The following is a 288358-nucleotide window of genomic DNA, read 5'->3' on the forward strand; positions in this document are numbered from 1 at the left end:
CAACCAAAACAAGCAAATAATAAAAATTTTGGAATTTAAAAACTATATACTTGCTAGGATGCAATGCAAAGGGCAAGGTTATATGATGCTAAAAGATACCACATGTAAACATCTTTGGAAACTTATCTTGCCCTTACAAATGTCCCCATGTGGCATTATGGATTTAAGCCTCCCCTAACTCCATAATCCACTATCCTCCCTTTCTCGGACCATTACCACTTGTGAATTATTATGACTGGGCTTGCTTTTGGTCCTACAAATTCCCCCTCTTTGGAATCAAACACCGAAAAGGAAGACATAAGTAGCACAAGGGAGGGTCAAACTTTGTGATCCTTTGTATGTGGAGTGGAATAGGTCACAAAATTTGACTCTCACATTACATAGACTAAGCTCCCCCTAAATATATACATACATATGATGAAGAATGTAGTTTATGCATAATTGGCAAATTAGTGCTCAAGGGAGTTTAATCTATATACTGCATGGAGAAAGCATCTAAATACCAAAGTGAAATCAACATGATGATATCGGTTTAAAAATACCACATGTGGAAACCAATTTGATTTATACCACTTGCAATATGTGATGGATATTTGAAGTATGATGCTTAACTCTAGGGATTCCATTTTCCTTGCAATGAGACTACTACACACATGATAAGCTTGAAAAGGTGTTAGTCTCAAAGCATCCAACTTGTAGAGTAACCTCCCCCTAAATTTGTGCACACAAGTATGGAATACTTGTAGGAGATATGCACATTGATTTTAGAATAAAAAATACAACTTGAAAGATGACATCACAGGAATGTGAGAATCATTTTTGAAGGTGATATTCGGGAGAAATTATCTACAATTTGGACTTTGGCACATATTAGATGAACAATTATAAAACAAGCTATGTGTCATGCTTCTAAACAATTTAAACCATGTAGGTTTGGTCCAAGGGTTAGGAGTGAAACTGAGCAAGCCTACCATATGATATATCTAGTGTATGCATGTCAAAAGATATAAGCATGCATATGCAAACCTAGGCATGAAAAGGAACTAGATGCTAATTAAAATTGCAAGAAATTAAATCTAGTTACCTAACATGAGAAGGGGAATTTGGGTCCATAGTATTCACTAACCCACTTGGCAATTACCTTGTTCATAATGATGCACCCCATGAAATGCACCCATACTTTGCCAAGTCTCTAAATTCTCTGAAGTCCATTGGACTTCTCACTTCCCTTTTGGGATCCAAACCTTCTTGGTGCTCTTCATGTTGGAAATGATCTCCTTTGGCACCCAAATGTGTTTAGCCCCATTGTTGGCTTGCTTGTTCACCTTGATGGCCACCACCTTGTCATTTTTCTTCTTCTTCAAGAGATAAGGTGTGGAGGCCTTTTTGTCCACCTTGTTGGTGTAGGTGTTGGAGAGCTTGCTTGTTTGCCTTTTGTTTTTCTCTTCTTTTCTCCTCCCCCATTCTTCACCTTGCACTCATAGGACTTGTGGCCTTCCTTGTAGCATACGTAGCAAACCATGGTTTGTCCTTCATCAAGCTTCTTCACTCCCATGATGGTGTTATCTTGATGAAGTTGGGCTTGCTCCATCTTGCCTTTCACATGAGTCAAGTCCTTGGTGAGGCGAGCCACTTCTTGCTTGAGTTGCTCATTCTCCATTGCGACCTCTTGTGTGCATGTTTCTACAACAACTTTCTCAACACAAACTTGGTTGCATAAGGGTGAGTCTAAACATAAATCTTTACAAGAAGTAGAGGCATCCTTTTTAGGCATGTCAAAAATTGAACTTTTATTTTTAGGTGCCTCGGTGGGGGCTGTACCGATAGCTTCAAGATTAGTAACTTTATTAGTTAGCTCATCACAATGTTTGCACATGGTTTCCAATTTAGCAACCAAACTTTTATAAGCACCTTGTGAGCTAGCTAACTTTTCTTTTAATTTTTCATTTTTCTTTACAAGTTGCCCATCATTGATTGTGCATGCATTTGTTGTTGCACTAGCCTCAAGTTGCTCAATTTTAGTAGATAGTTCAATATTGAGATTAGCAAATGTCTCATATTGTTCAAGCAAGGTTTTATATGCTTCTTGTGAACTATCTAGCTTTTCTTGCAACATTTTTAGCTTCTTTTATTGGCTAGTGCAAGCCTTAGCATATTTAAGATTTTCTTGCACAAGTTCATTAAGAGAAGGCATTTCATCATCACTATTACTCTCACTAGAGGATGAGCTTTCATTACCTCATGCCATAAGGCACACACGAGAGGAGCTTGATGATGAGTGCTTGTGGCCTCGCCTCTTGTGATGGTCTTCTTCTTCACTTGAAGAATCATCCCATGACCTTATTGATGTGAGGGCTTTGTCCTTGCACGCCTTCTTCTTTGTCCTGGATGTGGGCTTGTTTGGACAAACTTTCACAAAGTGCCCTAACTCACCACATCCATAGCATCCTTTCTTCCTTTGCTCATTTCTTTGATTGGTGAAAATGAAATCTTGAATTTGGATGGGCACACCCTTGACATTGAGCCTTTGGATCATCCTCTCCACCTTGTTGATAAGTTTGATTGATTCTTCATCAAGGTTGGAGGTGGAGGAGGAAGATTGATCATCATCACTTGATTCTTCATCATCATCATCCTCGTCTTCTTCTTCTTCACTTGAGGAGCTTGAGCTTGAGCTTGTCTCAACTTGCTTGCACCTCATCTTCTTTTTCTCACTACATGTGAGAGCTTTGCTTTTGCTTGATGATGATGCTTCTTCTTGACCCATCTTCCATGACATTTTAAATGCCACTATCTTGCCAATGACTATGTCTAGGGTCATGGTGCTTAAGTCCTTCATGTTGTGAAGGATGGTGATGATGCTTGCATATTTCTTTTGTGGTGGCACAGAGATGATCTTCCTCATGATGTCCACATCATCTGGCTTCTTTAATCCTATTGAATGGAGCTCATTGATAATTAGATTCAAACGAGAATACATATCATGAACAAGCTCATCATCATTCATTTTAAAGGAATCATAATTTTGTTTAGCTAGACAATGTTTTTGCTCATGGACATTAGTTGTGCCGTCATGGAGCTCTTGGAGTTTTAACCAAATTTCATGTGCCATATTTAAAGTAAACACTTGGTTAAACACATCCATGCTAAAGATTCAAACAAACAATTTTTAGCTCTAGCATTGAAATGAATTTCTTTTTCTTCACTCTTTCTGGGTTTATTAGGATTCTTAATGGATTTCATCCCGTCATGAGTGACTCTCCAAACACCTAAATCTACCGCCTCAAGGTGACAACCCATTCTAGCTTTATAGTAGGAGAAGTTAGTGCCGTCAAAGTGTGGAGGCCTAGAGATATCCATCCCAACCACTCTAAATAGCGTCGGCTCAACGGCGGTGAAGCCAAAGGTTCAACTTGAGCCAACCGGCTCTGATACCAATTGAAAGGGACCATGACGCCTAAGAGGGGGGGGGGTGAATTAGGTAACTTAAAACTCTAACTCTAAACTATGGCCTCTTTTTCTATTCTTAGCAAAACCTATGCAAAAGATAAACTATCTAAATGTGCAACTATGGTTTTGCTAGTGTGTTGCTATCTCTACCACAAAAAGAGTTATGCAAACAATGTAAATCTAGAAGCTAAAGAGTAAGGTAGAGATACACAAACTCCTGTTGATGACTCTGATATTTTTACCGAGGTATCGAGAAGGCCGCAAGCTTCCCCGTAGTCCTCGTTGGAGCCCCTCGCAAGGAATCCTTCGCAAGAGCCAATCGCCCGGTCGAGTAACTCCATGGATAGCCCCAGGCCTTCCCCATGTGTAAGTGGGTCTCCAATGTGCCTTCCAGCAAGCCTCTCCTGGACTGCTCCTCACCGTCTTCACTATCAAGCTTTTGGCCAAACCGCCGCGGGCCTTGTTCCCTTCGGTACACGGTGGTGGCCACACCATAAATGCAGTTGGTGTGATCTCACAAGACTACAAGCCCCTTTGATGTACAACAATGGTGTACGCAAGCACCGAGTGGTAAGAGGTATGCAAACCTCACTAAACACTAGGCCTAAACCTAGAGCAAGTGCATAAGTGGTGGTCTAATCAACATAAGCACTTCGCAAAGCACCTATGCTAATCACCTAATGAATCACTAAGCACTATGCAAATGGAGATCACTAAAGTGGTGTATCAACACCCTTGGTATGTTTCCTCAGCTCCACTTTTTTTAAATGGCCGGTTGGGGGCCTATTTATAAGCCCTACTGAGAAAGTAGTCGTTGGGGATGAAACCCAGCTTTCTGCTACTGACCGGATGCTGCTGTCATCCTAACCAGACGTGTCCAGTCATCCCGACCGTTGAAGCTAGCACGTTGATCGGACTCGGCGTTAAGTCCGGTCACTATCGATCGGACGTGTCTAGTTATGCTGGCGCTGCTCTAGAACCTCTCTGGACTCAATCGAATGTTGCAGTTCCTATGTCCGATTGATCTTCCTCTAGCGTCCGGTCAATGCTGAGCTATTGTCGTGATAGTGAACAGTGTCATCATCACGTTTGGTCACTTGAATCCTCAACGTCCGGTCACTACTGCTGACACTGCCATTGCCAAGCATCTTGATCAGACGCATCCAGTCCCTATAAGGGCCGCGTCCAGTCACCTCTGCCGAGCTCGTTTCTTCACGATCTTGCGTCTGGCTTTGTTCCCATCTTCATGCTTGGACTATGCTTGATATCTTGGGCCTTCTCTTGTGCTTCTAGCGTCTTGCTTATGGTGTTGATCATGGGATCATCATGTCGCCTTTGTCCAAGTCACATCTTGCACCCTATTGAACTACAAAACAATTACTTGCAAATTCAGTAGTCCAATTTGGTTGTGTTGGTCATCAAACAACAAAATCCAAAGTAAATGGGCTAGGGTCCATTTTCCTTACAACACCCATACCAAGATTACTAGCCACCATCATAGACGAGCATTTCATCATTGAGAAGTTCTTGTTGTTCCTCATATGTGATCCAAGCCAATGCATCAACTCCTCATCCCACACAACATTCACAGGAGGCTGCTCGTCACAAACTTGGTTGGTGTCAACCACGCAGTGCTCTAGGCTCATTAACAAGCCACCTGCAAGTGTGAGCACATTATTGGTGATCTAAGCCACAAATAGCTTTCTCATGTCACAATCAAAGTCCTCGCTACCCCCTGTTGATGGCTACAATTAGTTGTTATGGGTCTCAAGTGCAGATGTCAAGTCCTCATGTACATTAATACTAGCTACATCTCTTCCCAAACCACATCCAAATGTGTTGTTTCATCAAACATACTAAGGGAATCACTATTAGATAGAGAAAGCTTGCACTTGGTCCCTTCAATCATTTCTTCCATGCTAAGATTGGAACGTTTACTCACACCTGTAGTTTTAGCCCTCACATGTGCCAATGACAAGTCAAATGGTGGGATTAGCCTTCCATCTAACACCTAGTTGGTATTGGATAGGTGTGGCCCAACATGGATGGTAGATCAAGCAAATACACCTCTGCCTGTTGTATGTCAAGAGCACAAACCTTAGAAGTTGGACCGAGATGCGCAACCATGCTATGATATTTGGTGTTGATTGACCCCAAACAGATGTACTATACCGATCCAAGCCATCAAGCAACTTCAATCATCATGCCTCTTGCTTTGCACTTGTTGTCGTCAATGCTGCCCCACCAAGAAACACCACCAGGAACAAAGAGAGCCCAACCAAGATCTACCACCACCACACGCCAACAAACTATCGTCGCCAATCATCGCTGAAATCCTATAGAGAGATCACAAATCAGGCACCACAAAAACTAACACGCCGTCGTGCTTGGTGAAGAAGATCCACACACCCATGCCAAAAAAGATGAGCTCTGATACCAACTAACACCACCCATTGTCCACGGTGAGATCAAACTAATAAGGGTTTGAGCTAATTACAGAGGACATCAGAGAAGGTGTCTCTATAACACAAGGAGGAAGAAGCCTTCTGTTGCCCTCTATTCTATTTCTTCTATTTATATTCGATGATGCCCTCTTGTCATGTTCTCAGCACCTCTTGTAGATAAGTGAACCCAACCTAGACTATGGGCTTTGGCGTGCTACAAATAGCCCATATGCTAAGTGTGACAATGGTTGGAGTCTTGTCCCCCTAATCTTTGTGACAAACTTCATGATTCAACCTAAGCATATCATGCTATCCCTATATGTCATACCATCCAAAAAATAGTTACTTCAATGCCATCAATTTTGATGCCACCTTTCAGTTTTTATGGCCAAACTACCGCTATGTTCTTCCATATCTATTTGCAATTTGCATATACTATGTAGAATCAAAAGTTGAGTGGACTTCTGTAGTCAATAGTTTAAGTGGCGTAGCTTGTGAAAAATAATGTGTGGCATGCTGGATGGTTCAATAAAATAGTGAACCAATTCATCTCCACTTGGCATGATCGGCTACTTGGAGCCACTGCTCCTGCTTCCACAGGTCACTGAGCTTGCATACGAGATGTCACCCTTGTCCTCTGCATGCTAGCAGTGAGCCGTGAACCCATGATGCACTTAGTCCGCGGCTAGGGAATGCTCTAGTCTCATCTTGTCATCCGTCATGCCCTGCGCCAAAGCACTAGGTGCAACAATACCTCATCGTGTAGCACTAATGCCTAAAAAGTTTAGGATTTGATATATTTACCAGAATGGTACTTCCTCTATTATTCCAAATTGCAAGATATTTTGGCTTTTCTAGATACATTGCTTTTACTCTGTATCTATACATAGTATATATATCTAAATGCATAGCAATAGCTATGTATTTAGAAAAGCCAAAATGTCTTATAATTTGAAATGGAGAGAGTACAAATGATAATCTCAAATTCGTTATTTTCAATATGACAATTTTCACTGTTTAACATGTCACTAAAAATACAATTGCCTAGTCAAGCATAGGCTCACTTAGGCATTGGGTAGAGCCTTACCGCCTACCAAGCCTTGCCTTTTGAAATAGTACGCTCAAGCATTTCACCTATGCGAGATTCACCACCACCCTTCTTCTTCCTTGTCTTCGTCAACTCTATGCTATTCCTAAGTTCTCGCACCTACTATCAATTTGTGACACTCTTATACTCTGACTGATCTCTAAAAACAATGATCCTATATCGTCTTGCCTATAGCTAGTTACATCACGGCTACCAATGTGCTTGTATGTAAGGATTGAATAGCCTCAAGAAAGGGGTTTAAAAATTAAAGCAATAACTTTAGTCTATTAAAACTATTCCTCCCTTAAGTAAGAAATAGCCCTAGAGATTCTATAAAAGCACACTAAAATGTCTTTAGGTCCATTAGCCCATTATGCTAGACATGTGAGAAAACTACTAACTAGAGATATACTAAGCAAGTCTACCTTAAGCTTCACACAATTATTAATGCACACAACAAGATAGGTAATACTAGTAAAGCTCATCACTCAATATACAATTTCCCATTATTATATTTCCCTCATCAATCATGGATTGCTACGAGAGGTGTCATATATATAGCTACATAAGAATGGCTTGTCCTCTTTTTCCATTCTCTTTCTACGCATAATATATTTCCTTATTCTCATTTCTTTGCCCAATTTTAGAATGGCTTGTCCTCTGTTTATTTGCATAGTACAAGCTATAGAATAACATGACAATTATTTTGTGTAAAAAAGATATAGATGTGGATGACTTGGGTTATCATGTTTGCATAAAGTTACTGTGGCATTCATGATGATAAGTTATGGAGTACCAATAGATTTTATGGATCAATATATTCATATCGGTGAAAGTACTGTCATAGAGAGTTTTAAAAGGTTTGTTACACCTATTTTCCGATGTTTGAGTACGCGCAGGCTCCCTGGAGGTTGCTCCCCTACGCAGATGAGGGATCTTGTGCGAGACCCTAAATGTGATGAGAAGGTGGGAGGCGATGCATGAGGGTCTCTCATCTGGTGGGAGTTGATGAGGGATCGATTGGAGAGTTGTTGTATAGTTTGGACCCTCAAAAGTTGGATAGGGGGCTAGATGAGGCTTGGTTGGTGATGCTCTAATAAGGACCTAAGGCCAAGTACTCAAGTTTCATGTTTAACTACGTGTATCAATATGATCTCGATGCGGAAGCTACAAATTAATAGTAAAGCTAAAACTAAGGGTAAAAAATGGTGACCACGCGCGAGTCAATACACCTTGAATTTAATAAGAAGACTAGCTATAAAAAGAATTGAAGTGGACGGTGAAGCGTGGTCATGTTGTTTCATGACGCTCAATAATTTTCGTTTTGTTGCGTGTTTCAGTGGTAATTAAGCTTCCTCGTCAGCAGCAAGCAAGCAACATATGCAGCTTACGTGTGCACGTCCCATCAAAGTCTAGTCACCACTCACCAGTAGGTGCCCATGCATCTCTCACCGTGAGGACCCTGATCAAGAGATGACTAACTCGGCATCGGAGCACTTGTAGGCTGTCCAGCCACAGCCAGTCGTGTCTTTCAAAAACCCTTCTCCTCCAATCTCCCTCCCGCGTCACTCAATGCAACTTTCTCCATACTCCACCCCTCCACCTACTCCCATTAAACAAACATGAAGCCACGCAAGCAAAGGCAGCACCGTGGCTGCTACAAGACGAGCAGGACGATGCTCGCCAGTCGCCGCCACGCTTACGCAAACCACCGCTGCTGCGCTAGCCGCCTCCGCTTCCCCTTCTGCTACCACCAAGCGGATAGCCGCCACACTCGGGAGAGGCCGGATGGCAGCGGCGGTGGGTGATATGGTGTGGGTGCGCATGTTGGAGGAAGGGGTGTTCCGATTCGATGCATTGGAGGCAGCACGTGCCGCGGCGGGGCCCAGCCTCTTGTTCACCGATTCGCGGCGGCGGGAGGTGTCGTGGGAGGGAAGCGACGAGCCGGCGGTTCATCCCGACGTGCGAGGTCATCGGGGCTGTCCAGTAGGTCATCCTCAAGGTACGGTACATATGTGATGTAGGGATGATCATCCTACTAGCTAATGGTTGATGTGAAAAATTAATGTTTTCTGGCCGCAATCGTCGAAAACTTAGAAATCACAAAAAAAAGAAAAAGATGAAACTTGATGAAATGAAATGTGAATAAGATGAAATTTTGCACACACCTTGCCCAAATGATGTGAAGGTTTTCACAAAAATTCACCTTTAAAAGATCAAAGCTGGGTTTTAACAATTTTTAAGAGAGGTTGATTTGAGAGTCCTCATGGGAAATTGATTGAAAGCAAAGCTTACTCATGCATCCCATGTGTCATAGCACTCAAGTGACCAAGATCAACTTCAAAAGCTTTGATCAAAGGTTTCTCAAGAATTCACAAAAAGGATAAGAAAGATCGAGGAAGCTTTGGGGCGTGGAACCAAGATAATAGAAGCTGAGCTTCAAGATATGATTTAGATACATTCCGAGCGTCCCAAAAATTCACAAAAACATACCAAATAATCAGCCAAATCAGTAGCACAAAAACATCCCAAAATGACTAGAAATCACTGAAAAAGAGGCCTCATAATCTAAGAGGTGGTTACTTCTCTCTAGCCTAATCTCTCTAAAACATGGAGTTCTTGGCTAATCCTAAGGAAAATAGCAATGGGCGAAAGGATGGCTAATGGGGATGGGGATCCTGATCTTCCATCAGGTAGAGGTAACTATCGTTATGGCGGAGAATGACACACTGATCTGGCTTCAGATCGAAAGATCAAACCCTGTAATCTTAGCACCACAACTCCTCTGGTTATAAACCAAGACTCGGTTCTGATTGACCTTGCCAAGAAGGCTAACCCCTGCCTATGCAACAAAGAACACAAGCAAGAGCAAGAAAGAAAACAACCAAATTGCAGATAAATGATTAATCTCATAATGTTGGGGGTCTCACAAACTGATGAACGGCGAAACTATTCTTGACAGATTAATCTAAGCAAAACTCAAAACCTAATGGAGGGGTGGTGGCTATTTATGAAGACTCTAGGGTCATGCAAAGACCCCTGGATGCACCCCCTAATGGGCCCAAACACGATACATGGTCCAACGGACCAAAAGACGGTGTTGCAGCACCCTGGCAGATTCTAGATGCTGACTTGTTTCGATGATTCCTATTGATTCCAAAGGGCTTTTGATGTGAGACCACTTGCATTGGCTTCCTTATCTAATTAGCTTTCCATCCATAAGTGGATCATTGAAAACAGAGCCCGGACACGCCCATGTGACCAGTTTTATGACAGACTAGTCCTGGAACCCCACATGGGCTCCAACTTCAGTTGGACTGGGCCTCCAGCTTGTGTTGGTCATCCTTGCTGGTTTTCTCCACCTCTATACCTTTCTCCAAGTTCCTCATGACCCTCTCCTATGTTCCTAAGCAAGATAACATCATTAGGTAGTAGTCTATTCTCAAAAGTATGAAAAGGATAGCTTAAGAACGAGCTCACCTCTAAATTGAGTTGACGCATTCGAGCTCGGGTCATTGGACGTTGCATAACAGTTGAAGGATCAGTGGGTACATCCAAAGGAGTGATGTCCTCATCATCCTCCCCCTCTTGAAACTAAGTTGTCCTCGACTCAAGCTCATCTTCTTCTCCCAAATAAGGTTTCAAATCTGCAATGTTAAAGGTGGAACTAACCCCAAACTCGGGTGGCAACTCAAGTTTGTAGGCATTATCATTTATTTTCTCAATTATCTTATAAGGACCAGCTGATCTTGGCATTAATTTAGACTTATGCAGCTCAGGAAATCTATCTTTTCTCAAATGTAACCAAACCAAATCACCTGGTTCAAGTTTAATTTCTTTTCTACCTTTATTACCAGCAATTCTATACTTTTCATTCATTCTTTCAATATTTGCTTTAGTTGTTTCGTGCAACTTACGAATGAAATCAACACACTCTCTAGCATCACTATGTGTTCTCTCAGTGGTAGGTAAAGGCAAAACATCAATAGGAGCACGAGGGTTAAAACCATACACTACCTGAAAGGGACTTACCTTGGTGGTGGAATGTTCTGCCCTGTTACATGCAAACTCCACATGCGGCAAACACTCTTCCCACATCTTTAAATTGCGCTTCAAAATTGCTCTCAACATGGTGGACAATGTTCAATTCACTACCTTAGTTTGCCCATTAGTTTGGGGATGACAGGTTGTAGAAAACAACAGCTTGGTCCCCAATTTATTCCATAAAGTGCGCCAAAAATGACTCAAGAATTTTGCATCGCGATCTGAAACAATAGTAGAAGGCATACCATGCAAGCGAATGATTTCTTGAAAGAAAAGGTCAGCAATATGAATAGCATCATCGCTCTTATGATAAGGAATAAAATGTGCCATCTTAAAAAAACAATCAACCACCACAAAAATACTATCCCTCCCCCTCTTAGTCCTTGGCAAACCCAACACAAAATCCATAGATATATCAGCCCAAGGAGTAGAAGAAACAGGAAGAGGCATATACAAACCATGTGGGTTCAATAGTGACTTAGCTTTTTGACATGTGGCGCACCAAGCCATGTACCGTTCTACATCTCGCCTCATCCTTGGCCAAAAGAAATGTGTGGATAGCACCTCCTCTATCTTCTTGGCACCAAAATGTCCTATCAATCCACTTCCATGTGCCTCCTGCAACATCAAAAGATGAACGGAGCCAACTGGAATACATAGGCGGTTAGCTCTAAACAAAAACCCATCATTGATCATAAACTTATTCCATGTGCATATTGTTCTTTTATTGATTCAAGCGCATATTGTTCTTTTATTGATTCAAGCCAAAAAATCCGACAATCAAGTTGGGACAGCAAGGTATATCATCTAGACAAAGCATCAGCAATCACATTATCCTTCCCTTTCTTGTGTTTGATAATATAAGGAAAAGATTCAATAAATTCAACCCATTTAGCATGCCTATGATTCAGATTATGTTGAGAGCGAAGATACTTAAGCGATTCATGATCAGAATGAATAACAAATTCTTTAGGCCACAAATAATGATACCGCATCTCTAAAGAACGGACACATGCATACAATTCCTTATCATATGTGGAATAATTCAGAACAGGGCCATGCATTTTTTCACTAAAGTAAGCAATGGGTTTACCATCTTGCATCAAAACACCCCCAATGCCAACTCCACTAGCCTCACATTCTAGCTCAAAAGTCTTACCAAAGTTTGGAAGTTGTAGCAATGGTGCATGTGTGAGCTTGTCCTTCAAAGTGTCAAAGGACTCCTCATGTGCCTTTCCCTAATGAAACACCACCCCTTTCTTCATCAACTCATGCAATGGGGCAACAATGGTGTTGAAATCTTTGACGAACCGGTGGTAGAATCCTGCAAGACCAAGAAAACTCCTCACCTGTGTGACGGTTTGGGGAACCGGCCAGCTCTTTATGGCTTCAATTTTGATCTCATCCACCTCAATTCCCTATGGAGTTACAACATAGCCAAGAAAAAAAACTCAATCCGTGCAAAAGATGCACTTCTCAAGGTTACCAAATAAACGTGCATCACGTAAAGCATTAAAAACAACATGTAAGTGATCCATATGTTCAACAAAAGACTTGTTGTAAATCAATATATCATCAAAGTAAACTACCACAAAACAACCAATAAAAGCTCTTAAAACCTCATTCATTAAGCGCATGAAAGTGCTAGGTGCATTTGTTAAACCAAAAGGCATTACTAACCACTCATACAACCCGAATTTAGTTTTAAACGTTGTTTTCCATTCATCTCCAAGTTTCATTCTAATTTGGTGGTAGCCACTTTGCAAGTCAATCTTGGTGAAAATTATAGAGCCACACAACTCATCAAGCATGTCATCTAGCCTAGGAATAGGATGATGATACCAAATAGTAATATTATTGATGGCTCTACAATCAACACACATACGCCAAGTTCCATCTTTCTTAGGAACCAAAAGTATAGGAACGACACAAGGACTAAGGCTTTCACGTACATACCCACGGTCCAAAAGGTCTTGGACTTGCTGCTGAATTTCCTTAGTCTCCTTAGGATTGGATCGATAGGCAGCACGGTTGGGCAAGGTTGCTCCCAGAATCAAATCAATTTGATGCTCTATCCCTCTCATAGGTGGCAGCCCTGGGGGTATCTTAGCTAGAAAAATTTTCTCATACTCTTGCAAAAGGTTAGTGATAGCAGGAGGCACCGAACTAACAATATCATCAAGCGAAAACATAGCTTGTTTGCATACCAAAGCATAGCAAATATCATCATCAGAAATTTCAGCAAAGTCACATTTTGTTGCAAGCATAACACCACCCTTCAATTTAATCCCCTCGGCCTTAGAAATAGATATCGACTTATCCTTTTTAGGTGGGAGAATAGAATTAGTAACTTGCTGATTTTTAGATTGAACATCATTCAAACTAGCAGCGTGTTCTCTATCAGCTTGTATAATTTGAGCAGGGGTCAAAGGTACCAAAGTAATTTTCTTTCCTCTATGCACAAAAGTGTATTTATTACTTCTACCATGGTGTGTAGCATCATTGTCATATTCCCAAGGACGACCCAATAAGAGTGAATAGGCTTGCATAGGTACCACATCACAATCAACAGAATCAACATAAGAACCAATGGAAAATAAAACTCTGCAAGTTTGTGTTACCTTTCCTTTTCCAGAATCATTTAGCCACTGAATATGGTATGGACGTGGGTGCGGGCGTGTGGTCAAGCCAAGATTCTTGACCAAATCAGAACTCACCAAATTATTACAGCTACCTCCATCAATAATGACACGTGCTCGACAGTTGCTGATGACGAAGAAAATCTAGAACAAGTTATGGCGTTGTAGCTTCTTAGGTTGCTGTACTTTTGAGCTGAGCACCCGCTATACAATGATGCTCCTATAGGCCGCTGTGGCCTCGTCACCAAGGACTTCGCCGCCCTCCTCATCTGTATCTTTGTCTTCTTCATCTTCAATGTCAGAGGTACTAATGTAACCATCTTTTGTAGCAATGTATGCCCACTGACTTGGGTAGTCCTTCTACACATGGCCAATTCCATGGCAGCGATGGCACTGAATGCCTGAAGTGCGTCCCATCAATGCAATGAAGGAGGAACTCCTGGTAGGCACCTACAAAGAATTTTTACCTGAATCCGAAGGTCGTGCAGGAGGTGCCTTAGGTGTAGTGATAACTCCAGAGGCAACTGGTCGCTTGCTCGCTGGTGGAGGTGCCTGAAAAGTGGTTGGCTTGGTTAGCCCTGAAGATAGTGCCGAGCGTGGTGTGTATGTGGTGCTGACCTTGCTCTTGCTTTGTTGTTCATGCCCCTGCAATTCCTTTTCTACAAGCATAGCGAACTGAAACAATTGGTTGATAGTGTGAAATTCTTTATAATCAACAATGTCCTGAATCTCACGCCTCAAACCTGAATAAAAATGACAAATGGAATCTTTGTTCCCCTCCACAACACTACAACACATCAATCCTTTTTGGAGCTCACCATAGTAATCATGTACATATTTCTCTCCTTGTTCTAAACGCATCAATTTCTTACGCAAGTCTCTATGATAAGGAGGAACAAAATGATCACGCATAGCCATCTTAAGTTCTTCCCACGTACCAGGTAAAGCATTCTGTGCAGCTAGCCCATTCCACCAAATAATGGAAAAGTCCTTAAACTCACTAGTAGCTTGTCGAACTCTATGTTGCTCAGGCACAATGTGGGCACTAAACTTTTGTTCTACCGTCATCTCCCAATCAAGATATCCCTCAGCATCATAATGACCCAAAAAGATGGTATTGTGAACTTAATCTTAGCATAAGGATCATCGGTCACACGATGATTATTACCTTGATGGTGGTGGACACCACCCATACCTATCGTGTTACAGTGAATACATCGTCGTAATCTTGCTTGTTGGAAGGCTGCTTGATCTATGTTCCCATTGGCATCATACACCGTGTCTTCTGGCAAGAGACCATCGGTGTTGCTGCCAGAGATGTCATTGTTGACCGCCACAAAGGTTTCCAACTCAGTAACCTTGTCGGTTAGCGTGAAAATTCATTTATCTAATCTCTCCATGTTGTTGCCAATGTTGAGTTCAATGAGTGCATCAGTGATGGACTTCCTGATGGCCTCATTCATTCTTTTTTGGGCATTCTCTATAGTAGCTTATAGTTGCTCTTGGCTGACACACTCATTGAAATCCTTGGGATTATTATCTCCAGTCTGATCATCTCCTGCCATTATAAACACAAAAATAGGAACAAACGGTGTCACTTTTCATAGCAAGTGGAAGCGTCTTACCAAGCTCTTATAAAGTTCTTACCAACACAAGCAGTGGGCGGTACAACCGGTGGCTGGTTCATGATACCTGTGAGGCAGTGGCACTGAGATTGCAAGGGCCTTTTTCTATACTAATCTAAAGAGTTTGTGAAGCTTCGAAGGCACACAAAGAATAATATGTATATTTGGCACACAAGTCAGTAACAGAAAGTAATGCTAAATTATAGTCCAAAGTACTTGTTCTCGTTGCTGGTCTAAAATGTTCCAAGTGCCAGGTGTGTGTCAAACAAGTATGGTGGATAGCAAGAGCAACACGAACAAGGCACCAGACAGCACACGCTAACACAGCTCACTTTGGCCTTCTCTATGTGCTCCTTTAGATATTGTTCCTCTTTTGCCCCTCTCTCTTTTCTATTTTTTTGGATTGTCATTATTTTTTTGGGAAACTTCGACATTTTCTTTTAATTTTTTTGATATTTTTTCACTTAGGAGCACAAAACAAGTAACCACAGAAAAATATGAGTTTAAACAAGTGAAAGGCACAGCCTGTGGAAAATTCAAAAGACATGCTCAAAATTGACAAAAAGCTTGTGACCACGAAAAGAGGATTTTGTGACTAGTTTTTGGCCAAAATAAAATTTTCTGACCCCAAAAAAGCAGGGGATGAACGGATCTAAATTTTTTTCTGATCGATTTTGATATATGGAACGTCAAAATCCGAGTTCGTATGCGAAAGCTAGACCAGTTTTGAGACCTGACTCCGAATTAGAGGACAAAACGAGAACAATACACACAAAATTGGTCATGGCAGCAAGAATTTGATGGAAACGATGGGAAAACACATGAACTGGATTCTAACATGACCTAACCACCAACAAGACCTCGACCAGGATACAAACTCAACACGACGGACTCTAAAACTAAAATGTGCAAATGCAATGGCGTGGAAGGTTCTAGGACAGGAAAAAATAAGTATGGCACTGGACTATGGGACGAATGTGAAATACTCAAAACTAGGGGATAAATGTGAACCTTATGGTATACCTTAGCTCTGAATACCACTTAATGGGGACAGGGATCCCGATCTTCCGTTAGGTAGAGGTAACTATCGTTGTGGCGGAGAATGACACATCGATCCAGCTTTAGATCAAAAGATCGAGCCCTGCAATCTTAGCACCACAACTCCTCTGGTTATCAACCGAGACTTAGTTCCAGTTGACCTTGCCAAGAAGGCTAACCCCTGCCTACGCAATGAAGAACACAAGCAAGAGCAAGAAAGAAAACAACCAAATTGCAGATGAATGATTAATCTCACAATGTTGGAGTTTCACAAACCGATGAACGGTGAAACTATTCTTGACAGATTAATCTAAGCAAAATTTAAACCCTAATGGAGGGGTGGAGGCTATTTATGAAGACTCTAGGGTCATGCAAAGACCCCTGGATGCGGCCCCTAATGGGCCCAAACACGATACACGGTCCAATGGACCAAAAGATGGTGTCGCAGCACCCTGGTAGATTCTGGATGCTGACTTGTTTTGATGATTCCCATTGATTACGAAGGACTTTTGACATGAGACCACTTGCATTGGATTCCTTATCTAATTAGCTTTCCATCCATATGTGGATCGTCAAAAACGGAGCCCGGACGCGTCTGTGTGACCAGTTTTATGTCAAACTAGTCCTGGAACCTGAGATGGGCTCCAACTTCAGTTGGATTAGGCCTCCAGCTTGTGTTGGTCGTCCTTGCTGGTCTTCTCCACCTCTATACCTTTCTCCAAGTTCCTCATGACCCTCTCCTATGTTCCTAAGCAAGATAACATCATTAGGTAGTAGTCTATTCTCAAAAGTATGAAAAGGATAGCTTAAGAACGAGCTCACCTCTAAATTGAGTTGACACATTCGAGCTCGGGTCATTAGACCTTGCATAACGGTTGAAGGATCAGCGGGTACATCCGAAGGAATGATGTCCTCATCAATGGCAGTCTTGGGCAACCACTTTTCTTAATTATAGGGTTATTATATATGTCAATAATGCCCCTAGGTTTAGACTTTAACCACTTAGCCACCAGGGTTGAAACGGTCCAACTTGATTTTCATGAATTGGATGGCCATGAGCCCTTCATGAAGTCGCTTTGTCTGGACACAAGCTCTCCAATGATGCCATGTGCGATCCTAAGATTCTTCCCCTAGTTTCCAAACTCGGAAACCACTCCATCTATTGTTCTGAGGTTGAAACTACCAAAACCCTCCAGGCTACGTAGCCGCTATGCAAAGCCTCTGATGTCAACGCGTGTCCTCCATGTCCTCAGCCCGGTGGTCCACCAAGTGCTAGCAATGCCTTGTCACCTTGACTTGGTCCAAACTCAGCTTAGACACCGATCACAATGTCTTCATCACCATCTTACATGTACTCTTGCTTGATGACATGTCCAAGTGATAGATGTACACAGTCCATTTTCTGGCCATTAGTCCTTTGGTCCAAGCCTCCATGTCAACCCTTCACTCCTCATGATCCATCGTGCATAGACTCCTACTTCACCTTCTCTATTGTCATCAACCGCCTCACTCTCAACACCTATACATCCACAAGACAAGAGACATGTTGCACATACAACTCATACCTTGGTTAGTCACACACACATTTAACCGAAGCTCTGATCACCTCCTAGACAACCACTCATCACTCACACATGGTCATATCTCAACCATGTGTTTGCATAGCGAGGTAGAGCCAGGCGAGCGGTGGCCATAGCCCACCAGGCCATGGCTATGGCCAACCAATGATAGCTGGGGCAGCCAGAGGCCTCCAGGCTTGGCTAGGGTATGCAAGAAGAGATTAGGGAAAAGAAATATTGGGAGAAGTTGCCCCCCAATGTGGATTGGAAGTAACCCTCCACACGTATTTTTTCACACATCAATCGGTTTTTAAGTGCTAAAACATTGGTAGGAGTTAAGATAAGTAGTTGTTGGAGAGAACTTTTTTTCAATTCCGCAAAAACCAAGATTGGAAGTAGGCTTTGAGAAGCATTGCCACACCTAGTTTTAAGGACAAAACTAGATACACACCATATGTGTGCCCAGGAATTCAAATCACACATATAGTTACAAATGAAGGGGTAATATCAAAGATAATGCCTTTATTACATAGTGCATAAATGTTTGTTACAAAAGACATAGTCTTACTTTATAGTGTATACTATAACTCTATTCTTCTGGTGAAGCCTCCAACACCACAGGAATAACCAACTGGTTGATCACAAGCCTAACACCTCTTGGAAAACTCCACTGAAAACCTCCATCTGGTACCCAACCAGGATTTTGCCAAAGTATTGAAATAAAACAAGCGTAAGCTACTACCGCTTAGCAAGTATAACATGAGGGGATGTAGGCTCAAAAGGCTTGACATGGCTGAACTCCGATAAGCACTTTTAGTTGGTCATCTTTTATTATTGATCATAAGTTGCTAAGTTATGCTTAGGCTCCCAAATATGAATAGTTAGAGATATCGTCAATTTTATTCATAACCCAAACCATCCTAGTAACCAACTATTCAGTAAGGGTCCAGGCCGGTTGTATCCATGAGAACGATGGATATACCAATTTTACACTCTGCAGAGGTTGTACACTTTCACCATGAGTCGTGTTGCCCATATGCCCAGATTAATTACTCCCAAAACACTTCCATCTAATTGACACTGCACACCTCTCTTGTTGTTGTAATTGCCTTGCATACAACTTCTTTTCTTGACTTGGATGTCAAGTGTACTGTACCATTCTCACATTGAATAATAGTTGTTCATGGATTTAGCCAATCCATTCCAAGAATTACATCTATGCTTGAAGAATTCAGCACAATCAGATTTGTCAAAAACTCTACCCACTTATTTCAACTCTTACACTAGGACACATTAGAGTAGCTTGCATATCCCCACAAGGTGAGTCAACTAACATTTGTTTCTTCATAGGACACTTTGGTATATTGTGCTCCTTATCAAAATGATGTGCAATGAAGGAATGTGAAGCTCCAGAATCAAACAAAACTGATGCAGGGCTAGAGTTGACTAGACACATGCCAAACACAATATCTAGGGCTTCTTGTGTAGATTCTATCGTCACATAATTGACTCTGCCTTGCACATGAGTCTATTGTTTATGGTTTCCATTGTGGGATTGTTGCTTGTTTGACTTCTTTGGACACTGACTCGCATAATGACCGGGCTCACCATAGCGGTAGCACTTCTTGCCTGAAGAGGGGGTGTTGGGCACACTATCCTTCATTGGAGAGATGATGAGGGGTTCTTGGGGTGGACTCTGGTTCACATACTACTGCTCTTGCTGGTATTGAGGAAGTTGTTGAGGAGGATCAAAATCCCACTGACTAGTTGGTTCCTGGTACCTCTGTTGAAATTCTTACTAGGGAGTGTAGTGGGGGCGTGTGTTGCTACCTATAGATTGGCTTTTAATTCTTCTTTTCTTCTCTTCCATTTCCTGACGCTTGTTCTCAATCAAAATGGCCCTATTCACCAAAGTTTGGAAGTCAGGATACACAACAGTCATCAACTACAGTTGAAGTTCATCATTCAATTCTTTCAAGAAGCATTTTTTATTCTTGGCATAATTAACCACCTCTCCTGGAGCATAATGTGACAGCTGAGTGAATTTGTTATGATACTCACACACTGTCATGGAGCCTTGTTTCAAGTTGAGGAACTCCTCCTCCTTGATCTCCACCAAAGCTTCTAGAACATGATAAGATCTAAAGGCAGTCTTGAAATCTTCCCAACAAATCTAATTTACATCTTTCTCAATCTGAAATAGTCCCCACCAGTCTGAAGCTACTCCTTGAAGTTGACTAGAGGCATAAAGCACTTTCTGATGGTCATTACACTAAGCTATGTTAAGTTGTCGCTCCACAGCTCTAAGCCAGTCATTAGCTTCTAGTGGGTCACTTGCATGAGAGAATGTCAGCAGATGTTCCTTCATAAATTCACCATGCTTGTCCCTTGGTGGTGCTTGATGTGATTTGGTGCATACATTCTGAACATAGGTCTGTAACAATTGAGTCTGTGTCATCATAGATTGCTCTATAGTTAGAGGATTTGGTGGCGGTGGATTAGCATTGGGGGGCATTCCTTCTGGCATCACGTGAAGCAGTTCTCCTAGTAGAAACCATCTATTTGAAACATTTAGCACAATTATTGGTTGTAATCCATGATCCAAAAGTAGTTCACATGACAAAACAATCAATCTAAAATTTTCTGGACGAGAACTATTAGTAATAGTTTAGAAAGACAGCCATATCTCAAGTTCCAGAAATCATATGAAGGCATTCCTTATTAGGCTAGAAAGCTTATGAAATTCTCTACAATTTTTGTATAGACAACCTTGCAAGATTTTGTGGTTAATTTAGTCAGAAATAGAACACACCCGGAATTGTTTAGACTCCTAGATAGTGCAGAAACTTCAACTTGTAGAGGTCATAACTCCCAGACCATAATAGATATGAAGATGATTCTAGTGGCATATGAAAGATACAGAAGTCTTCTTTCATCCACAAAACTTTCATGACTTTTGGGCATCTACCTTTGGAGATATAACCCAATGAACACTGACTACTCAGAAAACAGCACGCCCAAAGACGAGAAAAACCAACCCAACTATCTAATCATTGGTCCTTATGCCTTATCATGTAAACTAAATGAAATTATGAGCATAACCAATAAAATCATTGCAATCATTACAAAGATCCAAATCAAGCATGACCATCAAGACAACCATTCAAACATTAAATGTTCACATTTCAAGCATAAGGGCTCAAAATTCTGCTGCTTCACCTTCATGTTGCGCAAGAATGTGGTAAGTGATACCTCTAAAAGCAACTCAAAGCAAGGATGGAGGTAGGGACAAAATTTATAGCAACTAGGAGGAGATGAACAGCAAAGACAAGTATATAGTATAGGAGAAAATAGCAAGGTTTATAGATCAAGGATTTCATAGCAAATTTTGAACCTTAAAACAACCATTTTCTAACTTGGCTTGTGTCCTACAGTCGACATAGCTCTGATACCACTTTGTCGCACCTGGTTTTAAGGAAAAAATCAGATACACACCATATGTGTGCCTAGGAATTCGAATCACACATATAGTGACAAATGAAGGGGTAATATCAAAGACAATGCCTTTATTACATAGCACATAAATGTTTGTTACAAAAGACATAGTCTTACTTTACAGTGTATACTATAACTCTATTCTTCTGGCGAAGCCTCCAACACCACAGGAATAGTCAACTGGTTGATCAAAAGCCTAACACCTCTTGGAAAACTCCACTGAAGAACCTCCATCTGGTACCCAATCGGGATTTTGCCAAAGTATTGAAATAAAACAAGCGTAAGCTACTACCGCTTAGCAAGTATAACATGAGGGGATGCAGGCACAAAAGGCTTGACACGGCTAAACTGCGGGAAGCACTTTTAGTTGGTCATATTTTATTATTGATCATAAGTTGCTAAGTTATGCTTAGGCTCCCAAATATGAATAGGTAGAGATATAGTCAATTTTATCATAACCCAAACCATCCTAGTAACCAACGATTCAGTAAGGAACCAAGACGCTTGTATCCATGAGAACGACTGATATACTAGTTTTACACTCTACAGAGGTTGTACACTTTCACCATAAGTCATGTTGCCCATATGCCTAGGTAAATTACTCCCAAAACACTTCCAAGGTGAGCAGGCAGGGTACACTACAAAGCTTTTCCCCAGTTGTTCTAATAAGGAGCAGACGCTAAGGATTCCATCTCCCAAGTGTTAAGGAGTCATCTCCAAAAATGGCACTAATACTCATAGCATAGTACACACCCTGGGGATGAGGCCCATACCCAGCCTGGTATGCCCCTCTTGCCCTTTTGGTAAACTACTACAAACTAGAAAGAGCAAGGTACTAGACTAAGACCAGAGCCATGTGGTCCTCACGGTTGTACTGTAAGTCCTTGGTTGACACTTAAAGATGAGTCCTTATGGAGAGAAACTAGAGCACCATAAGAAAAGGCCCAATGCTCTAGCCCCCTTGGTTCCATGTTGCTAAAAAGCATCTTTTAATACCATGTTGCATATATCTTTAATTGTATTCTTTAATCAATATTAGTTTGAGCTAACTAAGCATACTACCCACATGCAAAACCCATAGGTAACTCAAGGACAGGATAATCAATATCAAGGTAAATAGACTCCAAGCGGTTCATTAACATATGCATATGAATTGAGATTGCATTAAAGTGAATAGGTAACAAGGAGCCTCATATTATACTTGCCTTAATTCAAAGTATCGCTGCTGGTCTTGATCTTCAAAGAGTTGCTCTAGATCACCAACACAAAACTCACTATCCACTCAAGATCAAATAGCACCACACAGGCATCCATACATACATGCATAGCAAACGAATATAAGCTAATTAGAACAATACACCAAACAGTAGAAATAGAAGTTAAAAAGGTTTTAAAACTATTCTACGCGATGCTATGAACACGCAGACGCGAGAATCACTCAAATTGGAGTTAAAATGGAGAAGTTATGAATTAAACAAGATTTCCCTTAGTAAAATAATAGATTAAATCTAATCTCAAATTTTAAAAGTTGAAAACATACTTAACAGTAGTATGAACATGTAGATTATGGAATTATGAACCTAACACAAGTTGAACGGATCAAATCGGAGTTAAAATGAAGATTTTAAGGCTAAAACAAGATTAGTGGCAAAAATGTAAATAGATGAAAATGTATTTTGGATCCAAACTAGAAGAAACTACGCTTTTAAAAGAACAAGGCATATTCTAGATTTGCACATTGGACTACGGGTTCTATAACTAAAAATCCGAGGGACTCTTTAACTAAAGTTCAGGGACAACGGGTTAAGATCCAAATAATTGTAAGGGCCTTTTTGCAAAAACAACAAGCGAAGGCGGCACGGACTCTGGCTCGGTTCTGTGACCGGGTCGACGATGAGAGGCAGAAGAGGGCACTAACATGTGGGCCTAGGATGTCAGCGAAACAAGGCAGTCGGCTTGTCATTGAACCGAGGGAGAGAGGGGCGAGTGCCTGCGCGGCTTCGGCCTGGGCCGAGGCGCAGCAGGCCCACGCCATAGAGGGCGAGGGACGGCACTGCTTGCTTGGCCCTACGCGTGGAAATGGTAGATGCGGGCCATGGGGAAGAGGAAGGGAGCTAGGCCGCAGTGGAGAGCAGGCCGATTGGGCCAAAAGAGAGGGAAAGGGGGAGAGTTTTTCCTATTTACTTTTCTAAATTTCCAAAGAAATTTTCAAATCCAAATTCAAATCAATTTGAAGTTTGATTTCAATTCACACAATACAAAATAGTATGCAGCAGCATGAATGCATAAACATGTAGGTGAACCCTATAATTGATTTTAAGTTAACAAAAATTATTATTTTTCTAAGTTTAAATGCTCCTCCTATTAAAAAACAATGCAAATTTTAGGGTGTTACAATTCTAGCCCCTTAAAATGAATCTCGTCCTCGAGATTTGGACGATGCTTACTCAAAAAGCTACGGGTATGTTTTCCTTAGATCCTCTTCTCTTTCCTCTTCTCTTTCCCGTGTAGCATCATCTTCTGTATACCGATTCCACTGAACCTTAAACATCTTTATAACTTGGCTCCTTGTAACCCTTTCTGTCATCTCTAAAATCTTTATCAGAAATTCCTCATAAGTAAGATCTTCCTTAACTATAAGCTCTTCTAACGGTATCTGCTCCTTTGGTATACACAAACATTTCTTTAATTGAGACACATGGAACACATCATGTACACCTGACAAACTCTTGGGCAATTCCAACTGATAAGCTACTTCTCCACATCTCTCTAAGATCATGAAAGGCCCAATATACCTTGGTGCTAACTTTCCTTTCATGTTAAACCATCTCACACTCCTCATAGGTGACACTTTTAGGTAAACATAATCTCCTATTTCAAAAACCAATTCTCTTCTCCGAGTGTCAGCATAACTCTTCTGTCGAGATTGTGCCACTCTCAAGTTATCTCTAATCATCCTTACTTGCTCTTCTGCGTCTCTTAGAACATTTGGTCCGAACACTTGAGTTTCACCCGTTTGATTCCAAAACAATAGGGTTCTACACTTTCTACCATATAGTGCCTCAAACGGTGCCATCTTGAGACTCTTCTATTAACTATTGTTGTAGGAGAACTCAGCGTAACACAAACTCTTATCCCAACTCATGCCATACTACAAAGCACAAGCTCTCAACATATCCTCTAAGATCTAATTGGTTCTCTCTGTTTGTCCATCACTTTGTGGATGATAAGCCAAGCTAAAGTTCAACTTAGTGTCCATGGACTCATGCAATTTCTTCCAAAAGTGTGATGTAAACTGAGTATCTGTATCTGACACAATCTTCTTAGGAACTCCTTGCAAACGTACTATCTGTTGCATGTATAATTCTGCCAACTTTGCACCCGTATATGTAGTCTTGCCCGGTATGAAGTGAGCAACCTTAGTCAATCGTTCTACTATTACCCAAATTGAGTCATAACCACTATGTGTTCGTGGTAATCCAACAATAAAATCCATACCAACTTCTTCCCACTTCCACTCAAGTATCTTCATAGGTTGAAGTAAACCTGCTGGTCTTTGATGTTGTGCCTTAACTCTCTGACATGTGTCACATATTGCTACATACTCGGCCACATCTCTTTTCAAACCATACCACCAGTACTTCTCCTTCAGATCTAGGTACATCTTAGTACTACCTGGATGGATAGAGTATGCTGAGTCATGAGCTTCTCATAGAATCATCTCTCGAATGGACTTTATCTTTGGCACACATATTTTCTTTCCAAACCACACTGTTCCCTGATCATCCAATCAAAAACCCGGTGCTTTGCCAATTGTGATATGTTCTACTATCTCCTTGATTTTCTCATCTTCCAACTAACCCTTGTGGATCTCTTGTTCAAGTGTAGGTTCCACTTCCAATTCCATCGCATTAGCATCTATTCCCAAATTAAGATGCTCGAATTCAGCATTTAACGCCTTAGATAATTGTGTCACTAGAGCTGCATTAGCATAGCTCCTTCGGCTCAGAGCATCAGCTACAACATTTGCCTTGCTATGGTGATAATGTACCTCTATATCATAGTCCTTGATTAGCTCTAACCAACATCATTGCCTCAGGTTTAGCTCTGACTGAGTAAAGATATACTTCAAACTCTTGTGGTCTATATAGATGTCACACTTATGCCCAACAAGATCATGTCTCTAGATCTTCAATGCATGAACCACAGCTGCTAACTCCAAATCATGGGTTGGATAATTTAGTTCATGCTTCCTTAGTTGCCTATATGCATAAGCCACTACTCGTCCTTCTTGCATAAGAACACAACCTAGACCAAGTCGAGATGCATCACAGTAGATGGAGAAACTCTTGTTTAGATCTGGTAGTACCAGCATCGGAGCTATAGTCAACCTTTTCTTCAACTCTTCAAAACTAGCTTGGCATTGCTCAGTCCATACAAACTTAGCATTCTTCTCAAGTAGTGATGTCATAGGCTTGGCAATCTTAGAAAAACCTTCAATGAACCTCCGATAATATCCGACCATTCCTAGGAAACTTCGGACTTCACTTACATCCTGAGGTGGATTCCAACTCAACACATCACTAACCTTCTTAGGATCCACAACTACTCCACCATTAGAGATAACATGCCCAAGGAAAGCGACTTCCTTCAGCCAAAACTCGCACTTGCTTAGTTTAGCATACAATTGATGTTCTCTAAGTTTCTGCAGAACTAATCTCAAATGCTCTTCATGTTCTGCCTCTATTTTGGAGAAGACCATAATATCATCAATGAAGACCACAACAAACCTATCGAGATACTCCATAAACACCTTATTCATCATATACATGAAGGATGCAGGGGCATTAGTCAATCCAAAAGACATAGCCGTGTACTCATATAATCCATACCGAGTAGTAAAGGCAGTCTTGGGAATGTTCGATGAACGAATCCTCAACTGATGATAACCAGAGCGAAGATCAATCTTGGAGAACACACAAGCACCTCGTAATTGATCAAACAGATCATCAATTCTAGGCAAAGGATACTTATTCTTGATGGTTGCCTCATTAAGAGAGTGATAATCCACACACATCCTCTGTGTACCATCTTTCTTATCAACAAATATAACTAGGCTCCCCATGGTGAAGAACTAGGATGTATAAAACCTTTATCCTGTAGCTCCTTTAACTATTTCTTAAGTTCTTCTAGCTCATTGACTCCCATCCGATATGGTCTCTTGGCTATAGGTGCAGTTCCAGGCAAAAGCTCAATAATAAATTCAATATCCTGATCTGGCGGCATACCCGGCAAATCATTAGGAAAAACATCTAGAAACTCATTAACAACCATGGTCTTATCTATGGTTGCACGTCCCATCTGATTGACACTGCACACCTCTCTTGTTGTTGTAATTGCCTTGCATACAACTTCTTTTCTTGACTTGGATGTCAAGTGTACTGTACCATTCTCACATTGAATAATAGTTGTTCGTGGATTTAACCAATCCATTCTAAGAATTACATCTATGCTTGAAGAATTCAGCACAATTAGATTTGTCAAAAACTCTACCCCACTTATTTCAACTCTTACACTAGGACACATTAGAGTAGCTTGCATATCCCCACAAGGTGAGTCAACTAACATTTGTTTCTTCATAGGACACTTTGGTATATTGTGCTCCTTAACAAAATGATGTGCAATGAAGGAATGTGAAGCTCTAGAATCAAACAAAACTGATGCAGGGCTAGAGTTGATTAGACACATGCCAAACACAACATCTAGGGCTTCTTGTGTAGATTCTATCGTCACATAATTGACTCTGCCTTGCACATGAGTCTATTGTTTATGGTTTCCATTGTGGGATTGTTGCTTGTTCGACTTCTTTGGACACTGACTCGCATAATGACTAGGCTCACCACAACGGTAGCACTTCTTACCTGAAGAGGGGGTGTTGGGCACACTATCCTTCATTGGAGAGTTGATGAGGGGTTCTTAGGGTGGACTCTGGTTCACATACTGCTGCTCTTGCTGGTATTGAGGAAGTTGTTGAGGAGGATCAAAATCCCACTGACTAGTTGGTTCCTGGTACCTCTGCTGAAATTCTTACTGGGGAGTGTAGCGGGGGCGTGTGTTGCTACCTACAGATTGGCTTTTAATTCTTCTTTTCTTCTCTTCCATTTCCTGATGCTTGTTCTCAATCAAAATGGCCCTATTCACCAAAGTTTGGAAGTCAGGATACACAATAGTCATCAACTGCAGTTGAAGTTCATCATTCAATTCTTTCAAGAAGCATTTTTTATTCTTGGCATAATTAACCACCTCTCCTGGAGCATAACGTGATAGCTGAGTGAATTTGTTACGATACTCACACACTGTCATGGAGCCTTGTTTCAAGTTGAGGAACTCCTCCTCCTCGATCACCACCAAAGCTTCTGGAACATGATAAGATCTAAAGATAGTCTTGAAATCTTCCCAACAAATCTGATTTACATCTTTCTCAATCTGAAATAGTCCCCACCAGTCTGAAGCTACTCCTTGAAGTTGACTAGAGGCATAAAGCACTTTTTGATGGTCATTACACTGAGCTATGTTAAGTTGTCGCTCCACAGCTCTAAGCTAGTTGTCAGCTTTGAAAGCATCTAGGCCCCTAGTTGGATTTCGGTGATTAATGTCAATACAAGATTACTATGACTAACATGTGTTTTGCAGAGGCAATTAAGTTAGGTCATGGTAATGGAGATCGATTGGGCAATCGAGGTTGTCATGCCCCTACGATGGAAATCATTTCGGTTTTCAAAGGATGGACGACAAGGTTAAGGATAACTAGTTCTAAGTGTCGATTGATGTTGGAGAGACACTTAGAGTAGTTTAGGACTTTGTTTTTTTCCTTTGGTCGTACTATGAAGGGGGGTATGAACGGGTAGCTTGACCAAGTTGAGTCTAGTGAGTTAGGTGTGGTGCACACTTGTTAAAACTAGCTCTAGGTAGCTCCTATGAATGCCTAAGATCCTTTGGAGCAAACTTCATTCACATATGTTCGGAAGTTGGAAGTGAATGGAGGGTCAAATACTGACCGGACGCTGGCTCCGGTGCGACCGGACGCTGGCCGCAGGGTTCGGTCAGTTCATTTGACCGAGAAGATCAAGTCTGGTGTGACCGGACGCTGGGAGGTCATGTGACCGGACGCTGAGGGCCAGCGTCCGGTCAACTCCAGTAAGGGTCCAGACTTGGAAAAGTGTGACCGGACGCGTCCGGTCAGTGTGACCGGACCCTGAGTATCCAGCGTCCGATCGTTTACAGTAAGCATCCAAGAGCGACCGGACACGTCCGGTCGGTACTGACCGGACCCTGACAGCGTCCGGTCATCACTTGAATGCTGGTTCGCGGGTTGAACTGACCGGAGCGTCCGGTCATCACGATCGGAGCGTCCGGTCATCCCGCAGAAGCTCATAACGGTTAGTTTTTCAGGCTGGCTTATAAATAGAAGCTCCACTCGTGAGTGGAGTATCTTTTGCTCATTCCAACAGCTGAGAAACACGTTTGTGAGTGCCAAGAAGAGCAAGATCCTAGTGAGGTGTTTGTGATTTGAGAATCCAAGAGAGTAGCCTCACTAGCAAATCAAGAGTAGCAAAGTGTGCATCCATCTTCTCATTAGGCTTCGCGTGGTCAAGTGAGAGTTCGTGCTTGTTACTCTTGGTGATCGCCATCACCTAGACGGCTTGGTGGTGATTGGGAGTTTGGTGTTCACCCGGCGGAGCTTGTGGGTGACCCAACTCAAGTTGTGAGCGGTTTTGGGTGATTCGCCGCGACGGAGTGTCGAAGAATCAACCCGTAGAGAGCACTTGATCCTTGCGCAGATCAAGGGGGAGCTACACCCTTGCGCGGGTGCTCCAACGAGGACTAGTGGGGAGTGGCGACTCTCCGATACCTCAGCAAAACATCGCCGCGTTCCTTTCTCTCTTTACTTACTTTGAGCACTTACTTTGAGTATTTACTTTGAGCAATTCAATACTTGCTTTACATCCATAGAATTGCTTGCTAGAGTAAGTTTGGAACATAGGTTGAGAGGTTGTTGTGCATTAGTTTGATATAAACACTTTTCTAGGCACAAGGGGTTAATTGGGCTATCCGTAGGATTTGATTATTGCAAGAGAATTTAGAATTAGCCCAATTCACCCCCCCTCTTGGGCATCTTGATCCTTTCAATTGGTATCAGAGCCTCGTGCTCACTTTTTAAGCTTAATCGCTTAGAGCAAGATGTCTCACGGGGATGGACCTCCTCCTATCTTTGAGGGAGATGATTTTCCATATTGGAAAATCCGCATGGAGGCATACTTAGAAGCTCTAGATGTTGGAATTCTTAGAGCCGCCTCTCAAGGGTTCCCCGCACCTAGGAATGCCGCACAACTTCAAGGCGATGAAGTGAATTATGAGAAATGGAATGCAAAGGCTCGCAACACCATTTTTAGAGGCCTTTGCAAAGAGGTGTTCAATCGTGTAAGGAACCACAAAGACGCCCATGCTCTATGGTCGGACGTTTGTGCGCTCCATGAGGGAACCAAGAGTGAGCGTGAGGAACGCTATCATCTTGTGATTAAAAAGCTAAATTCTTTTGAGATGTTTCCCAAAGAAAGTGCTAATGAGATGTATTCTCGATTAAATGTTCTTGTAGAGGAAGTCAATGGGCTTGGACTTACTCAAATGTCACCATCCGATGTTGTGAGAAAAATCTTGAGTGTCCTCCCCATTGATAAATATGGGCACATTGTGACCGTGCTACATCAAGATGATCTTTCCACCGCTACACCGACACAAATCTTGGGAAAGATCAATGCTCATGAGATGTACATGCACATCACACCACAAGATGGCTCATCCTCTACAAAGAAGAAAGAGAAGGACTTAGCATTCAAAGCTAGCCAAGACAAGGGCAAAGCAAGACTTGAGTATGAGAGCTCAAGTGATGAAGATGATGAAGAAAGCCTTGCCCTCATGGTGAAGAAGACCACCAAGATGCTAAAAAGGCTAAACAAGAGTGGCATCAAGTTTGATGGCAAGAAGAAGAAGTTCTTCACTAGCTCAAGAAGAAAGCCAATCTCCGAGATGGATTGCTACAATTGTGGCGAACTTGGTCATCTAGCTCATCAATGCATAAAGCCCAAGAAAGACAAGCTCAAGAACAAGGGCAAGAAAGATGATTCAAGTGATGAAGATGAAAAGAAGAAGAACAAGCCATACAAGAAGAGAGATGGCAAAAAGAGGGAATTCTACAAGAAGAAGAAGAGTGGCAAGGCCTATATTGTCGGTGATTGGCTCACGGACATTGATTCATCAAGTGGATCATCCGATGATGATAGTGACGATGAAAAGGTGGCCGCCATTGCTATTGATCTTGCATCTTCACCACCACCATCGCCATCATCCTCTACACACCTATGTCTTATGGCCAAAGGTGAACGCAAGGTAACTAAGAGTGATGATAGTAGTGATGATGAACATGCTAGTGATGATGATAGTGATAGCGATGATGATGACTCACCTACCTATGATGATCTTGTCAAAATACTAAGAAAATATACTATGATCATTAGAAAGAGTAGAGCTACAAATGAAAAACTTGATGCTAAAAATGACTCACTCTTAGCTAAATGTGACACATTAGAAAAGGCTAATGATGAGCTCAAAGAAACAAATGATTCTATATCATCCAAACTCAAGGAGCTCAAATCTTCTAAGAAAGAGCTTAAAGATAAAAATGATAAACTTGAGTGGGTGCACAATGAGCTTATCACTAGTCACAATAAGCTAAAAGATGAATATGCAACTCTAAAGATCAATTATGATACCCTTATTATTGCACAAGAATTCTTACCAAATGAGCCACATGATGCTACTAACCATGTTGTTAAGATTGATATAGCTACCTCATGTGATGATTTAATTGATGAAAGCATTGAGCATGGATCTAGTAGCAAGGGCAAGCAAGTGGTTGAGTGCAATGACTATGATGAGTATGTCAAGCTCAAGAGTAACAATGAGAAGCTCATGAAAGATCTTGAAGAAATGAAAAGTCACAACACCATTGTGCTAGAAACTCTTGATCATGACAAAGAGGTGATCCTTGAAAATGAGAAGTTAAAAGAAGAAGTCAAGAAACTCAAGGAGGAGAAGAACAATGATCTTCTCAAGGAAGAGAACAAAAAGCTCAAGATGGAGAAAGAGCATCTCAAGGTGGGATTGAGCAAGTTTGCTAGGGGCAAGCATCTCCAAAGTGAGCTACTCATGAATACCGTCATGAAGATGGATAGAAGTGGCATTGGATATATGGCAAGTGTAGAGAAGAAGAAGGCTCAAGCTCAACACCAACAATCAAAGCCAAAGCCAAAGCCAAAGAGATGTTTTGAATGTGGACAAGAAGGCCACTTTGCTCATGAGTGTCAAACTCCACCGCCACAACCCTTGCCCAAGCATGTTAGACCCTTTGCTTTCAATGCTCACTACATGCTTAGAAAAGATTCAAGTGGAAAGATGAAAGTCATGTTCTTGGGTCCCCCCAACAAGAGTAGGCCTAAGAAAATTTAGGTGGCTAAGTCACTTGTTGAGAAGGTGAAGGGCCCTCAACAAGCTTGGATCCCTAAAGCTTGAATCTCTTGTGTGTAGGTGAACTACAAGACCGGTGGAAGTCATTGGGTTATTGATAGTGGTTGCACTCAACATATGACCGGTGATCCTCGTATGTTCACCTCACTAGATGAAGAGGTAGATGGACAAGAGAAAATAACATTTGGAGATAATTCAAAGGGCAAGGTTAAAGGATTGGGCAAAGTGGCAATATCAAATGATCATTCCATCTCCAATGTGCTCTATGTTGCTTCATTGAGCTTCAACTTGCTATCCGTTGGGCAATTGTGTGATCTTGGCTTTCAATGCTTATTCACCGAGAAGGAGGTGGTTGTATCCAAGGTAGATGACAATCAAGTGATATTCAATGGATTTAGATATAACAACTTATATCTAGTTGACTTCACCTCCGAAGATGCAAACTTGAAGACTTGCCTATTCACCAAAACAACACTTGGGTGGCTATGGCATAGAAGACTTGCTCATGTTGGGATGAGCTCACTCAAGAAGCTTATGAAGAATGATTTGGTGAGAGGGTTGAAGGATGTGAAGTTTGAGAAGGACAAGCTTTGTAGTGCATGTCAAGCCGGCAAGCAAGTTGCAAACACTCATCCAACCAAAGCTTTCATGTCAACCACAAGAGTGCTAGAACTCCTACACATGGATTTATTTGGACCAACAACATACAAGAGTTTGGGAGGAAATCTCTATTGTCTTGTGATTGTGGATGACTATTCAAGATATACATGGGTGTTCTTCCTTCATGACAAATCCGAAGTTGCATCTTGTTTCAAGAAGTTTGCCAAGAGAGCTCAAAATGAATTTGAAGTGAAGCTCAAGAAGATAAGAAGTGACAATGGCAAAGAGTTTGACAACACAAATATAGAAGCTTATTGTGATGAAGTTGGAATCAAACATGAAGTCTCCGCAACCTATACTCCTCAACAAAATGGTGTAGTTGAGAGGAAGAACCGGACTTTGATCACTCTTGCAAGGACAATGCTAGATGAGTACAACACCCCCGAAGCTCTATGGGCGGAAGCAATCAACACCGCATGTTATGCATCAAATCGCCTATTTCTTCAAAAGTTCCTTGTCAAGACTCCATATGAGTTGCTCAATGGGAAGAAGCCGGACGTCTCCTTCTTTAGGGTGTTTGGTTGCAAGTGCTACATCTACAAGAAGCGGCAACACCTAGGGAAGTTTCAAAGGCGTTGCAATATAGGCTTTCTTGTTGGTTACTCATTGAAGTCCAAAGCATATAGAGTATTTAATCATGCCACCGGCTTGGTTGAAGAAACATATGATGTGGAATTTGATGAATCTAATGGCTCCCAAGGAGCACATGAGAATCTTGATGATGTAGGTGATGAACCATTGAGGGAGGCTATGAAGAATATTCCAGTGGGAGACATCAAGCCAAAAGATGATGAAGATGATGTACAAGTCATTAACCAACCTTCTTCATCAAATGTACCACAAGATGGTGAAAAAGTTGGGAGAGTAGAAAATGAAGATACTCATATCTCCCATGAGCAAATGGTGGTACAAGCACAAGATGTTGATGCTCCACAACCTCCTCCTCAAGTGGTCAATAGAAGAAATACACCTCTCCTACAAGATCATCCACAAGATCTCATCATAGGGAGTCCAACAAAGGGGGTGATGACTCGATCTCAAAAGCTTACTTCATTTATTGCTCATCACTCTTTTGTCTCTTGCTATGAGCCTACCAAGGTAGAAGATGCTCTTAAAGATCCGGATTGGATCAATGCCATGCATGAAGAGTTGAACAACTTCACTCGCAATGAAGTTTGGAATCTTGAAGAGCGACCAAAAGATGCAAGAGTCATTGGAACAAAGTGGGTGTTCCACAACAAGCAAGATGATCAAGGTGTTGTTGTGAGGAACAAGGCAAGACTAGTAGCAAAGGGGTTCTCTCAAGTTGAAGGTCTAGATTTTGGAGAAACTTTTGCACCGGTTGTAAGATTAGAAGCCATCCGTATCCTTCTTGCATATGCATCACATCATGAAATGAAACTATATCAAATGGATGTGAAAAGTGCATTCTTAAATGGCTTTATTAATGAACTAGTCTATGTTGATCAACCTCCCGGGTTTGAAGACCCTAGATATCCTAATCATGTTTATAGGTTGTCCAAGGCACTATATGGGCTTAAGCAAGCCCCAAGAGCTTGGTATGAGCGCCTTCGGGACTTCCTTATTGAGAAGGGCTTCACCATTGGGAAGGTCGATACCACACTATTCACCAAGAAGCTTGATGGGCATATCTTCATTTGTCAAGTATATGTTGATGATATCATCTTTGGATCATCAAATGAAGACTCATGCAAAGAATTTGGTGAATTGATGTCTAAGGAGTTCGAGATGTCAATGATTGGTGAGCTTACATTCTTTCTTGGTTTTCAAGTCAAGCAAATGAAAGAAGGCATCTTCATCTCTCAAGAGAAATACACAAAAGATCTTCTCAAGAGATTCAAGATGGATGAATGTAAGCCAATCAAGACCCCAATGCCTACCAATGGACATCTCGACCTAGATGAGGGAGGTAACTCGGTTGATCAAACTCTCTACCGTTCCATGATTGGTAGCTTGTTATATTTAACCGCATCTAGGCCCGACATCATGTTTAGTGTGTGTATGTGTGCTAGATTTCAAGCTAGTCCTAAGGAAACTCATTTAATTGCCGTAAAAAGAATCCTTAGGTATCTTAAGCACACACCAAGCATTGGCCTTTGGTATCCCAAAGGAGCTTTATTTGAATTAATTGGCTATTCCGATTCGGATTACGCTGGATGCAAAGTTGATAGAAAGAGCACATCCGGAGGGTGCCATTTGCTTGGTAGATCACTTGTATCTTGGTCCTCCAAGAAACAAAATAGTGTGGCTTTGTCCACCGCCGAAGCGGAATACATTGCCGTGGGTGCTTGTTGTGCACAAATATTATACATGAAACAAACTTTACTAGACTATGGAATAGCTCTAGAGAAAGTACCTCTTTTGTGCGACAATGAAAGTGCGGTAAAACTTGCAAATAATCCGGTTCAACACTCTCGCACCAAGCATATAGATATCCGCCATCACTTTCTAAGAGATCATGTAGCTAAAAATGATATATCACTAGAAGGTGTAAGATCCGAAGATCAATTAGCGGATATCTTCACTAAACCGCTAGATGAGGCTACATTTTGTAGATTGCGGAACGAGCTCAATGTACTTGATTTTAGTAACTTCACTAAAAATTGAGCTTGTGTTGTCCCTTGCATTCATTGTAATATACAACATGTTTAATTTGTGGCAATGCATATAGGGCTTGTCTAACATGGTTAAGATAACCGCCGAAAAGCGTGTGAAGAAGCTTAACCTTGGATCAAACTTGACAAGCAACTAGATTTACTTACAAGTATTACATATGCATGAATGTTGTTTTGTCGTTTTGTTCCATTTGCCCTCTTGTTGCCTATTTTCTTAAAAAGAATTATAGCCTAAGGCAAAATATTTTGAAAAATATGAGGGTTTGAGAGAGGTCACTCACATCAGTCCCAATTGGTGTTTATTTGGATCTTATTCAAGTTGGGACTTGATTGGGAACAGGTAGCACGAAGGAATGTTGAAGGATTGCTGTAAAAGGTGCACCGGACGCTGCTGTCCAGCGTCCGGTCAGTTCACAGGAGGTGAACTACTGATGAGGGAGTGACCGAACGCTGCGTCTGTGCGTCCGGTCAGGAAGGGTTCTGCGTCCGGTCGATCGAAGGAAGGACAAGCAGTACTGACCGGACCCTGCCTGCGTCCGGTCATGGACCACCGGACGTGTCCGGTCACGATTCCAGAGGATTTGGACCTCTCTGGAATCGACCGGACGCTGGGTGGTAGCGTCCGGTCGCTACCACCGGAGCGTCCGGTCAGTGGATCTCGCGCATCTTAAGGTCTCTTTTCCCATTTCCTTTTCTGTCATGTTCTTGGGGGTTACTTAACCGCGTCCTCTGTCACCCGCCGTGACCTAGCCCAAGCCGCCGCCGTGCCCTAGCCCGAGCAGCCGCGCCGCCACAGCCTTGCTGAGTCGCCGCCGTCCCTCGCGCCACCTTGCTCGGTCCCCTCGCCAAGCCACGCCGCCATCCCGCGGGCCTCCGTGCCTGCTCAGTGCCGCGCCTCTGCAGTGCCCCAGGGCCCGCTGCTGAGCTGCGCGCCCCAGCCTCGCGCGTCACCGAGCCCCGCGCCTGCTCGCCTCCACGCCGTGCTCCAGGCTTCTCGCGCCCTAGCTCGTCGCTCCATCGTTGCCTCTTGCGCCGATCTGTTGATCATCAATTTGACTTTCACCCTAACCCTAGCCCGGTTCCGAGGATCCCCCGTGTGACATCTTACCTCTTCTCGGTTCGCTGATCGTCAGCGAGTCAGTTCCGTTGTGGTTCAATTGGTAGTTGGCAGTCAACTCGGAGCCAAGCTCGCGAGTAAGGATCGAGGCCAAGCCCCGAAAGCGATAGTTTGACAGTTGATCTTCATCAGCGACAGTTCACCATCTTGTCAGTTCAGATGGCTCGCACCAAGAATGTTGGTGGTGGCCCAGGTGAAGATGATCGGAGGCCCCTGCCTCGTCAGCCAGCTGGATCCAAGGGCAAATCAACCAAGCAAGTAACATCCAAGAAGCAGAAGTACCCCCAGCAGGACGAGATCATCAGAGGGATTGCAGCCACTGAGGAGGCGGAGCTAGAGGCACAGCAGGAGGTGAGTGAGTACAGTGACAGCTCCGACGACGACTACCAGCCTATACCTCAGATGCCTCCACGCAGACACGATGCAGAGGCAGGTAGCTCCAGTTCTGCTCCACCTGCTCCACAGACAGACCCCGCTCTCATTGCTATTCTTGAGCGGATGCAGCAGGATCAGACACGACAGGCACAGGAGACAGCTACAAACTTCGCTCAGTTTTAGGCTCGTTAGGACGAGTTTCAGCGGCAGCAGTAGCTCCTTCAGCACCAGCAGTTACTTATGCAGCAGTAGCTCATGGGATTCATGCAGCATGTAGTGACAGCCATTGGGATTCCACTGCCACAGACTTCGCCCTAGCTTGCATAGCCTCCTACCACTTCGATGACTCCAGTAGTACAGCCCATCGGGCTTCAGAGTCAGGGACAGCCTTCAGCTTAGTTTACTTCACCTCCTGTACAGGTGTCTCAGTGGTTAGCCTCACCTGGTGTAGCCCCGCAGTTCACTCCTTATCACACGGGTTTCTCACCAGAGCAGACTTCCTCGCTATTCGTGCCTGAGTCGTCAGTCTCCAGGAGTCTTGGAGCATCATTCAGCGAGTTGACCGGCATGCCTACTCCGCCTCACATGCATACTGCTGGTCCGTCTACAGCAGCTCCAGCTATCATGACCACTCAGAGGCTCCCCTCGTCTGTCGCCTCGTCAGATCCTACGACAGACATACTTGCAGCTTCACAGGCAGCACCAGCACCAGCTCAGACCCAGACCGCTTCAGCGACTCTTCCTGCTTCAGAGGGTCAGTCAGTTCAGAGCTCAGGGTCAGATGATGATGGCGCCCAGTTCCATCTTGCTCCACGTACTTCAGCGCCCGACTCGTCCGCTGCAGCCCCGCCGACCGACCCTTAGGTTTTGGTGTTTGACGCCAAAGGGGGAGAGGGTTTGAGTATGTAGACGTAGGGGGAGCGAGTTTTAGGGGGAGCTAGTTATCTAGTATTAGCTTATTATATACATTTGGAGTTTTATTTGTGTGATACACTATTACTTATGCATTCGTGTGTTTTCTTTCATGCATACTATTATATATACATGTGATAGTGCTATCTACATGATTGTGATATTTGACATGTGTGATTTCTACTTTGCTTTATCTATATGTCATATCACTTGTGGAATGCTCATTTGCTTTTGCTTCCGCGTTTTTACTTCGAAGCAAATGAGCTTTGTTATTTGTACTCATGCTTAATTCATATCCTTTGAGTACATTGTGTTGGCTTGGGTCATATAAGCTTGACTAACTCTTTTGTTCTTATTGACAAAAGCTTATATGAACCAAGCCCGTCAAAAACCTCACTCCATAACATACTCGAGGTGGTATTGTCATCAATCACCAAAAAGGGGGAGATTGAAAGCATCTAGGCCCCTAGTTGGATTTCGGTGATTAATGTCAATACAAGATTACTATGACTAACGTGTGTTTTGCAGAGGCAATTAAGTTAGGTCATGGTAATGGAGATCGATTGGGCAATCGAGGTTGTCATGCCCCTACGATGGAAATCGTTTCGGTTTTCAAAGGATGGACGACAAGGTTAAGGATAACTAGTTCTAAGTGTCGATTGATGTTGGAGAGACAATTAGAGTAGTTTAGGACTTTGTTTTTTCCTTTGGCCGTACTATGAAGGGGGGTATGAACGGGTAGCTTGACCTAGTTGAGTCTAGTGAGTTAGGTGTGGTGCACACTTGTTAAAACTAGCTCTAGGTAGCTCCTATGAATGCCTAAGATCCTTTGGAGCAAACTTCATTCACATATGTTCAGAAGTTGGAAGTGAATGGAGGGTCAAATACTGACCGGACGCTGGCTCCGGTGCGACCGGACGCTGGCCGCAGGGTCCGGTCAGTTCATTTGACCGAGAAGATCAAGTCTGGTGTGACCGGACGCTGGGAGGTCATGTGACCGGACGCTGAGGGCCAGCGTCCGGTCAACTCTAGTAAGGGTCCAGACTTGGAAAAGTGTGACCGGACGCGTCCGGTCAGTGTGACCGGACCCTGAGTATCCAGCGTCCGGTCGTTTACAGTAAGCATCCAAGAGCAACCGGACGCGTCCGGTCGGTACTGACCGGACCCTGACAGCGTCCGGTCATCACTTGAATGCTGGTTCGCGGGTTGAACTGACCGGAGCGTCCGGTCATCACGACCGGAGCGTCCGGTCATCCCGCAGAAGCTCATAACGGTTAGTTTTTCAGGCTGGCTTATAAATAGAAGCTCCACTCGTGAGTGGAGTATCTTTTGCTCATTCCAACAGCTGAGAAACACGTTTGTGAGTGCCAAGAAGAGCAAGATCCTAGTGAGGTGTTTGTGATTTGAGAATCCAAGAGAGTAGCCTCACTAGCAAATCAAGAGTAGCAAAGTGTGCATCCATCTTCTCATTAGGCTTCGTGTGGTCAAGTGAGAGTTCGTGCTTGTTACTCTTGGTGATCGCCATCACCTAGATGGCTTGGTGGTGATTGGGAGTTTGGTGTTCACCCGGTGGAGCTTGTGGGTGACCCAACTCAAGTTGTGAGCGGTTTTGGGTGATTCGCCGCGACGGAGTGTCGAAGAATCAACCCATAGAGAGCACTTGATCCTTGCGCGGATCAAGGGGGAGCTACACCCTTGCGCGGGTGCTCCAACGAGGACTAGTGGGGAGTGGCGACTCTCCGATACCTTGGCAAAACATCGCCATGTTCCTTTCTCTCTCTACTTACTTTGAGCACTTACTTTGAGTATTTACTTTAAGCAATTCAATACTTGTTTTACATCCATAGAATTGCTTGCTAGAGTAAGTTTGGAACATAGGTTGAGAGGTTGTTGTGCATTAGTTTGATATAAACACTTTTCTAGGCACAAGGGGTTAATTGGGCTATCCGTAGGATTTGATTATTGCAAGAGAATTTAGAATTAGCCCAATTCACCCCCCCCTCTTGGGCATCTTGATCCTTTCAAGCTTCTAGTGGGTCACTTGCATGAGAGAATGTTAGTGGATGTCCCTTCATAAATTCACCATGCTTGTCCCTTGGTGGTGCTTGATGTGATTTGGTGCATACATTCTGAACATAGGTCTGTAACAATTGAGTCCGTGTCATCATAGATTGCTCTATAGTTAGAGGATTTGGTGGCAGTGGATTAGCATTGGGGGGCATTCCTTCTGGCATCACATGAAGCAGTTCTCCTGGTAGAAACCATCTGTTTGCAACATTTAGCACAATTATTGGTTGTAATCCATGATCCAAAAGTAGTTCACATGATAAAACAATCAATCTAAAATTTTCTGGATGAGAACTACCAGTAATAGTTTAGAAAGACAACCATATCTCAAGTTCCAGAAATCATATGAAGGCATTCCTTATTAGGCTAGAAAGCTTATGAAATTCTCTACAATTTTTGTATAGACCACCTTGCCAGATTTTGTGGTTAATTTAGTTAGAAATAGAACACACCCGGAACTGTTTAGACAACTAGATAGTGCAGAAACTTCAACTTATAGAGATCATAACTCCCAGACCATAATAGATATGAAGATGATTCTAGTGGCATATGAAAGATACAGAAGTCTTCTTTCATCCATAAAACTTTCATGACTTTTGGGCATCTACCTTTGGAGATATAACCCAATGAACACTGACTGCTCAGAAAACAGCACGCCCAAAGACGAGAAAAACCGACCCAACTATCTAATCATTGGTCCTTATGCCGTATCATGTAAACTAAATGAAATTATGAGCATAACCCATAAAATCATTGCAATCATTACAAAGATACAAATCAAGCATGAACATCAAGACAACCATTCAAACATTAAATGTTCACATTTCAAGCATAAGGGCTCAAAATTTTGCTGCTTCACCTTCATGTTGCGCAAGAACGTGGTAAGTGATACCTCTAAAAGCAACTCAAAGCAAGGATGGAGGTAGAGACAAAATTTATAGCAACTAGGAGGAGATGAACAACAAAGACAAGTATGTAGTATAGGAGAAAATAGCAAGGTTTATAGATCAAGGATTTCATAGCAAATTCTAAACCTTAAAACAACCATTTTCTAACTAGGCTTATGTCCTACAGTCGACATAGCTCTGATACCACTTTGTCGCACCTGGTTTTAAGGAAAAAATCAGATACACACCATATATGTGCCTAGAAATTCAAATCACACATATAGTTACAAATGAAGGGGTAATATCAAAGACAATGCCTTTATTACATAGCACATAAATGTTTGTTACAAAAGACATAGTCTTACTTTACAGTGTATACTATAACTCTATTCTTCTAGCGAAGCCTCCAACACCACAGGAATAGTCAACTGGTTGATCACAAGCCTAACACCTCTTGGAAAACTCCACTGAAGAACCTCCATCTGGTACCCAACCGGGATTTTGCTAAAGTATTGAAATAAAACAAGCGTAAGCTACTACCACTTAGCAAGTATAACATGAGGGGATGCAGGCTCAAAAGGCTTGACATGGCTGAACTACGAGAAGCACTTTTAGTTGGTCATATTTTATTATTGATCATAAGTTGCTAAGTTATGCTTAGGCTCCCAAATATGAATAGTTAGAGATATAGTCAATTTTATCATAACCCAAACCATCCTAGTAAACAACTATTTAGTAAGGATCCAAGACACTCGTATCCGTAAGAACGACTGATATACCAGTTTTACACTCTGCAGAGGTTGTACACTTTCACCATGAGTTGTGTTGCCCATATGCCTGGGTAAATTACTCCCAAAACACTTCCAAGGTGAGCAGGCAGGGTACACTACAAAGCTTTTCCCCAGTCGTTCTAATAAGGAGCAGCCACTAAGGATTCCATCTTCCAAGTGTTATGGAGTCATCTCAAAAAATGGCACTAATACTCGCAGCATAGTACACACCCTGGGGATGAGGCCCATACCCAGCCTGGTATGCCCCTCTTGCCCTTTTGGTAAACTACTACAAACTAGAAAGAGTAAGGTACTAGACTAAGACCAGAGCCATATGGTCCTCACAGTTGTACTGTAAGTCCTCGGTTGCCACTTAAAGATGAGTCATTGTGGAGAGAAACTAGAGCACCATAAGAAAAGGCCCAATGCTCTAGCCCCCTTGGTTCCATATTGCTAAAAAGCATCTTTTAATACCATGTTGCATATATCTTTAATTGTATCTTTAATCAATATTAGTTTGAGCTAACTGAGCATACTACCCACATGCAAAACCCATAGGTAACTCAAGGACAGGATAATCAATATCAAGGTAAATAGACTCCAAGCGATTCATTAACATATGCATATGAATTGAGATTGCATTAAAGTGAATAGGTAACAAGGAGCCTCATATTATACTTGCCTTAATTCAAAGTATCGCTGCTGGTCTTGATCTTCAAAGAGTTGCTCCAGATCACCAACACAAAACTCACTGTCTACTCGAGATCAAATAGCACCACACAGGCATCCATACATACATGCATAGCAAACGAATATAAGCTAATTAGAACAATACACCAAACAGTAGAAATAGAAGTTAAAAAGGTTTTGAAACTATTCTACGCGATGCTACGAACACGCGGATGTGAGAATCACTCAAATCGGAGTTAAAACGGAGAAGTTATGAATTAAACAAGATTTCCCTTAGTAAAATAATAGATTAAATCTAACCTCAAATTTTAAAAGTTGAAAACATACTTAATAGTAGTATGAACATGTAGATTATGGAATTACGAACCTAACGCAAGTTGAACGGATCAAATCAGAGTTAAAACAAAGATTTTATGGCTAAAACAAGATTAGTGGCAAAACTGTAAATAGATGAAAACATATTTTGAATCCATACCGGAAGAAACTACGCTTTTAAAAGAACAAGGCATATTCTAGATTTGCACATTGGACTACGGGTTCTATAACTAAAAATCCGAGGGACTCTTTAACAAAAGTTTAGGGACGACGAGTTAAGATTCAAATAATTGTTAGGGCCTTTTTTGCAAAAACAACAAGTGAAGGGGTACGGGCTAATTTGTGCCATTGGATCCAAGATTGATGGCTCGGATTAGATCAGAGGGGAAAGGTGAGATGCTAGCCGGCCGGAATTGTGGCGCCAACGCGGTGGACTCCATTGCCGGCGGCAGAAAACTCGTCGGTGGACTTCGAAATTGGCCTACAGGCCATGGCGGAGCGAACCGAGAGCACGGGGAGCAAGAGGGCGCCACAGTGAACTCATCAGTGGGGTTGGAGAGGCCGCGAGGGCATGGTGACAGCGCATGGCTCGCCCCGAGCGGCCCGAAAGTGACGGCGATGCTACGACGGCTACGCGAGAGCGAGAGAGAATGGGCGCGCGGTTTAGGCGGCTCCCTTACCGTCTCCAGAAGGCAGGCATGCGGTTCAGGACGACGGCGAAGTGGCAGAATAGTGAGGCGAGGTCGGCGGCGGTGAATTAGGGTTACTGTGGCACTGCGGCTCAAGCGAGGGCGGCTGGGCGTGCTAGGGTCTTGATGGGATGGCGGCACGGCACCTGCAGCTTGCTTTTATAGGGCCGAGGCTTGGGAGGCACGCTAATCAGGCGGTGACATCGGAGGCGGCATGGACTCTGGCTCGGTTCTGTGACCGGGTCGACGATGTGAGGTAGAAGAGGGCACTGACATGTGGGCTTGGGGTGTCAGCGAAAAAAGGCGGGGGGTCGGGCTATCAGTGAACCGAGGGAGAGAGGGGCGAGTGCCGGTGCGGCTTCGGCATGGGCCGGGGCGCAACAGGCCCATGCGGGAGAGGGCGGGGGACGGCGCTGCTTGCTTGGGCCTGCGCGTGGAAACGGTTGACGCGGGCCGTGGGGAAGAGGAAGGGAGCTGGACCGCGGTGGAGAGCATGCCGACTGGGCCAAAATAGAGGGAAAGGAGGAGAGTTTTTCCTATTTACTTTTCTAAATTTCCAAAGAAATTTTCAAATCCAAATTTAAATCAATTTGAAGTTTGATTTCAATCCACACAATACAAAATAGTATGCAGCAGCATGAATGCATAAACATGTTGGTGAACCCTATAATTGATTTTAAGTTAACAAAAATTATTATTTTTCTAAGTTTAAATGCTCACAAAAAAACTTAATTACATCAAATTCTCCTATTAAAAAACAATGCAAATTTTAGGGTGTTACAAGCATTGGAGATGCTCTTAGCTTATCTTGAGATCTTTGTTGAAGTGGGAGTGAATTGTCCGTTCTTCACCTGGTTTAAACTAGTAGGTAAATGCATGTAAATGCATGCAACTCTCTCAATAATCTTGTGATGCTCACGTGAGCCACCTCTACAAGTACTCCATTTTGCTAAATTGCCATTGTAGTTATTAAACCAATCATCCTCCACGCCAAATTGGCAAAATGGTTATCATTGTTTCTAATATGATATCTATTACGAACATAACTTTCATAATTTTCATTTTGACAACGCATCCTTTTTTTAAAGGAACAGGAGGGGCAAAGCCTCTACTGAAATGCATTATAAAAAAAAAGAAAGTGCAGAAACGGGAAAAAAGAGCGCATCCTTATCCTTTTTTTTCAGGCAAAAAAGGGACGCAGCCGGCTTACAGGTTTTGCCCACGTGGTTTTCTTAACTCTGATACCAATAATAATGAACTATGTTTATGTATTGACTCTTTTTGATATGTTATCTCTCTGAAAGTTAAAGAAACATTACCTCGGAAAAACAATACATTTATAGGCTTAAGTACATGTTCTCTTTTTTAACATGGCAGCTTCCTTCTGGGGCATCTTTCTATGGCACCGGTGAAGCAAGCGGCCCACTTGAAAGAACTGGGAAACGAGTACAGAACCTGACCGAAGAAATTATAAAATATACTTTGTTGGCTTCTTTTATACTCTCTATTTTAAATTATAAGACATTTTGGCTTTTACTAGATACACTGCTACGTGTATCTAAAAAAAGTCAAGACATTTTATAATTTAGAATGTAGAGAATATTAACTAGTTTTTGACTTGCCATGATATCTGTCAGGTTTTCACTTGGAACACGGATGCTTGGGCTTATGGACCAGGAACCACTTCATTGTACCAGTCACACCCTTGGGTGCTGGCTGTCCTCCCTGATGGGAAGGCATTGGGTGTGCTTGCTGACACCACTTTGCCGTGTGAGGTATGCAGGCATGCGTGAGTTCTGATGAGTACCCTCGTTATATATAGCTCATACTAAGTTGACAGTGTAACTGATCTTTCTATTAACGTAATGATTGTTTACCATGGTACAGATTGACTTAAGACAAGAATCCACTATAAAATTCTCGGTCTCATCTGCTTACCCTGTCATTACTTTTGGGCCATTGAATACACCAGCTGAAGTTATCACATCATTGTCTCATGCAATTGGTATTTCTCCCACATTATTTAGCCAATCTCTTCTGCTACTATTGTTATATGCTTGAAACATGGCAGTGCTCTGAAGTCAAAAAATTTAATTTTGTACATGAATAAAGAAGCTGTATTCCTCTGCTCTGTTTTGAACAACGTAGTTGTAACGATCTTTAAATTCAGTTTAGCAATTCCATAGATACACGTTTGGAATCTTGATAACGTTGTGGTATGTTAGCACTAGGGGTGGAAATGGATGTTCAGTTATCCGTTTGTTTGAATTCATATCCAGTAAAACTTAAATATTTTTTCTCGGACGTTCAGCTGCGCATCATTTTGTTAAGAAGAGAGTGTACATAGAGTAGAGTAAAGGGAAGAAGAATCCCAAACACACACACACACACTAACACACAAAGAAAAACACAGCCCACACCTCACCCTTTGAGAAAGAAAACATGATAAAACCTTGTTGGGGGCATGCCCCGCCTATGGGCACCCTGTGTGGCTCAATCGACATCCTGGTTCCTCGCAAGAGCGAAATAATGGGAGTTGGACTCCGGTGCAATCAGCATTTCGCTATAATAAGAGGCGAGAGAGCTGGCCGTGTGTGAAGAGAAGGATGAGCCGAGCCCCCCTTCTCGCCTCAGCGAAGTAAAGGCGCCGCTTGCCATCCCATTCTTAGGATTCCCTTTTCGCCATGGCGAAAGAAGGAACTTTGCGGCCGGGATCAGGTCGTACCTGGTTCTTTTCCTTTCGCCCTAGCGGCAGGCTTGCTGACGGTCTTGGTTATTCGCTCTAGTGAATAGCTGTTAACAGTTCGTTCGATCGTTTCTACAGATTTCGCCAAAGGAGGGCGTGCAGTAGGTTTCGGCTGTTCGCCCAGGCGAATAACTCCTAACTGTTTGGTTGATAGTTTCTGCAGGTTTCGCCAAAGGAGGAGCTGCTCGCCTTCGCGTGGCCGACAGCTTCTGTCGCTATGCCCCCCTGGTTGGTTGGACAGGCGACATAAGACGGAGCTAGTCGAACATTTTTGGGCAAGCATTATCCAGGGGAGGCAGGTGCTCCAAATGGCGAACAAGCCCAAACCTGCAGGAAATATTCCCCGAATTTGTAGTAGTTGAGAGGGCATTTACGTCCTATGAGAAGCCAATGGGCGTGTATAAATAGCCCCCACTAAGGGAATATAAAGGAGGGAGAAACAAGTTCAACGAAATCATTCATCTTGTTTTGCTCAAGTCTTATTTTATCCACTTCTCATGCCTTATTTCGCTTGAGTGGCAACCGGTGTTCAAAGGCCGTGGCCTAAAACAACATTGGCGCCCACCGTGGTTGTTGCTCGAGCTTATCATGCTCCCAAAGAAGACGAAGATAACGATGGATAAAGCAGGACCATCCACGGCTGCAGCCGTTGCGGCGACAGCGGAAGCAACCACGCAAAATGATGTAGCAACACCTATGGAACCACCCGCACCGCAGCTGTAGATGGATAATACAGTAGCGCCAGGAGGATGAGAGCAAACGCCAGAAGGCAACGTCGAAGAAGTCAAGATCGACCAAAATGGTGATGAGGTCGAAGAATATGAAGATGGCGAGATCACTAAGCAAGCAAGAAACCTGAAGACCCTGAATCAGTACCAGCTGAAGGCATCTAGGCCCCTAGTTGGGTTTCAGTGATTAATGACGACACGAGATTACTATAACTAACGTGTGTTTTTCAGAGACAATTTTAGTTAGGTCATGGTAATGGAAATTGATTGGGCAATCATGGTTGTTGTGCCCCTATCGATGGAAATTGTTTTGGTTTTCAGAAGATGGACAACAAGGTTAAGGACAAACAAGTTCTAAGTGTCGTTTGGTGATGGAGAGACACTTAGAGTAGTTTAGGACTTTGTTTTTCCTTTGGCCGTACTATTAAGGGGGTATGGACTAGTAGCTTGACCTAGGTAAGTCTAGTGGGTTAAGTGTGTTGCACACTTGTTAAACCTAGCACTAGGTAGCTCATGAATAGCCCTAAGATCAATTGGAGTAAACTTCATTCACATAGGATTTTGAGTTGGAAGTGAATGGAGGGTCAAATGACTGACCAAATGCTGGTCTAGTTATGACCAGACGCTGGAGGGTGAGTCCAGTCAGTTCATTTGATCAACTGCAGTCGTCTGGTACTGACCGGATGCTGAACAGTAAAGTGACCGAACTCTAGGTGCCAGTGTCCGGTCAACTCCAGAGAGGTTCTAGAGAGGCATTTTTGTGATCAAACACGTCCGATCAGTGCTAACTAGACGCTGGTCAGAATCCGGTACCTGACCGGATGTTGAATAGTGAACTAACCGAACTCTGGGTGCCAGTGTCCGATCAACGTCAGTAAGGTTCCAGAGAGGGTTTTTGATGACCGGACGCTGGTCAGAGTCCGGTCAGAGCTTAACGGCTCTCTCGAATTGACCGGAGCTTCCGGTCACACTGATCGGAGCGTCCGGTCTACCCACAGAATGCTAACTCAACCTCTAAACATTATGTTTTGAATGAGGGGGTATAAATACTTACTCCACTCGTCCATGAGAGGTCTCTTGCCCATTTGTTCAGCTGAGAAACACCTTTGGAGTGCAAGGGAGAGCAAGAGCCTAGTGAGGTGATTGAGATTTGAGAATCCAAGATTAAGGACCTCATTAGTGCATAGAGAGTAGCAAGTGTGCATCCACCCTTCTCATTAGGCTTGGCTTGGTCAAGTGAGAGTTTGTGTTTGTTACTCTTGGTGATCACCATCACGTAGATGGCTCAGTGGTGATTGGGAGCTTGGTGATCATCCGGCGGAGCTTGTGGATGACCCAACTCAAGTTGTGAGCAGTTGTGGGTGATTCACCGTGACGGAGTTTCAAAGAATCAGCCCGTAGAGAGCACTTGATCCTTGCGTGGATCAAGGGGGAACTACACCCTTGCACGGGTGCTCCAACGAGGACTAGTGGGGAGTGACGACTCTCCGATACCTCGAGAAAATATCACCATGTTCCTTTCCCTCTCTTTACTTTGAGCAATTTATTTCATGTCTTTACATTCCTAGATTTGCCATGCTAGAGTAGGATTGAAACCTAGGGTGTAAAACCTTTGTGCGTAAGAACAATAGAAACACATTCTAGGCACAAGGGGTGAAGTGGGCTAAGTGTAGGGCTTAATTATTGCAAAGAATTTAGAATTAGCCCAATTCACCCCCTCTTGGGCATCTTGATCCTTTCAATTGGTATCGGAGCCTCGTGCTCGCTAAATTAGGCTTAACCACGTAGAGCAAGATGTCCCATGGGGATAGACCCCCTCCTATCTTTGAGGGAGATGATTTTCCTTATTGGAAAATTCATATGGAGGCTTATCTAGAAGCTTTAGATGTTGGAGTTCTTAGAGCCGCCTCACAAGGCTTCCTAAAACCTAAGGATCCCACAAACCTTCAAGGTGATGAAGTTAACTATGAGACGTGGAATGCAAAGGCTAGAAACACCCTCTTTAGAGGCTTTTGCAAAGATGTTTTTAACCGTGTGTGGAACCACAAAGATGCCCATGCACAATAGTCGGACATTTGTGTGCTCCATGAGGGAACCAAGAGTGAGCATGAGGAATGCTACCACCTTGTGATGAAAAAGCTTAATTCATTTGAGATGCTTCCTAGAGAAAATGCCAATGAGATGTACTCACGCTTGAATGTTCTTGTAGAGGAAGTCAATGGGCTTGGACTCACACAAATGCAACCCTCCGATGTTGTAAGAAAGATCTTGAGTTCCTCCCCATTGACAAATATGGGCATATTGTGATGGTGCTTCATCAAGGTGATCTTTTCGTCGCTACACCAACTCAAATATTGGGGAAGATCAATGCACATCATTCCACAAGATGGCTCTTCTTCCACTAAGAAGAAAGATTTGGCATTCAAGGCTAGCCAAGAGAAGAGGGGCAAAGCAAGAGTTGATCATGATAGCTAAAGTGATGATGAGATTGATGATGTAAGTCTTGCTCTCATGGTGAGAAGAACTACCAAGATGCTCAAGAAGCTAAACAAGAATGGTGTCAAGTTCGATGGCAAGAAGAAGAATTCTTCACTAGTAATAGAAGGAAGCTCAGCTCTGAAATGGATTGCTATAATTGTGGAGAACTTGGTCATCTAGCTCATCAATGCCCCAAACCTAAGAAAGACAAGTACAAGAAGAAGTACAAGGGCAAGAAAGATGACTCAAGTGATGAAGATGATGATGAGAAGAAGAAGAACAAGCCATACAAGAAGAAGGATGGCAAGAAGAAGGAATATCACAAGAAGAAGAAGAATGGCAAGGCATACATTGTTGGTGATTGGCTCATGGATATTAAATCATCAGGTGGCTCATCTGATGATGAAAGTGAGAATGAGAATGAGAAGGTGGCCGCTATTGTAATTGATTCTTCACTATCTTCATCGACACCGTCACCGTCATCCTCTACACACCTATGCCTTATGGCCAAGGGTGAACAAAAGGTACAAAATGGTGATGATAGTAGTGGTGATGATAATGCTAGCGATGATGAAAGTGGTAGTGATAGTGATGAAGAATTTGAATCACCTTCTTATGATGATCTTGTCAAGTTGCTAAACCAATACACTAAAATCATTGGAAAGACGAGCTAAAAATGAAAAGCTAGAACTTGAGAAGGATTCACTCTTAGCAAAATATGACAGCCAAAAAAGCTAGTGTTGAGCTTAGAGAAGAAAATAAAATTATGTCATCCAAACTCAATGAGCTCAAATCCTCTAAAAAGGAGCTTAAAGAAAAACATGATAAACTTGAGGGGATACATAATGAGCTCACCACTAGCTACAATTTGTTAAAAGAAGAGTACACCAATCTCAAGGTTAAGCATGACAATCTTGTTCTTTCTCATGAGTTATTATACAATGAGCCACATGATGCTACTAACAATGTTGTTAAGATTGATATAGCTACATCATGTGATGACTTGATTGTTGAGAGCATTGAGCAAGGTTCTAGTAGCAAAGGCAAGAAAGTGGTTGAGTCCAACAACTATGATGAGTATGTCAAGCTCAAGAATGAGAATGAAAAGCTTAAGAAAGATCTTGAAAATCTATCAACCACCAACACAATTGTGATAGAGAATCTTGACAATGATTATGATATAGCTCTTGAGAATGAGATGCTTAAAGAAGAGAACAAGAGACTCAAGATGGAGAAAAATCATGATGAACTTAGAGAAGAGAACAAGAAGCTCAAGTTGGAGAAAGAACATCTCAAGACCAGTTTGAGCAAGTTCATAAGAGACCAATATCTCCAAAGTGAGCTACTCATGAACACCATGATGAAGATGGATAGAAGTGGTATTGGGTACTTGGCAAATCAAGAGAAGAAAGCTCAAGCTCAATATCAACAACAACACAAGTCAAAGCCTAAGCCAAAGAGATGTTTTGAATGTGGACAAGAAGGTCACTTTGCCCATGAGTGTCAAACTCCACCACCACAACCCTTGCCCAAGCATGCTAGACCCTTTGCCTTCAATGTTCATTACATGCTTAGAAAGGATTCTAGTGGAAAAATAAAAGTCATGTTCTTAGGTCCTCCCAATAAGAATAGGCCTAAGCAAATTTGGGTTGCAAAGTCACTAGTTGAGAAAGTCAAGGACCCCCATCAAGTTTGGGTCCCTAAACAACAAGCTTGATCTCTTGTGTGTAGGTTGTAACACCCCAAGTGTTTGCCACCAGTTAAGCAATGGGTTTGAGCTCAAACATGGCATATTAAGTGATGGTGAAGATGCCAAGGTCCAACCTATAGAAATGAGCCCCAACCTAAACTTGGATATTGCACCCTTACTTTACATATAGGCCCTTTTCAAGATATATGCTTGGCCGGTGTTATGGGAATATCTTCATGTGTCTCACATCAATACCCATCTATATTGATCCATGGAAAAGTTTCATGAAGTTTGGAATAAAAAAGTCACATGAAATGATAAGTTATATCCTTGTTGAAATGATTTTACTAAGTGCTTGAATTGCACTATTAAGTGAATGAGAGCATGAGATGTCAACCAAACCTTGCAACCTTGCCAAAATGACTCTAGATGAATTCTACAACAAAAGTCATGAAAGGTTCATGTTGGGCAAATGCCAAGAAAACGCTCCAATGGATCAAAAAGGATAATTTAAGCTCCATCGTGATCCTACTTTGGTCAAAGTAGAATAGTAGGTTCTATACTAGTTTTGAGGTTGGACCTTAAATGAAAGTTGTAGTCCATATCATGTAGAACAAACTTTGTTTTTGGACCAAGAGCTAGTTTGGTCCATGACCTAGTCAAACAGAGCTCACAAGATTCAATAAAGTGCTGATTTGGAGCCCAAGATTTTGTCTAAGTCCTAACTGATGTTTTTGTTCGGGTACCCTAGTTTGGAGCTTTGTGTCTTCCTAATCAGGCTGAACCAGTCTAAGAACCTTTAATGAAAGTTGTTGCTTGGTTCGCGCACAACAAACTTTGTTTTTGGAGTACACCATGGATCGGCTCAGAACCAAGTCTAGCAGTGGCTCAAAGTTGGAACCTGCTACTGATTTCAACACTTAGAACTCTAAGTCTAGGACTTCATCGACAACGGCATTGGCGTCTCGCGTTCTCCGAAATTCGTTAAGCAACTTGATTTGGTCCAAAGATAAAAGTTGGAGTACACGTTGTGGAGAAGAGCGTGCAAAAAAGATAGCACCAGTTTGACTTTGGTTGGATGATCAATTTTTGCGTTTACTTAACCGCTGTCAACACGTTGACAGCGTCAACTTTGGACTTGATTAACCGCTGATCTACAACTCAAATGACTTGGCACCCTTAATAGAAAACGTAGAGCTTCGTGCGGGCTTCGATCTTCGTATTCGGCCCATGTCCTAATTCGGCCCAGATCCAGCCCAAAGCGCCACCCACCATGCCCCGTTCGTCACCCGCCACGTGCTCGTGGAAATGCCCGAATGGGTAACACTTGCCCAGGGCGTGGCGGCCATGCGCGAATTGAGCGCTCCACCGCCCGGCCGCGTGTCCTAGCATGCTGGCGTCGAAGGGGAGCCGCCTCAGGCTCACTTGGTGCCTCTCCCGCACTCGCTCTCACCTCTCGCTCGCCCACCCTTGCCTCTGCCGAGCTCCAGGGCGCGCGCCCGCCATGGCCACCCATGGAGCTCCGGCCGCCGCTTCTGTTTCCGCCTCCTCCTGCCTCCTCGCGTCGAGCCAGCGCTTCCACTGTCTTCGCATTGCCTCCCTCCCTCCCTCGCATGCGCTCGTTGCGGCTATTTCCGCCAGGGAGCTGCCGCCGTCGGCATGGCCACCACGGCGCTGGCACCCTCGCGTGGCTGGGCCACCATGGGACGCCCGGGGCTGAGCCGAAGCCCTGAGCGGGTGCGCGCAGGTCAGGGCCTTGCCGCGGCCCTGTCGCTCGCCGCCGACGCTACCCTGCCGGCCGGGAATCACGAGCCGACCACCTCCTTTGTTCCAGTTTGCGTGGGGGACTTCGTCCTCAAATTCGACTAAAGGGAAGGGCCTAAATGCAATGTCATTGACTCAAGTGAATAGTGCCTCGAGGGACCTATTTGTTGTAAATCGGATGAAACTTTGAAAATGCATAGTAAATCATAGGAAATTCGTAAAATAGCAAATAAGGACTTTTTGGAATCCTTGTGAAATTCTCTATGCACTAGATCTATAATATGTCAGGTTTTAGTTTAAAGTTGTAGCTGTAAAAATGGATTTGTGCAGTTAGGGTTTGAATGCTGGTCTTATTTGTTTTTTTTATAACTGCAGTTGTTGTGCTCAAATAATTGTGAAATTTTTGTGGAGTGCTAATAAGGTGATTGTTGTTGTCTGGTAAAAATTTCATGAGTTTAGGATTTATATTTTAAGAGTTATAAAAATAACAAATGCCCTGTAATGCTTTGCTCCTACTCTGAATAGTTCTGCGTGTTTGAATTAATTGGCTCAGTTAAGTTATGAATCATGACTTGATGAAAATACATGAGTTGTAGTACTTTTCTTAAGCTTTCCAAAAAGTTAAATATCATGATTTTTGGCTAAGTAGATCTTGAGTGATACTTGCTTAAATCTCTGTGGCTGTTTCTGCCCAAACCCAGACAGGGTTTCCTTGTTCTCACTGTGGGGCCTTCTTACTAGTAGAATTAGCTTTAGGTGTTTACAACAAAGTTGTTTAGAATTTGCTAAGATTTCTAAAAAGTCCAGAACCACATTTATTGGACATGTATAACTCCATTAATAGCTGTTTAAATTGGCATGTTAGTTTCTATCTATGTTTTGGACAGAGATGCAATTATTGGATTAGTTGACCCTTCTAACTGTAGAATCATCTTAATATGAGAATGAGAAAGTTGTAGGTAACTTCCTAAGATTTTCAAAAAGTTATGGTTCATGTTTGTTGGAGGTCTAGAACTCCAGTTATGCTTCTCTGATGATGCTATCCGTTTTCTATACCACTGCTGTTGGGTTGGATTTGCAGTTTTGCTTGTGCAATTATTTCGTGGTGTAAATGATGTTTGCTATGGTTGTAGGGAATACAAAAGTTGTAGCAAATTTCATAATATTTCTTGTGTTCAAATTGTAAGACCATAGGCCTGATAGTTTAGGAGTTACATGACTTTTAAGTCTTCTAGCAAGTTTTGATTTTATTCTGAGCAGATCTGAAAGATGCTAGTGTTTGATCTAGTTAGGATTTGAATGAGTTTTTGGTGATAATAACAAAGTTGTAGATAATTCATGTATCTAGATTCTGTTAAAATTTGGTGGTATTTGGCCAAGTAGTTTGTGAGTTATGCCTGTTTAAAGTTGGGTTACAGAATTGATTACTCTCTGTCTTGTTTAGACCAGTTTCTGTAAATGGGTATATTTGACTTAGTTAGTTTGAGAATCATGCTAAGATGATTAAATATCAAATGTTGAAAATTTCATAAGCTTCCCAGAATGTCTTCTTGCAAGTCATTTGGATTTGTGTAACTCCAGTTATAGCTAAATCTTGTAGCTGCTGTTTGCATGTCCAGAAATTGACAGATTCCCATTTTAGTTGTTTGCTTGTATATTGCTAAGTGTGGCTCATACCTTTGATAATGGTTGAGTTAGAGTACCTGAGATCTTGGGAAACTTGTGTCATGCTTGGTGTTGGCATCTTCTTTGCTATCGTGGCATGATAAATTGTGCGATATTTATAGTAAGCAATGTGAAGTGCTTGTGCATGTTAATGTAACCTTGTGCTTGTCTTACTTACTGCATGCGATGCATTGCCTATTGCACTTCCATGTATTCATACACCTACATCTTGCATCTCATTTAGGTACGCTAGATAAACCACATGAAGGATGTGATGTGGAGTCAAACCCGAAGATGGAAGGACTAAGCAAGTGCTAGGGCCGGAGATGTCACTAAGTCGGTGCAAGCTAACTGAACTGACTTGTGTCGGATCCCAGGCAAGCCCCGGAGCATTCTAAGCCTCCCAGTATTTTACAAATGATTACTTAAGTACTTATGATTGATGCATTAGGTTATAAGAGTTGAATGAAACCACTGGATGCATATACATTCCTTGTCCAGATATTACACCTTTAACCGGTATAGGTCCAGGATCGGATATATGCTTAGCCCTGCTTAGACCGGTAGAAGTCAGGTGATGTCCTGTCACCTACGAGATATAGGGGGGATACCAGAGCACGGTTGGCTATATTTGCTCTCGTGGAACAGAACCATGGGGTAAAAGAAAATCGAGACCGGACGGGATGTCGATAGTGAAGCAACAAGACGTGGAGGTCTTGGGTGTGGATCTATCCCCGTCCGTGTTGATTAAGGACCGTACCATTGTTGGCGCTTCTGACAAGATTGAACACATGCCTCTCACTTAGCTGGCCGGATAACTCATTCCGACCGCGAAGCCGAGTAATTCAACTCAGGCCGGGACTCGTTCTGTTGTGCGCTCCTTCCGGGGGACGATCAGACTGAGCCCAAGGGTAGGCTAGGCCTGAACGTCCTAGCATCTGGTGTCCTAGATTGTGCGGCGTGGTACGGACCCGCGAAATGTGTACCTGAGTTGTACCAAAGGTGACCTAAGGTGACCGTTGATCTGGTCTGTCTGGGTTTGTGTTGGGAATAAATTCCCAACTAGTTGAAATCGATTCGAATCGCCGTCTCTCCCGGATAGTGAGAAACTTGGCTAGTCCCAACATCGTAGTAATTAGATTATGGAATGTGATGGTTCAAATAAACATGGAATTACTATACCTGCTATGGTTACTATTGTATGCTCTAAAAAGATATACCACATGTTTGGCACAGGATAGTTGCTAATCTAGAGATGGATAGTTATAATTAACTTGATGACATAATTATAATTGTATAATTGAGTTAATCGCTTTTTATGCAAAATATTGTCAAGCTACCTCCACTTATAAAGCCTTGCATACTCCTTGGAGTCAATTTTATTTCTGATTTATGATAGGTAAGTCTAGCTGAGTACATTTGAGTACTCAGGGTTTATCCCACCATGTTGTAGGTGAGGTTTTGGCCTGCTGAAGATGGTGGCTAACCACCGGTGGGCTCAGTGACTCTATGTTATATCTCATCTATATGCTTTTATCTGAGGACGTCACTTATGCTAGCAATGTATTTGAAACTTATATTAATGTAATCATTTGAAAGCTATGTTGTTTTCACCAATCGATTTTGAAACCCCAAACTTGTACTATTAATTGTGAACTCATTGTAATATTATTTCCGCTATAACTCTGTGTATGTGATGTGTATTTGCTTAATCACGCGATCTTGGTTGTGATGTTGATTTACTGAGGTCCTGCGTGACACTCGGTGGACTACCGGGTTTATATAAGTGAGAGTATGCGCGTGTCAACGTGTTAAGCGGGGACAGCCGTACTTGATCTTGTATAAATTGGGCGGTCCTGTCACATAGGTGAACTACAAGACCGGTGGAAGTCATTGGGTTATTGATAGTGGTTGCACTCAACATATGACCGGTGATCCTCGTATGTTCACCTCACTAGATGAAGAAGTAGATGGTCAAGAAAGGATTACATTTGGTGATAATTCAAAGGACAAAGTTCAAGGATTGGTCAAAGTTGCAATATCAAATGATCATTCAATATCAAATGTGCTATATGTTGCTTCATTGAGTTTCAACTTGCTATCCGTTGGTCAATTGTGTGATCTTGGCTTTCAATGCTTGTTTACCGAGAAGGAAGTGGTTGTATCAAAGAAAGATGATGATCAAGTTATATTCAAGGGATTTAGATACAACAACCTATATCTAGTAGATTTCACCTCCAAAGATGCAAACTTGAAGACATGCTTATTCACCAAAACATCACTTGGGTGGCTATGGCATAGAAGACTTGCACATGTTGGGATGAGCTCACTCAAGAAGCAAATGAAGAATGAATTGGTGAGAGGTTTGAAGGATGTGAAATTTGAGAAGGACAAGCTTTGTAGTGCATGTCAAGCCGGCAAGCAAGTTGCAAACACTCATCCAACAAAAGCTTACATGTCAACAACAATAGTGCTAGAGCTTCTTCACATGGATCTATTTGGACCAACAACTTACAAGAGTTTGGGAGGAAATCTCTATTGTCTTGTGATAGTTGATGACTAATCTAGATATACTTGGGTGTTCTTCCTTCATGACAAGACCGAAGTGGCTGCAAGTTTCAAGAAGTTTGCCAAGAGAGCACAAAATGAATTTGATGTGAAGCTCAAGAAGATAAGAAGTGACAATGGAAAAGAATTTGACAACACAAACATTGAAGCATATTGTGATGAAGTTGGGATCAAGCATGAGGTCTCCGCAACATACACTCCTCAACAAAATAGTGTAGTAGAGAGAATGAACTAGACACTTATCACACTTGCAAGAACAATACTTGATGAGTACAATACACCCGAAGCTCTATGGGTAGAAGCTATCAACACCGCATGTTATGCATCCGATCGCCTATTTCTTCAAAAGTTTCTTGGCAAGACCCCTTATGAGTTGCTCAATGGGAAGAAGCCAGACGTATCATTCTTCTGGATGTTTGGTTGCAAATGCTACATCTACAAGAAGTGGCAACACCTAGGGAAGTTTCAAAGACGTTATGATATTGGTTTTCTTGTTGGTTACTCATCAAAGTCCAAAGCATATCGAGTATTTAATCATGCCACCGGCTTGGTTGAAGAAACAAATGATGTGGAATTTGATGAATCTAATGGCTTCTAAGGAGCACATGAGAATCTTGATGATATAGGTGATGAACCATTGAGTGAGGCCATGAAGAACATTCCGATTGGAGACATCAAGCCCAAAGATGATGTACAAGTGATTGATCCACCTTCTTTATCAAATGTGCCACAAGATGATGATAAAGATGGGAGAGTAGAAAATGAAGATACTCATGTCTCTCATGATCAAATGGTAGCACAAGCTCAAGATGTTGATGCTCCACAACCTCCCCCTAAAGTGGTTGATAGAAGAAATTGACCCCTACTACAAGCACATCCACAAGATCTCATCATAGGGAGTCCTTCAAAGGGTGTAATGACTTGCTCTCAAAAACTTGCTTCATTTATTGAACATCACTCTCTGTTTCTTGCATTGAGCCTAAAAAGGTAGAAGAAGCTCTTCAAGATCCGGATTGGATAAATGACATGCATGAAGAGTTGAACAACTTCACATGCAATGAAGTTTGGACACTTGAAGAGCGACCACAAGGTGCAAGAGTCATTGGTACAAAGTGGGTGTTTCGCAACAAGCAAGATGATCAAGGCATTGTTGTGAGGAACAACGCAAGACTAGTTGCAAAGGGGTTCTCTCAAGTTGAAGGGTTGGATTTTGGAGAGACCTTTGCACTGGTTGCAAGACTTGAAGCCATTCGTATCCTCCTTGCATATGCATCGCATCATGAAATGAAATTATATCAAATGGATGTTAAAAGTGCATTTTTAAATGGTTTCATAAATGAACTAGTCTATGTTGATCAATCTCCTGGGTTTGAAGACCCTAGATATTCTAATCATGTCTATAGGTTGTCCAAGGCGTTATATGGGCTTAAGCAAGCCCCAAGAGCTTGGTATGAGCGCCTTTAGGATTTCCTCATTGAGAAGGGCTTCACCATTAGGAAGGTCGATGCCACACTATTCACCAAGAAGCTTGATGGAGAGATCTTCATTTGTCAAGTATATGTTGATGATATCATATTTGGCTCATCAAATGAAGACTATTGCAAAGAGTTTGATGAATTGATGTCAAAGGAGTTCGAGATGTCTATGATTAGAGAGCTTACATTCTTTCTTGGTTTTCAATTCAAGCAAATGAGAGAGGGGATTTTCTTCTCTCAAGAAAAATATACTAAGGACCTTCTCAAGAGGTTCAAAATGGATGAATGTAAGCCAATCAAGATACCAATGTCAACTAATGGACATCTTGACCTAGATGAGGGAGGTAAATTGGTTGATCAAACTCTCTACCGCTCTATGATTGGTAGTTTATTATATTTGACCGCATCTAGGCCCGACATCATGTTTAGTGTGTGTATGTGTGCTAGATTTTAAGCTAATCCCAAGGAGGCTCACATGGTTGCCGTTAAGAGAATCCTTATGTACCTTAAGCACACACCAAGCATTGGTCTTTGGTATCCCAAAGGAGCTAGACTCCAACTAGTTGGCTATTCCGATTCGGATTATGCCAGTTGCAAAATTGATAGAAAAAGCACATCTAGAGGGTGCCATTTGCTTGGTAGATCACTAGTGTCTTGGTCCTCCAAGAAGCAAAATAGTGTGGCTTTGTCCACCACTGAGGCGGAATACATTGCTGTGGGTGCTTGTTGCGCATAAATTCTTTACATGAAGCAAACTTTGCTAGACTATGGTGTAGTTCTAGAAAAGGTACCTCTTTTATGTGACAATGAGAGCGCCATAAAGCTTGCTAATAATCCGGTTCAACACTCTCGCACCAAGCACATAGATATCCGCCATCACTTTCTTAGAGATTATGTTGCTAAAAATGATATATCACTAGAAGGTGTAAGTATCAAGGATCAATTGGCGGATATCTTCACTAAACTGCTAGATGAGGCTACATTTTGTTGGTTGAGGAATGAGCTCAATGTGCTTGACTTTAGTAACTTCACTAAAAAATGAGCTTGTGTTGTCCCTTGCATTGCATTGTAATATAAAACATGTTTATTTTTTTAGTAATGCATTTAGGGCTTGTCTAACATGGTTAAGATAACCGCTGAAAAGCATGTGAAGAAGCTTAACCTTGGATCAAACTTGACACGCAACTAGACATACTTTCAAGTATTGCATTGCATGTGTATGTGTGTTGCTTTGTTGTTTCATTTTTGGGTATCTTTTGAGCACTCGCTATGTTTGTCCACAAATAGGGAGAGCATTTGAAGCTCCCATTGGTCATAAAACCCTCTTGTGTGGTCACATGGTGCTTCTCACCGCTTTCATTGCATATTTTCTTAAAAAGAATTATAGCCTAAGGAAAAATACTTTGAAAATTTCGAGGGTTTGAGAGAGGTCTCTCATATCAGTCCCAATTAGTGTTTATTTGTGTCTTATTGAAGTTGGGACTTGATTAGGAAAAGGTAGCGTGAAGGAACTCTGAAGATTTGCTAAAAAATGGTGACTCAACGCTGCATAGTGTTCTTCCAGCGTCTGGTGTGAAGGTGGCCCTACGTTCGGTCAAACGAAGAAGAAGATGTCAGGATTGACCGGACTCTGTTGTGCGTCTGATCACAAGGGACCAGACGTGTCTGGTCATGACTTGAGGGGTATTGGACATCTATGTTGTTGACTGGACTCTAGGTGGTAGCGTCCGGTTATTGCCACCGGTGTGTCCGGTCTATTGAATCCGAGTGGATCTAATTCCTTTTCTTCTCTATCTCGTGGGGCCCACCTTAAATTGTTCTTCCTTTGTATTCACCTTGCTTGCATCTAGGTCTCACGCGCCGCAATTAGGTCCTTCCCAATTAGGTGACCATTTGCCAAACTTATTGTCTTTTGACCCGATCGGCAATTTCACCTTCCAGACTAAGTCTTCTTTAGAAAATTGTTTGCTCTTAACCTTTTTATTGTAATACTTCGTAATCCTCAGTTTATTGACTTCGATATTCTCAAGAGCACATAGCCAATGGTAACTCAAGTCCTCTAAGTTGTCTATCATAAGATTCTTGTAGACTTTGACTGATAAATCATTTTGCAATGTGACACGCCTCGGTCTAGTTTGAATCTCCCAAGGAAGGACTGCATTATGACCATACACAAGTTCATAAGGTAATGCTTTAATCGATCCATGATAGGCCATCCTATATGCCCATAATGCCTCATTAAGCGTTGAATGCCACTTCCTTGGCTGCTATTCGATCTTTTTCTTGATTAGCTTAATCAAAATTTGATTGGACGCCTCTGCTTGGCCATTAGCCTGAGCATAGTAAAAAGAAGAATTTAATAACTTAATTCCCATACTGGCATCAAAATCTCTGAATTCTTCTAATGTAAACATTGTTCCGTGATCAGTAGTGATAATTTGAGGAATCCCAAAACAATACACAATATGCTTCTTGACAAAATCTATCATGCTCTTTGAGGTTACTGTCTTCAAAGGAACTGCCTCAACCCACTTAGTGAAATAATCTGTTGCTATCAATATAAACTTATGTCCTTTACTTGAAGGCTGAAAAATCTAGCCAATTAGATCAATTCCCCAAACTCGAAACGGCCATGGTTTGATTATTGGATTCATAACTAATGCGGGCGATTTCTGAATATTACTAAAACATTGACAATCCTAGCATCCTTTATAATATTCAAAACAATCTTCCAGTGTTGTTGGCCAGAAATATCTAGTCCTGTGAATAATCCATTTCATCTTATAAGCCGATTGATGAGCTCCACATATCCCTTCGTGCACTTCACCCATCAACACTTTAGCCTCTTCTTGATTTCAGCATTTAAGCAACACCCCCATCGACTGTCTTGTAATATAGCTTATCATCTAGCAAAACATACTTAGTCGATTTATACCTTAGTTTCTTGGTAACCTTTTGTGATGGATTCTTAAGGTAATTGGATATTTCAACTCTCCAATTATTATTTGAGGTCTCACTACTTAAGACCTCTTGAAACACTCAATAACCTAACGCACTTTGAGCTAAACGATTAGCCTCTTGATTCTGTGCTATCGGAATATGCCAAAGAGAAACATGATGAAATTCCTTGAGTAACCTTTGGCACCCATCATAATATCCCCTTAGAGTATCTTCTTTACATTCATATAGGCCGATCAACTGATTAATAATTAACTATGAATCTCCAAATACTTCAATTGCCTCATCCTTTACTTCATGAAGAAGTTGAAGCCCCTTAAGAATAGCTTCATATTCTGCTTGGTTGTTGGTAATCATTGGTTCGGTTGGAAAAGCAAACTCAAAACTTACCCCCCGAGGTGAAATAATAACAATACCAATGGCACCACCTTGCTTGCATGATGATCCATAAAAGAATAATGTCTAAGGTACCAGCTCTACATAGCTAACACTTGGCTTATGATGCTGGGTGACAAAATTGGCTATTACTTGCCCTTTGACTGCTTTAGCTGATTCGTACCTCAAGTCAAATTCCGACAACGCAAGAATCCACTTCCCCATTCTCCCATTTAATATCGGCATCGATAGCATGTGCTTGATCACATCAACCTTGGAAACAACTGTACACTTAGCCGATAGTAAGTAATGTCGCAACTTAGTGCAAGAGAAATATAAGCACAAGCATAACTTTTCAATAGGAGAATATCTTGTTTCTGGATCCAAAAGTCTTCTACTTAGATATAAAACAACTCGTTCTTATCCTTCAAACTCTTGCATTAAGGCCAATCCAATGGTTAGGTCATCGACCGATATGTACAACTTAAAAGGCTTACCTTGCTAAGGAGGGACTAGTACGGGTGGACATTTCATGTATTCTTTTATCTCCTCAAACGCCTTTTGTTGTACGTCACCCCTCTTAAATTCTTGATCATTTTTCAACTTCAACAAGGGAGAAAATGATAGAACCTTTTCTGACAAATTTGAAATAAACCACCTAATAAAATTAATCTTACCAAGCAAAGATTGTAACTCTGTTTTAGTAGTCGGGGGCACTGCTTCATCAATTGCTTTTATACTTTTTTGACAAATTTTGATTCCTCTCTCATGGACCATAAAACCCAAAAATTGTCTAGCTGATACTCCAAAGGCACACTTATTGGAATTCATCTTTAGACCATGTTTTCTTGTGCACTCCAAAGTCTCCCGTAAATCCGCTAGATATTCCTTGTACCCTTAGATTTTACCATCACATCGTCAATGTAGATTTCAACAATCCTGCCGATCAACTTATGAAAAATATAATTCATCACCCTCTGATTAGTTGCACCAGCATTCTTCAAACCAAAGGTTATCACAACCCATTCAAATAAACCGATTGCGCCAGGGCATCTGAAAGCAATTTTTGTTATGTCGTCCTCAGCCATAAAAATTTGGTTACATCCTGCATTGTCGTCCATGAAACTAATAACCTTATGCCCGGCTGCTACATCTACCAACATATCGGCTATCGGTATTGGATAACCATCCATGGGTGTAGCCCTGTTCAGATCTCTGAAATCGATGCAAACTCTTAACTTCCCATTCTTCTTATACACAGGAACAACATTCGATATCCACTCTGCATATCGGCACAGTCGGATAAATTTCGTTTCTAGTAATCTTTTAGTCTCCTTTTTGTTATCATCAAGAATGTTTGGGTTGAATCTTCTCGGAGCTTGTTTAAATGGCTGATATCTAGGTTTGATTGGGAACCGATGTTCAACAATCAATCGGTCTAGACCAGGCATCTCATAGTATTCCCAAGCAAAATAATCTTTAAATTCCTTTAATAAATCCACCAACTCTTGCTTGTACTCAAGATCCAACTTAGCACTTACATATGTCGGCCTAGGCCTATCTCCAGAACCAATATCTATCTCTTCTAATTCATCGGCCAATGTAAAGCCATGTCCTAGTTTACCATCTATGCCATCTATTAGATTATCCATTAAAACAAATTCTCAAAGCCAGCTGCTTGGATCGACCGTTGGCTTTCATCATTGACCTTAATGAAGCCTTCTTCCCATAGCTTGCCAGAAAAACACTCAAATTCTTCTAGCTTCCAATACATTGGATCAGCTATTGCGATACTTACATAATCAACAGCATGAACCAGCTCAACATCGTCTCCATGCCACTAAATCAAGCACTGATGCATAGTCAATGGTACACAACATTTTGCATGAATCTAATCATGACCAAGGAGTAAACTGTATGACCCTTTTCCATCAATGACGAAGAATGTGGTGAGCAAAGTTTTACTTTCGATTGTCAATTTGACGTTTATTGCCCCCCTGGTCTTAGATGCATTACCCCCAAAATCCTTAAGCATCATGTCAGTCTCAATCAAATCTCCTGGTCCCTTGCCAAGTTTATGGAAAGTGGTATCAGGCATAAGATTGATACAAGCACCTCCATCCACCAACATTTTGCTCATCGACTTCCATCAACGAAACCTTTTACATATAAAGCCTTTAAGTGCCGATGTTTTATTGGCTTATTGAATATAGCTTGTTGTATAACTGCCAACTTGGTAACTATCTCCTCATACTCCGATTCATAAAAATCTGAATAGACATCTTGGTCTACTGGAGCTCTAAATTCTGGCGATAATAGAAAAGCCATTTCAATAGTAACCAATGGTTGACCCTTATTGGCTGTATGTTTAGCACGCCACACTTGAGGTCTACCAGATGCCTAAGTCTGTTCTTGCTCTCTGTTTCTTAGGCGTTGCACCCTTCTTTTCTGGCTTCTCATCAAACCTCCTAGACATTGTTGCCCTTCCTACCAAACATACTCTTCCTCATTACATTCTTCTTCATAATCAGCCCAGTTTTGATCAACAACTCGCTTCCCAAGCCGATCATGAACACTTCTACTTTTTAAGCGCCCATCCAAATTATTATGATGAAACTCTTCTCGAGCATGGATAGACCCGTGGTTGGTTTGAGATTGCCTAAACTCTCAATGTTGCTCACTGCATTCTGGGCAATTATTTCTAGTAGGCAATTTTAAACCTTCATTCCAACAATGTCTGAAGAAAGGACAATTCCAATATGATTCATCTTGCTTTCTTTCATACCTCTCTTTCTCCTATTGACACTGGTATTCTTTCTCTTCTAGCCAATGCTGATAATCCTTTTCCTTTTGTCGTTGCCATTTATTCAACAAAATTCGAGATGCGACACGTGGCCTTATTGCCCCGTTCCTTGACGTCTCCCCCTGCTCGTATTGGCTCTTCTGTTGGTCACAATGCCTTGTAATCTCTCTATATTGATCAGCCGATATTTGGATCTTCGGGTCAATGGTTATAGTTTCTTTTCCCCTAGTCGATGTTAGGACTTTAGTCTTCCCTTTGAGCAGCCTAGCATCAACCATGTTCTGATCTCTTGAGAAAGGATTATCATTGACTTTCATCTTTTGAGGTGTATCGAATTTAAGCCTCCCTTGCTGAATAGCCCTCTGTATTTGTTGTCAGAAAATTCTACACTCATTAGTAGAATGGGAAGTAGCGTTATGAAATTTGTAGAACTTCTTATTCTTCAATTGATCAGGGGCAACATAACATGATTGGCGGGCAACTTGATCTATCCTTTCTCAAGCAAGAAATCAAAGAGCTTGTCTGATTTTGTGACATCAAAATCATAGCTCTCTTCAACTCCTTTTCCCCAAGGATTTGGCACCATTACTATCTTCTTACCCCAATTCCATTCAGCCACAGCAACCTCTTCTTCTTCATCATCCTCATAGTCATCATCAACTGAATATGGATTATAGGTTTCGGCGATTGCGACACTCTTCTAGAATCGGGTATCTCCATATTCTGGAATTGGCTATTGAGCATTGCCACTCATTGAGCCAACTAACCTAAATTGTCAAACTCTTGTCCCAGCAACTTCTCTTTCCACGTTGGCAACATTCCATGAATGGCCAAAGTAGCTACTTGATCATCAGTCAAGTTCAATGAGAAGCACAAATTTTTTGTCTCTTGGAACCTCTAAAGAAACTCAGTGCCTGATTCATTGATTCTCTACTTTATAGTCGTCAAATCAGTAATTTTATTTTCTTCTATCAAGTATAAAAATATGTATGAAACTTCTTCTCTAGGTTAGCCCAATTGGCAATGGAATTGACTAGTAATGATGAAAACCAATGGAATTGACTAGTAATGATGAAAACCAAGTAAAGGCTGGTCCTAACAGGGACAAGGAGAAGAAACAAACTCGATGGTCCTCTTCAATGGATGCTTCGTTCAACTGTGTAAGGTACCAACTGACATATTCTATTATACTCGTGCTGTCCTGGCTAGTGAACTTAGCAAACTCCGGGAGCCTGTAATTTGTAGGAATAGTGACCAAATCATTCCACTCTAGATATGGGCATTTTTACGAGAAGGTCTGCCCTTTTGGTTTCAAACTGAACTGATTCTTCGTCATCTCGGTTACTCTAAGCAACAACTCATCAGTATTTAAATCTGGATTTCTTTGCAATTGCTGACCCATCTATGGATTAAAATTTTGGGTACCTTGATACCCCAGATTTGGAATCATATGAAGGGTATTGTAATCTGTACCATAATGATATCCTTGTGGAATCCCTATCTGCTGGGTCCTTTGTGGTTTGCTGCTTGAAGTCTCTAGTTGTAAATGCTTGGATCTATATCTCTATGAATCCTTTGAACTGATGGCGCTATTTTTTTGAGACGACGATGGTATCTGGCCTGTTGTACCAAAATTAACCATTTGATTCTGAACTTGCCCCATCGGCTATTACACATGCTGCACTAACGATCTAGGATTATACTGCATCTGATTAGTTGTAGGACCCTAAACTAGCTTAGATGACCTCTGAACTGCCTAGACATCATCATTACCAGTTGGTGCTGCTTCTTGATGGCTAGTACTGGCTTGATTAGTCCCTTGAGTTGATAGATGTGGAATATTGCAGTAAACCGGTCCAATCTAATCAATTGGATATCCATGAAATAACCTCTTTCATGATGTTGTGGAATGTGTTTAAGAAAACTATATTATGGTTCAATATGGCATCAAGAACATATTTGTTAAAGCCTCTATGAAGAAACGCCTATCCTCAACTTCGTCTGTATCTGACTGCCCATGCAACAAAACTCTTGGCAGTGGATATTTTTGAACAACTTTATTGCCATGTGTCTTGGTGTAGGACAACAAATAATTGTTCTAAAATTCTTCTATAGCTTTGCTGATGACATCTTTATCTTCATCAGGTAGGTCTTCATAAGGTACCATAAGGATGTCACTGTTGTTGTGAGTTGCCATGATGATTGTAGGGTCCCACCGAGCATGCCAGAATGTGTGTCGGCGCAAAAACATGTTGATGCGCCTAGCATACAGCAAACTAGAAGGATCAGCATGATGGAGTAAGGCTAGAGATCCGCTTGGCTTCAATGCAGGGCTAGCCGATCCTATGAATTCCCGAAGGCATGCAAGTCAATTTGACCTCCAATTGATAAGGAGAGAAAGTTTATCAGTAATTTAAGGTGGAACATGCCGGTTGTGCCTCTTCGGGAGCAACCAGACAGAGAAATTGACTGAACAGCCGATACGCGAAGAAATCAGCTATTAAGGACTATAAAACTCTTGGGTTGCGATTGATTTTATGATGACAAGTACAATGCACGTAGATGTAAGTAAAATCATCAGCTAGGTGGATATTACCAGCGTAACGCATTGAGTCGATGAATCTAACGAGAAAGGATATAACATGTGAACAAATTGACTCTCTAGTACAAACGGGTCTACAAATGCTCTAATAACAAACTAAACCGAAGAATCCATAAAATCGTCTATACATTGATAGGTTTTCTGAAAGATATGCTATATGTGTGAAAGCACAAAGCGAATCGGCTAAAATAGTCAATTAAGGTAGAAAATGAGACTACAACATGTGAACAATTGACTATTTAACATGGATAGATCTATAAACTTATTAGACCTAACCTATTATCTTTAACAGTAGGGTTTGACCGGATCGATGGCAGTTGTGATAAAGACAACAAATCAAACCCTTAAAATAAATAGATTTATTCACATCTAACAGAATCATGGAGACGCACTGTAGGCGTTAAAGCACGGGCGATCGGCTATTTAGCCGATGCAGGCATAGCAAACAGCTAGGGTCATGTCTGGTCGAAAGCAAATCTACCAACTAGCATCCTTCAATCTAAAGTACTAACAGTGGGGGTCAACCGGATCGATACATCTATATTAGCGAGCCATAGACAAGATTTAACTACCTAGTAAACCTTCTCAAGATTAGACACGCCTTGGTCGTGTACTATGCATGACCAAGATCGAAGTGGAACAGCCGATGAAACATAATCCATCTTTTAGAGTAAGAACCGTCGCAACATAACGAAATAAATGATGGACTAAAAGGATGTGAGGTCGATCTAGATCGATCTTGATCGGGCAGGTTGATATTGCTAAAAACTAATGAAAATAAGAATATCAACAAGATCGGTAACTTAATGAATCTATCAGAAGGATGCCACCCTTAGGTAGAGCTGATAACTTGACTTTAATCTAATTCAAGCAGTGGAGGTCAAACTTAACCGATGCAGCCATACTTGAACTAGATAAGGATCGATAACTAGCTTATGCTAGAGCTCGCAATGGAGGTCGAACTTAATCAATGCATCCTTACAAACCAAAGTATAATCCATGACGGTACTTACAAACAAGCCGGAGGTTGGCCGGACCGATGCAGCCCTACTTGTTGAAGAACTTGCTGAGATCTACACTACTCCTACTCCTAAGGGTTGGCATGAAGCCAAAAAAGTAATTTGTATTGATTGATTGGATATCTTTTACAATGGCCGAGGTCCAATATTTATACCCAAAATCTAAGCATGAATCCTACTCAAGTACGACTCATTACAACTTTTGGTATTAAGAGAAAGCATTCCTAATTTAAGATAACTTGGACCCTAATCTTTCCCTTTTTGTAGAGTCCGACATGTCTTTCCCGACGCCAACTGTAGCTAATTGGCGTTACCTACTTATGTCATCCGAAGAGAGCCGATCCTAGTGCTGCATCTAAATCAACTGATACTGACCCTTACGTGATCGATTCCTTGGTGACGCAATCTTGGAAGCTTTGAGTTTTCCCGTGTTTATCTTTTAAATTTTGGTGTAAACAAGTCTCTTATTGCAGCTGCAGGCGAGCAGATCCATCTTCACCTTTCTTATCTGCCAGGCTTGATAGATCTTCTTGGACGGACTGGTTGCTATGTTCCATCATGGGTTCATGAGTTTTACTCCTCTCTTTGGATTGACCCAAGGCATAGGTTTATTCACTTTGCTTTCAGAGGCTGTGACTACAGGCTCCAAAGCTCGAGAGTCAGAGAGATACTAAGGATTCCAGAGTCCCCTATTCGCCTTCACAAGGTATGCTATGGACAGACAAAGCCTCTGAGATGCCCTCACGGCGGACTTGTGCCACCGACAGATCTTGTCAGACCATGCTTCGTAGAGCCATTTAGCAAGGGGTCGAGCTAGACACCACATGATCTTACACCTATAGCTCAGCTTCTTAATGCTATTATGAGGAGGACTCTACTTCTAAGGATGGGCTACTGCAAGGACCTAACTTGAATTTAGTTGTGGCTAGTGTATCACCTGGTGTCTCAGTTTGCCTTTGATATTTAGGATGTGATGCTTTTAGAGATGGAGGACACACTAGCAAAGGGCTTTAGAGGTCACTATCAGCTGCCTTATGCTCATTGGATCACTTTCTTACTCAGAAAGGCAGTTACATAGAAGTCCCTAGAGACACTGGTAGAGTGGACAGGTGCTACTACTGAGTTTCCATAGTATGACATGAGCCTGATGCTACGTCAAAGTCGTGCGAGGACACCTCGCCAGCCGAGTCATCGCCCAGAGGTACTAGAGACAGTAGCTTAGCAGGACGAGATCATCAGGGGCATCGCTGTGATAGAGGACGAGCAGCTTGATGCACAGCAGGAGGATGAGGTCAAGAGCGATCCGAGTATAGCTCAGACAATGACTATTAGCTAATTTCGTAGATGGCACCTCATCCTCATGGTAGAGAGGCTAGTGGCTCTAGCTCAGCTCCACCATAGCCACCGTAGACAGACTCGGCACTGATAGCTATACTTGATTGGATGAGATAGGACCAGGCACATCAGGCATAGGAGACCACCGCTACACTTGCTCAGGTTCAGGCACGACGGGATGAGTTTCAGCAGCAGCAGCAGCAACAGCTTATAATTTAGCAACAGTTACTCGTCTTCATGCAGCATGTATTCACTGCTATCAGGGTTGATTCTCAGTAGTCTACATTTTAGATAGGCCAGCCAACCACCACCACTGCAATGACTCCAGCTATATAGCCTAGTGGGCTTTGGAGTCAGAGACAACTAGCTCCTCAGATTGCTTCTCCTACAGAGCAGGTGTCTTAGTGGTTTGCTTCACTAGGGGCAGCTCAAGGTCTACACTTTACTCCTATTGTCATGGGTTTTACTCTAACTCAAACTTCTTTGGCGTTAGTGATGGACACCCTAGTCTCTTGGACTCTCAGTACTACCTTCAATGAGCTTATAGGGCAGCCACACCTCTAGTATTCCAAGACTCTGCCACTACCTCAGCTGCTCCTGTTACCAGGACTACTGAGATGATCCTATTATCTATTACATCATCTGAGCCACCTTAGATAGTCATTCCTACACTTGAGGCTTCAACAATAGCGACAGTGATAGATGTGGCTCCACTTCCTATAGTTACACCTCTAGAGTCACAGGCTACGCCAATTACTAAGCAGACCTAGACTGCTTCACCTTCACTTCCAGCTATAGAGGGTCAGACCGCTCAGAGTTCAGGGTTAGAGGATGATGCAGCTTAGCTTCAGATCTCTCACCGCACCTCAGCGCCCAACTCAACTGCTCCTGTCCCGCCATCCGACCCTTAGGTTTTGGTGCTATATGCCAAAGGGGGAGAGGGAGCGAGTATGTTATATCTAGGGGGAGCGTTAGATCTCAGGGAGCGTGTGATTCATTTCTTTTGGTCCTTTGTGTGTGATACTTTGTGCATTCACATTTACTTTCATGCATTGCATTACATACATGTCATGGTGAGACTTATGTGACATGTGCTCTCTCTCTCTCTTTCTATATATATATATATCATCTCACTTGGTTATGCTCATTTGCTTAGCATCCACGTTTTACTCCGATTCAAATGAGCTTTACTTCATGTACTCATGCTTAATTCATATCTATTGAGTACACCATGTTGGCTTGGGTCATATAAGCATGTCTAACTCCTTTGTTCTTATTGTCAAAAGCTTATATGAACAAAGCATGTTGAAAACCTCACTCATCTCTTTTACATACTAGAGGTTGTGTTGTCATCAATCACCAAAAAGGGGGAGATTGAAAGCATCTAGGCCCCTAGTTGGGTTTCGGTGATTAATGACGACACGAGATTACTATGACTAACATGTGTTTTGCAGAGACAATTTGAGTTAGGTCATGGTAATGGAAATTGATTGGGCAATCATGGTTGTCATGCCCCTATCTATGGAAATTGTTTCGGATTTCAAAGGATGGACGACAAGGTTAAGGACGGACTAGTTCTAAGTGTCGTTTGGTGATGGAGAGACACTTAGAGTAGTTTAGGACTTTGTTTTTCCTTTGGCCATACTATTAAGGGGGGTATGGACTAGTAGCTTGACCTAGGTAACTCTAGTGGATTCGGTGTGGTGCACACTTGTCAAACCTAGCACTAGGTAGCTCATGAATAGCCCTAAGATCAATTAGAGTAAACTTCATTCACATAGGATTTCGAGTTGGAAGTGAATGGAGGGTCAAATGACTGACTGGACGCTGGTTTGGTTATGATCGGACGCTAGAGGGTGAGTCTGGTCAGTTCATTTGATCAACTACAGTCATCTGGTACTGACTGGACGCTGAACAGTAAAGTGACTGGACTCTAGGTGCCAGCATCCGGTCAACTCTAGAGAGGTTCTAGATAGGCTTTTTCATGACCGGACGCGTCCGGTCAGTGCTGACCGGATGCTGGTCAGAATCCGGTACCTAACCAGACACTGAATAGTGAAGTGACTGGGCTCTGGGTGCCAGTGTCTGGTCAACATCAGTAAGGTTCAAATGAGGGTTTTTGATGACCAGACGTGTCCGGTCAGTGCTAACCGAATGCTGGTCAGAATCTAGTCAAAGCTTAACGGCTCTCTCTGACACAATAGTGGGTATAACTGACTGGAGCGTCTGGTCACACTAACTAGAGCATCCGGTCAACCCATAGAATGAGGACTCAGCCTCCAAACGTTATGTTTTGAATGAGGGGTTATAAATAATTACTCCACTTGTCCATGGGAGGTCTCTTGCCCATTTGTTCAGCTGAGAAACACCTTTGGAGTGCAAGGGAGAGCAAGAGCCTAGTGTGGTGATTGAGATTTGAGAATTCAAGATTAAGGACCTCATTAGTGCATAGAGAGTAGCAAGTGTGCATCCACCCTTCTATTTAGGCTTGGCTTGGTCAAGTGAGAGTTTGTGCTTATTACTCTTGGTGATCGCCATCACCTAGACTGCTCGGTGGTGATTGGGAGCTTGAAGATCATCCGACGGAGCTTGTGGATGACCCAACTCAAGTTGTGAGCGATTGTGTCAAAGAATTAGCCCGTAGAGAGCATTGATCCTTGCGCAGATCAAGGGGGAGCTACACCCTTACACGGGTGCTCCAATGAGGACTAGTGGGGAGTGGCGACTCTTCGATACCTCAAGAAAACATCGCCGTGTTCCTTTCCCTCTCTTTACTTTGAGCATTTATATTTGAGCAAATCATTTCATGTCTTTACATTCCTAGAATTACCATGTTAGAGTAGGATTGGAACCTAGGGTGCAAAACTTTTGTGCGTAAGAACAATAAAAACACATTCTAAGCACAAGGAGTGAAGTGGGCTAAGTGTAGGGCTTAATTATTGCAAAGAATTTAGAATTATCCCAATTCACCCCCCCTCTTGGGCATCTGGATCCTTTCACCAGCAAGACATCCTTAGACTCTAGAACAAGAAGGAGCAGCTGCTCAGGCAAGCCGCTGCCCGTAACAGAGCCAAACAGATGCAAAGGGCAATTAGGGAAGCCAAAATCTAGAGGGATAGATTGGCGAGAGAAATTCAAGGACTACAGGGAGCAGGAGCAGGAGGTGCCATCCACGCTGGCGGAAACATTGTAATACCAGATGATAACCTCCCATAAGTAGACAAAAGTGCATATGACCCCACTTCACCTTTGTCAAAAGAACTTCAGCTATATCCATGGCCAGCCGGCTACAAGCCTTCCATTCCGGTCTTTGACGAAAAGTCAAACCCAAGGAAGTTCCTCGTGAGTTATGAAACCACGGTAAAATTAGTCGGGGGAGACACTCAAATCCTCGCAAAGTCACTCATCATGGCGGTTGAAGACATCACACATGATTGATATACTTTGTTGAAGCCATTATCCATCAGGTCCTGGGGCCAAGTCAAAGTGGAGCTAGTGTCCACCTTCCAAGGATATCACCTAGGAACGAAAACAACAAGATTTGCTAAATTGCATTGAGCGAGATGACGAATACATGTCTAAGTTTTTGGAAAGATTCATTTAGACTAAAGCTTAGGTGCCAAATGCACCAGAGGAGATGGTTATAGCAGCAGTCATGGAAGGGTTGGCCATATGCCAATGTGCAGCTCACTTCACCAAGAATTACCCCACCTCCGTAAGGGAGTTATTCGAGGTAATGAGACAATATGCAAGATCATATGACAACTTGAAGAAGCAAAAAGTGATAAGGAATTCATGGAGGCAAGCAGGCAAGGCCCCTAGGCCACCACCAACCCCAAGCCAGCAAAATATGAGACCATTCCGCGCAATCAACAATCTGTAAGAGTAGCCAAAGCACAACTTAGCAGAACAAAATCTTCAAGGGCCACCGCCTAACCAACAATACACAAGTTTTGATCAATCTCTTCATGGTGGGCGAGGAGGATGAACTCCCCATGACGAACGTGAAGGCAGAGGAAGGGGATGAGCCCTGAGAATAACATATTACGCCGTTTGAGGCGAAAACGTAGGACATTTCATGAAAAACTACAAATATAACAAAATGGCTAGAGAACTTAAGGAGAAACACGAGGCTGCAAGAAGCAGTGAAACATCTAATCATGTGTTCCACAACACTAGTCATGAAGCAGTAAACAATCAGGGTTACAGCAGCCACTATTTGTCGACAAACAATAGTGCTTTCCAGCACCCTACCTTTTCACACGGATGCAGCTAGCATCCGTACATCTGGTAGCAACTGTCATTTCTAGTATACCTGCATTTCGCCTAGATCCCAAGGCAGTCAACAGTTGCATCCTCACCAGTTTAGCAAGAGCAGCAACATTCAAGTCAGCCTCAGCCCGCAAAGCAAGAAAATACTCAAGAACATCAAGCCATAAACAATATCTTACCATCCCAAGGCCATATATTCACAATCACTGGTGGATCAAACCAAGAGCATGAAAACAAGAGAGCTAGAAAAGAATTTGAAAGAAGAGTGCACACTATCTCACCAAGGGTACCGCTCAATAGGCCAGCTTGGTCCATGGTGCCCATTACTTTTGACGAAAATGACTTTCAAGTGCGGGATTTTCCACACACAGACACCTTTGTAGCAACAGCAAATATAGTTGGGTTCACTATACACAACATCCTCATCAACAATGGAAGCTCCGCTGACATCTTGTTCATCAAGCCTTTCGAGCAGATGAACCTTGACAAGAGAATGTTGGAACCAACCGGGAACTCATTGTTCGGTTTCGGTAGGAAAAAGATAGACGCCTTGGGGAAAAAGGCAATCCTGGTCTCCTTCACAAAAGGTAAGTAGGTCCACACAGAAACCATAACTTTTGACATAGTCAACATGGATTATCCATACACTGCAATCTTTGGGAGGGGAGTTCTCAGCAGATTCGAAATCATGATAAAGCAAAGCTATTTGTGCATGAAGATGCCTTCCCCTTTTGGCATCATCGTAGTACATGGAGATCAAGTGCATCTAGGTGAATAGAGGGCAAACCAATCCTAGGTTACAGCCTTGTAATTGAAGTTTCCAAGAAACCGCCTAGCGAAGAAGTAGACAGTGAAAACAAAGTTGAACCAAGGGCTAAAGCAGCCGAAGACACTCAGAAAGCCCCATTGTCAAAATTAGTGCCAGAAAAATGCATGCATGTGGGCTCTGATCTGGTAGAGCACGAAAAAGATAGGCTATTAGCTTTTCTCCATAAGAACCAAGACGTATTCGCCTGGTCGGCAAAAGACCTGCAAGGTGTTAGTCGCAATCTCACGCAGCACAACTTGAATGTAGCAAAAGGGGCGAAACCCAGGAAGCAAAAGTTGAGGAAGATGTCTGCAGAGAGAGCGGAAGCAGTGAAAGTAGAAGTGCAGAGGTTACTCAACACCGGCATCATTAGGCCTGTTCAGTACCCAGAATTGTTGGCCAACATTGTAATGGTCAGAAAGAAAAACGGGAAATAGCGAATGTGCGTTGATTTCACCGATATGAACAAGTGTTGCCCAAATGACCCATATCCACTCCCAAGAATTGACAAGTTAGTGGATATCGCAGCCGGGTGTGAAGTGATGAGTCTATTAGATTACTTCTCTAGGTATCACCAAATCTGGTTGAACCCGGATGACGAAGACAAAATGAGTTTCATCACCCTAGGAGGAACTTATTATTCCGACGAATGCCTAAGGGACTGCGAAACACATTCCCTACCTTTTTGACAAATAGAAAGGCAAAAATCTCGCTGCATATGTCGACGACATCATGGTCAAGAGCCATAAGAAGGAGACCCATATTCAGGACCTTCAGGAAACATTCGAAAACCTACAAAAGGCCGGCCTCAGGTTGAACCCAGATAAATGCATATTCGACATTAAGAAAGGCAAACTGCTCGGTTGTCTCGTATTGGCACGAGGCATCGAAGTAAACCCTGAAAAGATAGTAGCAATAGTAAACATGAAACCACCAGCAAGCAAGAAGCAGGTATAGAAGCTTACAGGAAGACTAGCAACGTTGAACAGATTCATCTTGAGATCAGCCAAAAAAGGCCTACCATTTTTCAGAACTCTCCGAAGCTCAAATCATTTTGAATGGGGGCATGAGCAGCAACAAGCTTTTGATGAACTCAAAACTTAACCAAGTTGACAACTTTGTCCAAACCGTCGCCATCTGCAACATTGATGTTATATATCTAGCAGCATCGCCAACAACCATCAATGCAGTGTTGGTCGAAGAAAAGGAACACGAAAATAAGATGAAGCAATTCCTAGTATATTTCGTATCAGAGGCCTTGTCAGGAGCAAAGCTCAACTATTCAGAGCTAGAAAAAATAGCATACAATGTGGTCATGGCATCAAGAAAGCTGAAACATTATTTCCAAGCTCATCGCATCAAAGTCCTTTCAGCGCAACCGCTGGAACGCTATTTCGCAACAGCGAAGCCATCGGTAGAATCGGAAAATGGGCCACCGAGTTAAACAAATTCGTAGTGGACTTCAAGCACAGATCCGCTATCTATTCTCAAGCACTCGCAGATTTCATCGCAGACTGGACCCTAGCAGCTTATGACACAACAATACAATTTGAAGAACCAATTTGGACTGTGCATTGCGACAGAGCATGGAGAATGAATGGTGCAGAAATAGCAGCAATATTAACGCTACCAAAAGGCCCAAAACTTCGCTATGCAGCAAGGCTCGAATTCCTCACAACCAACAATATAGCCGAATAAAAGGGAGTTCCTAGGGGGACAGCATACGAGCCCCACTGCATGATAGTCTGATAAATTCGCAAGGCACACGTGCTCGGACTGAGAGCCTCCTCATGCATTTCTAAGGGGCTGATGTTGGGGGTAGTGCCCCACCTATGGGCACCCTGTGTGGCTCAATCATCGTCCTAGTTCCTCGCAAGAGCGAAATAATAGGAGTTGGACTCCGGCGCACTCAACATTTGGCTATAATAAGAGGGGAGAAGGTTGGCCGTGTGTGAAGAGAAGGATAAGGCGAGCCCCCCTTCTCGCCTCAGCAAAGTAAAGGCTCCGCTTGTCGTCCCATTCTTAGGATTCCCTTTTTGCCATGGCAAAAGGAGGGACTCTGTAGCCGGGACCAGGTCATACCTGGTTCTTTTCCTTTCGCCCTAGCAGCAGGCCCACTGATGGTCTTGGTTATTTGCTCTAGCGAATAGCTGTTAACAGTTTGTTCGATCGTTTCTACATATTTTGCCAAAGGAGGGCGCGCAGTCAGTTTCGGCTGTTCACCTAGGCGAATAGCTCCTAACTATTTTGTTGATAGTTTCTGCAGGTTTCGCCAAAGGAGGAGTCGCTCGCCTTTGCGTGGCCGACAGCTTCTATCGCTATGCCCCCCCCCCAATCGGTTGGATAGGCGACATAAGGCGGGGCTGGTCGGACCTTTCCGGGGCAGCATTATCTGGGGGAGGCAGGTGCTCTACATGGCGAACAAGCCCAAAGCTACGGAGAATATTCCCCAAATTTATAGTAGTTGAGAGGGCATTTACGTCTTATGAGAAGCCTACGGGCGTGTATAAATAGCTCCCATTGAGGGAATGTAAAGGAGGGAGAAACAAGTTCAATAAAATCATTCATCTTGTTTCACTCAAGTCTTATTTTATCCACTTCTCGTGCCTGATTTCGCCTAAGTGGAAACCGGTGTTCGAAGGCCGTGGCCTAGAACAACAAACTTGAACATGGATACTCATTAGCATCCACTTTTGGTAGGGATGCTATGTACCCGAATCTAGCATTTCGTAACTTTTATATATCAAAATCTAGATTTGCATTCAAATAAATCATGCAATATCGAACAAATTATACATATCAGTTAGGAATATACATATGATGAAACTATTTAAAAGCTATTTTTATATTGACTACTGGTATTAGTTTTTAATATCATTAATGATGTATCTATTGAAACTATTGTTAAATATACCATTTTAAATTGTGCAAAACATATGTTGTGGTAAAAATTTTCTATGATTAATATGTTGACATCAACCATTTGTTGTAGATCTATGTAACTTTTCATATATTAATGATCCAAGTTAAAAAGAAGTTTGATTGGATAGAATCCTAAAATGACCTATTTTTGGAATCGGAGGAAGTAACAACAAACTCATAATCATAGGAAATAACTTTTAACTAATATAGTGGCACCATTTTGAATCAAATAACCTTCATATATTGTGAGACTATATTAGTTAATGATTAGAAAGTTAGATTTTTGAAACACATTGTTTTGAAAATGTGGATGCAGACTGCATTTTGGAAAAGAGGTACTACCTAAGATGCATCACTGTGCTTTTCACTATGTGAGAGGCCACAGTTGAACACACACATTCAAAAGTTTTATGTTACATCACTTTCTATTTGCTACCTTGTCAATTAAGATGGGAGAATTTTCCAATGTAGGAACTGTGTCCATGCCTCCAAAGTGGTCACTTGGCTATCATCAATGTCGTTATAGTTACATGTCTTCTGAGAAAGTGCTGAAGGTATTTTCTTGCTAGAGCTAGGTCAAAATGGTGTCATATATATGTTTATTCTTTTATATGTTTATTGATGCCACAAGTATGATCCAATAAAGTGTGGCATCTTAGACTTAAGAAATAAATATGCAAACTTATATTTAGTAACAATGGGAGTATATGAAAAATACTACAATAGGTATGACTTTCTGTGACGTTCCATTTATGTCGCAGAAAGTGAAAATTATGTCGTATTTCACAATTTACGACGAATGCACGACGAAAATGCATTCATCGCCTATTCCCGTAGCTAAAGGTGTTTTGCGACAAAACTAATATTATCGTCGTAATTTTGCGATGATCATACATGCGTCATTGATTTACGACGTTCAATTTTCGTCATTATCATCTAGAGAAAACATCGCAAAAAAGTTGACCATAGATGACTATACATGTGCCACGTAGGACAAAAAAACGTCATAAAATGTTGTTGTCATATGATGTGGCAGGTTTTGACATGGCACATTGGAGCTCACAATACACATTGAAGTCCATTGAACAATATACAACCCATCTCAACATTGCAGACATAAATCAATAGACAACCATCAAGCAAATTTAAAGTGCTCACATCCATTACATCATAGATCCATTCAGAGTTAAATGTTCAAACAATTTCACATGTCAAACTCAACCCAAAATACATTAAACTCATGTCCAAGTCACTACTAGATCCAACCAAGTGGCAAAATCAGCAGCCACTTATCCAAGGCATTACCAAATAGACAACCAGATGCAAACCATTACCAGGTCCAAGCCATGTACCAAAATAAATAAATAGCCATATATCCAAGCCATGTTGAGGTCATGCATCATGATCAGTAGGATAAAAGGAAAAGGGTAAGGAGTGACCTAATCCTTGTTCAAGGTGAACAACTGACGAAGAAGAACATTGGTTCCCTCTCCTTGTTTCTTCAAATTTTCAATTTGTTCTGCCTGCTTCTCCCTTGCTTCCTCTGATTCCTCAATCTTCTTCTTCAACACTTCCAACTCATCCCGCTGACCATGAAGTTGATCTCTAAGTGATGCAGCACCTTGCATCTCTGCCGCAACTTCAGCCTCCAACTCTTGTTCATGTGCAGCAGTAGCGCTTCTCTTGGGGACTGTTGTCTCAAGGCCAACATTTCGAAGAAATTTACTTGATGGCAAAACATGAGCAACAACTTCAGCAGGAGTCTTTGGTTGTTCCCCTTCTGGTGTAAGCTGAGCCATCATGGTATCCATTTGGTCCTAACATGATAAGAAAAATAGTTTGCATTATAGTTAGTATACAAATATGGAAAAAAAATTCAAGCAATTACTGACTGAATAGAAAAACATACTACATTTGATGACAAAACAAGCTAGAACCAGTACGAGCCATCATGTACTTGTGATCGATACATGGTGCTAATTTCCATAAGCTGTAAGTAGTAAAGAATTTTTATTATTGTTAAATTTTTTTACTTGGTGTTGTAAGCTTCAAAGTGATTCCATTATTAGAAAAAAAAATAGTCTACTTCATGGGCCTATTGCAGCATGCAAACCTTCTATTTCTATAGCTCCAATCTTTTTTTGTGGATCTTTTTTTTTTAAACACACAGGAGAGTTATGTATCATTCTATTAAGAAGAAAAAGGGGTAAGAGCCCTTACACAACACACGTGCAAGCGCACACACACCACCTCTGTTCACATAATTGTTTGTGGGTCATACTGTTTCAATTATTGATAAATTTTCTTTGTCACCTGACACCTCTGCTCTCTCTTCTTCATTTTAAGGCATGAATACATCTTAATAATGATTGTTTAACAGGTTGTTAGAACATTTAGAGAGAAAGGCATTCCTTGTGATGTTATCTGGATGGATATTGACTATATGGATGGTTTTAAGTGCTTCACGTTTGATAGCGTAAGTACTTGTTCTATCAAAGATTCTTTGTTTGAACATCTACGCTCGTTTATCCTCTACTCCATTCGTCCCACAAAGAGTGTCATTCTCGCTTCCCAAGAAGTCAAACACTTTCTACTTTGACCAAATATATATAAGAAATTATTAATATTTATGGTGCATAATTGGTATCATTAGATGAATCGCTTAATATATTTTTATAATAAACTTGGAGATATAAATGTCGCTAATATTTTTTATAAATATAATCAAACTTAAGAAAGTTTAACCAACACGAACCCGTAGCGACAATTTTTTTGGGACGGAGGGAGTACATGGTTACAAAATTATATTGCTTCAAGATTTTGAATTTTTGCCCCTATCATTATGTACAAAAGTGTAGTTGGATTGTAATTGGTCCCGTTAGGTCCTGTTTGAGCATTTTGCTAATGCTATCTGATATATATACTGCAGAACCTCTTCTACAGTCCAAAATCAATGGTTGATGATCTCCATTCCATCGGATGCAAAGCAATCTGGATGCTTGACCCAGGAATCAAGAATGAGGAGGGTTACTTTGTGTGCGAAAGTGGTTCAGAAATGGATGTTTGGGTTCAAAAGGCAGATGGGAACCCATTTATTGGTATGTTTTGCAAACCTTAAATGCTTTTCCTTCATTTTTTTTCTTGAATTTAGTAGGATACCTTCTTGTACTGTTTATGTTCTAAACTCAGGGAAAGTATGGCCTGGTGATTGTGTTTTCCCTGATTTTACCTCAAAAAGAGCACGTGCCTGATGGGCTAGTTTGGTAAGGGACTTCATCTCCAATGGTGTTGACGGAATATGGAATGACATGAACGAGCCTGCTGTTGCCGATGTAAATGATTTTCATTATCTGTACGTTCATCTTATGTCTTGTTTGGTTTGTTTCCTTAGCAACTGAAAGTGATAATATGAATTTAATTTGCAGACTACTACCAAGACAATGCCTGAAAGCAATATCCATAGGGGAGATGCTGATATCGGTGGCACCCAGAACCATCCGTACTATCACAATGTATATGTTGTTCCTCTGCCGAGGATTAGCTGCCATTGTCAATGCAATATTTTCACATAATTTTCTATGTCATGTACATTTAATGCTTTTGTGCTTTTTAATTTTTTAGGTCTATGGAATGCTAATGGCAAGATCTACATACGAAGGAATGGTGTTGGCCAATGCTTCTAAACGACCATTTGTTCTTACACGAGCTGGTTTTACAGGAAGCCAGCGGTATGCCGCAACATGGACGGGTGATAACATGTCAACTTGGGAGCATTTACACATGAGTCTGTCAATGATTCTTCAATTGGTAGGCGAAATATTTGTTCCATGTATCCAAAAGTTCCACCTTAAAACATTCCGAGGGCCTAAGCATTTTTGTTTTTGACAATAAGCTCCAACTCACTTCAATAATCCATACCCTGATAAAGTACCTCGACTAGAGACATCCACCCTAGCATTTTAATAGGTACAAGGTGAGAATCAAACCCTGGTTGGCTGTGTGACATCCTCCACCCCCACTAGCCAATTCATCTCAGGGGGATTCTCCATACCCTGATAAAGTAAAACATATGCTTATCACAAGTATCCTAAAATTATGTGTATAATGTTGTGACACAAAAGTGACACATAGTCTGTTATAGTACTGAGAACCATTCCCTTCTGTATTGTTCACAAATTTTGGTTCCTCCAATAATTTGCTCCAGTACAATTATATTATTCGCAATTCTCATTCTTTGAAGTTTTATGCATACCCTAGCTTCATTGTATACTTTACATATAAAGTTGAATCATATTGTAGTGATAAAATTATTGTTATTAATGAGTGTGATATAAGAACTTAAATATAAGCTTGTAAGAACCTAACGACATGGTTATCCATTCAGGGTCTCAGTGGTCAACCGTTCTCAGGTCCTGATATTGGTGGTTTCGCTGGAAATGCCACTCCAAAACTTTTTGGAAGATGGATGGGTATGGGTGCATTGTTTCCATTTTCACGTGGCCATACAATAACCGGAAGCAATGACCATGAGCCATGGTCCTTCGGCAAAGAGGTATATCTTTATCCTCCCTATGGTGCGCTACTCACACAACGACACAAGCATGCACATAAACTACACAAACAACTATTTTCTCACACTCTAACTATTCCATCAATCACTTAGTTCTAACCCCTATATGTTTTCCACACTTAGTCCTCGAACTAGAATCAAGACTACTTAGAACCCTACCCTTGTTTTTAACTAGCAGATTTGCCAAGTGGATATAGTTTGAAGTGGCATAGGAATGAGTCAAAGCCATCTCGATAAATAATGCAAATCATAATTAACCATGCCAAAAAATGCAAGTCATGACTACATCTCAGCTGGTAGAAGGGGTCAAGTAAATCATAACTATATGTATATAACTACTCTCTTTAACATGCCAGGAATCCCTGGCCTCTCAGGTTGTCTGCAACTGTTCGGCATTGTTCTTTTTCTCATTTTTTTATTTTTTTATTTTTTATTTTTAAAATTTTTATTTTTTATACCTTTTTCTTCTTTTTACAGAAGTTTTTTCCCTCTGATTTTTTTATTTTTCCCTCTTTTTGCTTCTTTTCACGGACATTTTTTCTCCTCTAAAAACCGACGCAGCGTAGCACGCCCATCGTGCTAGTTAGTTACATCAGGTAAGAACTCTAAAAGTAGTGAGTGCCTCTAGAGGAGAGTGGCTAACTCACTACCAATCAAATTTATACCATTTAGTATCAGAGCCAAATCATGATGGAACATGTTCAGTTGCTAAACCTTGCTTGTTGCTATTTTAAACGCTAGTGCTGTTGATACACAGCCTACACCAAAACTCGAGGACTTGAAGGGTTGGAATAATGTTATACAAATAAGGCTATCTAGTATTCATCTTTTTCTTTTATCAAGATATCACTTGCTAATTGAAAAACTTTGTATGTCTTGCAGTGTGAGGAAGTTTGTCGCCTTGCGCTACTAAGACGGTACCGGCTACTACCACATATCAACACTCTTTTTTACCATTCACATACAAAGGGTATTCCAGTTGCTACTCCAGTTTTCTTTGTGTAACACCCTAAAATTTGCAATCTTTTAAAATAGTAAATTTGATTTATTTACGCAATTATGTGTGCATTGAAACATAGGAAAATAATAATTTTTGTGAAATTAAAATCAATCATAAGGATAGATATATGTTGATGCACTCATGCTGCAGCATTTTATTTAATATGTTGAGTGGTTTTGATTTAAACTTAAAAGGAATCAAAAATCAATTGGAAATGAATTTGGAAATTTGATTTGGAAAAAGAAAAAGGAAATTCATTTCTCTCCCCTCCCTTCCTCATTCTAGCCCGCCGGCCCGCTCACCCCCTTCCCCTTCTCCCCCTCCTCCCGTTTCCTTCCTAGGCCGGCCCAGCTCGAGCGGAACCGCCACCGCCGCGCCCTTCCCCTTCCCTCTGCCGCTGACAGCCTGGGCCCACGTGTCGGCGCCGTCTCCAACCTCCCGCATCACGCGGTCAAGGCCACAACCGTCGCTCGCGCCCACTCACATCGTGGGAGCATCCTCCCCCGCTCCCCAGCCTCTACAAAAGGCGGTCAAGACCCATAGCCACCCTCCCTGCTGCCTCCCACGCTCCATTTTCGCACTCACCGAGCACCCGAAAGCCGCAACCGCCGCACCGAAGAACGCCGAGGTCCACCGTCCGCCCCTCCGCGCGGTCCGCCATCCTCGAGCCGTCTCCGTCTTCATTTTCCTCCGCGGTGAGACCCCCTTGCTCCCCTCCTTCTCTCTGTGCCATTATTTCCCAGTTTCATGGCCTCTAAGGCCCAATCCGCGAGCGCCATGGAGTTTCCTGCCGCCGGCCATGGCCACCTCCGCCACGGCCATGTCCTCCGGCCACATTCTTGGCCTAGCCGAGGTCGCCTGCACCCCCTCTCTCCCCCGGTGCCCTCGGTTCATCGAACCGTGGCCTGTAGCCCCAAATCAAGCGCGCCGGCAAGCTCCACGTCGCCGGCCATGGTGCCCCACCGCGGGAGCACTGTTCCTGGCCGTCGTCCTCCTTCTCTCTCCCTCAAGCTCTAATCTGCACCGTCCAATGCTTGATCAACGGCCACCAATGGCCGATACCCCTTCGCGGGTCATTTTGCTAAAGAGACCCCTAGGTTTTGCCAAATAGAACCCGCAATGCTCGGCCATTTTAATTATTCCGAAATTGATTTTATTTAAATTCAGAAATAGTTCATTCTATTTACAGAAATGCCACTGCATTGTTTTGCTTATAAAATCGTCGTTTTAGATCCAAATCGACCCGTTCAAATTGCGTTAGTTTCATAATTGCATAATCTACGTGTTAGTACCACTGTTAACTATGTTTGCAACTTTAAAATTTTATGGTTAGGTTTAATTAAATAAATTGCTATAGGAAACCCCGTTTAATTCATAACTTTCGTGTTTTAGCTCCGTTTTTTGTGAACTTCGAGTTGACATGATCGTAGCGAGATGTATATTCTTTTCATAAACATTTTATCTTGTTTTCTATACTGCTAGTGTACTGTTCTAACCATAGTATTGTTTGCTTTGCATGAATGCCTTTGGAATGCTTGTATGTTGCTTTGTTGGTCGAGTTCAGACAGTGAGGGGAACGTTGGAGACCAAGAGTTCTTCGGAGACCAGCAGGACCAGCAGGAGTTTGTTAACCAAGGCAAGTATAGCATGGGATCTACCTTGATGTCCTATTCGCCCTTATTAATTACTCATTTGCATGTGTCTAAGTTTGATACTCGTAAGGATATCCTAGTGGTTGATTATCCTGTTCCCTTGTCTCGTATGGGTTATATGCATATGGGTAGTTGCTAGCGCTCAATGTAACTGTACATGATCCAAATAATGAATAATGGTTCTATGGAACAAAAAGGTAAAATTTGCTTTTAAACAACTGAATTATAGGGCGAAGGAGCAAATGACTTTTGATCATGATGCTCTCGGCCCTCCATAAGGACTTATCTGTCGGCAAAAGCTGGGACTGATAGTGCAACCGTGAGAGTCACATGGCTCTGACTTTATCTCAGTAATAGGACCTTTTCTAGCTTGTTAAAGGTTACCTTTATGGCATAAAAGGGGCTTGCCACGTTGGGTATAGGACGCCCCTGTTCTTATGTGTATAGTCGCGAAGGATTTGTGCCATAGGAAAGGGGGGTTCCTACATCTACCTGCTGAGGAAACCTAGTGGCCCTAACTTGTTAGAAAAACCTATGAAATGGCTTCATAGTGTACCCCACCCGCTCACCTTGGCAGTAATATGGGAGTAATTAACCCGAGCATATGGGAATCACGACTCACGGTGAATGTGCATAACCTCTGCAGAGGGTTACAAACTGTTATAACAGTCGTGCTCACGGTCATGAGCGGCCCGGAAAACTCACAGAATAACTGGTTATTGATTGTTGTTCATTTATGATGTTCTATGATGATAATATGATACAATTGATTCTGATATCTGATCATGTGGGTTTAATTGGGGCTTAAGCATAACTTAATAATAGTTGATGATAAAATCATGACTTACTAAAAGTGCTAACTGTAGTAAACTAGAGTCATCCTTTTTGAGCTTTCATAACCCCATGTTATCTTGTTAAGTACGGGAAGTACTTACGCTTGTTTATTTTCAATATTTGGATAAAAATCCCGGATGAGTAATAGATGTCAATGAGTATGAGGAGTTTCCATAGGACTTTTAGGCTTGTGGTCAACTAGTTGACCGTCCCTATGCTGGAGCTTCCACGAGGGTGCTATCTTTTTATCTTCTGTTGTGTTGTGTAAGACTATGTTGTGGTATTAATTGTCATGTAAGATACACCGTGATGATACTTTTGTAATTTGTCAACTTATGTGTGTGACTGATCCCTGGGCACACATGGGTTTAGTGCATTCAATTTTATCCTTAAAATTGGGTGTGACAAATTGGTATCAGAGCCGTGTTGACTGTAGGACACAAGCCTAGTTAGATATGGTCATTTTAGCATCTTTGCTCCACTGATTTCATGCTTATTGTCTTATCCTTGTTATTTTATTAAAACATTTATGCTTTTCATACCTTAATCTATTATATAAAATGGTTGATTCTAATTCTATCTTACTCTAAATCTATAGATGTCTCGTAACCCGAAGACCGCCTGCCTCAGCACTGTAGGCTACCGTGCCATGTTCACCCCCGTGCTCCACAGGTGGAGAAGGAGATTGTGGTCATCTCCGATGATGAGGAGTGGATGGCTACCATGACTCATGCACCAGCACCTACTCCTACTCCAGTTGTTGCACTGGTCTATGTTGTTCCAGCTACCTCGAAGGAGTCATTAGCTACTTCACCTACGCCTGTGCCACCCCTAGCTGTCCCTATGGTGGATGAGGAGATGGGTTGGGCGTGCAAGTATTACTTCAAGCAAGCCCCAGAGACGGCCTACGACCACACCCTCCTTACTCAGGTGCTAGATGACTACTACACTGACCTGCACGCCTCCATCAACTATCACTGTGCAGAGTACCAGCACCCTTTAGAAGCAACTTTTTGGAAGGTAGAGCTGGTTGTCACCGCCTAGAATGACATAAAGAATGCACATGAGGTGGAGACTGTCCATAGTGCCACTACCAGACGGGTGTATGCATTGGATGGCATGGAAGATGCAGCGCAGGACGCCTACATCTACTACCATGGTTGTCATTTTGAGGCCATGAAGGAGGATCATTTTAGGTTCCTTCCTCACAATGATCATGAGGGTAATTGGTAGGTCCTGGCACCACCAGAAAGTGATCCAACCCTAGAAGCAACAGTGCAACATGTCCATGCCATGTAGGGGGTAGATGAAGAAGTCAAGGGAGAGTTGTGTGCTTCGCAAAGGGCCGAGAGGCGTCTCCAGAAGCAAGTTGACGAGCTGCGTGCTCAACTTGGGCTTCCACTGATCTACAAGAAGAAGCCTCGGTCGTTCACCATGGTTGACACCGCCCCATAGGTGTTAGGTGTCTTGTTTAAAGCTATGACGTTGTTAGTTCGTGTGTCATGTCTAGTCTTGTCTTGTCTTGTGAACTTTAGTGATTAGATGTTTATGATTGTGAACTTGGATGATTTGGAGTTTGTTTGATTGCTGGAGGTTTGTGGGCATGTCCACAAATTCCATAGATTTAAACCTTAAGTTTAGATGAGGTCTTAATGTAGATGGGTTGCTTTATCATATCTCTGATGTGCTATTTTCTGGAGCAGCCTATGTTCTTTATCTTGTATCTCGAAATCTGGGCTGCCAAAAATTCTGAAATTTTTGTGGAGATATCTAGACTTCAGTATCTTTCAAATGTTTCTAGAATCACGTCAATATCTGTTCAGGTTTGTGAGATCTAGCTATCACAAGTTGATGTTTCTGCGTAGACTGGAACCCAGAACAGATTCGGTTTAGCCCTATTTTTTACCATGTATATATCAGAATATATAAAAGTGTTCTAAATAAAAGTTGTAGCTGATCTCCTAAGCTTTCTAACTGTTCTTGGTACGCCTCTATTGGGTCTCTGGAACCCAAGTTATGACAGATTTACCGAACTGCTGTATTTGAATCTTGTCCAGAAAATTATCAGCATTGTTCCTTATCTTTTATAAGCTCTCTATAATTTGGAAATCTCTAAAATTTTGCGCATTTGTTTGGAAAATAGATGGCCGCAAGAGGAGGAAGAGGCAGAGGCCATGGTCATGGTCGTGGTGCTCCCATGAATCCACCACCACCGCCACTAGTGACTATGGAGCAATTGATGGGAATGCAAGCGTAGTTGATGCAAGCCATGATGCAACGCTTGGATAACGAACCTGCAAGAGGACCACTGCCTGTTCAGGTCAGAGACAAGCATGGAGAATTCATGAAGGGTCGCCCTCCAGTGTTCACCCACACCTCAGACCCCTTGGAGGCAGACGATTGGTTGCATGCTGTGGAAAAGCAACTTAACATAGCACAATGCAATGATCTTGAGAAGGTGTTGTATGCTTCTGGTCAACTCCAGGGAGCAGCTCAGGATTGGTGGGATTCTTTCCAGTATGGATGCCTCAACGATGCTCCTGTTATCACCTGGCGGGAATTAAAGGACAATTTCCGGTCATATCATATTCCCGATGGACTAGTGGAATTGAAGCAGGAGGAATTCAGGTCCCTTAAGCAAGGATCCATGACTATGGCGGAGTATCGTGATAAGTTCGCTCAACTATCATGCTATGCTCCACATGATGTAGCTGAGGATAAGGAGAAGCAACGCCGCTTCCTCAAGGGACTTTATGATGGCCTGCAGCTCTAGCTTATGTCCAACACATACCCTAACTTTCAATCATTGGTGAACCATGCTATTGTGATTGACGATAAGCGCAAAGAGATGGAAGCCAAGAAGAGGACGCTTCAAGGGCAAGCTTCTGGAAGCAACACCCGCCCGCATGCTTATCCCTAGCAGGGTTTTCAGCAAAGGAATCAGGACCATTTAACTAGGGAAACCATGGTCAGTATCCTCAGCATAACCAGTTCCAGCAACGCCCTCAGTACCAGCAACAGTTTGGTAATCAGCATCCCCAACAATAGACCGGCAATCCGGTATCACGCCAGGGAATGCCCAACAATGCTCCTATGAAGAGTGGTGCACCCAATAACCCCAACGCATGCTACCGCTGTGGAGAAGTAGGTCACTATACTCATCGGTGTCCAAAGAAGCAGAACCAGCAAGCTCCACAGAACCAGAATGGCAATCCGAAGTTAAATGCCCGACCACCTCTCACTGCAAAAGTTAACTACATGTCCTCTGATGTAGCTTAGGAGACTCCTGAGGTCATGTTGGGTATGTTCAGTGTCAACTCTATCTTTGCTACAGTGCTTTTTGATTCTGGTGCTTCGCATTCTTTTATTTCCTAAGCTTTTGTTAGAATGCATAGCATACCTTTATGTGCCATGAAAAACCCCATACTAGTAAATTCACTGGGAGGTAGCATGCCAGCTTCTTATTGGAGTCCCTCAACTAGCATTTCCTTAAGGGGGTAGACTTCAAAGTGAAACCTATTGTGTTGAGAACAGCGGGAATTGATCTCATTCTGGGAATGGATTGGATGAAACAACACCGGGCAGTGATTCAGTGTTAGGAGAGATCGGTTGTTGTGATATCACCCAATGGAGATAGAATCTATGTAGAAGTGGTAGTGCAAGCTCAGCCAACAGCCACTGTGAACCAGTTGGATGGTGATGCCAATAAACAAGATCGCGTTGTGGAGGAGTTCCCGGATGTCTTCCCCGATGACTTGCCAGGTATGCCACCTAACCGTGACATTGAATTCATTATTGAATTATTACCTAGAACTACACCAATAGCTAGACATCCATATAGAATGGGGGTTAATGAATTAGAAGAGCTTAAGAAACAACTAAAAGAGTTGCAAGAAAAAAGTTTCATACGCCCCAGTTCTTCCCCATGGGGGGCACCTATGATCTTTGTGGATAAGAAGGATGGTACCCAATGGATGTATGTGGATTACCATTCACTTAATGAGGTTACTATCAAGAATAAATACCCTTTGCCAAGGATTGATGATTTGTTTGATCAGTTGAGAGGAGCCTATGTGTTCTCCAAGATTGATCTCCGCTCAGGATATCATCAGCTAAAGATTCGAAACTCGGACATACCCAAGACAGCATTCACTACACGGTATGGCTTGTATGAGTATACCGTTATGTCTTTTGGATTGACCAATGCACCTGTATACTTTATGTATCTGATGAATAAGGTGTTCATAGAGTTTCTTGATAAATTTGTGGTGGTATTCATTGATGACATACTGATATTCTCCAAAACTAAAGAAGAACATGCTGAACATATAAGGTTGGTCTTGCAAAAACTTAGAGAACATAAGTTGTACGCTAAGTGGAGCAAGTGTGAGTTTTGGTTGAAGGAGGTCTCTTTTCTAGGTCATGTTGTCTCCAATGGTGGAATAGCAGTAGATTCAGGCAAAGTGCAAGATGTATTGAATTGGAAACCACCGACCAATGTAAGTGAGATTCGTAGCTTTTTGGGATTCACTGGATACTATAGGAGGTTCATTGAAGGTTTTTCTAAGCTTGCTAAGCCTATGATAGCTCTATTGGAAAAGAATGCTAAATTTGTATGGTCTGATAAATGTCAGGCAAACTTTGATGAGCTAAAGAAGAGATTGACTACAGCTTTAGTATTGATTTTGCCCGACTTAAGCAAGAACTTCTCTATATATTGTGATGCATCTCGTTTGGGCCTTGGATGTGTTCTTATGCAAGAAGGAAGAGTGGTGGCATATGCATCTAGACAATTGAGGAAGCATGAGTTGAACTACCCTACTCATGACTTGGAATTGACAGTTGTGGTTCATGCTTTGAAAATCTAGAGACATCATCTAATTGGACATAAGAGTGATATCTATACAGATCACGAGAGTTTGAAGTATATCTTTACCCAATCAGATCTGAATTTGAGACAATGTCGTTGGTTAGAATTGATCAAGGACTATGATTTGGATGTGCGTTATCATCCGAGAAAAGCAAATGTCATAGCTGATGAACTTAGCAGAAAGAGTTATGCCAATGGACTTCGAATGACATTTATGCCAGTAGAGTTGTGTGCTAAAATGGAGTATCTCAACTTGAGCTTTGTCATTAATGCAATGGAATTGGTGATAGAGCCTACCTTGGAGCAAGAGATACGCAAAGATCAATTGGAGGATGAAAAACTTAAGGAGATAGCGGAGAATATAGTGCTTGGAAAGGCACTAGGATTTAGGATGGATAAGAATGGTACTCTTTGGTTTGGGAAAAGGATATGTGTACCTAAAGTGAAGGCTATCCATGATGCAATTCTGCAAGAGGCACATGAGTCTGCTTATTCTATACATCCTGGAAGTACCAAGATGTATATGGATCTCAAAGAGAAGTATTGGTGGTATGGTTTGAAGAGAGATGTGGCAGAGTATGTGGCTTTGTGTGACACTTGTCAAAGAGTGAAAGCTGAGCATCAAAGATCTGCAGGGTTGCTACAACCAATGAAGATTCCTGAATGGAAATGGGAAGAAGTTGGTATGGATTTTATTGTAGGTTTGCCCCGCACTCAAAGATGTTATGATTCAATATGGGTAATAGTGGATCGACTCACCAAGGTTGCTGACTTTTTACCAGTCAAGACTACCTATACGGGCGCAAGGCTAGCAGAGTTGTACATGGAAATGATAGTGTGCTTACATGGTGTTCCCAAGAAAATTGTGTCTGATAGAAGCACTCAGTTTACATCGCAATTCTAGTAGAAAGTACATAGATCTTTGGGGACAAAGTTGAATTTTAGCTCTGCTTACCACCCACAAACTGATGGACAGACTGAAAGGATCAACCAGATTTTGGAAGATATGTTGAGAGCTTATGCACTGCAATATGGTACAAGCTAGGATAAGAGTCTACCATATGTTAAGTTCTCGTACAACAACAGTTACCAAAAGAGTCTCAAGATGTCACCTTTTGAGGCACTGTATGGGCGTAAATGTAGAACGCCTTTGTTCTGGAATCAGACTGGTGAAACTCAAGTGTTTGGACCCGATGTCCTTAGAGACACAGAAGAACAAGTGAGAATGATTAGAGACAACTTGAGAGTGGCTCAGTCCCGACAGAAGAGTTACGCTGATACTCGCAGAAGAGAGCTGACTTTCGAAGTTGGGGATTATGTGTACTTGAAGGTGTCACCAATGAGAAGTGTGAAAAGATTCAATATGAAGGGAAAGTTGGCACCGAGGTATATTGGACCTTTTAGGATCCTAGAGAGACGTGGAGAAGTAGCCTATCAGTTGGAACTGTCTGAGAGTTTGTCAGGTGTGCACGATGTGTTTCATGTTTCTCAATTAAAGAAGTGTTTGTGAGTACCAGAAGAGCAGATTCCTTTAGAAGAACTTGCTGTTAAGGAAGATCTCACATATGAAGAGTATCCAATAAAGATCTTACAAAAGGCAGAAAGAGTTACAAGGAGCCGAGTTATAAAAATGCGCAAGGTTCAATGGAATCGATATACAGAGGATGAGGCTACTTGGGAAAGAGAAGAGGATTTGCGAAACTCTTATCCCCAACTGTTTGAGTAAGCAATCATCCAAATCTCGAGGACGAGATTCACCTTAAGGGGGTAGAATTGTAACACCCTAAAATTTGCAATCTTTTAAAATAGTAAATTTGATTTATTTATGCAATTATGTGTGCATTAAAACATAGGAAAATAATATTTTTTATGAAATTAAAATCAATCATAAGGATAGATATATGTTGATGCACTCATGCTACAGCATTTTATTTAATATGTTGAGTGGTTTTGATTTAAACTTAAAAGGAATCAAAAATCAATTGGAAATGAATTTGGAAATTTGATTTGGAAAAAGAAAAAGGAAATTCATTTCTCTCCCCTCCCTTCCTCATTCTGGCCCGTCGGCCCAACTCTCCCCGCCGGCCCGGTCACCCCCTTCCCCTTCTCCCCCTCCTCCCGTTTCCTTCCTAGGCCAGCCCAGCTCGGGCAGAACTGCAGCCGCCATGCCCTTCCCCTTCCCTCTGCCACCGATGGTCTGGGCCCATGTGTCGGCGCAGTCTCCAACCTCCCGCATCGCGCGGTCAAGGTTGCGACCGTCGCCCGTGCCAACTCGCATTGTGGGAGCGTCCTCCCCCGCTCCTCGGCCTCTACAAAAGGCAGTCTAGACCCATAGCCGCCCTCCCTGCTGCCTCCCCTGCTCCATTTTCACACTCGCCGAGCACCCGGAAGCCGCAACCGTCGCACCGAAGAACGCCAAGGTCCGCCGTCCGCCCCTCCACGCGGTCCACCATCCCCAAGCCGTCTTTGTCCTCGTTTTCCTCCACGGTGAGACCCCCTTGCTGCCCTCCTTCTCCCCATGCCGTTATTTCCTAGTTTCATGGCCTCTAGTGCCTAATCCATGAGCGCCATAGAGTTTCCCACCGCCGGCCATGGCCACCTCTGCCACAGCCGTGTCCTCCGACCGTATTCTCGGCCTGGCCGTGGTCGCCTGCACCCCCTCTCTCCCTTAGTGCCCTCGGTTCATCGAATTGTGGCCCATAGCCCCGAATTGAGCACGTCGGCAAGCTCCACATCGCCGGCCATGGTGCCCCGCCACAGGAGCACTGTTCCCGGCCGCCGTCCTCCTTCTCTCTCCCTCCAGCACTAATCTACACCGTCCAATGCTTGATCAACGGCCACCGATGGCCGATACCCCTTCGTGGGTCATTTTGCTAAAGAGACCCCCAGGTTTTGCCAAATAGAACCCGCAATCCTCGGCCGTTTTAATTATTCCAAAATTGATTTTATTTAAATTCAGAAATAGTTTATTCTATTTACAGAAATGCCACTACATTGTTTTGCTTATAAAATCATCGTTTTAGCTCCGAATCGACCCGTTCAAATTGCGTTAGTTTTGTAATTGCATAATCTATGTGTTAGTACCACTGTTAACCATGTTTGCATCTTTTAAATTTTATGGTTAGGTTTAATTAAATAAATTGCTATAGGAAACCCCGTTTAATTCATAACTTTCGTGTTTTAGCTCCGTTCTTCATGAACTTTGAGCTGACGTGATCGTAGCGAGACGTATATTCTTTTCATAAACATTTTATCTTGTTTTCTATACTGTTGGTATACTATTCTAACCATAGGATTGTTTGTTTTGCATGAATGCCTTTGGAATGCTTGTATGTTGCTTTGTTGGTCGAGTTCAGACGGTGAGGAGAACGTTGGAGACCAAGAGTTCTTCGGAGACCAGCAGGACCAGCAGGAGTTTGTTAACCAAGGCAAGTATAGCATGGGATCTGCCTTGATGTCCTATTCACCCTTATTAATTACTCATTTGCATGTGTCTAATTTTGATACCCGTAAGGACATCCTAGTGGTTGATTATCATATTCCCTTGTCTCCTACGGGTTATATGCATATGGGTAGTTGCTAGCGCTCAATGTAATTGTACATGATCCAAATAATGAATAATGGTTCTATGGAACGAAAAGGTAAAATTTGCTTTTAAACAACTAAATTATAGGGCAAAGGAGCAAATGACTTTTGATCATGATGCTCTCGGCCCTCCATAAGGACTTATCTATCGGCAAAAGCTAGGACTGACAGTGTAACCATGAGAGCCACATGGCTCTGACTTTAGCTTAGTAATAGGACCTTTTCTAGCTCGTTAGAGGTTACCTTTATGGCGCAAAAGGGGCTTGCCACGTTGGGTATAGGACTGCCCCTGTTCTTATGTGTATAGCCGCGAAGGATTTGTGTCATAGGAAAGGAGGGTTCCTACATCTGCCTGCCGAGGAAACCTAGCGGCCCTAACTTGTTAGAAAAACCTATAAAATGGCTTCATAGTGTACCCCGCCCGCTCACCTTGACAGTGATATAAGAGTAATTAACCCGGGCATATGGGAATCATGACTCACGGTGAATGTGCACAACCTCTACAGAGGGTTACAAACTTTTATAACTGTCGTGCTCACGGTCATGAGCAGCCTAGAAAACTCATAGAATAACTGATTATTTATTGATGTTCATTTATGATGTTCTATGATGATAATATGATACAATTGATTCTGATATCTGATCATGTGGGTTTAATTGGGGCTTAAGCATAACTTGATAATAGTTGATGATAAAATCATGACTTACTAAATGTGCTAACTGCAGTAAACCAGAGTCATCCTTTTTGAGCTTTCATAACCCCATGTTATCTTGTTAAGTACGGGAAGTACTTACGCTTGTTTATTTTCAATATTTGGATAAAAATCCCAGATGGGTAACAGATGTCAATGAGTATCAGGAGTTTCCAGAGGACTTTTAGGCTTGTGGTCAACTAGTTGACCATCTCTATGTTGGAGCTTCCACAAGAGAGCTGTCTTTTTATCTTCCGCTGTGTTGTGTAAGACTATGTTATGGTATTAATCGTGATGTAAGATACACCGTGATGATACTTTTGTAATTTGTCAACTTATGTGTGTGACTGATCTCTGGACACACATGGGTTTAATGCATTCAACTTTATCCTTAAAATTGGGTGTGACACTTTACTGGTAATTACTTCTCACTTCATATCGCCCAATTTTAAGTTGGTTTCAATCTTGTAGTTTGTAGGAAGAATGAAGGTGTGTGGCAAGTTGTTGCCTCCTTTCTTTTGCTATCCAACCTTTATAAAATATATTTATATCCTTCTTAGCTGGGGACTGTCATTTGGTGGGTTAAATAACATATGTTCTTCCCATGATGCAGTTTATTACAAATATTATGTTGCATTCCTTGTTTTTTTAGATCCACAAGACATTGATCTAAAGAAAGTTGAGACTTCCTTTCTTCTCGGACCACTCTTAGTCTGTGCAAGGTAAAATGTTCACGTCAATGACTTGACAAACTTTTTTCTTAACCTTTCTTCTTGAGACCCATGATCTGCTTCGTATTGGTGTTCATTTGCTTTAATGTAGCTACATATATATATATGTGTGTGTGTGTGTGTGTGTGTGTGTGTGTGTGTGTGTGTGTGTGCCAGTTCCTCAGTGGATGTTTTTTGTGCTAGAAATTATTTTGCACCATCAATTGGAAATTGCTCAATTATCTTTCATCAAATATATATAGATAGATAGATAGATGAAAAGATGCCAAAAAATGCCAGTGTTAATTTTCTGAATCTTTCTCTATGCTTTGGTATGTTTAATCTTTCTGGTCTTTAATTTGCAGCACTGTACCTAATAAAGGAGCTCATGAATGTGCACATAAACTACCAAAGGGCATATGGCTGCCTTTTGATTTTGTGGATTCACACCCTGTAAGTTGGTTTTAATTTTGAACTCCTAGTCCGTGGACATCAATTCTATTCGAATGCTTATTATGAATGGGCAATTGTGTAGGATTTGCCAGTGCTGTACTTACAAGGTGGAGCGATTCTCCCAGTAGGTCTTCCTATTCAGCATGTTGGAGAGGCAACTTTGGAGGATGATCTGTCACTAATTATTGCATTGGATGAAAATGGTATGCAACTTCTCATTTTCTGAATTATCAATGTTGGTGTTATACTTTAAGGTAACATTTGGATAAAGGGAAAAGAGCGGTGCAATGAGGATATGAGGGTTGGGAAATATTTGAGACCATGTTTGCATTTATGGAAAGGGAAAATACAAGGGTTTGAGAATGTGTTGCAAAGGGGTCTTATCCCACTCAACAAAACCAAGTAGGGGAGATGGGTAGAATGTGAAATGGGACCGAATAGAATCTGCCCTGCCCCACCCTCCATCGGAGCGGCCCTTTGCCCCGTCTCGCCATCAACCACATCTTCTTGAGCCCTCTTTGTTCATGTGTCATTCGTAAGAAGCCCACAGATGCTTTTTAGACGGCGCTTGGGCCGTCACTGTCCTCTGAATCCACCCAAGGCAGCCATAGTGACCTAGTCAACTAATCTTTATTTGGCTGGATCTTTGGCTTTTGTTGTTGCTTTCTCATTTGTTTCTTTTCTACACATTGATGGTGCTATCTTGCTCGACTAGAGAGCACGGATGGAGATAGAGAGATTCTTAGCATTAAAAAAGATTTGTGGCTGTATCGGTTTATCTAGCAAAATACACATTATTTTTGTTTTGTTCTATGAGGGGGTATTTTGGTCATAAAAAAGTTGTATCTCTATCCTAAACAAATGCATACACAACACTGGAAAAAGGATAAGTTCTCATACCCTTAACCCAATCCCGTAGCATGCCCCACCACATTTCCCTTATCAAACCCAGGTTATATCCAAACGCCAAGTGTCAATATTATTAGAGTATATGGCATGGATCCCAAAGTATCCAGTTGTTATGGTAAGATAGGATTAGTTTCCATCTCTACTATCTCAAGGATTGCTTGAGATCCACGCCACCATGTACTCTATATAAATAGCATACATGACTCAATACAGATCATTTCATATTCTTACATGGTATAGAGATGGCGTTGTGTTCTTGAGCCACAACCTCTATGCTTCCGCATTGCACCACCTAGGGGGAGGGGTTGATCTCCAAAATCTTCTCTGGGGTTGCACACCCGTAGTTTAGTACTGTATCATTGATTCATAGATCAACCACCATCTTGAGTTTTCCATGACATCTTTAGATTGAGTTTTCTCTCTTTTTCCAATGATAGATTGGTTTGCATTGCCTGCCGATCCGTTGACAGCTACATGATTGTAGACTATAACGCCTCGTCTTTGTCCTCTCTAGCATTTCCTCTTCTCGATAGTGATATGGCTTGATACTCTCGTCGACACGACTGCTTTCTCTGCGCTAGTCCACGACTACTGTATCCCTGGTCATCATCATGTTTGATCATCGTCGCTGGTCTGTCGCGCGCAACAATGAACTGTCACACCTCCAAGAACTGACATCTATGACAATGCCGTCATCACCACGATTGCTGCCCAACTAGGCAGTGGCTCTGCTTCATGCTGCTAATCCTCTTCACAATGTAGGCTATTGATCTGAGTCAGCATCTTCTGCCACCTCTAGGTTATTGCCTTCCTCCCATCGAGACAGTTGCCGCCATCAGTCGAGGCATTTGGTCAGATTAAACTGATCTTGTGCTCGTGTAGGTGCCTTGGGCATGCAACTCTCCTCCATCGCGATGTCCACAACACATTGTTCACAGCTAACTTGGCAAAAAAAAGGGTTATCGTATATATTTGATAATTCCATACAATATGTTCCTCCTAAATGGTATCACGAGTTTAGGTTTAGATAGATCCCGGACTACAAAACCTAAAGCTTCCACTTATATGTGCATCCCCAGGGAGATTGTCCATGAGGATCTCTGTCAGGGGTAGCATCACCCGTACGTAGGGCTCGCATTGCTGACCGTGTGGATTGGCCGCTCTAGATAGTCTTTTCCCAATCCATTGATTTTGGGAGGGTTTGTCTCTCTCACTGGTCATTTGATCGACATTTGTTTTGGTTTTTGCTATCTAAGATCAGTTTGTGTGTCACCCACCACCTTCATATTCATGCGCCTCTACTCCAACATTCGGCCTCTACCACACTAACTTCCGCCTCTTCGACCGTGCAACTAGGATGAGCACGCAATGCCGAGAGAACTCCTTCCTACATCATGTCCGCACATCTTCTTCGCTAGTTCATCATTGCCACTTGCATCTACATCATCGTCCCTTGTGCATGGATGACCATGCTGTGACCCTTGATCATCACCTGTCTTCACCAGGTATTCATCAAGATGTTTGAGTTCTTTGTCGCCGGCGTTGAGCGCTCCTATCGTTGCCTACATTGCGTCAGGACTGCTCGCCTTCGAGCAAGATCGTCCACCCAGATTGCTCGCCTGAGCATTCACTGCCTCTTCTACATCTAGCACAACCTCTCGTCCCCAACGTCATTGTCTCTTCCGCACCTAGTTCGTTTGCTCCAACACCTTCTACCCCCAAAATTCCTATAATCATCGTGGAAGCCTTCTCTGCTAGTCCTCCAGACAGTGACACATTGTTAGGCCCCCGCTCTCCCTAGTACATTTGGTATTAGTAACATTGGTGCATGCCTTCATCCTTGATACGTAGCTGAGTCTAGCAAACCTGACGCACGCCTTAGCCTTGGTGTCATGACTCTATCAACTTCAACATTCACCCTCCCATCCCATTTGCCTCCATTGCTTCACCATCTTTGTCTACATCCTTGATGGCATTGATTGTGTTGGCATTGTCCCCTTCCACGACGACTATCTGGATGTGTCTCCATCATCACCATGATGCCTCTTTTGTGTCCATAGCTTCATGTGCTGCTGACTCGACATTAGCTACCTCAACTGCTATGTTGCCTATGACTATCTCTAGCATGACATCCTCGACCACGGCTACTCCGCCCTCACGCTTGGCTACCTCGACATTGGCATAATGGGCTACTGCCTTGCTTGAGCAAATCTTGTCAGCTTCCACTCCAGCCATAACATCCACTACGCATCGACCATTATGACTACAGGGGAAGGTCAGCTGGATGGCTTACAACATCCAGCTTCTTCTCTAGTCTAACCATCTATGCCGCTCCCGCTGTGACTGCAGGAATGTCACAGTATATTGGGATATCTCCATATATGATAGAAGGTAGATTAGGATCGGCTAACCCTTATGTCTAAGGAAGGTTTCTTGGCCCCTAAATAATGTACTCCTGTATAATCCGCCCACGAGCCTCAACAATACAATTGACAATTCCACACAATATTCCTCCTACAAATATCTCATATGTCATTTTGAATGGATACGATAACAAAATTCAATCAGCACATTAATTTGTGTTTCCATGATATATTATTTGTATGCTTTAGTTAAGCCTTTATTTGTTTTCAAGATATTGATTTATGTTGTCTCAAAACTGTGTGCATAATGTCTGCCAATGACTTGGCTTGTTTTACAGGTAAAGCTGAAGGTGTCCTCTTTGAAGATGCTGGAGAGGGATATGCATTCACACAGGGAGACTATCTTTTGACATATTATATTGCTGAACTCCACTCATCGGTGGTTACTGTCAAAGTCTTCAAATCTGAAGGGTCATGGAAGAGACCAAAACGAAATTTAAAAATAAATATATTGTTTGGTGGAGGTGCTATGGTATATGTCTATTGCCTTTCGTTCTTTTTTTCACTCAAGAACCGAAGTTATCTGTAACACAACTTTTTTCATCCAGATAAGCACAGATGGTGTTGACGGTGAAGAAATACACCTTACAATGCCTTCTGAATCTGAAGTGTCCAGCTTAGTCGCAACTAGCGAATTTGAGCACAAGAAACGAATGGGTATTTCTCGTACCACTTATTTATGGTTATACTGTTTTAGATCTAGAAGGAAAACTTTGTCATTTCCATAAATTTTAACATATTATCAAAAAAGATACAATAGTTTTAATTGTCTCTGCTTGTCTGGCAAATTGCTATGGTTGTACAGAGATGATTCAGCCTATACCTGATATAGAGGAGCCATCAGGGCAGGAAGGTGCTGAGCTATCAAAAATACCTGTTGATTTGAAGTGTGGAGACTGGTCCCTTAAGATTATTCCATGGATTGGAGGCCGTATTATCTCGATGACCCATCTTCCTTCTGCTATGCTTCACAATCACCTGTGCGAATTGTAATATATTCTAATATTCTTTTATAATCTTATAAATAGAGACATCCTTGTTTATTTTCTGATGCGCACCTCTCCTGGCATACTTTAAAATTCATCTATGTTCTTTGTGATGGTTTTATTCTTGTATATCCTTTCGCCATGCAAATGCATTATGAATAGATCATGTTTTTTTAAACGAATCAGGCAGCTGGCGATTATATTAAAAAGAAGAAAAGTCCAAAGTGGACACAACGATACAATGACGACTTACAACCCACGCTGGAAAGTAAACTCAACAAAAGAAAAAAAAAACACACTAGTCGGTCGCATTGGGACATTGACATGAACCGCACACGCTCAACTCAGAAAAAAACAAACCACCACCTAACTCCAAGCCACCGACCGGTCACCACAGTGCACCGCCAAACCCCGAGACGACAAAGACGTCAGGGCGAAAACGTCGTCGTCACCGCTTGCACCATCGTTACCGATGATGACCCTTACCGAACTAGCCTGCTACCAAGCAGGACTAGCCGCCGTTGATCGCTGCAAGCCGTGTAGCCCTTCCGCAGTCAGATCCGCTTGTGCCGCCTCTCAAGACGATGTACCACACTGGACTAGCCACCACCAAGCAAGGCTAGCCGCCATAGTCCGCTACAAGCTGCCAAAACAAATGCGTGAGCAGCTGCCTCTATGTAATACCCTAAAATTTGCAAGATGTTAAAATAGGAGAAAATGATTTAATTATGCATTTTATGAGCATTTAAATTTAGAAAAATGATAACTTTGTTAAAAAATCAATTATAAGGTTTACATACATGTATGTGGTACATGCTGCTGCATATTTTATTTATGATGCTTTGGTTTGATCAAAATTTGCAAAAGGATTTAAATCTGGATTTAAATTGGATTTGAAATTGTGTTGAGAAATTTAGAAAAGGAATTTTATTTTCTCTCTTCTCCCTCTATTAGATCTGGCCTAGCTCAGCCTTCTCTCCCGCCGCGGCCCACTCCAGGCTTTCCCGCGTAGCCTGGTTTCCCTTCCGCGCGACCTGTTTCTTCTTTCCCCGTAGGTGGCCCATTCTCTCCGCAGCAGGTCGGCCCAGCCGAGCAGCCCGTCGCCGCGCTGTTCTCCTTTCTTCCCCCGCGTGACATTGACCAGCCGGTCCCATGCGATAGCGTCTTCTTCCCCACGGCGTTACCGAACTGCAGTCTACTGCCGCCTCCGACTCCGCCGCTGCCATGCATCGCCCTTGCCATGCCACCCAAGCCACCCGCCCACATAAATAGTGCCCTACACTGCGCGCCGCCTACCTATCTTGCTTCCGAGCCACAGCCGCCTCGCCGAGTAGCTGTGCCACAGCGAACCCTAGCGCCGCCATCACCGTCCGCCCACCGAGACGCGACGTTTCCCTTCGCTGTTGACCGCTGTAAGTGGCCTGGTTGGATTCGCCTTGTTCTCCTCTTTCTACCCGTGCCCTCGATTCATCCAATCATAGCCATAAACCATGTTTTACGTGCGCCACCCATCTCCGACCATGGCGCCACCGCCAGCTCGCCGCCGCCAGCCTCTCCCCCTCTCGTCTGATCTGAGCCATCCAGTCACGATCCAATGGCTCGGATCATGCAATACCGATTCGCCCAGCCATTTTGCAAATGAGCCCCTACAATTTTCTAAGTTCAAACCCGCGGTCCAAAGCGTATTCCTAGAATACATTTTCTTTTTCAGAAAGCGTAGTTTCTTTGGTTAGATCTCAAATATGCTTTCATCTATTTACAATTTTGCCACTAGTCTTATTTAGGCCATAAAATCTTTGTTTTAACTTCGATTTGATCCATTCAAGTGGCGTTAGGTTCGTAATTGCATAATCTACATGTTCATACTACTGTTAAGTATGTTTCCAACTTTTAAAATTTGAGGTTAGATTTAATCTATTATTTTATTAAAGGAAATCTTGTTTAATTCATAACTTCTTCGTTTTAGCTCCAATTTTTGTGATCTTCGTGTCTGTGTGTTCATAGCGAGACGTAGATTCGTTTTACAAACTTTTTATCTTGATTTTATGCTATTGGTGTACTGTTCTAATCTATAGTCATTGTTTGCTATGCATGATTGCTTCTAGATGCTTGTGTGTAGCTATGATTATCGAGTATAGACGGTGAGCAATTCGTGGGTGATCAGAAGTACTACTTTAACGAGCAGGATTAGCAGGAACACTTTGTTCAAGGCAAGTATAGCATGGGATCATCCTTGTTTCCTATCAACTTTAATACATTTAATTCATATTGCATGTGTCACCTTGATAGGGATTCCCTAGAATTGAACTTATACCTTGTCTCCTATGGGATATGCATTGGGTAGCTTTGCTAGTGCTCAACTAAACCATGATCTTGTAACTTGACTAATGGAATATGCAATAAACATTAAAACTTGACTTTTTAGCAACTTGGAAACAGGGGGCTAGAGCATTTAGCTACTTTCTAAATGCTTCAAATTCCTCTTCCTAAGGACTTATCTGTAAGAGATCATTCGGGACTTACAGTACAGCTGTGAGGGCTACATGGCTCTGGCTTTAGCTCAGTATGAGGATATTTTCTAGCTTGTTAGTGGTTACCTTTATTGACATAAGAATAGCTTGACGAATCAGGTATAGTGTGGCCTCTGTCCCCTTATGTATAGGTTGCGCGTCATTGTGCCATCGAGAAGGGGGGCTCTACATCTATTTGCCGAGTGAATCCAATGGCCCAAACTTGTTAGACGAACCTTTGAAAAGCTTCATAGTGAACCCTGCCTGCTCACCTTAGAAGTGTTTTGGGAGTAATTAACCCAGGCATATGGGTATCACGGCTCACAGTAAAAGTGTACAACCTCTGTAGAGTGTAAAACTTGTATATCAGTCGTACTCATGACCACGAGCGGCCTTGGACCCTTATGGAATAGATGATCACTAAGAATTATCCATTTATGCTATTCATTATTCATGTTTACATTTATCATGTGTTTTACTTTGGGATTAAAACAACTTGTTGCTACTCTTATGCTAAAATTATGACAACTAAAAGTTAAATGCTGTTAAACCTGTGTCAAGCCTTTTGAGCCTCATGAACCCTATGTTACACTTGTTGAGTACGACATGTACTTACGCTTGTTTAATTTCATTATTTGGATAAAAATCCTACATGGGTAATAGATGGCTATGGTAATGATGACTTTCTTGAGGATTACTAGACTTGTGATCAACTAGTTGACGTCCCTGTGCTATGGAGCTTCCATGAGAGAGTTATCTTTATACTTCAGTTGTATTTATGTGAAGACTATGTCTTATTATTCGTGATGTAATAAACACTTGTGATGATACTATCTATAATTTGGCGGCTTATGTGTGTGACTGATCTCTAGGCGCACATAAGATTATGCATCCCATTTTATCCTTAAAGTTGGGTGTGATAGATTGTTATTAGAGCCATGTTGACTATAGGATGCAAGGCTAGTTAGCAATGGTCGTTCTAGCCTCTTTTGCTTCACTCCTTTCATGCTTCGCATCTCACACTTGTTATTTGCTAAATTTTATGCTTCTTTTGCCTCACCTATTATGAAAATTATTGCTCCTACTCTAACTAAATCTAATTATGCAGATGCCTCGTGCCAATAAGACCGCTCGCATCAACACCGGAGGCTACTACCTGCCTCGTGGCTTGTATGAGCCTATGGATCCATGTGAGGAGGAGGAACCCTAGGAGCAGGAAGTTGACTCGCTAGCACTTGCACCAGCACCTACGCCTAAACCACTCTAGGAAGAGCCTGAAGAAGAAGAACCTGAGGAAGTGGAGGTCGTTGTATTGTCTGATGTGGAGGAGGAGGAGGAGGACGTCGTTCAAGAAGATCTGCCTACCCCTGCCATAGGATGGACTACAAAGATCTGGTACAAGCCGGGGTGTGAATCCTCCATTTCACACCACCGACTTATGGGGATTCTTCAGACCTACTACGCTGATTGGGACATAGTTGTGGAGTATGTCTGCGAAGAACATACGCACCCTCTGGAGGACACTTATTGGAAGACTAAGGTGTGTATCTCCATTAGGGATGAAGAGAAGGAAGTATACCAGCTGGACGTGAGCTATTCGCATCATGCTCATCGTGCCACCATGGAAGATGGCATAGAAGATGCAGCTGCTGAAGCCTACATGGGTCTCCGTGGCCACCGTTTTGAGGATATGAAGGATGACCAATATCGATTCCTCCCTCGTCAACACCCTGAATTGGAGTGGGCAATGATAGACCCTCAGGGCATGGATCCAACTACTCAAGTGATGGTACACTTTGGCTATGAGTTAGTAGGGAAGATTCGAGGACTGGAAGATCAGTTAAAGGCACAGCAGGAGACACTTAAGAGGTACCAACAAATGATAGATGACCAAAGGGAGTGCCTCAGCCTACCAATGATTTATGAGAAGCTTCCCCATAAACATCGCCCATAGGTGTTGGAGTTCCTTTCTATGTAATAAGACGTTAGTAGCACGGGTCAAGTTGAGTCAAGTCGAGTCTAGTAGTGTGGTGTGAACTTTGGTGTGTCTTGTTGATTTATTATTATGTTTATGTGTGAGTTGGATTTTTGTAATGAGTGCTAGAACTTTGTGGGAATGTCCGCAAGTTCCATAGTTAAGAATAGTAAAGTTTGAGTCAATAAATAAATAGTTGGAGTTGGTACATCTTGTTCTCTTGGATCTGTTTTTCAAAGCAGTCTACCCTTATCTCAATACCCATCTAAATCTACTTGACCAAAAATTATAACCTTTTTATGGGAATAACTATACTTAAGTATTTTTCTAATGCCACTGGAATCACCCCTAAATCTGATTTTGTTTGAGAGATATAGCTATTTCAAGTTGAAGTTTCTGCGCAGCCTGGAATCTAGAATAGTTTCTGTTGTGTCATATTTTTAATTAACCTAACGATAGAATCTGGGCATGTAGTCTCAATAAAAGTTGTAGATCATTTCTTAATCTTTCCAACTATGTAAAGAACGCCTCTTTTGGATATCTAGAACTCGAGATATGACTGTTTTACCGAGCTACTGATGTTGAAACTTGTCTAAAAAATTTTCAGAATGTATTATATATCTCTATAAGTGTCTATAATTTGGAAATCTCTAAATTTTGAATATTTGTGTCAGATGTCTGAAAGAAGAAGAGGCCGAGGTCATGGAGGTGTTCCCCCACATCCACCACCACCACCACCACCAACTATTGAGCAACTTTTGGCAGTGTAGACATAGCTTATGCAATCACTGGTGCAGAATCAGCAGAATCAACCAATTGATGGAGCATCACGTGATAAGCATGGTGAATTCTAGAAGGGCCGCCCCCTGGTGTTTTCACATGCCACTGATCCACTAGAAGCAGATGATTGGCTTTGTGCAGTGGTGAAGCAACTCAACATAGCGTAGTGTGACGACTAGAAGAAGGTGTTGTACGCATCAGGACAACTCCAGGGAGAAGCCTAGCACTGGTGGGACGCATTCGAGTATGGACATCCCAATAATGCTCCTCCTATCACCTGGCTAGAATTTAGAGAGAATTGTAGATCCTACCACATACTTGAAGCATTGATAGAGCTAAAGCAGGAAGAATTTAGAGCTTTGAAACAAGGGTCCATGTCTGTGGCTGAGTATCATGACAAATTCGCTCAGTTGTCATATTATGCTCCGAATGAGGTGGCTGATGATGCTGATAAGCAATGCTGCTTTCTCAAGGGGTTGTATGATGGTCTACAACTCCAGCTTATGTCCAATACATACCCCAATTTCTAGACGCTGGTGAACCGCACTATTGTGATTGACAATAAGCATAAAGAGATGGAGGCTAAGAAGAGGATGCTTCAGGGACAGGCCTCTAGGAGTAATACTCATCTACACACCAATCTATAACAAAGCTTCCAGCAAAGGCACTGGGGCCACCTAATCAGTGGAATCGCAACCCGAACTAGCAGCGTCCATTGTACCAGCAACAGAATAGCAACCAACGCCCTCAGCAGCAGAGTGGCCAGCAGACACCACGACAGGGTGCACCCAACAACACCCCAATGAAGACCAGTGCCCCTAGCACTCCCAACAAGTGTTTCCATTGTGGTAAGGAGGGTCATATGTCTTATAACTACCTTGAGAGGCCAAACCAGTAGACCCCACAGAGGCAGAATAGTTTTCAGAAGCCAGCACCCAACACAGGAAAGGTGAATCATTTGTCTACAAAGATGGTGCTTATGGAACCAGAAGTCATGCTCGGTACATTTGATGTCAATTCCACTCCTGCCACTGTTCTTTTTATTCTGGAGCTTCACAATCTTTCATATCACAAGCATTTGTTAGAACGCATAGCATACCCTTATGTGCCATGAAAGATTCCATATTAGTAAACTCACCAGGAGGTAGTATGCAAGCTTCTTATCATTGTCTTCCAACTAGTCTATCCTTAAGGGGGGTAGAGTTCAAAGTGAGCCCCGTTGTGTTGAGAATATCTGACATTGATGTGATTCTAGGTATGGATTGGATGATGAAACAACAAGCAGTGATTCAGTGCAAGGAGAAGGTAGTTGTTGTGACCACACCGACTAGGGACAGAATCAGTGCCGATGTTGTAGTACAGAAGCAGCCGATAGCCACAGTGAACTAGCTTGATGATAGCGCCAACAAGGAGGACCTAGTTGTGGATGAGTTCCTAGATGTGCTCCCTGATGACTTGCCAGGTATGCCACCTGACCGTGACATTGAGTTTATTATTGAATTATTACCTAGAACTACACCTATAGCTAAGCGTCCATATAGAATGGGGGTTAATGAATTAGAGGAACTTAAGAAACAAATAAAGAAGTTGCAGGAGAAAGGTTTCATTTATCCTAGTTCGTCACCTTAGGGAGCACCGATTATATTTGTTGACAAGAAGGATAGTACCCAGAGGATGTGTGTTGATTATCGATCACTAAATGAGGTTACTATCAAGAACAAGTACCCGCTACCTAGAATTGATGACTTGTTTGATCAGTTGAGAGGTGCTTGTGTTTTGTCTAAGATTGATCTTCGTTCTGGTTATCATCAGCTGAAGATTCGTGCAACTGACATACCCAAGACAGCTTTTACTATGAGGTATGGTTTGTATGAGTACACCGTTATGTCCTTTGGATTGACCAATGCACCTGCATACTTTATGTAGTTGATGAATAAGGTGTTCATGGAGTTTTTGGATAAGTTTGTGGTGGTATTTATCGATGATATATTGGTATTCTCCAAAATAGAAGAAGAGCACGCTGAATATCTAAGGTTGGTCTTACAGAAGCTCAAGGAACACAAGTTGTATGCTAAGCGAAGCAAGATGAGAGATGTGTTGAACTAGAAGCCACCGATCGATGTAGGAGAGATTCGTAGTTTCTTGAGATTGGCTAGATACTACAAAAGGTTCATAGAAGGCTTTTCTAAACTTGCCAAGCCTATGACAGCTTTGTTGGAGAAGAATGTTAAGTTTGTGTGGTCTGAGAAGTGCCAGGCTAACTTTGAGGAATTGAAGAAGAGGTTGACTATAGCCCCAGTATTGGTTTTGCTAGATTTGAGCAAGAACTTTTCTATCTATTGTGATGCATCTCATCAAGGTCTCGGATGTGTTCTTATGCAAGAAAGAAGAGTAGTGGCCTATGCATCCCAACAATTGAGAAAGCATGAGCTAAACTATCCTACTCATTATTTGGAGTTAGCAGTAGTGGTTCATGCTCTGAAAATATGGAGGCACTATCTTATCGGACATAAGAGTGATATCTATACTGATCATAAGAGTCTGAAGTACATTTTCACTCAGACAGATGGACAAACTGAGAGGACTAATTAGATTTTAGAGGACATGTTGAGAGCTTGTGCATTGCAGTATGGTACAAGTTGGGACAAGAGTTTGCCTTATGCAGAGTTCGTCTTATGCAGAGTTCTCATATAACAACAGTTATCAAAAGAGTCTCAATATGGCACCTTTTCAAGGCTTTGTATGGACGAAAGCGTACAACCCCATTGTTTTTGAATCAAACGGGAGAAACTCAAGTATTCGGACTGGATGTTTTAAGAGACATAGAGGAGCAAGTAAGGACAAGATTCATTTTAAGGGGGGTAGAATTGTAACACCCTAAAATTTGCAAGATTTTAAAATAGGAGAAAATAATTTAATTATGAATTTTGTGAGCATTTAAATTTAGAAAAATGATAACTTTGTTAAAAATAAAATCAAATAAAATGTTTGCATATATGTATGTGCATACATGTTATTGCATATTTTATTTGTGATGCTTTGGTTTAATCAAAATCTGCAAAAGGATTTAAATTTGGATTTGAAATTGTGTTGAGAAAATTAGAAAAGGAATTTGATTTTCTCTCTTCTCCCTCTCTTGGCTCTGGCCCAGCTCAACCTTCTTTCCCGCGCAGCCCAGTTTCCCTTCTGCATGGCCTATTTCTTCTTTCCCCGTAGGTGGCCCATTCTCTCCGTAGCCCATCGCCACGCCGTTCTCCTCTCTTCCCTTGCGTGACGCTGACCAACCGGTCCCACGTGACAACGTCTTCTTCCCCACGGTGTTACCAAACCAGAGTCTATTGCCGCCTCCGACTCCGCTGCTGCCACGCATCGCCCTTGCCGTGCCACCCAAGCCACCTGCCCTCATAAATAGTGGCCTACACCGCGCGCCACCTCCCTATCTTGCTTCCGAGCCATAGCTGCCTCGCCGAGTAGCTGCGCCACAGCGAACCCTAGCGTCGCCATCACCGTCCGCTCGCCAAGATGCTTCGTTTCCCTTCACCGTCGACCGCTGTAAGTGGCCTGGTTGGATTCGCCTTGTTCTCCTCTTTCTACCCGTGCCCTCGATTCATCCAATCATAGCCGTAGACCGTGTTTTATGTGCGCCGCCCGTCTCCAGCCATGGCGCCGTTGCCAACTTACCGCCAGCTTGCCGCTAGCATCCTCTCCCCCTCCCGTATTCGGACGGCCATTTTGCAAAAGGGCCCCTGCAATTTTCTAAGTTCAAACCTGCGGTCCAAAGCAATTTCTAGAATATACGGAATACCCTACATCCAGTGGATAATGCTTCTCTTGCTTCGTATGCTTGGATTTACAGGGGCATTGATGAGTTTGTGTATGATTCCTAGCTATGAGATATTGTTCTATCAAATGGTTCACCCCTGCCTCCCCTTATTTAGTCAGGGAACAAGGGTAAGGTTAGAGATGGAATGCCGAATGACTTGAATCTATAATTTTTCTAATTTGTTATAAGGTAATCTTATCGGATCCAAGCAGACCAACATGATTTACTTGGCTTGCAAAGCTATCTAGTCAATATATATTGTCTTCTAAGTACTAGATATGTACCCCGTCCGACTTAGGCTTCTTCCTCAGCAGGCTCGGCCCATCCTATTTTATTCAGGCTTCCCATCATGCGGCAAGAGTACCTAGGGTCCAATATACCAACACATTCAAATTCTAAAGCTCTAAGGCCTAAACCTACAAAGATGAACAAAAGATTAATCCTATGACTTGGATTTGATCAATATGCACATGATAGAGTGGATAGAGTGTATACTCACTTATTCTAGCTTCCAGCAGTATTTTGGCACTCCAATTACCTCAGGAAAGTGAATGGGAACCCCTATATTTAGCCGATCAACCCTAGCTAGCTGTTAGCTAAATTATGCAAAAAGCAGCATTGGCCGGATAGTCGAGTGTGGTCAATTTTTTCCTTGGTCTGACAGTCCTACCCGTACTACCCATTGATTGAAGTAGTTGTTGTAGATCTTGCTAATGTGTTAGTCCAACAGTGACTTTCTTCACCTAGCCGGAATGCCCGACCTGTTCATTTGAGCAGTGCCACAACACTATGTGCTGGCTGGACAAAGTCCAACTATTCGACGTGTTGTATTTCTCTTTGGCTAAATCACTTGTCGTGTGTTTCCTGAACAGTGACCGTAGATAATTTCCAAACGGCCTAGCTTTAGCCAATTGTCCAACATTCCTCGACTCCATCGCTGGATCGTCCGAAGCGTTGTAACGAACGGTACTACTAGTATAGCAAGTGACCAAACCTGAGCAGCCATGTCCCCGAAACGATAGGGGCGAGGAACGAGGAACATGGTATGACACTGCTATGGTGATTGTTTTGTACCGTGGGAAGAAAACTATTCTCAGAATGACATTTCTAGAATGAGAAATGTGGCTATGTTCCATGTGCAGGGCTGCTAAGGGCCAAACCGGTATAAGTTGGATCTATCCTTATAGTGTACCACAGGGCTTGGTTTCACCATTTTACTTCACCAGATCTCCGATCACATAGAAAAGGTTACTACCATGATAAACTTCATATGGGTCTAAGTCCATCTCCCTCGATGCACTATCTATCACATTACGTGACAGTCCCTTACTGAATTGATCTGCCAGATTTTTAGACGTATGGACATAATCCAACGCTATCACTCCAGAGTTTCTTAATTTTCTGACAGATTTTAACCGCTTCTTTACATGCATTGTGAACTTCATGTTATCATTAGAACTGTTCACCTTGATTATCACAGTTCATAGAAATAGCCGGTATAGGTTTTTCTACTATCGGTAAATCCATAAGAAGTTCACGAAGCCACTCTGCCTCAACAGTGGCGATATATAATGCTACGAGTTCTCCTTCGTCTTGTGTAATTTCCTTACGGAGTCTTCCTTTGTTGATTTCTTCATTTGTTCTTCGTTTCTTCATGCCACTTGTGTAAGACAATACACATGTTATTCTTAATGTTTGTGTTATCATCCAAATCACCAAAACCATATATGATCACTCATATAGACACGTATAATCCTTAAAAACTGTATTCTTATTCGGTCTCTCTGTTTAAAAAGGCAATGCCTAACTCCATTTAGCGTTGCTGCACCACCTCATCTAGTATAGCTACTAGTGTTTTGTCTAGATTTTCTCCGCATGGAGATGCCTTTTTTTTTAAATCATCATAGAATGCTTTTGATGTATGTATGGAAATGAAACAAATCAGAGATTGAGAAAGATAAACTCCGGTATTATATATACTCATGAATGCATATAATGCCCAGTTTTGTCTGTACAGAGACAGATGCACGTATGAAAATGGACCAAGTAGTGATGGACAAAGATAAATTGCGATTATATTACTTATGAATGCATGTAATATCAATTTTTCATGATGTGCTGAATTTCCCTTTTTATTAGCATGGCATTACTTAACTGTTAGAAACGGTTAGGCACGCTAAGCCTGTCGCTGGCCTGGCGCCTAGAAACACAGTCAGTCTACAAGATACAAAGTTGCCAAATCGAAAAAATGCCAACCAAATGGAAACATGTCGGTGTCGCAATGGATCAGTCTCTAAAATATGTAAGACGATATCTACGGCAGTTAGTCATGCGTTTTGCACTTCACAACAGACCTGACACTAAGCCCTCAAATTCAAAATATATGGATTAATCATATCAAATTGCCTCTTGTTTTGTGGGGGGAAAATCGCATCCACAAACAAGAAGCTTTACTGAATAGACAGTATTATTGTTATATAAAAAAGAATAATGTTAGTTTTTTTAGAACAAAAAGGCAAGTCAATTATTAGATGCGGCAGCGCAACAAAAAGAAAACAAAATCTAAACGCTAGGTTTCAAAAACCCAAAAGTGAGCTCCAAAAATTGAAGAGGATTCCTTTCTCTTAATCTATCAAAATTGAAGAAAAATCAGCCTGTCTAGACAGTCTAGTATTATTCGTAATACTTCCATCTCCTATTAGTTCTGGATCTCACAAAACTCTTTCCAAGTCTTCTGAACTCTACACAGGATTGTCGACACCTGTAATGTGGTGTAAATAGAGTGGTTAACAGTGTATAACAAATCACCAAAAAACTTGAAGCATAATATAGATAATTCAAACTTTCAAAGGAGATTTACTGTATGCTATGTAGGTTCTATATTAGTTTTGTTCTATTAGTTTTTATGCTCCAGAATCAGTGGTCACCCGTGATATGTTTAAATGATCAAGATTGGCTACATAAACTATGTGACTAGATTTGTCTTTTGAAATGCTTTCAAACATGTCAATTTTGTTATAATTTATTAGTACTGAAGTGTAAAAAGTGTGGTCAAAGTTATCTCACGAAAATAGAAAAAAGTCAATAATGTAAAATAAGAAGGAACTGCATATGGTGCCTCCTAAGTCCTAACACTAAATTTAAGGTGAAGGCTGTCTATATATACAAAAATGGGTAGAATCACAGTTCTACAATTGAATCAGAAAATGAGACAATACTAAACAGGTGAAGATCTTGTTACTTTGCAGCATAACAATTTGAAATGATGTTCTTCGACTGTATTTACAAAATAAAATCTCGTTTCTACAGAGTTAATTAAGTCATATTATGTCCTCAAGTTTCACATGCTAATTGGAACTACTGTACCAATAATCCTGATGGATCAATGCTGCAAGGGCTTTCTGCTCCAAAGAACTCTATGATATGGTTGATTTTACAGCATAAAACATCGAAAACTAGTACACAAAGATGCTGTCAATGATAAACATCACTCTTCAGAAGTTCCAAAGGCACTAAAACAATGTTCATATTTATGTATGCTGATTGGAAGAATATTTAACAATGCTCAGATTTATGTAAGCTGATTCGAAGAATATTGAAGTAGTTAGAACTGCAATAAAAACTGATCTAGCAAATAGAGACAGAGGAGTCAAACATGAAATAACCAAAGAAATTGTTGCAAAGATAACATACCGTATTTGAAATGAAAAAAAAAAACCATTTATCCTTTTTGAATAGTTTCGAGTGATGGGATTTCATATCTGCAAAAATATTGACAGCTAGCATATCAATGAATGGAATATTATGGATAAACAGGGAAAGTTTATGAACCAAATTTCTCATTACCTGGGATATGGTATGAGAATAATGCTGCCTTCCAAATAAGAACTTCTTTTTAGTACATTTCAGTTGGAGATCCATGACAATTTGCTCTTGGGTACTAACGCCAATATTAGATGCTTTAGAATTTGCATAGCCTAGTTGCCAGATGAAACAACTTCAGCAAATGACACACAGGAAGGCCTGAAAATGTCATTCTCTCTGACTACTTTGTTATAGACAAGCTTAAATGGGCGTGACCCATATGTCTTGTTAAGCAAACTTATTGGGATTCTCAGAGTTTGTTTCCGACGGCTTTTCCCCTTTACATATATCCTGAAACTACCTTCATCATGCCTGTTGTCTTCTTGCATGTCAGGACTCAGTTCAATTCTAATGGCATCCTTTAATTGTTTATCTTGATCATCGTGTTTGTTGCTTATCAAATTGCCACTTACTACCACTGCAGGAGTCTCCATCTCCTCCTTGGCCACTGCAGCATTACTGTCCAGTGAAGGGCCTATACTAACAACAGCTGCATCAGATTGAATATGTTTATCTGCTAAAGATTGAGAAATAGGGTCAACAACATGTGGCGTGGGAATGAAGTCAACTGTATGGCTACTTGACCATGACGACATTGGCACAAATTCTGATGGCACTGGGCCCATATAAGGTTGCCATCCATAATGGTTAGGCCGAAAAATGTTAGTGTTCATGGGAAATGTGGTGCTTGGAACCACCTGTGGTTGACTATATGGTGGATAAATAAATGACACAGGATGCATGAGATTACGAGATCGGGGAGTAGGGTACAAATGATGAGGAGAAGTGCACAAAGGAGGACCACTTGGTACCATAGTTGAATGACCAGGATGCAGGGATACATTCACAGGCCAAGGTCCTACTCCTGGAATGGCACCTGGTGGTGGGAGACCAACATTGCCAGAAAGGGGGCTAAGTACAGATGGAGATGGATTAAATGGTGGTGCAGAAGCAGATAGCTTCTTATTAGGCATCTCTCTCAAATCAATATTACTTAGCACTAAGTTAGGCTTGGACTTCTCACTTCCAACACCTTCAAGACTCCCTGCGTTTGTCGTAGATGCTGAAACTGAAATATTTTCTATACTGTGGGGTAGAGCTTCAAAAAATTCCGTATCAGACTTCTCAGTCTGTTCAGTTTTTACAGATCCAGTGGACTCAGAAAACTCAATGGCTGCACCATCATTGTTACTACTTGATAGTTCTTGACTTAACACATTGGCATCTTTTGGACTATTTACAGGCTCACTTCCAATTCCAGATTCCTCAGCCTTTGGTATTGGCAAATCTTGTAACCTGTCTTTGTCCAGATTCTCAATCTCCAGTTCTCCTTCAGAGAATTTTGTTTCTTCTAATTTCTGGAGTTTTCCTAGCACATTGGTTTCTTCTTTGGAATTATTGGTATTTGCAGAGACAGGTCCCTGCTCCACTTGGAGTGAATCAACCAAAGAATCTTTCATTTCTTGTGCAATAATCTGACCAAGTGATGGTTGGTTCTGTGGTACATCATCTCTAGGTTTCTGTATTTGAGTCTTGGCAATTGTTCCAGGGCGTGCTAATGCAACATCTTTGTATGATGGAGCATTTCCACTACTTGCAACTAAAGTTCCATGTGACTCACTTTCTTTGTGATCTGTTGAGGTAGGATTGTGTGCTTGTGAGTATGTTACCTGGGATTCTGCTTTACCACTCATCTGCTCTGTACTCTTAAAAGTATCTAGCACCTCCGTGGTTGCAGTCCCTGGCTTAACCCGATAGGTCACAGCCTTGTAAATCTTGCGACCAAACCTGGCACCAGATGTCTGCACTTTCACATGCTGCTGAGGATCTGTGTATGTTGTAGGTACAACTGTTCTCTTCCTTAAGAAATAATACCGGTTATTTGAGTAGGAATTCCTTGCCTTGTATTGTGAAGTATATGTTGGATCATGACTATCAGGTTCATACACCTTTCTGGTGGTTGGGCGATAATGCTTCATCTGTTTTCCTGGACCCCCAGCTGATTTAGGTCTTTGAACAGGCTGCCAACCATCTTCAGGTTCTGAATTTTCAACTTCAATAACTTCCTTAGGTGCATTAATGTTCACCTCAGCTATATCTAGTTGTAGCTCAGAAGGTGCTGGATGCTCAAATGATTCAGGAGTCTGTTTAACCTCAGCTTCAGAAATAATTTTAGTACTGTCATCTTTTGATGGCTCTGTAACTTGCTGTTCCTCATCTATAATGAGATTTGAATGTCTTGGAGATATCTCAGGGCTTGCTCCATTTGAACTTTCATTTGAATGAGATAAAACCTGACAGAATGAGTATGGGTGAATAAATTCTTAGACAGAAAACAAATTTAAGGCAGAAAGAAATATAGGTAACCAACCTTTATGCTTGAGTATCTCCTTTTTCCAGATTCAGAATCTCTTCCCTTGCTCTCTTGGTCAGGATTTATGTAATCAAGAAGATCAGATACACTGGACCAAAGTAAAAGTCAATACAATATCTGAATATCTATCTAAAATGGGGCATCAAAATAGCAGTGAACAAGTTTTTTGTGTACTAGCCTAGTGCAGAACAGAAGTTTATCCAAGGATTTATTATATGCTTTGGTGAGAAATATCCAGTTAAGGTCTCACCTTAGGTGTCCTTTACTAGCTATTGATGCGTCAGGTTTCCGAGTTCCATTCCGTGCAGCCTCTTGTTGCTCAATTACTTTTGACTCAAAGTATTCAAGCCAAGCAGCAGCATCCTGCATTCAGAAAAGGCTAAAAGGTTATGAATGCCCCCGAGTCCTTGTCTAGGCAAATCTGGGTGCCTATTTCTCCTTAATATAAAGCCACCTAGTTCCTCCTAGGTGGTCAAACTTTTCGTTTTATATGTCACAAAGAAGGGAATGTTTTCTTCACAAAATAAAGGAACTGGCAGTTCTTGAAAAAAAAACTACACGTGTCATTTTGGACAATGAAATGCTCTGTAATGTACATTTTGACTAATGACTATAAATCTGTATAGTAATATGCAACTCACCTCAGTTGCCTTTTGGTTATACATTTGAAACATCCCCATATATAATTAGTGGTGCAATTTTATTGAGCTTTTCATATTTTTCTTCTGCTTGTGGTTAGCTATAAATGATTCTACCACTCCCATGAACAAAAGCATCATTTCTAGTGGGAAACTTGGAATATCTGAAGGACAACCAAGTTGTCTACCTATATTCCTGTGGAGTATAAAGGACAGTTTAAGGGAGTAATTCCATTAGTGCAGAGTTTTTGGAGGTACTTCTGATGGCTATATAGTGACATTATTCTTATCTGATCAATTTCATTATTAAGTTAATACAAGTAGTGAAGCGTTGTTTTGACTACATGCATTTAAAAATGACCTCTAATTGTAGGCAGTACTTTTTGCATGGGAGGAGGGAGATGTGAGTTTGGAAGGTCAAGTAGTGCCTAAGAAGGAGACCTTTCGTTATCTAGGATCGATGTTACAGAAAGATGGAGATATTGATGCAGACGTTAGCCATAGAATCAAAGCAGGGTGGATCAAGTGGCGACAAGCTTCTGACATTCTTTGTGACAAGAGGGCACCATAAAAGCTAAAAGGCAAGTTTTATAGAACAGCGATTATACCCGCTATGTTGTATGGAGCAGAATGTTGGCCTACAAAGATTCGTCATGTTCAACAACTGAGTGTTGTAGAAATGCGTATGTTGCGATGGATTTGTGGTCACACAAGAATGGACCGAGTTAGGAACGATGATATACGTGACCGCCTAGCACCAATTGAAGAAAAGCTTGTCCAACATCGATTGAGGTGGTTTAGCCATGTCCAAAGGAGACATTCAGAGGCACCAGTGCATTATGGAGTCCTAAGCCAAGCTAATAATGTGAGGAGAGGTAGAGGTAGACTGAAATTGACATAGAGAGAGGCAATAAAAAGAGATTTGAAAGTTTGAGATATACCTAGAGATCTATGTTTGAATAGGAGTGCCTGAACCATGACTAGGGGCTCTTGGTGGGTCTCAACTCTAGCCTACCCCAACTTGCTTGGGACTGACATGCTTTGTTGTTGTTGTTGTAACAATCATATTTCAAGAACGCATACCTGAGTTCGTAGGTCATCTGGTCCAAGCTTTGCACGAAGGATTTGCAAGGTTGTTTGCTCATGCTGAACACTCAAGGAATATGCTTCCATCAATGAGAGAGCTATGGCTATAGCATGGTAGCTGGCAGCAGTCTACAGATAACAGAAAATAGATCAACTGAAAGTTGTGAATCAATCAAAAACTATATGCCAAGTATATTAAGCATGGCATTGCAAGAAGGAAACATCATATTATAATTATTACCTGTATATGATCAGGCCCAAGCAATTTCTGGTTGCATTTTAAAGCTTTGTGCAAGTATCTTAGAGCTACATGCACATTGCCCAATCCTTCTTCCATCATAGCTACATTGATATATGTAGCAGCTGTATTTGGATGAGATGGCCCGCACGTAAGATGCAGAAGATATAGCGCACGCTTGACATACCTAATTTACACCAATTGTTAATATTTGCAGATACTGTTGCAGTTAATTTAAACCATCAGAACTGTACATTCAACAAGGACTATCAAACAAACAAGTACAATCCACTTATGTTTTAAAAAATCCTTTCATTTTCAAATATTTGAGCTTAGCAGAACATAAGATATAACCTGATAGACAAAGATCATAAAGAAAAAACAATGACCTACTAAACAAAAAAATTGGTAGAATAAAAAAATGACACTTCTCTTTATCCTTTCCTAAAAAATTAAAAACAACAACAACAACAGATGTTTGTAGATTAACATATTTGTAAAGGAATCATCATCTGCGACATGGGAGAAATAACAAATTTTTTGAACATGTGACAATTTTTTGAATAAAAAATCTAGACTGAGTAACAGAAACAAATCAATGCATGCTTGACAGAAATAACAAATATGTTTCATTTTGTCTCTTGCCAAATATCATTAACACCATATGAATAAACTAGATAGAATACTAACGCCAATCTAGATCTTGAAGATAGTGAGAGATAAGGTATTAACTTAGCTAAGACCTAAAAGGACTATTGTTGTCCTTTAGGCTATTATTATGAAACTATAGATGATATTCATGAAACAGAAAATGAAAGAATGCTATAAATGTGCCTTTACTTTAGGGCCAATTCTGTATGTTGCAGACGGTAGTAGAACACAGCAAGGTCTCCATAGCTCTTCATAGTATCAGGGTGGTCAAGTCCAAGTTCCCTCTCGTTGATGTCTAGGGCCTTTTGCTGATAAATAGTAGCCTGCAGTATTTTTTTTTAACATGTCAAAAGCTAGAACAGACACTGTCACAAAGCTTATTATCTACAGGAACGTTGGCCTTAAAATCATCAATTGATTAGTCATCACATGCTCTCTGGTACTTTGTTTCACCATACACATGTAACACAATTTCTCCTTAAAAGATATCATATTTATTTTATTTTCTAAAAATGTATCATATGTCTTTTAGTGCTATGATTACTTTAATCCTTTAACATATTGTGTAAGCATATATAATCATTGTTTTGAACCATGTTTAGTTGTAGCCACCTAGAATTGTCTGAAAATGTTTAGCAATTTATCAAATGATCTGATTTATTTACAGCTGCAACACAATATACCTGATTAAAATCACCAGTATGGTACAAAACAACAGCTAGCAGACTATAAGCTCCAGCTGTCATTCGGTGGTAGGGACCACATACAGTTATGAGCTTGGAAAGAGCCTGTATTGTCGTAGAGAAAAATAGAAATCAATGAATATTATATGAAAAAAAGATGTGACATTTACACGTGATTTTAGAAAGATACCTTGGTCCCATAATTGACAGCATCTTCAAGTTTACCCTTGTCAAGGGCAGTTTTAGAGGATTCTAGCAGTTGCCTACCATCTGCAGATGAGCATGCAACTTGCTGCATATTATGGAAAAATCAAGTTAGTTGCATTTTTATGTCATTTCCTGTTAAGGCTAACAAAATATTGATAAATATAAAAAGCTGTAAACTACTGGAGATCATGACTGATGTACATTTCATCACAGAAACCATGTATCTGATTACATATGATGAACCAAATTAATTTCAGAAGGATAATAACCCTATCTTGCAAACTTTACCTTATGTACAGGTACCAGGCTAATAATGTCCTGCTTATGGAATGGGAAAGAGCAATCCATAATGAAATCTCCGGGTGCCAACTCAATGCCCACCTAAAAGCAATGATTATCCTCAATTAGAGCACACCACATCAGGATGAAATTTTTATAATAAAAAAGATAAAAAAAAATATGAACTTTTACCTTATGGCATAGTCCTCTAAGGACAGCATATTTCCTCACATCATGGTAATGTTTCTCCGTGAGCTCAAATTCATATCTCCTTTTCAAGAAGGTCACCAGCCATCTCCATACTAGGGGATGTACATTAGGAGAACTTCCAGAGACATCAGATTCAGGAACACCAAGCAGTAAGTTCAACGCTGCAGCTATTGTTAGTGCTAATTGTCGCATGTCTGAAATAGCAGAAATCACAGAGCGGACGATATGCTTGAAAGCACGCACTATCATCTCATGCACACATAAGGACTGAACATGTGAAAGCTTCTCTGAAAGCTTGACCTATACCGATAGTTATCTAGTCAGCATTTACAAAGAAATTGGAAAGAAAGGCATTCATTCTATCAAATGTAAACCAGAATTTGAAACTTACAACTCGTCCTAGAGAGCGCATCTGTAGGCCTCTGGTATGCATGAAATCAGTCAAAGTCCTACCGTCAACAGGTGAAAGTTCCAGAGAACCAAAATCAGCAACCTGAATATTTTCTTTGATTAGTTATTAGGCTTCTGACTCGAAAAAAAAAATGCCACATGGAAATCTATCACTCATAATGCCATTAAAAACTTGACCACAGGAGAAGATGCTCCCCTGGGTTTGTCATAAAACTCATAATCTCAGATATCGATACATACCAGCTTAGGAAGTGCAACTTCATCGTAGTACTTCAGAGCCATCTCAATCAACTCAGGTGGTGACTGTACAACAAACAAGGTTACTCTACAGTCTTCATGGAGAATTATAAAGAAATGAGCATTTGTACAACAAAGACTGTTTTACTATTCATCAGTTAAACACAACACAAATAAAGCTAAGTTGACTTTTCAGTTGTATTGAAAAGAGATGCATCACCTTCTGGTGGAGCCCAGTTTCAGATTCTTTCAACCTTGTAAAAGCAGATTCTGGTAATAAATCCTTCAGCAGGTTTTCATTCTCAGAAGCACTAGACTCTCCTTGAGGCAATTCAACATCTGATGGCTTGTCTTTCTGGCTTTCTGCAGAGCTTTTGGGCCCCAATGAGGAACCCAGGTCAGCAGAATTAACATTTTTCGCATTCTTAAGAGCTTTGAGAGGCTTCCCTAGCCCTTCAATCTTTGGTTCTTTAGATTTGTCCACTGTTTTCTTCTTATCCTTCTCACCACCTTGCTTTTTATCCTTATCAGAATTTTTCTGATCCTGCAAATGCTGAACCCAGCAGGCACCAAGTTCCCATCTCATAAATGACTCTTTTACATTTTCCTCTTCCTCAAGCTTTTGAAGACTTTCCTTCAATAACTTCTCAACAAAAGTTTGTGCCGCAATTAGTTCTTCCTGCCTATGATTTTGTAAAAGGTTTGATATCTTCTTCTCCCCAGTAGAAGTGGCTTCATTAAGGAGCATCCTCAAACTAAATAAATGAGCAGTTCATCAACAAAAGACAGGATGAAGCACAAATAAAATCTAGAGAATAACATAGAAGCATTGCTGTACTCTTGTTATTAACCTGTTAATGTTCAATGCATGTGCACCCCCTTCAGGTTGATCTGCGATATTCATAGGCTTGATAGAAGAGTTTACTTTGGTTTTGTCGATATTGTCCACCTTTGCTACTGCAACATACCCAAAATATCTAAGGTTGATAATGCCCAAACTGTCAACATCCTGCAACATTAGAGAGAAAAATAATAAATTACTATAGTTTGTGCAGAATATGAACAAGGCAACCTTAATTTAGAACCCTTACATGGGCAGCTGTGTTTTCATCCGCAGTTATTCCTTTCAAAAGGTTCCTTTCCGCAAGATTCTTAGAGTCCATTCCTGTGGCTCTGTTTCCATCTATCTTAGTGTCCAACTTGCAGCTTGCATCTGAAGAATCTCTTGTGAGAGTGATGCTAAAATTTCCCACTGTCTCAGAATACAAAACTTCGTCTATCTTGGTTGATGCCGATAACTCTGTACTTTCCATTACATGCCTTACTGCTGCAATAGCCCGAAAGATAGCAACATCTACAAAGAGGCTGTGAAGTAGGAATGCTCTCCTGTCACGGAGTTCCCTCTCCTCAGCAGTTTTGCAAGCCATGGATGTGAGATAGAGAAATTCATCTGCCCATGGCACCATGTCGCTCTTTCCATCCCTCCCCCAACCACCTCCACTGCCTCCCCATGTTTCATCCTCAGCAGGAAGAGGAGGAAATGTTGATGGTGACTGGGCAGCAATTGGAGGAACAAGCCATGTATTTGCACGAAACCCATAAGGAAAATTTCCAAACTGCAATGTAAGAGCGACACCAACTAGGTAAGGACATGACAATCGAATAGGAGAAAGGTTTATATCAAAAAAATGCCAAACTGCAATGTAAGAAAGACACCAACTAGGTTAAGGACATAACAATGGAATAGGAGAAAGATTTATCAAACAAAGATGCAGCATAGCTCAATGTACTCACTCCGGCCCAAATTATTGGTTGTTTTGGCTTTTCTAGAGATAAAGCTATGTCTAGATACATAGTAAAAATTATGTATCTAGAAAAGCCAAAACAACCTATAATTTGGAAAGAAGTACTTGGGTACCAGAAAACTGGACTTATCCATGAAGATTCAACACTTTTGCAATACATGAGTGCTGAATTAAGGTGCTTCAACAAAAGCAGAAAGCACTATATGCAACCAATATTGTTGAAACAGGTTATGAAGGTACATGAGCATATCTATACGAGTAGAAAAGGTATTCCCAGAAGAGAACACAACCAAAATTTTTATTTTCTACTTGAAGTACAAGTACATTAACATTTAACTAGTTCTGTTTCAAATCAACCATACTATTATAATGCATGCCTGATCATATAACATAATTCTAATAGAACTAATGTGAATACTTTACACGGGTGAAGGCCTACAGCAGCTTCGGCCTAGGGCTCTAGCCCTAGGCATAGAACTAGAATGCTAAACCAAAATACTCTGAGAATCAATGGATTAGAGCGATAAAGGCTAAGACGGCACTACTAGCCCTATGCTTGGGATAATTCTAGCTCCACCCCTGATAATTTCCAACATCGAAAACGAATGAGGTAATAGCAAACCTTGTTTCGTTCCAAAAATGCCTTCATAAGATCTTCATAAGCCTAAAACATATCCAAACAACAAAAAGGATAGACATAAAGTTAGACATAATGAAAGAATTTAGCAACATGGAACATACTGGCAGTAGTATGAAACATCAAGTATGATGGAAAATCTTGCAACTTATAATTGCCGGTGATTAGATGACTCCTGTTGCACTTTAGCAATCTGTGATTCCAATATTTCTCATGACACTATCATAAAAGAAACGCGGATGTAGAATTTACTTTCTGCAACAGCATGTCCACATTACTATTAAAACAGCATTAGGCATAAACGAATTGCTTTTGATTTGCAATCCCACAAAAGGTTTTATCATGCTAAACCTAAAATTATGCCAGTTGAGTATATTTCGATACTGAGGAAGACACACACTCTTCACAAACAGATATCAGTCATTTTAATCAAAGTGAAGGAGATCCTGAAATCCTCCTTGGATTATGAATCAGTTTTGCTATGGTTCAGAAAATAGTAATAATTAAAAGGTGGGCACTAAATAACAAGGTCAAATATCTTCAGCATTCAAGATACTATTAGCCAATAATGAAAAAAATCCAGAAGTTCAGGGAGATAGACTAACATTATCAAATGGTCTACTAAGATGCCTCAGAAGATCGACTAGGTTATGGCACAAGACTCGCTGCTTTCCTAAACTGAAGAATCCCTTTCGTCGAGCTTCAATAACAATGAATTTCCCACTACAAAGCTTTGCCTGAAAAGCACCAGATGATTCTCTAATTAAGGCCACCAGCCACAGAACAAAAAAACGAAGCATTCTAGCACAAATGAGCCAAAAGAAGATGCAACTTATTAGCCATTTTACCTCAAGAAAGAACAGATGGTCATCCGAAGGCTGCTCCTCCTGTCGAGGCTGCAACACTCGCCTTACAACTGAAATTAATCAAGAACTTTACGTAAATGCAACAAATCGTGGGTGCTAGACGTCTTCACTCCAATAACCCATGCGTGCTTCGGATTGCAGATAACGAGAGGCTGCCACTTACACTGGAGTGGCGGCGTGAGGTTGGCGAGTGAGAAGAACTCATAGAAGGCGCCGAGGCGGGGGCACGCGCCGCTCATCTCGGCCTCCAGCTCTGCCGCAGCCGCGGACTCCTTGGCTGCTGCCTCCTTTGCGGCTGACGACTCCTTCGCGGCGGCGGAGGACGGCGACGCCGGTGGCGGCGAGGCAGTGCGGCGCCCGCCCGAGGAGGCGGATGCGGCGGCCTTGGTGGTGGCGCTGGAGCTGGAGGGCTCCTTGGCGCCATCGGCGTCCTTGGGGGACGGCGGCGGCGGAGGTGGCGGCGCGGGGCCGAAGGAGGTGGTGCAGGCGACGATGTCCAGCAGACGCCGGACGTGCTCGACCGCGCTCTCCTCGCTGTACTCCTCTGCATTTTTAAAATTATTAATTATTAATTATTATTATATATCTTGATATATTATATGTCTAGCTGTATAGCAAAAATTATATATCTAGAAAAGTCAAAATGATTTATAATTTGAAACGGTGGCGGTCTCATAGAGACTTTATTCTATTTTTTCAAACATGGGTGTTTTTTGGCTATTTTTAAACATTTTGTCATGGGAAAAACAAGGACCTACTCAAACTTTCTAAAAAATATCTAAATTATTTTTAGTATTTGGCATTTCCAACAGTTAAAACTTTTGACAGCTTCAAACTTTTTCATTTATTTTAATATGAATACTAGTTCAAGAAATCAAAACATAAAAAATGGCAGCATTTAATTCTAGATTTTTTTATTTTTCAAACAAAAGTGTCTGTGTCTATCAAAGAATGTAATTTTGTCACAAAAAAAAGGTTATGTTTATACTTTTTAAAGAATTTTAAATGAGTAGAACCTATAGTTTTGTGATACATTGGATACTACGTATACATTTGTACATTTGTGATACTAGCGCACATTCAATATGTATTCCTAATATGCAACTCCTTATACATGTACTATTGTACTTTTTATGACAATACACATGTACTTTTATGATAATACGATACATGAAATGTAGTTTTGTGATATAACTTCTTAAATGTAAAATAATATTATATAATTAATCTAATGGTACCAATTTGACATTATAAATTATAGTTTTTTAAACAAATTTGGTCAAACATTAAATCATCAGATTTCTTGATAAATGATAATTGGTTTTTAGACTAATGCAGTAGAAAGGAGGGCATCTTGGTTTTTATACCTTCCACCAACGTGAGCGTGCACGGTTTCAGTGTAGCAATGTCAGCGGTATCCTTCAAGGCACCATCACGCATCTACAAGGAAGCAAAATAAGATGAATAGTAATCACTGTATTTACAATTTGGAAATACCAGAAATACACAAATAACTGAAAGCAAAGATAATGTGACTCAGCTACCATTTCACTCTTACTGTATATGAACATGATGCAGATAGTAACACCACGTAGGTTGAAAAAAACAGCGTGTTCTATATTTCTTGTGAAACTTTCCCATTTTTTTCCTCCAGCAACCCAAATTGACTTTGGCTGGTGCCCGCTGCCCCATAACTACTTGTACTTGGCATTTACCTCATGTGTGAGAGAGTAGTTTGTGATGGCACACGTGGCGGTGTTGACGCAGAGCAGCCGCCTCACATCGATGATCCTGTCCGTTGAAATCCCCTGAACAAAGAAGCAGGCAAATATGGAGCAAAGCTATGCTATGAATACGACCAAACTGGTTTTAGTGTAATAAAACTATAGTTTGCAGTTTCAATATGTGATTTGCAATAGAAAACATAATTCGCCGCCTTGTTCGGGTGTGTACGTATGTAATACAATGAATGAGAAAACTGCAATGAGATTGAACAACTAGAATGGTGTGACAAGGACTCGGAAACCAAACCTTCAGAATGACATGAGACTGGTCCGGGAGGTTCACACTGATGTCAATGGCGACAGGGAGAACTATAACAATCACAAGATGAAATCAAAATGATAAGCTGGAAATTAAACAATGGCTAAGAGGAAACTAAGACTATATAGTGAAGATGAAAAGCACTCACCTTTCTCATCTTTCTTCTTCTTCTCGCCCTTGCCCTTCCCACGCTTGCTCTTGGGCGCCATGCACGCGCCCAACGTCGAGCGAGCAAGCTCAGCTCAAGCAGCCCAACTGCGCAACAGCAACAAAACCGAAACAATTAAATTGCATGCTCTGAAGTCTGAACTGAAGGTTTGGCACACAGACAATTAGATATAGAATGGCCGTCAAGCACTTGGATTTAAACAAGAGTAATACTAGTGGGCATGCAGCAAGATCTGATTCACTTTCACTAGATACACCTTGATTATTTAACACGCTTCTTCCAACCTTTCTATCTTCAATCAAATGCTGAGAAAAATATGGAACGACACACCGCCTTTCTGTCTTAGTATTTCAGAGCGGATTAAAAATGCAACCTTTAGTCGCATGCTCATTGCTTAGCAACCATCATGGCCGCCAAACAACCGAAAAGAAAAGGCACTCGCTTTCCTTCCTTGCTATATCCTAGTTATTAGTACCATATGATGGCATCATAGTGATATGATGATGGCATGATTGTTAGCAAAAGGCGGTGCTATTAGAGTATTAGTAATGTATCTGCATGTAACACGCCGTGAGCCCATCACCACAGCACAAGGCACAGCAAGTACATGTTTTCACACGGCTATTCAGAAGAAACATGCGTGTGGCACATGTTCTGTAAAAAGAGAGCGAGCGTCAAGAAATGGTTACAGGGACGGAAAAGCACGGTGAGGACAAATTAGGGGTCCTTGACATGTGGGCATGCCATGTTCATGGTAAAAGTTAGCCGTGACAGAGAAACACTGGTCGTGTGTACATGTATCTGCCCGGCCCACGCCACGAATACTGACCAGAAAAAATACCGATAAATGGTGTAAGAAAGAAGAGTAAGCAACAGTTTTGGAACTCTGACCCCCGGCGGCCCCTACCACGACCGGATGAGAGATGACTGACTTAGCTTGTGCTGCACAAAAGTATATATGTATGTATACTGGAGCTGGAAGGAGTAATTCAGAAAGTTAGTTGTGTTAATGCCAACTAGAAAATGAAGGGATAAGGTTTTTCACGGAGCAGCGCAGCCTGTGAACCAAGAGAAAGCTAGCTCTGCCTGCCTTCGTTTTTCTGGTACCAAATTTCACACCAAGTGATAGCGCCTGCCGAGCAGAAACAGATATTGCGACGAACAGAACAGGGACGGGTTCGGGTTGGGCCTCATGATAATTTTACGCCCACGCTAGGCATCGCTAGCAGAGGTGCTCATAATTCACCTTTCTCACACAAGCAGTAGCTAGCCTAGTATGCAACAACACTAGTACTGAAACGTTCAAGATATACATACACACTTGCTACCTCTTACAAAACAAGAGTTCTGAATGGCAGGCAGGCATGACAGGACACACCACACAGCATCAGATTGCAACAAGCAATTCGCTGAGAGAGAAGCAGCAGAGCAGTACGTGCTCCATGTTTCAGTGTTCACAGTCATCATAGATACCACAGAAGCAATAAAGAGAAGAGAGCCAAATGCCGCGTGGCTGAGCATGAGCATGGACGCATGAGACGACGACGCCCAAGAAACAAGAGGAGGCACAAGAATTTACCAGCGGGCTGGCGCCCAGCTGCTGCTGCTGCTCTTCAGAACCCTGTGTGTGTTTGCTGGACGACCTCGCTGAAGGCTGCGCAAAGTGTAGTTGTACGAGCGAGCACCGACACCGAACAGCGGACGTGTATGTTGTGTAGAGCGGGCACAGCTAGCTAAGCGGTGCTGCTGGAGGTTGCCATTATCGGGATAAGCTAGAGAGAGAGAGAAGGTTGTAGATGGAACGAAAGAACGAGAGCGAGAGGATAGAGCTGCAGGGAGCGAGGCGGGAGCCCAGCTGGGAGGTGAGCAGCAGAGCAGAGCAGAGAGGAGCGGAGGGAAGGAGAATGATAGCGAGCGAGGGGGCTGCTGAGGTATCGCTGATAAGGGTGGATTGGTGGAGATTCAGATAGGGTCCTCATTGGCCGCTTCTGCACCTCATGCTATCTCTCTCGCGCTCGCGCGCGGATTCAGTCACGGGCCGGACGGGACGGGACGGGCCCCAAATCCCCAAGACGGGTCCATGCAAAACCGTGAATGCAAAGCCTCCTCCTCCCTCTGCCCCTCTCGGCTATATATATATGCTCCATCCATCAGCTCCTCTCTCCTCCGGCACTGCTAGCTCCTCCGAGTCCATGGACGACTGATGCGTCCAGCTGCTGCGTTTCTCTTCTTCTTCTTCATCGTCGTCATCAACTCATCATCTCCGCTTTCGCAGGCAGCTCGATCAATCTGTGAGCAGTGAGCTCTAACATCTCCTCGCTTTCGAAGTATTCACGTTGTCGGCGAGTTCAGGGGCGTCTGATGAGTAAACACTGGGCATTAATGTGCATGCATGTGGGTGCAGTGGTGGCCCTGGGCAGCATCGCAGGGAGGTTTCCTCTGGCTGGGTCGCTCAATCTAGGGAAGGGTGATGAACTGACGAGGTGGAACTTGTGCCCCTGCTGGCTCGTTTTGCTTCCTCCAAGCCCCAAAGGTGTGGCCACAGTAAGTACTAAGTCCAAGAAAAGAACGAAAGAAAAAAAAAATTGAAGTTCGCAAAACATGCCAATAAATGGGCAGCCATATGCATCTGCCTTTTGAACCCAGACATGCATCCTTTTCTGATCCACTTCCGTACACAACGTAACCCTCCTCGTTCTGGATTCCTGTTGGAATATATGGGCTTGGCCCAATAAGAGATTCTGAAATTTCCAGGAAAATCTTAAAGGCATATTCAAGTGAGCAAAGAGAGGGAGTGAAAAACCTTTAGTTCCACCTTGCTTGGGGAAGTGTAGGTAGCCATGATTAGTATGGAAGTCCTTTCTACTTCGTCAAGTTTAGTGTGAAGAGGAGAAAGTAAACCTACAAGAGCTCACTCGCCTTGCTGGGCGGGGTGGGGCGAGGCGAAGGGCGCAACACCTGTGTGAATGGTCTACCGAAATGGGATAGTTAGCTGCTCCGAGCTCTTCCTTCACCACTCATCGATGACTTTGTACCATCACAAGCAATGGCGTCTCCCTCTGCAGACGAAAAGTACATGCACCGTGATCCAATTTGTTATTGTCTCCCTACTGTTTTGACGATCACAAGCAATGACATCTCCCAACTGTTTTGATGATCATGCTCATCACGCAGCTGTTCATGCTGACCAATCTAACTAGTACGCTAGGGCTTCACATGCTAGTATATGAGATCGTCATGATTTATGTTCTGGTTTTAATTTCCAAATTGCCTACCTTTTCAACAACCCAAAAACATTATTGTAGGCCTTTTCCTGAATTAATTATGACTAATTTTGCTGATGCTCTTAGGCCGAATTTTTTTTCCCGGTGTGCATTTTAAGAGGTGTACTGAATTGAGTTGCATGTACCGACCAATTCAACCTAAAAGCTTAACCTGATGGGGAGAGGTGGGCAATTCACTTGTATTCCAACACTCCCCTCACGTGAAGGCTCCCTCATGCCTCATACATGGGCGAGCATCAATTATTTTATTTAATTGCGCTAACCAGAATTTGAACTCGAGACCTCTGGCTTTGATATCATACTGAGTTGCATGCACCGACCAATTCAACCCAAAAGCTTAAACTGATGGGGAGAAGTGGATAATTCACTTATATTCCAAGCTAGTCAATGCCACGCTCTGACTTCAGGGCATGAAAGTATTCTGGGTTAGTGCTGACGCGCTCAAGAAATATCTCTGAAGAAGATCAAAGAAAATTACACGAAGCCAACACTATCTCGTTGGAGCCAATCCCTAACGTTAAAGTTGAGAATTAACTGAACAGAAAGATTAAGCATCTAGGGTCGGATCTAGTGAGTATACACCACATATTTATTTATGCCAGTTGTGAACAGTATGATGCAGTGATTGCAGAGCAACCATGTTTTAGCAGACCCAACGTCGTCCAATAGGGTGACTGACACGACTCAAAAATACCATGAAAGATGTTTTGGTGCGCGACCGTTACACAAAGACTAAAACGCGTGCAAGCCTGAACTGAAGCAAGAAGCATCCTCCAAATTGGTATTTTAATTTCTGCTGTCCGGGCAGTGTTTAGCTTGTTTGCCGCACCTCATACTGGTGGCAAATCCTCAACGGCGTCTCGTTAGACACTGGTCTTTCCTCTGACCAGAGCTCCATGTTCACATCACCAGTTCCCCAGTGCACAAAACATTTGCTGCCTCCCTGGGATTAAACCGATTCACCAAGCTCAGCCCGACACACTTGTCCACTAGCATCCATTCTCCTGTGAATTTGCCAAAAGTAAGTACATGAGTTGACAGAGATGATTAGATGAAGGGTCATGAAATTGTGCAGCACAGGGTAACTTACCGTTGGGTCTGAGGTCTCCCTCGAATGCTATTTCTCCTGCATCCGGGGAGATCTCTTCCTTTGAACCATTGATGGCCGTGAAAGCAACCACTACTTCAGTTGGGTGTAGCAGGGTGAATGTAGGATGAACTCGTAAACAGACCAACCTTCACAGTGAAAACAGAATTCAGTGTTTCAAAATATATTCTTTGAAAGAATCAATTGAACTGTTTGAAGAAAAAAACTATTCATGCTTAATGTTCTGTTTCTGGTGTCATCTTTGTTCTGTAATTCCTCAAGTCCGTAAACAACAGTAAGGAGCACATGCATCTGAGCACAGGAAGAGGCAGAGACTGAGAGGAAGAAGGGCCCTCACCTTGAAAACCCACCAGAACCAACTCCTACACTTCTTGCCTGAATGCTAGAATCGATCTGAACAATCTTTGGGTTGTCCTTCAAAATAGATATCTGGCGCTGGAGAACCAGACCACCACCAATGTCTCCTTCCATACAAATAGATTCATCCTGTCCAGATTGTTCAAGATACCTCCTATAGTTTTTTTGAACTTAAAGTTACTTAGTGGACAAAACTGGAACTAGTGTTCGGCTGGTCGAAAAGCTGCTGGTGCTGATTTGTATGGCTGATTTTTTGAGAGAGAGAAATATTGTACCGTGGCTTATAAGCCAGCAAATAAGCTGGCTTATTAGGCCAGCCGAACACTGTATCAAATTATCTCAATCCTGCTGTGAAGCCACTGGGAATCTGCAAATATCAGTTACAAATTATACGCATGCTATGCTAGATAATAATTAACGCATGATACTCAAAGCTAATGACAAATTAACATGATCTATTCAAAGAAGTACACCGCGCGCACCCGTCCACGCCGTCCGTCTCAGGGCGACATGGATAGAGCATCCTCCCCGCACCGCCGCCCCCTCTCCCCGTCCCTATACCTGGCCATGCAGCCCGCGGGCTCGTGGCCTGGCCCGTGGCCCGGCCCAAGCACGGAACGGCCCGGTGGCCATCGGGCCCGGGCCGGCCTGGCCTGAAGGACTAGGACGTGCCTAGGCCGCCACCTAGGCCCGCAGCACGGCACAGGCACGGCCTGGTGAAAGAGGCGGCCCGGTGAGCGGCCCAGCCCACGAAGCCGCCTCCCCTGCGCGGCCACGACCGTATATATGCTGCCCCCCGCCCCCCATCCCTAACCCTAATCCCACTCCACTCTCGCCGCTCGCAGTCGCAGTCGTCTCGTCTCGCTCGCTCTCGATCCGCCGCCTGGAGCTCGCCGCCGCTCGCCTTGAGCTCGCCGGCCCTGCTCTGCCCCCCCCCCCCCCGCCCCATCCCTAACCCTAATCCCACTCCACTCCCGCCGCTCGCAGTCGCAGTCGTCTCGTCTCGCTCGCTCTCGATCCGCCGCCTGGAGCTCGCCGCCGCTCGCCTTGAGCTCATCGGCCCTGCTCCGGTGACCTCGTCGCCGCTCGTCCACCTCGACCTGAGTTCGCTAACCATCTCCTCCCTCCTTTCCCTTCCTATCCCCTCTTCCCCCTCCTCCGGTGTACCATGTGAGTTCGTCGTGCCTGTCTGTCCTTCCGCCGCCGCTCGCCGTCATTGTAACTATTGTCTGTCTCCTCCTCTGGCTGCCTCCCTGGCCTCTTCTCCAGCACTAGGCTCTGGTGGCGTAGGTTAGGGTTAACCCTAACCCTAACCTTAGATCTATGTTGTGTCTGTCCATCTTTCACTCACTGACTGACTCACCCCTGTTCTTCTATTCTGTCCTCTGTTCTTCGTAGGTTGGTGGTGCCTGACGCCGCGTCTTCCTCCTCTGGAGGCGCCATGGATAGGCCGTCAGCGCCAAAGCGCCAGCGTCCACCGTTGAGGGACGATGTTGGAGCTAGAGGTCAGGGGACTCAGGGCCAGGGTCGGCCGTCCGGCCCTTCCTCGGTTGGGGTCACCATGCCGGTGGTGGCGGATGTCTATTCCCACCTAGCTGATGGCGAGCACCCTGAGCCTGAGGAGGAGCTAGAAATCGAGGACGACGACGACATCGGTGAGGATGCCCGCGGGCTGTTCGGCATCGATCTCGGTGATGGCACCCATCCGATTGATCTCGATGCCGGCGACGGCGACGGTGGGGTGGCAGCCTTGACCGACACTCATGGTACCTCATCGACTGGTGGTACTGGTAAGGGTAAGCTCATATCTCCTGTTTGGGAGGATTTCACTGAGATTAAGGAAGGTAACATAAGAGTTGCTGCCATCTATAAAATGTGTGGTAAGAGGTATTCTGCTAGATCTGCTGCTGGCACTGGTCATTTAAAACGGCACTAGAAATCATGTAAGGCAAAACATGATAATGATAAGAGGGTCCAGTCTAGGCTTGCTCTAAATGCTGATTGTTTGCATAACTGGGTGTATGACCCTGCTGTTGCTTGTACTGAGTTGTGCCGGTTGATTGCTAGGCTGGACCTTCCATTAGGCATAGGTGAGACACAGGCCTGGGAGGATTACATTAAGCATGCTCATAACCCTAGATTTGAAAAGGTTTCTTGGCAGACCACTACTAGAGATATGGGCAAAATGTTTGCTGATCAACGTTCTTTGCTTATGAATTCATTGTTGCCTGCTTGCTCATCTGTTTCTTTGACATCTGACATTTGGTCTGGTAATGCTAAGGAGGACTATATTTCTATTGTTGGTCATTATGTTAGTGTTGATTGGGAGTTGCAGAAAAAGGTTATTGGTTTTAGGCTAATTGAGGTGTCACATTCTGGTGAAAACATTGCTGAAAAAATAGTTGGTGTGGTTGAGGAGTTTGGTTTGATTGATAAGATCTTTGATGTCACTCTAGACAATGCTTCATCTAATTCTAAGGCTTATGATATCTTGCAACTTGTCTTCTTTGGTTACTTGGGTTCTTATCCTGCACCTACACGTGATGATCCTCATAAGGTTAAGTATTTGCTTGTGCATCAGTGTTGTGCCTGTCATATCATTAATTTGATTGTTAAATCTGGCTTGAAGAGATTGAAACCTTTTACTAAAGATTTCAGAACTGCAATAAACTTTTTGAATTCCTCTAATCAAAGAATTGCATTGTTCAAAAATTACTGTATTGCTCAGGGTATAAGACCTATAAAGTTTGGCTTGGATATGGATGTTAGATGGAATTCCACCTATTTAATGCTTAAACATTTGCTGCCATACAAGGAAGTCTTTTTTGTGTGGCTTAACTCTAATTATGGTTCAGAATTATTGACTACACAGCATTGGTATGTTGTTGAACAGATAATGGTGTTCCTGGAACTCTTTTATGATTCTACTGTTGTTCTGTCTGGTGTTTATTATCCCACAGCTCCACTTGTTTTGCACCATATTCTTGACATTGCTAAACATTTGCATAAAGCTGAAAGAGATCAAAATTTTAGAATGATTGCTTATCCTATGAAGCTTAAATTTCTTAAATATTGGGAGAAAATTCCACTGCTTTATTCATATACATTCATTTTTGATCCTAGAGCTAAGATGAAAGGATTCTTTAATGTGCTTGAACTACTTGCTCAACATACTGGATCCACTTATAGTTCATACTATGCTGATGTGAAAGATGAAATGTATAGATTGTTCAACAAGTATGAGCAGAAATTTGGTGGTGTAGCTAGGTCTCAAAGGGTTTCATAGCCTTCAGCTCATTTTGGTAAGAGAAAGCAGGCATAGGGAAGGATCTTTGGAGGCCCTGGTGCATCCTCTGGCTGTTCCCTCTCATCTTCATGTACTCCAGCTGGAGCTGGTGTTAGTGAGCTCTCAGCTTACTTGGACAGTGACCCTGTCACATGTTATGAAGAATCCTTTGACATACTGCTCTGGTGGCGTGACCACAAGCTAACCTATCCAATCCTATCTATTATGGCTCGAGATATCATGTCTGTTCCTATATCTACTGTCTCTTCCGAGTCTTGTTTCAACTTGTTAGGCAGGATACTTGAAGACCAGTGGCGGCGCTTGTTGCCTAAGCATGTGGAGATGCTCACCTGCATAAAGGACTGGGAGCAAGGAGTAAGAAGAGAACAACATGCACCTGAGGACGTGGACCTGGAGGAGGCATTCAAGAACCTGTTCCTGGACGAAGAAGGCGAAGGCAACGGCAGCGATGGTACTGCTAGTGCTGGATAATGATGACTGATGAAGAAGGAGAACTAGAGAGGTAGTGACTCTTTCTTGTTTCCTCTTTCCTATTTAGATCATACTGATGGCAAAAGAATGGCATATTGACATGAATTCTGTACAATTTTGTAGGTACTTTTGATCTTTTGCTGTGACTGAGTGAGTGAGTGTGAGATGAGAGTGGACTGTGGAGTGTGGACTATGGAGTGGACTCACTAAGTCACTAGGACTTTGCCACTTTGGTTGGCTTTTGTAATAAGACACTACTACTAACACTTTGACTCTTTGAGCTGGCTGCACTCTTTTTTCCTTTCTAGGGTTTCTCACAAGGGTGAGTTTTACCTAGAAAGGTTTTTAATGAGGCAGCATTGCACAAAACAGCTCCTTTTGATCATCATTTTCATATAACCTTGTCTCTTTGTCTTTTCTCTTGTGTTGTGATTTGTGATTGTGTGGTACTGTGGTGAATGTGAATCTATGAGCTTTTGTGAAAATGGTGATGAAAATGATGGAATCTTGTTCAAAACTAGTGAAAATGAAGAAGTGGTTCAAACACTCGGTGAAAATATGGTGAAAATGAGATGTTTTTTTGGTTGTCGGGCTGTGGGCCAGCACGGCACGGGAAAAATGGTCGTGCCCAATGGGCGACACGGCACGGTCAGATGGCCCACGGGCCGTGCCATGGGCCGTAGGCCAGGCATGAAGCCCGTGGAGGCACGATACGGTAGGCACGATAGCCCATTGAGGCAAGACCCCCATCGGGCCAGCACGACCCGTTGGCCATCTATACCTGTCCCCAGCTCCCTCGCCACCACCAGAGTGCTCCGCCGGAAGCCCGTGTGGGCGCAAGGAAGGCGGCGACAGGGCCTTCTTCCCAGTTCAGGGTGCAGCGCAGCGGTGGTTTCAGGGCATCGCCGAGGCGGCGGTTTCCCTATCTTGGTGGCCAGATCCGACGGTCCTAGGGCCCTTCGTCGGGATTCAGCAGCGGCCTAGGGTGGGTCTACATCTCCAGCGGTCGGATGCGGCACCCCTAGGGCCAGATCTGCATGGTGCTGGCGTGCCTCACCCAGGGGTTGACACCAAACGCTGGGGGCGCAGATGGATGGCCTACGGCGGTGCTGGTCGGTGCTAGTGCATGCACAAGTGGGCAGCGGCGATGATGTACTGGGTCCAGCATGCGAGGCCGGGTCTGAGCAGGCGAGGAAGGGCAGCGACGGTGGCTGCGTGAGATTGCGGCGGCTGCAACAGGCCATGGTGATGCGTGCTGGCGACTGCACGTGGGGTGACTCGCGGGGCTGCAGTGACGGGGCGACGGCTGCTGCAGCGGACGGACCATGGCCATTGCCACGCACAGGGTTGAGGCGCCATGGCGAGAAGCTTTGCCCCTGTTGGGCCGATGACGGCGACACCTCCGGAAGCCGTTTCTTCCTAGAAGCATCTAAGGAACGGTCCTCTCCCCTTTATGTGGCGTCCTGGTCGAAAACCTTTTGGTTAGGTGACGCCGGCACCGGTGGCGTTGCGTTCCTCCGAGGCGTCATTTTAGACTCATGCTCGGTCAGTTGGTGGTGGCCAACGTTGTGGTGAGTAAGGTGGAGGCCTAGTTGACGATTTAAGTTTTTGGTGTTCAGAGCAGAGGAAGGCAGTGAGGAGGAGGACCTTGGTGCAATGATTAGAGGGCCTTACATCTATTTGGAAGTGGAGGACGGCGGTCTGGTGAGACTGTACTCCAGTTACGACCATAAAGTTGGCGAGAAGGCCGGCGTGGGAGGCGCCCATGGAGTTGGCGAGAAGGCCGATGTGGGAGGTGGTGGCTAGTAGATTTGTGTTGCCAAGGTGACCTGCGTGGTTTGACGGTGGGTGGTCCCGCTCAGCGGCGGCCATTCTAGCACAAGGAGGTTTTTAGACTGGCAGCTAGAGGATGTGTGTGGCACTTCTAACTTTGATGAGGCAACTTGGTCCTAGAAGCTACAGTGTGCGCGTCTGGACCTCGGTGGAGGGGATCGCCTTGGTGAGCGCTAGAGTGTCACACCCAATTTTAAGGATAAAATAGAATGCATAATCTTATGTGCGCCCAGAGATTAGTCACACACATAAGCCGACAAATTATAGATAGTATCATCAAAAGTATTTATTACATCATGAATAATAAGACATAGTCTTCACATAAATACAGCGAAAATATAAAGATAACCTTCTCACGGAAGCTCCATAGCACAGGGACATCAACTAGTCGACCACAAGTCTAGTAATCCTCAGGAAAGACGTCATTACCATAGCCATCTGTTACCCATCCAGAATTTTTTATCCAAATAATGAAATTAAACAAGCGTAAGTACATGTCGTACTCAATAAGTGTAGCATGGGGTTTATGAGGCTCAAAAGGCTTGACACATGTTTAACAACATTTAGCTTTTAGTTGTCATAATTTTAGCATAAGAGTAGCAACAAGTTGTTTTAATCCCAAAGTAAAATACATGATCAATATAAACATGAATAATGAATAGCATAAACGGATAATTCTTAGTGATCATCTATTCCATAAGGGTCCAAAGCCGCTCGTACCCGTGAGCACGGCTGATATACCAGTTTTATACTCTGCAGAGGTTGTACACTTTCACTGTGAGTCATGATACCCATATGGCTGGGTTAATTACTCCCAAAATACTTCCAAGGTGAGCAGACAGGGTTTACTATGAAGCCTTTTAAAGGTTTGTCTAACAAGTTGGAGCCATTAGATTTACTCGATAAATAGATGTAGAGCCCCCCTTCCGATGGCACAATGACGCGCAGCCTATACACAAGGGGATAGAGGCCGCACTATACCTGATAGGTCAAGCTATTCTTACACCAATAAAGGTAACCACTAACAAACTAGAAAAATTCCTCATACTGAGCTAAAGCCAAAGCCATGTAACCCTCATAGCTAAACTGTAAGTCCTGGATGATCTCTTACTGATAAGTCCTTAGGAAGAGGAATCTGAAGCATTTAGAAAGTAGCTAAATACTCTAGCCCCCTGTTTTCAAGTTGCTAAAAAGTCAAGTTTTAATGTTTATTGCATATTTCATTAGTCAAGTTACATTATCATGGTTTAGTTGAGCATTAGCAAAGCTACCCAATGCATATCCCATAAGAGACAAGGTATAAGTTCAATTCTAGGGAATCCCTATCAAGGTGACACATGCAATATGAATTAAATATATTAAAGTTGATAGGAAATAAGGATGATATTATTCTATACTTGCCTTAAACAAAGTGTTTCTGCTGATCCTGCTCGTCAAAGTAGTACTTCTGATCACCCATGAATTGCTCACCGTCTATATTCGATAATTATAGCAACACACAAGCATCCAGAAGCAATCATGCATAGCAAACAATGACTATAGATTAGAACAGTACACCAACAACATAAAATCAAGATAAAAAGTTTGTAAAACGAATGTACATCTCGCTATGAACACACAGACGCGAAGATCACAAAAAACAGAGCTAAAACAAAGAAGTTATGAAATAAATAAGATTTTCTTTAATAAAATAATAGATTAAATCTAACCTTGAATTTTAAAAGTTGAAAACATACTTAACAGTAGTATGAACATGTAGATTATGCAATTACGAATTTAACGCAACTTGAACGGATCAAATCGGAGTTAAAACAAAGATTTTATGGACTGCCGGATCCAGGAGCCATGATGGACGTCGACGACCCACGATGGCAGTTGTTGCGGAAGACAACTTCGATGTCAACAATCACAATGTAGTTGAAGATGACGAGATCCAACATATCTTTTCGAACACTCAAGTCGCGGTATATTTTCAAACCCAGAAAAATATGCTATGTGTTGGATTGTTGCCGTTTTCGTAATGCATGTACCTATTGTTGCTATGCATGGATTAAGTTAGAGTCGATAGGGGAAATTGGTCAGATTGAAATACCGGGACACTGTGTGAAATTTGGGTTGACCAAATTAATAAGAGTAACTGCGTGAGAGGAGTTATGAATAAGACATGGATGAATGAGGTCATAAGAAGGAATTATGCAACAACCAATTTGGTCCATGATAGAGTAGAGATCGATAATAGGATTAGGCAATTGAAGGAATTTTAGCAATTCATACAAAGGCTGCGCAATGACACTAGCTTAGGCCGTAGAGCTGATGGCACTATTGATGCAACTGATCAGTGGTGGGAAGACAACACTAAGGTAATTGCCAAACTGCTTGTTTGCTGTTTTGCATGTAGTAAGCTGTACACTAGCTCACAATGATAAGTTTTATAGGGCCACCCAGATTGGAAGAAATGCAATTTAGCGTGGCCAGGTTACATCGATGAATTGGACCAAATGTTCCATGGTGTAGCTATTGATAGCTCCACCTCATTTGTTGCTGGACAAAGTATGACTGTGGATGAGGAAGACGAGGAGGACCCACCTGAGGACTCTGATGTGTAGACCCCTGTTAGCATCACTAGCCACAAGAGAGCAAGCAACACAAGCACCACTGGCTCTAGTCCGCACAAGCTGCCCAAGAGCCCAACAGTTAGGAGCATTAACAAGTTCATGAGCGAGAACGCTAGGATTCAAGCTGAGAGGAATGTGATGATGTAGAAACATTTAGATGCCAAGCAGCACATGGCCCAGTAGAAGGAGATTGCCAGACATGAAAAGATTAGGTATGTGCAGCAGTTGGCTAGAGAGTGTGGTGTAGAGGAGACAAACCGATAGTTCTGGTATGCCATGCACAAGATCACCAAAGATAAGGATAGTATGGAGTTCTTCATTGGCACATCTACACCTGCAGAAAGGCTCACCTTCGTTGAGCACTATGTCGGGGTCAACCCCAAGATCCTCTTTATCATAACTATGTCTGTATTTTTCACAATTCATGTCATGTGAACTCTGTCTGTCATTGTAGTAAGGGTGTCATTTGAACTATGTCTGTTGTATTTGCACTATTTCATTTAAACTATGTTTAGCATTTGCACTATGTCAGTTGTGTTTGAACAATGCCTCTTGTACGTGTGTTGAATTTCAATTATGATTGTGATGTGAGTATGTTCACTTTTTACTGGCATATGTAACTGAGTTTGTGATGCATTTATGTGTTAGGATGGTAATTCGACAAGGGATGGGGACAATTCTGATGAGTCACGTGATGAGGAAATCTTCAGACTTGTTCTTGAGGATGATGACAGTGATTTTATGAATGATATGCTTCTGTATATTATTCACCATGACAAATACTGCAATATTAGGGCTAAGAGAAGGAAACCAATGCTAACTGAACTGGAATGGGTAGAGAGAAAGCTAGGAGATAGAAATAGCTGCTACAACATGTTTAGAATGAGCCCAACTGCATTCCATCGACTGCATGATCTACTGGTAGTCATATGGCTTAAAATTTAGTACTAAGAGTACCTCGGTTGAGGCTTTAGGAATGTTCTTGTGGATGCTTGGAGCACCACAATCAGTTAGGCAAGTTGAGGATAGATTTGAGAGATCACTAGGCACAAATCACAACAACTTTGAGAAAGTTTTGCAAAGTGTGGTTAAGCTAGCTGCAGACATCATTAAGCCAGTGGACCTAGAATTCAGAACAATTCATCCTAGATTGAGAACCCTAGGTTCCATCTGTGGCAGAACCGTCCAAAATAACGCACTTACGGAGGCACTCGTCTTTCATCAAATATTAAGCACCCCAAAAGCAAGCTACAACGAGCGGTTCCGTCGGGCACACCCCAAGGGAGAGCCCGAAAGATCCCTATTTTTTCCCCAAGGATCCAATAATGAGAATGAGTTACAATACTTAATCCATTTCATACATCTAGAGTTCTTAAAAATTACATTATTACATTTCCAAAGTCAGAGTGCGGAATATTAAACAGCAGAATAAAAATAAACATCAAGTAAACATATATCGATAGTAAGTAAGGATTCCGTCTATGCCCACCAAAAGAATCCTTCACACAATGGTACTCCTCAAGCATTACCTGCAACAGGGGTAAATAAACCCTGAGTACATAATATACTCGCAAGACTTATTCGACTAGTGGGAATAATTTCCTGACTCCAAAGGATATGGTAAGCTTTATGGTTTGTTGGTTTTTTTTGCGGAAAGCAATGCTAATAGTGAGTCCTTATTTATGTTATTATTAGCAGCCATGTTTAATTTATTATCTAACCATTCTATGTAAGCACATGTTCTACTTTCAAGCAAGAGTGGAGCAAATCAGTTCCATTTCATCACCTTTCATCTTTCAGTTCTTACTACGATGCTAGAGTTTAGACAAGTCGTACCGACACGGCGGCGATTCGTGAATCAATATGCCCAGCTAGGTACCCCGAAAATATATGCCCCGCTTGTACCCCAGGCTCAAGTGGTACCAACCCATCACCCTCCTATCAAGGACTCTAAGCCCCCACTCCTATGTCCCGAACTTAGTGCGGTGCAAGGGCCTCCACCATCCCTATCTCCAATCAGTCGGTCCGGAAAGAGCCGGAACCCACAACAAGAGAACAACAAGTCTTCCCTGCGCCCATACCCAAGTATGTGCTCAGGATAATAAATCTGTGACTTGCCTAGCGTCCATTGCAATGACCGGTCCTTAACTGACATAGACAGGGAAAAAGTGTAACCAAGCTATGCCCTGTTGGCCGCAGGACACAATCTCTTACACCCACCAGTACCCAAACCATATCCCTGCCCAGTCACCATTTTTTCTTTCCATCATTTATCATGAGTGATCATAATTATCACCTATTGTGAGTAACGACAGGCTACTCACGCTACCGAAATCCTGAGCATAGCAGCTACTCGACCTGTACTAGGGTAACACCCCAAAATTTGCCACTTTTGAAAATAGAGTTAAAATAATTTATTTGTGAATTTTTGTGCACATGAAAACATAGGAAAATAATTTTTTTCATTAATTTAAATTTATCATAAGGTAGAAACGTGTTTGTTGCATTCATGCCGGTCGCACCTCGTGTTTCTATGTGCAAAATGTGTGTTTTTTTATACATTTAGTAGACGAATATCTATCTCTAGAAAATTTCCAGCATCTTTCTGGAATTTAATTCCTACATCCTTCACCTTAATCTTTATGTTCCAAGTTCCCAACAATATTTTTATGAGCTCCAAATACTTTATTTGGGTTCATCATGTTCCAAAGTGTCTCTAGGAATTTCCCCCCAATTTTCGGAGGTCTCAGAGTATTTTTTGTGGCTTAAATATCAATTCTGGACTTTTCTAGAATTATTTTATCCACGAAATTAATTAATTCCGAAAATAATAAATCTCTCATTTTTCCCAATGCTTAAAGTCCATGTGCAATAATCCTAATAAATCATAAAGTCTCATACATTTATTTACTAATGGGCTTTAATGTTTATTTAGACCCATTAGTGCAGGTGGATGGTGTAACGTCAATTAGTATCATATCGCTAGTTGACGTGGATGTGGAGAGTTTTTCTTCTTATATTTATCAACCAACTCTTTGGGCAAAGTACATCAAAGCTACCGTAAGAGGAACCCCTAGTTTGAAAAATCCTTCGTGTAGTAAATTATATTTTCTCCTCCTCTTGTCGCCGCCGCCGCCGCAGTCTGCCGAGCGAGCGTGACCACGCTGCCTCTATGCGCGAGCGTGGAGATTCTACTCCGGTAGTCCGTGCTCAGCGTGTGCCGTCATCATCTTGTCCTGGCCGCGCAAGTCAGCGCACTGCCCTGCCCCTGAAGCCGGTCCCACATCATCTTGGTCGAGCCGATCCTGATGGCCGGATGGATGGTAATCTTGTCGAATTTGTCCATTGTTCGTCTATTTCATCAACTAGCAACATGTTCAGTTCATCAACTAGCTAGCTACCTGCTATGTGTTTTGCCTAGTGCAACCTCTGTTCAAACACATCAGGTACCTGTCACACGTACATACATGTTTTTGCTAGTGTATATATCTTCTTTCATCTACGGATGGTTAATAATCATGTGTCGGGCTTATCTTTAATCAAAATTCACACTCCGACTGATCTAACCCCACATGTTCAGTTCCTTGATATAGCAGGCCGCATCCTCGTTTTGTTTCTTTTTCTTTTCTCAACAGAATAGATCGACTCCTATTCCCACCCTAGATCGCGTCTGTCGCTGCCTGCGTTGGACGTCTCACCTCGCGCCACGCCGCCGGGAGCCGTAGGTGTCTAGAGCATCGCTGGGACGAGACAGGCCCTTCGTTGCTCGCCTTCGCCTGCACGTAGCTGCAGTCCAGATGACCCTGCTGACTGTCGTCGATACCATCTGCCTTACATGGGTGCTCCTGTGCCAAGCCGAAGTAGCCGCCGGCCGTCAAACTGTGGGTCGTTTCATCTGTTTAGCTACATCCGAAGGGGACCTCTCGTACGCGCTCCCATCTTCATCTCTCTCAGGACTACGTTCCATGCACCTATTTTTGACCATCAAATTTGTCTGCCTTGTTTCAGGCCATTCCGGCCCTGTTCCATGGCCCTGCGCCAGCTGTGCATGTTCTCCTGCCGGAGCAGAAGCCAAGCCTGCATCTTCCGCAAGACCGGCCACCACTCGTGAGCTTTCGTGTCCAGCGTGCCGTCAACACAACTTGCAAGCACCATGCATGCCTAAGTCTACGTGCACATGAACAAGCCAAAATCCTCCTGCCGTGCACATACGAGTAAGTAGTCATCACCTGGGGTCAGCAAACATGATCTTTCCTTTACCAAAATAATCACAAGGTTACTATTTTTCTCCAACGTATTCAATCTTGAGAAACCGTGTGCCCTAAATCATGCACAGACTAATCTATTGATGTCATCCCTCCATCATAGGAGTTGCTCTGAACTTGTTCGCTTGTCGATCCATGCATCTCCAACAAAACAAGCTGGCGGCCCAAGTCTTGACTCGCTCACCTACAAACCAAGCTATATCTGTGCTGTAATCTTGCAGGTCGTCATTGCTCTGAACCAGCACCAACGTTGTTGCTTACATCACTAGCAAACTACTGATGACCGATTAATAAAAGGTCAGCATCACCTCATTGTCCATTATTTTAGTGATCAAATATTGTGCTGATGTCATGCCTTGTCATTCCTGCATAATAAATCATCATTCTCTATTTATTCCTTGGTCAAGAAATTGTACCGTTCATATACGACAGTCGTGGAGCTGCTCAGGCTGCCACTCAGTCTCTGTAGTATATATGTTCATCATTGCCATTATCTTATTTCCATCATATCTTAATCGCTTTAGCCCCACTTTAATCTATTCTTTCCGTGTCGCGTTGGAATCGATGTAATCTACTGTATGACAACGGAGTTTAACACGCTTCATGTTTTCTAAATTTTTAGTTTAAATATTAATTTTGACTAATCTCTATTCACATTGCTTTCCAAATTAAAACAACATGGAGATTAACAATCGTCTTTTTGTGCGCCACTGTTAACTTGATTAATAGCAACATAAATATGTTTGTAAATAATAATTTGGTTAGTGTAAACACGCACCATGTATAATTCGAATAAATGATCTGACATGTTACTTTATTTTGCAAAGTTAAAATCTAACTTGCTTAAAACTATACGATAATATTTATAAATAAAACACGATTACTTTTAACTCGGCTTTGAACCAAAATATAATTTAACTAATCTGAGTTAATAACCATCGTATGGCTTATTTAATTAAAATAAATCAAGCATGTAGTCTTTATTTCCCTTTTATAATGTAAACTTTTCGATAGCCGTTCTTTCTAACGGTAGCATCGTTTTTTGGTGTTTCTTATGATCTTGTGACCGTAACAACTGGCACTCTTTTAGTACGTTGTTTTCTCTTGTGTGGTGTACTGTTCTTAGTTTTCTATGTTTGTTTCTTGCATGTTTTCCTATGCGTGATGTTTGCTACGAGTAGAACAAAAGTCGTATGTGAGCACTGAAGATCAGAAGGTGATGACCAAAAACAAAGTATGAGAAAAATATGATCAAGTTTAAAAGACAAGTATAGCATGGGATCTTCCTTGTTACCTATTCACCTTTAATCATTTAATTCATACTGCATGTGTCTACCTTGGCTACCACTAAGGATTTCCTAGTGCTTTGTTGCCTTGTGCCTTGTTATCTATGGGGTATTGCATTGGGTAGTATGATGCTAGTGCTCAACTACAACCATGATCTTGTAACTTGACTAATGGTATATGTAATAAACATTAAAAGATGCTTTTTAGCAACATGGAATCAGGGGACTAGAGCATTGGGCTATTTTTATGGTGCTCTAGATTCCTCTCCCTAAGGACTTATCTGTAAGTGATCATCCGGGACTTACAGTACAACTGTGAGGGCTACATGGCTCTGGCTTTAGCTCAGTATAAGGACCTTTTCTAGCTTGTTAGTGGTTACCTTTATTGGCATAAGAATGGCTTGCCGAATCGGATATAGGATAGCCTCTACTCTTATGTGTATAGCTATGATGGAATTGTGCCATTCGACAGGGGGTTCCTATATCTGTTTGTCGAGTGAATCTAATGGCCCTAACTTGTTAGATGAACCTTTGAAAGGCTTTATAGTGAACCCTGCCGACCTTCTTTGGTAGTGGGTCAAGAGGTTGGCCGCCTCGGGCGAAAGGGTAAATCACGACTCACAGTGAAAGTGTATAACCTCTGTAGAGTATAAAACTGGTATATCAGCCGTGCTCATGGTCATGAGCGGCCTTGAAACATTTATGGAATAGATGATGAACACTGATGCTACTGATGATAAAGATGCTCACTAATGATTATTGTTTATGCTATTCATTATTCATGTTTTCCTGATCATGTGTTTACATGGGCTTGTGATAAACTTGTTGCCACCTAATTGCTAAAAGATGACTCATTAAAAGCTAATTGTAGTTAAACCAGTGTCAGCCTTTTGAGCCTTTTGAGCCTTATGAACCCTATGTTATATTTGTTGAGTACGACATGTACTTACGCTTGCTTTAATTTTTCAATTATTTGGATAAAAATCCCGGATGGGTACCAGATTGCTAGTCTAAAGGAGTTAGGTTTTTGATCAACCAGTTAGTTGTCCCTGTGGATTTGGAGTCTTCGCCTGAAGATTAGAGTTGTCTTTCCGCTGTTTATACTATGAGGTTATATTCTTTACACTAATACGTTATGTATTTAAGCATTGTCTATTGATATTACCCTTATTTATAGCTATATATGAGATTTGACTTCTTGGGCTCACATATGGTGTGTATCTGGTTTTGTCTTTAAAACCGGGTGCTACAACTAGTAGGTCTCATAGGGAGATATATTTATGCAAGTAGTTTCTATAAAATACCTGTAACGTAAATGCACATCATATATATATATTGATCATTAAAAATATGGGTTATGCACCGGGGCTTGCCTTGGGCAGGCGGTGTATCAACAAAGTCAGCAGCGAATGGCTCTGGGGCTCCCTCCTGCACGAGGATCTCCTCCTCGTACTCCTCAATGACCTCCTCGTAGTCCTGCTCGTCCGCAGGCATGAACTCTACCAACTCGTGATCTATATGCATGAAATGATGATACAACACTTAGTAATACGGCAGCAACAACTCTTAAAATAAAAATACATCTATCAAGCTACCAAGCTAGTTCTACAGACTAAGGTGCTAAGTTATCTACTGTCACCACTAACAAATATGAAGCATGACATATATTATCTTTGCCACTAAAGGTATTCCTACTCTTAATACCGATTTACTCTATATATGATTAAACGGGGGTACTGGCTACTCTTTTTATCAACCAACTCTAGGGCTACAAAAATTATAGTGAGTACATAATAATCTAATGATTCTACTGTAAATATTTCATGGCTAAAGCTATCATCAATTTGCCACCAAAATTCCTACAAATATTATGCTAAATAATACTAAGCTTTCAAAATTGAATTTATGAACCTATTATTATCACAGCTAACTGTAAACTAACTACACCAACAGATAGATAGCACTTTTGTGAATATAACAAATTTGGTTTCACTATTTTTGGACATCTACATAATTTACTATCATTTTTCAAAGTTTAGCTTAGAACTAAATTGAATAAACATTCATAACTTTACTAGAAATTGGAAAACCTAATTCTATCGCGCGGCCCAAAATGCGAGCGGCTCAGCCCAGTTTGGCGCAACGCGCGCGCGCGATGCACAGCGCAGCCCATGCGGGCACGGCCCAGTTGAAAGGTCCTAATGGCTAGAGGGGGGGTGAATAGCCTAATAAAAATTTCTACAACAACACTTAACAAAAGGTTAGACAATTATGAGGCGAAGCAAGTATTGCGCTAGCCTACTCAAAATGTAAGCCACCTACCATAATTCTAGTTTAGATAGTGTCGATTCACACAAGAGGTATGACACTACTCTATGTTAGTGTGCTCTCAAAGACTAACTAAAGAGCCACACCAACCAAGCAAGCAAGCTCTCACAACTAGTTACACTAAAGAGCTTATCAACTAGTTTGCGATAAAGTAAAGAGAGTGATCAAGATAGTTATACTGCTGTGTAGAGGAGTGAACCAATCAATCATAAGGATAAATAACAATGAAGACCAATCACCTCGGAATCAAAGGATGAACACAATGATTTTTACCGATGTTCACTTGCTTGCCGGCAAGCTACTCCTCGTTGTGGCGATTCACTCACTTGGAGGTTCACGCGCTAATTGGCTTCACACGCCAAACCCTCAATAGGGTGCCGCACAACCAACACAAGATGAGGATCACACAAGCCACGAGCAATTCACTAGAGTACCTTTTGGCTCTCCGCCGGGGACAAGGTCAAGAACCCCTCACAATCACCACGATCGGAGCCGGAGACAATCACCACCTCCGCTCGATGATCCTTGCTGCTCTAAGCCATCTAGGTGGCGGCAACCACCAAGAGTAACAAGTGAAATCCGCAGCGAAACACGAACACCAAGTGTCTCTAGATGCAAACACTCAAGCAATGCACTTGGATCACTCCCAATCTTACTATGATGATGAATCAATGATGGAGATGAGTGGGAGGACTTTGGCTAGGCTCACAAGGTTGCTATGTCAATGAAAATGGCCAAAGATGTGAGCCACAGCCGGCCATGGGGCTTAAATAGAAGCCCCCATGAAATAGAGCCGTTGTACCCCTTCACTGGGTACACTACGCTCTGACCGGACACTCCGGTCCAACTGACCGGACCCTGGACTCAGCGTCCGGTCCAATGATGGATGCCACGTGTCACCAGCTTCCAACACTGTTTGTCAGTTTTCAACGGCTATGAAGCTGACCGGATGCTCCAGCAAAACTGACCGGACACTAGAGCCTCAGTGTCCAGTCAAGTACAGTAAGGGTCAAAAACCGGTTTTCCTCGACCGGACACAGCTTAGCGTCCGGTGGTAAACCCTAGCCTCTGTACCGCCAGTCAACGTGACCGGACGTAGGTAGTTAGCGTTCGGTGCTTTTAGACCTAGCGTCCGGTCAGTTGACCGACGCCAGCATCTTCGCGACCAACTCCTTTTCACTTCTAACTTCTCCACCCTTGCTCCAATGTGCCAACCAACAAGTGTATCACCTTGTGCACATGTGTTAGCATATTTTCACAAATATTTTCAAGGGTGTTAGCACTCCACTAGATCCTAAATGCATATGCAATGAGTTAGAGCATCTAGTGGCACTTTGATAACCGCATTCCGATATGAGTTTCACTCCTCTTAATAGTACGACTATCAAACCTAAATGTGATCACACTCGCTAAGTGTCTTGATCACCAAAACAAAATAGCTCCTACAAATTATACCTTTGCCTTGAGCTTTTTGTTTTTCACTTTCTTCTTTTCAAGTTTAAGCCCTTGATCATTGCCATGCCATCACCATTGTCATGTTATGATATTCATTAGCTTCTCCACTTGAAGTGTGCTACCTATCTCATGATCACTTGATAAACTAGGTTAACACTTAGGGTTTCATCAATTCACCAAAACCAAACTGGAGCTTTCACTAGTCCGCGCGATGATGGCCCACGACAGGGAGGACCCGCGCGCGTCGGTCATCATGCAAAAATGCCCTCGGCCTACCCGGTAATCGCACGAGCACTAATGGCACCATTCCGCCAGTCTACTATCTTACACCTACGCCCCTCCCTCTTTCCATCTTTACCATGGCTATACCCTCGAGCCCTCCTACGCTGCCATCGGCGCGGCACCGCTGGCACCAGTGGTTACACTGGCTAGGCCAGCCCTTCCCCACCCTATCTACAGAGCCAATACCTGCCTAGGCATGAACATGAAGCACTAGGTGAAGGAAGCATGAGCTGGGACGCTACAGCAAGGCCGGACCACGGTGGCGGAGCTCCCGCACTGAAAATAGTGATGTTTCGGTGAGCTACAACAACATCGAGGCAAACAGGACAGCGAGTGAGCTCCATGCACTCACCAAGGAACCAATCGAGATGGTGGTTCGACTGGAGGCGGCCCGAGCCAAGCTGGCCACGTGCGCACGGACGGTGTGGTGGCACACGGCGGTGGCAAGGCCACATCAGGGGTGGCTAGGAGGCGGTAGCGATTAGGCAAAGGTGCGTCGGGTGATGAGCAGGTGGAGGTGAAGTTAGCGGTGCAACTAATTGAATGCGAGCAGCTCTGGATAGGGAGCTTGCCTTTGACGTGTGCCATGACGGTCTTAATGACCTGGCGAGAGGAAAACTCTGAATTGGATCATGGCATGGTGGGGCTCGCTGCAAGGTGGGGTCGGGCGGTTGGCTGACTACATGATGGAGCTATGGACAGGGTTAATTGGACTAAGGTGGCTCCACCAGGCCAAATTTAGAGGAGTGGGTCCGGTGACCACGGGGCCAGAGGAACAGGAGAAGACAGGCATGGCATGGCTCATCGCTACCGTGGTGGGACATGGATGTCAACTCAGTTCACAAACGTGCACGGGCTACAAGGCGATGGGGGAAACGGCCAACGCGCTCAGGACGGTGGGTTGCACGACCATAAACCGCAAATCGACGATGGTGGCCCAGTCCTACGCCGTAGTGGCATGGCGCCGGTCTGAGGAGGTAGCAGCGCAGCGTCATCGAGCGCCGATGTGACGGCAAGGTAGGCAGGGCAAGGCAATGTGCGGGCAGGGCCAAGTGTGGCCACACACTCACGACACCGCATAGGCGAGCATGAGGTGGTAGAGCGGCAGGAGGACGCGATGGCAGTGGTAGAGCGCACGCGGGCAACTTCACACAAGCGACCATGGCCAGTAGCAGCATAGTGACGCAACGCGTGGGGTCAGCGACATGGCAAAGCAGCGGTAGGGGGCAGGCCAGAGCAACAGGCCTGTGACAACAGTGGTGGTGGCCGAGTGGCTAGGTCGCCGGGCACGGCGTGCTCATGCATGCGCGGTTGCTTGCGTGCGTGAGCACTGCAGTGGTGGTGCAAGCCCATGTGGCGATGCGCGCGTGTGTGCCAGGGGCAGGCCAGTGCTGCGCGCCAATGAAGGGTCAATATGGCGACTAGAGGGGGGGTGAATAGTCCTTTTTAAAACTTAATCACGTTGGCTAACTGAAACAAGTGCGGAATTAAGACTATCGGACTAGCCAAGACTACACCCCTCTATCTATGTTCACTAGCACCTTGCCAAGATACTAATCAAGCAACAAAGGTGCCGGGCTAGCTAGAGCTCTCCAAACCAATTCTAGAAGCAAGGTCACACAAACCTATGCCACTAGTACTTTTAAGCAACAAGGGAGCTCCTACACATGCTAGTAAGCAAAAGCACAAAGCCAACTATGCTCACTAGCAATGCTCAATAACAAGGCAACCAATGCCAAATTAGAGAGTGCAATTACTTAGCTACACAAACTAAGCAATGTGACTAACAAGGTTACACAAACCAAATTAGCCACGCAAGGGAGCAACTTCTATGCTACACAAGCATGAAGGTAACTAGCAAGCTACACATGCTAACTAATTACAAAAGCAACAACACAAGCTTAATGTATATGAAAGTAAACGCAAGCTTGTGTAACGGGGATGCAAACCAATGGGAAGAACAAGGTTGACACGATGATTTTTCTCCCGAGGTTCATGTGTTTGCCAACACGCTAGTCCCCGTTGTGTCGACCACTCACTTGGTGGTTCGGCGGCTAATTGGCATCACCCGCCAAGTCCGCGCGTTGGGCGCCGCAAGAACCTACCCCAGAAGTGAGGGTAGCTCAATGACACGCTTTACTAAAGTTGCTCTTCGCGGCTCCCACGGGGTGAGCACAATGCCCCTCACAAGCTCTTTTCCGGAGCGCAGCACAAGCTTCTTGCGGGCTTCGACGGAGACCACCACCAAGCCGTCTAGGAGGTGGCAACCTCCAAGAGTAACAAGCACCACTGGCTTGCAACTCGATCACCTAGTGCCACTCGATGCAACCTCACGATGCAATCGCACTAGAATCGCTTACTCACACAATTGAATGATCACTATCATGTATATGTGTGATGGAGGGCTCCCAAGCACTCACAAGCATGGACACTAAGTCCCCTTAGGTGCTCAGCCACAGCCATGGCCGAAGGCCACTTCTATTTATAGCCCCAAGGGCTAAACTAGCCGTTACCCCTTCACTGGGCAACTGTTGAGTCAACTGGACGCTCCGGTCGTGTTGACCGGACGCTAGTCCTCAGCGTCTGGTCGCTCGGTGATAGCCACGTGTCACCTGCGTTCAACGGCATTCTTCCGATCTCAACGGTCATCTTCTGACTAGACGCAGTAGCTTCAACTAACTAGACACTAGACCCTCAGTGTCCGGTCGTTTACAGTATGGTACCGACCTTGACCGGACGCGTCTAGTCGCATGTGATCGGACGCAGCCTAGCGTCCGGTCAAACTCCAGCTCCTGCATCATCATGCGTCAGCCTAACCAGACGCGCCCTGCCAGTGTCTGGTCACTTCCAGTGCCAGCGTCTGGTGCACCCAGTGAGACTCTATCTTTTCTGTGTAGGGCACCGGTGGAGTTTCTTCACCAAGTTGATCCACATCAACTCCAGCTCCATCTCCATTGTAAATGTGCCAACACCACTAAGTGTACACCACCATGTGTATGTGTGTTAGCTTTTCATAAACATTTCCCAAAGGATGTTAGCCACTCAACTTGCCATGCCACTCGATCCTAGCGACGATGCAAAGTTAGATCACTCGAGTGGCACTAGATGACCGATATGCAAACAAGTTTGCTCCTCTTGATAGTACGGCCATCTATCCTAAACCCGGTCATAAACTTCTCTACACATCTATGACCGGTGAAATGAAATGCCCTAGGTTATACCTTTGCCTTGCGCATTCCATTCCATCTCCTCCAATGTCGATGCAACACATGCACCATCACGATCAACAATGATATGATCCACTTCATATCATCACGCGATCATATTGGTTCATCGATCTTGACTTTACTTGCTCTTCACCGTTGCCATCGTCCATCGGTGCCAAGTCTTGCTCAAGCTTCACCGCCACGCGGTCCATCACTCCAAAGCCTTCGACTTGCCCTTCACGCTTGCAACCGGTCCATCAAGCCAAGCCTTGTCTTGATCTTCTCCACCTTTGATCACATGACTCAATGTCATGTCTCATGTGCATTTAAGCTCCTTCATCACCACATGTGTGAGCTTTGCAACATCTCCAAGCCATTTTCACCTTTATGGCATATGTTGCTCACACATATGTACCTATGGACTAATCACCTGTGTATCTCACATAAACACAATTAGTCCACCTAAGTTGTCACTTAATTACCAAAACCAAACAAGGACCTTTCAATCTCTCCCTTTTTGGTAATTGATGACAACTCTATAAAGATATATAAATTAAGCTCTTTTGGATTCATGTTGCTTGCCCAAGCAATTTAACCATGTGAAAATGATTTTGGACAAGTACCACAAACCCAAAATGGTAGTATTAGCTCCCCCTACATGTGTGCTAGAATGTTTGATTTGAAGTTCGCACATATGCATAGATTAAAAATGTGGGAGAGTAAATACTACAAAATGATGTTAAGGTGTATAGAATAAACCTTTGAAGCGTGTACCAATCGGAGTTGCACCTTTAAGTTCATCCTTAGCACCATGGTTAGCTAGACATCACTTGGCAATAAAAGCACTAGATACCTTGTGAGATCAACATTAAAAGCAAGGTACTAGCATTACGTGAAAAACATACCAAGTGTCTAGCTATCATCCTATGCATGCTAGTTATTAAATCATCATTCAAGTTCTTCAACTAGCATACACTACACAAGCATGCATATTGAATTTGAAAGCTTATGCAATGCAAGCAAGCACATGAATATGCACATATCAAATGCAATCAATCAAAGTTCATGAGCTTGCTCCCCCTACTTGTGTGCTTCTCTTGTCCAAGAATTTTGATCCATCTCTTTTCTCCAATGTTGCTCCCTCTTTGTCCATGTTCATGTCCAACCTCTATTTTTATATCTCATCTCTCCCATCGTACAATCTCTCCCCCATTCAATCAAGCTTTCATATCTTTGTACAATCTCTCCCCCTTTGTCATCAATTTCCAAAAAAAGGTGTGCTTCTCATTGATGCAAAGGTATGCATTTGGGGTAGATGGTTGAGGCTTGAATCTTGCATTTTTTATGGACATCTTCATGATTGTTGGAATGACATCACTTATAAATACCACTTGTAGCATGTACCACTTGTATCTTGTGTAGGGCTTCTTGAGATACCACACATAAGATCTTTGATCTTGATATCAATTTGTGGGATATCTCCCCCTATGTGATAGCATGGGTCATCCATTTTATACATTTGAGCTTTTGTAGTTGAGGGATGCATTCTTCATTTGATGATCACTTAAAGTTGAGGATCACTTGTGGAACCATCATCTTGCATGATTGATACTATGTATAGATACCACTTATAGGAAGTGAATATCATTTTGAAAGAATCTTCTAGTATGGAACCACTTATTTGATTTATCAATAAAGACCATTTCTTAAACATTTGCTATCTTCATGAGTACCACTTATAGGATATCACTTATGAGTTGATCTAGACATTATTTGTAGATTCTTGATAAAATACTTGAGTCTAGATACCATTTGAAACATACAAACTAGATATCTATTTGTATTGTTGTCTTGTACTTGTACTCTTATCACTATCATGAGCTTCTATGATTGACTTGAACTAAATTGATTTGCCTAAGCTTCCAAGTCCGGTTTGAACCAATGACAAGCTTCTTCACACCTCTTTGCAAGGGTTATCTTGCCAATGTTGTACTTGTCACTTGTTAGCAATCCAAATTAAGTCAAGTACTTGGGTTCACTAGCTCATGAACAAATTCATGTACTAACCACTAGATCAAGTAATCATTCAAACAATAGTAGTTGGCTATGAATTTAAGCATTTCATTTGTTATGCATGATCCTATGAAGCATGTACTATATGCACTAACCGCATACTAGTAAGGGATGAGATGATCATGCACATTACAATGATACCTTTGCTATGTTGGAGTAGAGGATAGTCACATAGATTCCAATTCATTACTCCAATAGCAATGTGAAGTCCAATTATACGCTTGGTGAAGACCAATTGATACTATGTTGAATTTCATTCTTCACCCATATGAAATGAATACCACTTATGATCAAGTGCACTTTCTTGTTGTGGTTGACTTGCTTTATCTTTTGATCTTTGCTTGCATGAGAGTATCAATTTGAGAATACCACTTGAAATATCATGATTAGCTCTCTTTTGGGTGTTGCTTGCTTTTCTTGATCAACCCTTTTGATTGCTTCAACTAAGCATCTTAAATGTTCCTCGGATCACCACTTCTATGTTAGCCTTCCAAGTACCACACTTGGTTTACCTACACATAGGCGGCAAGCCCCTACACTAGGGAGAAGTGACCTCTCTCCAAGAACCATTCTTGACACTCACTTGAGATAACTTGATTGATTGATCCAAGTGATGGACTTAACTTGATGAGTAAACTTGATTCCTTCTTTAAGTCCTTTTCTTTCTTGTTGTTTAAGTTCTTTTCTTCCTACCAAATGATATCCAATAGTCACTAGAACTTAAACTTCAACTTCATCTTGAGTTTGATCTTGATCTTCCGATTTGAGTACCAAATATATGCAAAGTACACTCCACAATCAAATGGCCTTGTACTCATATCTTGTCATGCTTCTAGATCATCTCAAAACCAAACTTAGGTACCTCAAACATTTGTAAACATGTTTCCAACTTGAGGACCTTTCAATCAAAGTGACTCTAGATCAATCCAACATTTGTCACTTTTCTGACAGATTTTGTACCCTTCAAAGAAATAAGCATATATCCCAAAGTATAAATCCAAATACCACAAAATTTGGTGGAGATGTTCTTTACTAAGTTATCTAGCAGCTGTAAAAATTTGAGCTTCATTTGACTTCTATATTGCTGCTATATATCAATTCTTCCACCACTGCTATATGCTGAAAACTGCTGCACTATAGCTGACAAGATCCACTCCAAAATTGAAGCATTTCTTATCCAATTCTCATGAAAATTTTACAGAATCTGATACCATAAGTCTAGAGCATGTACACCAATTTTTATTCCAATCCAATAAGTTTTCAATACTCAAACATGGCTAAGTTCACAGCTAGCTCAGATTTTGCAATATAGGACAGATTTTAACAATTGAGCTATTCTTTATCATATATGAATCAAACTTGATACTAACTTGTTTGAATACTTTCATAAGACATATATCTATTCAAACCACTTACTAAAAGTCATCTTATAAACTTATCTAACACAAATCAATCCAAACTTGACTACTAATCAATTATCCATTCAAACATCTCATAGCAAGCAACATTGCATATTTATCAAATTCAATCAACTCATATGCACCAAAATGAAATGATCAACAAGAGATATACCTTGGTTAGCTCATGATCATCCAACTAGGAAGCTTCAACTCAATTATTTGCAAGTCATCAAATATTCCAATAAATCACCCCAACTTGAATATGACACTTGTATGTTGTAGCACTTGGACTTCATTCAATTTTCATTTAGCATTGGGTTAGATATGCACTAAGCTTCAATGCTTGATTCAACATATGATGATTAATATGAACACAATTGAATCAAGTCTCCAATGCCGATGGTACCTACAATCAATCATCCACCTTTTGATGGTACCCAAACAAGTTTGGGTCCTCTCAAGTTAGGAGCAACATACTTAGGCATAGACTTAGTATGAATAGCAGGATGTTTTGCAATAGCAACCATAGAGGTACCATTACCATCCTTTCTAAGCACATCATGATCATCAATTGAAATGGGCTTAGAAATTTTACCTAGGGGACATGAATGAGCCATGTGTCCCCTTTCCCGATATGAGTAGCACTTTCTCTTTGATTGAGCCTTCTCTTCCTTACTCATGTGGTGCTTCTCATTGCCTTGCCTCTCATGGATTGCTTGAGCCTTCTTCTCAAGCTTGGTAGGACACTTAGAGGCAAAGTGTCCCATACTTCCACACTTGAAGCACTTGATGTGAGCATAATCTTTCTTCTCATCTTCATTCTTGCTCATCATCTTGGCATCTTGAGTTTGCATTGGATGCCTTGCCTTTCCACCCCTTCTTGTTTTCTTCTTCTTTATCATCAAATCACCACCATCTTCATGATTGATCTTGATTTGCTCTTGGGGTGTCTTCTCTTGCTCAACTTGTGGCTTTTGTTGAGGCTTCACTTGTTGCTTCACCAATTGCTTGGTTGGGCACATTGAGGTAAGATGACCCCAAGTGCGGCACTTGAAGCACTTGACATGCTTTAGCCTCTCTTCTTCTTTTATACTCTTGAGCTTCTCAATGTTAGGGCAACCATTTGCAAGGTGTTCTGCTTCATAACACCGGTAGCACATGGTATGAGAGAGCTTTCTTTGTTGTAGCTTCTTCATCATTCTTTCTCTCTTTCTTTCACCCTTTGTCATCTTCTTCTTGAAGCCAAGGCCACACTTGTCACCATAGTTTCTTTAAGTCTTCAACATGTGCTCAAAGGTGACTTTTGAGTTGTAGCACCTCTCTAACTTGTCGCTCAATTTGTTCACTTCTCTTTTAAGCTCATTGTTCTCCTTCAAAAGGTTAGTCTCACAAGACATAGAAGTAGAACAAGCATCTAATTGTGAAGAGCATGGCATATCTAATAAATCATCACAAGAGGTGGATACATGCTTCTTGCCTACATCATAAGGGTTAGCAACATTTTGCAATTTATCATTTGATCCATGTGATGAGCTATCATTATTTTTAAGTTTCTTTGTAAACACTTTAATGAGAGAAGCATGTTGTTCTAATAATTCATCATGAGATGCAAGTAGTGTCTCATGATTCAATTTAAGCTCATCATGTGAAGATTTATAAGCATTAAGTAGATCTTTATGTTCTTCATAAGAGTTCTTTAGAAATGAGTTTTCATTTTCAAATTTCAATGTTTTAGTTTTCTCATTTTCTAAAGACATGGTCATGCTAGCAAGTCTACTAACAAGCTCATCATATGAATCAACATGATCAACCACATTATCATTTGTTACCTTGGTGTCACCTTGTGACATGAGACAATGTGGCGTGGTTGGAGAGCATGTAGTAGCATCTTCATCATGGCTTGAGCATGAACCATCATTACCATCAAGTGTGCATGGGGTAGCATCATCACTTGCAACACTTGTGGCATCATCAACCTTGTCAAGTGAACTTGTAGTAGATTGATCATCATCATCATCACTTGACCATGAGGTGGAGCAATCTTCCACAATCACCAAATTGTGGTTATGCTCAACACACTCATGCACCACCTTCTTGGGCTCATCCTCCTTCTTGAATTTGCCATCATCCCATGTGGAGGAATCACCAAAGGTTTCTTTGATGGACTCCCATATCTCACGAGCGGTTCCCCTGATGTTTACTTGTTTCATCAAATCAAAGCTTAAAGCATCCATTAGAAAACAACAAGCATGTGCATCAAATTCATAGAGAACTCTTTGAGCTTTGGTGAGATTTCTATGGTCTAAAACATGGGTGAGGCCGCTAGTGACAACCCACCAAAATTTAGGTCCCTTTGCACGAAAATGATCAAGCATAAGATTTTTCCAACATGCAAAGTTTGTGCCATCAAAAATGTGTTTCTCACAAACATCTAGCCCATTAGACGTCATCCTCTCGGGTCAGTGAAGACCACAAATGAGAGACCAGGCTTTGATACCACCTGAAGGGTCGAGATGACGACTAGAGGGGGGTGAATAGTCCTTTTTAAAACTTAATCACATTGGCTAACCGAAACAAGTGCGGAATTAAGACTATCGGACTAGCCAAGACTATACCCCTCTATCTATGTTCACTAGCACCTTGCCAAGATACTAATCAAGCAATAAAGGTGCCGGGCTAGCTAGAACTCCCCTAACCAATTTTAGAAGCAAGGTCACACAAACCTATGCCACTAGTACTTTTAAGCAACAAGGGAGCTCCTACACATGCTAGTAAGCAAAAGCACAAAGCCAACTATGCTCACTAGCAATGCTCAATAACAAGGCAACCAATGCCAAATTAGAGAGCGTAATTACTTAGCTACACAAACTAAGCAATGTGACTAATAAGGTTACACAAACCAAATTAGCCACGCAAGGGAGCAACTTCTATGCTACACAAGCATGAAGGTAACTAGCAAGCTACACAAGCTAACTAATTACAAAAGCAACAACACAAGCTTAATGTATATGAAAGTAAACGCAAGCTTGTGTAATGGGGATGCAAACCAACGGGAAGAACAAGGTTGACACGATGATTTTTCTCCCGAGGTTCATGTGTTTGCCAACACACTAGTCCCCGTTGTGTCGACCGCTCACTTGGTGGTTCGGCGGCTAATTGGCATCACCCGCCAAGCCCGCACGTTGGGCGCCGCAAGAACCTACCCCAGAAGTGAGGGTAGCTCAATGACACGCTTTACTAAAGTTGCTCTTCGCGGCTCCCGCGGGGTGAGCACAATGCCCCTCACAAGCTCTTCTCCGAAGCGCAGCACAAGCTTCTTGCGGGCTTTGACGGAGACCACCACCAAGCCGTCTAGGAGGTGGCAACCTCCAAGAGTAACAAGCACCATCGGCTTGCAACTCGATCACCTAGTGCCACTCGATGCAACCTCATGATGCAATCGCACTAGAATCGCTTACTCACACAATCGAATGATCACTATCGTGTATATGTGTGATGGAGGGCTCCCAAGCACTCACAAGCATGGACACTAAGTCCCCTTAGGTGCTTAGCCATAGCCATGGCCGAAGGCCACTTCTATTTATAGCCCCAAGGGCTAAACTAGCCGTTACCCCTTCACTGGGCAACTGTCGGGTCGACCGGACGCTCCGGTCGTGTTGACCGGACGCTGGTCCTTAGCGTCCGGTCGCCCGGTGATAGCCACGTGTCACCTACGTTCAATGGCATTCTTCTGATCTCAATGGTCATCTTCTGATCGAACGCAGCAGCTTCAACTGACCGGACGCTGGACCCTCAGCGTTCGGTCGTTTACAGTATGGTACCGACCTTGACCGGACATGTCCGGTCGCATGTGATCGGACACAGCCCAGCGTCCGGTCAAACTCCAGCTCCTGCATCATCATGCGTCAGCCTGACCGGATGCGCCCTGCCAGCGTCCAGTCACTTCCAGTGCCAGCGTCCGGTGCACCCAGTGAGACTCTGTCTTTTATGTGTAGGGCACCGGTGGCACCGTCGGACTGTCCACACTCTACGGGCGGACACTCCGCCGGTGGAGTTTCTTCACCAAGTTGATCCACATCAACTCCAACTCCATCTCCATTGTAAATGTGCCAACACCACTAAGTGTACACCACCATGTGTATGTGTGTTAGCTTTTTATAAACATTTCCCAAAGGATGTTAGCCACTCAACTTGCCACGCCACTCGACCCTAGCGACGATGCAAAGTTAGATCACTCGAGTGGCACTAGATGACCGATATGCAAACAAGTTTGCTCCTCTTGATAGTACGGCCATCTATCATAAACCCGATCATAAACTTCTCTACACACCTATGACCGGTAAAATGAAATGCCATAGGTTATACCTTTGCCTTGCGCATTCCATTCCATCTCCTCCAATGTCGATGCAACACATGCACCATCACGATCAACAATGATATGATCCACTTCATATCATCACGTGATCATATTGGTTCATCGATCTTGACTTTACTTGCTCTTCACCATTGCCATCGTCCATCGACGCCAAGTCTTGCTCAAGCTTCACCGCCACGTGGTCCATCACTCTAAAGCCTTCGACTTGCCCTTCATGCTTGTAACCGGTCCATCAAGCCAAGCCTTGTCTTGATCTTCTCCACCTTTGATCACATGACTCAATGTCATGTCTCATGTGCATTTAAGCTCCTTCATCACCACATGTGTGAGCTTTGCAACATCTCCAAGCTATTTTCACCTTCATGGCATATGTTGCTCACACATATGTACCTATGGACTAATCACCTGTGTATCTCACATAAACACAATTAGTCCACCTAAGTTGTCACTCAATTACCAAAATCAAAAAAGGACCTTTCAGCCAAGCCGAACCGAAGCCTGGTGACCGCGGCCAGATGTTGCACCCACTTGGGAATGTGTCTTGCATGCTTTTTAAAGCGTGCCCAAAACCCACCTCAATGCTTCAATTGCTAAACCAACTATTTTACGCTCGAGATGATATATGAAACTACTAAAACAAACCCTAAGACCATGCAACTACTTAACCCGATTCCCCTATAAAAATTCCCAAACGTAGCCTCGTCACACCGTTTTCTAACAAGAAATTTGATTACGACTCGCTCGGATTTGCGTCAACTTCGATTTTCAAGCTACCAACCAAGCTAGCTAGTGACTCCCGTTCTCGACCGCAAGTATTTTACCGTCACCTACGAAGTTCATACTACAAACTTTACTAAAGTTTCGTATAGGCATTCTATAGCATTCTCGTTTAGTAAAAATTCGTTTAGAACGCTAAGTCATACAACACGACCTGAAATATAACATTCGTTTCATGTTTTCGATGAACGTATCAAGTTACGTATATTGCTTCACACCCTATATTACACACATTTACACATAAGTATGATGCTCATGCAGTGTTTTAGTAAAAGACTGTACAGTGTAACACCGATGGTGTTACACCATCCCTTCTTCAATAATTGTATAGGAGCAATAGATGGCACTCACATTCCATGTGTGGTGCCAAGTAGTAAGCTGGTTCAACACATATGCCGCAAGGGCATGACAACACAAAATGTGCTGGCTGTTTGTGACTTTGACATGAGGTTCACATTTATTTTTGCTGGATTGCCTGGTTCTATACATGACATGAGAGTATTCACTAATGGTATGACTAAGTACACCCACGTCTTTCCATATCTACCGACAGGTAAACACCTTCCTGCTGTTGTATTTGCAGCTTCTACTTGAACTAGGTGAAACTTACAAAACTGTTCCATTGTGTAGGAAAATTTTACCTGGTGGACTCCGGCTACCCAAATCGTCCAGGTTACCTTGTGCCCTACAAGGGAACAAAGTACCATCTTCTAGAGTATCGAGATGGCCCGGAGCCACAAAGTAAAAAAGAGATCTTCAACTACGCACATTCATCTTTTAGAAATGTTATTGAGAGGTCGTTTAGAGTTTTGAAGATAAAGTGGAGGATTTTGTTGCAAATGCCAAGTTATGCACCTCATAAGCAAAGCCAAATTATCGTTGCATGCATGGCACTCCATAACTTTATTAGAACGAGTGGAATAGTGGATAGGGATTTTGATCGTTGTGATCATGATGAGAACTATGTTTCACCTGAAGCATCGGCCTCTCAGCCACATACTCATCAAACACCGACAATGGATGAATCTGCAATGATGAATGCTTTTCGTGACTTGATTGCCCTTAGTTTGTTAAATCGATCATGATAATTAGAATCGTGTACTTCAAATGTAACGTGTATGAGTAATTTGTATAGTTGAGGACAATTAAGTTGTGTAATTGAACTATTCAATAATTATGCAATAAAGTATAATATTTAATTGTTTGAAAACACTGCCGGACATAAAAAAGTCCTAGCCGCAGCAATGGCGAGCAGCAGCAGCAGCAAGGGCGAGCAGCAGCAGCAAGCCCAACATGTATGGCTTTGCATGGGTGACAATTAATGAATCAAATCATGTATTAAATGGGACAAATCAGTCTTTGTTTTGTATAGTGCTAAATTTTTACCATGTATCTAAACACCAAGATGTAAAGTTTGAATGCCAAAAAATTTGAAAAAAAAAATTAGGACAAAAGTTTTGCCATTCAAATACATCTAAACAGACCCCTAATGTACGAGTTGGCGGCGAGCATGGGGATCACAGGAGCTTGGACGGACCTCGAGAGCTGCACGCTCTGACGCTCTCGAGTAGAATACTCCCAGCCCAGAATCCGGTGGGCGGTGGCGCCCAAACTAGAAGCATCCGTTCCTGCCGGATTGGCCAGTTCGTGCGGTGGGCAGCTGCACGCCTGCGCGCTTTGCGCGCGCGCCGACTCCCGGGCACGCCACGTACGTGTCCTGCCCCCCACCACCTGTGCGCGCGGCCGACGACGCTTGGCTTGGGCGCGCTGCGCTGGCGGTGCGCGCACACGCGTCGGCGCCTCACGCGCCTCCGCGCATGCAAAGCCGAAGGGCGAAGGCGACCTGCTCTCTGCTGCTCCCCTATGTGCGCCAGCATGCGCCGCTTCAGCCTCACGCTAGCTAGCTCCCCAGCGTCGGCGACGGATCGGATAGATATGCATCGTGGCAGGCTTGGCCGATTGATTGGTCCCCTACCCCCCCTGCGTCTTTAAAACCAGGACACGGCAGGATCTGCTTCTTCGTCAATTCAAGTTTGTCCATTCACCTTCTTGGTCTAACTACTGAAGCTAGCTAGTAGCTCGAGTGCCACTGCGCAGCAGCTGCCTGCTCGCCATTGCTGTGTTCAAGCTTAGGCTCTCGCTCTAGATCTGATCGATCCAGCTGGTAGTTAGCTAGCTAGCTAGCAAGCACAGAAGTAGCAGTGTGCACCCCTGCAGTGCGTGAGAGGAATCAAGAAAGAGAAGAATGGCCGGGGTTGGCAGGAACATGGTGGCGCCGCTGATGGTGCTCAACCTCATCATGTACCTCATCGTCATCGGCTTCGCGAGCTGGAACCTCAACCACTTCATCAACGGGCAGACCAACTACCCAGGCGTGGGCGGCAACGGCGCGACGTTCTACTTCCTGGTGTTCGCGATCCTGGCGGGGGTGGTGGGCGCGGCGTCGAAGCTGGCCGGGGTGCACCACGTCCGCGCGTGGCGCCACGACAGCCTGGCCACCAACGCGGCGTCGTCGCTCATCGCCTGGGCCATCACCGCGCTCGCCTTCGGGCTGGCCTGCAAGGAGATCAACGTTGGGGGCCACCGCGGGTGGCGCCTGCGCGTGCTGGAGGCCTTCGTCATCATCCTCGCCTTCACGCAGCTCCTCTACGTGCTCATGCTCCACGCGGGACTCTTCGGCGGCAGCGGCGGATACCGGGACCACGACTACGGCGTCGGCGGCGGCGCGGCCGGCGAGCCGAAGGGACCCAGGGTCGGATGATTTGATTCTGATGGATCGATCGTCAGTTATCTATCACCTGAAGCTAGCGTTCCATCGATCACGCGCTGCAGGAGTGTGATGCATGACGTAATAAGGAGTAGTACCCACATATATGTAGTGTGTGTGTGTGTGCTTGTGACGTACCACTACAGTACGTGTGTACCTAGCTAGTCCACCGTCGGCTCGATCATCTCTACCACCTTGCTTCTGGGTTTTTTTCCTGGTTTGTAAGCCCCTGTTTAGTTCGTGAAAAGTTTTCCCAAAAAATGCTACAGTATCCATCACATCGAACCTTGTGATACATGTATAGAGCATTAAATGTAGATAAAAAAAATTAATTGCACAGAGCATTAAATGTAGATAAAAAAAATTAATTGCACAGTTTAGTTGGAAATTGCGAGACGAACGTTTTGAGCCTAATTAGTCCATAATTAAACACTAATTACCAAATAAAAACGAAAGTGCTACAGTAACCAAATTTCTAACTTTCCGCGAACTAAACAAGAGCTAAATGCATGTATCCCGTGTCAAATGTAGTGTCAGTTTCAGCCGGTCAGTGACACTGATTGAGATGTATCTGACATTGGCGTTGGCTCAAATGTTTCTGACCTTTATTTTACAGGATTCCACCCGGCCCGTCACTTGATGCATAGCACAAGAGCCAATATAATATAATACATCCACCCATTCACCCAAACATTGTAATGCCTATTATATCATACTAGTCCATCACGTGGGTCCTTGCGCGTTGATTATTTAACCAGTGTTGATTATTTAACCAAAGATGCAGTAGTTTTTTTATCTGAAAACCAGGTAAGAAACGCTGAAACTGACGAGACAATGCATTACCTTAAATTGATAAGCTAATATATTTTTTCTCAATGCAAGCTAAGGAATAGTATTTCTGTTGAAACATTGGTGAGAGTCATAGTAATCTTAGGTTGTATGTGCTAATTAGATAGAAAGAAGGAATAGAAATGGTGCTCTGATCTTACTGCCTCTCTACTAAATCTGGAGTTGGTCATTGGGAGTTGGAAAATTAGAAATGAACCAATATTTTTAATTCCAATGAACTAAGGGTAAGTAGAGGGTATTATATAAGTCAATGCTACACACATTGATCAATCAGGTAACTAAATTCATAACTTAGTGAACTTAAATATTAGTTTTTACCATCCTAACTAATGCATCTTGCATCTCAGGTTTCACTCTATTAATAAATAAGAATAAAGGTAACCATAGAAGCAATTTAGAATTGTTCACTCTATTTCAAGTACACACCTTCATAGTAGCTTCTCAAATGTAGAGCTCATCAAATAGAAAGTGTTAGGCCTAAACACAATAGGGTCACCTTGCCCAAATAGCACTGTAGCTCAATGACCATCAGCATCATAAAATGGACCTAATTGTTTCTTACATTTGCTAGAGGATATCTATGTACAATTTTAAGATGGCCAATAATAAACACGAATGGGGACATTTTCTGTAATCCTTTCGTCTCCGAGACTTCATGTAACTAAATCAAATGAATTTAATTCTCATATACATGTAAAAATAATCGAAAACTGTACTGGATTTTACTAAGCACCAATTGTTCATGGGCATATTCAAATTGGTAAGCCTCATTAACCTCTACTGTTTTACTTCAACTAAACTACTGCCGTAACCCCCATTGCTTCTAAAAGAAGCAAGCTTCACTGCAGCATCATTATATAAGAGGACTATTCTAAGGAAACATCATACCTTTTATGGAGCAGGACTGCACGAAACATTAGTGTATACACACCGGACTGTAAGAAATAAAGTAAAACCAGACGATATTAGATTCAGTAGGGCAAACACCCAACATGCAAAAATTAAGAACTAAATACAATTCATCTTGCATCAGGAGATAAGAGAATCTACAACGAAATAATAAAGGATAAAAGAAATCATCCATTTGGTCTCCAACCTGATGGTATAGAGAAGCCTGTACTGCACTAGCAAGCAGAGAAGTCACAGAAAAACAGATCAAAATAAAAACTCTAAAGTTAGTCCAATCCCTCTCCTTTATTCAGTGGCCCAAGAACTAAACCTTACAATGACATAAGAAATAATCAAGGCCAGTGCATACACCATGAGTGACAATGCTGGTTTATTTAGCAAAGGTTAACTGAGGAACAGATCTATTTGTTTCTCTAGGTTATATTACAGAAGCACAACACCAATCATGGCGCAATAGACCATACCATTTGTGTCTAAGCAATTAAAGACGTATCTCAATATTTGTTCCTGCAAAGCACACCAAAACGAAGGAAAAATTAAATCCATATGCTCCAGGTTATTATGTTTCCAAGAAGAATTACACAACCACTACTACAAAAACGATTTATGGCAACGCCTCTCTTTCTTTGTAGGGACAGCTTTATATTGAGCCGCCCCTATAAATGGTTGTCAAATGAGCCATTCTTATAAATGGATTTGTAGGGATGGCCGATGTTATTAGTTGTCCCTATAAATAGTTTGATTTGTAGGAGCGGTTCAATATTAAAGTGTCCCTGAAAAATCGGCAGCATGCATGTGGCTGACACACCTCCCGCGCGACACGGCACCAACCCCACCACTGCGGGGCACAGGGCACTAACCCCACCGTCTGCCTTGCCTGGGGCGAGAGAAAAACAAACGCTCCGTGCAAATTAAAGCGTACACGCAGGCCGCAGGCAGGTGCAACGGCAATGGCAAGAGCTCGGCCGGCGCTGGCAGCAGGCGTCGCGCGTACACGGTACGTGTACTCCGCTGGAGCTGGACACGCGACGGGCGGGCGGCTGGCGACGGACCTGCCGACCTAGCACTAGCAGCACGAGTATTAAAAATTAAATACTAAAATTTAAATTTTGTAAACGACGTCGGATGGAAAAACAAACAAAATAAAAGTTGTAGATCTCGAAAAGTTATGAAACTTTGTGGTTGACAACTTTTTAATTTGAAATCATCTTATTAAGGAAAACTACGTTTGAATTTCTAAAAAATTGAAATTTTAATTTTTTAAACGACCTCGATGGACAAACAGTCAAAATGAAAGTTGTAGATCTTGAAAAGTTATGAAACTTTGTAGTTGATAACTTTCTCATTTGAAATCATCTTGTCATGGAAAACTACGTTCGAATTTCTTAAATTCGAAATTCAAAATTTATTAGTGACCTCGGATGGAGAAACTACCAAAATAAAAGTTGTAGATCTTGAAAAGTTATAAAACTTTATAGTTGACAACTTTTTCATTTGAATTAGTTTAGGGCCTCAAACAATCAATTTATGCTTCGTTTTGTATAATATGTGGGGAATCAAAATGGATTGTAGACACAAGTGAATGTGAGGTGCAGTGGTAGAGGAGATGACGTGCGAGGGAGAGGTCGCCAATTTGAATCCCGGCCAACTCAAAGTGTGCAAAAATCTTAACAAAATGCTACAACCATAGAGTGGGGTGTGTGGCTGCCGGTGGGGGGACCTCCTCGGATTAAAAAAATTGCTATTTTTCCTCTTTTTTGTGATTTTTGGAAATTGATTTGTAGGGGCGGTTTGAGAACCGCCCCTATAAATCGGCGATTTGTAGAGACGGTTAGGTAGGGGCGGCTGGCCAAACCGTCCCTACAAATGGTTTGGAGCTGCCCCTACAAATCTTTTTTTACGTAGTGAACTGAAGTGGCTGGGTTAAACAAGAACTCACCATCTATTGTCCTAACTGGCTGTCCTTACTGCCACCATTTCTCCATCTGCTTTCCTGTGCAACAACAAGAACTCACAAGACCGAAAAGAAAAGCGGGATCACATGCAAATACCTGGAACATGTATGGTCAATTTTCGATAGACAACAATAAGCACAAAGAAATTTTAAAAACATGTCAGTAGTATCAAGACAAATATCTTTCATAAAAAGGTTCAGATGGCAACAATCAAGATAGAGGGAGGTCCATTTTATCCTTTGTCGGTACACGAGGTTTTTGTAGCATAGGAAGCTAACACCTTGTCCATCCTCCAAAAGCATTGCCTGGTTTCTCCTTTGAGGTCCACTGTAAGTCATGAACGAACTATGGATATCATATCAGATATTCAAGGGCAATCTAAAAGTGGACATCGTACTCTATATTATTCAAAGTAGAGTTAACCTAGAACCACATAATTTTAGGCTAGCTGTATTTCATATTTTTGTTGCAAAGAAAGGCATCAAGGTTAAGTAAATCTAGATTTGCAATTAGCAGTGAAGAATTAAAATCAAGAGCGCGCTCTAAGGCTGACGAATGCATTCTATGTTCTGCAGCTAAATATTGAAAAAATTACTGAGTATTCAAAACAATATATGCCGCATACTCCCTCAGTCAATTTTCTAAAATTACTGGAGAAATTATTGGAATGCATAATTCAGTTTTTCCAGCAAGTCATTGTAATTAGGCCGTAACTGGAATCATTTGGATGGACCTAACTGGTGTATAAATGACACTGGTATTAGTATTTTTGGACAAAAAAATTAAAAAGATGTAGATTCAGTAAAAATGATAAACCAAAATTTTAATATGGCCTGAAACTAAAATCCTAAAGTAAAAACACAAAGTATGGTTAACCTGAACTAAGTGTTAACTTTATAAGTTATAAAATTATGTATAGGAAAATCACATATACTGATCAGAGATTTATGGTAGAATCATATATCTAAATATACTACTCTACCCAACCATAAATATACCAAGGGAAGGCCTAGAAAATACATGTTAATCTACGGTAGCAACCTCTCATGTAACTCCACAATTTTGTGTTTCCGATAGTACAATGACCAAATGTCATGCAATCCTGCAGTAGCTATATGGACCCATATCAAGTTGCAACAATGAATATCATCTGAGTAAAAGGAAAGAAGCACGGGAAAATACCATAAACTGAACTGGAATTAAATACGAAGAGAACGACTGATAGGCTGCCTAATTGCCTAGCAAACCATTTTGTGAGCTAAATTACATAATTCCTACAAATTACAATTACCCGGAATGGAATCAAATTAAATAACACCTACTAAACCAAGGTCGATTAACTAAGAACAATGGCCAATAATCTTGTATAGACCTAAAAAACAGTAAGCATGGGAAATTTAACCTCAAACATTCACCTTTTTCCTTTGTTTGCCTAGTCTCTGTAATTAATAGCTACTAAACCAGTCCCAAGGAATTCAGTGGATAGTTAAATCATATGGTCGTGATCCTGAAATAGAAAGGGCCTATACGGAAGTAAATCTTTAGTGGATTGTAGATCCACCGAAACGATAGACAGCCGTGCGAATCCTTTAGAAATTGTTTGCTGTGATGTTGATTACCTGTTCGCTGACTATTGCCCTCTATGTAGAAGCCTGTAGTCCAACATCTTAGATCACCGGTTACCTGGTCGAGATAAGAGGACGATCATCCCTGTGAGATAGAATTGCCTGACTAAATGAAAGATAACACGTCTGAAGGTTCAGTTTCAACAGCATGGATCTTAATTAAAAACATAACTCACATGTTTCTAAATAGGTAAAAAAACATATAGGAGGTATAATTGAAAATTAAAGCCAAACTAAAAAGACATACAGAAGGCTTCACCACATTCATCAGAGTAGAAATTAGTTTGGTATTTAGACATACCCAAAAGACAGTGACCTCTGCTCTTGTATGTACATGATGAGCAATGGCATACGCTTGTATATGTTTTGAAAAGGTTCACAACAGTAACAGGAAGCTTTGAGACATGGTTAGGTTTTTCTTTTCCAGAACACAAACTCTACTTGTAAGTAAAAATAACACATACATACAGAAAGTGAAATCAAGGGATTAGAGACATAAGGTGGCAAAGGAGTTAAAGGGGATTTTTTAGGCTACCGTACCAAGCCCAAGGGAGGTCAAGGAGGAAGAAATAGAGCAGAGGATGGTCGCTGCTGCTGTCGCTGGCGAGCGTCTCGATGCGGGAGCAGGGCACCACCGTCGGGGCGGGGTCAGTGCTGTGCTGCCTCGACCTGTAGCACGGACAACTAGGGTTTCTTGGAGCACAGTAGCACACACGGATCAGAGAGAGGAGGCAGCGTCGAGGAGAAGTGACGCCGGCGGGCAGCGGGGGGGGGGGGGGGGGGGGGGCGGGGGCGATGGTCGCGCCGGGTCATGGCCGGGGACGACCATCGCCGGTGGCCACGGGCGGAGCCGCGCCGCAGGCTTGAAGCGACGTCGCGCCCCAACCGCGCCTGGCGCAGTGAGCCGCTATGCTAGGCCGGACGGCGCCCCAGGGTGGGGAGGAGGAGGAGGAGGGCTGCAGCCACCGCGTCAGCCGTCGTCGCCGTGTCCGTGTCGCGAGTCCGCGTCGGGGCTAGGAGCGACGGGGTGAGAGATGAGAGGAGGAGGCGAGATATTATGAGAAGTTTCAGGAAGGAGAAGTAGAAGTTGGATATATATTTGGTTGTCTGGCTTTGGACGAGAAGCAGGAGAGTCCAATGAGAAGCAGGTGAGAAGCTGGATAAGGTAAGGAGAATCACGAGAAGTCGTTTTCGGTAAAATTTGCTTTACGAAATGTGGGTCGTCGGATGGGAAGATCGAACAGCTAACAAAATTTAAGCGAAAGCAAACTGCCTTAATATATTAGAATATTATACAGCTCTCTAGCTAGGGTGGATAAGAATGCATTAGTTCAGCCACATCATCTCTCTGCACATGTGTTCGCTGCATGTTTGGCTCGTGTCACTTACGTGGCATGGCATCCGTGACAAGTCGACGTGGCATAACAACGAGACCGCATGTGTATCATCTGTGTTACTCTAGCCGTTCTAGCTACAAGTTGAATGTAAACTAGCTAGTATTTACCATGTATAGAAATAGAAGAGATTTGATCTCAAAATATTGAAAGGCCGGATATTGTGTTGACCATAGCAAATACCTATTCCAAGCTTAACATTGCTAGCTAGGTGTTATAAAAAAACATTGCTAGCTCGCTTGCTCGCCGGCTTGCCCGAAGCCCCCGGAACGGCCAGACAGCCGGCGGGCCTGTTGCATTGCCCGCAGGGCAGGGACAAGCGGGCACATGGGTCATGGCCACGTCAGCCGGCCGCAGGCCTGCACCACGCTAGCGTGCCCTGGCCCAACCTCGCGGCCCTCGTCCTCCCGGTGCCTTGCACTCACATCATGCGGCAGGCCCACAGCACGCCCTTTGTGGTCCGCGCCCACCCCCCACCCCCACCACCTCCCCTTCCCCCTCCTCCCGCCCTCGCCCCTCTTCTGGTAGGACCAGAGTCACACGCTAACCACCCCTTTATGACCGAGAAACTCCACACGAGTGCAGCTGCGCGGCCCACAAGCAACTGTGGCCCGCACGCGACGTGGCCCCTTCTGTGGAGCTTCAGTGAAGGAGGTCACCGACGGTAAGGTTTCGGCGGGGTTAGGTTTTTCCTGGCGGCCTTAGGAGGATTTGGGGAGAGGCGGCCGCAACACAATGGTGGTGGCAGTAGAGACGGCGACGGGGCGGAGTGGCGGGAGATGGCGGTTGGGCAGGGCCGGCCGTGGGGGCGTGGCGGTGTGATAGTCAACTATCGCCCAATGATTAGTAGAGGACAGGTTTGACGGGCGGGGATGGTTGGCAAGCGGCGCAGCAAGGCGGCAGGAGCAGCCAACAGCCGAAGGTACGGTGGTAGGGGAAGCAGGAGAAAGGTAGGGTGGCCGAAGCATCCCGAGGCGCCGAGGCCAGGTGGGCCAACTGCAGGTGTGGGCGGGGGTGGGTGGTCGACGCTCGACTCGATGCCACCCTGTTCGGACGCTAACATGACCCCTCGCCCCTCTCACTCACATTCACATCACACAGCAGGACGCAGGCGCTTGTAGAAGTCATGGTTGGCCCTTTGCCTCGCCCGGCTATGATCGGGGAATTCTATTGACTCGTGATATATGTTTGGTAATATATGTCCTGTTTGGCTCTAGTCGTTGGGCTTGTCACTTGTGGTCGTAAGCTTAAGAGGTCAAGTGGCTCCCATCAACAATTTCACTTCAACCTGCTGGCCCAACTCACTATTACCTCTCTTCACACCCAAGGTCCTAAGTCAAACTTAGCCAATACTTTGACTTTCTCCTAAATCAAACTTTATTTAGTCCTAATCAAATTTATAGAAGAATTTAGTGACATCTACTTAGTCAATTGTCGTGTATGATTTCTAAAAAAATCTTGCTTGCTCGGAGCTCACGCGTCAGCGTCCTATTACTGAGATTCAATCCAAGATGAATAGATGATGAACAGACCACCTCTCAATCGTTTGTTAGTGTTTTTATTATGTTCTATAAATCCATCGCCGTAGGCGTAGAGAAAGATTTGTGACCCTATACAACATACGGACATATATCTAATATAATTATTAGTATACACTATCTACATTCGTAAGTCGCTGGCAAAGTTTCTACTCATATGTAAGTAAAACCACTGAAATACCCATTCAGCGGCAGCGGCGGATACCGGGACCATGACTACGGCATCGGTGGCACGGTCGGCGAGCCCAAGGGAGTCTCTAGGGTTTGATGATTGATGCATCATGTGTCACAGTTCCATCATCCGGTCGGACCAGAGTCACACGTCGACCACTCCTTTCATGACCAAGGGATTCCGCATGAGTGTAGCTGCGTGGCCCACAAGACACTGCGGCCCGCGCGCTACGCAGCCCCTTCTGCGGACCTTCAGCGGAGGAGGTCACCGATGATAGGGTTTTGGTAGGGTTAGGTTTTTCCTGACGGCCTTAAAAGGAGGGTTTAGGGGCAGGTGGCCACAACACGATGGTGGTGGCGGTCGAGACGACGCCAGGGGTGGGGCAGTGTGATTAGTCAACTGTCGCGGAGGGTGGGTTTGACAGGCGGGGGTGGTTGGTGGGCGGCGCGGCAAGGCGGTAGGAACCACCGTCGCCGAAGGTGGTAGGGAAGCAAGAGAAAGGTGGGGCAGCCGTAGCACCGGGAGCCATCGAGGTCGGGTAGGCTGGCGGCAGAACTAGCAGGGGGCAGGGCAGGTGGTCGGCGCTCGACTCGTGCCACCCTAGTCGGATGCTAACACGACCCCTCGCCCCCCTTACATTCGCATCACGCAAATAGGACACAGGCGCTCATAGAGTCGTGGTTTGCCCTTTGCCTCGCCCGGTCGCCATCGGGGGATTTTAGCGATCGATAATATATGTTTTGTTGGGCTCTAGTTGTTGGGCTTGTGCACTTGTTGTCATAAGCTTAAGACATCAAGTGGCTCCCATCAACAAATTCACTTCAACCTATTGGCCAAACTCACTATTACTTCTCTTCGCACCCAAGGTCCTAAGTCCAACTTATTAGCTAGTAAATTTGACTGTCCTAAATCAAACTTTATAGAAGAATTCATTAACATCTACTTAGTCAATCCTCCGCGTATGATTTCAAAAAACAATCTCGCTTGCTCAGAGTTTACGTGTCCACGTCCTATTACTGAGATTCAATCCAAGATGATGCACAGACCGCTTTGTTGACGGTCATTAACATCAATTATTAACCATCAACATATCCTATATATATACTTAATTCCATCATCAAACATAGGTCCAGGGGCTGTGTTTGTAGGGGGATTTAATCAGAAAACCTTCAAGGTAGACCTATTTGTCAAAGTAAATCATGTTTATCCATGATGAAACCGACTTGGGAAGACTCTAGAATACTCCAGAAGACAACTCACCGAAGATTGAGCCAAGAGGCTAATAGGGGGCCGGCCGGCCCCACCACTAGGGCGGACGGCCTATGGGCCCCACCTATCAGGCTCTCCTTCGTATGTTGGTTTCCCACCGCCATTGAGGTTCAATCTACACTGTTGCTTTAAGTCAATTTGATATGAGGGCTCAGAATTGATTGCTCCCCCTATATATAGCAACCCCTACCCCCCCTCCCTAAAGCCATCCTGAAACCCTAATTCATATCCTCCTTATCAGGATCAGAGTCAGCAATCAAGAGAAGATTAGTCCTCCATAGGATCTAGTCTTGTAATTAGAAATAGTGAGATAGAGAGTGAAGGAAGAGTTTGAAGATAGTACCGGCATGTCAGTGCTTTCTCTACGGCTTATACCTTGGTAGATTCAAGTTCTACCTGAGCTTGCATCTAAGATTTCTCTGGTAATCAACTTCTGATTCAAGTAAGTATCGTGTTTATATTGTTCTTTAGGTTTACGACTCTTTTGAGTGCTTAAATCTATTGGTCATAGGTTAAAGTAGTATTGGTAGTATAAGCGTGGTGCTTAGACTCGGTTACTCATGGATGTACCCTATATTCTAGATCGGTGGTAGCTCGCGATGGTGACTCTTATAGCCTCGTTGAATCTTTTTAGTCCACCTCCTGTTTGTAGGCCGAGCAGGACCTAGTTACTATAGAGAACATACTCTGCTTGTGTTTCCCTTAGTAACATCCCTAGAATTGAACAATAGAAGTGAAAGGACCTTGATGTCACCTAGAGGATGTGAATAGACGTTTCTAAAAGTTATCAACAAATAAAACTTGCAGCGGATTAGCAGACTGTGAAACATCCGAGAAACTACGCGGAGCCTCTAGGGCGTAGAACCTCCGGGCGATGTCATGGAGCCTCTAGGCAATACAGAGTACTCAGCAGCTGCTATGCCTAGACATCAAACTCAAACCAAACTTCTTGATGGTGTGCTTGGAGATGTCTAGTGGCAAGTCCACGAAGTCCCTGCACTCACAAACACACACAACCAAGTAGATTGAGTGGAACACAAATATTGCAATTCAAAACATAAGGGACAAGATACATGATTTATCTCGTGGTTCAGCTTGCCACCAAGGCGTGCCGATGTCCATGTTGTTGAGGAAGCCACAAAGGCTTTGGGTCTCTTCCAACCCTATCCTCTTCTCAAGTCCAACACCGAGGTTGAGCTTGAGGGTTCCACTAAGATCTCTAGGTAATACAAACTTTCCCATGGCTCACCATAAGCATGGGAGCTCACCGGGCAACGCCTAGCCGTCTAGGAGGCTTCACCTCCAAGAGTAATGAATGCTTGACGCAACCCAACAAGTGCTCAAGGTTTAGTTTACTCTAATCAGCTCTCTATCACTTAATCACACACTAATTACTCACTCTCACAAAGAGAGGAGTTAGAGAGAGCTCACAAATGGCTTGAAATGGGTTGGGAGTGAAATGAGAGCCAGCAGCTCGGCCAGAAGATGTGGGATGGGTATATATACTCACCCCACAAAAACTAGCCATTAGAGGTCAAAACTAGTTGTTATGACCTATAAAGCCCGGAACCTCCGCGCATGGGCGTGGAGCCTCCGCATAGATGCGCGGAACCTCCGTGGGTCTTCAAGACAACACAAGACACCATACGGAAAAATGCATAACTTTTTACTCTGAACTCCGTTTTCGGTGATCTTGGACTTTCCGGAAAGCTAGTTTTGAGGGCTTTCCAACCCAACAAAGAACAAGCCCCAAAACCAATGAGTGCAAGTGTTGTGTCATTGTGTTTCTCTCATGTTAACACTTGGGTTTGGTTAGTTTGAGCACTTGAGACTTGGCTATGATTCGTATTGCATCCCCCTTGATAGTATGACATACCTATACTCAAGATCAAGAGAATATAACCATTTCAACCACTTGAGTCTTCAATGTCTTCATATGCCATTTCTTCTCAATATCACTTCATAAGGGGTTGCAATCATCTTTGTCTCATCTCTTTGAGCAAATATACCTTAAGCATGTGACTTGAACCATTTCAATATACATAAGTTCAATTCATGACTTCAAGTCACTTTTCACTAATGATTTGGTCCTCAACACAATATGACTCCACATAGCTCGATTAGTTCCTCGACTCAATGCAAGTACTCTCTTCTTCACCTTAGCCATGGTACCTCGGTCCTCAAGCCATCGCTTGCCCTTCACTTCCGCTTAGTCCCTTGAAGCCCTTTCCTTGCTATCTTCATCTTATCAAGCCATACTCAAGTCACATCATACTAAGCATTCATTGAAAAACCATTTCTTTAATATTGTGATCCTTACTTGAATATCTTCTTGATAGGAATGTTGAGATCAATCAAGCTTCAATTTGATTCATATAGAGACATATATGAATCAACACCAATATGGTCAAGCCAATTCACGATTCCTTATATCCTCTTCATTTTGGCTTGACACTCCTAACACACACTTCAATATTTATCTTCATACTTCTATCTTGATCAAATCAAATGCAAAGTGATTTTCCAAATCTTTATCCATATAAGCAAACAAATATAGAGACCGACTTATATTCAATATGAGTTGTGTCCTTTGTCATTTGACCTTTGCTTGGCATTTCCTCACTTATGCATTCTTGATTCATTCTTTAACCTTGATCAATGCTAGTTCACTATCAAACTCCACCTGTTCTTGAAAAGCAAGCCATTACTTGAGGCCAATCCAAATTCATTCACTCATGTCTCATTTGCCATGTGCCAAATATGCTTGCTTTCACATGATACTATGATATCCCACATATATAAGCCATTTCATCAACTCTATTTGCATTGTTGTCCTTTCTCTTAAACTAGATTATTTCCATGATCTTCTAACATAGCAATACACAACTTTGGCCTTGATTTGAACATTATGTGGAATATCATCAAGTTTGCCTTCTTGTTGAACCTTTAGTCACTTCTCATTCCATAATCCATAAGTATATGCAATAGACTCAATTTCCTGTTCAACACTTAGCAAACTTGTTAGACCTTTAATTATGTTGTCATTCAATCCACCAAAACCCACTAAAGGGCTAGATGTACTTTCAAGAAGACATAGCTTACCGACATTAGAACTAGAAGACCTTTGTGATCTCCTCTATACTCCTATTATCTTAAGTCTTGTTGCTACTCCTGGTTAAGATAGATTGTAGTTAATCTCATATGTTTGCCTATGGATACGATACTTAGAATACTTCTGGGTGAAAGCTATAGCAGTATCCGTGCGCTTGCGGATTTATCTGTGTGTGTTAATAAATACCAACAAGTTTTCTGGCACCATTGCCAGGAAATGGTTGTTGAGTTAACTCCAAACCTAGCTTAACCTTGTATCTTATCTTTTATCTTTTATTTTATTCTTTTCCTTTTTCACTATGGATTCCACACCTATATATCAATACGCTGCACCTACGAGCGCACGCCTAGATCCACCAAAATCCTCAAAGCCTATCCTAACACCTGGCTATGAACTGCGCCCGTGTTTAATAAAATTGATTTGGGAACAAACCTTCTCAGAAAAAGGTGATGAATACCCATACTCACACCTATGTGAGTTTGAATAGACCTGTGTATGATTGCATATCGCTGGCATGTTTGATGAGACCTTAAGATGGAAGTTATTTCCGTTCTCTTTGATGGGAAGAGCTAAGCAATGGTATAACAAAACCGTAGGAAGTATGCAAGGAGATTGGGAAACACTATGCTCTAAATTTTATTTATCTTTCCTTCCCATATCTAGAGTTGTCAGCCTTCGATTTAAGGTTCTATCTTTTAAACAAAAAGAATAAGAATTTCTTGGCGTGTCCTAGGCCTATTTTAATGACCTCATCACCACTGGACATGACCTTGCATTCAAGACCCTGTACTTCTTCAATATTTTTACGAGGGTCTTAGCAAGGATTCCATGAATTTCCTTGATATGGCCTCTAGAGGAGCTTTTCTTCATTTGTCTGCTAGTAAGGCAAGGACTATCCTTGACAAAATTATTAGATGCATTCCCTATACTAGCATCCATGATGAACTCCCCGAGTAAGAGAAGACATCATCTCCCGAACTAGAAGAAGTTTTGATAGTCAAATCAGAACCACTCCAATCCCACGGTTTAGCTATCAATCCCGAACCATCAATACCCTAAAATCCTCCAAGGGAAGAAGAAATTCAACCTTTGGAAATTCATTTTGAAATTAAGGATGATCTTTTTGATGCTGATTTTGGGAAAAGCTTAAACTTTCTGCTACATAAGAGACCTTCGAGTGAATATAATTCAAATCCTCTCAAGAAAGGATCTCTTAGAAAGCACCCTTATTCCCATGTAGGACATTGGGAAGAACTCAAGGATGGCATGTCAAGTGATGTCATAGAAGTAGAGCCAAGTCATTTAGAAGCCATTCCTATCCTCTCTCCTTCTATGCTCACAACCAATACAAGTTTTGAACCCATCCTTGACCCCGATGATCCCCTTGATGTTCTTTTTCCTAAGTCTCTTGATGAGTCTAGAAATCCGCTAAGACGCCCAAAGTATAGGAGTCATGGAGGCCACAAGGAAGACCAAAAAGAGCAACAATAATGGCTAGAGGATATTAAGAACTCATATGCCATTGCTAGTAAAGAATGGATGGACAAGGCCAAATCATTAAGGATAGAACCCATACCTGATCCAAAGGATGAGCTTAAGTCAATCTCCTTAATAAACATGACTTATCCAAGTTTGGAGGAGGCCATAGACAAGATCAACCCGATAGTCACAAATCCATGGGAAATCTTGGACAATAAACTGTCCAATGAATGTAATAGGCATGGAGTGATGGAGACAATATTTTTGCCTATGGACATTCATGAAGAATCAACCTTGGAACTTGAAAAGGAAGATGACATCAACGAGCATGGAAGTTACTTCATCAACACCTCATCAAATCCATGCTTACATGTGAAATCTCTTGAATCAATTGGTCTCTAACATTACCACACACAAGATCTTCAACCCCCTCATACTTCCTGTTCATAAAGACTTTGAAAGGGTGGTTGTAGAAGCATATGTTTATCATAAATATTGCAGATCTCATTGTGTAGTTGGCATGAATCTTGAGATAGGTACACAAAGATTGGTGTTGAAGGGGAAACCACTTCACCAACTTGAAGCGCAATTCGAAGGTTTCCCAAAGACGAGCTTTTGTCTTAAAACAAGCACTTTTGGGAGATAACATGAGCTTTCACCTTTTGTTGTAATGCCATTGTGAAATGAGCATAGCAATATAATTATAAAAATATCCCTTTGGGTACTTTTGTCACTAGCCATTCCAGGTTTGAAGCAAAAAGAACAGAGGATGACGACGCAAGGTATGTCCAATCAATCATCATGCAACATTGAATCACATTCATACATGAGAGTTCTATCATCCAAACTTGATTTTGTTGCAAAATTCAAGCTAGGGGATAGACTTATCTAAAAATATCTCTTGCCATGTTGTTAAATTATCTTGGTTGTCTCTACCTTTAAAACCATGCTCAGTTTGCGAAATAACAATCATACTCTTTCATCTTTATTTGAATAAATCTCTATAATGCTTTCATGCTACCTTTGTTTGCTATAGCATGCTTAAGGTTTGGAGTATGTTCATACATCTTTTAAATTAAGCATGGTGCTTAGGTTAAAATGCTTTTCTAGATTAAATTAGACATGGTGTCTATTGGTATTTATTAACTTGTCACTTGTTTTAAGTAGCCACCTATTATAAACCTATATATCCTAACATTACTTTACTAGGTTGACATCCCTAGTGATGATGCCAGAGATGCTTGTTGGTACTACTCACCATTACTATTAGAATAATACTAAGTAGTTCTTTATCATTTTATGTGACTAGAAAGAATATATAAATATATGAATGAAACGGATCAGTAAGCACACAGATAATATACTATTGTAGCACTTTACCTGAGAGTATTCCAGGTATCGTTATTTATATTTTTACCATAGGGAAGGTCTAGCATGGACATGTATTGATAACTTATACTATTGAAGGAGAAGTAAACCATAACCAATGTTCTACTCATAATAAGGGTAAGTCATAGGATAAGATATATATATGATAAGTATTGATCGATAATAATGATAAATCACTCAGAGTACTCCTTTCTATGGCATTAGCATGACTAGGTAGAATATTAGAGGAATAATTCCTAAGTTATTCTTAATTACAAGTCAAAGCATAAATTGATTAGTGCAATTATACCTAGTAGTCATTGCTTAGATCATTCTTATATCTACACATAAGGGATATTACTAAGGAAGATTAAGAACAGAGCTTGTCCTTCCTTCGTAACCGGACCCTACGAGCATCTATATTTGGGGAGTGGACTACAAAGAACTCAACAAGAGTGTCACATCTGCGATCTACCACATGACCTAGAATATAGGGTGTATCCACAGGTATAAAATGTATAAGCACCTCGCTTACACAATGTCGACCACTCACCCCGTGCACAGCGGAGCGAGTGCTATACAAACTTATGCATGGATATAATGATAAACTAGCTATACTAAGTATATAATCAAAGTAGACGATAAACATTATAACAAAGAACATTAATAAGACGAATACTTATATTGTCATAACAATTGTAACTAGCATATAAAAGTAATGGAGAAACAAAAGAGGGGGTACAAAGATTATACCGAACCACGCTCTTGACAAGATCGGGAATCCAAGCGAAGCCTACTTGCCTTCCTCTAGACCTAGCCTAACTAGCTATGCCCTAAAATATGGTGGAGCTCTAAGAATGATTAGGGTTTCTGTCTTCTCAAATGACTTATGCCTTCAAGGGGGGGCAGGGGCTGATATATATATAGGTCGGAGCGTCCAATGTGAGCCCTTGGATCAAACTGACTTAAAAGACGGTGTAGATGAAACCTAGGAGGCGGTGGAGAACCGACATTGTGACGCAGAGGCTAATAGGTGGCCCCACTTGGCAGCCTCTTGCCCTCAGCTTCGGTGTGGAGTCCTCTCGAGTCTTCTGGAACCTTCTGGTGTCCGTTTCATTGAGGATAAGTGCAATTAAATCTGACAAGTTGGTCCACCTTGATGGTTTTCTGAATAAACCCTGCAGAAGAAATAGATTCACCAAAACTTGTGGAATTTGTTAGTTTAAACCCCTAAACCTTCATTGGTGATTATATTTATGCCCTTATACATGTTATATTGACGGTTTATAATGGTTGTTAACTGTCGTCAACAAATTCTCTCAAGCTTATCCTTTGCTAGTCCCTTAGCAAAGCTAAACTTAGTAAATGGATCAAGAGTTTTGAGATTTTTGAAAACATTATAGCAACTCCTCAAAAGTACACATGCGTTCAAATAAGAATTCTCCTCCATATTATAAAAAACCGATCTGACTTTTAAACTCACCCATATTACCTTCAACCATGGGGCTTCTCAGTCTTCTCTTGGGTCTTGAGCAATTGAAAGACAGAATGATCAAGTCAAGCACTATGTCTCAGGTTCTTTGTTCAACCATTATTCTAGAGTTTTTATAGATTTTCAAAATAAAACTCAGAGCTTCCATCGTATGACACTCTCAAGTCTCTCAATATATGTGGTATTTGTGGATCCTCGCCAAGGCAATAAAGAGGTTATGCCTTTCTCTTCCTACAACTAAGGCTTATGTGGAGCTCACAGAAGTGGAAAAAGCATAAAAGAGCATACTTGCAATACATATATTGTAAAGTCAAACCTCGGATCCAAATAGAGTTAAGGCATACAATCAAATCAAGATGTGCATGTATATGGATATATGGTGGATATATTGGTGACTAACCTAATTCTACTATGCTCCTTGAAAACATCTCTCTTTTAAAACTTGGAAACAACTTTGCAAGAAAACATGGGCTATCTTATTCATATTTTCTTTTTTTGGGCAGGCATATGAGTACCCATTGTTTTAAATATATCAGACACTTGTCTATTTTTTCTATGAATAGCTTTTGCATAGCCCCATGCCTCTTTTCTGCAATAGAATTTTTGAGAGATAGTAACAAGAACTTGGAGCATTTATTTGGTGGAAATTCCTATCAAGAATATTTTTGGTGTTTACTCCCAGTGTAGGAGTAAAATATTTTTGGGTGGATCTAGATGGAATGGCATATTATTGCACCTACTCCTAGTGTAGGAGTAGTGCATATTTGGGTGGTGTGTACGTGATCTTGATTTTAAGAGCATGACAAACCTCTCATAAGGGTCAACAAAGCTTGACTAAACTCAATGCAGTGCAAGCAGCATATATATGAGTGGAAGTTTTCCAAATCTAAATATCATATATGGCTTTGGTAGGAATTCAAGTTTTGTCATATAGGAGCTCATCATGTAGGATTTTCATATTTTTACAAAACATAAATCTCCAGAACTTTAATGTCACTTGGAACAAAATAAACAATAGCTCAAACCTTCTCAATCATATCAGTCAATTATCTAGACTTAGATCAAGCATATGCTACCCATGAGTTTTAAGTTCAGAGTAAATTCTTATATCAAAACAGTCGCATCCAAAACTTAGGAGAATTCAAGACTAAAAACTAGGTACTTGAAAGGAATTACGACAGAGCAACTATTAATCATTTCCATTTAAGTGATTATCCTTGGAGCCCATTTATTTATTCACTCTTAAAAATAGAAAATTAGACACGCACTTTTTATTTTGTTTTTCATAATTTAAGATCACACCTTTAATATATATATATAATAAATTTTTATTTTGCTTTTGTTTATTATGCATCTTTTTATTCTTTAGCAAATATGAAGCAAACTTAAAATTAATAGAACCAAAAGAAATACTTAGCTAAATACATGGGAGATGCTACTCTCCCAAGCTGGATGTTGTCGTGGTCTTTCTTAGAGTGAGTCTACCAGCAGAAGTCTTTCTCATCCATCTAGAAGTTGTGTTTCTTGTTTAGTGGTTGTAGCGATAGTTCAGGAAAATGTACCTCGGATGGATGGCTTTACTCTTGATCATCCTCCAAAATACTCCAACAAGAGCACGAAAACTCGTGGCACAGATTAGGGTAAGGGGTTAGCGGTCAGCCAATCAGAGATTTGTTGTCCTTGGAGGTTTAGACATATTTCCTAATTGACAAAGTTCTAGTAGGATGTCTATTTAATCTTTTTGGATTTTCTTATTTATATAATGCAGAAAATATGTATGTATGGTATTTTTATTTTTATGCCACCACGATGAATGTTCCTACGGGCCTTTACACACCATAGATTTATTCACATAGGGCTTTAGGCTTTAATGATGCAATGATGTAATTCTTATTTTCTTTCTACTAATGCAATACTAATGCAGTAGAGTAAACTTGCTAAAAGTGAAAAATAATTCATGCAATACTAAAAAGTAAATGTGGATAACTACAGATGTTACATCACGGCGAGGGTTCGGATATTTAAGTCCTCAGGACAGGACTCTTTTCCTATCTTGTTCATTCCTTTGGTGTATCAGCCGGTCCCAGGGATGGAGACCCTAATGGTTGCACCTCTTGTGACTCTGGTAGTGATGTTACCTTTTTCTTTCCATACCTACTTGGTCTATGGAGTTGACTTTAGCGGAGCAGGTTCATTGTTCATAGATTCTTTAGATTCTTTATCTTCCTCCCAACTTCTATTTGGGGATTGATTCTTTTGGTTTCGGGATGATCGACATCTCCTCCTGGAGTGGGACTTCTAATGGAAACAGGGATCCTGATCTTTCGTCAGGTGGTGGTAACTATCGTTGTGGCGGAGAATGACACACCGATCCGGCTTTAGATCGAAAGATCGAACCCTGCAATCTTAGCACCACAACTCCTCTGGTTATCAACCAAGTCATGGACTAGGTTGACCTCGCCAAGAAGGCTAATCCCTACCTGCACAACGAAGAACACAAGCAAGAACAAGAAAGAACACAACCAAATTATAGATGAATGATTAATCTCACGAAGTTGGGGTCTCACAAACCGATGAACGGCGAAACTGTTCTTGACAGATTAATCTAAGCAAAACCCAAAACCTAATGACGGCGATAGCATATGATTATAAAGGTCTTAGGGTCATCACCTACCCTAGACATGCCCCCTAATGGGCCCAAACACGATACACGGTCCAACGGACTAAAAGACGGTGCTGTATCACCCTTGCAGATTCTGGACGCCGACTTATTTCGACAATTCCTGTTGATTCCGAAGAGCTTTTGATGTGAGACTACTTGGATTGGCTTCCTTATCAAATTATCTTTCTATCCATATGTGGATCGTCGAAAATAGAGTTCGGATGCATCCTGGGTGACCAGTTTAAGGCAGACTGGTCCTGTAGGCCATGGCAGACTCGAAATCATGTTGGACCGGGCCTCCGGTTCCTGTTGGACGTCCTTGCTGGTCATCTTCGCCTCCACCACGTCCTCTAAGTCCTTCATGACCCTCTCTAATGTTCCTAAGCAAGATAACATCATTAGGTAGTAGTCTATTCTCAAAAGTATAAAAAGGATCGCTTAAGAACGAGCTCACCTCTAAGTTGAGTTGACGCATTCGAGCCCAAGTTATTGGACCTTGCATGACGGTTGGAGGATCAGCGGGTACATCCAAAGGAGTGATGTCCTCATCAACTTCCTTCGGTTGCTCATAAGTGGTATAACTATTGAAATAATAGCGTACCTTTTCTCCAAGGAATTGAAAGTGGATTTGTCCAGATCCAACATAGATGATCACGTTGGTAGTGTTGAGGAACGGTCTTCCAAGAATGATGGGTGTATCGTCTTCTTCTCCCATGTCTAGAACCATGAAGTCGGCAAGGGCATAGTGATCATGTATCCTTACCATGACATCTTTTGCTATTCCCTCTAGACATCGGATTGATTGGTCCTCCATCTGCAATTGCATATATGTAGGGAACAAAGGTTCATCACCAAATAAGTATTCATACGTTACCTTGGACATTATGTTGACACCCAACCTAATGTCGTAGGTCTTGTGGAAGATTCTTTGTCCAATGGTACACTCGATCATTGGTACGCCTGGGTCATCCTTCTTAGCAAGGAATGGTGAAGCGAGGAGGTGGTCATACTCTGATCGAAGTGTGTTGATCATGTTGACCGATTCTTCTTGAGGTTGCCTAGCCTTGTTCTTCCTACTTCTCTTGTTATTCTTCTTCTTGGTCACTGTTGTCTTTTCGGGTAGGTATGTCGTTTGTGGATGTCCAGGAGATTGCAGGATGTGGTTCTTAAAAGAAAACTTCTCCTTTCTATCATTGATTGTGAAGCAGATCTTGGCACTGTCCACATAGATAATGGCTTTAGCAATGCTTAGGAAAGGTTGGCCCAAAATAATGGGTGCCCTTATATCTCCACCTGTTTCTAGAACCACAAAGTCTAGAGGAACATAAGATTGTCCCACTCGAACAATGGCATCTTCACGAACTCCCTTGGGGTAGTAGAGTGACTGATCTGCAAGCTGCAAATGCATATTTGTGTACAACAAAGTATCTCCCTTAATTTGATCATAAATTACCTTAGGCATGATGTTGACACTTGCTCCAAAATCACAGACAGCTTCTAGGAAAATGTGAGGTCCAATGCCAATGGGGATGATAGGTCTTCCTGGATCGCTCTTCTTTTCCAGCAAGGTATAGTCTATCCACCTTCCTGTCAATGATTGTTTATAGTAGTATGCTGCATTGTGAATATCGACAAGATTTGCAGTTTCTAGATCTTTTGGTTGCCCTAAAATCTTACCTTTGTTGGACGGAGGAACAGCAGCAGCCAGCTGGGCTATTTGTGATTCTATCATTTTATTAAAGCTATGCTGGTTCTTAATGGTAGAAGTAAAGCTATACATTCTATTATTTATGTTCTCAAGAATTTTATCATTGGTAGCTACCTTTCTAGATAATCTCCCCATAAGTTTGGATTGGCTAGCAATTAATTCTCTCATGGGTGGTTGATTGAAATTGCTAAAATTATTACTTTGATAGTTACCTTGGTAGTTTGGTCTCTATTACTGGTTCCATCCTTGATTCTGCTGAGGACGAAAGTAGTTATTGTTATTAACAAAGTTCATCCTCATCGGTCTTAGGGCAGTTGTTCCCTGAATGCCCAGTGTTTTCATATACTTCACACATCACGCGAGAATCATGAATATGCATGACTTCTTGCTTCTCATTAGCTCGATCTTCAACCTTCTTCATTAGCAGGTCTATCTTGGCAGATAGCATGTCTACCTCGTTGAGATGATGCATATGAACATGTTCTTCATTCCAACCTTGATTGGAGGCCATCTTCTCCGCAAGAGCTATTGTAGCTGGTATGGTGAGTGATAGGAATGCACCTCCAGCAGCAGCATCCATAGTCTCATGGGTATTGTTGGTCAACCCATGGTAGAAAGTCTGCATAAGTAGCCAATTCTCCATCCCGTGATGAGGACATTCCGCAATATAATCTTGAAAGCGCTCCCATGCCTCAGGGACAGATTCATCATGTTGTTGCTAAAAGCTTAAAATTCTCCTAGGCAGAGCATTGGTCTTGCCTGTGGGAAAAAACTTTGCTAGAAAAGTAGTGGAGCAGTTATCCCATGTAGTATTTCTATCCTTGTTGGTGTAGAACCATTGCTTAGCCTTCTCCAAGAGTGAGAATGGGAAGAGACGAAGTAATATGGCATCTTGGGTTACTCTTTTGATGGTGACAGTGCTATAGATCTCCAGAAAGTATTGGAGATGTGCACTCGCATCTTCATGTGCCTTCCCACAAAACTGGTTTGCTTGCACCATGTTGATGAGAGCTGGCTTGAGCTTTAATCCATTATCTCTGATAATAACTATTGGTCGTACAGATGATGGTCGTAGTTGGAGCAGAGAATTCACGGAGAGTCCTGTTAGCCATGGTTTCAAATTTAGGTGTTAAGCTTCATCTTATATGGTTGTCTTCCGACTTTAAAACTAGAACTTTCTTGAGTTTAGCTCTAGTTCTCCTAATTAAGGCCCTGTTTGGTTGGGCTTTTGGCTTTGGCTTTTGGCCCCAAAAGCCAAAAGCCCAACCAAAGGGGCTGCTTTTGGAGGGTGCTTTTTCAGAAGCAGCTGCTTTTCCGTAGTTCATTTTTGAAAGCTGGTTTGACCCTGCTTTTGGCTTTTGGCTTTCTGCTTTTCGAAATTGGTGGAATAAAAAGCTCTTCCATAGTTGTTTCAAGAGAGATAAAGATAAAAGGTATATTTTATACTTGTTTAACCAAACAGCTTTCAGCTTTTCTACAGCTCACAGCCCACAATAGCTTTTCCACAGCTCACAGCCCACAGCAGCTTTTTCCCACAGCCACAGCTCAACCAAACAGGGCCTAAAACTTCTAGATCTTCAATGTAGTTTGTCGGAAGATCAAAACCAGTCATATATTACCCTACATAAGATACATAAGTAGATAAAACAAAGGTAAGCCTGTTTGAGTAGAGGTCAATGGTTATCTTCAATCACATCAATAAGTATAAGTTTATCAATACTTCCTTTGCCTAGCTACCTTCCCCGGCAACGGCTCCAAAAATGCTTGTTGGTATTTATTAACGTGTCACTTGCTTTAAGTAGCCACCTATTATAAACATATATCTCCTAACATTACTTTACTAGGTTGTCGTCCCTAGTGATGATGCCAGAGATGCTTGTTGGTACTACTCAGCATTACTATTAGAATAATACTAAGTAGTTCTTTATCATTTTATGTGACTAGAAAGAATATATCAGTAAGCGCACAGATAATATACTATTGTAGCACTTTACCCAAGAGTATTCCAGGTATCGTTATTTACATTTTTACCACAAGGAAGGTCTAGCATGGACATGTATTGATAACTTATACTATTGAAGGAGAAATAAACTATAACCAATGTTCTATTCATAACAGGGGTAAGTCATAGGATAAGATATATATATGATAAGTATTGATCAATAATAATGAGAAATCACTCAGAGTACTCCTTTCTATGGCATTAGCATGGTCAGGTAGAATATTAGAGGAATAATTCCTAAGTTATTCTTAATTACAAGTCAAAGCATAAATTGATTAGTGCAATTATACCTAATAGTCATTGTTAAGATCATCCTCATACCACCACAAAATAAAAATTTATCTTTGCATTAGTTATCTATAATAATAATGTGTGATCTAGAAATAAAAACAAAATAAAAAAAGTGTGTCTAGCTTTAAGTTTGATTTTTAAGAGCAAAATAAATAAAAGGGACTCTCTAGATAATCTCTTGAATGGAAATGATAAATAGTTGCTCTGTTGTAATTCCTTTCAAGTACCTAGTTTTTAGCTTTGAATTCTCCCGAGTTTTGGATAAGATTGTTTTGATATAAGGATTTACTCTGAGATTGAAACTCATGGATAGCATATGCTTAATCTAAGTCTAGGTAATTAACGGATATGATATGAGAAAGTCTAAGCTGTTGTTTATCTTGTTCCAAGTGGCGCAAAAATTCTAGAGATTTAGTTTTTGGAAAACACAAAAAATGCTATGATGAGTTTTTATATGACAAAGCTTGAATTCCTACCAGACCCATACATGTTATTTAGGCCAAGAAAACTTCCACATATATGCTGCTTGTTTTGCATTGAATTTGGTCAAGCTATGTGACCCTTATGAGAGATTTATCGTGCTCTTAAAATCAAGATCACGTACACACCACCCAAATATGCAGTACTCATACACTAGGGGTAGGTGCAAAAACATGTCTTCCATTTAGATTCACCAAAAAATGTTCTACTCCTACATTGCGTGTGAACACAAAAACATGCTTGTTAGGTTTTTACTCAAAATAAATGCTCCAAATTCTTGTTGATATCTCTCTCAAAGTTTTGTTGCAGAAAAGAAGCATGGGGCTATGCAAAAGTTATTTATTAAAAAATAAAAAAAATGATGAGAAAAAATGGATACAAAAGTGTCTGAGATATTAAAAACAATGGGTACTTAGATGTCCGCCTAAAAAAAGATGAATAAGATAGCCCCTGCTCTCTAGAAAATGTTTCCAAGTTTCAAAAGAGAGATATGTTTTCAAGGAGCAAAGTAGAATTAGGTTAGCCATCATATATCCACACACATGCACATCTTGATTTGATTGTATGACTCAACTCTCTTTGGATCCGTTGTTTGACTTTACAATATATGCATTACAAGTATGCTCTAGCTTTCTCCTTACCTATGAACTCCACATAAAGCCTTAGTAGTAGGAAGAGAAAAAGGCATAACCTCTTTATTGCCTTGGTGAGGATCCACAAATACCACATATATTGAGAGACTTGAGAGTGTCATACAATGAAATCTCTGAGTTTTATTTGAAAACTTATAAAAACTCTAGAACAATGGTGGAACAAAGAACTTGAGACATAGTGCTTGACTTGATCGTTCTGTCTTTCAATTGCTCAAGACCCAAGTGAAGGCTAAGAAGCCCCATGGTTGAAGGTAATATGGGTAAGTTTGAAAGTCAAATCAGTTTATTCTAATCTAGAGGAGATTTTTTTATTGAACGCATGTGTAATTTTGAGGCATGAAAATATTGTAGCAACTCCTGATCCATTGCTGAGTTTAGCTTTGCTTAGGGACTGGCAAAGGGTAAGTTTAGGGGAGCTTGTTGACGGTCATTAACAACAATTATAAACCGTCAACATATCCTATATATATACTTAATTCCATCACCAAACATAGGTCAAAGGATTTAAACTAATAAATTCTATGAGTTTTGGTGAATCTGTGTTTGCAGGAGGGGGCCGACCGGCCCCACCACTAGGCTGGCTAACCTATGGGCCCCACCTATCAGGCTCTCCTTCGTATGTCGATTTCCCACTGCCATTGATCCGAGGGCTCAGAATTGATGGCTCCCCCTATATATAGCAGCCCCTACCCACCTCCCTGAAGCTATTCTAAAACCCTAATTCATATCCTCCTCATCAGGATCAGAGCCAGTAATCAAGAGAAGATTAGTCCTCCATATGATCTAGTCTTGTAATTAGAAATAGTGAGATATAGAGTGAATGAAGAGTTTGGAGATAGTACTGGCCTATGAGTGTTTTCTTTACGGCTTATACCTTGGCGGATTCAAGTTCTACCTGAGCTTGCATCTGAGATTTTGCTGGTAATCAACTTCTGATTCAAGTAAGTATTGTATTTATATTGTTCTTCAGGTTTACGACTCTTTTGAGTGCTTTAATATATTGGCCATAGGTTAAAGTAGTATTCGTATTGTAAGTGTGGTGCTTAGACTCAATTACTCATGGATGTACCCTACATTTCGGATCGGTGGTAGCTCGCGAGGGTGACTCTTATAACCTCATTGAATCCTTTGTAGTCCATCTCCCGTTTGTAGGCCGAGCAGGACCTAATTACTATAGGGAACATACTCTGCTTGTGTTCCCCTTAGTAACATCTCTAGAATTGAACAATAGAAGACATAGCTTACCAACATTCACTAGTATAGAGACGGGCTTTACTTCCGGTGGGGAACCCCCTCTAGTCCCAGTTCCCCACCCGGGAGCAAGCATGTGGGACTAAAGGGGGGTCATTTAGTCCTGGGTCAGGAACCGGGGCTAAAGGGGGACCTTTAGTCCTGGTGGGTAACACCAACCGGGACTAAAGGTTTTTTTTTCTTTTTTCTTTTCTTTTCAGTTTTTTGTTTTCTTTTCAAAATAGGTTTTCGAAGTCGTATTGTACGATGCTAATAATACATTTATACGCGCGTGTAGTATGTTTCGGTTCAAGCACAATGAACGTATTAAATGACACAATTCAAGCATAGAACTATATATATATATATATATATATATATATATATATATATATATATATATATATATATATATATATATATATACATGCATGCATGCATCATATATATATTTACATGCATGCATGCATATGTGTATTTTACATTATATTATTTCATGTGCATATATTACAAAAGATTGCATTACAGTTGTTGTGATATAATAAGTTTCCTCTCATCCTCTAGCTTCGCTTCCATGGCAGTGTTGGGTCGAAGTAGAACTCGCCCTTAGAATCGATGACCTGGTCATTAAAAAATCCGGCTATAGACTCTTGAATTGCATTGAACTGGTCTTGCTGTATGACCTTTTCCTCCAACCATCGGGCCTACAGGTTTGAATTAAAGGAAAATAAATTAATATATGTACATATATATATATATATATAAAGACATAGTAACACAATCAATAATAATAATTAAATGAATATATAGTGTATTTTTAACGTACTTTGAGTCTCTCTGTAGGAGTTCTTTAGGAGACCTACTTGATAAACTTGCAAACATAGTAACCACAGTAGTTGTTCCCCTGTTACTGTCTCAGACACCACTTTATAAGAAAAAGATTTGTCATCCAATCAGGTGATCCGGTGAAAGCTATATGTTTAATTAATAAAGATGATGCGATTTAGGGGACTTACTTTCAAAGGGATTACATTCAGTGGCGCTTTGTATTTTCCCATGTGTTGCTTCTCAATAAAGGTTTTCCAAACACTGCCCAATAAAAAATTTGCCATGTCATCAGATATAGTTAATCATCATGTTTGTGTGTGTATATAGTTGCTAGAGATACCAAAATTACCTCTGGATAATATCTATCATATCTTGGTAGTCTTGTTGTGGTTTTCTCATCGAGTCATAGATTATCAAGTGACTTTTCACCAGATCGATGTCCATCAATATCCAGTGATTGTTGCATGTGTTTATAGGATATAACGCATAACACTCATTAATTAACTAGAATCAACATATGAGCCATTAAGGATGATCGATATTATTAACACTCACTTGAAGTTGTAGGGGAAGAGTATATCCTTCTTATGGCGTTGGTTCACTAAGAAGTTCATGAGGTTACTCTCTGACTTAGACTTCCAATTAGGCTTTGGAGTAACTGGGTCTTTGAATACTATGTGGGGATCAACAAAATCAATTTCATTGCAGCCTTTCTTTCTGTGCTCTATCATTGTAAATCTGCATATATATAGTACTTGTTAGGATAATTTATATACATATACACACATATAATGAGTTTAATAATAGATCAAAAGAATTATTATTTATAGGCAATAGCAGCTAATGATAACTTTGTCCAGAGAGGTCAGGTGGCATAGTTGATGAAATTCTGTAAAGTCAACATACATAACATCATCGCCACGGAACCAATGTTCGTCTCTAATTCTGACACCAACGTAGAAGTATCCACAGGTAGACGCCTGCATGTACCACTTGTTTAGCAGGTATATTTGCGTTCCCAGATCACCTAAGGCTTGAGGGTTGTATAGACTCTAGCCTAGTACAAATTTTTTCTTCCAAATATCAACCTCCGCTGCACTCTCAATATTTCTATCACCAAACATCTGGTAAAGGTCGAGACCAGTCTCTTCAATAAATTCACCAAGGTGATCCAAATCGACATCCGAAGGTATGTTTGCCCGATGCATTAATCCTAAATTCGAACCATATTCATTACCAACAACTAGTGGGGGGACTGATTGGTGCGATTGTTGTCCGAGTTGTGCAACTCTTTTCCCTATCCACTTCTTTTTCTATGCCGCCTCAATTGAATTGGTGAGAGTGCGGTCATAGTCTGTTAACGTTGCTTTGGACGGCTTACGAGATTCCCACTATTGTTGCTAGTAAGAAGCCACCTTTTTTCTTAGAATATCTGGAGCTACGAAGAAGTACGGTTTCTCCGGGTTTCTCCTTACTTCTTGATCCTTTTTAAGTTTGTCATAGAATCTGGACATATCTTTTTTATATGCATCAGTTACTTCTTCCTTCTCTTCAGATATTATTTGGGGAATAGCCCTTGGTTTCACGGTGGCTTTCTTTATCGGCGGGGGCTGGTTCTTCGTTTGTGGGGCTGGCCTCTTGCTAGTACTTGGCTTCTTGGTAGGCGGGGGCGGGGGAGGCGTTGGAGACCTCCTTGGAGGTGGTGGCAGCGGTGTTGGAGACCTCCTTGGAGGTGGCGGCTGCGGCATTGGAGACCTCCTTGGAGATGGTGTGGATGCAGCCTCACCTTCCAACACATTGTCATCATACAGAGCACTATGATGATCTGGCGATTGAATAATTGGACTTAGGTTGGGGGAGGATCTGCTACAAAAAAAGGAATGACATATTATTATGAGCAGATTGTTAATTATTTAAGCCAATATAAATTAATGATGTAGTGTTTTCATCCGCACCTATGGTGAGGTAGTTCAGGAGGAGGTGGAGGCGACATCCCAGGAATGATGATGTAGCGCTTGCACCATAGAATGAATGTCTTCTCTACTTCTCCTAGAGTCTTCTCGCCATCACCTCTAGGAATGTCAAGAGGCAAATCACTAAAACCTTTTTCAGCTTTATCTACCGAGATGGTAGCATATCCTTCTTGGATTATATTCCCATGAATCCTTGGTGTCTTGGTTCGGTCAATAGGATTAACAAGACCAATAGCCACCTTGATTATGGAATTCCCCTTCGGAATGTGTAGCTCACACGATGTACAAGGTTTAGTGACATCATCCACAGGGAAGCGCAGTCCTGTGTCCCCTTGATTTGGTATCTCCATGGAAGCGCAGCTGCTTTTCAACTGAGCAGGGGGGCTAATGTTGATTCCTGGCTCTGATGCCTGCTTGCTTGCACTCACTGCTATTTGCACTTGCCTTCTGATTTCCTCCTGCATTCTCGCTTCAAGGTTTTTTTCCTGCTCCTGTGCTTCACGCATCGCTTCCTTCAACCTCTAGAGCCGTTGTGCCTCTTCTTCCTTCTTTCTCTGGCGGCTTCTGTAGGAAGGTCTGTCCTGAGGGAATCCATGCTCCCACGAGACACTTCCTTTGCCTCTAGTTTGGCCACCATGTTCAATAGTCCTGATGGTGTATGTTAGTTCATCCTTCTCTCTGTTGGGCCTGAACGCACCACTAGCAGTAGCTCTTTGAGCATAAAACAATCTTTCTGCTGCTTCTTGCAATCTTGCGTCATAAACGCACTTCCCTATCTCCTGGTCCAGTGTCCCCTCATGAGCAAAAAACAATTCTTTGCACGCTCTCCCCACTCGAGTGATTCTAGTGTGATACCCTTGGCAAGAAGGTCTGCTTCCATTTTGTTCCACTTCTTAATGGCAGTTAGGTAGCCACCTGATCCCAAGTTATGGTGGTATGTCTTCTGTTGGGCATTACGTTGGTTCTTTATCACCCAACTCACACCCTCTTCCAACATCTTGTGCTGTACAAACTCATCCCAATAGGGCCTCTGCTTTGAGATCGGGTCTAGGACAGTGAAATCTGGTGCTACGTTCTTCTTGACATACGCCGTGTATAGGTGTTTCTTCCAAGTCTGAAACTGGGTGGCCATCTTCTTCATTGCCCAATCCCTAACTCGCTCCTTCAATTCATCACCATCTATTATATCATCATAACCATCTGTTTGGAGCGTGAAATGTTCCAAGACATTATTCCAAATTAACGTCTTGTCATGATCGGAGACAAAACTGATATGAGGAGCATTGGTCTTCTTCTTCCATTTGCGAGTACTGATCGGGAGCCGGTCCCTTACAAGGTAACCACAGTGGTGCACGAATTTTGTTTTATTTGGCCCCCGGTTTGCCTGTATCCACATTGAACTTCGAGATGATGAAGCGGCCCTCCAATGGCTTTTTGGGACCTCGAACATTTTTAGTCTTCGTTGTAGTTGTTGATGTCGATCCAGAGGGCTACAAAACATAAACATTATTTTTAATGTCATGAGCACACATAAGACATATGATAAATATATAGCTAATAATAAAAAATATATACTTGGCCAATATCTTGTTGCTCATTTTGTTCAAGAGCTAAGTACTGACTCCCGTCATCTGCATCCTCTTGCATGTTATTTTTAGCACCATCATCGCCGACAACTTGAGTGCCAGTGTTGATCAAATTCATCATCAACTCCTCCTCATCCATGTTTCTCGGGCCGGCCATCTAGCTTCAAAAAACAAAACTAATATATAGTACGTCAAATCTTTGCTTACATGCATAAAATCTACGAACAATATGCATTATTAAATCTTGCCCCTCACTCACGGACGCAATTCGCCACACTAGGGCGAACTGCATCGGTACTAGGGCGAATTAGGGCTATACATAAACGGTCGAGAGTGAATTGCGACGGTGACTAGGGCGAACCACGTCGGTGACATCAACAACGCGGTTCGCCCTAGTCACCGATGCAATTCGCCCTAGTGTGATTGTTTAGCATTAACAATAATGATAATACGAATGTTGATCGACTAGGCCGCGAGAGAGGGCAGTGTGACGAGAGTGGCGGTGCTCTGTTCTGCCGTATATATGTTTGTACACATGGGTGAATGAGGGCGGCAGTGCTCCGCCGTATAAACCCTAAACCCTAGGGCGAACGAGGGCGGCGGTGCTCCGCCGTATAAACCCTAAACCCTAGGGCGAACGAGGGCGATGATGCTCCGCCGTATAAACCCTAAACCCTAGGGTGAACGAGGGCGGCGGTGCTCCGCCGTATACATAGAAACGCATGGGCGAACAAGGGCGGCGGTGCTCCGCGACGTATATATACATGCATATGAATACAAATGACGAAAACATATGGATCATGATCGAGGACAAGGACGTATGGCAAGACGAGCGGCGCGGTGGAGGCGGCCGGTGTGCTGACGACGACGACGTGAGGCGGGCCGGGCCAGGGTGGTGTCGGTGCGATGGAGGGCGTCGTTGGCGCGGAGCGGCCTGAGCTAGGGCTGTGGTCAACGCGCTGGAGGGTGTGGCCCATGCATCGGGCTGGGGCGGGCAGCAGCTGGCGCCGCAAGGTCGTCGGCACGCGGTGGAGGGTGGCGTGCGGGCGCACGCGGTGGAGGACTGACGACGAGGGCGGTGGTCGGTGCGGTCGGTGTAGAGGTGGAGGGCGTCGTGGGGACCGAGGTCAGCGGCGATGTTGGGGCCTTGATATCCCCTCTATTGTGGTCTCAACTCCTAGCAGCTCCAATAGTTCTGCATTAGAATGGAATACATGAGATTAGCACACATTTTTCATGTTTACATCCTTTCATACATGTGAACAAAAAATTCATATGTGAAGAAGTCAATCAAAAAACATTCTTAATTTAGCATTCTTCATATACAGTGCACCGAGTACTTGACTTGTCAATAAGCATTCTTTTCTTCAGTGTGAACTCAAGCATAGATATCCAAAACTCATATGAAGCACAGCACTGTCTCAAGAAGCAAACATTTCTTACACTGTGGGTCCAAAATTAGAGCAAGACCTAGTTTTATCTGAAACATAAATGGATAAGCATTAAAATGACTAAAACACCGTAAACCGGTGCTCCGTCTCCAACATCACACATTGGTCAATTTGGCTTCCATCGGTCCATGTTTGCGGTTGTACTTGATAATATAGAAATAGTTTGATAGATTGAAGGTGTAAACTTATTATTAATAGGTTCATCATGGGAAATAATAGTTTCATAATATGTACAGTCCTTTTTTAGACCAAATGCCACAATCTCAAAATATAATGTGAGACAGTCAAAGTTTAAATTTTGTCAACCAGGCCAAAATACAATTTTATATCTGTGATCAAAAGGAGTATATTATATATCATGCATGCATGTCCACATGTTTTTTTTCTTTTTGCAAAACACAGTACAAACGTCAATATATAGCATTGCAAACTCTACTTTGAAAAGCAATTCAATTGCCTTGATTTACTATTTGAGAACATTTTATGAACAACCGTCAAAGTAAAATGCATAATAAGATGACATGAAAATAGGCATACAATTTTGAGATGGCCGGTCCAGTCAAGGTATAATGCATAATAAAACGCCACAAAATGGCTAGGCAATTTCTCAATTACATGTTTTGCAAAAAAATAAAAAAAATTGCACAACATCACCATCAATCCTCTACTCGTTTTCCTCTGCTCTCCTTCAGCTCGCACGCCACCGCGTGTCGGCCATCCCCCCATTCCTGGCCATGAAACTCCATAGCCACGAGCAAGCCACGGCACCGCGCCATCATCCTCGCCATGGCCATGTGACCCCACCATGCCCATACTACGATTGGCCGCTGAATGGCGAAACCCTAGGCACTAGGAGAAAGAAAGCCAAGAGAACTCACCTCACGAATGTGGAGGCAGATCAACGGGGTAGCAGTGGCAGCGGCACGGTGAACACGCGCACGAGGACCACGGACACGCGCAAGGTGGTGGCGACGACCGGTGTCGGGCGGGGTGGCGGCGGCGTCCTCGGTGTGGTGGGCCGGGTGGCGTGGACGCGGCGAGGGAGAGGAATCGGCGATGGCGCACGTGGTGACGAAGATCGACAACGCAAGGAAGAAGATGGGGCGACGAGGGGTTTGGGCACTGGCATATATATGCCACACCCCTTTACTCCCGGTGCCAGCCCCCTATTGGGAGTAAAGGTCCTTTACTCCGGTGCATGTTCCCAACAGGGAGCAAAGGTTTACCTTTACTCCCGGTTGGTAATACACACCGGGAGTAAAGGTTTTTTTGGCAGGCCACGAAACTGTAGCCCACCTTTACTCTCGGGTGGGCTTCCCACCTGGGAGTAAAGGTGGGCTGCAGTTTCGTTACCCGCCTGTTTTGAGCAAATTTTTTAATAGAAATGCAATAGTCTTGTTAAATACATAGTAAATTAAATAAAAGGCATAAAATTATTTTATTAAAAATATGGATTTTCTTTTTCTTTATTGCACATAGGAAAAATCTATAACCTAACTTTTTTATTTTTGTTATAATTATAAAACATAATGTAACTAATATTTATTATTTCGTTAATGCAAAAATGTAGTGTTTAATTAAAATTATTAAAACTATTGGTTTTGGATAGGAAATTTGTTTTCACATCATTTTAACGTTAATATTTTAATTTTTCATCACTTAATATCCTAATTTAACTTTTTGAGAGAGAAATCCCACCAAATCAAACATTGATTTAATTTGAAACACGACATAATAAACATCTGAATTTACAATTATTACATAATATCTCAAACACACACTACATTAAATCACTATATCATCAAGTGGGCACAGCAGTGAACTTCTTTACGTATGTCCCTTGGTTATGATCGCATCGTAACCATGGAGTGTCCTCATTATTTACCAAGATGCTAGGGTCTTTGTTCACTTTGAAGGGCGGAATTCGAACATCCTTTTCATAATCTTCTGACATGTCCGACTTGTCCTCAATTCCTACGATAACTCTTTTCTCTTAAAGAACTATGTGGTGCTTTGGCTCTTTGGTTGAGTCATTATCGTTTTTCCCTCTTTTTGGTTTGGTAGACATATCATTGACATAGAACACCTGATTCACATCCTTGGCAAGGACAAATGGTTCGTTTTTATACCCAATATTACTAAGGTCTACTGTTGTCATTCCATACTCGTTGTCTACTATTACCCCGCCTCTGGTCACCTTGACCCATTGGCACTTGAACAATGGGATCTTCAAAGTAGGTGCATATTCTAGTTCCCATATTTCATCTATGCGTTCATAATATGTCTGCTTATTCCCATTCGGGTCTGTGGCATCTATGCGGACACCACTATTTTGGTTGGTACTTCTTTTATCTAGGGCTACTGTGTAGAATATGTTCCCATTTATCTCGTACTCTTTGTATGTGACGATATGCCATAATGGTTGCATAGCCAATAAATACAGTTGCTCATGGATGCTCTCATCACCTTGACATTTTTTTCGCAACCAACCGCCAAAAGTTTCCATGTGCTTACGCGTAATCCAAGCTTCAGTCTTCCCTGGAAACTCGGATCGTAAGAGATCCTTGTGTGTCTCAATATACAGATCTACCAAAGAGGAGTTCTGTAGAACTGTGTAGTGCGCTTTATTGAAATAATCATCCTCCATACCAATATATGTTTTCCTCCCTAGTGTCCCCTTTCCGCTTAGTCTCCCCTCATGTCTCGATTCAGGAATACCAATCGAGTCAAGGTCGGGAATAAAGTCAACACAGAACTCAATGACCTCTTCTGTTCCATAGCCCTTGGCGATGCTTCCTTCTAGGTGAGCACAGTTGTGAACATATTTCTTCAGGACTCCCATGAATCTCTCTAAGGGGAACATGTTGTGTAGGAACATAGGACCGAGAAAGAAAATCTCCTTGACTAAGTGAACTAGGAGGTGTGTCATGATATCAAAGAAGGAAGGAGGGAACACCAACTCAAAGCTGACGAGACATTGAACCACATCATTCTATAGTTTAGCTAGATCAATTGGATCAATTGCCTTCTGAGAAATTGTATTGAGGAATGCACATAGCTTCATGGTGGCTAGACGTATATTTGGAGGTAGAATTCCTCTTAATGCAACTGGAAGTAATTGTGTCATGAGAACGTGATAGTCATGGGACTTTAAGTTACAGAATTTCTTCTTTGGCACATTTATAATACCCTTTATATTCGAGGAGAATTCAGATGGTACCTTGATGTTGTTTAAGCATTCAAACATGATTTCCTTCTCCTCTTTGCTTAGAGTGTAGCTAGCAGGACGTAAGTAATGGCGTCCATCATCTGTCTTCTCTGGATGCAGGTTGTCTCTTTCTCTCAAACAACGCAGGTCCTGTCGTGCTTCAAATATGTCCTTAGGCTTTCCATACACACCCATGAAGCCTAGCAGGTTCACACAAAGATTCTTCGTTAGGTGCATCATGTCGATTGAGCTGCGGACCTCTAGGACTTGCCAATAGGGTAGGTCCCAAAATATGGACTTCTTCTTCCACATGGGTGCGTGACCGTTAGCATCGTTCGGAACAGGTTGGCTGCCATGTCCTTTTCCAAAGACGACTTTCACATCATTGACCATATCGAGTACATCCTCACCGGTTCGGTTGCGAGGCTTGGTCAGGTGGTCTGCCTTCCCTTTAAAATGCTTGCCTTTCTTTCTTACGGGGTGATTTGCAGGAAGAAATCGATGATGGCCAAGGTACACGACCTTTCGACATTTTTTCAAGAATACACCTCTAATATCACCGAAGTAGTGTGTGCATGCATTATATCCCTTGTTTGACTATCCTGAAAGATTACTTAGAGCAGGCCAATCATTGATTGTTACGAACAACAATGCTCGCAGATCAAAGTGTTCCTGTTTGTACTCATCCCACACACGTACACCTTCTTTATTCCACAAAATGAGAAGTTCGTCAATAAGTGGTCTCAGGTACACATCGATGTCATTGCCAGGTTGCTTCGGGCCTTGGATGAGCATAGGCATCATAATGAACTTCCGCTTCATGCATAACCAAGGAGGAAGGTTGTAGATATTTAGAGTAATAGGCCAAGTGCTATGACTACTGTTCTGCTCTCTAAAAGGATTGATACCATCTGTACTTAAAGCAAACCTTAAGTTTCTTGCGTCATTTGCAAACTCCGAGAATTCTCGGTCGATTGCTCTCCACTGGGACCCATCAGCAGGGTGTCTCAACATATTGTCTACCTTACGGTCTTCTTTGTGCCATCGCAACAATTTTGCATGTTCTTTGTTTCTGAACAGACGTTTCAAGCGTGGTATTATAGGAGCATACCACATAACCTTGGTAGGGATTTTCTTCCGCGGACGTTCGCCCTCAACATCACTAGGGTCATCTCGCCTGATCTTATACCGCGATGCATGGCATACCAGGCATGCATCCAATTTCTCATACTCTTTGCCACGGTAGAGGATGCAGTCATTAGGACATGCATATATCTTCTCGATTTCTAGCCCCATAGGACAGACAACTTGTTTTGCTTCGTAGGTAGTGGCGGGCAATTCATTGTCCTTCGGAAGCATCTTCTTTTGGATTTTTAGTAACTCTCCAAATTCCTTATTAGATACACCATTCTTTGCCTTCCATTGCAGCAATTCTAGTGTGGTTCCCAACTTTTTCTGCCCTGCATCACAAGTTGGGTACAGCAATTTCTTGTGATCTTCTAGCATCCGCTCGAACTTGATCTTCTCCTTTTCACTTTCATATTCTCTTTGTGCGTCATGAATGACCTGACAAAGATCATCAGCAGGCTCATCTTCTGCGGCTACCTCTTCTTCAGCTTCTCCCATTGCAGTATCATTGAAGCACGCACCATCGGGAATAATATCATTGTCATCCCATTGTTCTTCTTCACCTTCTTCCATTACAACGCCGGTTTCTCCGTGCTTCGTCCAACAAATATAGTTTGGCATGAAACCCGACTTGAACAAATGTGAATGAAGAGTCCTTGAGCAAGGATATTCCACCGTATTCTTACATATGGCACATGGGTAGCACATGAAACCGTCGCGTTTGTTTGCCTCGGCTGCACGTAACAAAGAATGCACGCCGTCAATGAACTCTTGGGAGCGGCGATCAGCATTGTACATCCAATGCCGGCTCATCTGCATTATATGACATAAATACCATATTAAAACCTAGATCATAATTAATTATTTATACAACATGCGTGCCACCACAAAAGGTACAAATTTATGAAAGCATCGCTACAATGTAGACAATCCCAACTACCACTAAAAGAACTAAAGCTAAAATACATTTCAGGAGCACAAGGATTTTGCGACCAATCTCAACTAAAACAGACAGATCCCCCGATTGTGCAATATCTTTGGGCTTCTTTGGCTGGATCACTGCCTCATTAGCCGTCGTATCTGCCTGTTGTGCAAGATATTTTTGCACGAGTTCAACATACTCTTCCTCCCAGTAGAAGCCTGAACATCGTCCACTGCCATCCCACTGAAATTAAAACAAAAAATTAGAACTTTAGTCACAACCATCATGAAAATAGGTATAAACTAACCATAATCATAAAATACGATAAAATAACTCACATTGCGATCCAGACACTTATAGAAGATACGACCCTTGTTGGGACCCTCCTTCTTCACTCGATACTCCATCACAATCTTCGTCTCATCACGACACTTGCCGCATGGAATGAGAGGGAGGCCCGACCTAAGTCGCTTTGGAAACCCATGAGAGGCCGAGGACCCGGAAGCAGTTGTCATCTACTCTCTATACTCATTTTTTAATACACTATAAATTTCTCATTTTATAAACAAATAAAATTAAGAAACTATAAAATTATCTATATCTCTAAACAATGAAGTGTGCTATGCATGCTAGAAATAAAAAGTGAATACTAATTTTAAATACCTACTTTAACCTTTCTTCATCCAAATATGCAAACTATAAGTTATTTTGAGCTCAAATTGTTTACAAATAAAAAAAACACCATAAAAACAATATATATATATAGTGAACAATATGAGATAAGCCAATGATGAAAAATGAGAGTATGAGATTGGTAACCTTTACAACTGAAGATCGACGGAGGAATCGAAGAATGGATGGAGGAACAATGGAGGGAGGAAGCAAGAACACTAGTGCAGTGAGCTTCAAAATGTGCTGAGCTCGGGCTCGGGGAGGAAGAAGGAGACGGCCGGGATATAAAGAGGGGACCTTTAGTCCCGGTTGATGGCTCCAACCGGGACTAAAGATAACTTTCCAACCCTCGGCGCAGCCACGGCCCGGGAGTAGACCTTTACTCCCGGTTGGAGCCACCAACCGGGAGTAAAAGTCTACCTTTAGTCCTGGTTAGTGGTTCCAACCGGGACTAAAGGTCCCTGCCACCTCTGTCTGGCGTAGTAGACGTTGGGCAGGGACCTTTAGTCCTGGTTGGAACCACCAATCGGGACTAAAGGTCTCTCTAGTCCCGAGCACAAAAAATACCAGGACTAGAGCCTATTTTGGTCGAGGATCAAAGGTCTGTTCTGTACTAGTGATTAGAACTAAAAGACCTTTGTGATCTCCTCTTTACTCCTGTTATCTTAAGTCTTGTTGCTACTCCTGGTCAAGATAGATCGTAGTTAATCTCATATGTTTCCCTATGGATACGATACTTGGAATACTTTTGGGTGAAACCTACAATGGTATCCATACGTTTACAGATTTATCTGCGTGCATTAATAAATACCAACAATCCTAATCGTTTATTAGTGTGTTTTATTATGTACCGTAAATCCATCACCGTAGACGTGGATAAACATTTGTGACTGGATAAACATTCGTGACTGTATACAACGCATGAGCATATATCTAATATATAGTTACTAGTATACATTCGTAAGTCGCTGGCAAAGTTTCTGCTCACATGTAAGTACTTGAAGGCGTGGAGAGTATACTGTAACAAATCACTATGTATCAGCATTATTTACCCGAAAAGAAGTTTGTAATCAAACAAGGTTTTCCAAGTAAACCCGCTGAAATTCTGAGCACGTGCAATGATAAAAATGTTAAAAAAATGTGTCTACTACCATACACGCCGACATGTGCACTGCACGGTTAAAATCTGATTCGCAAAATCATCCGAATTTGATGCCCCATGAATTTTTAGGTAAAGTTCTATCGTGTAGGTGGAGCTGAGACTTAAGATCGAGCAATAGTCGGAGGTATGTTGCTGTCGCACTTTTGTTCAGCCCCCTAAAATTTTTCCTGAATCCGCCGCTGGCCCCATATATATAGTTAATAATGTTGATATGGACCATCTAGGAGACAAGAATATATGTTTTGTTTTTATCTCCCAAGAAGATGCCGACCTCGACTGTTTGGCTCCTTGACCCTGATCTTCAGCTCGTCATAATCTTATCTACATCGCCCATTGCTTTTGTTTGCATGAAAGAATCCAACAAACATAAGGAGGATATATCATACTCATTACTCAAGCTAATGTTACATAAGGGTATGTTTGGTAGAACTTCATCAAATTCTGATTCTCTATCAAATTTGATTCTCCGGGAGAAGTGATTCTATGGTTAAAAGTGATTCTCTTTGATTTTTAGCATAAATTCTCAAAATCACGATAGCGAATCACTCCACAGAATCAAAAGAAGCTATCTTTTTCAGCTTCCATCCTCTTAGTTCATTTCAGATAATCACTTCACAAAATCAACAGAGAATCACTCTATCTGAAAAAACTGTTTGGTAGAGCTCCGGTTGAATTCAGGAAAGAATCAGCTCTGGGAGCTCTGCCAAAGAGGGCCTAAATGGTGACCACCAAAAAAGTAGAGGTATCGAGAAGTTGCTAGAGTAAGAAAAGGATACATTTATCCCTAGTATGACAATTTTACAGAGATATGTGGGGGTATTTAGTTGCCTTCTCAGCCTAGCCTAGGTGGCTCGAGGTAGCCAGTCCCCCGATAGCATGTAGGGGGCTCTTTGGATTTGGTGCACATCCCCTGTCCAAGCTCCAGGAAGGCAACTGTGGACTTGTTTGGTTGCCTGAACGGCCTCCTTAGCTAGGCTAAGTGAAGCCACCAACACCCACTTAGCTAGGCTAGCTAGAAACGGAGGGAGTGACCGTTACCACGTAGCGAGGCCACGTCTGGCCCTTGCACGCGCTCGCCTCACCTTCTGGTTGACGGCCACCACCGCATCTCTATCGTCCTCTTGTCCGGCACCGCCTCCCATCCGTGTCCTCGGCTCGCGACGGCGGTCTCGTGTGAAGATTGGCTCATGCGGCAAGGTCCCCTTTGGCTCGTGTGGCGTTACCATGGTCTTGCGTGGTAGCGCCCCAGCGGCGGTGAAAAAATAGGTGGAGGAGCGAGGGAGTGAGGGGCGTAAGAGGCAGGCAACTAGTGTGCCACGACAACCACGCAGAGGAGTGAGGTGGGCGTGGTGGTGTGCTCGTCGGGCGGCGCGACCGTGAAAAGGAGCTCAACCGTTGTTGCGGTGAGCTAGAGGAGGTGACCACGGTGTTGGAGTAGGTGGTGGTAGGCGCGCGACATTTGGTGGACACGTGGGTCGCCGCCTCAGAGCTGATGCAAAGCAAGCCAACCAACCAAACAAACTTGTGTCTATCTAGGCTTATAAAATGCAGACAACCAAACAACTAGGAATTAACTTTGGTTGGAGGAGGCTAAGGCTACCCCTGGCTTAGATGGCTAGCCAGGTTAAAAGCAGGTCAAGAAAAAAACACACCCTATAAACTCATGCAAGGTATGTTTGTTTGGATTCTCGCATACACGCATGCTGGTCAAATAGAGCTTGTGTTTGGTTACGCAGTTGGATAGACATGCATCAGATCCTCTAGTCTACGCGCAGCTTTCCACGCGCCCCGTCTGCACCGCGCGAGCCTGTCTCCGTAGAAATGAAGAAAAAATGTGCACCGTACCGCAAGGAGCCAGGCTCGGAGACGGTTTTTTTTTTGCATCTAGTCGACCATGCCAGTCCGTTGATCCAGCCATCCAAACGCTTGCATGTTGCACTTGGCGAGCCTGGTTCGACCAGAAGCAGGCAACCTAACCAAATGCCCTCAGAGCAGGTATAATAAGGTGTTTGAGCCGGCGAGATGAGATCCACATCAACAGAAAAACATGCCACGTAGGAGAGAGGTTGCCGAACGGGCGCTAATCATCTCGCCGGCTGAATCCCAAAATACGAGACAAAAAGGCTGCCTTGCAGCCGGATGCAAGCTAGGAGCTGCCGCTTCATTCTCCAGTGCTCGGACCCAGCTACAAAATATTAATCGCTTGTGTAGTTGATGCAGCTGAGACTATATTACTTATTTTACGTGACATGGCATATGTATTTAGCCAGCAGCAGGCTAAATTATTAGCCTTGGCTAAATTATTAGCCAGCAGCAGACTAAATTATTAGCCTTGCTCGATCTCATAGGGTAAGTGATGAGATGTTGCTAAGAGCATGTCCAATAGCTCTCAATAATTCATCTCAATAGTATACTATTGATGATCACCAATATTGTATTTTTTTAGACATGCTGCAGCATATCCCTTTTATATCCATCATCAAAACAGTGGTCATAGATGTAAGTTCTTAGACTCCTTTAAGTCTTTCTAAATCACATTCTCTAAATCATCATTTGAAGAGTCATTCCTATAAAAATCGCTTTCTATATCTTTTCAGTCTCCAACAGCTTTTCTATATTTCGTGCGCACTTTAGAGCCATTCTCGTCTTCTATTTTTGGCTAGCGAAAAATCGAAATAGAAGATGGCTATATTTGCATAACCATTTAGATAAGTTGTTGGAGGGTAATTTTTCACTAAAATCTCTATTCCTAACATTTAGAAAAAATATAGAGAGTCTCTTGAACAGCTTGGCTAAAATTAGTAGCCAAATTCTATTGTTTAGCCATTTTGTAAAATAGAAAATTAGTCAAAAAAGAAGAGATTCACAACAGCCTTACTATTTTACAAAGTTAGATAGCGAGCACTCGTGGTTGGCTATATATAGCCACCGAAGATGAAGAACAGACAACTTTCTATTTCATAAAGTCAAATAGCACGTCTGTTGGGGTCTAATTTTTGTTATTATAAATTCTAAAATAACCCCCACAACAAGAATAACCAAGTTGTTGGAGTTGTTTTTAATTTATTTATTTTTCTTTTTTATTCCTCCCTTTACTTCCTTGGGTTAATTGGTTTGAAGCCATTACAATTTTCAGTTTTTTGATATTTGCCATTACAATTCAGGTATTGGAAGATTCGCCGTTACAATTCTAATTGTCCCGTACTTGCCATTGTGGACATATTAGGCGTCCTTGGACCCATCTACAGTCATATATCTACCGTATTTACGTATGGAGTCAACCATATCTTCGATTCGGGCCCCTCGACGAGCTCGACTGGCCTCGCCGTCGGCGTCGTTCTTGCCTGCGGGCACAGGGCGGGCGGTCCGGCGACGCTGCGGCGCAGGTGCGGACGGGCGTTGCAGCGCAGGCGGTTGCTGCGGCGCTGGCAGGTGCAGGCGCCCGCTGCAAGCGCTGCGGGTTAGCCTGGGCATTCGGTAATAACGAACCGATCAGTTCGGTACTTCGATTACCACTAAAATTCGGTTCCTTACAAAATAGGTATCGATGGATTTCTTCCAAAAATCGGTACCGAGAAAATTTGGTTTCGGTATTTTTACTTCTGTTTCGGTATTTACTGAACAGTACCAAATTGATCACAGAGATATGTAATAGCAGGCTCAAAAGCTAATTTTGACATAATTTCATAGGGAATAATAGTGTAAAATAAATATACATACAAAAGTCCATAAGACTATAAAAGTGAGTACCACAAATACATAATATAATAGTCTACATTAGTACAATCAATAATATAACAATACTTAAACTTAGAACATTTCAGGTAATTCGGTAAATTCGGTTCCCCAAGGTAAAGAACCGAATTTACTTCGATAATTTTAGTTCCTGAGAATTAGGAACCGAATAGGATAAAAAAAAATCGATTTCGGTATTTTTGATTCGGTTTTCGGTATTTTCGATTTGGTTCTCGGTTGTCGGTATTTTTTTTTTGGCCAGGGGCTAGCTGCGGGCAATCCGAGGAGAGGCGCCCGCGTCCAAGGGAGCTGGACGAGCAGATGGCGCACGGGAGTCGAGGGGAGTCGCGTGCAGACCTGCAGGGAGCCGGACGAGCAGAGGCGTGCGGGGGCGTGCAGTCCTGATTCCTGAAGCGTTTGTTGCCTGAAGCTGCTGAAATAGACAACATGTAACGCCTTTGTTGCCTGAAGCCGCTGAAATAGACAGCATGTAAATTCTTGTTTGCAGATTAATTTGCCAGCAACAACAGAGATGATTGCAGCTTCTTGTTTGCAGATGAATAGACATAGACATCATTAATTTGGACAGTATATGGAGAACAATTGCACAACATTTGGACAGTATATGGACACATTACACACTTCCTTTATAAATGAGTTTTTAGCTCACATAACAGAACACATGAGTGAGTCTGTAACTCACAATAAACATCCATACAAATAGAATTCTAAAGGAAACGAGTTTTCAGGTCGCATTTGACAAGCCATACAATAGAATTCTAAAGGGAGTTTCCAGCTCGCATTTAATAGGCCATACAAATAGAGTACAAAAGGGAGTGAGTTTTCAGCTCACTTTTAACAGGCCATGCATAACATGTTCATAGCTCATCATTCATGAAATCCTTCAGCCTTCTAACAACTTTTGGAGGTGGAGCAGCTGCTTCTTTCTTTTGCTTCTTTAGCGGTGTCTTCTTCTTCTTGGGTGTCTTTCTCCTTAGGTGTCTTTTTCTTCGTAGTCGCTTTCTTCCTCTTGGTGCCCTGAGATGGTCCAGCCTGTGAAGGTGGAGGTTGGGATGTTCCTGCAGTATCAAATCCTTGTGTTTGCCTAATAATAGTAGATATAGTAGCTTATTTAGACAAATTGAAAAATCAAAAGAAGGAATGAATTAGCCCAAATAAACCCTCACCTTGATTCTGGTGCAGCAGTTTGGTCATCGTAACCTTGCTCAGGATTTTTGCATGTTTTTGGCAAAGTGGCCAAAAGTCCCACACATCTTACACTTGACCTTCTTCATGTTGGGATTGTTTTCTAGGCAGCCCCTTATCCTTTGCACCCTTGGTCGCCCAGGTGGTCTCCCTAGCACTGGTGGGAACACTTTGAAACCGAGATCAACTTCAGGCCATTGGGATATATCTGAAATTGGCTCAACTCTACCTTCATATGTAGCCCTGAACATAGTAACAGAATAATATTAGTGGACATAATCAGAGATTTGGAGGCCCCTATTGGATAATATCAAGCCAAAGCATGCTTGCACGACTTTACTGTTATCTACCACTCCCTGCATAAGCACTTATGATTTTGCAAAGCCATTGTGTGCCTCTTCTGATTGTTCCAGTTATCAAGTATAGTAACCTCTACAATGTCATCATCACTAACAGAAACCTTTACAACTTTTAGATTATTACCGATGAGATTTAACTCTTTCAGCACATTTGGGAGAATGACATCCTCCCACCGCCTATCTATTGTTTTTTTAAGTGTAGGATCTCTGGTTAGCCTAGAGGGGGGTGAATAGGCCTGTTAAAATAAAACTCGAGCAAACGTCAAATTCAATCCGCGGCACTATCGCGCTAAGCCCACGGCACTGCCGGGCCAGAACAACGGCAGTGCCGCACCTACAAACAACTTCGTGGCATAGTTCAAAATATATGAATGAAAACTTAGATCAGAAAAATTACTGAGCTTACTACAAGTATGTAGTTCACAGATCGACAGCACAAAGTGGTAGCACAAGTGTATGCAAGTAGATTGACCACAAACCCTAAAAATCACCTCAACAACAATATGAAATGCAATGAAAGTAAATTAAGCACAAGGTGACACAAGCATTTATCCCGTGGTTTAGCTCGCCACCAAGGCTTGCCTAAATCCACGTTGTTGAGGTTAGCCACTAAGCCTTAGGGCTTTGCAACCCTTCCTCGATTTCAAGTCAAGAGAGTTAACTCTTGAGATGAGGGGTGAGTTTACGAGCTTCAAGAGATGGTTACAAACCTCTCGGGACTGCCACACAAGTTGGCAAGCTCCACATGCGACGCTCTAGCCTGCTAGGAGCAAGCTCCAAGAGTAACAAACACAATCCACCGGCTAAAACGTGAACCAAGTGCTCTTAGATTTTGGGAATCAATGGATCTGCTCTCTATTGGAGTTTTGGAGCCTTTTATCTCAAGGATTGATGAGAAATCACAAAGAAATGCATGGGAGCTCAAGGTCACCAATAGAGAAAAGAGAGAATGAGCAAAGAGTTGTTCTAATCAGTCTGAATGGCCAGAGGTGGAAGAAGAGCCATTGAAGGGGTGTGTGAGAGGTATAAATACCCCCAACCCCCAACGGTCAGTTAAGTCACGACAGTGCTGCGGCTCAACTGCGACAGTGCCTTTCTTTGGGTGCGGCACTGCCACACTAGGCCAGACAGGAAAGGTAAAAGCATTGAAAAACTGGCTATCTTGGCTAAGCACATGAGGATGTATGTGAATAAGATTGAGCACTTGGTTGCACACTTTAGCAAGTCTATTATGTCCTCCTTTATAGTACGGCATTCCTATACTCAAATTCGAATTATAAAAGAATTTAAACCTCCTTTGAGTTTGATGTCGTCATCATTTGTAATTGGGGGCTCCTCAATTTTGTATAACATCCTCGATTTTAAATTCTCTGCTTGTCATCTCGATAAATCTCATTAGTCCTCTAATTACGTAGTTATTATCATCAAAACCCACACTTAGGGCTTGATTGCACTTACACTAAGGTACCTCTTCTCCATTATGAGCTCTCTCAATCTATCAACTAACTCATGGAGGTTCAGTCCTTTCAATTTCTTCACCTGAGCATTGAAGCTCTCAGACACATTGTTAGTTAAGTAATCACATTTGCTATCTTCTGAGAAACCAGATCTGTACCATATTTTATTATGGTGCTCATCAAGATAATCAATTGCATCAGGAGCAAACTCAAAGATTTTTTTCATGTGCCACTTGAACCTACCTTCTGTGTAGCTTCTTGTAGCAGGGTACAAGTGATTAGCGAATGCATCTCCTAAGTAGTGCTTCATGAAGTTATTATACATGTCTCACACATTCTCTGTACTCAACTTGTGGGAACACAGCTCCTACTGCAGTCTCAAGCCCTTTACAAGTATCTGTACATATGACAAGTCCTAGAGAGTCTCCTATCCCTGCACGTAAAATTCTCCATGAACCACTGCAAATTGTCTAATGTCTCTAAATGAAAAACAGCATAGGCAACATGGAACATCCAGTTATGTCTATCTACACTTGTGGCTGAAGCCAGCTGACCAGTATACTTTCCATTCAAACTAGAAGCATCTACACCTAAGAAAGGTCTACATCCTGTAAGAAATCCATCAATGCATGGCTTTAGAGCAACAAAAATTCTCTTGAACCTCTGTTTATTGTCTACCTCTTCCAGCTCAATCTGTACCCTACTGCCAGGTTGACTAACTTTTATTTGAGCTGCCTAGTTGAAAAGCAACTAAAAACTCTCCTCATACTTGCCATGAATATGATCTAATGCTAGCTTCATACCAGACCAAGCCTTTGAATACTTTAGCTTGATACCATGGTCCCCCTCCAATTTGTCTTGAACATCCTTTGGTCCTTTTTTGGATTCTTCTTCAACCAATCGCCTAACCTATCTGCACACCAGCCCTATGATGCCATTTTTCCTACTCTTAGCTTAGTGGTAGCACAGTTGTGCTCTTCAGGTAGCACTTTGATCTGCACAAATCAGCAAGTAATACAATTTAAAAAATTAGCAAATAATATAATGAAAAAAATCAGCAAGTAACATAAACAAAAAATCAACATGCCACCTGAATTGTTTTATTATCATGCAGTCTTGAAGCATGTATGCGCCAAGGACAACCTGTGGCTGCACACTTTGCAATGAACCTTGTCTTGTCTGATTGCCTCATGGAGCAAACTCAAAATCTTTCTTCACAGCATAATGCCCGATTGCTTTCCTGAATGATATGATGCCAGGAAACAACCCTCTCTTCACAATTTTAGGATTCTCATGATCATGAAGTACTTTAATCTCTTGAGGATCAGCATCATTCACCTCTTCCTCAAAAAATAAAAATACCTCCTTCACCAACAACATCATCAACAATATGATTAGAAAGGGGTGCATTATCATTTGGTTGTGGATTAGAAGATGGTTGTGCATTACTAGGTGGCACTGGAATATACATGTTCTCATCATCAATTCCCACATACTCTTCTTCATTATCAAACATATCAGCCTTCCTGTCAGGCTCTAAGTCATCATCTCCCATAGGATGGTCAGGGTCTAAATCAACATCATCAACTAAAGGATTCAGCTCCTCTACAGCACCTACTGTTGCCGATTCAAACACCCCTACTGCTACTGGGCAACTCATTTCCTCCTTATACATGTCAAACAAATCGAGCATCTAAATTTCATCAGCTAAGTTGACATCCTCGTTCAATCTTTTGACAAAGAAAGAAATTGTGACTAATTGGTTAGGAGCACAAACTAGTTCATTTGAAAGACTTTGCATCAATGAGTCTAATGTTAATGACCAAAACTCAACCTCGCACTTAATCACTCAGCCCTTTCTGTACGCTTTTCTACCATTAGAATCTGTTGACCAAAAGCCTTCGACCTTAACCACTAGCGAAAACAACTCAGCCCTAGCACAAATGGAGCTAGAGCAAGTCAATCCTAGCGCAAATGAAACCATGGCCGATGAAACTCATTGTGTCAAGCATGTAGGGTCTGCAGGGCCAAACTTTACCTGTTGTTGCCATCCTCCATCTCCCCTGTGGAAGGGCGGGGCTGTGCAGGTGACCTAGACATCAGGTCACTGCATCGCTAAGCACCGTGGATCCCGCAACACCGCACGTCGGATGCCTCGCATCCGCACGCTACACGCCGCCTGCCTTGCGCCCGCACACCGGCCCCCTTGCGCCCATCGGCTGCCTGGAGCCCCCACGCCAGCCGCCTCACGCCCACACGTCGGTGCCTTGGCTCACACGGCACCCTCCTGAGCTCACCTGCCATGGCTGCTACACATTGAAAGCTCTAGTTTGGTTTTGGTTAATTGATGAAACCCTAAGTACTAACCTAGTTTATCAAGATGATTATGAGATAGGCAGCACTACTCCAAGTGATGAAGCAATGGCAAAGATCATGACAATGGTGATGGCATGGTGATGGTCAAATGCATAAACTTGGAAAAGAAGAAAGAGAAAAACAAAAGGCTCAAGGCAAAGGTATAAAATATAGGAGCTATTTTGTTTTAGTGATCAAGACACTTAGTGAGTGTGATCACATTTAGGATAGATAGCCGTACTATTAAGAGGAGTGAAACTCGTATCGAAATACGGTTATCAAAGTGCCACTAGATGCTCTAATTCATTGCATATGCATTTAGGATCTAGTGGAGTGCTAACACCCTTGAAAATGTTTATGAAAATATGCTAACACATGTGCATAAGGTGATACACTTGGTGGTTGGCACATTTGAGCAAGGGTGAAGAAGTTAGAGTTGAAATGGAGTTGGTCGAAATGATGCCAGCGTCGATCATGTGACCGGACGCTAGATCTAATTGCACCAGACGCTGACTGCCTGCGTCCGGTCGCGCTGACCTAGCGGTACAGTAGCTAGGGTATACTACCGGACGCCTGGCTGTGTCCGGTCGAGGTGGACTGGATGCGTCCGGTCAAAGAAATACACCTCGGGAAGCTTACTGGAAATGACCAGACGCTGGGGCTTCAGGGTCCGGTCAGTTTTGCCGGAGCGTCCGGTCAGCTTCGTAGCCGTTGAAATCTAACGAACAACGTTTGAAGCAAGTGACGCATGGCGTCCATCGGGCGACCGAACGCTGAGGGTTAGGGTCCGGTCAGTATGACCGGAGTGTCCGGTCATAGCGCATTTTGCCTAGTGAAGGGGTATAAGGGCTCTATTCTATGGGGGCTTCTATTTAAGCCCCATGGCCGGCTGAAGCTCTAAGACCTACACATTTTCATTGACATAGCAACCTTGTGAGCTTAGCGAAAGCCATCCCATTTATCTCCATCATTGATTCATCATCATTGTGAGATTGGGAGAGAATCCAAGTGCATTGCTTGAGTGATTGCATCTAGAGGCACTTGGTATTCGTGTTGCGCTGTGGATTTTGCTTGTTACTCTTGGTGGTTGCCACCACCTAAATGGCTTGGTGCAGCGGTGGAGGATCGGCACGAGTTGGTGATTGTTCGTGGCCGCCTTCGGTGATTGTGAGGGGAGTTGTACCTTCCCCGACGGAGCGCCGAAAGGTAACTCTAGTAAATTGCTCGTGTCATTGAGTTACCTCACTTGTGGGTTGGTTCTTGCGGTGTTCTATCGTGTGGACGAGGTTTGTGAAACACCTCTTAGCCACCAAACCACCAAGTGTTGGTCGACACAACGGGGACTAGCGTGTTGGCAAGCACGTGAACCTCGAGAAGAAAATCGGTTGTCTCTTGTCATTTGCATTCTCCTAGTGATTGGCTTAATCTTCATCTTATGATTGGTTCATCCCCTACATGGCTGTATAATCACCCTACTCACTTGTTTACATTCTTGCAAACTAGTTGATACAAGCTCTTTAGTGTAATTAGAATTGAGAGCTTGCTTTATTTTTACATTCATCTAGTTGAGCTCTTAGTGAGTAGTTACATAGCAAGTTTGGGTGCCTAAGTAATCATTGCAAATAGAATTGTTGGATAGGTGGCTTGCAACTCTTGTAGAGCTAGAGCAAGTTTGCATTACGCTATTTGTCATACTAATCAAATTGCTCTAGTTGATTTGTAGATTTTTAAATAGGCTATTCATCCCCCTCTAGCCATATTAGGACCTTTCACACATGCGCCGCCACCGCTAGCACAAGTTGTGTGTGCTAGGTCTGGTAGAAGGACGCAGCTGAATCGATCTAATTGCTAGACCTTATCCACAGTGGTAAATATGTCCATACAAAAATACAGTACAGATACAAACGGCAGTTGGGCACAAGAACACTAGATACGTTCACAATGGCAAGTATGGAACACTTGAGGAATTGTAATGTCAATTCTTCAAATACCTAAATTGTAATGGTAAATTCCAGTAACTGAAAATTATAATGGCTTCAATCCAGTTAACCGTCCTCCCTTCCGTCGGTATCTGTCGGGTATCGCTAGAACATTCACAATGGCAACGGGGATGTACCCGTCGGGTATCGCCAGAACGTTCTCTTCCCCGCTACGGAGAATTCATCCCGTCCCTGTCCCGTTAACTGTCTCGGGTATAGATTCTTGCCCATCCCCGTACCCGTCGGGTATCGGTCGAGTAACAGATACCCGACGGGTACTGCATACCCGATAAACAAGGACACTTGAGGTCGCAGCTTTGCAATCGGAGACGTTTCTTATTTACCCAGGTATAAGTGTCGGAGTCTCGGAGATGCCGAGGAGAAGGAGCGAGGTTGCGAGTAGGACGAGCAAAGGTGGCAAAGAGACTGAACTGAGGAAGCGAGGGGCACGAGCACTCGTGAGGCAGGCATGCTTGTGCTGCTGGCGGAGATGGTGAGGAAAAATTGAACTAGGGTTTCTAGAACACACAAACTATATATATGATTGTTCAGATTTAGACCAAAATATCTATGTTGAGCTTATTTAGGCCTAATTCTCGCATGACAGCTCAAATAGTTGGGTTCTCCAACGGGTAACGGGAACGGGTAAACAGGGAACATTCCTGTACCCGCTATACCTGTCGGGGATAAATTCTTGCCTATTTACATATTCGTGGTTAAAGATATGATCACATTTCTGTTCCTAATGGATCAAATAGGGGGCAGTTGCCATCTTTAGTTCCACTCGTGCGCGACTGCTTCAACAGCCGTCGCTGGTGCCCCGTCTCTTCCCGTTCCGGCGCGTCCCCTTCCTCCTCCACATCGCCGGCGTCGGCCCTCCTCCCCGCCAGCTGCACGCGCTAGCGCCGGAATCGGCCCTCCTCCCGGCCAAAAGCACGCGCCAGCCCCGGCCCTCCTCCACATCGCCAGCGCCGATCCGCCTCCTCCCATTCCCCAATCCTCTCACCCAAACCCTCCCCCTCGCCAGCCGCCGCCCATGGAGGCTGCGGCCACCGCCAAAAAGCGCAAATCCGATCTAATCGAGGGCCAAGAACCACTGGGGAGTGGCAACGGCGTGGGCGAAAGCAGCCTAGACCTCATCAGCCGGCTCCCCGATGAGGTTCTGGGCACAGTCATCTCCCTCCTCCCCACCAAGGACGGCGCCCGCACGAGGCCGTCTCCCGCCGGCGGCGTCCTCTCTGGCGCGCCGCGCCTCTCAACCTAGGTGCCGACAGCGACCTTAGCAGCCAGGACCGGAAGCGAGTCGCCTTCGTCTCCAAGATCCTCTCCGACCACCCGGGCCCGGCCCGCCGCTTCGCCCTCCCCGGCCGCTACGCCAGTATCGACGGCTGGTTGCGCTCCCGGGCCCTCACCGGCCTCCGGGAGATCGAGTTTCGCTACGAGACCGAGAGCCCGCAGCTGCACTACCCGCTACCGCCGTCCGTGTTCCGCTTCGCACCCACCCTCTGTGTCGCCAGCATCGGCTACTGCGACTTTCCCAGAGAGATGGCGCCACTGCTCAAGTTTCCCTGCCTCAAGCAGCTCTCCCTGTGTTGCGTCTTCGTGTGATGCTCTTCACAGCCTGCTCGGTTGGTTGCCCTGTTCTTGAGAGCCTCTTGCTGGAGGGGAATGTCGGCGTTGGTTGCCTCCCCATTAACTCGCCCACTCTAAGGAGCATTGGCATCTGTGTTTCTTCTTGCTATGGTCGGATAGTAGAAAATCCTATCGAACTCCAAGATCTTATTATAGAAGATGCCCCTTACCTTGAAAGATTGATCCCACTTTACCTGATCCGTGGTCCGTTAACAATACGGGTCGTGTGGGCGCCAAAATTAGAGATATTGGGCTTGCTGTCGGACGGAATCGCTAAACTCCATATTGGAACCACTGTTTTTCAGGTAGCAGCAGCCTTCAATTCTTCCATCTTGTATTCTGGATTTATATTTGCTAGTGACTAATTGTGATGTCTCCTGATTCTTGTCCAGAAGATGATTGCCCAAAGCTTGACAACCTCGTACTGTAAAGGTTTTGGCTCTTCACACTTTGGGGCCTAATCTGGACTTCAGTTGTTGACTTCCTCAAGTGTTTCCCCTGCTTACAGAAGCTGTATATCGCGGTGAGTATTTGTCTTTGCTTGCTTCATGTGCCAATATGAACAATTGATACATAATGTAATCTAGTGAGCTGCTGTGTGACATTGCCGACTGCTTAGTAACTGCTTTCATATTGTTTTCATTCTTTTTTATCCAGTCTAACTTACAGAAGAGTAGGAAAAATAAGCGGAGCTATAATCCACTGGATCCAATTGAATGCCTTGAGTCTCATCTTAGACAAGTGGTCATGATATATTATCAGGGCATGAGACCTGATGTTGACTTTGCCAAGTTCTTTGTTTTGAATGCAAAAGTCCTAAAGAAAATGGTATTTGGATCTAAGAACGACCGCAATGATAAGTGGATGGCTAATCAACACAGACGGCTTCAACTGGACAACAGAGCTTCTCAAGGTGCTCAATTTGAATTCAGAACAGGTTTGGTTTCACCCATGTGCAACAACCACACACACGATTTGTGGATGGATGATCCCTCTGTCAACCCTTATGCGGATGCTGCATGAAGATTCGATGCGCATTCAGAAGATCGTCTTATCATAGCCTATAATTTGTTGCTTTGCAGTTTTTGACATACTCTTATTAAAGTTAGTTCGAAACTGTGATCACTCATCACTCTATTGAAGTTGCGAGCAGTATCAGTATGTGTAAATTCGTTGCAACAGCTAACTTTGCATGCCCATGTATAGAAGTCAATCTTTTGGAGCAACATATATACTGTTTTTATGGGGTAACAGCCTCAATTTTGTCCTTGCAATTGTTTGCTTACAAAACCATATGTGAATTTCTGGTGTTGGTTTTCATTTATCTGTTGCTTTTTTTTTTGTCTACACAAAAGTTTACCGATGTCAGCACTTTTAATTACCTTACTGACAGAAGATATAGAAGTTTGGGGAAAAGTAAGACTTGTTTTTTTATTAATTGCCCCAACATATCTTCAGATGTTGCCTATATATGAATGGTGATTTATAAGATTCTTAAAATTTCAGATCAGCATATAACTGAAATAAACATATGCTGTCTACATTCATAAATCGCTGGCAAAGTTTGAAGTTTCTACTTGATGATGGCGTGGAGGGTATACGGCCACAAATCACTATGTATCAGCATTATTTAACTGAAAAGAGAAGTTTCTAATCAGAAGCTCGTGCAATGCTAAAAATCAGAAAAAAAAAAAAAGAAGAAGCAAAACGTATAAAATGTGTCTAATACCATACATGCCGACATGTCCACAGTAACAATGCTGATCAAAATCTGATGCACAAAATCATCAGAATTTGATGCCCCATACAGTTAATGTGATATGGACCACCTAAGAGACAAGAATATATGTTTTTCCTTTATCTCCCAAGAAGACGGCGAGCTCGAGTGTTTGCTCCCTTGACCCTGAAGTTCAGCTCATCATAATCCTTCTCTGCATGGCCCATCGCTTTTGTTTGCCTAAATCCAACAAACATAAAGAGGACATGTCATACTCATTACTCACACTATGTTGCATAAATGCTACAGCTTGAAGCAACAATACTCCAAATTAATAATTTAATAACTACGAAATTGCCATCAGCATTCAAACTGTCAGATAGTAATTCCTCTTTGGAAGTTGTAGATACTTTCTTGAGAACTATTCTTCACTACTTTTATATTAATATAATATAATGAAAAGAGTCGAAAACACCCTTCCCCAGACCCCGTACAGAGCGGGACCTCTCTGCACTGGGTACGCCCTAATGAAAAGAGTCGAAAACAAAGTGGAAGAGACATATACTGGTTATACATTAAAAATCATGTAATCCCATGCTTACAAATTGACTATACAACAGGAAGAAAAATAAATGAATTACTGACCACAAATCAGTCTAAAAGATAGCGAGATGTGACATTACCTCTCTATCTCAGAGCCCATGTCAACGGCCATCCCTTTCAGCTCGGTCAGTATGTCGCTTAGATCAGACAGAGCATCATCCTGCTTTGCCTTCTCCATCTACCAAAGAAACAACCAGATGATTATTATGGAATACACATGTAGGGCATTAGACGCATCAAGATTTCATCACGTGCGGGACATGCATTAGCTTCACACAAGTGTGTATAGTACCTCAACTTTCTCAAGTGCTGAAGAGGGTTCAGAACGGAATTGGCGTGCATTTGATGGACGTGGGTGATCTGCCAACCCTAGTTTCTGCCTTTGCTCCAAATGACTGCCCTTCCTTATGAAGGAATCATCTGCATCCATCATTGCATCCTTTCAGTCACGGACAGCACCATAACCAATACCAAGCGGTACAAGTTTCTCTAGTCATAGTGCAGTCCAGTTCAAGGTAATTACCTCTAGTTAGCATAGGACCCCTGATTGTGCCATTCTTCTTTGGCTTCCACTTTTTGGAAAATAGGCCCCCAAGATCACCCAATAGCTTCTCACTCTGAAAAATTGTGTCAAAAAAGACACAGCATATTCAGCACCAGTCACTAACATGTCAGCAATGTGCAAAGGAGCATCCATAGTAACAAGCATGTCATTGTTACGTTAGTACTTCCAGGTTTTAACCCTCTCTCCCTTCTAGAAACTACTTCTAAAGTTATTAGCCGGAATCCCAGCAGATTTCAGGATTTCAGGGACTGTCCAATTCTGGTTTGAAATTGGGAGTGCTGTGATTATCTCCCTACTTCAGCAGAACTAGGCTCATTAGTATAAGAATTTTTTTCATCCTGACTTGCCATGTGCAAATGGAGCATGAACATGCAAAAATGTTGGCGATGCAGGTTTAAATTTGCCTCTGTAAATTAGTCAGTTATCACCCCCTCTTCATGGATTTCAGGATTTCTGAAATTGTCTGGATTTGGAAGAACAGTAGTGACTACCTCCTCTTCAGGCGAACAGAACTAAGCCAGGAGTACAAACAATCTCATAAACTAATACCATATCGCACATCAACAGAAGAAATTAGAAAAGGCTGTCGTTACCCTGGAGAGATCCTGGTCGATGTCGACGGCCATCATGTGCGTGCGGTGGATCTGCTGCCCCTGCTGGTGGACGGTGACGAGCGTCTTGGACGCGGTGTCCCGCATCTCCTCGGCGATCCTGACGCACCCCTGCGCGCGGCGCGTGGTCTCCTCGGCCTTGTACGCCGCGTACCCCTCCAGCTCCTGCACGGACTGGCCCTCCAGGCCGCCGGCGTCGCGGAAGTCGTTCCGGTAGTGATGGTTGGTCGAGGAGGAAGCGAAGAGCCCGGCCCTGTCGCCGCCGAAGAGAGAGGAGCCCCGCCCCTGCTGTTCGTCCGGGGGAGGCACGGAGGAGGCCCGCGCCGGCTGCCGCTGCTGCGGCTTGTCGTCGTCGGAGTCGGAATCGAACGGGTTCGCGGCCTTCTTCTTGGGCGTGAAGAAGGATCGCTTCCCGCTGCTCATGGTGGCTGCCGGCTGGATTACTGGTGCCGCGGCAAGTAATCGCGATCGGGGTTCGGGAGTGGCTGCTCGTTCGTGCTCAACCGTTCCTGTGGGGAATTGAATTGAGGAACCAAATTTCATCCGCCATACATACATAATAAATAATTGAAGGACCAACTCCCATGAACTGAAATAAAATTCTCTCACGATATAAACAAAAACAGATCAAAGGATGAAGTCGAGCACCTGTACGGACGGACGAAGGTGGAGAAGGTCGAGAGATCGGCGGCTGGGAATCGGGCAATGAACTGCGGCACACCCGAGGAGGATGAAGCGTTGGCGGCGCCGGTGGGGATATAACAGTTAGCCGAAGACGACGAAGAGCAACTGCTAGGATATACCACCGTGCCCTGGTCGTAGGGGAATGGGGATGCACGCGAGCGAGGACACGGTCGCTGGAGCTGGATGGCGTGCGCCCTGACAGCGCCCGGCCCGTTACCATTTCCATCCGGCTTCTTCCGGCTCGCGCACACACGCTTCTTGTCGTGAAAATTATTACGTACTAGAAAGAATGACTTGTTGATTGAGCGGGCGACTTTTCCCTCGTCAAGGACGCGGCGGCGGCCCGGTCAAGGGCGGCAATTGGTGATGGCGCTAGGAAAGCTGACGTGCTTTCTTGCTGTGCTTTGCTTAGCGCTGAGCTACAGCCCTGTTTAGATTCCAAAAATTTTCAACTCAAAGTGTCTTATCGAATCTTGCGTCATATGCACGGAGTACTAAATATAAACGAAAAATAAAACTAATTGTACAGTTGGGTGAGAAATCACGAGACGAAACTTTCGAACCTAATTTGTCCATAATTAAACACTAATTGTCAAATACAAACGAAAGTGCTACAGTAGCCAAAACTAAAAATTTTTGCCAACTAAACGCGCCCTAAATTGTGGCCTTATTATGTAGTTATGTTTCACTAGGTTAAACTGTGGACACCACATCACGTGCTTTCTTGCTGTGCTTTGCTTAAAACTGACGCCCCTATTTCATTTTTTCGGGATTTCTTATATACTGAGTATTACCTGAATTAGTAAATAATGTACTTATTGGTAATTGTGCAAATGGTACAGATATTTTTCACCTGTATCCAAGTTCGAAACCATTTGGAGTTCAGATCCATCGTTCGAGTCTGGATATTCAATACCCGATACCATATCCGTATCCAAATACTCAAATCCATATATTCAATACTTGATACCATATCTATATCCAAATACTTAAATCCATATATTCAATACCTGATGCCATATCTGAATCCAAATACTCAAATCGATATACATGATGTCAATATCCATTGGCAACTTATCCGCCATAGTTGACCATTATCCATATTCGAATCTAAATCCAAGAAATATTGCATCCATTAGCATCTTATCCAACATAGTTGACCATTATCTTTATTTAAATCTAAATCCAAGAAATATTATAGTTATCTGTATATCCGACTGTTTGCACTCCTACTTAGAGCATCTCCAGCAATTCCTCAATAATTTATCCCCGATACATATGTATTGATATAGTTCAATTATTTTTATGAATATTTGGGGAGTTGTTGCAGCAATACCCAATATATCTCTCATAATACCCATATGGAAGGTGGGTTCCACAGAGATGTAGAAGAAAAGATGGCTGAAAAATGATAGTTAGCATTTGTTTAAAAGAATGATAGTTGTGGTGGTCCTTATTGTATTGGGGGAGATACAACTCCCCCTTTATTCGAGGGGAGATGGGGTAAATATCAGTGATCACAAAAGAAAAAAAGGAAAGATATTGAAAAACAATTGGACAAAAAAGAAAAACATAAGTATAGTTGTTCCGAATATGACAGTTTTTTTTGTTTCCAATATGATTTTTATTGGAGAACTTCCCAATGACAGTTCTGTGTTTCCCAATATGACAGTTTTATTGGAGAACTGCCGAAGCAATATGACAATATTAGGTTTCCAATATGATTTTTATTGGAGAACTTCCCAATGACAGATTTATGTTCCACAGTTTTGCTGAACTGCCGAAGATGCTCTCATGGGACTATATTTGAGTAAAGAGATTTGAGAGTCTCCAACATTTAAGGACACGAGTAGACATTATTGAAGCAAGATTGTTGCTCCCCGATCCTAAAATGTAGGATTAAAAAAATGAGACCCAAAGAGGGGCCTTGCTGGAGTTATTCAATACACATATAGAACCATAAAAGATATTATATCGTTCGATAACCATATAGCACGGCATTATATTTTCTGTATCTATCACATTCAACCTTTCTATGAAAATTTCACAAAATCAACTCCGACGATTACAGTACACGACAAAAAACAGGCACCTTTACATACTTTAATTAACTATAGATTAATACTAATACTGTCTTTCTAGTATAGACGAACATGTAATGAACAAGCCCTTCCAATGAGCAGGCATACATAATTCGCTACATAAATACTGTGCAGGTTGCTCTGTTCCACTGGCAGATGCATATTCCTGCCTGCCTTTATTGAGAACTAAGTTTGTACACGGGAGCAGTGCAGAATCAAAACACCTTGCTGTTCGGCTCGCCCGATCAGTTTTGCGCCCAAGTAATAAAGAATACTGCACAATCAAACACCTTATGCTGTATTCCACGGCCCAACTGCATAAGGATTGCCGCAGCCTCCATTTCCCCAGTATATCTCCGATATTAGGTGGAGGTGCCACCATGGATCAAAAGAAATGCGAGACATTTCATGTCTCTTATCTACAAAGGGGACATTGTAAATATGGGGACAAACAATGGCAAAAATACTTCTTCAAGCATATGCTGATTGGGGGAGCTGATGTGCTGACATCCTAGTTGCAATCCAAACCACACTCCTCAAGAAGTGGACCATCATCCTTCGCAAGGAAAGGATCGATCCGAACCCAAAGGAGTGAGAAGATTGAAGCCAGCAGAATGGACCAGACGATGACAATTGTTGGTGTCCTGTTTTGCCTTCCAACCAAACCTTTGAGGAAGGGATACAGATGGACAATCACCCAAAATGCAAAGAAGAGCTTCCCAAAGAGGGGCCCCCATGACTCATATCCATTATTGATTGCATTGGAAACGCCAGCGACCACACCAATGAAGTTCAATAGGAGCAAAGTGGTAGGAGATATCAATAAGGTAGTCCATTTGAATGTATACAGCTCTGAGAACTCCTCATCATCTCCACCCTTTGATGTCACAGTGAAGCTTGTATCAACACCAGCTATGACCTTGAGAAGTCCCTGGAACACAGCAAAGAGATGCGAGGACACACCTCCAATGACCCAGAACTGCTCATTTCTCCACCAATCATCAATTCCAACACCACTCCATCTCATTTCTAGGATGCTTGTAGCAAAAATGCAAATAAAGAGTGACATGAACCACAGGCTGGCAACATTATTCAACTGCAGCAGATGAAACAGTGAACATAAGATCCAGGCATTCCACAACATACAAAACTATAATTGAATTAGCTTTTATTTACCTCTGGAGTGATAAATTTCCCTGTCAATAAACAGATGGCAGGCAATGTACAGTAAGCCAAGAGGGGAATAGATGTCCAAGGATACACGATGGAGTTGGTGTAGGAAAATCTTTCCAGAAATTTCAGGCCACCACCATACCCATACCAAAGAGGGCAATGATTGCTGAAGAAGATTTCAATAGACCCAAGAGCCCAACGAAGCACCTGGTGAAGACGATCGGAAAGATTCAGAGGTGCAGAACCTTTGAATGCAACCCGTTTAGGTATGCAGTAAATTGACCGCCAACCATGACAATGCATTTTGAAACCAGTTAGAATATCTTCTGTAACTGATCCATAGATCCAGCCAATCTGAAAAGAAAAATATCATATGATTAACTATGTAGCATATGTTTTGACTCATCAACCAATAACCACAAGCTCTAGACTTCACCTCTTTTCCCCAGTCCGTCTTGTCTTCATAACCACAACTAATGACATGTATAGCTTCTTTCAAAAGAGAAGCAGGACTTGCACTCTTCAAGGTTCCACCATTCTCGAGAAGTGTGGATGTAACAAAGACAGAAGACTGACCAAATTTCTTTTCTAATTTTTGTTGATTTACAATACCAGCTTTTTCATTCTCAGCTCCTACAGGGAACAGCACAAGGTTAGATAGAGATCACAATGAAGAAGTTTCGGGGTTTCCCCTACTGTATTCCCCTCAAAAAAAAAAACAATGGAGAAGTTTCAAGAATAACTCAAGTGCTTCTTTGAAAGCTCACAGTTACCTGGAGCAGCTTCATCAATTTCACCAAGAGCATATGCAGGGGATTGATTTTCTTCTTTCTTGAAAAATAATAATTTTTTCTTCTCCGTTTTTGGTTTGGTAGTCTTCTTCTTGTGCTTCCTATTACCAAAGCAGCAACAGCAAAAGCACCACTTCGGCCAGCAGTTGCAAGTCCTTGATGGTGGCTTCTTTGTTTTGGGGGCATCATAACCATATAATGCCTGCCTTCTAAATACACATCCAGTACCAACATAAATCGGACCCTGAATACCATCCAAACCTTTCATGTTGATCTGCACAACACAAATGTTAGTAAAACATTCATAAAGGAAAATATGTATCTCAGAAATGTGTAAACAACAGAACATCTCAGAAATATGAATGCCAAATCTTACATCGAAAAAGACAACATTCCTGTTAGCATATCGGTCATGGCGATCAATCCCATCAAATCTTTGAGGGAACTGTACATAGCAAACTTTCTTTCCTAGTAAAGGGTCCATCATAAAACACATTGCTTCCTTTATAGCCTTGGTGTTGTTGATGTAGTGATCACAATCCAAGTTTAACAAATATGGAGCATTTGTTAGTACAGCAGAGACTCGGACCTGTGATACAGACAAACAAAAGTAATTAAAAACCCATTGTATCCCATAGGTTATAGAAGACAGAAACAAATGATTCAAAGATGTAACAATTACCAATGCATTCATAGCACCAGCTTTCTTATGATGGTCATAGCCTGGTCGTTTCTCTCTTGAAACATAAACCAATCGTGGCAGTTCATTTCCCTCACAGTCAAGACCTCCACTTTGGCCAAGGAAGACCTATTTGTACAGAAGAATTAACTTCTCTTGTCTTGGTGATAAGAGACAGGAAAATAAATAGATGCTTGAAGCATGCCACAATAAGTACTACGTAGCAACAAACCGTAAGGCTTACCTGAATCATTCCAGGATGATCACGAACATTGTTTCCAGGCCAGGGGGTTCCATCTTGCATTGTCCATCCTTCTTCAGGAACTTTCTGTGCTTTAGCAACCAAGGCATTGATTCTGACCTTGAATTCCTCATACTCCCTCTGAAAATAATCCAAACTTGGTTTAATTATCATACTCTTAACAAACAGGATAGCAGATAACACATTAAGAAAAGGACAAATAAGGCACCTTCATTGCTCTCCTCTCCCTAACAAAACTTGCTGCCACCTTGTCTTTCAAGTAGTCTATCTTCTGTTGGAAGTACCACTCTGGAGCGCGAGGTTCAATATTGTACCTTTTGCAGAAAGGAACCCATTTCTTTGCAAATTCAGATGTTTCAGATAATGCTTCAAACGTTAGCATTGCGGCACCATCATCAGAAACATAGCAAGAAACCTTATCAACTGGATAATCCACCGAAAGGATAGACAGAACAGTATTTGCTGTGACCAAAGGAGGTTCCTTCAAGGGATCAACTGTACTGACAAAAAAATCAATTGGAGCAAGTTGAGATGGCTGGCCTTCCTTGTCGAACCTATCCAGATAAGCAATTAGTCACAAAACAACAGGAAGAGAAGGCAAATATTAGCAGGTGGCAACAGCAACTAACCTCAGTGACAGCCGGTCTAGGTAAGTCTCTCTCTCAATAGGGAACCACTTTGGGAATTGATCAAGAATCCAAGACATGGCAAACCAGATTTCACAGATAACCGATATGAGCCACAAAGCAAATGCATCATTCACCGGATGCATCACTCGGTAGTGGAAGAAGAACCCCAAAACCACAAGCCGAATAATGATAATCATCCTATATGGATTGATCTGGCTCGATGGAATCGGAATTTTCCTGGACAGCGGTTGTCTTGCTTCATCCATTCTGGTAAAGAAAGAAAAAAAACAGCTAAAAGTTAATACTTGGGTCTAGTAGCATGTAGCAAGACAGGAGAAAAGATCTGCTTCTGGAAATATCAAATGGAAGGTGACGTGTAGTAAAGATACATGCAGGCAAACACGTTAAATTTTATAGAGCACATACTATACTGGCCTATCGTGCACTGCCATCCTTCAATCATGCAAACAAAGGCAAAATTAAAAAAATATGAATCCACCAGTTTCTTTCGTTTTACTAAGAAAGTTGGAAGCGTTACTTCTTTTTTTTGCGAGTGATAATTATGACAAAGGGAAACAAATGGTATCCTGAACAGAGCATGGACTATTTTAGAAATTAATTTGGATGAATACATGCAACCAAATAGCATAAAGCATTAAAGATACATAAAACTAACAGGGACCAAACAAGTTTTGAGGGTCATACAGTGGTAGATCAGCATCGTCACCGTCATCACCACCACCGTCATTCCTCGTCTGGTGCATCCTCTCCTGCCTCTGCTTCCAACTCTCCATCCGCTCCTTCCAAGCAACACTACCATATCCATATGCAGCAAGATCCTTGGATGGGTCCATAGACCTGGGTTGCACTGGAACACAACAACCGTTAATCAATTAAATTCAGGGCACCATGACCACAACTAAGTTTTGGCTGATGATCATCCAAATACACACCAGGTAAGCTGGGATCCGCATAAGGAAGCGGATGGATCCTCTTTCCCCCACCACCCATGAAAGAAGGCACCAGTGCGTGCTGCTCCGGTGGGATGTCATCGACCTGCAATCGCACCAGAAACAAGCAATTGAGCCATTGCCACACCAGTAATCCCACATACGGAGGTGGCGAGGGAACAGTGATACTTGGATTCTGCAGTACTAGTACCATCTGCCCGTTGGTGAGGAGTGGAACATTGGGGTTGAGCTGGAAAGGCTGTGGCACGCCATTAGGGTCACCTCCACGGCCGTAGCTCATGTGGCCGTAGAGCATGGACTCGGCCACAGACTGCGAGTCATGGCCGTTCCAGTTGAACTCGTTGTCAATGTCATCGACGCCGTCCTCCTCCTCATCACCGGTCACACGCTGGCAGCCTGCAAACAAAGTCCCGCACCGCACATCGGACGAGTTGAGTGAGCAATTGAGACAAGAGAAGAATCGTCGAAAGCCGCGCCCCGAGTAATTCATCGGCGCCAGGGTGGAGCTGCATTTCGGTGGATGGAGTTGGGGACACCCACCCTTGAGGCGCTTGTATCGGGTCTTGCACTGGGGGCAGTTCTGCGTGCCCTCCCGGCGCTCGTACTCGTAGCAGTCCCGGCAGACGGGGAAGGCGCACTCGTTGCACGCCACGAAGGGCTCCCCGCCGGGGGCAAGCCCGACGTCGTCGCCGCAAATCTGGCACACCCGCCCGTTCTGCTCCCGCAGCGGCTTCGGCTACACACACATATAGAAACCAAAAAATCAGCACCGTAACGCTCGCTCCTCTCGCAAGCCAGACGGGAATTGAAGCGCGCACGTACCCCGGGATCGCCGTCGCAGCGGATAACGACGAGCTCGTTGCGGTTGTGAGAACCGGCCACCAGCCCAGCGCTCGCCTCCATCGCTTCCTCCCCTCCTCCTCCTCCTCCGCCGCCGACGAAGGCGCAGGATACTGACTCCTCTCACTCTAGCAGCAGATCTCCATCCGAGTGATTCTCACCGAGCGCCGCGCCGCACCGACGAAGAAGAGAGGAGAGGAGAGCAGGAATGCGTGCCAGCGGCGGCAGCGTCGGTGGGAGGGGAGGGGATTAAGCGAGCGGGGGATTTTTAAAGAAAAATTGGGGGAGGAGGAGAGGAGTGTCGGTGGGCGCAGAAAAAGGGGAAAGAAAAGACGGCCAAGGAAAGGGCCGCGCCAACTACTAGCGTTGAACTGGACAAATTTAAAAGCCAAAAAGATGGCCAGCTCCTCCGCCTGCGCCACCCTCCACGTCGCCCAAAATAGCCTCGGCCGTCCGATCACGCGTTTGGTGGCCCAGATCGCTCGAAGCAACAGCTTCTGCGACAGCTTCTCAGCTTCGACCACTCTTTATTGGCATCCACTAGCTTCCCGTGTAATTCTCTCAGCATAATCCGGCTTCTGCTCTGGAGCCAATCCATCAAATATATACTGCGGCTTCCGATTTTGGGTCCAGATCCTTCTATAGGAAAAAAAAAGAGTCGGCCTCATCACTTCCCCGTTCTCCCCCACTCCTCCCGTGGCTCGCACGGATGCCGCCGCCGCCGCTCGCGCCTCCCCTTCCTCTCCTTCTCTCCCACGGCGATGCACCGGCTACGGCCACGCCGCTGGTCGCGGGGTGCGGGCGGAGCACAGCCCTGGCGCGGCGTGGCTGGCGAGGGCGCCGGTGTGGAGGCCGCCGAGCGTCCGCCGGCGCGGGCGGCTCGGCGACCACCCGGCGCGAGCAGACCCCAGGTAAAGGCGGCCTCCCTCCCTTGCTCCTCTTCTCCTTCACACTCCGGCGCTGGGGTCAACCGGAGATCTGCGTGCTTGTCGTCCACCTTTGCTGGGGTTCATCGGGGGCCTCCATGACTGGATCCAGTGCCTCCATGGCCGGATCCGTTAGTTCCCCCACAGGATATTTGGAATCACATGATCCACTGGTCCGTCGGCGTCTTAGGTAAGTAAATGGCCTTATCTCTTTGCGTTATGGTTAGGGGATGCACTGATATTTGGGGATTTTGATTTCTAGGGTTCTGGATTGGGCAAGAACAGGGGCATTTCTATGGTGCTCTATCTTCTCCTCTCTGTAGATCCATACTCCATCTTCTTTTTTCTATGGATGCAAATGGAGCAGCCAAGGTGAAAAAGATGCTATCGATCTCCGCCACCAGGTGCCTTACCCTCCTCCCTTTAAACTATGATGCTGGATGAAAATAGTGCAGATTAAAAACAGAACTGTGTTAGGATAAACCATAACACGGTTGCTTCACAGGTTGGCAACTTGCCAGATGCCTCATTTATAATAAGGAATGTTTCTTTTCGGTGCATGGAGCAGATACTGAGTCTAGAAAATTCAGTCTCAATCTCTTTTCTGCATATATCAGTGCCAGTGTATGTGTTTTTGTTTTTTGAAGCAGACATATTATAACACTGAGATGTCAATAATCTTGCGCTATCAAATTTGGTTTTTGTATACGGGAATCATACTAATAGCATGTTGTTACTGTTACTAACATCCTGAGTTTTGTATATGCCATGCTACACTATTCATGCCTATGGTCATTCCAGATATAGCAGTCCACATATTTGCCTCAGAAGTTAACTTTAAATATATGTGCTAATACTCTGGAGAGCTTGATAAGCTACATGCTTGCCACCCAAAGTTTAGCTTATCAATTCCTAATGGTCTTAGTTCACCTTCCTTTTGTCTTCAGGTTCTCAGGTAATATGTGGTTACCTTTTCTCAGGTGGCAGCTGCCAACGCAGGTCTCTCCATGACAAGATTTGTTGATGCCGGTTTTTATTGGAGAATTTGATGATTTCAGAGGAAGATTGATCATGTTTCTTGATTATTGGTATTTTCGCACCATCTCCTTTATCAGTTCTACCTATTTCCCGATACATTCGTAAATTCTAAGTTCTATGCAACTGCTTGCTGTCTAAGATGATGCAACGAAATTGACTAATTATCCAGTTAGTCCTTCGCTCTATCGTGTACCTCAAAAAATGCACAAAATGAAATCAAAAGAGATTTGTTGCGTCATCATATTTTTCGACGCCAATTCTAATATGGCTTTATTTTGTAGGTTGGGCTCCCTTAATCATCCAGGGGGAACACCTACTCAATCCTCGGGAGGACACCTAGGGTTCAGTTCATCGTTTTGGTATGTTATCCACTTTCTCTGCCTTCCTTAGATGTTAGTTTAGATTATTTCATAATAATAGATCGAAATGCTGCCTACTTATGTACTCATATATATGTCCTTTCCTTTGTTTTCTGTGTTCAAATAAGGTGTAATATGTGTTCAGATGGCATGAAGATATTCAGAATCAAATTCCAAATTGTTTTGGATATCTTATTGGATTTCGTAGTTTCCAGTTCCTCTAATTGAAGATGGTATCAAGTTTGAGCTGGTCCAAATATGCTTATCTAACTATCGTGCAGTACATGCTCCTTGCCGCTGCCGACCCACTTATGACTTATCTCAACATATACGCTGTATAAATAGTTGTACAACAGTACCGCTATTGTTTATTTATAGCTCATTGCTTTCCTGCAATTTGCGTCAATGTGAGCTATAGGATTTTGACCATCTAGAACGAACCATGCTGCCATTAAGGGACCCACTATGCATCGTTGTTCTATTTGTCCGATAAAGTCAAACAGCTATAAGGCCTTTTTCTTTTATCATGCATTATATTACCTTACAATCATTCCAGTTTATTACATCACACAGGCTAGCCATTCCATGCAGGACAGAACCAACATCTACTTGTTTTTTCAGTTGCCATGCATAGCGTTTTTATTACATGATAATTGAATCAATGTTCTGTTGTGAGCGACAACATTTCCAAAAATTCGTCGGCTACTACAGCACATATGCTTCGAATTCAGTAGTATAGTTGAAATGTTTAGAGTTTTCATAAATACAGGTCTAATGAGCTCCTGATTTTATTTTCTAGCTTCCTCCAATATACCGCTCAAGGTTTGTTTAGCTGATCACAGATGTCAGCTGCTACCCTGCTGCCTAAAGGTTAATTTTCTTTATTGTTTTTAATTTACTTCAGTACATGTGTCTTTGGTTCTCCAAATAGGAGGTCTTTTGTTTGCTTCCATACGTCATGATTTCAACTTCCTATTTCTGCTCCCTATCCCAAAATGATGTACAACATAAATGAGTATGAGTTCCCTAGCTGAACTTATTTTCTAACTTATCTCTGTGTTTCGTTTTGCTTCACATGATGTTTGCAAACTACAGCCGAGCTGCACATGTTTTGTGGGCATAGTTTCTAAGAAAATATGCTAGATAAGGGGAAGTCAGCTGATGATCGATTCATCAGCAACATTAGTTGTTGCTCTAAATTTACGTACTCCATGTATTTCAGTTGAGTTGTTTGGTTATTAAATAATTGGGACATCAGAATCCATTGCCTTTGACTTTGATAGATCCTAGAGCTCATGGATTAGTTTATTTACGAATGTTTGACACTCCTACAACATGTTGTATAGAATATGTGTGCATGTAGATAGAAAACTACCTCAGGAACCTTAGTTAGCTAAGTGGACTGAAAGGGCCACCAAGTTTGATAAACTCTGTTAAGTTTCAGCCATCAATCATGGGTTTGGTGCTAATAGAAAATTAAGCAGATCATCCTGCATATATAACTTTGCCTGTAGTAATTACAGATATTGATAGAAGTTATTAGTTTATAATTCAACTAATGATGATGATAGTGGACTCAGCAGTTTATAGTTCGGTTTAGATAATAGTCATAGATGGAACTGCTGCTAGAAAACTGTTGTTGGTGACTGTTGCAAACAATACAAAATCTTTATAGTTTCAGTGATGCTGTTGTTGGTCACGGTTGGGGAAAAAGTAATAAATAGTTTATTTTCCCATTTATTTCCTTATGAACTCGTGTTGACGAACTCACAGCGACGAACTCACAGCACTACTATGCAAAAAGAGGTCTAATTGCAACAGCGTGACTCCTGCAAAATAGTTAGGCCCAACCTGCAGCTTCCAGTTAATCTTAAATATAGTTGGTTATGAGCACCATTCAACTACACTGAACACTCTCACTTAAAATGTCCAACTGGTTAAAGAATGTGCTGCCATGTCTGCCTCTAAATTACATTTAGAAAAGATTAGTAATGAAGCTACAAAGGAGGAACCTTGTCTATATCGAAGTAAGTTCCACTAAGGTTCAATGCAGTGTCCAGGAAAAAAAAGCTTTGGTTAGTGCTGTTTTGCTGCTTTACTGACCTCATCTTTGCCTTATTTTTCCTTCTCCATATTCTGGATGCACCAGTAGTTAAGTTGATCCGTGCCTGATATGTTATATATAGTACACGTATCATAAGATAATATAGCTCAGTTAACTGATGATGTAACTAATTAGAGGAACATACTAAGAATTTCTGTAATGAAAACCTCTTGGATTCGAATGGAATTCATAGGAACTCTGACATGTTGCTTAAGACTCTAAGGCGGTTAAGAAGACAAGTTTTTCCCAAGCTATCCTTGCAGATAGAAAGGCAAATCAGATTGCCCACATCGGAAACTGTTTTTTTTAGCAGTGTTGTTTCATATACAATTCTAGGTTCTATTCATGACATAGGTATCTACTGCCATTTCCATTTACTTTTGTAGGGTATACATACAATATACATAGACAGCTAACACATTAAGGGTGCACTTCAATGGCGTTAACATCTCAAATTTGCTTGCTCTTCATTTTCAGATTGATGTCAATTTGTCCGGTTCGTCATATCGATCTTAAACAACGTCAACACTACACAGATTATGGACGTTGTGGTCATCCATTATTTATTGTTGCAGGACACAGGCTGCTCATTAAGAGGCCACACATTGAAGCCCCCAAACAAATGGCCAGCCATTGATCAACATCTGCGTTCAATTTTACGTATATATAACTTGGCTCCTCAGCTTCTTCTATACTTTTGTGCACTTATCCAAGGGAGTCTTAAAAGAAGATTACCATGAACTGATCTCAAAAAGGCTGAAGAGGAGACCGCCATGATCTCCATAACCATAAATGTAAGCGAGATATGCTTGTGTAGCTGGTTGAACATATTCTGAGGGCCTTGTGTATGACCAGGATATTGTCTACTATTGTATAGACTCTTCTATGTAGATCAGCTAGCTTTTCTTCATTGTACTGCTTTGTTGTGTCAAGGATGAGTAAAGGATAAATGATTCAGGGCTAGATGACTTTTTTCTAAGTCTTCAATTCATAATATACTAAATCCATGGAACAGTTCAGTTTCATACATGTATTGCGCACTTGAACATTGTACTGCTTTCAACTTTATACTTAGTTCACTTAGATTTCTAACACGCCCATTGTTACACAAAATCTCCATTTACAGGCACACAGGCGCGCGGATGCGCGCGCCAATCTACTAGTGAGAGGTAATTTTGGGATGAAAAGCGCTACCGAAAGTTTTGCCGCGTCAAAAATCACAGGTGTTTTTATGGAGCAAAACCACAGGTGGCTAAGGCACATCATCAAGGGCTGAAACGACACGACGAGGTCAATCCGGTGAACAAGAAACAAGCAAAGGAGCGAGAGATGGATGCATCTCACGGGAAACCATGCCATGGATGCCATCTTATTTTGGTTCATATTTACGGAGGAAATCCGTCTTTCGAAAATTAATACGACAATGTTTGATTATATTATAATAACTACTAACAAAATCTTATTGATTCGCACTGAAATATATCTAGTAGTCAACGGTAGCGCCAAGATATAGTGACAACAACCAGAGACAACGGTAACGTAAGAGTCCGATATCTTTTCCTTACAAAATATTCACTGTTCCTCTAAAATTTATATCTAGAAAAAATATATCACCGTCCTATTTGTGACGAACCTAATATAGAGTTAGAAAATAAAAAACAAAATATGACCGAGAAAAATAAGGACATGAGCATTCCTCCATGTTAATCGTGATATATATTCCTTGAGACATCTTCATTATTGATCTACAATTTAATTTAATATTTTACTATTTCTAACTCAGCACCAAATCGATGTTATATTACTATGTCGTACTTAAATGGTTTTTCGCCAGTAATCTTGATTAGAAACTATAAATATAATCTTAATGATTTATGCAATTATGCCCTATACGACCTCATTGACATGCTACTAGAAAAACATCACTATGTTTGAAGTGATGAACGTGGGACAAAACAGCATCAGCACTAGGCTGAAAAAAACCATGACAACCGAAGAAATTAAGGCTATAGTCAAATGTTAAAAACTTTTACTGCTAACCTGGACAATACTAACTCAATGTTATTGATTCGTGCCTATGCCTTGTGGTATATCTATAGGGATATTCTAGGCTGCGATGACAAATGCTAGATAAAAAAAAATTGTCAGCGCTAGCACCACGAGTCCACGACATAGCGAGAGGCGAGAAGAGACGAACAAAACCACTCTCTTTCTTGTGAAATGTTCATTGTTGATTAAAGATTATCTAAAATATTATTATTATTATGAAGTAGTGACAAATGCGATATAAAATAGCAATCGTCAAGAAAAAAGAACAAAAAAATAAGTACATGAGCATCTCATATTTTGCCTTTTCACTGCACCAAATTACCATTTTAGAAACTAAGGGTCTGTTTGGCTGGGCTCTGGCTCCTCTGAAAATAGCTCCGGCTCTGGCTCATCTGGAGGAGCTGAAGCCGTTCTGAAAAACGTTTGGCAAAACGGCTCCTTCGCACTAGACGACGTGAACCCACAGCAAGGAGCCACGCAAAGCTCATTTTTTAGGCTTCTCCTGCACAGGCAAAAAATGGCTCCGGCTCTTGACCGGCTCCCCATACGGAGCCATTTTCAAAACAGACATTTGGCACAGCTCCTGCAGGAGCCGGAGCTGAAGCCCCTGCAGGAGCCCTGCCAAAGAGGCTCTAATAGCTCAATCTTAATAATTCATTCCCCTCGGTGTGATATACTAGAAAAATATTACTTGTTATGTAGGGGTTGCTTAGGTGGAAGCGTGAAAACTTGCCTAACATGGACATCAATCTCACCGGCATTGTCTTGGAGGCTTCTGTCCAAGCAAACCCATAGTAACGAACATGGAATAATATACTAGTAAACAGTACTAACATTGAAAATACCATGACAGATAAGGTTATTATTGGCATCCATTATTCAATGATTTTTTTAAATGTTGAGTGCTACTCCAAGATTTAATATTTCACCACCACTAACTCTACTCCATATATAGATGTGACATTATAATGCTATAGTCAAATATTTGAAACTCTTACCACTAGCTAGCTTTGGCTATAAACTACTAACTCAGTTTTTTATTATTATATTATTGCCCTATGCCCTGTGGCATATTTTGAGGGATATTAGCAGGCCGCAATGACAAATGGTGGACAAAATAGCAGCCAGCGTTAGCACCAAGATACGCACCATATCTAAGTACAACAATACCACTAGTATTCCCATATCTATTTCATGCGAAATGTTCATAGTTGACCTAAGATGCATATTAAAAAAATACCTATTATTAGGCTGTAGTGACGGATGCGAGATAAGATGGTAGTCATTAGAAAAATAAAAAACTATCAAGAAAAATAAGGACACGTGTAGATATCCATTCCTTAATATTTATTTTTGTTAATCTATAATTTAATATTTTGCCATTTCTCACTTTATTTGCACCAAATATATGTTACCTTACCATGTTGTAGAATGTCAAAACTTTGACATCAGACATAGAGTAGCAACTAACAACGTACTGAATCTTAATTATTCATGCCCTATATGTCATCGGTATAGTAGAAAAATATTACTTGTTTGTAGTGACGAACATTGGGGAAAATAGTAATTAACACTAGTGTTGAAAAATAACATGACAACTTGGGCATTAAGGGGTCATTGTTCATTGAGTTTTCTATTTGTTTCCAATTGTTGATGTCTAATATATCCAAGATTTAATGTTTCACCACTAGTAACACTGCTCAAAATAGATGTTGGATTATAATTCTATAGTCAAATATCGAAACTGCACCACTAACCTAGAGTAAAAACTACTAGCTCCATCTTATTGATTCATACATCTATCTGTGATATGCTACAAAAACATTGCTTCTCTCTGTGATGAATGTAGGGCAAAATAGTAGCCACCATCACTAAATATCATGACAACTAGGGGGGTGGGGGGAATAAGGGCAATAGCACCCCATATTTATTATGGTTTATATTTCTTTTGAAACCTTCATAGTTTATTATCTAGCGGTAACATTTAGTGTTTCACCATTACTAATCATGGCCCCCATATAGGTGTTATATTGTCATGTTGGCCCCGTTCGGCTGACCTTACAAGTCGGCTTGTTCGACTTCTTTTTTCCAGCCGGAACAATATTTTTCTCTCGCAACAATTCAGCGGGAACAGTATTTTTCAGCCAAATTCAGCCAAGCGACCGGGGCCGTTGTGGTTAAGCGTCGAAAACTCTGACTACTTCCACTCAAAAATCTCGGTTTTACTTTTATATGGAACTTCCTTATTGTACAGCTATTCACGAATGTCCTCGATTGTGAATACTTGGAAGAAAAAAAAATGTTGATTCGTGATACAAGCATTCCAAATGCATCATGCATCATGTTTGACCCCAACCCTACATTCCCAGCAGGAAACCACTTCCATAATAGTACGTGCAGTATCCTATTGAGGGAGGGAGAGAATATCCGCAATAAGGACACGTTCAGAGTTATCCTCCTTTTTTTTTTCCGGCGCGCTAATTTTCTTTGGTAGCAGGAAATAGTAATGCGATATATAATGAATGCCTCACGGCAAATGCGGAAGCACGAGGAGGGCTGCGGTGTGATTCCACGATGGTTTGTGGTACCTGAGCTAAGAAACACACACAACAACAAAAAACAAAAGTCGCCAGCAGTAGGAAATATAAAATTTGTTTAGCCACCCACACTGGTATTAGTATCGGTATTATTATTAGTAGTAGTAGTAGTAGGGTGGCCTATATATGGAGAACAAGTGGTAGATGCATGCATAGATGTACATACATAGGCCAGAGTGGCTGGCTGCAGAATTGAGAAACAAGCGGAAATTTCGGTCGGTCAGTGGGTCATGTAACCACCACGCAACCCAGCTGCACACGCGAGCGACACCCCGAGGAGGATCAGACGCCAAGAGAAAGGAAAGCTAGCAGCTCACTCCCACTCCCACTACCAGCACACACCCCCTCCAAAAAAAAAAAAGTGTGTGTGTGTGGTGGTGGTGGTTACCCGGAATAATTAGCAACGTAACCGCCGTGTTGATCGATGGATGTCTCACGAGCGGATCGAGCGACCCAAGTCGATCAGCAGACGGCAGGTAGAGATCGAGCGAGGCTGCCCGCGGGATCCATCGTCCATCAGCCTGTTCGGTTGGCTGGTTCGTATCGTTGCTGGTTCATGAAGAAGTACTGCTGGCTGGTTTATGTGAGAGAAAAATACTGTTCCGGCTGAAAATTTACGATCATTTACGACAAGCCACAACCAAACGAACAGGCTGCATGATGACGACGGATTGACGACGGGGGAGGAGTGCGATGAGAGGAACGCACGAACCAACGGGCGGTGGTGACCCCTCCGGGCTCCGGGTCAGGCCCGCCGGCCCCGGGAGCTGATAGCCTGACAAAACGGGCGGTAGGTGACGGGTCGCTCGTGTTGATCTCTTCTTCGTTTTCGTGGGCAGCGAGCGCCACGTCCGCACGAGCGGCAGCGCTAACTCATCCATGGGCGCCAGCGCGCGCAACGTTTTCTTTCTCACGATGTTTGATGTCATTGGGTTTCTTCTTTTCTTCTTCTGAGAGGAAAATTAAAGACCGATAAAGCTCCTTTTTTTGTGGTTTCTGATGAAGAAAATGGTATTTATGCCAAGAGATCCTGAGAAGGCCCTATAATTTGCACGATGTGATCCCTGACCAACCGGCTGGCCGACTAACTAGACTAGACTGGGGCAAACTGTTACGTGTACATCGCACGCTGCTACAGCGCGCGATTGGTCGGGGATTTATTGCGACGAATTATTATGGAGGGGGTTCAGGTGGTGGCCAAAAAATCCCTGATTTTATTTTTCCCCTCTGGTTCACTTGGCTCGTGCAATAAACGAACAGCACTAACTGATGATATCGCTCGCTGCCTTCAAGTTCATGTTCGGCTAGACCTAGCTAACCTTGTGTGTTTTCTAGTTGCAGCTGATATATAGAATAACAATAATGCCATGAGCATCTGGAAACTGGAAAATAATAATCGCTTCTGTTACGTTAGTACCATCTCATATTTAATTTAATCTGTTTTCGGTGTAACCTGGTACTTCTAATCATATATCTGTTCACCATCACCAATTATAAGCATATTTTGTCACATCTTTCTGTTTTAGAGCCTCTTTAAAAAGCAAAAAAATTCACATTTTTCATAGCGGCCTGAAATCCTAGTATTTTTGCTACCATGCGTGTCGAGTGTCTAGTTGTTGGTGGGGAAATTAAAAAGGAACAACTTAGACGAAATTGTAGCTCTATTTCAGATTGTTCAGTCGTCCCAGTTCTGGCCCTGAAGCTCTATTTCAGTTAGTTAGACTGTCAAGACTCACTAATCTCATATACACTGGTGAGGTGGACGTTGGAGTAGTATACACCGGACAAGTAACCGTTCTCTCTACAGCCACGCGCTCTCTCACAAGTCACAAGAAGGACCCCTTCTCGCGAGCCCTCTCTCCCACCCTCAGCCTCAATCATCAGAGTGTGGACTACTATAATACGTTCTTCTTAATACTAGTCCCGTAATACTATATATAATGTTGCTTTGGAAGATGGTGACATTCAACCTGCACTATGAACTAAGCAGGTTATCAGATCCAAAGCATTACAAGATGGTACTGATCCCTAGATGAGCATGAGCAGTAACTCCAATCACATTCCGATCACGAAGCTATAAAAGAGAAACTCCACAATCACGGTAGGAGCTTTATTGGCCGTGTCCGACCTGTAGGGTAGCCCGGCCCCCGCGTTGCTCCCCAAGCGGGCGACTTGGGCGGCGCCCCCTCCGCCGCCACCAGCCCGTTCCCCACGCCGCCACCGCGCTGGCCGCTGCTGGGCCTCTTCTCCTCCCTCCCTTCCTCTCTCTCCCGGAGGAGCTTCCGTGTGGAAGTATGTGGCCGCCCGACAGCTGTCCTCATCCCGAAGGATTACGTGGTGGCGGCGGCGGTGGCCCGTACATCTTCGTCAAGGCCATGCTTTGCAGCATGGGGGGCACGGCGGTGTGGCGGTGATGGTGGCAAGCAGCGGCAGTGGACAGTGGCGACGCTGTCTTGCTGCTCGGGACACTTGTTGCAGCTGCCCTGAACTCCAGGGATGGCAATGACAGGCGGCAACCTACGTTTGGCAATGGCGGCACTGAGGCCAGTGCAGGGGGTGGGCGCTTGGCGAAAGCCGAGCCCTTTTGGGCCGATAACGGCGATGCCTCCAGGCGCCGCATACTTCCTTGGAAGCGTCTATCGATCAGCCCTTCCCCTTGCATGGCACTTTGTTCCTGGGTGTAAAACCTTAACCTTCTGGTTAGGCGACGGCGGCGCTTGTGGCGTCGTTCCCCTCGCTAAGGGCGCCGTTTGGAAGCTCGTGCTATGCAGCCATGGTGGTTGCTGACAGGGTGGAGGCCTAGTTGAGGATTCAGGGTTCAGTGTCCATGGCGTCAGAAGGTGGCTAGGAAGAGGGCGTTGACGCAGCGATTGGAGGGCTTGACATCTGCTTGGTGGAGGGCGACGGTCCTGGAGGGACCAGGCGCTAGTTGCGCCCACGAAGATGGCGAGGAGGCCAGCGTGGGCGGCACCCACAAAGTTGGCGAGGAGGCCGGCGTGGGAGATGTGGCCACTAGATTTGTGTTGCCGAGGTGACTACGTGGTTTTGGCGGCGATTGGTCTTGCTCAGCGGTGGTCGTTCCGGCGTAAGGAGTTTTTTTTCTTACTGGCAGCTGGAGGGCCCATGTGGCACTTCTACCTTCGATGAGGCAACTAGGTTGCTGAAAACTACAATGTACGCGCCTAGATCTCGGTGGACGGGATCGACTTGGTGAGCGCCAGAGGCAGCGGCTCACACGTTAGTTTGGTAGCTTGCAGCGGGCTATGGCGGTTAGCCCTGCTTAGCGGTGGCTAGTCAGGTGTGGTAGATCGTCTTGACAGGCGGCGCAAGCGGATCCGATTGCGGGACGGCTACACAGCTTGTAGCGACCTACGGTGGCTAGTCCTACTTGGTAGCAGGCTAGCTCCGTGTGGTTCATCGTCGGTAACGACGGCGCGAGTGGTGACGATGGTGTTTTCGCCCTAATGTCCTTTAGTCGTACGGGGGTGGGCGGTGTAGTGTGGTGGTTTGGAGATGGTGGTGGTTCTCGTTTTTCTTTTTTTTTTAGTTGAGTTTTGGCTTTGTGCAGTTCGTGTCGATGTCTCAATCCGATCGGCTAGAGTTGTTTTTCTGTTCCTTTTGTTGAGCTTGTTTTCCGGCGTGGTTGTTGGTCACTGTTGTATTGTTGTGCCTATTTTGGGCTTATCTTCTTTTTACTATAATCAGTAGCTCTCCTGCCTAATTCGTTTAAAAAACAGTAGAAGCTTTGATAAGAATGAGAGGAGAAAAGTGGATGGGATCTTCATCTACTTTTGGTAGAATATTTGAAAGGAGAGAAATAGAAAATATTTTCAGCAGAAGGCCCGCAACCCAATTCAGGTGGCCACGCTATGTAAGGATGACATTATGCAATACAGGATCGCCATGGCACCAAGGGCAGTTGCAGATGATATTTAGGATCTTCAGAGTGCTTGCTTTCTTTCCCTGTCGTCCCTTTTGTTCCTTGGTTGTTTTTCGTTTTCCAGTAGTCTTTCTTTGGTCCCTCCTATTTTCAATAGTCGTACTCAGGGGAGAGGTAGCTCTATAGTGGTTGGTTTAGTGTTGTAAATACTTGTAAATCGCTTTTTTTTTTCTCTTTTCTATCGTTTAATAAAAACTATGGCAAAGTTTTTGCCGTCCTTTCTAAAAAAACAAAAACAGTAGGAGCATCTGGCTTCTCCTAATTTAAAAAAAAAAGAGAAACTCCACAAACTCACGTTGTACTACAAAATAACGGTTTATAGTCCATGCATACTGTTGTTCAGTACTGATCTGAATTCTTAAACTCCAAAAACTTATCCAATCCGCGCTCATTCTGAGGCTGGATTTTCAGAATATATATAAAAAAAAGCTGTGGCAGTGGCACACAGGCTGTAGTGGGGACCCTGAAGCACGCCTGGAAGCAAGGCACCCCGAAGCAAAGCTGCTCTGTCGATTTCCCCCGGTCCGCAAAATTATAAAGCTTGACAGAGGACTGCGCGCACACGTGTTTGCCACATGCTTTGCAGTGCAGCATCACCCCGAAACAAACATGCGATCCATACTCTCTCTCTCTCTCTCTCTCCATAAGCTTGAGGAACTGTGCATTTGTTCTCCAGCATGTTGCATGTACAGTGTAGACAGATCTCAATTCTCAAGGATGCAATGCAACAGGAGGTCAGGAATGTGCAAACGGAGGTGTGCTTTTGGCGAGGAGACAGCAAAGTCATCGTGCTGCTGCTCTTCCGATCCTCTGCTGTCAAGCGGCGATTAATCTAATGTAATCTACTAGTAGCTACTACTACAACAATATTCTTCTGACTAGACTAAAAGCAGTAGCAAATGATGAAAGCGTGGCTTGCTCAGAGCTCAGAACTCAGAATGTTCCATTCTTTCAACTGTCAGACAGTGATTACAGTGCCATTTTTTTGCAGAGCGGATGGAATTGTTTAATCTCGCTTAGCGTGAGTGCCGCGTCAATGATTGGAATACAATTATGCACGGATGGCCAGCTTGTGTAGAAAGAGAATCTGCTGGTTTTCTTTAACGCAAATAGCTACAAGTACTGCCATGTTGTTACCCACTCCTATATATTTTTTTATTATGTTATAGTAAGATGAAGAAATATAAGGGAAGATTCTGTCGGCATATGTCATATATAGTTTATACTCAACTTATACAAATATAATCTTACAAGAAAACAATTTTCCCCATAGCAAAACTAATTTTCAACAACCAGAGCGAGGCTTGTTCCGAAAGCATTGAGCAATCACACTTTTCTTTCCTGTGATGGTTGAGATTTTTTCCCTCGATGATGGAAGAATTTTATTAATTCAAGATCTTTATATCGAGTAACGCAAACTAAAATAAAAAGCCTAGCAATCTAACAACAATCAATCCTGAGAGACTAACCAATCAACGACCATTTGGGGCCCAGGTGTACACCAGCGGATTGAGGGCTCCGATGGGAGTTTTGAGGATCTACCCAATTTGAGCGCTTGAATAGGGACTTGATGTTTTTCCTCTCATCCCTCAAATTGTGAACAGGGGCCTGTTTAGGATCCTTGCAAGAGTTGATCTAATGTTTTTGGAGTGCCCAAGGCTGCTAGAAGCCAGACTAAGTAATTATACACTCCATCTACCCTCTCATGTGCATACTGATTATCCAAGGCACATGATAGAAGTTAGGGTTCATCTTTGTGTGAGTTAAGCCTTAGAGATTGATAGCTTCGGTTGTTGTACCCTTGTAAGGTTGGTGTGTCGGAGCACTTTAGCTCTTGGTGTTTTTTGGGCGACATCAACTTTTTGAGCTTGGTGTGGAGTGATGGTGACTTGGTGTGCAGAGGACAAGTAGACCCCTTTTTCGTGGAGAAGCTCCACAGTGGACGATGCCAGAGTGAGCGGAAAAGTCAGGTGAAAGTGATGAGCATTTGTGGCTTGCATCATTTGCCTTGGTTGTGCAAATCTTTGTGGCAAGCTCAATGTTGTGACTAGGGGAAGGCTTCATAACCGAAGCATACATTGGTTGAGCTCTGGCATGGACTAAGGGTTGCGGTTTATCAACTGATACTATAAGATATCCTCTTCTCTGGGAGTTTACTCTCTTTTGACTTGCTCTTACTGTACTTAAACTTCTATTTTGTGCTTCTTTTGTGTGGCCTTTGCCTTTTCTAAATTAGCATAGCTAGTTGGTAGAATTAACTTTAAGTTGCAGAAGTCTTTGTTAGTTTGGGTAGCCAGAGCACTTTTGAAAACAAAAACTAAGGACTACATCATGCTAGTTAATTAGTTTATGCATTTTTTTCTAGTGATGTTCAAGTAGAACCCCGGGCTAAGTTTTTAAGAGACCCAAATTCACCCGGCCTGCTCTTGATCTCAGCTTAGTTTTAGGAGACATCTGTTTCTTTCAAAGGAAAAATGTGACATATTGGTCGCCTATGCAGCCATGGATGGCCCCGTTATATATAGCTTAAGGGGTGCAATCTTCTAGTCTCTGTGTAGTTACAGGGATGAAAATGGTAGGGAACGGTTGATAAAACCTTCTAACCATTTTTTATTTCATATTTCTACACGAAAAACGGAAAATGGAATAGGGAATGCCAGTTGGGAAAACCAAACAACAGGAAATTCGGAATATCAGGAGCGAAGGTCAGATACACACGTCGATCGGGTACCCGTCGATAAACTGGGAACAATCGCATCACGAATGTAATAACCATTCAAGTGTGCAACGCAACACAATAGATACAACTAATGTAGATATGCAAATGGTATTAATGTACCGTAGATTAATTGGTTGCTACTAGATAGAACCATAATCCATGTCTGCTAGTCCATCGAAGTGTAGCCTGTATGCCACCCCACCAGAATCACAGCTGCTGGCGACAATGTGGTATTGAGTCGGCCTCCGCTTGCATGAGGCCTGTATGACGCCAGTGTACCATCGGCCTTCACGACACATGCCCCTAGCCATGCTGCAATACCTCAGCCATCAAGCATGCTTGCACGCATGTCGATCCCTCTTTACCGCATCAAAGTTTTGTATGTTGCCGTGGTCATGCTCGCATGCACATATCCACGGTAGGTAGTCGCTCACACGCATGCATACACAGCAAAGGCTCGCATGGTCACGCTGTTTTGGTAAAACCACGCATGCTACTACCTGAGAAGGAAGCAGTGGTCATTGGCCTAGCAGATCATACCAAGGAGGATGTGGGTCACTCACGTTTGAATTTGGACCAATGGATTAAAGGAATATAAAAATGCTGAAAGGTTTTCGGACGGAAGCTTTATCGAACCATGAAAGTTAATTTGAAAGTTTACGATTAAGCCATAAATCTTGCAGATTCTACACGTCTCTTATTCTGGTATAATAGTGCTAACTCTAGACTCTCTGCTTATACATATTTATTTATTCTACCCTCTTATTTTTTTAATCAAATATACAAGAGTTTATATACAACAATTCTATAGTTTAATTGTTGTTTTGCCTAGCTTTAATTTTTCTGAATTAAATAGTAGATTAATTCTAAAAGTTTTCTACACTTTGAATTTAGTTCTAAAAAAATGCTAGTGCAATATCAATATGAATTATACACCATGCAATTGTAAGAATACAATCTTAAATGATTACATTAGAAACATGGTATAAGGTATATAGGCTCTCTAAATCCTGCAAGACCTTAGACTTATCCACCTTTGAGAGGCTCATTTATTTTTCCTAGCATATGAATTTTTGGGATGAATGAATGATTGGTATTGATTCTAAAAATTAACATGTACCATGATTAGATCCTAAAAAATGCTAGGATGCGTCTAAGAATATTTTACATAACCGTCCACTATCTTTTTACACCTCACTACTTATTTACATGTAGTAAACGCGTATGCACATGATTTAGTTATAATGATATATGCATACCTTCGTGAAGAAGAAATATCCTGAACTTGCCCTGAATGGCAGAATGATATAGCATGATCATTGTTAAATCCTGGTAGGATATTCTACTATCATTGAAGTGGAGTAGATCTTAAGCATAATAATTTCTAGTATTACTCTCAAAGAATGAGTATGTGACCAAGCTAAATCCTAAAGGTTTTATGGGACTTACTGCATGAGAAATTCTAGAGGATATCTTATATTATGATGGTTGCATAATATTAGAAATATTAGAAATTAAATTTTCAGCTTATATGACTATATGGGATATAAATCCTACTCTATAAAATACAATTAACTTGAAGCTTTGTGTTAAAAGTTATAGAAGATGAGATATAAAGACGACATTGTCTAATTCCAGAAGAAATGTTTCTTGAAATAGAAGATCAAGAGCATTGAAGTACTAGAAGTATCCAATATCATCCGGTACTATTTAACATCAAGTAGAAATTGAGTCAGAATTTTTAGATAGCTCTATAAATCAAGATATGTGATTTGCATATATTATACTCCTAGAAGGATCGAGCAAGCATAACGCTGCTAAATGTCAAGCATTGACGTTAAGACACGTAAGAATGGATAGAAATTAGAACATTTAAAGTTTCTCCTGAAGAAGAACTTAAATCATGTGCTTATAGATTTGTTGTTTTTGAAATTCATATCCTGAAGTATTGATAGTAGTGGTGGTGGTGCTTTAAGTTTTAATTTCCGTTGAATTAAATAGATTATGTAAACTCATGAAGAGTTAATGGTTACTTTATTAGCTTGAAGACTAATATAAAGTTCTTAGTTGCAATAATATATATTAATCTTACGTGGAATGAATTAGATTCATATGTTTTACATATAAACAATTGCCTATCGAAACAAATTTTACATTAATTTTATCCATAAAAGAAGCCTCAATTAACCATGAAGGTTATATTTCTTTGTGCACTACTACCATGTAGGTAGAAAGGAAACTGAATTTCTAGAAACACATGAACAATTGGACTATTGTAGCATATTAACTGATCTTCGAATGATCAATTTAGTCAAGAAATAGTATAATCCATAAACTAAGTATTTAATACTTCAATCCAAAAGTTAGAAGTTTAAGTCCTACTCTGAATATGTTGTTGTACACTGAATAATGCACTTGATATGTGAATTTCATGCCAGAACCAATGAAGATCAAAAGTATGATTGGATTCTATGGAACATTAGAAATGATTATTCATAGATGATGCATGTAGCATATTACTACTTGAAGTAACTATGGCATAAAAAGGAGAAGGAACTTTGGGTAAAGGCATAAGAAAATATAGGTAATAGATATTTAATAGGCATAGCCTTCCTAAATCTATCTTTAAGTGCATGTATCAGGACTTGAAGTCCTAGCCACGTCCCTTTCGGCCGAGCTAACTTTCTCTACATTACACTAATTGCAAGTAAGTTTGTAGCTTTGCATTTTGTTATTATCTATTACGTTGGATTGAATATCAATATTCCACATTACACATGAATGTGTATCACTATGTTGTGCTCTCGTTGAGCTACAACTATCTCCACTCCTACATGTGAAAGGACTAGGAAGCCGCCTAGAGGGGGGGTGAATAAGCATTTCTGAAAATTAACACCTTTAAATGCAGAAACGATTAGTAAAGGGAGTTTCCAAAATAGAAACTCTAAATAAAGAGTAGTACCACCCCTCACAAGTTAGCCACAGAGTATACAAGGTATAAAGAATATATCTAGAAGCTACAACCCTGCAACACAAAGTTAGAACAGAGAATAAATATATTCAGCACAGGCAGGAAATACCATACATGTCCGGTATGCATGTGTTCAGCAGAACAGCCTGGCATAGTGATCAATACCGGACGTGTCCGGTATACACAGTTTCAGTGAAACAACCCTAAACTTGCTTCTTTCGATTTCTAACTTCAAATCAAATTGCAGGTACCTACTAGATATGACAATATACACAGATAACCTGCACAAGAGCAAGAGCAACACAAATATCGAATAAAATGCGAATTGAGACACGATATTTGTTTTACCGAAGTTCAGACTCGTTCGAGTCCTACTCTCCGTTGAGGGGACTGTGGGTGACCCAACGAAGGCCAGCCCTATAGGATACCATGAAGGTCACTCTAGCCGGAGTCTTTTCCAACTCCTTTTTCTCCTTCCACTAGTTGATTCCGAGGCAGCGGAATCGACCGTTACAAACTTTCCAAGGCACACCACAATCTCTAGGCTGCTCTCTGGTGATGCCTAACCGTCTAGGACCGAAGAGTCCAAGAGTAACAAATGTGAATCATGAAATAGACAATATGCACAAGTGCTCAAGTGTTGGCTTGCTCTCTTTTTCAAATTCTCTCTTAACCCACAAATGGATTTTGCTATTTGGATCACACACTCACTAAGACAGGGTTTGGGAGAGTTGGCAAGGCTCAAAAACGTGTATGTGTATCAGTAGAATCAGCATCCTCGAAAGGTGGAGGCTTGGGGGTATTTATAGCCCCCTTAAAAAACTAGCTGTTTTATAGCCATTGCCATACCGGATATGCATACCCGACACGTCCGGTATGACTTGCACTGCGCCAACGGTAACTGAGTTACAGTAACGTTGTGAGGCGTCAGAACTCCCGATAAATGCCAGAACTTCCAACTGTCGGAACTCCCGACTCACGTCGGAACTCCCGACCCTCAGCATATGTGAAAACTAAGTAACTGAGTTGAAGTTTGTGAGGTGTCGGAACTCCCGACGCATGCCAAAACTTTCGACAGTCGAAACTCCCGATTCTAACTTCAAATCAAATTGCAGGTACCTACTAGATATGACAATATACACAGATAACCTACACAAGAGTAAGAGCAACACAAATATTGAATGAAATGCGAATTGAGACACGATATTTATTTTACCGAAGTTCAGACTCATTTGAGTCCTACTCTCTGTTGAGGGGGCTACGAGCGACCCAGTGAAGGTTAGCCCTAGAGGATATCACGAAGGTCACTCTAGCCGGAATCTTTTCCAACTCCTTTTCCTCCTTCCACTAGTTGATTCCGAGGCGGCGGAATCGACCGTTACTAACTTTCTAAGGCACACCACAATCTTTCGGGTGCTCTCTAGCGATGCCTAACCATGTAGGACCAAAGAGTCCAAGAGTAACAAATGTGAATCACGAAATAAAGAATATGCACAAGTGCTCAAGTGGTGGCTTGCTCTCTTTTTCAAATTCTCTCTTAACCCACAAATGGATTTTGCTATTTGGATCACACACTCACTAAGACAGGATTTGGGAGAGTTGACAAGGCTCAAAAACGTGTGTGTATCAGCAGAATCAGTATCCTCAAAAGGTGGAGGCTTGGGGATATTTATAGCCTCCTTAAAAAACTAGCCATTTTATAGCCGTTGTCATACCGGATATGCATACCCGACACGTCCGGTATGACTTGCACTGTGCCAACGGTAACTGAGTTACAGTAACGTTGTGAGGCATCAGAACTCCTGATGAATGCCAAAACTTCCGATTGTCGAAACTCCTGACTCACGTTGGAACTCTTGACCCTCAGCATATTTAAAAACTAAGTAACTTCCATCAAACACTCCAATAGTGATTTGATCCTCCACATTGACATGACCATCATAGCTTGATTAGTACCTCAACTAAATGCAAGTACTTCCTTCTTCACCCTAGCTAGGTTCTTCGGCCGCCAAGCCGTCGCTTGCCCTTCACCCTTGCTTAGTACCTCGAAGCCTTTCCTTGCTATCTTCACCATCTCAAGCCATCAAGTCACATCTTGTGTTGAATCATCCATTCATTTGTATTGTTATATTTTTTATTTCAATTTAGCAAGCTTCAAATATGAGACCATTCCATATGCAATTCCTCATGTCTCATTAATTAATTCTTACGAGCTTGCTTTCACATAGTACATGAAAATCACATAATAAATAAGCCTTTGTATGAATTCCATTTACATTGTTGTCTTGTGCTTGAACTAGATTGTTTATACAACAACACATCATTTTGGCTTTTATTAAGTACCTGTGAGATAACCTATTACCTATCCACACTTAGCAAATGGGTTAGACCTTTAATCACGTTGTCATTCAATCATCCAAAACCCACTAAAGGGCTAGATACACTTTCAATCTCCCCCTTTTTGATGATTGATGACAACTTTATTAAAGCTTACAAAAGAATATAGACATTTAAACTTTTGGGTTCAATGATTTATGAGAGGCTCACCCTTAATATGTGCTTATGATTAGAATCCACAAAATGACCTCAAATGTCAATTGCACATACTAAAACATATAGGAGACTCCCCTTAAATCATTGCATCCGTGGGGTACATGTGTGTGTGATAAAGTAAAATAGTGATGCATATAACAAGATATATCACACAAGAATAAATATAAAGACATCACATCAAATATTTTTATTCTAGCATGCATAGTCCTTATGAAAATAAATATAACACATGTATGTCACACATAGCACTCATTACACATTTTCTCAAGTCCACAAGTCACTGATATATAAATAAAGATCATGTCTCAAGAGATACAAAGATAAAACATAAGTAAGTCTTATCTCTCACATGATACAATCTATTTCAAACTCAAGATATACATCAATGAAGCTCACAAACTATAGCCTATAGTACATATCTTCAGGTACAAAGATAAGCAAATGAAACAAATATCCTAAAGCTTTAATCAGTCTCTCTCTCCCTTTGTCATCTATCACTATAAAGGTCCAACAATGACATACTAAGGACAAAGGGGCTTCAAGCTATCTCTGATAGCTATGATCACTCATCGTCATCTTCATCTCTACCAGCATCCTCATCATCTGAGCATGTAGCACTGGCTGGACAAGAACTGTAACACCCCTGGTGTTACGAGCTTGTTTAGCACCGCGCTTTAGGCCTAAGAATTTTTTTTGAAACGAGTTTCTTGAATTTTTTTAATTTAAAACATACTTGATGGGATTAGTGTGAAAGCGCAAACTGACTAGAGAGAGAGAGAGCGCAGCAGCCTCATTTATTTTTCCTAGCGTACAACATAATTGTTGCATGGCAATTATTCACTGTCTCGTTCTCGCCGTGGCTCTGCATCCCGGCGCGTCGGTTTGCCTGCTCTCCTGTCTTCTCTCTCGTTTGCGTCGTATCTAAATTATAATAGGTGCACGTGGTTTTGCCTCTGCCACGTTGTGTCATCTCACTTTCCTATGCGCGTGTTGGCGTGCCGCTACCGGCCACGCAACGCCTTATCGCTTTGCCTCTATTGTCTCATCGCGCTGTTGTCTTGGTCACAACGCCGTGTCTACCTTTGTGTCTCGCATGATTGAGTTGTACCATCCATGTGCGCTTGGTTCTTCATCGGCCCCGCTCCCGTCCTTCCGACCATGGCCACACCTGTTGCTGCTGCCTCTATTTGTCTGCCTCTTCACTATCTCTGCGCTGCCATGCGTAATGGGAGTGGGCCAAACCCAAGAGCTGCTTTTCCTCCTTTTCTATCGCTGTTGCTGTGTACTACCCCCCTTGCATCTGTCCGCTCCCCCTCCCTTGTCGTGCATATCTCCTCTGCTCCGTGCTCGGAGCCACCAGCGCTGAGCTTCGCCACCACTAGGCCATGGCTACGCCAAGCCTCGACCCTGCCTTGGCCTCGTCGAGCACCGACGCCCTTAGCCCCGCCCTTCCAAGCAACTTGCTGGGGCCGCGCTCGCAGCCGCCGCTGCCCCGTAGCACGGTACTACGTGAGCTCGAGCCCATCACCACCGCATGCGCCCCTCAGTGAACCAAGCTGCTCCGGGCGACCTCCGCTGGCACCTGTGCTGCTCCCATTGCCAGCTAGCGTACGGGCCAGGCTGCTGCGCCCTCGGCCCTATGTTGGACCACAGTCGCAGCGCCGCTCCTCCCGTGCCTACACATCGGTGCTCTTGCCGCTCCTCCCGTGCCTACGTGCCGGCGCTCTTGCTGTTCCTCCCATGCCACCGTCGTGCCTCGCTGGTCCATCGGAGCCGAGCGTGGCTCCGCATCACCCCTCCTTTTTCTCCCTGCAACGCCACCTCCAATCGTGTCGTGGCTGCACCTGCCGCCATGTGTGCTGCAAGCCTGAGCTCGTCCACCGCCGCTCCCGTCGCACCTGTCGGTGGCCTTGTCGTGCGGTCATGCGGCTCACCCTCACCACTGGCGAAGCGCCGCTCCACCTCCATGATTCGCATCCCGCCGTGGCCGCTTCCGCCACCGCCACCGCGTGCGTGAGCGCACCATGCCACCCTACCAGCACGTCCGCTTCCTTCGCTTGCCGCCGTGCGGGCGAGCGTGCTGGGGCCCGCATTGCCCCGCGCCGTCTCCTCACCACCGGCGGGCGCGCAGGGGAAGGGATTTGGTCGCTGGAGCCACCGTCCTTTGCTCCTCTGCTTCATGAAGATGTGAGAAGGGTAAGGATTAAGGTAGACATTTTTGTTCGGGGTTCCCTATGCGAATACGTGACTCACAGGAATAGCAGTCTCAATGGTTTTGGCAATTGTGGAATAAAACGAGGACTCTTTTGGAGGATTGCCGCGACCACTATGGATACCTCCTGGGCTGGCCTGCTCCCGCGCGTGGGCTGGCTGCTCACCCGCGCCTGGGCTAGTTTGTTGGGCCACGCTCGCGTCTGCGTCGCTGGGCCACGCGACTGACTGGGCTGCTCGCGCCCCGTCCTCGCGTGGGTCGGCCTGCTCGCGCCTGCGCTGGGTTGGCCTACCACGCGCGCCTTTGGGCCGCCCGTTGCCTGCGCGTCTATGGGCCGTCTACTGCTTTGCATTTGGGCCACGTATCTGCTAGGCCGATCTGATGGCCACGGGCCCTTTTAGATTTCTAAGCAATTGTTAATTTAGTTTCGTAAATAAACTTGTAAAATTTATAGGAAATCATAGAAAAATCATAAAAATGCCAAACTAGTTTTGTTTAGTTCCTAAAATCATGATCTACCTATTAGTATATTTTGTTCACATAGTGTGATAATATTCTTGAAAGCTATATAATTAATTTTAGGTGCTTAATATTATAAAAATATAAACTTATAGGAATTATTGTGATAAATTGGTAATAGTATTGAATCTGAAATTTTTATAGTAGGCTCCTAACAATATTAGGTACTCACTGTAATTTTTGTAGCTCCAGAATAATTAGTTTGCTAGATAGATAATGATGTCCTATTGCGAATAAAGATTAAATTGATAGAATAGGATAAAGAAACAACTTAGGTTTATATAACTCAAATAATTGTTGGGAAATAACGTCTTATTCGACAACATGGATGCGTAGACCAGCATTAGAGCTATCTCGTTAGCTTGTGAGGCATGATCGGATTTGTAAGCGTTTTGGCTGTCATTGGTTATTTACATCTATGCATTTGCATCAATGCATATCATATAGGTACGGTGATGGATCAACAGACCAATTGAAGGATGATTGGGAATCCAAAGATGGTGTAATAGTATTCACTCTAGGAGATGATGCAATGGGCTTTTTATCCAGTTGATGGTGGATGATCTGAAGATGAAGATGCTAACTTTTTAATATATATCTTACCCAGGCAAGCCCTAGTGCATAACTCCTACTTTCCTACAGTTTAAATTATAGTTATGCATTAAGTTTAAGGAGTTGAATGAAACCCACAAGCATATATATATATATATATATATATATATATATATATATATATATATATTTATCCTATGAGTCTTACTAGTATGACATGATCGTGTAGAATGCTATGCTACAGGACCCCGGTAGAAGTCGAGTGATGGCTATCACTCGCGAGAGATAGGAAATATATTATTGAATTATTATCACTTGTAATATCTAAATGGTGGAAAGGAAAATGGTGACCGGGCAGGGATATGATTTGGGTATTGGTGGGTGTAAGAGGTTGTGTCGCCGTGGACGTGGGGCATAGCTTAGTTGCACTATTTTCCCTGTCTGTGTCGGTTAAGAACTGGCCGTTGCATAAGACTCTAGGCAAGTCATAGACTTATTATCCCAAGCACATACTTGGCTATGGGCGTTTGGAAGACTTGTTGCTCTCTTGTCGTGGGTTCCGGCTTTTTCTGGACCAACTGTCAGGGTTTCTTTTTTGTGGAGGAGGTCCTTGCACCGCACTGAGTCCGGGACTCAGGAGCGGAGGCTTGGAGTCCTAGTTTGGACGAGGACCTAGACCCTAGGACAGGAGGGTGATGGGTTGGTCTTGCTTGTGCCTTTGGTACAAGCGGGGCGTGCATTTTTGGGGTACCCAGCTGGGGGCATTGATTCATGAATCACCAGTGTTCCGGTACGGCTTGTCTACGGCCTAGCACCGTAGTAAGAACTAAAGATGAAAGATGGAAGATGGAAAAAGGAAATCTGATTGCTTACCACCTGCTTGAAAGTAACACAGGTGCTTACATAGAATGGTTAGCTAAGGAACAAATACGGCTATTAATAAAAATCAAATATAAGGACACACGCTTAGTAATGCTTCCTGCAAATGCAATAAACCCACAAGCCAGATAGCCTTGCATATCCTTGGAGTCTTTTCTTTCCTTCTGTTGGGTAAGTCTTGCTGAGTACAATTAAGTACTCAGGGTTTTATTCCCCCTATTGCAGGTGACAGGTGGATGCTAGAGCTGACCCTTGTATGTGGATTCCTCCTGGTGGGCTCAGCGAGGATTCCTTTACGCTGCGATCGTAGTTATTATTTATAACTCTCGCCAAATATTTTTATAAATGAAAGTTTTATAATCGGTTGTCGTAGTTTATATATCAATACTTCATCATGTCATGATTAGATATTTATTTTCGCTGTAATTCTGATCATATGTTTATATTCCGCTGTTAAATTAAATTGTTCATAACTCTGATAATATGAGTGCATTCTGCTATTATAGTAATAAATATTATACTCTGATGTTGTATTAAAAGTGATGTAAGAAATGGTTAAGAATGATGTAAGCTTTATCCTCTCATTTGTGATCCTGATGGCAAAAATGTGGATTTTCGGGTTCTCCCTTGGGGTGTGCCCGACGAAGCCGAGTAATTTGGTGTTCTCTCCGGAGTGCTTGGTGTCTAATGGAAGACGAACACTTCTAGGAGGCATTAGATTAGGCAGTTCTACCACAAGAACCACCCGCACTAGACGGATCATAGAAACTATCCGTGAGGTAACTCCACCAGTCTGAAGCATACTCGTCTGCTGCACTGGGACATGGCTGAGAGTGAGTAGGCACCCGAGCCTATAGTGGTAAAGTGTTAGGGTGCTCTGGAGCCTGCTGCTGCTGCTATCGCTGAAAGAACTCAGCAAACTCTATGTCGTATCTGCCCTGCTGTAGCTCCTTAGTCTCAGGCTCACTAGCCGCCTCATCTTATAGTGTAGACCTAGGAGGATCAAGCTCAAGTCTAGAAGCAATCTGCTTCAAAGTCTGAGTATCCTTCCTCCTAGCCTCCCTCTCCTTCTGTTGATAGGTCCGTATGTCCTTGCATATCCCAAAGATAGCACTAAACATCTTGCGAATAGGAGAAGGAGGACTGTGGTGATGTGAAGAAGAACGTGAAGGAACATGTGGTAGAGAGGAAGCTCGTCCTGCTGCTACACCACCTGTAGGTGCATCTGCCTCTGGTGCTGCTCCTCCTCCAACTTGTCATGTGTAATTAGCCAATCAAACAATCAAGGTGATCTATAATTATCACATGACAAGGCTAGGTCACAAAGACCAAGATTCAAATAGTTTTTCAAATTCACACCACCTACACATGCTAGTAATGAGTTTTGAAAAACATCTCTCCTATGTCACACAAATGCACATTCTAATATATAAAGGGCCTTAGATGCACTTACAATGCATGTATGTAAAAACATACCTTTGACTTGAGCCCACAAGAATACCACTAAGAAGATACATAGCATGATCATCTTTATGTTGACCTTAATTGCCAAATAATCATGCTAGATACGAAATCACTTTTTCATCCAAAGGACTATAAAGAGTGCTAGATCAATTTGTTAGTCCACAAGGTGCAAAATAAAAACTAAGCTCCCCCTAAATAAGTGCTTTAAGTAATTTGAATGACATTCAATTAGCACTTTATTCTATTAAGGATTTGGGAGTCAATTTTCTATTTTGAACCATAACCAAATAATTTGCCATATTCAGGATTTGAGTTTAAGAGATGCTCACAATTCACTTAGATTTGGTAAACCACAAGCTTCTGAGTAAATTGAGGATATATGCAAATATGTGGATCAAAGACTCAGTTGCAATCCTATTAGTGTTCTAGTTCCTGTAATACCGGACACATCCAGTAGGTATACCGGACACGTTCGGAATACGCAGAACAGAAACACTTGCTTTCTGTCCCTGTCCATACCAAACACGTCCGATAGTAATATCGAACACGTCCGATAGGTGCAGGACAGAAGCAAATAATCTGCTACTTGTGATTCTTCATTTTAGCGATAATAGTTATTTTATTCCCTGCGTCTCAATAAATAAATTGCTCCACTAGAGAGCCATTAAAAGCATCATATGGCAAAATAAAATACTTTTCAATTAAATCTTATTAGCCAGTTTAAAAATTTCACAAATAGACTTAATTGTGAGCCATTGTGCACAAAATATACAAAGTGGCTATGCTATAGGGTTTAGGTACTTGTTACCAATGGTGAGGATAAAGTAAATGATATATTCATTAAATTATCTTTGGGTCAACCATATAGGAGATTATGATGAGAATTGATTGATAGATTGAGTGAATATTTTCAATTTACTTGCTCAACCACCCTGAAGCCTTCATCTCATCACCAAGTACCTACATCATTAACCTAAGCACACTTTGGTACCCAACTCTTGTTGGGTTCTTTTGGGTTAGTCAACAAGTGCTTAGGCACCCAAATGATTTTAGCACTAGTTTGTGGTGAACACATCACCTTACTAGTGCTAACTCCATTTGTGGTCTTCCTAAGCATATCATTATAAACAAATGTGTTCGGCTTAGGAGTGTTACCATTTGGGCATTCATAGCTTAGATGCCCCTTTCTTCTACAAGTATAGCATATGCGGCCTTTGTTTGCTCTATGCTTGTTTTGCTTGTATGGACATATATTAACCTTGTGGCCCATCTCATTGCATCCATAGCATCTTCTTGTTGTAACTTGGGCTTCTTTTCTTGCCTCTTTGTACATTGGGCATTTCTTGGTAGGATGCCCCAATTTCTTGCTCATGAGACAAGCGCTTTGTCCATCACTTTTCTTTTGGTTGGCCAACTTGTTTGAGGCCTTTTGTTCGGCCACTTCACACTTGTCGACCCAACTCTTATGTGGACACATGGCCCACTAATGTCCATATAATCCACAATCATAGCATAACCTTTTTCCATGTTTCTTGCTCTTGGTTGTGTTGGCCTTGCTTGAGATGTGATTCTTTTGTTGGGTTTTGGAGGAAGCAAGGTTTGAACCGTTCTCAAGCTTCTTCTCCATGTGATCACAATTATCTTGAGAAGGTCGTGCTTTCTCCTTACCCTTTAATCGAATCACATCTTTCTTTAATCTTTCCACCTCTTCTTTGAGCTCTATGTTTTCTATGAGATTTAGCTCAATTGAAGATTGGCTTGCTTGAGGAGCACATTCATTAGTACAAGAAATATTTAATTGAGATGGTGTACTAGTGAGTGAATGTGTAAGAGGTTGAGAAAATTTTACCGACGTGATCACAACCTCATGAGCCACCCCAAGCATGATGCTTAATTCTACTACTTCACCATGAGAGCACTTTAGATGAACATAGTTTGCTTATAGCACATTATACTTGCTTGATAGTTCATTTAGCCTTGCCTTGAGCTCCAAGTTTTCCTTCTCTAGTTATGAAACACTAGAAGAGAAGTTAGTAACTAAAGAATGCTCAATTGACAATTTTTCATACCTTTCACTTAGAGCCTTTAGTTCTTCCATCTTGGAGATGAGAAACAATTCTTGCTTTTGAAGTGATTGCTCTTGCTTCTCAATCTCTTCTTCAAGATCATCATTCTTTTCAACTATCTTCATGATGATGAACTTGTCTTTGCGGTTGAGATGATCAAGGTTGTAGTTGTCTTCAACTTCAACATCACTCTCATCTTGATCATCTACTTATGCTTTCTCCTTTTGTTGATCTTTCTTGTTACCCTTCTTGCTTTTCTTGGCCATGAGACACAAGTGATGAATATCATGAGATACTGAGGTTGACTCATCACTTGGTCGCCACCGGGCTTGAGCATTGTTGCAAACAGCTGCTCTGCTGCCTCGGCCATATCGGACACGTCCGGTAGGCATACCAGACACGTCTGGTAGGTGCAGGCAGATAGCAAGTCATGCGCTGCTTGCACTTCTTGCTTTGGCTCGGCGCTCTTGAGGTCTTGTGAGGCTTCTTCGCTGTATAAAGACACAATGGACACATTTTCCATTGACTTGATCTCAAGTGCATCATCACATTTGGATTTTCCATATAAATCAAAAAGTCTAGTCCAAATGAGATGAACACTCTCCGGAGGTGGTTGTCCATTGAAGATTGCCTCATCTTGAACCTCTACACTCAATGTACTCAACATGACATTAATAGCTTGAGCATTGAGTTGCATGCATATCTCTTCCTCTTTTGACAAATTTTTGTAGTTGCTCCAATCAACTATAGGAAGAGGTATGCTTGTATCCACAATATGCTCAACAAGAGGACTAATATCGCTAAAAGCATTGAGTACATGAATTGACCAAGGTAGAAAGTTTGAACCATCATTTTAGAGAAGCACCGGCTCCAACTCGATAGGCGTCGACATCCTTTTCTCACGACGGTGAAGCTTTAGGTGAAAACCTAGCTTTGATACCAATTGAAAGGACCTAGGATGCCGCCTAGAGGGGGGTAAATAGGCATTTCTGAAAATTAACACCTTTAAATGCGGAAACAATTAGTAAAGGTAGTTTCCAAAATGGAAACTCTAAATAAAGAGTAGTACCACTCCTCACAAGTTAGCCACAGAGTATACAAGGTATAAAGAATATATCTAGAACCTACAACCCTTCAATACAAAGTTAGAACAAAGAATAAATATATTCAGCACAGGCAGGAAATACCGGACGTGTCTGGTATGCATGTGTTCAGCAGAACTACCTGTCACAGTGATCAATACCGGACATGTCCGATATCTATACCGGACATGTCTGGTATACACGGTTTCAGTGGAACAACCCTAAACTTGCTTCTTTCAATTTCTAACTTCAAATCAAATTGCAGGTACCTACTAGATATGACAATATACACAGATAACCTGCACAAGAGCAAGAGCAACACAAATATCGAATGAAATGCGAATTGAGACACGATATTTATTTTACCGAAGTTCAGACTCATTCGAGTCCTACTCTGCGTTGAGGGGGCTGCGAGCGACCCAACGAAGGTCAGCCCTAGAGGATATCACGAAGGTCACTCTAGCCAGAATCTTTTCCAACTCCTTTTCCTCCTTCCACTAGTTGATTCCGAGGTGGCGGAATCGACCGTTACAAACTTTCCAAGGCGCACCATAATCTCTCGGGTGCTCTCTGGCGACACCTAACCGTCTAGGACCGAAGAGTCCAAGAGTAACAAATGCGAATCACGAAATAGACAATATGCACAAGTACTCAAGTGGTGGCTTGCTCTCTTTTTCAAATTCTCTCTTAACCCACAAATGGATTTTGCTATTTGGATCACACACTCACTAAGACAGGGTTTGGAAGAGTTGGTAAGGCTCAAAAACATGTATGTGTATCAGCAGAATCAGCATCCTCGAAAGGTGGAGGCTTGGGGGTATTTATACCCCCCTTGAAAAACTAGCCGTTTTATAGCCGTTGCCATACCAAATATGCATACCCGATACGTTCGGTATGACTTGCACTGCGCCAACGGTAACTGAGTTACAGTAACGTTGTGAGGCGTCAGAACTCCCGATGAATGCTAGAACTTCTGACTGTCGGAACTCCCGACTCACGTCGGAACTCCCGACCCTCAGCATATTTGAAAACTAAGTAACTGAGTTGAAGTTTGTGAGGTGTCGGAACTCTTGACGCATGCCGGAACTGCCGACTCACGTCAAAACTCCTGACCCTCAAGGCATTTAAAAACTAGCCATTGGCCTCTGATCATCCGTACCAGACACATCCGGTATGACCAGGATAGTGAACCATCTAAATCAGTTAAGCGTGAGACGTCGGAACTCCCGACCGTCGGAACTTCTGACTCACGTCGAAATTCCCGACGAACCAACCCGAGAACAACAAGAATTTTATCGTGGCTGGGCACATACCGGACATGTCCGGTATATTGCCAAACCAGCAAAAAACAGATTAGCTCTTTTGTCTCTCAAACACTCAACTCACACGGGTTGGCTTGAGCACTTATGGAACATTATCTATCAACATGATACATCCCTCTTAATAGTACAACATTCCTATTAACTCAAATTTAAAAGTATAACGAATTTAAACCTTTTGAGTTGATCTCTTTCAACCGAAGTCGTGTATTCCAATCTTCATCAAGTGAGGGTGCCAACATATTGATATTGATCTTTTCACTTGAGCATAGCCGTCTTGAGCACGTGACTTGATTTCATTCATCAATTTTGAATAATCCCAAAAGTATCAAGTCACTTCCATCAAACTCTCCAATAGTAATTTGATCCTCCACATTGACATGGCCATCATAGCTTGATTAGTACCTCAACTAAATGCAAGTACTTTTTTCTTCACCCTAGCTTGGTTCTTCGGCCGCTAAGCCATCGCTTGCCCTTCACCCTTGCTTAGTACCTCAAAGCCTTTCCTTGCTATCTTCACCATCTCAAGCCATCAAGTCACATCTTGTGTTGAATCATCCATTCATTTGTATTGTTATATTTTTCATTTCAATTTAGCAAGCTTTAAATATGAGACCATTCCATATGCAATCCCTCATGTCTCATTAATTAATTCTTACGAGCTTGCTTTCACATAGTACATGAAAATTCCATAATAAATAAGCCTTTGTATGAATTTTATTTGCATTGTTGTCTTGTGCTTGAACTAGATTGTTTATACAACAACACATCATTTTAGATTTTATTAAGTACCTATGAGATAACCTATTACCTATCCACACTTAGCAAACGGGTTAGACCCTTAATCAAGTTGTCATTTAATCATCCAAAATCCACTAAAGGGCTAGATGCACTTTCAACATAAATATTAGCATAGAAGCTATATTCGTAGCTAGTAGCTACTACGTTTTCCCTCATAATTAAATTGACTAGCTAGCGCGCTTGTTCTTGTTGAACTAAGGAATATTTTGCTTTCAATGCGCTGCATGCATAAGCCAAGTAGCCTAAGATCAGGAGGAGTTGGTTAATCTAAAATTAGCTAAATGGAGACTAACCCAATTAATGGGACAGATAATTGTGGAATTAATACGGTGAATAACACACTTATGATGATTTGGGATTTATAAACAAAATACATTTGGGAAATTTTGCATTAATGGCAATTAGAAAGTCTAAAAAAATTCTATGTGAGTTTAAATGTTGCGTATTCTATATCTTTTTGAAGTATATGGTCCATTTTTTATGTATAAGTACTTGCTTGGATCAATTATTTTGGCTAAACAATAAAGAAGTTAGACAATAAAATAGTTTTCTAAACTATGATATGTGCAAATTAGGGGAGAACATCCCTAAGTTTGTAAGAATGCTGAACATTCTTAAGTGCACTTTATGTATTCTAACTCGCTGCATTAATGAATAAAAACCCCATGTTTAAATATGTTCGTTAATATTTCCCATAAATCTCTATCATAGCATACATGAATGGACATCCACTTATAGTTGGAGATACATGAATTTGATTTTTTAGCCCGGGATATCTTTTAAAGTATACTATTAAAGATCTGATAATATTGGCATTAGAGGAAGAGAAAGCCTATTTTGAATGCCAAATATTATTTTCATGGAAGGAAAATGATCTTAAGAGAAATATTCCTTAAAGCTTAAAGCAGGAATTGTATTACACACTAAATGAAACAATAGTTTGACTAATGCTTTTGTGAAGCATGAAGCGGAACATATGCCGGATATTTTTGAAAAATTGAGAGGAGTAACTTGAAGTTATAAACCAGAAGTTGTGTTTACTAGTAGTAAACAAAATATTGTATACTATCAAGCTAAACTCTACGAGGACATCTGTGGCTTCTAGTTGAGTGTATACTTATTGAATAGAAATAAAATGAAACTTCTCAATTCTCATGAAGAAAACACCTCATGAGGAAGGTTAAACACCTCATGAAGAGGATCACCATGAAGATGAAATCCAACACACTAAATGCATGCATCATTAGTGTTGGGTATGCATAACAACAAATTATCTCTTGTTTGGAAAATAACAAAGAGACATAATAATCTCATATTATGAGAATATTGGGAGAAAATAATAGTTGTCGACAACGCTACCTCTATAATTACAAATGTTTCTCTTATAAGAACCCGGATCTGGAAAACAAAGTACATGGCAAAATCACTTGTAGTGATTATATCAGGTCAATGAAGAAAACAATTGAGGTTGAATCTCCTACTGTGAAGAAATAAATGTTCTGCTATATCTCTGGCAAATGAAATGAATGAATATGAAATAATGTAGTTAGTAAGTGGATTTTCGGATGGAGTTTTTATTGAGGTATGTGCATATTGTGGTAATCGTCCAAGGGGGAGTGTTGTAAAATATACGAACTCTATCCTAGAAGGAAAGGAGAAGGGGGAATTCTAATCGTAGTCCGTTTGTATGTGGGCTCTTAATAAACTTTTAGGCCTTGGCAGGACTATATATATATATATATATATGTGAGAGCTCTATGTTGCAATCATGAATATTCAAAGCAATAAAGAATAGTCTCTCTATCTTATGTCTATTTGTTTTTCTACTTTCATCTACCGTGTTGATCATAAAAGACGGAGAGAGAAATGTTATAACCGCTGGTAATATGTTTTATAACAGTCACAGACAAAAGGCCCAAGTAGGTGAGGCCCAATAATCATACGTGAGGCACATCAGGTAGCAACAAGCAACATGCAGCGTATGCGTACTTGCATTTATCGCACCTCGTGCATTCAGTCACTTGGGAGTTGGGAGGCAAGGACCCGAGAAAAAAACCGTCGGGAGAAGCTTAGCACTGTTTTCGTTCCGGTGCATGTTACCGTTGCCACTTTCCGACTGAATTCGGATTTTCATTACTAAAACTGGAAACGGAATAAGGGCCGACGATTTTGCGAAAAAGGGGCATGGCTATCGGCCACCGTTAGTTTCAAAGTAAGAACGGCAGTGCTAGTGTCCGGACATCCGAAGAAATGCTCAATCGTTCACGCCTGCACTCCGTCTCCCCCCACGTACCTACATCCCACGCCCACCTATGTGGGTCCCGCGCCACTCGACTACACGTGGAGAGTCCCCGCTCACATTCCCTCCGCTTCTCACGTGCATGCACGCGGTTAGTGACTACAACATGTGGCTACACCAACATCCAGAAGACGGGGAGGGGCGACAGATGTCCAGCCAGCACCGGGAGGAGGAGACGCTGAGACGAAGGTGAGGCAGCAGAAAAACGAGGATAGAGATGCAACACCCAATCTAGTTTTCAAACATCCGGATGCAACACTTGTAACATATATTTGAAGCACATGAAACATGCATTTGAAACACTAACTGCAACTCCAGATCTACTTTTGAAACATCCAAATGAAACACCTGCACCATACATACGAAACAACTAAAAACACTCGAAACATGGGTATGAAACACTTCAAAAATATCTGAAAATACTTCATATGTGTGAAAACATATGCAACATCCAGATGAAACACTTGCAAACATACGTCTCGAAAACGAGATGAAACATTTAGAACATAAACTTGAAACATAGCAACTGCGACATGTGCAATATTCCGATCTACTTTTGCAACATCAAGATGAAACACTTGCAACATCCAGATAAAACATCTGAAACACTTGAAACATACTCTTGCAACATTAGCTTTACTTGGATGAATGGAGGCATACCAGCGGAGGTCGACGACGGCACATGGACCTTGCTGTGCGGCAGCGACATGGGCAACTCGCCGGTGGGCGCGGTGTCGCACAAATCTCGTCCCCCTCGCCTACTTGCTAGAGCATCCGTCGTGGAGGCTTGCCGGCTTGGTGGAGACGGCCGCGGCTTGCCATCTCGGTGGAGGCGATCACGGCGAGGGGGCCAGCCGTGGCGAAGAGGCAGCGTGGTGGAGGCGGGTGAGGCAGACTCGACCCGGTCGGGAATGCGGCGTGGAGGAGGTAGCGTGGAGGAGGCTGCAGGGGATGGGGCGTGGAGCGGTGCTGCGGGGGACCGATGGCAGCGAGGCAGAGTCACTGTTCGCCTAAACGGTCGTTTAGCCCGTTGAAACACCGTGTAAACGCTACACGGTGGTCCGCCGTTTTCGTTTAATCACCCGTTTACCCCGTTTAATTTACCGTTTAGCCCGTTTAATGTGACGTTTTGTCCGAATAATGGCTAAACGGTAGGTGACCGACTGTTTACCGTTTAGCGTTTAGAAAAACACTGGGAGTGGGGTGGGCGGATGGGTATGGCGACGCAGGGAGGAAACGGCACAACGAGCATCGGGACGCGTGGAAAGGGCCGCTGGCGAGCAACGCGTGCAGGAGTGAGCGGAGGGATCTAGGCGTCCGTCCATTCAGATATCTTATAATTGTATCATTATCGAAGTAAGAAACTAAACTGCAGATGACTTTATCCTGTGATAATAGGACGCCGAGCTTCGGTTTACAGTAAGTCTTTTTCTTACATACGTCTGCAAAGAGAACTTCTGAGCCTAAACATATATAAGTTGCACTAAGCTTCCATTTAAAGTTGTCATTTTTTTTATTGCTCACGGAGGAAGTCCATTCTGTTTCTCACTCGACTGGAGATAAAAGCTTGCTAAACCCACGACGCAAGTAATCGTGCATCAGGATTTAGTAAGAAGTTATTATACTACTGTATCTCGCACATCACATGACATTGTGCCCCAGTTGCTTAACCTTAAGGTCTTGACCGTTGATAATACAATTATATCACCCTTCTAGTTCGGTGTCAAATCGGAGATGATTAATATTAACTGAAACAGACCTATTTTGTTATCCCCTCTTGTGCTATGGTCTGCTGAAGGAATGCATGATCGATGTTCTTGCAGCGGACCATACACTGCAGGATACAGTAGCTTTGCCGAGTGCCAGGCAAAGGCCCAAAAACACTCGGCAACTGCTTTGTCGAGTGTAACACTTGGCATACAACACACGGTATCAACAGTGTTGGCAAACAGTAGTTTGCCGAGTGTTTTTTATCGCGCACTCGGCAAATGGTTTGCCGATTGTCCATAAACATTCGGCAAAAATAAACTCTCGGCAAAAAAAAAATGTTAACGGGATGGCGCGATGACGGCGATTTTGCCAAGTGCACGACGGAAAAACACTCGGCAAAGTTTCTCAAGTTTGCCGAGTGTCAAGCCCAAAACACTCGACAAAGTTTCTAAACTTTGCCGCGTGTCAATTCCAAAACACTCGGTAACGTTTCTAAAGTTTGCCGAGTGTCAAGACCAAAGCACTCGACAACGTTTACACACTTTGCCGAGTGTCACGCCCAATACACTCGGCAAACAAGCGCGCAACGGGCAGATTTTATGATCACTTTGCCGAGTGTCCATTAGAATACATTCGGCAAAGATAAAACACTCGGCAAAAAGGTTCCCAGAATAACAGAAATTGGTCTCTTCGCCGAGTGTTTTGGCTTGACACTCAGTTACGTCTCTTTGCCGAGTGTTACACTCGGCAAAGCAACCAATACCCCCCTTTTTTACTAATCTGTCACGTATAACGGACCCCTCTCAATTCACAATAAACCATCATAATTCACAATAAAGCATCATCACAGGCATAATTATATGTCACAGGCATAATTGTATGTCACAGGTATAATAAACCATCATCACAATTCACAATAAACCATCATCACAGGCATAATAAACCATCATCACAAGTCACAATAAGCCACAAATACAAATACGAGTAATATAAAAAAATCACGTTGCATCTACACGTTCCTATACTATCTAATAGGTGAAGATAGGTCCTAATCTCACCCGAGGATGTGTAGATGGGGTTAATTTCCATGCTCTACTCCTATCAGAGACAGAATTTCGGCAGCACCTCCCTGTTGTTCTCCAAATACACGTCCTGGAAGAGAGATTGTGTATCCGGAGAACAACAGGGAGATGCTGCCGAAACTCTATCACGGATCGGAGTAGAGCGTGGAAACTAACCGCATCTACACATCCTCGGGCTGTCCAAAAAACGTGGACAATTCGAAACAGATACGGTTATAGATATGCAAAGATCCGCATATTTCTAACCGTATCTCTTTCGAACGGGAGACGCCTGGCTAGGTTACGTGATATACGAACATGATACGAAAAGAAGGGTCTTTTATGCCTCACCTTGCTGTCCTGCAAAGTGACGAGTTGAGGACGTTGCAATAGCCTCTCCTGCAATAAAAGGAACATAATATTGTCAAATCTAAATTTCAGCAGCACATCCCCTGCACGGGGAGGTTTCCAAAACCTGCAACAAATAAAATGGCACGATGGCTGACAACCACAGACACTCGGCAACAAACGGCACGATGACCGACAACCACATACACATCTTATACCTTGCAAAACGACGACAAGTTGTGGGGCGACGGGAGGGCAAGGAGGAACTAGGCGGTAGGGTGGGGCAGGGAGCGACGGCAAAAACCTACAAGTTGAAGATAATAGAGAGCCAAATGCATCGGGTCAGTTTTTTATGTTGTAGCTGCAGCTGTGGTTGGAAACAAATAACTAATATCGATTGTAGCTACTATATATCAAACGGTTGTAGCAAGCAGGGTGAAAGTTTTGCAACTAAGATGAACAGCAGACGGAGAGAAGGGACATTATCCTCCACACTAGCTCAAAACAGAGTCTTTTGAGTTAGAGCAGAGTAGCAACAGCAGTTAGTGCATCCTCCCTTCGAAATTCCCAAAGCAATTCACACCGACAGAAATTAACTTGCACAGCAGAGTAGCAATAGAAGCTACTGCATCATTCTTGTTCTGATTAACAAGATTGGACATCAAACCAAACTGAACAATGAATTCTTTGGGACATGAACACTTCCTTCTTGAGCAATAGACAAAAAAATACAAATACTGGCAATGTAGGTAAAGATCAGGTGAGCTAACAGAAAATAGAATCCTCACTAGGACCTTCACAGACAGGATCGCAAATGGAAAAGGAGCTCAAATACACAGTAAAAACGTGTAAAGAGCAACACTAATACTGACGTTATACAATACTGAACTGCTGAAAAGAAACAACTAAATCACACTAGAGTTATCCACATATGAAATGAAAATGCAGCACAGATACCCAAATTATCCAATGCAAGGATGGGTCTAACAAACAAACAGAGCCCTATACATGTTGCGTGAGATCCAATTTGTAAAGCTTAAATGGTAACAGAACAAGATGCAGATACATCTTAGCCTTCAGGGTTAAATATCAATTTAAAACTATATGCATGATAGATAATCAAGTTTACAAATTACAGAACAATGATTTTGACAATCTATGAACAAGCAAGTACAACACCCAAACACCACAAGATTTCAAACAGCAGGACGCTGGGAAATAAGGCAGACCATTCCAGAAAGAGCAGGGAGGCGGGGGCGGACGCTGGGACGGGGACAACCCGGCGGCGAACGCTGGGAGGCAGGGGCGCCGAGTGGCCGGGCCGCCGTGCGGCGGCGGGAAGGGTGTCGCGCCGGGGGCCGGGAGGGGCCGGCGCGCCGGGGGCGGCGGCACGGGAAGGCGGGGGCCCGACGGCGGGGGCGGCCGGCTGACGGCGGAGGGTGGCGGCCTGGCTGCGGGGGGTGGTGGCCTGGCGGCGCCGGGTGGGGGGTGGCGGTCCGACGGCGCGGCGTGTGTGTGCGGGTGAGTGTGTGAGTGTGTGTGACTGTGTGAGTGTGCTGCCGGATAGGGTAAAAACCAAAGGTATGCCGAGTGCCGGATTGCAGGCACTCGGCATTATTTTTTTTTATTTCGAACCGGTACGGTACTGTTAAGTGGGGTCAGAGCTTGGGTATTTTGCCGAGTGTCCACTATATGACACTCGGCAGCTATATTGTTTACCGAGTGTCGTCCAGTTAACACTCGGCAAAATAAATTGATATTTCATGCCCACCCATCCTCCTTCTTCATAACGTGTTTTACTAAATTTGTTACGATGAATTTGAAAATACCTTATCAAATTCACTCAACAATGCATATTTGATTTTTCTACGAATATGAATCCATTATTTCATGTAGTTATAGCTCAAATTCAATTTATATCAATTAAAATTCTATAATTGCAGTTAATAAATTAAAATTATCAAACGGATCCGAAAAATTACCAAAATTTGACGTGAACCAATCTATGTTGTTTGTTGCCTATACAAAAAGTTTTGAAGTCAAACCCCAATTCGACCGTCACTTTGACTCCAAATCTTACTAGATCCTTCTCAATGCTACGATTGTTCTTCGGAGATGCTTCGGTTTGTAAGCGTCGTACGTGACAAATTGTGCGAAACCTTCTCAATTTTTTACACAGTCTCCACGTATGATATCAGGAGATCTTGACAAATCTCATCATTTTCAGACTTCGTTTGCTTTTTTTAGACTTTAAAAATCATTCGGCAACGCGTTCGTGGTCGTGTTTCCTGAACAAAATGTTCGAAATTTCTTTTCATTTCCCGAGTAGGGCCCCAAAATGGACTCAATAACATGAATATGATTTTTACACTCAATTTATTCCATTATTTGAATCACTTGCCGTTCAAATTTGACTTAAATCAAATAATACCTCTAAATGCAATAAACTAATTAAATATAGCAAACAGATCGAAAAATACACCAAATTTTAACATGTAGTACCACATGTTGTATGTGGAAAGTAGAAAAAGTTTGGAGGGCAGAAGAGAAAAAAAATTATTATTTTGCCGAGTGTCAATAAAATCACTCAGCAACAACATTATTTTGCCGAGTGTCAACAAAAAACACTCGGCAAACCTTATCGACACTCGGCAAAGTTCTAACGGCAAGGCGGCGCACCCAACGGCCGTCACATGGCCGCCACACGCCCAATGCACGTGCCTATGCTTTGCCGAGTGTCCGTGTTTGCCGAGTGTTTTGTTCTAGTTTGTCGAGTGTTTTTTATTAGGCACTCGGCAAAGTTGGGTTTTGCCGAGTGCTATATGTTTGCCGAGGGTTTAATTCAAAACACTCGGTAAATAGGATATTTGCCGAGTGCCCGATAAAATGCACTCGGCAAACCCTCACTCGGCAATTTTACTATTTCCGGTAGTGATAGCACAAGTGGGGATAACAAAATTGGTCTGTTTCAGTTAATATTAATCATCTCCGATTTGACACGGAACTAGAAGGGTGATATAATTGTATTATCAACGGTCAAGACCTTAAGGTTAAGCAACTGGGGCACAGGTGTCATGTGATGTGCGAGATACAGTATTATAATAACTTCTTACCAAATCCTGATGCACGATTACTTGCGTCGTGGGTTTAGCAAGCTTTTATAACGCATCTTCCCTGTTCGCTCGCAGCACTGCCTGCTGTCCCAGCTTGTGTTAGTTGTGCCGCAGGAAGCAGGCAAGAGAAAATAAAGTAGAGGAGGATGGACGCCGATGCTGAGCTTGGAGAGGCGCTGGCCATTATGTTCACGGTGACCGCTTCTGGGCTTTTGGTCATCATCATCGGCACTGGAGTTCTTCACAGAACCCGGCGCAGCATCTCCGCTCTTCTATGTAGCGTTCTTGCGGCGTTCTGGGCGTGGGGCTTGATCAGGGTAAAGAGGTTGAGCTTCTGGCTCCAGCGCAATGGCCGCTCCGACCAAACGTTTCCGTTGATGCCAATACATTTGTTCGAGATTGTGTCATCTCTGATGCTGCTTCTAACACTCCTGTTTCGTAATCATATGAGACCTGGTCGAGCTAACTTGCAAGCAGGTGCATGTGTAATGTATAAATTATTTTAATCCATGCATATACACACACATCATTCATTCTATGCTTATCCTGAATTGGAAGGTATGGCCCGCCGGTTGGTGATGGAACGGTCGTCACGCCATCTTGCAAGACCATCGGTGCTGCTCTTCCTCGTTGGACTGGCCATCACGGGCTACGGCATGGGTGCCTTCTTCCATGGTAACTTGGGTGTCTACTTCGTTACCATCGGCTTGGTAGTAGTCATCACCGGCGTCTGGTCATCACACCGTGACACCGTGGGACATATGGATGGTGTTTCCCTCATCGTTTACGTTTTGGTGCTCCTGGTGTCCACCTATATAGCAGGCGATTGGCAGCATAGTGATTTCCAATAAGTGGGTGTAAGGATCACATCACAATATGACATGTGTGCTAGCCACACTTCCCTTTTCACAGTAGATGGTGTTACGTATTAATTTCATATATGCTTGTAATAGCAAAGTCAACGTAGTCCTTGTTGATAAGCTCCACCTAGTTGGCATAGATGAGATCTTCTTGAATCAGGCTTGTTGTATTCGGTTGTAACAAATGCTTGTAATTGATGCAAATCTGGTCCCACGCTTAAACGGCTAGCAAGCCCGGTCACAGGAGGATTGATACCTCGCAGTGAGATAGAGAAGACCAGCTTATCTAGGCTTGGCATATTAGCCACGGCGAAAACCTAGAAACACCTCCTGGGAATGAACTCTTCATGGAGGCTCATCTAGGGTTGTTCCAGGGTTGATAAGACAACCTAGAACGCTCATAAAGAACATCGAGATGCTTGTAGAACAACATATGAGGTTGAAAAAACTAGGGTTAAGGGATAAAAGACATAAAAGAGGAAAATATATAGAAGATTGATTTTTGTTTTTTTATAGATTAGATGTCTCAATCGGCCATGATCCTCTCATATATATAGAGGGGTGACCTTATCTCATGGACACAACTCCAACTCATTCTGGATAGCCGAAACTGGCTTAGCCGGTTTGGAAACCAGCCTAGGTCGGTTTCCACATGGTGAATCTTCCCTAGAACGTTGTTTTCTCAATTCGGACACAAATTTGATATTCCACATATTTGCGTTTTTGATAATCTTAACAAGAGAAACACAATGGTGAAGTTCATTATGCAGTCTGATGAAATTCACAAAACTGGCTTAGCCAGTTTTTAGAAATCGGCTAATCTAGTCTCTACCGGGTGGATTTCCCCCCAAAGTCGTATTTTCTTCATGCTGACTCTAAATTGGACGTTCTATATACTCTTTTCAATCGTCTCGATAAAAGGAATCCAAAGCTGAAGTCCACTTTGCAATTTGAGAAAGTCACAAAAACCGACTAAGGTGAAGAAAACCCTAGTTTGATTTTGGCTAATTGATGAAACCTATTAGACTAACCCTATGTCTAAGTTTATAGATGAGTTAGAGTGGTCCAAGTCCATGTGATGGAAGAAAAACAACATAGGCTCAAGGCAAAGGTATAAATAATAGGGCCATTTTGTTTTGTCAATCAAAGACTCAATAGAGTGCGTGATTGGATTTAGGATAGATTGTCGTACTATGAAGAGGGGAGAAATTCATTGTGAAATGCGGTTGTCAAGTGCCACTAGGAGTTCTAACTCATTTCATATGCATTTAGATCCTAGTGAGCTAACATGCCCTTGCAAAATGCTTTGAAAAATGTTAACACACGTGCACAAGTGTTACATACACTTTGGTGTTGGCACATGAGAGCAAAGGACAAGAGATCGCACTTGAAAGAGAAGAGAAGAGGACGTCGGCCACTAGCTAGCCTGGGCGTTGGCCCATGGGCTGCTAGTCCGATGGCTAACCCTAGCTGAGCCATGTTACAACATGGGCATCGGACATAGGACGGCGAGGGCGGTGGCCCTTCTGGCGCAGGACCGACAGGTGACCAAAATGTGCCAGTAGAGACAGAGAGCGAGGGTTTCCCCTCGGACTGTGCGTCGGACCAGCCACGAACACTATTCATCCAGGTGCGTGAGGGGGTTATGTGTTTCACTGTGAGGGTCAGACTGGCAGTGGTCCGACGGCCCCTCATCATAGTTATTGTAAGCTTGAACATCGTACAGGCCATCAACTCTGATAATATGTTGTTTCCTGGAGGCAACCACATGCTTTGTCTTCTTCGGGGGAAGGTTACTTTGTGGGTCAGACATATAGAAAACTTGTGCGACACGTGAAGCGAGCACTCAAGGGTCATCTTGGTAGCCTAGATTTTCAAAGTCCAGGACTCTCAATCTGATCTCGTTCAGTTGGTGTTGTTTGATCCAGCGGCATCGAAACAGGGCCACTGTTATATCCCTTCCATAGTCAAGTTGCTATATCTCTTCAATGATGCCAAAGTATTGGATCTTTCACCCCACTCCATCGAGAGCTTCTATTCGAACGCCACTGTTTTGGTTCACATATTTAGTATCCTTTGTGTGGGTATAGTACGTGTACCCATTGATTTCATAAGCTTTCCAAGATGTCACTTGTCTCGATGGCCCCTCCGCTAAACTACTAATGGTAATAGAGTCTATGGTTTCTTCAGGCGGTATGTTTTGGTCCTTCAACCATGTAGTTAGTCGTTGCTTGTGCTGTTTCATGACCCAATCATCTGAATAACCATTTCTCTCTACCATATTGATAGCCAAGTGTTCATCAATGTATGGTTACATCAGTTGTGTACTCTACAAGACACTGCAATACGCCCAACTCACTTCTTTGTAATCATGGTCGATGAACACTTTTTTACCACTGGTGCCCTTCCCAGCCAGCCTACCCTTGTGACGAGAATCTGGTTTACCAATCCCTTTCTGTACTTTTAGGTACTCTTGACAGCACTCGATGACTTCTTTGGTACTGTAACCCTCTATGAAAGGTGCTAATAGCTAGAGGGGGGTGAATAGCCTATTAAAAAATTCTACAACAACACTTAGCAAACAGGTTAGATAATTATGAGGCAAAGCAAGTGTTGCGCTAGCCTACTAAAAATATAAGCCACCTACCATAATTCTAGTTTATATAGTTTCTATCCACACAATAGCTATGACACTACACTAAGTTAGTGTGCTCTCAAAAGCTAACTAAAGAGCCACACTAACCAAACTAACAAGCTCTCACAACTAGCTACACTAAAGAGCTTGACAACTAGTTTGCGGTAATGTAAAGAGAGTGAGCAAGAAGGTTATACCGTCGTGTTGAGGAAGGAGCCAATCAATCATAAGAATAAATAACAATGAAGACCAATCACCTCGGAATCAAATGATGACACAATGATTTTTTACCGAGGTTCACTTGCTTGCCGGCAAGCTATTCCTCATTGTGGCGATTCACTCACTTGGAGGTTCATGCGCTAATTGGCATCACATGCCAAACCCTCAATAGGATGCCACACAACCAATATAAGATGAGGATCACACAAGCCACGAGCAATCCACTAGAGTACCTTTTGGCTCTCCACCGAGGAAAGGTCAAGAACCCCTCACAATCACCACGATCGAAGCCGGAGACAATCACCAACCTCCACTCGATGATCCTTGCTGCTCCAAGCCGTCTAGGTGGCGGCAACCACCAAGAGTAACAAGTGAATCCTGCAACGAAACATGAACACCAAGTGCCTCTAGATGCAAACACTCAAGCAATGCACTTGGATTCTCTCCGAATCTCACAAAGATGATGAATCAATGATGGAGATGAGTGGGAGGGCTTTGACTAAGCTCACAAGGTTGCTATGTCAATGCAAATGGCCAAGAGAATGAGCTTGAGCTGACCATGGGGCTTAAATAGAAGCCCCCATGAAATAGAGCTATTATACTCCTTCACTGGGCACAACACGGGGTTACTAGACACGCCGGTTAGATTGACCGGACGCTGGACCTCAGCATCCGATCGCGCGATGCACGCCATGTGTCCCCTCTCTTCAAATACTGAGCGCCTGATCTCAACGGTCAAGTGATGACCGGACGCGCTGCTGCGAAGTGGCCGGACGTAGGACCTTAGCGTCCGGTCGTTTCTAGTAAGCATCTAGAAGCGAAAAATCACGACCGGACACGTCTGGTCATGCTCGACCGAACTTACCCAGCATCTGGTCACTCGGCGTCTTCTCTGTGCGCTGCCACGGCAGCAGGACCGGACGCAACCCTCTAGCGTCCTGTCACTAAGTGACCTAGCGTCCGGTCAGAGACCGACGCCAGCGTCTTCGCTACTTCTATAGACCGGACGCGCCGGTCCTTCCGAGACCAGCGTCTGGTCACATACAGTGACCTCTGTCTTTTTTGTATAGGGCACCGGTGGCACCGTCGGACAGTTCGCACTCTATGGGCAGACACTCCGATGGTGAAGTTCCTAACCCTTGCTCAAATGTGCCAACCACCAAGTGTATCACCTTATGCACATGTGTTAGCATATTTTCACAAACATTTTCAAGGGTGTTAGCACTCCACTAGATCCTAAATGCATATGTAATGAGTTAGAGCATCTAGTGGCACTTTGATGACTGCATTTCGATACGAGTTTCACCCCTCTTAATAGTACGGCTATCGATACTAAATGTGATCACACTCACTAAGTGTCTCGATCACCAAAACAAAGTGGCTCCTACCATTTATACCTTTGCCTTGAGCCTTTTGTTTTTCTCTTTCTTCTTTTCAAGTCCAAGCATTTGATCATCACCATGGCATCACCATCATCATGTCATGGTCTTCATTTGCTTCATCACTTGGAATGTGCTACCTATCTTATGATCACTTGATAAACAAGGTTAACACTTAGGGTTTCATCAATTTACCAAAACCAAACTAGAGCTTTCACTCTATCATGGAGCCCTCTAGGTATGCTCGATTATGCACGTATCGGCTTAGAACTGACATGAACCGCTCGTAGGACCACATTTCATGCAAGTAGCAAGGGCCCAACGCCTGTATCTGATGAACCATGTGAATCATGAGATGTGGCATTATATAAAAAAAGCAGGAGGTAAACACATCTCTAGTTGGTTTTGTGTCTCCACCACAAATTCATGTAGGTCACTTAGGTCTTTCTTGCCAATCGTCTTCTGTGAGATCTTTGAAAAGAAGTAGCACATACGGGTGATGGTCATTTTCAAGAACTCTGGCTTTATAGCCCTGATTGCAATAGGTAGAAACACTGTCAGCATCACATGACAATTGTGAGCCTTGCAGTGTGTTATTGTCAAGTCCTTCATCGACACTAGCTTCTTCACATTCGCTGAAAACCCAGTCGGGACTTTGACCCCCCTCAGGAAAGTGCATATAGCTCTCTTCTCTTCTGGTGTTAGGTTGAAGCACACCGCGAGCAGAGTGTATTTTCCATTAGCCTCAGGTATCGGGTGAAGCTGTGGCATCACGTTTAGCTGCACCATGTCTTTCCGTGATTTTAGACCATCCTTCGACTTGCCTAGGTCCATCAAGGTAGCAATGAGACTCTCAAAGACATTCTTCTGCATATGCATAGCATCAATGGCATGGGGGACCTCCAAGTCTGGCTAACAAGGCAGATACTAAAAGAAGATCGATTGTTTCTTGAAAGGTACATCTTCAACAGGAGGTGTGCTTCTATCTCTGTTTGTCCCATCCGGATTCTTCTTTCTATAGACGACGCGTATGTTTTTCACCATTTTGTACACGTGTTCTCCATTATGACATCTCTCCAGAGGGGGTTCAATCTCCGGGGTGTTGTCATAAAATCTAAAGAACAATTTGCTGCGGTACTTGTCACTTGTCTTTAAGAAGCGCCAGTTCCTTAGGTAAACTATCTTCTTGAATGCATCCAGGAACACCCATATAGTACAATCCAAGCAAACTAAGCATCCCGTCTTCCCTTTGATCTATCCAGACAAAGCAAACAATATAGGGTAATCATTGGTAGTAACAAATATTATTGCTCTACATATGAAGTCCTCCTTTCAGAACGCGTCATACATCGGCTCCCCATGCCTCCATAGCCTCTCCATTTCTTGCATCAAAGGCTCGAGGAACACATCTATATCTATGCCTGGTTGTTTATGGACAGAAATAAGAATAGTAAGGAGAAGGTACTTTCTCTTTTGACACAACCACGTTGGGATATTGTACATGGTCAAGATCACTGGCCAAGTGCTGTTGTCGCTCATCCTCTCATTGAAGGGATTCATTCCATCGGTGCTCAAGCCAAACCGTACATTCCTTGGGTCATTGCTAAATTCTTTGTGCTTCTCATCGATCCTTTGCCACTGATTACAATCAGCCGGGTGTGCAATCTTATCATCATCCACCTTGCGCTCATCATCCCACCATGTTATGAGTGCGGCTTCTTTAGGGTTTAGAAAGATACGTCTCAAGCGATCGGTCACTGGCAGGTACCACATTACCAAGGTAGGAATTCTTCTTTGCTTTGCATCGTTGCCTAATGGAGTGTCCTCTAGGGGCTGAGATTCTTGTACCACCTTTTTCGTGCCCTTCTTATTCCTCTTTTTTCCTGTGGAGGCTTTGTCCCCACCATAAAGGTCATTGTTCTTGTACCAGCTAGCCCCACACTGGGGACATTTATCTAGTGACTTGAACGTTTTGCCACAAAAAAGGATACAGTGGTTGGGGCATGCATGCATTTTTTCAACTCCCATTGTCAATGGACTTATGACCTTCTTCGCTTGGTATGTGTTGGCGAAAACTGAGTTTGGTTGTGACAGCACCCATGATAGGAGACACAATAGATCATTGAAACTACAGTCTGACCAGCCGTACTTAGCCTTTAGGATAAGTAGCTCAAGCACAAAACGTAGCAACGTCTAGTGTGTCGAATAATCTTTTTCAACACCATACACAGCCTCCTTCGATGCTTTTTTTACCCTTTCAAAATTTTCTAGACCTTTCGGGCTCTTTAGTAAAATCTCTGGTATAAGGGCTCGAATCATGTCCTCCAAATCATCTTCATCCCCGACACGTGCTTCGCCATCATTAATGGCACCACCTTCGTCGTTACCATCCCAACCACCAGCATCACCACCTTGTTCATTGCCAAACTCGGGATTCATTCGTGCATCAAGCTCTATTGAATATTAGGACAGGGATTCTAGGGTTTCGTCGTCGTATTTCTCCTCATCCTCGTCGTTAACAATAACTGTTTCACCATGATGAATCCATACTGTGTAGTCCTCAACAAATCCTTCCATAATCAAATGTGATATGATGATAGTCATATCTGTCCATACCATATGGTTCTTGCAATCTTTACAGGGATAAATAATTATATCTTTATTCTTTGTCAACGTCGTTGCATGCTTCTCTGCGGCTTCAATAAATTTACCCACCTCTTCACAGAAACCTGCCTTAAACCTTAACGAACCATACATCCAAGAGTTCATGTACTCTATCTTTTACAACAACAACAAAACAAACATTAAAGGATTACTTATTCAGATATATATAAAAATGAATCAAATTAATAATTACTTGAGAATAATTGTATATACTTTAGATATATATGAATATAAATCAAATATAATTACATGAAGCATACAAACACACCATGGTATAGGAAAATAAATTAATGGCATATTTATCCATAAATAATTAAAATACGTATTTGTTTATTACAATAAACAATTTCAAAGACAACAATTAGTAATAATTATATTTTACTCAATATCTTTTATGCAAACCCTAGTCCAATTTCATCAAACATAAATTTACAAAAACGAAATTAATAAAAAAACCAAACCCTTGATCTAGATCTAAATGCACATGAAACATCCATAAAACTAACTAATTGTTCACTAAAATCAAGAAATATGGACCAAATAAGGGTATGATCTTGTTCCCCTACCTAATTTACCCTAGTACATTCAAAACTTAGGTCTAATTTGCTTCATAAGTAGCTCAAGCACCATAGAAGAGAGAGAAAAGCAAAACTATAATTACTCACTAACCAACCATTAAAACTTCAAAAAAAGTGTGGAATATCATTTTTTTACCTTCTACAATCTCTCCAGCAAAGGATTTGAGACCAAAACCTACCTCCCTTAGTAGAACAATTTTTGGGAGGCGTCCAAGGTCTCCCAAGCCTTTTTTTCTTGGATAAGAGTAAGTGACCCGAGGAGGAAGAAGAGGACTGCAGCCTTTTGTACATACAACATTTGTAGGGGCGGCTGGTGATTGAGTCGCCCTACAAATCGTAGCACTGGGGGCTGCTGGTAAGTGAGCCGCCCCTACAAATCGACCTATTTGTAGAGACGGCTCGTATCACTAGCCGTCCCTACTATGCTATTTATAGGGGCGGCTGGTCTCGTGGGTCCCGAGCACGTCCACTGTAGGGACGTTTTCATCTCCAGCCACCCCTAAAAAATTAAGTCATTGCTACGAACCTTTTTCGTAGTAGTGCCTTCATCTCCATGCACCATACTTGCAGGTAGAAGCACACCCGATTAACTACAAATCCCTGATCCATGAGCCATGAGTCGTTCAGTTTGTTGACCCAAACAAAAGAATAAGCAAGCAGGGCATTTGTTGCAACTAATTAACTAGGTGGAAATAATTGAAGGAGAGGAAGTCAGTGTTATCACACATTGTATACGACGGCAAGCAGGCTCATGTCTAGCCCAAGCTTCCACTTGGACATGTCACGCTCGGCCACGGCTGCCACAACGAAAGACTGCACTGTGCTGAAGACGCACTGTGTCACGGTCACAAGCATCTTGTTCGGGTACTCCAGCAGCAGCGCTGCCTGCATGCATTTTGCATACAATGGAATCAACCATATGTTATATACATAATTACATATACTACTACATGATAATTTCGCTTATTCTTGCAGCTCATTAGTTGTAGCGGCTAGCACTCTGATGATCTGATTGTCCATGAACGTAATTAACAGACCTGAAAGATGATCCACATAGACCATGCCGTGTCGCCGAGGAGCTTCAGGAACGTCCGTTTGATCCATGTCACCCGACTCGTCGGATCTGATGAAGCGTGACCGGTGTGGAAGGCACGGTGATGGTTTACAGGGCTTAAGGCCGGCCCGGTAAAGAAGGCGATGACGAAGACTCCAGCAAGGCAGAGGGCAACGCCAGTCACCTTGGCTATGCCATGCTGGCTCCTCAGCTTTACCACCTCCATCCTGCACATCCCATGCAATTAAAAATCCACTACTCACTCACACACACACACGTGTGTGTCTCTCTCTCTATATATATATGGGAGTAGTTACTCCCATAATCAATAAATCATGTTATGTATGTGTACATATTCATTTATCAGTTTGAGTATGTTCGACATACTAATATTAAGATACTCCAGATCTTTACTATGTGAATTTTTTTTAAAAGAGCACATATTTTTTAATATATTATATAATACTATGATAGTAGCATATAAAATAAGTATAACCATATACTCTAAGTATACATACTGTCGGGGACCTAATAGCGGGGTACCCAATGAGGTAGGACTAATAATCATCGAACGTTGACGCTTTCAGTCAGACAAGAACACTGCTACTCTTCTTGTCCGAACGACGGAAAATTGGTTCCGCCTCGCCGACGGCTAAGGGCTGGCTCCGCCTCGCCCGACGTCCGAGGGCGGGCTCCGCCACGCCCGACCCCCGAGGGCTGGCCTCCGCCTCGCCCGACAGCTAAGGGCTGGCTCCGCCTCGCCCGACGTTCGAGGGCGGGCTCCGCCTCGCTCGACCCCCGAGGGCTGGCTCCGCCTCGCCCGACGCCCAAGGACGGGCTCCGTCTCGTCCGACGATCGTACACTGCCCCTTCATAATGATAAGCACAGGGTATGACAGGACATTCGAGTCAAACACAATGCCGATGACCATGCCCTGCACGCCTGCAGGAAGGTACCGTCAGTTTACGATGGGACGGGCGCTTTAAGCCCTTTCCGACGTAACAGTGCCTGAATGGTATTGTAGGCGCCGACTTTTGTCCTATAGTGTAGTAGGCGCCGCCTTCAGTCCTCGGGCGTAGATACTAACACAGACATACGGCAGCCACTATGGTCCAAGACAAGAATCACATCATCTACAGTGACGGCCGTATGGTCACTTCCCCTGTTACTCCCCGAGGGGTCATAGCTCGGCTCTCCGGCACACCGCACTGTCCGCCGGCGTAGGATGGGACACACCCACTTGCTAAAAGAGGCCAGGGCATGGCCTACGAGGATCAGCGAACACGCCACCTCTGACACGGCCTGTCGTGTTAAGCAGGGCAGGCACAGGGAAAAAGGAAGATCCGGCTCTCTCAAAGGACCTTCTATGCCTTTGATATTTTCCTCTTTCTCCCATCAGTAACCCCTGCTCCCCCCTTGGTGTATAAAAGGGAGGGCAGGACTCCCCACTAAAAGGACCACTTTTGACGGATCAGTTCAACATACACAACACATCACGCATACAGCCGGGCAGCGACTGAGTTCTTGGCATCCTTTTCGACCATTCCATCAGAGACCTGGGACCTCTCCTTTTCTCGACCGTTTGTACCTCCTACTATAAACCTTTTTTCAGCACTAATAACACGAGCAGCTGCAGACTGGACGTAGGGACATTCAGCCCGAACGAGTATAAATTTTGTGTCTTTTAGTGTACCATCCGGGCCTAACGCGCAACAATTATAAATTTACTAGCCGCTGTTTGTTCGAAACACCGACACATACATACTTGTCATACGTAGTACCCTAGATGGTTTAGTATGATGATATACTCCATCTACGTATATTTCATCGGGCCATGTACGCCCTAAATTTAGAGATATACACATGAGAGTAACTACTCCTTGAAAGTAGAAAATAATATATATATATATATATATATATATATATATATATATATATATATATATATATATATATATATATATATATATATATAGGGAGAGGCTATTCAATAGCCGGCTATAAAATAAGTTATTCTATAGCCACCTCCATTTACTATAATTTTATATACTAATTTACCATAATGTCAATACATATTTACGATAGTTGGGTTACTATAACACATGGGGATATTTACCATAACATTATATTAAACAACTTAGTAAAGAGTTACTATAATCTCATAAATTAACATAGTAATTATCATAACTCAAAGTGGCTACAGAATAAGTTATTCTGTAGCCAGCTACAGGATAGTAGTTCTATATATATATATATATATATATTATTCTTTGATCCTCTACTAGCTAATAATTTGCCACCGCAATAACATAAACTGTGCTGATCGGTATTTCTAGTAGCAGTGTACCTTAATAGCAAGGCCAAGCAGAAGGTAACAACAGGTTTGGCATTGCGGATTGCACGGGTGCTGATGTGTACCTAAGTGCTACATTCAAAACATTTATGCTAAACGTATTTCTGCAAAAAGAGCAAAACATATCATTATCACACTGCAAACTATATATACCGTACCAGCATAACTAATAATCCCATCTCTGCAATAGAATCTAATATAATAATGTTTAATCTGATCCTGAAGACCTGAACATGCATGATGATAGACTATATCATAGAACAACATGATATCCATACCCAATTAAGGCACATAAGAAAAGCTTCGACAGCAACCTAAACGACATGGACTTCACGTTTCTCCTTCAAATTAAATAAAAGTTCTGTCTCAGAGTAGGCAGGGAAAGAAAGGGAAATCAGTTCCATGAGGCATGCATGGCTGGTGATCGTGTGTTTGATTTCATTGCCCCCTGCACCTTCAGATGAGCAACTAATTACTCACCTTTCACGAAGAAGTGCAATAGGAAGCAGCAAGAGACATGCAGCTGCCTGGCTGTAGAAGACGAACACAAAGGTATTAAACTTGAGGATTACAAACATACCCGTGTATATGACTTGTATGATTACTGCTACTGCATAAGGCTTCTTGGCGTCCATGTCCATCTCAACTTACGTCTAATTATCTGAACATAAATCCGTAGGAGAATTGAGATTCAGAAACGCCAAGAAGAGAGAAAGACAGACACAAATACAAACACACGCACACCATATCCATACGTACAGGGATACGCGTGCAAACAGCACAAGTCGGCCGGGGATATTTACATATTTTACCATTATAATGGACACTCACTCTCCAGATATCACCCTACCAGAATTCCATATTATTTTAGCAGCGTCGTTGTTGAATCCATACATATTTACCACATTTGAGGACGTGGCCAGCCAGCGCAGCCGTCCACATCGGATCTTAGTCAGCGGGGTGTATAAAATGACCTCGCTGCCCCTGGGCTCCTTGGCTTAGCTATCTGAGTTGTCTCAGTCGATTCAGCCGGCCCATTTGGCCCGCGCTCTTCACTGACCGTTGCCGCCGCCGACATCGCCGTTCGCCGCGGCGGGCTCCCCGCTCCTGGACCTGCCGGAGCCGCTGCTGCTCCACATCCTGGGCTTCTTCGCGGACGCGTGGTCGCGGCACCGTGCCGCACTGGCGTGCCACCGGCTCCTCGTGGCGGAGCGGGCCACGCGCGCCGCGCTCTGGCTACGCGGGGACCCACGCTCGGACCCGTTCCTCTTCCTCAGGCCGACGTTCTGGTTCCCGCCGCTGGAGCGGCTCGACCTCTCGCTGGTGTCGCCGTGGGGCCACCAGTTCCTCTTCTCCGCGGCGCCGTCCTCCTCCGACGCCATCGCGCCGTCCGTGACGGCGGAGGAGGCCACGGAGCGGAACGCCTTCATCGCGGCGCGCTTCGCCTACTGCTTCCCCGTCGTGTCCTCGCTCGCCGTATACCGCCGCGACCCCACCACGCTCGCCAGCCTCACCCCGCACTGGAGGTCCGGCCTCCGCAGCGTTAAGCTCGTGTGCTGGCACCAGCGCCCGCCCTGCCTCGACGCCAGCGCGGATCTCGAGCCGCTCCGCGGGGGCTGCCCCGCGCTCAGGCCGCTCGACGCATTCCTGGCACGCGAGGCTGGGCTCACCCGCGACGTCGTGGCGCTGTTCTTCGTGATGCTGTAGCTGCATGGACATGGCGGCTCCGTCAGACATGGCACGCGAGCCAAGGTCGGACAGGCCGTCGAACACACCCAGCGGCGGGAACTGCGGCGGCTGCTGCGCCGCCAGCACCACAGGCGGCACGGCCGGAGCGTCGTCGGGGCTGCTGCTGCTCTTGGCGCGCCGTGGCTGAATGGCGGCGGCCGTGGGCGCGGACGACCCGGACCTGGCGGCGGTCCGGAGGACTTGCTAGCTGCCGGGATGATGATGGGCGGCGAGCTGGAGCGAGCGGCCAGCGGCGCACGGCTGCAGGTAGCTCGTGTCGAACGTGGTGGCGGTACGAGCTGCCGCCGTGTGGCATGCTGTTGACATGGTGCCCACAGGCAGCGGTGCTGGAGCATGAGGCCGTGGGGTTGCTGCCTTGCTGGAGCATGAGGCCGTGCTCGAGGATGTCCATGGCGTCGAACAGGCACAACTTCGGATTGCGTCCAGGCCGTGCTCGAGGATGTCCATGACGGTGTGGAGGCACCGAGGCAGGCCATGATCCTTGCTGTCCGTGCTTGTGTGCCGCCCGTGGCCACGGATATGTCATCGCAGTGCATCGCTGTCCACGGCGTCTGCGAGGACGACGCTGTCACTGCACAAGCAGCAACACCGGCTCTGGCAGATCCACGACCGGGGAGCCCGCCGCGGCGGGCGGCGAGGGTCAGTGCAGCACGCGGGGAAGAAGAATGGGGCAAATGGGCTGGCTGAATCGCCAGGGGCAGACGAGGTCATTTTACACGCCCCGCTGACTCAGATCCGACGTGAACGGCTGCGCTGGCTAGCCACGGCCTCAAACGTGGTAAATATGTATGGATTCGGCAACGACGCTGCTAAAATAATATGGGATTCTGATAGGGTGATATCTGGAGAGTGACCGTCTGTTATAATGGTAAATATGTAAATATCCCATCGGGCTGGCATTATTGGGCAGAGGGAAGGAGAGACAGGAGAGAACGAGATGGGAAAGAAGGGAGAAGAGACAGAAGAGTTCCCAACCTCAATGGTCTCTGCTTAGGGAAACTACATCAGGCAATGAGTTGCTGCCAGCATCTGCACTGCGCATGTAGGATTAGAGGAAGGACTAGTGCAGGTTTATGAGTAAGAAACTGGAAATACAGAGTAACGCATAATTAAGGAGAGAAATTCAGATGCACGAGCAGATAATAACCTGTTAAAAGGTGTAAACTCTGTGTGTATCCGAGTGAAGCACTGTAGAAAGGCCTGCAAGCTATCTTCAACGCACACATGGAGAAAGGCCTGCAAGTAGTGGAATCGTCCCTCCCGCTGTATATACATATATATGGGATTGGATCGGAGTCTGAGTCATCGTCCGCTTCGCAAAATGTATTCTGTTTTGGAGTTCGCAAAGCCTGTTAGCATAATTAATTAGACTAGCTACCTACTAGTAACAGCTTAATGCAATCAAGCTTGTCATCGCTGCCCTGATGACAAGTCAAAAGTGCACCTAAAAAATGTACTTGTGTGAATTAAGTAACCGGATTTTAGAAAACCCTAAAATAATGTGTTTGCTTGACAATGTTCTGTTAATCTGATTTTCCATGTAATGAGGCAATATTTTGCAGTATACAATAATCCGGCTGGGCTACTAGTCACATGGAGAATCAGATCTGCCTGATGCCCACTGCATGACTTGCATGTTGTGATCTAAAGAAATATTCTGGCGCATAAATCTGGTGGGCATATCATAAAATGTTTTGGCTTGTTCCCAGTCTCATTATTGTCTTTGTTCCTCTTATTAAGAGCATTAGGGCATGTATAGCCCACGGATAGAGACCTGTATGTAAGTTTTTGGAATCCACAACACAGACAACTAAACAGATAGCTCGTACAACCCACAGACAAGTGCAACTGGTTTAATGCTTACTATAGTCATGATCAATCATGAATATCATTTTAGTATTCACTTGTGTTGCTTTTTGATACAACATGATTCCACACCCACAAGCAACTAAAGGTTACAAATATTCATACTATAGTTGTAAAGAATTCTCTTTCACCCACAAGCAAACAGAGAGCCTCCTTGGCATTCTTTTTCAACTGAACATTCAGCTCGCTGTGGATCTGGGACATGATTGCAGCAGCTTCACGGTAGCAGCATGTACGCAGCAAGGAAAAATTATCTAATATAGAACAGGGCAGCAAAAATAAAAAAGCAATGACATATCGATCTTCATGGTAGCTTCACGGTAGCATGCAGGCTGATCATCATCTTCCTGACTTCGTCATATTGATCTTCTGCTTGCACTTGTACCTAAAGGAAAATGACCAAAACTGCTATCAGGCATTGAACAGAATCTATGAAAATTGAGATGTTTTGATTTTCCAAGAAAGTTGAAATGATTTATAATTTGGAACGGAGGGAGTACTATAGTTGTCTGCTAGCCCTCCCTATGTTCGCTCCGCGCAAAAATAGAACAGTTGAGTTATTAGTAATATTATACAAGATAATTGTTAGTCCTGCTGGTCTCGTGGGAGCCACAACAAATGCACAAGCATTGTGATGCGTCCCAAAACTTGCCGAAACCTCAAAAAGGAGCAAACAAACATGAAGCTGCTGTTACTACTTCTGGTTTCAAAGTTGAAGCTGGTAGATGCATTTTTCTTCCTTGTTGCAACAACTTCAAACAAACATAGCATATATTCAGCGCTCCAAGTATCCTAGATTCTGGTAGATGCATTTTTCTTCCTTGTTCATGCTTCATGTAGCATGAAGCTGCTGTCTGGTACTATGAAATAACAGAAAAATCTGTCGTGGACTCGTGGTGTTACTACTTCTGGTTTGCTATCCTTCTGGATGACTCTTCCATGCCTCTGCTTCCCTGTGCTGTCTCTGTTTTTGTGCTGCGGAACTGGAAGGTGCCACTATCTTGAGGGAATTTTATCATTTGTCAGTTGAACTTCCATTCAATTTCAATCAGACATGGTAAAACTTTTCAGAATAAGCCAAACGAATTCATGCAGAAGTCAAAAGAATAATATACAAATTCAATTTATTCATTTGATTTGATCCGTTTCGGTGAACAGACACAAAAAAAAAAGTCGGAATCCAGAATATGGATTACTGCCGTTTTTTAATCAGTTCAGATTGGGATGGGAGAAGGAGAACTGGCTCTATAGTGGAACGACTATATTTATTTATCATTATGGAGAGGCTGTATCTGAACGACAATTTATTTGGAATCTAATTTAATGGTATGGGAACAGGGAACATATGCAAGTGAAGCAAATTTTGTAGTCCGATCTCCTTTCACGAGACAACTAACTCAATGCAACTGTGTGTTATATTCAGCAGGAAGCATAAGGGCTATTCTGTATTGCATATGTACAGTAATCAGAAGAACTATTCTGATTGAAGAGAATCTGAATACCTATACATACATGTAACCTCACCAGTTTTGACTTGGTGAGTGACATTCATCTACATTGTGTCACTACCTAACAGGATCTTGCCTAGAACTTTGTATGGTGAAAACACCACTTCATCTTCATATTACAACCTTGTCATCGGCAGTCCATTTCTCAGGCACAAAGGATATCCATCCCAATGGTAGCAATGCAGCTAAACTTTGCAGCAAAATACCCAAAGGCAAGCTTGAGTAGTCCACAGAAGACACGCCGATCAGGGTGGACAATCCAACTCCAAATACTCCACTTAGTATTGCTGAAAACACCAGTCCAGATGTGAAGAAGGCGAACAAAGAACCTTCGCAGCCTGGTGGGCAGAGACTTGACAACAAAACCGAGAATGGCAAGACCTTGAACTGAGCTAGAGCTTCAGCTAGAGCTGAGAAGCAAAGAACATGAATCTCGTTCGGTATCCCTAGCACAAGGTTTATTTGTTTCACAAGGACCAAATCTGACAAAACTGCCAAAGCATATAGTATCTGAAGTCCACTGGTAAGGCACCTCGGCGGGATCCTTTTAAGATATCGATTGTAGAGTACAGTTAGTGATAAGACCATGACCTGTCCCACAACTTTCGATAGACCAATAACTGATGGATCAAGGTTCAAGTACTGTGTTTGAAAGCAGAACATGGTTCCAGAAAGAATAGGCACAACAGCAAAGGATGTCATGATCCATGTAAGAGGGTATAAGATCCTTTCCTCGCTGATCACTGTCATCAAGTTTGAGAATTGCTTGCGGAAGTTAGCTGCCAAAGAGCTTTTGACAAGACGATTTCTGGAGTTTCCTCGAGAGCTTGGCAATGTCTCTTTTGTACTTAGGGACAGTGCTAGCTGGAAGCCAAGAAGGACTGAGAATGCTGTGAACATGATCTTTGGTTCCTGTGTTTTAAGCAGAATGTAACCACCAGACAAGTTCCCCAGTAGGGATCCTGCAGCCAGGGCTATGAATGCGTATGACTGTAGTACACCAGCCTTCTGTGTTCTACTGAACTCCGTGACAACAGCATCACTTACAACTTCTGTGACAGATGCTCCAAGATTTCCAATGAGAATGCATGCCATTTGAGTTGGAAATGCATCCCCTGTAACTGGAGTAATTGCAAGTGTTACCCAAGCAATAAGCTGCAGCAACACTGAACATAGCCAACATAAGTTCAAGTCAGTTGTATGGTTTCCAAAAAACAAAAGTGAGCTGTGTACTTTCTGATTAACAGCTGAGTAACAAATAGTTATGACACTGAACAGTTTGACAGTAAAACCACAGGATCAACAAAAGCATCATAAAATAAATCTCTAAATACCTTTTTATTATATAATTGTAGCTTAGTGACTAGTCCTGATCTTCCAGCAAGAAATTTATTGTTCTATAAAGCGAAAGCAGCTGGTTTGCACTTTCTGATTGGTGATTGCAGATATATTCAACAATTCAACTGTACAACTCATTAGTTTATTCAAAAAAAGGATTCTGTGCAAAAATTAAATTAGCATTCCAGCACAAAAAAGATTAACACAAGACAAAAAATAAATCAAATGAAGGACAAAATCCAGAAAGTACAAATAATGTGAGCAGACAATTTAACAGTATTTCAATTAGACTGCAGTTATTTGTGCAAGGAGATGCATCTCAACTTCTCAAGAAGCTGTCCATATCATAGTACGGCAAGGAAACTATACGTGATGCACTAATGACAAATGAGTTGTGTAGTCTTGATGGGACAACCTATGTAAATCTAAAGGTCAGTAGCTTTCAGTGATTTGTGGTCCTAAAGGTACAGTCCCACCTGCGTATTCTCATAGGAACCACAAAATAAGGGACCATTATGAGAATACCAGCTTACCAGCACTAAGATTGTGTGACTAGCAGCATGAGTAAATCACACGTCATTGCATCAAGAACACCACAGAATAAGGGTAACCTGTTGGTTTAACCAACTTGATAAGGCTTGAAATGTGTGACTAGCAACAAAATCAAAGTACACATCAGGAAGGAAAGTGTATTGCTCCATCCCAAGGCTGCACATGCCACTTTCCAAAACGTATCTTTTACACAGAATAGGTCGAACAAGTAAAGGTGCTGGGCATGATACCATTGCCAATGGAACAAGGCACCCATGTTTATGTGCTAAACACTGATTTAAACAGCAGTAGCTTGAAAGTGTTTTTTCATGTTTTTTTATCTTACAATCAGATGGTTACAACCACACATGTTGTAATGAGAAATTGACTGCAGTTCTTGAACTCCAATGTCCAGGGTGTTTCAATTTCAGAAAGAGACGTGAAATAGCTGTCCCTTTCAGTGTGTTCAGCGGCTCAGAAATTTTCGTAGCTAGCTGTTGCTTTCAATGTGTTCAACGGCTCAGATATTTTTGTAGCTAATCAGTTAAAATTCATTCTTACTTTTGTAGAAATAATTGAAGAAACAGTGAAATATGAGACCAGACAATCACTAGAGGAATACAGCCAGATTTCCTCCTGCAAATGTTTGATTGCTTCGAAGTTTGCTTATGAATTGAAGATCATTCACAGCTTATTCGGAAATACTGAATGAAATGAAATGAACATAATTTCACGACGAGCATCATTCACATGATATTTGGCTTTCCTCCACCTCCAACATTGCTGGACTCGCACGAACATAATAAAAAAAATTAAAACGAAAATGAACGAGGAACGGGGAGGAAAAAGGGATCGGCTGTGTACCTCCGAGAGAGATGTAGGGGAGGCGGTGCGCGCGGCCGATGTAGACGGCATCGGAGAGGACCCCGAAGAGCGGCTTGGCGACGAGCGGGATGCTCCCGGCGTTCTGCACGAGCTGGAGGCCGGCGGGGCTGAGCCCCAGGCCGCGCGTGAGGTGGAAGTTGAGCGCCAGCCACGGGAAGCAGCGGAAGCCCTGCACCCAGTACCCGACACCGCACACCCACCACACCCGGCGCATCTCCCGCAGCGCCCCGCGCCGTTCGGTCCGCGGGCGTCAGACGCACGGGCGCGGGCGCGGGCGCTGGCGGCCTTGAAGGCCGGCGCGGCCGAGGAGTCCTGGAACTTGGCCAGCCGGTGCCTCTGCCGCCGCTCCTCCGGCGTCGTCAGCATCCGGAGGCATAGCGTGACGCCGATGCCGCGCGCGTTCCTGCACGTGGCGGCGGCGGGTCGCGCCGTCGGGCTGCGGGGGACGTCGAGGTGGAGGTGCGGCGCGCACGGCGAGAGGCAGAGCATGGTGCCGGCGTCTCCCGTCGTCCGCGCGGCGCCGGGCGGACGGAGGGGCAGGAATGCGGAGGCGAAGAGCGCGGAGCGGGGGTGGTGGAGAGGTTAAGGTGGTGCGGCCGGGCTTCGGGGAGGGAGTGGAAGACGCGCGGGCGGGAGAGGCCGAGAGACTTCTGGAAGACGAGAACGGCCGCGCTGCTTCGGTGGTTTGTCTGTCTTTTGGTGCCCGTCTCTTGTGGGATGTGGACTGTGGTGGCCTGGTGGGGACGCTGGGACCCCCGCCTCTCCCGAAGTATTCTTCGTCTCCAATGCCCGATGGTTTTGTTAGGAATCTTGTTCTCTGAATTGCACACAACACACAACACAAGAACAGAGAGATGTAGAAGAGGAAAGAGTCTTTCTTTATTTCACTTTCTTTCTCTGGTGATTTACAATGGTGAAAATGATCTCCTATTTATAGCAAAGGAGGCTGAGATGAATACAAAGTTACAGTGTTTGAACTTTTAGACTTTCAGCCTATTCGCTTATTGGTTTCAGCCAGCCCAAACCAGACAGTAAACCGTGTTTTTCTTTCACAATAAACCAGCACCAGCCAGCCCAAACCAACCCAGAAACCAACCAGCAAACAGGTCGTTTCTCCTCCTCTTCATTTAATTGGCCGTCATTCAAAGTCTGTTGTTCACATTGTCTTGGACTTTGATTCACAACACTCCCCCTTGGCCAATTATATACCATGCTTATGCCTCATTAAAAACTCCCCAAAAAACCCAGTGGGAAAAAAGGTAGGAGAAAAGAGTACATCACATGCATCGCTTATGCTGCACCTGTTGTCTCGTTAAAAACCTTGCATGAGAAAACCCAGTGAGAAAAACTCATCAAGGGAAAAAGAGTACCACAGTTGATGTCTGGGTCAGGTCTTCAAGACCGATTCGTGATCTTCAGGATCATGATCATGAGCTATGGCTCTAGGGTTGGTCTCCCCCTAAACCCTGCAACTCTCTAAGTCGCCTCATGCCAATTCCATGGACACACTTGTGGAAGCTAGAAGCAGGTAGAGATTTTGTGAATAAATCTGCAAGATTCTCACATGACCTTGCTTGCAGGATATTTATCTCCCCGCTCTTTTGGAGCTCATGGGGGTAAAAGAATTTTAGAGCAATATGCTTCGTGAGATTGCTCTTGACATAGCCCATATGCATCTGTGCAACACAAGCCACATTATCTTCATAGATAATGGTGGGGGTGTCGATGATGTTCATACCACATTACTTCTGGATTTGGTTAATCATCCGTCGTAGCCAAACACACTCACATGTGGCTTCGTACAGGGCAATTATCTCTGAGTGGTTGGTCGATATGGCAACCAGGGTCTACTTCACAGACCGCCAGGAGATGGCTGCACCACCACAGAGAAACATAAAACCAGTCTGGGATCTAGCATTATGGGGGTCGGACATGTAAGCCAGCATCCACATAACCCACC

The 288358-nt window shown here is 42.8% G+C and overlaps 5 protein-coding genes, 1 long non-coding RNA gene, 1 other non-coding gene and 3 pseudogenes across 17 annotated transcripts; 5 read left to right on the top strand and 5 right to left on the bottom strand.

Annotated features, from left to right (window-relative positions):
• The first annotated feature begins 8769 nt into the window (after nucleotides 1-8769).
• On the top strand, nucleotides 8770-104439 carry LOC136548406 (uncharacterized; annotated as a pseudogene).
• A 6992-nt stretch (nucleotides 104440-111431) lies between these two features.
• On the bottom strand, nucleotides 111432-127372 carry LOC136549620 (protein REDUCED CHLOROPLAST COVERAGE 1-like). Its single transcript, XM_066540967.1, has 26 exons — nucleotides 127041-127372; nucleotides 125441-125547; nucleotides 125281-125342; nucleotides 124965-125057; nucleotides 124617-124689; nucleotides 123413-123793; nucleotides 123232-123299; nucleotides 122989-123120; nucleotides 122369-122410; nucleotides 121033-121557; nucleotides 120793-120950; nucleotides 120162-120696; nucleotides 119945-120007; nucleotides 119685-119786; nucleotides 119276-119593; nucleotides 119093-119185; nucleotides 118788-118889; nucleotides 118598-118702; nucleotides 118104-118237; nucleotides 117267-117450; nucleotides 117023-117154; nucleotides 115552-115664; nucleotides 115299-115389; nucleotides 112910-115221; nucleotides 112757-112824; nucleotides 111432-111824 (listed from the first exon to the last, which is right to left on the bottom strand). Exons 2-24 carry the CDS (start codon nucleotides 125499-125501, stop codon nucleotides 113041-113043), a joined length of 5748 nt encoding a protein of 1915 aa, XP_066397064.1. The 5' UTR covers nucleotides 125502-125547; nucleotides 127041-127372; the 3' UTR covers nucleotides 111432-111824; nucleotides 112757-112824; nucleotides 112910-113040.
• Nucleotides 127373-161860: 34488 nt separating this feature from the next.
• LOC136551363 (membrane protein PM19L-like) lies at nucleotides 161861-163290 on the top strand. The gene is made up of 2 exons (XM_066542928.1): nucleotides 161861-162871; nucleotides 163152-163290. The coding sequence occupies exon 1, from the start codon at nucleotides 162129-162131 to the stop codon at nucleotides 162642-162644; it is 516 nt and encodes a 171-aa protein (XP_066399025.1). The 5' UTR covers nucleotides 161861-162128; the 3' UTR covers nucleotides 162645-162871; nucleotides 163152-163290.
• Nucleotides 163291-184823: 21533 nt separating this feature from the next.
• Nucleotides 184824-184932, top strand: LOC136553174 (small nucleolar RNA R71). Its single transcript, XR_010783080.1, has one exon. It is a non-coding gene; the product is annotated as a small nucleolar RNA R71 (small nucleolar RNA).
• Nucleotides 184933-213631: 28699 nt separating this feature from the next.
• Nucleotides 213632-215962, top strand: LOC136549621 (F-box/LRR-repeat protein At1g06630-like; annotated as a pseudogene).
• A 127-nt stretch (nucleotides 215963-216089) lies between these two features.
• On the bottom strand, nucleotides 216090-218903 carry LOC136549622 (SNAP25 homologous protein SNAP32-like). The gene is made up of 6 exons (XM_066540969.1): nucleotides 218636-218903; nucleotides 217970-218496; nucleotides 217335-217428; nucleotides 217104-217231; nucleotides 216892-216989; nucleotides 216090-216448 (listed from the first exon to the last, which is right to left on the bottom strand). Exons 1-6 carry the CDS (start codon nucleotides 218895-218897, stop codon nucleotides 216349-216351), a joined length of 1209 nt encoding a protein of 402 aa, XP_066397066.1. The 5' UTR covers nucleotides 218898-218903; the 3' UTR covers nucleotides 216090-216348.
• Nucleotides 218904-220625: 1722 nt separating this feature from the next.
• Nucleotides 220626-226330, bottom strand: LOC136549623 (probable cellulose synthase A catalytic subunit 3 [UDP-forming]). Its single transcript, XM_066540970.1, has 14 exons — nucleotides 226080-226330; nucleotides 225798-225993; nucleotides 225448-225653; nucleotides 225240-225342; nucleotides 224992-225154; nucleotides 224287-224553; nucleotides 223866-224211; nucleotides 223640-223777; nucleotides 223399-223524; nucleotides 223093-223305; nucleotides 222699-222990; nucleotides 222362-222558; nucleotides 221929-222279; nucleotides 220626-221848 (listed from the first exon to the last, which is right to left on the bottom strand). The coding sequence occupies exons 1-14, from the start codon at nucleotides 226158-226160 to the stop codon at nucleotides 221264-221266; spliced, it is 3264 nt and encodes a 1087-aa protein (XP_066397067.1). The 5' UTR covers nucleotides 226161-226330; the 3' UTR covers nucleotides 220626-221263.
• A 172-nt stretch (nucleotides 226331-226502) lies between these two features.
• LOC136549624 (uncharacterized) lies at nucleotides 226503-231984 on the top strand. Of its 11 annotated transcripts, XR_010781979.1 has the most exons (6): nucleotides 226520-227213; nucleotides 227286-227427; nucleotides 227971-228111; nucleotides 228343-228420; nucleotides 228549-228653; nucleotides 229220-231547. It is a non-coding gene; the product is annotated as an uncharacterized lncRNA (long non-coding RNA). The 11 variants fall into 11 exon arrangements; XR_010781970.1 differs by adding an exon at nucleotides 231651-231984 and having other exon boundaries at nucleotides 226503-227213; nucleotides 228343-231318; XR_010781973.1 differs by having other exon boundaries at nucleotides 226503-227213; nucleotides 228343-231020; nucleotides 231100-231547.
• Nucleotides 231985-275620: 43636 nt separating this feature from the next.
• Nucleotides 275621-279162, bottom strand: LOC136548407 (WAT1-related protein At5g64700-like; annotated as a pseudogene).
• A 4371-nt stretch (nucleotides 279163-283533) lies between these two features.
• LOC136551364 (probable folate-biopterin transporter 9, chloroplastic) lies at nucleotides 283534-287121 on the bottom strand. The gene is given in 4 exon segments (XM_066542929.1): nucleotides 283534-284810; nucleotides 286378-286639; nucleotides 286641-286679; nucleotides 286681-287121. Coding segments are annotated over 4 exon segments (1563 nt in total). The 5' UTR covers nucleotides 286888-287121; the 3' UTR covers nucleotides 283534-283755.
• Between the last annotated feature and the right edge of the window lie 1237 nt (nucleotides 287122-288358).

This window comes from Miscanthus floridulus, chromosome 4 (genome assembly GCF_019320115.1).
Source record: "Miscanthus floridulus cultivar M001 chromosome 4, ASM1932011v1, whole genome shotgun sequence".
Taxonomy (NCBI): Eukaryota; Viridiplantae; Streptophyta; class Magnoliopsida; order Poales; family Poaceae; genus Miscanthus; species Miscanthus floridulus.

What these genes read in the sequence shown, in the direction of transcription:
- LOC136549620 (XM_066540967.1), bottom strand. Translation starts at nt 125,501, where the DNA reads ATGGCGCCCAAGAGCAAGCGTGGGAAGGGCAAGGGCGAGAAGAAGAAG. An exon ending in TTGGGCCTGATCATATACAG is followed by an intron (nt 117,155 to 117,266) that starts GTAATAATTATA and finishes TGTTATCTGTAG; the next exon opens with ACTGCTGCCAGCTACCATGC. An exon ending in GCTAGTAAAGGACACCTAAG is followed by an intron (nt 115,390 to 115,551) that starts GTGAGACCTTAA and finishes ACTTTGGTCCAG; the next exon opens with TGTATCTGATCTTCTTGATT.
- LOC136551363 (XM_066542928.1), top strand. Translation starts at nt 162,129, where the DNA reads ATGGCCGGGGTTGGCAGGAACATGGTGGCGCCGCTGATGGTGCTCAAC.
- LOC136549622 (XM_066540969.1), bottom strand. Translation starts at nt 218,897, where the DNA reads ATGGAAATGGTAACGGGCCGGGCGCTGTCAGGGCGCACGCCATCCAGC. An exon ending in CAGCACTTGAGAAAGTTGAG is followed by an intron (nt 216,990 to 217,103) that starts GTACTATACACA and finishes TTTCTTTGGTAG; the next exon opens with ATGGAGAAGGCAAAGCAGGA. An exon ending in ATGGGCTCTGAGATAGAGAG is followed by an intron (nt 216,449 to 216,891) that starts GTAATGTCACAT and finishes TGTTGGATTTAG; the next exon opens with GCAAACAAAAGCGATGGGCC.
- LOC136549623 (XM_066540970.1), bottom strand. Translation starts at nt 226,160, where the DNA reads ATGGAGGCGAGCGCTGGGCTGGTGGCCGGTTCTCACAACCGCAACGAG. An exon ending in CCGATACAAGCGCCTCAAGG is followed by an intron (nt 225,654 to 225,797) that starts GTGGGTGTCCCC and finishes CTTTGTTTGCAG; the next exon opens with GCTGCCAGCGTGTGACCGGT. An exon ending in GACGATGCTGATCTACCACT is followed by an intron (nt 224,554 to 224,991) that starts GTATGACCCTCA and finishes TTTCTTTACCAG; the next exon opens with AATGGATGAAGCAAGACAAC.